Here is a 288,358-nt window from a genome sequence, read left to right as displayed (position 1 = left end):
GCCGGTTGCTGTAATGTGGGGGTGATTGATGTAGTATGAGTGTGTGGGGGGGGTTATTTATTGCTGTAATTTGGGTACTAATAATGTATTGTCATGGTGTTTATTGATGTAATTGGGGTGCTAATAATGTAATGTTGAGGGTCATTAGGAGAAATAAATACACCCCCCCCACACACACACACACTCATACTACATCATGTTGTACTGCGCCAGCATCAGTGTGCAACAATATAGTGCATGGAGCCCACAACACGTGGGCCTGTGTGCTTTAAATGCCAGGGCTGATTTTTAGTCCCAGTCCGGCCCTGTTGGTAATCTCACGTATGCTCAGGTCACTGAGCAGATGTCTGACATCTCCACTCTCTGCACGTGTCAGTGTACCAATAACCATTTCAATCTGATTTGATTTCAATCTGCTGGCAGTGAGATCTCGCGAGATCCGATGGCGTGATGACAAGGTTTTGCCTCGTTCTGAGTTTCATGATCGGCGGGAATACCCGAACAGTGCTCGGATCCGGGCTCGGATCGGCACTGTTTGGGGGGGTTCTGAGTTGCCAAATTCGGACCCGCTCATCTCTAGTAAATAACTAGTAAGCTGATTCAGTACATAGTAAACAAAATTCATAAAAGGAGACGTGAGAGTTCTTGAAGGAGATTTTGCCCAATTTACAAAAAAGAAGCACAAAACTCACCCCACTGTATTAAATATTAAACCTGTTAAATAAACACAAAAAAAAATAACACTGCAACCTGAGTTTGTTTTAATGCATTTATTGTTTCACTTCTTAATGCCCCTCTTGTAAAATTAAACAATTATCAAAAAACTCTGTATACAAAGAACCAACCTATAAACTATCAATCCAAAATGTAATAACTGGTGCCACTGCTTAGAACGCCTATTCCTTATCATCCAATGAATCAGACTGCACTGTACAGATTTTAGATGAGTAAAAACTACCAAGAACCAGTTTGCTGATATTATTTCTCCAATAGATGTGTATGTTGGAGAACCAATGCTCATGTTAATATATTTTCATATTTTACCTTGTTGAATTGATATTCTTTAAGTCTTTCTTCTAAGACAATTTAATCTGCTCACATTCTTCAAATGGGTCTGACAGTAATCAAAGAAAGCACCTGCATTGCAAAATAATTTCCCCAATGTCTGTCTGTCTTTACTGAAATGTGACTTCTTTTTATCTCCCAGCTAAACTGCTAAGTACTGGACTACATGCTGGCAATTAATATTATTATTATCATTTATTTGTTAGGCGCCACAAGGTATCCGCAGCGCCGCACACAGTACTAACAGTAGACTATACAGGGTAAAACCATACAGAACAATGAACAAAAAGTACCAATACTTCAGAAACTCCAGCCAGTCATATGCAGTAAAGATGGAGCAGAAGAACAGGTTTGGAGACAGGAGGGGAGGGGGCCCTGCTCATACAAGCTTACATCCTAAGGGAGGGTAAACAGACCAGGCACAAGAGGAGCCAGTTGAAATAAGAGGAGAGAAGGGAGGACGAGCTAAAGGGAGGAGATGGGGGTTAGGTAGATGGTTGGTAGGCTTTGAGAAAGAGGCAATGAAGAGAGAGGGAGATGGGAGATCGAGGGCTGCAATCAGGAGCTGAATCTTGTGGAATATTGTTTAGGAATGATGTTGCTTCAGATAAAGAAGGATCTGAAGTAGTGCTGTGCACTCATAGAATACAGTCAAAGCTGAGTTTGTTACAAATATACTTACCATGGCATAGAAGGGTTTTGCAAATAATTTAAAATATCCCAAGTTATACTCCGCTAAACTAATCCGATATATTGTATGTCAGTAGATAGCGCAAGTTTTACACATAATCCTTTGTTATGATACACTGTTCACTGCAATACACTCTATCTGTATAACCTCCTCTCGGTGTCCCAAAAAATGAACTTACCTAGCCTTGTATATACACACCTGTATCTGTACTGCAAGCAGACTTGATGTGAATTTCATACATTTCCTATATATATATATATATATATATATATATATATATATATATATACATATATACATTATTGTATGGATAAACTATGTTAGCGCACGAAAAACAGAACATGCTGATTTATAAAATATTAAACATTGCATTTAAACATTTGGAACACATAAACTACTTAAAACAGTGCTGCTAGTTTTATGTATAATGCCCTTGAAACTTACATTATAGATAAAAAGGTGGGAATAGAACCTGGGAGCAGGGTAGATACTCACAAGTGCTTTCTTTGCCTAGGAATTATTATTATTATTATTATTATTATTATTAATTTTTATTTATAGGATGCAACAAGGTATCCGTAGCGCCGTACAGAGACAGACAGTATCACAGTACAGTGTGAGACAGCACGGTACAGTTAACAAGAAGCACAGTAACTCAGGAAGCTCAAAATACTGCTAGAGGGGGTGGGGGAAAGGGATAGTCTGCATACGCCGGTAGACTGAGCCCAAGAGGGAGGGCGCAGATGACAGGTGAGAGCCACAGAGGGGTGAAGAGAGTAGCAACAGGGGTTGAAAGGCAGAAGGTCCTCAAGGAGGAGGCTGAGTAGCTGGAGAGCAGAGTTATAAGTGGTGGAGAACAGGAGGAGAGGTGGCCCTGCTCGAAGAAGCGTACAATCTAAGGGGAGGGGTGGACAGACAGAGAGACACAAGAGTGAGAGGAAGAAAGGGGGAGAACTGAGGCTGAGTCAGGGAAGGGGGAAGCGCGGGGGGGGAGGAAGGCTTTTAAGAAAAGGTGGGTTTTTAAAGCTCGTTTTAAGCTGGACAAATTGGGGGATGTTCTGATGGAGTGGGGAAGCTGGTTCCAGTGGAGGGGGGCAGCGCGGGAGAAGTCTTGGATACGTGCGTAGGAGGAGGTAACCAGGGGGGGAAGAGAGGCGATGGTCATTGGCCGATCGCAGAGGGCGGAATGGAGCGTGAATATTGATGAGGTTGGAGATGTAGGGAGCAATGGAGTTGGTGAGGGCCTTGAATGTGAATGTGAGGAGCTTAAACAGGATTCTGTAGGGAAAGGGGAGCCAGTGAAGGGATTTATAGAGGGGGGAGACATAAGAGGTGCGGTGAGAAGGAATAAGAGACGAGCGGCTGCGTTAAGTACAGATCGAAGGGGAGCAAGATGAGAGCAGGGGAGGCCAGTAAGGAGAAGATTGCAGTAGTCCCAGCAGGAGATAATCAGAGAGTAGATAAGAGCTTCAGTGGCATCTTCGGAGAGGAAGGGCCGAATGTGTGTGATGTTACATAGCTGGAAGCGGCAGGATTTGGCAAGAGAGAGAATGTGAAGGGCAAAGGAGAGAGAGGAGTCAAGGATGACACCGAGGCAGTTAAGTTGGGGAGCAGGGGAGAAAGAGGAGTTGTGGACAGTGATAGAAAGGTCGGAAGGGGAGGGGAAATGAGCCGGAGGAAAGACAATGAGTTCGGTTTTAGTAATATTGAGTTTGATAAATCTAGAGGACATCCAGGAGGAGACGGCAGAGAGGAGGGCGGACACCCTAGAGAGGATGGAGGGAGAGAAATCAGGAAATGAAAGGTAGAGTTGAGTGTTGTCAGCATAAAGGTGGTACCTTCTGCTCCACGGAAGGTTTCTGTCCTCCCAGAGCTCGCCAAAGGAGCTGATAAGTTCACCCAGGAAAGAGGTGTATAGTGAGAAGAGTAAGGGCCTGAGAACAGAGCCCTGAGGAACCCCAACTGGAAGGGTGGAAGGGGGGAAGAGAGACCCAGAGGTGGTAACAGAGAAGGAACGGTCGGCAAGATAAGAGGTAAACCAGGACAGGACGGAGCCGGAGAGACCAAAGGACTGAAGGCTGTGGAGCAGGAACGGGTGGTCAACGGTGAGGGATTAAGAGAATGAGAAGGGAAAAGTGGCCCCTAGCTTTAGCAGAGAGGAATGCATTTTAATACATGGCAACTACATATTGAATACACTTATGAAATTAGGTCATTAATCTCTGAGAACACACAAGCATTTACAAACAGGAGAAAATAATGCTGTTTCCATGGTCGTTCCAGGGCCATGCTCATGTGTATTATATATGCATTAAATATAGGGATCAATTATTATTTTTCATAGGCTTGACCAAGCATTGGTACACACTGCACAGTATATTACAAGCATTTGAAACATTGTGTATTAGTCACTGTACAAACTAGAGGAAAACATTATTTTGGAAAAGTAAACTAAATATGATGGTTAATAAATAATAAAAAATGAAATATAAATGTTTCCAGACCAACATTAGGAATAAAGCCATATTAATTTTTATAATGTATCATAATGAATGTGTTTGCACTTGTCTGGTAAGCAAGTAAAGCTCTTTATACTCAGATAATTATACACTAGACAGTAAGATTTATGTACCTATTTCTCCCATTTTAATTTTAATGCACACGATTAGAAACTGTGCTTCATCTTAGTGAAACACTCTGCTTGGTTTTAGTTAGATAATCAGTTTGCTGCAGATTATATTTAGATGTGCTAATGATATAGCCAATTTAAATAAATGTCATGCATCAATCATTATTGCTTTGTATATAATACTTTTCACACCTCTTTCAGATTATACAGTTTAATCAGATGGACTGGTTACATAGAAACATGAAATTCCATTGTTGAAAGGTATTTTCTCATTACTGTCTTCTCTGACATAGGAAATTGTCTTTTCCAGAGCTATTCTGAAAAAGAATATATATATCTATCTATATATATATATATATATATATATATATATATATATATCACTTCTCTGTTTGGCAGTCGGAAGGGCGAATCTGGGTTTGGATGCCGGGAGAACGTTACCTGCCTGACTTCATTATGCCAACTGCGAAGTTTGGTGGCGGAGGCAAATATGGGGCTATATTTCAGGGTTTGGGGCTAGGCCCCTTATCTCCAGTGAAGGACAATCTTAATGCTTCAGCATACCAAGTCATTTTGGACAATGCGACGCTTCCAACTTTGTGGCAACAGTTTGGGGGCCCTTTTCTATTCCAACATGACTGTGCCCCAGTGCACAAAGCAAGGATTACAATGACATGGTTTGATGAGTTTGGTGTGGAAGAATTTGACTGGCCCGCACAGAGCCCCGACCTTAACCTCATCGAACACCTTTGGGATGAACTGGATTGGAGATTGCAAGCCAGGCCTTCTCGTCCAATATCAGTACCTGACCTCATAAGTGCTCTACAGAATGAATGAACACAAATTGCTACAGAAAAACTGCAACATCTTATCGGAAGTCTTCCAAGAACAGTGGAAGCTGTTGTTGCTGCAAAACGGGGGTTAACTCCATATTAAAGTATATATATATATATACATGAATACAATGTCATTATAGTCCCTGTTGGTGTAATGGTCAAGTGTCCGAATATTTTTGTCCATATTGTGTGTGTGTGTGTGTGTGTGTGAAGCTGTTATCATTGCAAAACAGGTGCCAAGTCCATATTAAAGTATAGGTATATGAATACAATGTTATTACAGTCCCTGTTGGTGTAATGGGCAAGTGTCCGAATACTTTTGACCATATAGTGTGTGTTTGTGTTATTCAATGCAGCAATAAGTATGGCCTATGAAAGTAAAGTAAGATAGCTAAATAGACAAACCAAAAGAAGAAACATTAGCTAAGACTACAATATTTGTTTGCTAAAATACAGTTATCACAAAATTGAAAATAAAATGAAATGTCAATATTACAGGTGTTACCTTATTCAAAAATCAAATGATTTAAAAAATCCCTCTGAAAAGCAGATATTGTATCTTGCAAAGTTAGATTCCATCCACCAGTTGACATATAAGGCGTCAGTTTCTGACGGCCAAAGCCAACAAAGTTTCATATGACATTTGGATGGAATAAACAATGACAGCTCAATCATCTACACAGGGAAGCAGTTTTGTTTCCCTCCTCATACAGCTCAAATTGTTCACTCATCAGCTAGAAGAGCACACATTATTATTTACCAGTCCAGCCGAGTACCCAAATGATTTTATGCCAGGCAGCATAATGCCTATGTGAGTATATATCAGGCACCAGTCTACCACTAAACAACAATGTTTTCCCTCTTTGGGTTATCAACAAGGGAATGTGTCTTTAATGTTATATCTACAACTGACCTTCACTGACAAGGAGAATTTATTGTTTTTCTTTGACTTATTAGGTTCATTTAAGGCCATTAAAAATTACATATGTATACTATATGCATCTTTTTTTATTCTGTGATTATGCATCTACACCATCTTTATAAAGGGAAGGCTAAATGTAATGTTGTTTAGTGTCATTGTCTTGAGTGCCAAAACAACTTATACTGCCACTGATTATGGCCATTGCCCCTTCCCTAGTTACTTCTACACTCTCAAAATAATCTAGCTCACCAGTGGAAATGTATAAAAAACAAAGGAAAAATATATCCCTCGTTGTCTGCTGTGTAGTGCTTAGTCGCTGGGCAAATGATGGACTGGGCCAGGTCATATGGTTGGCTGTAAGGAACAGTTAATGATAGAAACCCCAGTACCTGGGTTTAAAGCTGAAAGTATTACATACATTTTAGTATATCTGTATTGTAATTAATTAATTAATTAGACTGTGGCTGAATATGTTTCCAAGTAAATAAGCACATTTACCTGTGTATTTATAAATGTATACAAAAATTTGATTTATCATCTAAACCTAGATTTATTTAAAAATATGACACACTGTAATCTATGAAAAGGGCAAATTATATAGCAATGTTTACACATGAATTTCAATGTCATATTACATTACAAATTAGGACATCATTCTGTACCCTTGTTTACTGAATACATTATTGGCACATTACTTCATAAAAAAGCATAGACTGATCTGGCCTTAAATTAGAAGATGAGCATTAAATGTTCCTTAATTCCATTCTGAAACCACTAGGAAATCATTAGGTTACAGTTTTTTCACAGATATAGTAAACCATTGGGATAGTATAGCAATGGACTAAAGTTGAAATAATTAAAGTTTAGGGATATTCATATATTGTTGAATGTGGCAATAAATATTGTCTATGAAAGTAATGTAAGTAAATTAAGATGGGTAAATAGACAAACTGAAAGAGGAAGCAGTAAGATAACACTACAATATTTGTTTGCTAAAATACAGTTATCATAAAATTGAAAATAGAATAAAATGTTAACAGCACAGTTTTAACGTTTTCTGAAATCAAATGATTTAAAAATTCCCTCTGAAAGCAGATATTATATTTTACAAAGTGAGACCCCATTCCCCCAGCTGATATGTAAGGCGTTACTTTCTTACTTTGAATATCTTACAGGCACTTTCCAAAAAACAATCTGGCCTTAAATTAAAGGTACCTTAATTCCATTCTGAATCCACTATGTTACATTAAGCTACATATACAGTAAACTATTAGGAATTTACAGCAATGGACTAAAGTTGAAATAGTTAAAGTTTTGGAATAATGCTTGTCATAACAAAGTTTATTTAAGCAGATATTTGGGTGGTGAAGGGTTAATCAAAACAAAACCACCTGGTCTGTCTAGAAACTATTACACTCCCCAAAACTTATGTCTCAAACTCCTTATTTTAATAACCAGTTCTGTCACCACCAACATTTGGTTCCACAGCTTATACCTGAAGGAAGACTTTGGTCACTCCCTAAATTATATCACAATACAATTACAACTAATAACTATGGTAAACCAGATAATTTCTTGTATTTAGTTATCTAGCATACATAACAACCAAGCTAACCTGTCACACATATTAATTAAGAACACAAAGACAGAATATAATTAAATTAAGTTTAATATGATGAAGAAAGTCACAATGCTTAATGAATAGAAAATAATGCAATTACATATAGAAATACAAACTATAAACAAGTTTCTAAAATAAAAGAGAAACTGAAAACTCACATGTGTTTACTAGAAAGTGTGTTAGATTAGGCTGAATAAATGGACAAAACCTTAAAACTAGAATGATCCCCTCCAACTGTCAGTTTTGTAATCAAATACATTTACTATTTAAACATATGCATGTGTGCCCACGGCTCCCCTTCCGTCTGAGGTTACTGTGAGATGGTTGTGTGTATGCTAATTGGTTTTACAACTCGTTTTATGGCTTTTCATTCTACACTCATTTCTATTCAGACACTCTTAAAATTAAAATATCTTGGTACTAGACCATCATAGAAATGCAACTATCAGTCTAAAATACAGAATGTTATTTTATGCACAGATACATATAAAACATGAATATTACATATAAATGTCTTAGGAAGATGGGTGATCTCTCTATATTCTCTATCAGATTAGTATTTATATACAACACATATAATGTATACCAATGCACAATTAATACCTAGGCGATATATAAATATATTGAAACCAAATCTCCAAAGTATATAAAATAATCTATAGTATTATAAAATGTCAGCTCTTAAAAAAAGAGTGGAGCCATCCCTCCTAAAAAAGACCGCAATAGAAATATGCACATTAAAGAAGCACCTATCTTATTATTTAATAACTGAAATCAAATAAAATATAACTTGAATATGAATATGACAGAAAAGCACACAATGAGGCTCCTAGATAGCTTAATAAATTTTAATAAACTTCAGATTGAACTCACAATATATATTACCTGATGCGTTTGTGACTTTTTCAAAGATATTTCAAAATGTGTGTAACAGGTCTTATAAGACTATCAGCTGTCAATCGTGATCCACCTCATTGCAGATGACACAGCTGCATGTTTAATTACTGTGTAAAAAAAATTACTCAATTCCAAAAATAAAAATATTTACAAGCTTATAAAGCTACATATATGGAGGCGCCTGAAAAACATATATAAACAATTAGCCTTATAAGTCACCTACAAGAATAAGGAAAATCAATCAGAATCACCATACTAACACCCCATATGTCACTGACAAACTAATGTATATATAACATAAAACATAATGTAAGTAGTAATGTAGCAAAGACAGCCATAGATAGTGAACTCTTGCAAAAATATGTACCTCTGTCAGGAAGAAAGGAGGCAAAATGAACTTTTAACAATTTTAAAAATAATTGTCATTATCCCAGAAAAAATATCTACCTGGGATTAGAACTCTAACTCTTTTATATCCAAGGACAAAGGTTAGACTAGCTGAGCCACAGGTGGTTCTAAATAATTTGTCCTGCCTTTACCAGGCAATGTTTACATAGATCATATTAAATGAATAAAAAGCAAGATACAAGAGGTATCTAACATTGTAGACTTCCAAAATACTGGTCTTAGTGTAGAAGATTAGACTTTCATTAAAAACAAGTAATATACACATAATAACCCATAAAATGTATAAGACAGACATTCAATAAAAAAATTCCTAAACTAGCTACCTAAAATTGAATTCTAGAGATTCATTTAACCCTTCAGAGTGGAGAGTATGCAATTTACAAATTCAAAAAATCTCTCTTTCACATAAAATGCAAAATCTATGCCCTCCCCCAGACAGTCGGTATGATGTGTTCTATGATGGTAACAGTGTAGTGAGTGGGGACAGCATTTTGTAGCTCTGAATAGTGTTTTGGCACACTATGGGAGCTAAATCTATTAATATCAGTATGCATGTATTCCAGAAACCTTACTCTCAAGGATCTAGTAGTTCTCATTACATCTTGGAGGCCATATGGGCACTATAGAACATAAATGACATACATTGTAACACAATTAACAAAACCTATAATATCAAAAATGTCTCTTGATACCTATGAGGTAACTTGAGTGCATTCATTTTTCACATGCTTGCACATGATGCATCTCAATTTACTGCATCTATAGTACCCTTAGGTTTCTCTGTAGAGCCGAAAGATAGTCATAGTAGGGGTGGATTTTTAACTTTGAGGAAGCGCAGGGACAAAAGTTTTTTCAAATTTTTATTCTTTTTCAAATAACATTTGGTTTATCAAGAATGACACAATTTAATATAGGATCCTGTTTGAATAGATAATAATTTTATTTAAGATTTTCTTGATCTGTGTAAACTTAGTATTATATTTAGATGAAAATGTAATACTTTTTATATTTTTGGGGGGCTATTGAGTCTTAATTTTTGATATTAAGAGAGAAGCCTGTTCTCAAGCACTAGCATATTCTTATGCTTCATTCATAAGGTTAGGCAGCTAGCCCTTTTCTTTGAAAGTGTTCACCATTTCTATTGCCTGTTTTTGGAAAGTAGTATCTAAAGAGTTCATTCTTATATGGTTAAATTAGCTTTAAGGAATATTTCTTAACCATGGTTTATAATGGTTGCTATCATAGCAGATATAATTGTTAGAATCTACCTTTTTTGGTAATTCAGTGCAATTATATATGAATCTTGGGCCAAGAGGATCAAATCCAAAAAAATACTGACTCTTTACTGTGAGTGTGAATGAAGGATAAATTATATAATTTGAGATGTGAAACAAAACCATCAATAGAATCTAAATCACATTCTCAAATAATAAAGAGGTCGTTGATATAGAGACCATAGAACACCAAGTTCACCCCGAAAGGACAATCCCAGATGTAGGTCCGTTCAAAGTGGCCCCTATAAAGGTTAGCATAATTCGGGACAAACTTGGTACCCATGTCCGTTCTGACGGCTGGCAAATAATATTTAGAGTTAAATATAAAATAATTGTGAGTTAAAAAAAAGTGATATAATTAATAATGAAATCTCATTGTCCCGTCGAGACCCCCACAGCAGTAGACAGCATATCTTTGATAGTCTCCACTCTAAAATCATGAGGGATCTTAGTGTAGAGAGCTGTAACATCTAAGGTCAAAAACTGATAGGAAGACTTCCACACAATGTCCTGTAGGGATCTGAGAATATGGGGAGTATTTTTGATGTGGGATCTGAGCGAAACAAGGAGATCCTGGAGAAAAAAATCAACAGATTATGATAAATTTGTGGATAGTGACCAAATACCAGAAATGGGGCGGCTAGGGGGTGAAGTGAGGGATTTGTGAGTCTTAAGAAGGTGATAAAGAATAGGAATAACTGGGTGTGGAATAAATAAGAAAAGTCACAAATATTTGGAGATGATCCCCTCGGCCAAAGCTCCATCAAGGAGAGCTTTAACCTCTCCCTGAAATAAAGCTGTAGGATCCTTATGAAGGGGTCTATAGAAAGATCTATCCTATAATTGTCTTAATGCTTCCTTGATATAATAATATCTAATATTATTATTATTATTATTATTATTATTATTATTATTATTATTATTATTATTATTATTATCTAATATTATTTAAATATAATATGTCTAAAATAACTATCCCCTCCTTTGTCAGCTGTTTATATGGTTAATGATGTATTCACCTGAAGTTCTTTTAGAGCTAGCCGTTCATCCTTTGAAAGATTTTTTTTCCATATGGTGATATTTATTCTAAACACTCTCCATACGGCATAAATTATTGAAATCTGTGATAGTGGCTATAAAAAAACACTGAATTGCAAAGCTTTTTTAATATATGGGGTAAAAAATAGATTTTAATGTAAAATTATAGATTTCCCTATTCTTAAACAAATTAGATTCAACTTTATAACCATAGTTTTCATTAATGTCAAAAAAAGGAATAGATACTTCATCCTTAGCATCTGTAGTGTTATTTGCTTTCCAAAGTTCTTCTAACAAACTTAAACACACGTCATTCAAGAGAATAGGTAAACTATCCTTCATTTTATTTTGTTTAAGAGTTTTCACTGCGAAATATCGCTGACAGCATAAATCTCCAATATAGGGATTCAATTCAACAAACAGATCAAACATATTTGGTTCTATACTAAGTGCAAAATTCAAACCTTTCACCAAGACTGTCACTTGTTTAGGAGTTAATGTTTTAGAGGAGAGGTTGAAGATACCTTTAGGAAGTAGTCTAATTCTTTCTTTCTTTGAAATTTTTCTTCCGCCTCTCTTTCCTCTCTTACTCTCAAGCATTTTGGTGTTTTTAATATGAGAGGCTGGAAGGAATTTTTTTGTGGAAAAACAGTTCCCATGTCCGTCCCACATCCTTTTCTAAAAATGTTCTCACTGAATTTGAATAGGTTTTTGGTTTAGTCTCTGTATTTATAGAAGAAGAGTGTCCCCACTTTCATCTCTCTGAGAATCCTAAGTACAGTTCATTATAGCTGTTTTATTTGGGTAAAAAGAATAAGTATCATTCTTCCTAGTACCTCTGTCTATATGAGAGGAGTCCATAACTGGCTCTCTAAAGGTACCAATTATAGATTTACTGTTTCTCTTGGTTTTCTTAAAATGGGTTCCTATTTTTGGAAAAGTATTATTAGAAGTGAATGATTTAATTTTAGTGTAGCATTGTAATTGTTTCTCTTGAATGTTCTAATGCTATTTGTATCATAATCCAAAGTGTTCCTTCAAAATGTATTGTTTTCCTATCTACTTTCCATATACAGCAACTTGCTTGTTAATGGATTGTTCAGCTGAAAAGGCTGGGAAAGTCTTGTGAACTAACATAGATGTTTTTATCTTTCTATTTCACTAGTAATCTGATCCACATTCTTTTCTATTTAACTAAAAGATTCATTACATTGAAGGAACCATCATCTAAAATTTTCTTCCATTTTTCCATAAGTGGTGCATAATTAGTAATTGCTAATTGTTTAAAAATGCGTAAACCCCTAGGAAATCTCTTATCTTCTATGTATCTCTTAAGAAAGACACCGTCCCACCAGCTTCTCATTTCTGCTTTTAAAATATTTTTTAACTTATAGAAATCCTTCAAAGTGTAGAATGTTCCTTTCTGGCATCATTGATGAGAATGACAGGGATGACAGGAATTTAACAGGGAAACGTATTCCTCCCTTCTTTTCAACCTATCGGTGAAACATAGAAATTCTGCCATATTCAAATGTATTAGAAAAATATATTATAAAATGAAAAAAAGATAATTTAAAATGCAAATTATCAAAAATTAAATTTATAATAATAAACCACTAAAGGTATAAAGTGCAGCCCTGGAATAAGCACATTAATAGAATATATACCAAAAGTGTCGGACTGGCACAGCAGGATCCCGGGGAGATCCCCAGTGGTGCTGCTTGGTAATGAAGAGGAGCTTCCTGCTCATGCAGGAACTCCTCACTGCCTCTGCAGTGCTCTGATTGGCTGAGTGACTGTATCTACAAATGCATTAATTTTTTTAAAGTTTTGCAAGAGGGGACATTTTTGTTCCATGTGGCATTGTGACAGGGGCTCATTTTTAGGAAAAGTGATATTACTACATGCTACATGATATGCTACAATATGACACTAGTCATGTCCTCCGTGGGTTGGCCCACTAGTCACACACTCAGGTGGCTGGCCACACCCCCTTTGGTTGGCCCCTACCATTGCATCCCCCGATGGGCCCTTCATGTCCCAGTCCGACACTGTATACCAATACACAATTGATACCTAGGCACTATATAAATCTCCAAAGTATATATAAATAATTTATAGTAATATAGCATGTCAGCTCCTAAAAAATGAGGGGTGCCATACCTCATAAAAAACCTTAATAGAAATACTCACATTAAAGAAGCATCAATCTTATTATTTAATAACTGAATCAAGAAAAATATAACTTACAATAAATATAGCAAAAAAACCATACAGAGAGCAGAAATCTGAACGCTACTCCGGACCAAAGTGAAAGAGATGGTGCAGTCGCGATAGGTCCAGTGAGGCTTTACTGTTATCAACAGGAGGATGCTATGCAACTAAAAAGTTGCTCTCTCATAGCTTTGTGATAGATTTCACCATTTACCCGGAGTCAGGAATTTAATAAGCCAGAATGTTGTTTACCACTCCCTCCAAGTGCTGCATGCTTTAAAAAATGGAAAATTCAGGGCAGGTTTTAAATGTGACACCCTGAATATATGTGTGTTTCACTGGCTAGGGACTCACTTACAGGAGATGCTATGACGTAGCAGATGAGCTTAATCCCAATATAACTATATTGTGCACAAAATTCTCCTTTATGTATATGCTGACACATAGTGATTTATATATTGTTATTTTGTGACGCCGGACAACAATTTTCTTTTGTTTGCACATACACATTGGTCTCAAATGTCCTTGGCTGTCTCAAATTATTTTATTCACTTGTACACATTTCATTCATATAAAGAAGTGAGCCTTTTCTCTTTCAGTAATTTCTCATTACCATTGGTACATGTATGGCAGTCAGTATTGTTTATAACTAGCGCCTCAATATGGTGGCCACAAACTGCACAGTGTGGTCCCATACCGCAACCTGGCTGTATACGGCCACATCTTTTCACACACAATACCCCATGCATCCCTTTATGTCAGATGTGCATACATACATACATACATACATACATACTGTATGTCTACAAAAAAATTACTAAAGGAAGCATCCCCTATATAAATATAGACCTTTATATACAGCTTCCAGGACACCTCTCTACATTTGTGTTCAACTTAAAAAAATATGTATAAATCTTGTTGCAAATATAGCTTTTTAGTAAAGCCAGACCACTGTGTTTATCATATACACTTAACAAAATACTGATCTATCTACCAAAATAATGTAGAACCCATGACGGAAAATAGGTTTGAAAATGACAATGTCTAGATTCTTTTGCCGTTGTTTTACATTCAAAAGCTTTACAGTTTGTGGCAATTTCATGAATGAGTCTGTTCTAAATTTAAAAGATTATCCTTTTGTCTTTATGCTTATTTTATCCGTTATGATAATGACCAGCCAGGAATAATTGCCATTTGCTTTGTAATTTATAATTGTTATGACAAAGCAACCAGCAGAGGCATAACCCTTGGTTCTGAAATGAAAAGCCCTGATATTTTATTTTGCATTGTAAGCACTGAATGCTATTTATCCAGCAGTATATTCAGAACATGCAAAGCTGGCGATGAAGCTTAATTATAGTGCAGCTGGTCTGCAAATGAAGCATTCTGTAATGAGGAAAAATAAAGAGTTTTTAATACGTTTATCATTTGTTCTAAAGCTCTTCCTTTACTAATGATTGTAATATGTCAATGGAATATAAATATTGTAAGCCAAAAAAAACATTTGTTCCCATTACCATGAAATTCATTCTCATTGATTTTCCTACTCTGGAAATTTACAAATTAAACTTTAAAAATGGGTTTTCGAAAAAAAAAAAAAATGTTTACTGAAAGATTGATGGACTTCTAATATCTGTAAATGGAAACTTTATGCAAAGTATATTTAAATAAATGTTACAATAAATGTAATGAATGAAAAGATAACTTGCTCATCTTCAGTCAACTGCTGCTGCAAATAGCGTTGGAATCACCTTTGTTCCATCCATAGGCATTTCTATGATTCCCGGGGCCGTCAGAACACGGTCAGCCTAATAAGAGCAATAGGGGATGCTCCACCAACCCACCTAAACATGCAAAAAATTCTGTTGCAGGCAGGTTGCTTCATGACACAAGTGCTAACCAATGGCAGGGGGGCACCAGATCACCCAGCATCAACCCTGATGCTTCCCCTACCATGTATTTTTTAATTATGTGTATTGTAAACCAGGCATATTGTCAGTTGCAGGTAACATTCTGTAGTTATTGTTAAAGTGAATCCGACAATGATATTGTATTGATACTGTATCCGACAATGATCCTATTTGTAAAGCGCTACGGAATTTGCTGGCGCTATATAAATAAATGTTGATGATGATGATGATATATAATGTAAAACACTGCTTTTTTTTAACATGCTTCCTAGTAAAAGTAGGATTTGGGCACTCTAGATTACAAAGTTTCGCATATATATTTAAACATACACTTTAACTCATTCAGAAAAACTACATTGATAATAAAACCAGGGTTTTATATAGGCTAAATAAATGTCTTCATGTCTGTGACAGGGTCCAGTGACTTAGGACTCTATGAGCTTTGCACCAGCATTAAGTTCTGCACCTAGTACTGACCATTTAGATTGCAGCGGACCTCATTTACAAACCACAAAGAGGTTGAAATGCAGTGTAAAGTCCTCTATGTTGATGTCATATGTCTTGTGCTAATAGTTTTTCGGCAAACTGTATGGGTTTGTGGCGCAAGATGACGGTGTTCGCAGAGGAGTACAGGTTTGCACTGGGTGATAAGAGGAATTGGGTAGGGGCATTCCTTACTATATATGATATAAACAAACATACAGGGGCGGGACAGTGCATCACCAGGCTCAATGGCAAAAAAAAACTTTGGTTATGGGCCCAGCTAAGCCTCTCGCCTCCTGTAAGGGTGCACAGCCATTTCCATTCCACAAGGTACTTGATTTTTTTACCCGCTCTGAATTGGTGGAGATGGGTCTGATCCTATACTTTAATGGGTTGCATTCTGTACCTTCAGTTTCACTTTGGCGGAGAAGCACATTTATAGATGTACTTTGCAAATATAAAAAAAAAGCTTCAAGCACAGGAAAGTGCCCCATGTAAAAAAGATAACTACAATATGCCCTCACTCTCATGGTTAATTTAAGCCATAAATGAGGCTAACCCAAGTAGCAGATTAGGATAGAAGGTTTAACAAATTCATTGAGTGCTTCTGAAGTAGTAAGTGGTTGGATTTTGATGTTGCATTTACATTTTCACACAGTCCACCTCTTGACATTTTTCCACCTCCTTGCAAACCTAGGTGCACACTTAATTTGTTGGGGAATTTCCTGATAGTAAAGACTTGGTATGCTCTTATCCCTTGGTATGTTCTGTATGGACCATCCTGGTGCATCAGTCCAAATCCAAGGTGTTTTGCACAATACATCTATCATCCTTAGTACATTGGGTGCAATATTGATAGCGTGCTTTGAGCATCTGCACAGCAATATCTTTACCACCTGAATGATCCATTACAGTCTGTTCAGCAGCACAGAGGGCTGGAAAGATAAATTGTGGAGGCAGAATTGAGTTTTAGTGTACTGTATTGATTAAAAAGATGACATGGTACTGTAGTTGCAGAGCAACCTGTGCCAACAGGTATTTGTATACTATCATTCATGCCACCCTCTAGTTTCTGCTGCCTATGCCTTGATCAATGTGGATTTTGTCTAAATCCAAACCAGGCTGCAAATAGCTGAAAATGGTCTATGTACTAAAATGTATACCTTCTAATTAGCAGTGGGAGCAGATGTGGCTGGCACAATGTATACTTTGCAATAAACATGCCATGTTCCAGAGAATTGTACTATTTATTAAGGTTTAGTACAAATTTATACAAAACTAACAAAAGATATCTCCACCGCATGATGATGACATGATGTTCAACAAGTTCTTCTCCGAAAAAGGTAAGTGTGTATTTGCTGTTTTAAAGTGAGTCAAAGTATTATTTAACAGATATCTGGAAAAAAAGCAACACATAAATAAACATATGGTTTAGTATATCTCAGGCATACTTACTGTATATGATATATACATTTTCTTATGTCTGAATGTTATAAACCATTTTTATAGTGTTTCAAGAACCGGTTGGTCAAATCACATCTGAAAGTTTAGATCAACTTGAACATTTGAGCTGACTTCAAGCAAGGTGAACAGATTCAACCATGTTGCAGGGTAATATCTACATTTTAACAGTTTTCAAATGCATCTTCCTTGAGAAAACAACTAGCTCAGTTGCTTTCAAGTACTCTCTCTTCATTTGATCCCACAAATGAAGATGACGGGCCTGAGTCATTAAGGCAAAAAAGGAGTAAATGTTCTCTGGGACAAACCATGTTACAATGCAAGGGGTGCAAGTTAGTTTATTATTTTGCGCATAAGTTAAATACTGGCTGTTTTTTCATCTAGCACACAAATACTCAATAGCTTTATTACTATGCTGACATTTAAAGTTGATCTAGGATATGTGTTTACTCTCATCATATCTTCCTACTTGGTTCCATACCCTCACAAATCTGTAGCTTCCTGTCTCCTGTGCTCATTCCACCTCCAACTAAAATCTTTAATGTCTCTCTCTCTCTCTCTCTATTTTATTCAAGCACACAGTGATTACTCCTATTCTGAAAACATAACACTCTGATCCAAACTCTCTCTCTAATTACCACCCCAGCTCCCAGGCCTCTCCATGCTTCTGGACAGAATTACCTACACTCGCCTCACACCCTTTCTTTTCTCACACAACCTATTGGATCCTTTTCAGTCAGGCTTTCTTTCCTAACACTCCACAGAGTTTGCATTGACTAAGGTTGCAAATAATTTGATCGCTGCTAAATCTAAAGGTCTAAAGGCCATTCCTCACTTCTAATTATCCTGGATCTCTCTACAGCAATTGATAATGTTTACCACTTTCTTCTCATACAAACGCTACAGTTCCTAGATCTTTTAAGACACTGTCCTATCCTGGTTCTCATCCTACCTATATAATCGCTCTTTCAGTGCTAGCCCGGGTTACCGACTGTCTTTCTGCCATTTCATCCGGGAAGTCCTCTCCTTAACTAAAAACTCAATATTTTAAAAACAGAATTAATAATATACCCACCAGTCAACAGAAGTTACCTACCTGACATTTCTATTTCTGTTGACAACATGACAATAAATCGAACCCTGAAGCTCACTGCCTTGGTGTGATCCTTGACTTAGAAATATCCTTTGTTACCCACATCAACTCTATATCTAAATCATGTTACATACATCTAAAATACATTTCCATATTGTGCACATATCTCACACAAGTCACTGCAAAAACTTGAATTCATGCATTCATCATTAGCGCAGTGACTATTGCAATTCCTTCATTACTGGTCTCCTCCGAATCAGACTCTCACCTCTACAGTTTATTTTGCACGTAGTTTGATTTTATTTGCAAATCGTTCTTCCACTGCTGATCCACTCTGTCAGTCTTTACATTGGTTCACAAAAACCAATTTAAAATATTTCTACTAACATACAAGGCCATCTCCTCACTTGTCTCAAAATATCTACCAGCTCAGCACCTTTGTCCTTCGTTCTGCACAAGATCTGCATCTCTCATCCACACTCCTTACCTGCTCCCTTTTCAGGCTGTAACCAATTTGTGGAATTCCCTCCCTTGCACAATAAGACTTCCCTCTAATCTTAAAACTTTGAAGCATTCTCTGAAAACTCACCTCTTTAGTCAAGCTTATAATATTCCTCAACCACCCTCTTAATCTCCATAGGTTATACTATTATCACCCTTTACACAGTTCACACAAATCAATGACCCTTTGACCACTATTGCTGTGTGCTGGTTTGAATAATTTGAACATCTCTAAAGGGCATTCTTTGCAGTGTATATACTGGTCCTCAAAAAAGTAATGTTAGAAAGTGTATTTAACAAATGGGAACATAAAGTCAGGTTTTAATTTCCTATTTGGGTTTATAACATACCTACTATTTCACACAGGAGATCAAATACAAAATAAGTCTTAATACAGGGGCAAGAAAAGTCTCATCCTGTATAAGCCTGATTCATAAAGAGTTCAGACCACTTAAGCCTCTGTACACTTAAAGAACAACACTGATCATAATAAGTACACATTTACATTGAACTATTCATGATATGTAAGGTGAGATTCAATTGTCTGTGAAGTAGTGCACGGACCTCGCGCTGCACACATTGCCGGCAATTACACTAGAAATCTCTATTTATTTTCCCTCACACCTCTATGGGGTGTGAAAAAAAAAACGAGCAGAGATTTCTGTCAAATCTCCGCCACGAGGTGTCTCACGAACGTTCCAAAGAAACTTCGTGTCTAACTGAATCCCCCCCACAGTGTATGGCAATGCCGAATCTATCAGTTACTGCTATCCTGATTTTCAAAAGATAGATGATGAGCCTCCATTTTTTTGTTAAGCACTTCATTGTTATATTTTACTCTATCCTGATTAGGTCAGCAGAATGTCTAGAAGAAGCATGTCATTGCAGGGTTTTAGGTAGTGTGTGTGTGTGTTATAGTTTAGCAGAGACCTCTTGAGGAACTGTCTGAGGCAGATGAGGGAGCAAATAGTCAATTTAATTGAAAGATAAATGGAGTTTAGAAATCATACAATTTACAGGTAATTGCTAAGGGTTAGTAAATATAAAATTCTAGAGATTGATGCTTCTCAATTATATGATGGGCAGCACAGCGGTCAGCTGTGCTGCCTCACAGAGCCAGGGTCACGGGTTTGATCATAGTTTTCCTCCGGTTTTCTGTCAAACTACAAAAAAGCATACTGACAAAATTAACCCTAGTAGGAAAATATGGATTCCATGCTCCCGACTGATGTGAATGATTAAATATTCTCTGTATAGTGCTTCATCATAGCTAGGTGCTTTAAAATAATTGTTAATAAATAAATAATATAATGCCATAATGGCTTTTTAGAATTTCATAGACTCACATGTATTTTAGAATAAGACATTAGTAGGATGCTGTATATCTAACTTGCCTGTAATACTCTGCTATTGCTATGTCTTGGAAGATAACACAGCTTCATGGAAGATCTCGTTCAAGTGTCAATACAGTTGTAAGAACTTACACAACAACAATCTTATAAAGGAAATGTTTATCAAGCGTGCCAGACACAACAAGAAATAGGGTCAAATAAAAAGTTAGCACAAATCAGAACGTAAAGCAAAAAGGTATGCAATAACAAGCACACAAGTATATCACAGTTACTTGCTGAAATGATACTGGGAAACTGAAAAGTCCAATAATGCGATATCTAGGAGTGAACAGAATATTCAGGCAGCTGGATAATGTATGAATCCGTGATTACAAAATCTGATGCAAATGTATAGAAGGAGCATTTACTCAAGATGTGCTGGGATGCACACCAAGGTGAATGCTGCAGAAAGGAACATATGACCCTGACAACAGTTTATATTTTAAAAAGTTTGGTGAGCCCTCCATGGGATTCTGGTGAACTTGGCAACACTTTACTATATGCTGGGAGAGATTCCCGGAAGCCAAAAGCTAGGAGGCAGCTGAGCAGCCTGGGATGTGTAGTCTGGGATGCAAAAAAGAACACATATCCTATTATAGAATGTTTCTGGATCTTCTGAAGTGGTAGAATATATGTTATATCTACATTTTTTTAAAATGACTAAAAACCAGCGGATCAATAGGCAACTCTCATAGACTCCCTTTAGAGTTTGTCCAAAAATGTAAACTATATTGGGAGTAAAATGGCTTTAACAAAAGAAAAGATCACTTTTGTATAGTGAAACGGGAGTGATTCCACAGCCGCTTCTGTAAGATGACATGTCAGAGTGCACATGAATACATCCTCCTCTTGTATAAGGGCCAGGGCCGGATTAACCCGAGGTCTAACTGGGCTATAGCCCAGGGGCCTCGGGCATCCAGGGGGCCCTTCAAACTCCTCAGCAGCATTACTGATCGGTCGGGGGCGGGGGCGCCCCCGGCCCGATCGATGCTGCTGAGTACTGTCAGTGCAATCCTCCGTCCCGGCGCGCTGTAGTCTGCTTACTGAGGATATCTCGCGAGAGTTCATGAACTCTCGCGAGATATCCTCAGTAAGCAGACTACAGCGCGCTGGGACAGAGGATTGCACTGACAGGTAAGTGCTTGGGGGGGTCCTCGCGGGGGGTGGGGGGCGGCGGACGGCTCACATTGGGGGCCTCACGGGGAATGGAGGGCCCCTTAGCCCAGGGGCCTCCATTCCGTTAATCCGGCCCTGATAAGGGCATGAGTACTGTAGATTCTTAAAGGAAAACTTTATCCACTGGAGGTAGAGGGACAAATGTTTGTTTTGTATGTTTAAACATTTGCAATAAAAAGCACTAGTGTTTATAAATGGGTTTAATAATAAAATGTATATTTTTGTGTGATAGTTACTTCTCACGTTTTTATCATTCCCTGTGAGTGGACAGAAGAGGCATGTTATTAAATAAATACATATCTGTGATTTTTACACTGCAATGAAATGTTTTTTTACAAAAAGGAAGGGCAGTTTGTTGCGGGCTGTCAGCTATGGTATTTATAATGAAAATGTCTGCAGCATTATGTGTTAACAGAACTGTGAGATTTCTGATAAAAACATAGAAGTGTTCTATAGCATAGTATTTCTCTGTGCACAAAAAGTGAAAAGGGGCAAATATTTATTTTTCATATTGGTATTGAAGCTTATTGTTATAAGTAGAAGAAAATACATTCAACAGTGCATGTTTAATTTTTGGAAAGTATGGAGATAATTTAAGTTCGGATTATAGGAAGTTCATGGTGGAATAATTCATAAATAAAATATTAGTATTATTTAATTCAATTAAACTCACTGCAGCAAAAATATCCGAAGTATTGAAGAACAGGAGAGTAAATAATTAAAGGCAGACAGCTCTTATATCCTGAATTAGAAAATGCAGAGATTAATGTGGGTATTTGTGTGAACAGAAAAACAACTTCAGAGTTAGGAAACCATGGTAAGGTCCCATGACAGGCCCCAATCATTGGGTCCAGATGTACTTGGCTCTTTCTCTGTTGTATTGAAAATATTCCAAAGTAAATGATCTGTTTAATAGGTACAAAATAGTAATATATCTATTTTAGTAGTATAAAAAATATTATAAAAAACTGATATGATAAAACTTGTTTATATAAAGTGGCAAAACACAGTCTATGAACCTTTTGAAATTTCCTGGATTGGTCATAAAATGTGATCTGATCTTCATCTAGGTCACAAGAATAGACACATTCTGTTTAAATTAATATCTCACACATTACAATACTTTTCTTAACCATATTGAATATCTCTTTTTATCATTTAAAGTACAGGAAGGAAAATGTATATGAACCTCTAGGCTAATGACTTGATACAAGATTAGAGGTGTTGGCTAGAGTTGTCCTGCCCTATAAACGTCACTCACAAATTTGGAGTTTGCTATTCACCGGAAGGATTGCCTGGTGTGAACCATGCCTCAAAAAAAGGAGATCTCAGAAGATTTAAGATTAAGAATTGTCGACTTCAATAAAGCTAGAATGGGTTACAAAAGTATATGTTAGGACTGTATGCCTGTATTTTGTATGTGGCTGCAGTACCTCAACTCCACCAGAGGTGCTGCTATTTTCCCCTGAACTTTACACCTCTCCTCTTTAATCCCCTTACCTAATTAGTACCAGCACCTGTTTCATGGCTTCATATACCTGCCTCAATCTGTGTTCTGTGCAATTCATCGATTAAACCTGGCTGCTGCTTGTCTCCTGTTTATACCCTGTTTCAGTTTGCTTCATTGCCCCTCTGATCTCTCGTTGTGACTCTCTGTCTGATTGCCAGACTCTGCTTGCAACTAGTCCTGCTTCCCTGTACTGCCTCGTGCCTCTGGCTAAGTGGAATCCTTGATCCCAGCCAGAGATAAGTTATTTTCTGTGTTCCAAAGTCTTTGACCACATAAATAGTATTTCAGAGACAGCCCTGTCACTCAGAAGGATGTGTACCTCATGTCCATTAGATCGACTGATAAAGTGTCGGGCCATTTCAAATTAGTTTCAGCACATTGTTTTTAAATTTTGTTCTGTTATATGCTATTTGCTTTTCGCATTTTCCTACCAGTTTAGAGATGGAATGATGTATAATGAGGTCAATTACAGGTTATAGACTTTCTTCTGCAGCATTCAACACCAGACCACAAAGTGGGTGGAAGAGGTGCAAGAAGGGATTACTGAGTAGCCATTATTATTTTAATCAGTAATTCAAAATGAAATCTAAGGAATAGATATATCGGAGCTTAATAACTTTAGGTTTCTACATGGCTTCCGCAGTGCCGTCATCCAAGCTTTGTTTAAGATGAGTGGCAGTTGATGTGAAATATTTTATATATATTTTTTTATAAGTGGAAGCAAGAACACACATGGGCAGTGGCACCAAGACTGGCTTGTGAAGACCTCTCTTAACGCTGCTAGCCAGTATCGCTGGGCAACCGAATATTTCTCATATTAATATTAAGACATTTTCTTAGTAAATTGCACCCATAATAGATTTTCTATTGCTATGATAATTGTGATACAAAATCTGTGTTATCCCCATATAATAAAATAGACCCATTAGAGAGATTATATAGGGTTAGCGTGAGGAGAAGCAGGTAACTGTTTAAACATAATTGTAAGTGCAGCATTTATTTGATACCTATATGTTCTGGTGAACAGTTTTGTGCCCAGCTACACTCCAGCTTCTAACTCCAGCTTTAAATTTTCTTCAGCTTAATCTTAAAAATAAATTTTTTAAGTTAAGCTTTATCCTCCCCAATGGGAAGTGGCTATTGGACTTTCCACATTAGTAAGTGCACTAGCAGACACTGACAGTGCCATAAAGTCACTGTGTTCTCTAAATGTGGGGGGCATTTCAGTGGACAGAAGCACAGAGGTTTCTGTTCAATGACATCTCAAGTGGTTGTGCGAAATTCAATTTGTTGATTTTGAGTAGTTAAGTACTGTAGCTATAAAGCCACATGAAGCTGCTTAGTGGGCTAGAGGGGACCAATGGCACATCAAATGAAATGACTGATCTAAGGCCCCTAAACTACTTCTCAATTTGTGTATGGCAAATGTAATATCTCTCTCAAGGTATACAGTTTGTCAAACAGTGTAGACTTGGATTGGCAAAAGGTATAATTGTTTTATTTATGTAACAATACCTTATAAATATTCTCCCAAGTACAGACTGCTGTTCAAAGGCAAAGGATTAAAATAAACTGGCTAGAACAGACAGAGCAGGATCTCAATTGCCGTTCCCCAATAGAGTGCGGCAATCAGTACAATACAATCTCATCAAATGCTTGGGAGACGTACAATTGTGCACTTTGTCCCTTACAATTGTGCTCCATCTGTATGTTCTGTGTCAATAAGAAAAAAGTATTCCTGCACCTCTGTCCCTCTGTATAGATGAGAGTTTCTCAACATTCTAGAATAAAGATGTTTTATTTGTTGATGATTATTTATTTTGCTCTTTTGGGTACTTTACTACTCTTCATTACAATTCATGGATACTAGTTTAAGACTATAAGCTCTAGCCAGTACATTTCTCTCACCTTTTCTTTCATTGTATGTTCCTCCATATTAATGGAAAATGTATGCAGCATGTATTATGATCTCAAATTATTATGTTATGTCTAATATATAAGACAATTCATATACATATATATATTTCTCTCTAGAGATGTATGTAATTATTTTTCAGAATTATTATTTATCTTTTTAATGTTAAGGTGTGGAAAGAGAAATGGCCTTCAATATTTCGGCATGTTTTGAAAACATTGAATAAGATATGGGTGTCATTTATTAACTAAAAAATGTGCATGTGTCCTTACTTCCTAAATATGGGCAGATTTGAAGTTCCATACAGAACTTTTGACATCTACAATAATGTAACTGAATCTGTGCACAAATGAAAAATTAGGATTGCAACTGTTTTCAGGGGAGCACACATAAACCAATAAAACTGCAAACATAAAATGTAAAATGTTCACATTTGAAACAAAGACTGTGACAATGAACCCTTTCATTTATTAATTGTAAACGTTATGTAAGATATTTATAGAGCTGAGTTGTTTAGGACAAATGGCAGTCTCCAGCACTTTAAATTTATTATTTAATGTAAATGTGTCTAAGCAAGCCACATCAGCCTTATGCACATGTTCTATGCAACTGTGGCACAGTCTAAAATAATCAAGCTCTCTCTGTATTTTAGGGGGAAAAGGTAACATTTCAATTTTATTAAAGCCACTAAATATAAAACCCAAGTTGCCAAATGCTGCCATATATTAAAAAAAAAAGCTACTAATTAAATTTACACTACATGAACTGTATGTTTATGAATTTCTCTTTTAATTAAGCTAATCCGAATTTTACTTCAGTGAAATAATTGTCCAAATATGATAGTAAGCTATAATGTGATGTGACATTCTTACTTTGCAGAAATGTATACTTAATTCTCAGACAAAACAATGTGTATAGCTTTTGAGCAGTTGAACAATGAGAACTGGGCCGTCACAGGCCTGTTCTACATTTTTTTGCAGTTTGCAAATTGCCCTCATTGTATCCTTGTCTGTTTTCTATGAGCACTTGATTAAGGCTTGATGTGATATTTTTACCATGAATTTTTAAAATAAATAAGTGGATAATTTTAGCAGTCATTTTCAGTTGGTATGGTACGCATCTATTTGTTTTACTCAATCTACAGAGGTGTTATTTCAATAAACATGGAGTATTCCCTTTCAATATTACGGGGCTAATGCAGAGTCGGACATACGCCAGTTTGTGCAGTGTTTATTGCATGAAAAGTGGGCACATGCATATGCACCAATGCAGACTTGTGCAATTCTGCGCCTAAAGAGGCAGGATGGGGGGAAGGGACGTTCTAACATTGGCAGAGTACAATAAAGGCGTGTTTATGCAAATGCAGTTTATGCAAACCTGCAGAAACACGGATATATGCCATAGTTGCCAACTCTCTATCGTTGCCCTCCGGGATCTCCTGGAGGGTGGGAGGGTGCAGGGTGCTGCAAATCACGTCATTTTGGCCCACCCCCACCATCATTTTGTTAGGGTGGCTGGGCCAAAATGATGCGATTTACATCGAATTGTGTTATTTTGTCTCCTGTTGGGCAGGTTGCGGGAGAATTGCCTGCTCACCCGGGAGTATGGGAGACCTACCTGGAATTTGGGAGTCTCCTGGACATTCCAGGAGAATGGGCAAGTATGATATATGCATGTTAGGAGACATATCCTTAGTATCAGCTATAGGGCAGGTGACAATACTCTCTGATGATGATGATTTATCGTATACCAGTTGCTTATGCTGCTAATGCAGAGGCAGACATAACTCAAGATATGCACAGCTCTGCATATGGACGGAAGTATGCCTCAGCTAGTGCTATTTTGTTAAGAGCAATTTACTCCCACTTTGCGTCCAGCAATGCATCAAGCCCTAAGTGTGCACTTCTTTTTCATTTTTTTTTGTCTGGTTAAAATTATATAAATTAATTTTGACCAGACAACTTTAAATGATATATCACATACTGCATAAACATTTGTAAACATTTTCCTTTACATAAACTGAAAAAGACATAAAAGTGGATAGAGGTCTAATCTCAGATTGAGCAGGGTTCCTAGATGGAACTTGACATTACTCTCATGATATACATTAAAACTAAATCCAGGGCCTTAGTTATCATGTAGGTTCAATAAGACCAGCCTACGTAGGCAGGGGTGGGGTATGGAATAATGGCTGCCATTATTCCGACAATACTTACCCCAACGTGGTGACCCCGAGCGGCTCCTTCCCGACCTGGCTCCAGGTTGACTGCTGTGACCTGCGACTGCAAGGGATCGTGACCTATGAAGAATGCAAACAGTCTTGATGACGTCACTGCCGACCGTCACGCTCTTTTCATTTCCACCTTAACAGCAAGGAAAAGAGCGTCGCGGTCGGCACTTACGTCATCAAGACTGTTCGCATTCTTCATAGGTCGCGATCTCTTGCAGTCGCCGATCACAGAAGTCGTCCTGCAGCCAGGTCAGGAAGGAGTTGTTCGAGGTCACCACGTCGGGGTAAGTATTGTCGTGGTAGTCAGCATCGATATGCTGACTACCACCGGTAGGCAGGACTGTTCAGTCAGCAGTACATAAATGGCTTTCTTGCAGGGCCAGTTCTGGGAGTTTCGGTGCTCTTCTGCCCTGAATAGGCACGTGCTCTTTGTGGCACTCTATGGTGCATGTGCGGAAGTGCCTTATTTGTGGATGTGCGAACTGACATACCCCCTCCCCCCTACTTGTTCATATACCTTCTCTGTTATTCACAGAGTAGGAACACAGACCATAAAGTGGTCATTTTTTTTTCGGCACAGGCAGCCTGGCAGGGCACCTCGGTAAATGCAAAGCCTTCCTGATGCATTTACCAGGCTTACCGTGTTTCTCCGCCCTGCTTTCTGTGCATGGCTCACAATATTGGCCAATGCATACTTACCATATAGCAGTGAAATTAAAGTGAATCAAAATTAATTGTGGAGAGAACTATAAAGTAATCTGTGCAAATTTTAAGCAATAGTCATTGGACAGACAACACATAATGGATTAAATATTGACAGCTCTGAAGCCAATTTTTTTTTCTCCAATTTGTTGCAATATTGAAAAAACTAATCTTGAAGCCTCATGTGACTGAGTGATAAAGAAAATTCTATTATATTGTTTCACATCACTAAGAAAATACAAACAAAATTGAAGCTGACAATAATCAACTAATTATTTTTTTATGTTTAATACATTTGAGACAAACAAAGATGTAAGACTAATGTGTATAGCCTTGTCACAAAGGCAGCCTTGAATCAATATATAGATCACACACACATATATACTTTCTACAGAGATTACTGTCTTTCCCATGTGCTCGTTTGAAGCCAGGAGATTGCAAAATAATGAGAACACATTAGAGTGGGTGCAAGAGGAGGTTGGACACTCGGTGTCAGAATGTCTGTTCAGGTTCATACATTGTCTTCCAATACATGCAGATAGGAGATAAAGTGTCTGTCATTATCCAACATGACATGTCCGGAGACACTGTTGATACTTGTAAAAAGGAAATCATGGCTAAACAAGAGCTTGAGGGACATTGAAACCATTGACTACTATAACTGTTATAGTTATTTATTAACCTTTATTTCTATATCTCCACCATATTACACATACTATCCAGATTAGGGTTACTTTAGATGGAAGCCAATTAGCCTTCGGGTATGTTTCGGGAGTGAGGGAGCATGTGAGCACCTGGAGAAAACCATTGCAGACACAGGGACACCTTATAATCTCCACACTGATAGTATCGCTGTAAGAATTTAACTCATGACCCAAGTGCTATGAGTTAACAATGCTAACCACTGTGCCATTGTGTCACCCAACTGTGGCACAGTGATTAGCAAATAAACAATGGCCTTCTTTTACTTAAATACTACATACTTTCGAAAATATCATCATGCTGTTAGACCTACTTCCACGAATTATATTACCTGCAAACGGAAACATCTGACTGTCATAAGGGATCCTAAATCAGAGGACATATAGATATGGAACACATGAATTACTATGTAGATTGTAATTACAAATAGATTCATGTCAGTAGTTAAAATAGACCCATTGCCTAATTACAGTGAAGGTAGGCCCTTTTTGTGCTGGAACAAAATGTAAAAGGTATAAACTAGAGATGGGCGGGTCCGGTTCTCCGAGAACCGAACCCACCCGAACTTTGGGTATCCGAGTACCGAGCTGAGCAGCTCGGTACTCTCCCGCCCATTCCGAATCCAAATCGAGGCCGAACGTCATTGTGACGTCGTCGGATCTCGGGACTGGGTTCTCGCGATACTTCAACTTTATAAATACACGCCTCCACAGCAATCCATCGCCATTTGACAGAGGGAGAGAGCAGGGTGTAGTCATAGGCTAATTAGAGCAGGGACAGAGAATACCATATTGTTCTTGCAATTGCTCTAACCAAAATCGCTAGTGCAGAGAGGAGGATAGAGGTTTATTATTTTTTCTTCATATTTGGCACTCCCCAGCGCTTTTGGGGTGTCCCCCATAATTGTGCATTAATATTTCTGGCTGTCAAAAGTCATATCTGTCAGCAGTATCTACTAAATAATTTGTAGCACACCTCAGTGTTTTTGGGGTGTCCTCCCTAATTGTGCATTAATATTTCTGGCTGTCAAAAGTCATATCTGTCAGCAGTATCTACTCAATAATTTTTAGCACTCCTCAGTGTTTTTGGGGTGTCCTCCCTAATTGTGCATTAATATTTCTGGCTGTCAAAAGTCATATCTGTCAGCAGTATCTACTCAATAATTTTTAGCACTCCTCAGTGTTTTTGGGGTGTCCTCCCTAATTGTGCATTAATATTTCTGGCTGTCAAAAGTCATATCTGTCAGCAGTATCTACTCAATAATTTTTAGCACTCCTCAGTGTTTTTGGGGTGTCCTCCCTAATTGTGCATTAATATTTCTGGCTGTCAAAAGTCATATCTGTCAGCAGTATCTACTCAATAATTTTTAGCACTCCTCAGTGTTTTTGGGGTGTCCTCCCTAATTGTGCATTAATATTTCTGGCTGTCAAAAGTCATATCTGTCAGCAGTATCTACTCAATAATTTTTAGCACTCCTCAGTGGTTTGCGCTCAGAATGGATTCAAAGCAGTCCACATATGATCTAAATGAGCAACCAGGTTCTGTCACCAGTCCTGATGTTAGTGTTCCCAGTACGTCATCTGGCCAAGGCGATGTCAAACAACAGAGTGTTTTCAAATTAGTGCAAAAAACAAAAACCAAAAAAAAATTTACTGTATTGAAGCGAAAAAGAAGTGTAACTGAGCAAAAGTTAAGTGACGATAAAAAAAAAATTGCAAGCATGCCATTCTACACACGCAGTGGCAAAGAGAGAATGAGGCCTTCACCTTTGGCTATTAGTGGCAGATCCCAAAAAGTTACCCAGGCTACAATTGGTGCACAACTACTGTTACGCGTCAAAGCTGAGCTGCAAGATACCAGTGAGGCATTACAGGAGAATATTTGCTCTGATTCACAAATGACAACAATCCCTGTGGAGAGTCCATCCAACAGTGGGATGTCTAATCGTGAGCATTCTGCTGATGTGTGCCTTAATAGCCCGAGTGTAGCCGGTGATACCCAAATTGAGGATGCCACTTTGGAATTAGAAGAGGATGAGGGGGAGATTTGTGTAGGCGACGAGGGCGCTAATGATGATGTTGATGACTATGATGCAGACAGATACCAAATTGCCTTTCTCAATTTCTATTTATATTCTAGATTATATAACGGCTGAATAGTTTTCTATTTTACTCCTAGTGGAGAGAGGATCTGATGCAGACAGGTACCAAACTGCCTTTGTCCATTTCAATTTATATTGTACAGTATATAACGGCTGAATTTATTAGTATTTTATACAAGTGGAGGGGGGCCTAGAGAGACAGAATCCAAACTGGCTTTCTCCATGTCAATTAATATTGTACAGTCTATAATGGCTGAATTTTTTGTTTTTTTAAAAAAGTGGAGGGGGGCCTATAGAGACAGAAAGCAAACTGTCTTTTTCCATTTCTTTACATATTTAACTATAAGTGTAGGGTGTTATATACATCCAAAGACGATGGCTGCATTGCCAATATGCATAGATGGAGAGGAAGACAATCTGTTTTGTGTGTAGAATAAATGAAGGCCTACCAACGAAGAATTAAACAGTTTTTTTGGATGATTTATTACCTCAACAATTAGATTACTTATCTCTAAAACAGTTGGAGCACTAAATTGGGTTATTTTAGGCACAAAAACATGTATTTTCCAACAAAATAGCAAAACAAAACCAAACAAAACCAAAACCAAAACCAAAACACGCAATGGCGGTTTTGCAAAACCAAAACCAAAACCAAAACACGACGGTAATCCAGATCCAAAACCGAATCCAAAACCAAAACACGGGGGTCAGTGACCATCTCTAGTATAAACAGATTAAAGTGGTACACTGGCCAGTAATGATAATATATAGTATTTCTGTTGTACTAAAGCATGTTGCTATATAATAAATGCTGTATATTATATGCCTGTGTGATCTAAAACTGTATTAACACTTTTTTCCCCCAAGGTGTTTGACTTTTGTGCCTGCCAATGGAATATCTGATAATATTTGCTCTTTGAATGGTGTCTGTGGTTATTAAAGTGTATATTACTGGGCCTGTGTATATTACTGGGCCTGTGTATATTACAGGGCCTGTGTATTTTACTGGGTCTGTGTATATTACTGGGCCTGTGTATATTACTGGGTCCGTGTATATTACTGGGCCTGTGTATATTACTGGGTCTGTGTATATTACTGGGCCTGTGTATATTACTGGGTCTGTCTATATTACTGGGCCTGTGTATATTACTGGGTCTGTGTATATTACAGGGTCTTTATTGGGATATCACTGCAGAGGGTAATCCTGAGTAATAACACAGCTTCATCTATGGGTGTGCTGCATATTATTTTATTTACTGATGCCAGCCACTCTGACCGAATTCATTGACCTTTTCATATTTGTATGAATTAATGCTTTTTCTTTGTTTTCTAGAGAATCTAAAACCCGTAGCAAGGAAGCCTATTTGTCTCCCCAATGTCTATAAATATCATATTTTGAAATACAATTGATCTCCTTCCATTTATTATTTTCTCCACTGTTATTGCATTGAGCTCATAATTTAATAACTGCAGGACAGTTCATCTCTGGAGAATATGTATTTTCTTTCTTATACAGAACAGCTGCCAGGCAAAAAATGTTATTGAGTTCTTGAAGCAGATTAGCAACTAGGATAAGAAATTATAATATAATACAAAATCTATGCGTTTATTTAAACAATGTCGCATTATAGTGATTTTATAATCAGTCTTCAGCCATTAGAACATTTGAGATGTGACAACTGGTACATTAGAGTGCTTCAGAGGCAATCAGTTTAAATACCGTACTATCTCAAATTATAACCCTTTATAAGCACAGTAGTCTCATAGTAGACATCCTGTTAATTAATTAATAACCACCATCCAGAAAAGGGAAAAGATCCGCACAACATGAAATATGAAATATATCCACCTGGTTTTCATTATACAATAGATTGTAAGCTCTCACCTCTTTGTCTGTTTTACCCAGTTTGTTTATTAGTTTGCTATGTTTGTCCTCAATTGTAAAGCGCTACGGAATATGTTGGCGCTATATAAATAAATGATGATGATGATACAATGCCTATGACCACATGTTCCCAAAAGAGAACCAGGTTTGTTCAAGAAAACAGCAATTGCAACACTAGGAACAATTTTTTTTATTAAAAGCTTTATCAGAACATATCAGAATTAATCTGGTCGCAGAGAGCAAAACACCTTGGGGCATAAAAGGGTTCATGTTCCTTCTTCCTCCTTATACACAACTGTGATGCATGAGAGAGATTCACAAGGCATTCAGATAGTTTAAAAAGGCATATCAACCTTGGCAATGTCCTTTGTGAAGAGGAGAAAATAATTACTTGCAAATATCCTTTAATGTTTCAATACCTGATCAACTAAACAACTCCTCATTTGGAGCCTGATTTAGATTAATCCTCAATTTTGGGTCCTGAGTGCCAGCATATACTTATGGGGGCGCAATATTAAGATATGTGCACCTCAAAATACAGTGTAGATGTGCTGCAACATTAAAATATGCACTTGATGTGTCTTATTGTGGACAGAGATATGATAATCAACATTAACTTGATGGTAATGACTGCAGTTCAATTGCAAATAATACATTTTTTTAATAGTTTCCATCCCTAAGGGGCGTACTACAATTAAGTGTGCACACCCTTACAGAAAGTAAGTTGCATAGAGGGCTGCAATCTTCATGTGTGTTGGAAGGGGGCTTGTTTCTGTGAAGCACTTCTGATTGGTCCTCTATACTTTAAATATTAGGGAGGACTTAGTCTGTGGTTATCGTGTTGTACCTGCACTTTGTTTACATGGTGTTGCTGACTCTATATTGTTGGATTACCTGTTTCCTGACCCTGCTTGTTCCTGGATATTCCTTGTCTGCTGCCTGTCTCTTCCCTTTGGCTTTGTTTGACATCAGGACTGTGTTTATTACCGGTATGTGTTATTTTTGTGTGTTTAACGTTTTAATACTTTAGTCAAAATGCACCTAGGAATGTTCTTTCCCATATAAGGTGCACTCGAAAGATTAAAAATAGCTGACGATGATGATGATGCGCCCATTGAAAGTATAAGCGGAGACCTGTTTTTCACCAACTCCAAGGACTGGTAAAAATAAGTCCCTTTGTGGGGGGGAAACGCTCTCCATCTACCAACAAACCTGGGAACATCTGTCCAGACCTAAATTCACCTACTCCTCCCCTAGTATATGATTTAAATATTGTCAGAAAGCAAACTCTTTTAATTTTCTTCATGTAGACATGTAACAAACCACATTCATGTGCCAAGCCCACACTCAGCATGTAACATCCGAAACCACCCAGGTCCATGTTATAATTCAGATGTATATCCACATGTGAACTATACATATGAAGTAAATATCAACTTGACACTCAGAATGTAAGTGTAAATTTCCCATTACATGGATAGATGAAGTACTTTTGCAGATTGTGAGGACATGCAGACAGATGACTGTTGTTCAGGTTCTGTGGTCATAATGTCAGTAAAGTGCAGCTTTGAGGGGTTATTTCTAGAACATTCTCTCTCTGGCTGTTTGTAGTTGGTTGCTGCTAGATAGAAATTGAGCTGTCAAACGGTGGAAATGGGAATTTGTGAGACAAATTACATACTTGTCACTGGTAAGAGAGGAGCTGGACGCTGAATCTGGGCCTTAATTTATAGTTATGATTGTCCTGTAGTCAAGGAATTGCTTCTGGAAAGAGTAAGATTGCCTGACAGTCTATCATCGATTTTAAAGTGGACCCGTTGAAGGTCCTCTGAAGTTATTCCTTACTTTACTAAACAGTGCCTCAGGAAAGACCATTTTATATAAAGAATTGTTTATGAGCTATGCTCCTCGACAGGCTTACTGCACCCAACACAGCAAGAGTGAGCATTCTTCATTGACAGCATGACATGACTTCAGAGTCAAACTATACTATGTCTGCTCCCAGGACAACTACCTTCATACCCCACAGTCTGCTGCTGCGAGTCTATCCAAGTGACACAATAGTGCATAAACAGAGCTCTGAATAAAATGCTTTTTTCCCAGCAACAGGATTCTGAAACACACTATGTAGTAAAGCAAAAAATCAACAGATAACATCAGAGGATCTTGTTCTTCTTTAAAGATCTGAAGTCTCCTAAAAGCTCAAGGAATGTGAGTATTTCTACGTACACTAACATCTTCATCTACCCACAATTGCTCAATAAAATTGATACACAATTTATGTTCTGATAAATATATAAATATATTGATTGTGGCATTCATAAAGTATTGTCATATTTCTTGAATTTTGCATACCATATCCCAGAAGATCAATGTTTTTAAATGACACGTCATGCTAAAAGACCTTATAATTTCTCTGAACATTTACAAATATTATGCTATTCTAGTTTCAGGTAGTAATAAGTATGTTCTACCTTTTGCAGAATCAATTCCTCCTTCTACTCTGACAATATTTACTGTGTCTCTGGTGCCACACAACCCCAAAATATATTAGATTCACCCAATGCTTGAACATCGAAAATCGTCTTTTTATGGAAAAGTTTTGTACATAACATATAAACCAAAGGAAAGAAAACCATCAACATAAAACTAAATCGAGGTAGAAAAAAAATAAAATTGTAATAAAGTAAATTATGCCTGAACACATCAACATCCAAACTTGGTGGTAAATGGGCAAATGACCACAAATGCCTTTCTGTCAAGTAAGAGGTATGGAATTAATTAGTTCCTAATACAGTGGTCAAAGCATTTAGCAGAAAAAAAGATGATTATTGGACAACTTTAAACATGTATGCAAGTTTTAATAGATAAGAAATAGACATTATGTACTGCCCCAGATTTTCACCCATCAGTTTCCTCCTGGAACCTCAGATTATAATTAGACTTTGTGTCTTTCTGAGGCACCAACTCTGCAAGGAATGACTGCACATGTGGATGATCCTGATTGCTACCCACCTCCAACCTATGGTCACATCCTTACCAATCCCAATGCAGCTGACCTTTGGAATAACCCTGTAGGGTGGGATTTCCATTGAGGAAAATGTGTACAGTTTAAAAAGGCCTGCATGAGAGACCCAGGGGTTTCTGGATTCTATTGAGCCTAGTTTTGTCACCTCATACCAGCTTGACCTTACTTCCTGCTTGAACTTTTGCAACTTTTCTACAAAACTTCTGCCAACCATCCAGGGAGGAAATTCTTGCTCTATCCAGAGCTACTAATGGCTCTGTCCCCCTGGTGTGCCTTCTAAACTAGGTTGACTGGGGTTCACATCTCTACCACCTTGGTAAAGAGCTTTGAGTGATCAGCCAAGATCAGCAAAACATGAGGCGCGCAGCAACAGCTTGGCTGGGAATTGCCATTGCCATTATTGTCCTGGCAACTGTCTCAGGACCACTAGCAAAACTACAGCTTGGCCAGAGAACATCTTTATACAACTTGGCTCTGTTAATGACTAGACTGTATTAGATATATGGAGGGATGAAAGATACTGAATGCTGTTGGAGATTGTTTGAAGTGTGGTGATCACTGTTAATTTAACATGTTCATAGTATATATTTTCTATTGATTACAGTTATTTCCATAATCCAAAAGAAAGATACAGTTGTATCATCTTTCTCTATTTGTGTGATCCTGAACCTCTAGATACCAGTGTTACCCAGTGGGCTTCCACCCTAACATCATGGTAGCCTGTCAATAAGTGACCAAATAAGGTAATTTTTTTCTTACCCAGTTTCAGCAGTTCTGATTTTATGACCCAATTTCCAGATTTCATCAATTTACTGAAGTGTAGGATAAATATTTTTAATATCACTCCTTCTAGTAATGGTTGCAAAGGTGGTAGGTGAGGGCTTTGTCACATTTTACTGGTTGGACTGTCTGAGAAGATGAAGATGTTGATTTTTGTATCTGTCAAAATCTGCATCCTGCAGCTCCTGTCTGCCAGGAACTATGTTGGACCTTTGTATATTGATGTATCCTGCCTGTAGTAGCTTGTTCCACCAAAGGGGCCACTGTGGTACTCAGACAGCTCTCACATCTGCCAGAGCTGCCTTTTTATTCCTGGAAGACTAAACACCTGCCTCTTGCCTATAAAGGCCTGCCTGCCCCAGCAACCTATGACAGATCATCTGTTGCATTTCCTTGTTTTGCTGTGCCTGTTCCCATATCTTATCCTGATTGATCTTCAGGTCTATTCTTCTGTTCAGATGTCTTGTTCCCTGGCTCCTGTTTGCTGCCTGTTCTCTGAGCCTCCAGCACATCTATTCGCTGATCATCTCAGCCACTGTGTCTACTCCACTACCCTGTGGTAACGCTCTGCAGATTATTGCTACCTGTTCTCTGAGTTTCCAGTACATCTATCCGCAGATCATCTCAGCCACTGTGTCCACTCCACTATCCTGTGGTAACGCTCTCAAGATTATTGCTACCTGTTTTCAAAGTCTCCAGCACATATCCACAGATCATCTCAGCCACTGTGTCTACTCCACTATCCTGCGGTAATGCTCTGCAGATTATTGCTAACTGTTCTCTGAGTTTCCAACACATCTATCTGCAGATCATCACCATCGCATCCTGTGTCTGTTATCTTCTGTGCTTAGCTCCACAAACTGTCTCACCTAGTACATCATCTCCACTACTTTGTAGTAAAGTCCTGCAAATCATCGCATCCTGTGTCCTTTATCTTCTGTGCCTTGCTCCTCAAACTACCACACCAAGTACATCATCTCCACTACTGCGTGATAAAGTCCTGCAGACCATCGCCTTCTGCATATGTAATTTACTGAGTTCTTTTGCCATTTCTGCCATACCCTACCGTACTGCATCTTAAAACCTATGGTGTTTAATAAAACCCACTTAATTCATTACGTTCTTTCCGTGGTTTTATATTGGGAATCCTGACAGTATCCCAATGGGTTGCAGTTCCTTTTGGACAGGTCATTTAGATAGTTATTAGCATGCCGTTATCTGTATTTGGGTCCGTGGGTTGTTCACCTGCACATCTATGTTACACAAATAGCGGGAAAGTTATTTGGGAATTTAGGAATTCCATCAAATTTAGGCAAGGTTGACAGTAAGAGCAGCCATTCTGACTTCTGAGAAACTGAAATTTGTTTGGACCATATGGAGTTTAGGTTTCCTACACATAAGTTGGTGGAAATGTTCCTACTGGGTAATAAGGTCTGGTCTGTCGCCAAGGACAGAAAGGAAAGGAAGATCCTCTTGGGCAAGCTTAATTATGCATGTCATATTATACTTCTAAGCCATAATTTTGATTATGATTGATGTGTATAGTTGCAAATGTTAAATTCCTCTATTAATGCATATGGTTGGTGGCAAATGTGATAGTTTGAGGTCTCTTTTCTGTCCTTTAACAGTGTCATGAATCTACTTAAACTGAAGCCTACCTGCTGGTATTGACACTGTTAGTCTAAGAGGCACGGAGTCCAAACACACCTCTGGAATTTGCCAGGGACCCCTGCAAGGGAGTTTGGCGTTTGCTGTAGAGACGCAAGGTTCGCTGCCCTACCAGGTAGTCACGAGCGAAGCAGAAGGTGAACAGGCATGGTCATACAATCCGGGGTCAGAATCGTGCAGGCTTATAAGGTACCAAGGGAATAGACAATAGCAGAGTCAGGCAGTCAGAGGTCAAGCCAGGAGATCCAAATAAGCCAGAAGGGGAATCCAGGAGCAGGGTCAGTATAGCTATAACCAAGGAGACAATCAGGGTGCTGGGAATCAGACTGATGTGTTGGAGAATAAGGGTACCATGATATTCTGGTACCCAAGTGGCGCCAGGGAGTTCCTTAAATAATACATCATGTCTCCTGATTGGTGGCAGTGGAATCGGCTGTCAAGATCAGCTGACCGCTGACAGAAGGAAGTGAAGAGGGTCCCATTGCCTGGAAATGAAGATGCGGGAGGTCTGCGCATGTGCTGGCAGTTGCCGGGACTGGGGAGAGAAGCAGCGTCCTGTTGCTAGACAACGGGGCGAGATTGCCCGTCAGAAGAAGGCGTCTGTCCCAGGCCCTTCCTGAATGTGCGGGGACGGCGCATAGCAAATATTCATTCATTGTGTCAAGATTGGAAAAGTATTGTGATGAATCGGATGTTTGAGGTCTAATGTTATGTTTCAGATTATTCTTGTGGGTATACCATCCAGTTCTGCTCACCACTGGCTAGCTGTTTATCTTGTTATCTGTTTTCATGGCCACTAATTCTAAGGGAAGTGACCACAGAAGTGGGTGGGAGTGGAGGATTTAGTTTTTAATTTACACATTTAAATAAATGATTTCAGACAAGACATATTCAATGTGATGGTAGCTGTATGGGGTGTTCTTCTTGACCTTGCATTTACTCTTCCTATGAATCCATGAAAATTCCTATGATTTTGTGAATGTTGAAGAATTGGCTACAGGGTTTTATTTTAGTGTGGTCTGTGGAGGTACACGATTTTGTAGAATGATTCACCTTCTCACTGATAATTCGTGTTTATAAGGCTGGCCACAAGAGGGCAGTTTTCTCCATTACACAGTATTATATGTTTGTTACATGTTGTTATTTTAATTAGAGATGATCAGGCTCAGTTCCACGAGAACAGAACACACCCAAACTTAGCTCAGTACTTTCGCACTTTTTCGGAATTGAAAACGAGGAAAAACGTCGTTGGACCTCGGATCTCGTGAGTTTTGAAATCTATAAGTATTGCCCTTCACGGCGATCTAGTGCCATTTCACACAGGGACACAGAAGGGGTAGCACAGTCTGCAGTGCAGTTGGGCAGCAACATAGATTGAATAGAAAGAGGAGGGGGTAGCAGTGTTCAACTAAGTCTACAGTGACATTCAGGAGAGCTCTATTGCTCCATTGCTAACTGTCATTGCTGAAATAGAAATCATAGGGCTGGCATGCTTGGTGTAATTCTGCAGTCACATTCTACTGTGTTATATAGGTAAAACACAAAAAGGAGAGCTCCATTGCTCCATTGCTAACTCTCATTGCTGAAATACAAATACTAGGGCTAGCAGGCTTGTCTTCTGAAATTGCAGTCAAAGTGTACGGTGTTATATAGGTTACACACAGAGAGTAGTGCTCCATTGCTAAGTTTTATTGCTGAAATACATATAATCGGCCTGGCAGGCTTTTCTTCTGAATTAGCAGTCACATTCTATTGTGTTGTATAGGTAAAACACAAAGAGGAGAGCTCCATTGCTCCATTGCTAATTCTCATTGCTGAAATACAAATACTAGGGCTAGCAGGCTTGTCTTCTGAAATTGCAGTCAAAGTGTACGGTGTTATATAGGTTACACACAAAGAGGAGTGCTCCATTGCTAAGTGTCATTGCTGAAATACAAATAATCGGCCTGGCAGGCTTTTCTTCTGAATTAGCAGTCAAATTGTACTGTGTTATATAGGTTATACACAAAGAGGAGAGCTTCATTACTCCATTGCTTATTGTCATTGCTGAAATACAACTACTAGGCCTGGCAGGCTTTTCTTCAGAATTTGCAGTCAAAGTGTACGGTGTTATCAAAATGGATTCACAGCAGTACACAGAAGAGCAGGAGTACCAAGCAGCTGCTGGCACCAGTCATGATGATAGTAATCCCTCTACGTCATCTGGTAATGCCTATGTAAAAGTGCATAGTGTTTTTAAGACTGGGAAAAATTTTTAAACAAACACCTTTTACCTTGGTCAAGAAAAAAAGACCTGTAATCCAGTCAAAGTTATCTGCAGAAAAAAATAAAATTTGCCAACATGGCATACTACAGTGGCAAAGAAAGAATGAGGCCTTCGCCTTTCTCTATGAGTGCGAGTTCTGCAACTGTCACTGAGGTATTTTCTTGTAAGGTCACTCATGACAAATCAAGACCTTGTCATTTGGACTCCAAAAGTGGTGTCCAAATACTTTTACGTGTAAAAGTCGAGCTGGAAGAAAACAGTGAGGCATTAGAGGACAATGTATGTTCAGATTCAGAAATGACACAAATCCCTGAGTAAAGTCTATCGATGAGTGCTATGTGTAATCATGACCATTCTGATAGTGTACCCATAAAGAAGGCCCGTTCCAGCATTTCTGCAGCTGTGTGCATGAACAGCCCAAGTGTAGCCGGTGATACACGAATTGAGGATGCCACTTTGGAATTGCAACAGGATGAGGGGTATATTTGTGTGGCCGACAAGGACGCTAATGAGGATGTTGATGAGTTCTGGCACGTGATAAGAAGAAGGCCATTGTCATGCCTGGACATAAGATCAAAAAATCCACTTCTTATCTGTGGAATTATTTTTACCCAAATCCTGAAAACAGTTGTTTAGTTATTTGTGGTGTATGTAAAGCCACAGTCAGTCGAGGTAGGGATCTTAACCATCCATGTTACGCCATTTGAAGCAAGTTCATGGAAAGCTCTTGGGAAAATCAGAAACTTATGCTACAAAAATAACAACAAGCAGTCCATCATCAGATAGGACCCTTCTCTTACCTATATCCCAACGCATGCAATCTACACCCACAACACCATCCTCATCAATATCCTCAGTAGCGATCAGAGTTAGTCTTTCATCCAAGTTGCTAAGACTAGATGAATCCTCCACTATCCTGGATTACTCAGAAGAATTCTTAAACGTTAGTCCCACTGCTGCTGCTGGGGGTGAATCTTCATCCCAGAAGCAGACCAAGAAGAAGACTACTAGTAGTTTACAACAATTAACTGTTAAACAATCCTTTGCAAGAGGAAGCAAGTATGAAAGCTGTCACCCAGTTGCAAAGCGGATCACAGACGCCATGGCAACTATACTAGTAATAGATCAGCGTCCAAAATCCACTATTAATGCAGTTGGTTTTAGACAGTTACTTGAGGTATTTTGTCCCTGTTACCAAATTCCAGCATGACACCATTTCAGTAGAAAAGCTATTCCTCACCTCTCCCAGAAGGTTCGCAAAAATGTAATTATTGGGCTACAAAATGCCATTCTACCCACTGTACACTTAGCCACAGATATGTGGACAAGCGGAACTGGGCAAACTAAAGATTATAGGACTGTGACAGTCCACTGGGTTGGTGATTCGCCTTCACCAGCAGGAACAGCAGTAGCATGTACCCAAGTACATCACATTTGTCACAGGCAGGCTACTCTGTGCATCACCGGCTTCACTAAGAGGCATACAGCTGTTACAAAAATGAAGGGATGTCATTGCAACATGGCTCATCCCGCTTGGACTCTCCTCAGGATATGTAATTTCTGATAACGCCACCTATATTGTGAAAGCATTACAGCTGGGTGGATTCCATCACATTCCCTGTTTTGCTCACACAATAAACTTGGTGGTGCAGAGCTTTATAAAAAATGACAGGGACGTGCAGGGTATGCTGTCCGTGACCCGTAAAATATCTGGACATTTCCTGCATTCGGCAACAGCGTGTAGGATATTGCAGCAGCTGCAAGAGCAATTTAATTTGCCCTGCCACCAACTGAAGCAAGAGGTGGTGACAAGGTGGAATCCACCCTGTATATGCTTCTGCGGATGGAGGAACAGCAAAAAGCCTTCCACGCTTACTCCACAAGCCATGACAGTGGGAATCGAGGGGGGATGTATTTTAGTCAAGTGAAGTGGAAAATATTTTACGTGTTGTGCAAGGTGCTGAAACCATTTGAAGTATACACCTGTGAAGTGAGTTCAGACACTGCTAGCTTGAGTCAAGTGATTCCCCTAATTAGACTTTTGGAAAAGCAGCTTGTGAAACAAGAAATTACGCTATGTATGGCGGACTTGTAGATTAAGTACTTTATTCGCTTCGCCAGGATCCAAGAGTTATCAAAATCTTGAAATCGGATTACTACATTTTGGCGACTGTGCTTGATCCTCAGTTTAAGAACTATGTCTTCTCTTTGTTTCCAACTGACCCAGATCTGAAGAGATGCAAGGAGCTTCTGGTGAGCAAGATGACAGATCAAGTGTTACGTGCCAGGACGGCGTCTCCTCCTTCAGTTTCTCACTCAACTGCTGCTAGGAAATAAATTAGCTTTCCCAAGACCCCAGGGATGATGCAGATGACTCAGCACCAAATTTTGACATCTGGTCTGGTCTAAATGAATTGACCAAAAAACATGACAAGTCTGCCGTAACTCCACCTGATCCTACTATCAGCATCCAAAGGATGGTGAAGGATTATTTTCACGACAGCATAGAAATAGACACATCAGAGACTCTTTACATACTGGGAGGAAAAAAAGAAAATTTGGAGACCCATGTACCAACTCGCTTTGCACTGCCTAAGCTGCCTACCCTCCAGTGTGTACTCGGAAAAGAGTTTTCAGCACAACCAGGAACCTTGTCACTTCCTCAAAATGTGGAAAAGATGATGTTCATAAAATTGAACTTCAAGTTCCACGAGGAAGGCCTTTCCCGCCAATTACATCAAAATACTGAGAATTCTGTAATGGTGGATTCCAGCGGTGATGAATAAATAATATGTGAGGATGATGTACACACTGATGAGGGTGAGGATGAGGCTGACGATTATGACAACAACATCTTGCCACAGTAAAGTTCATTAACAGCACTGTTACCTTAGGTATCTTAAGGCCATTGTTATCTTGTTTTGTGGGGGCCCAAACAAACCAAGCACTTCAGCCACAATGAGTGGTTCTTTAGTGGCTGAAGTGCTTGGTTTATTAAAGTGTGCATGTCCTTTTTAAGATCCAACATAAGGGTGGGTGGGAGGGCCCAAGGACAATTCCATCTTGCACTTTTCTTTTCTGCCACTGCTGTGTGCCAATGTGTCCTATATGTGCTAGGAACTGCCAGGTGTTTGAGTCATTGCTCTGTCGCTTAGCATCCAACCAGGTCGCTGCAGTATTTGTCCGAAAGTTTATGAAAATAACATTGTGACCTGTCAGGTGGTCAAAATTGACTGCAAATGACTTGAAATTAGTGTTATTGAGGTTAATAATAATGTAGGATCAAAAAAAAAAAAATTATGGGATATTAGAATATTTTAGCAATTTTTCTAAAAAAACACAGATCCAAAACCAAAACACACGAGGGCGGTTTTGCCAAAACCAAAACACAAAGCTAATCCAGATCCAAAACCAAAACCAAAACCAGTTCACGGGGGTCAGTGAGCATCTGTAATTTTAATGCTTTTAGCAGTATTTGTCAACTATTTCTGTTTCCGGCTTATTCACTTTGCTTCACAAATGTTTAGGATTAGACAACCAGCAAGCTGGAGTGCAGGTCACAAATGAAAGTGCAGTCATTGTATAGTAGAACTGACAGGCTCACTTCAGCATTTGGAGAGATAGCATAGAAAGAGTCACACTGCTTTAGTCAAGCATCCCTAGAGGCATACTCCAGGCAGAAGGGGATTCAATAAGTGTGAAGTGTTAATTAATTAGGGGATGTGTTTGGAAAGGTGACTTCATTTTCATTTTGGATCCCTATTTTTTTCCTAAAATCCCTATTATTTTTGTAAAATCACATAATTTGGCTCTTTTTTTTATTCCTACAATATCATTAACCTCAATAACATTAATTTCCAGTTATTTCCAGTCAATTTTTGTCAAGTGACAAGAACACTGCTACCCCTGTTTCTGTGTGAGCAGTGGTGCTGGATCTCCTGGGTAGGAAGATACTTATGGAAACCAAAACCCGCAAGATCCGACATCGCAACGTTTTGCCTCAATTCAGATTCGAGGACGCCCAAAAGTACCGAGCTGGCTCGCGAGCCTACTCGAATTCCCAAAGTTCGGATGGGCTCGGTTTTCAGAAAACCTTACATAATTTCTTAATCCATTAATAAAGTTGCCAGACTCACAGTTTACACCACAAGCTGGGCACAATCATTTATTTCTTTTGAAGATAGCATTTACTTACACTTTAGAAAACATTGTGTGTATGTTCTAATGATATATATATATATATATATATATATATATATATATATATATATATATATATATATATACATACAGAGAAAGATAGAAAGAGAGATCTGTAGTGAAAAGCCCCAGTGACATGTCAACATTAGAAAGTTTGACTTTGTCTGTTTTAGAGAGCTGAAATCAAGCGAATCACCTAATTAATTCCTATGTGGTCATTGAATGTAAAAAATGTACTATGTGTGTGATGTTATTTAATGAATCGACAGGAGAGAACACCTTTGCTGAAATGTGAGTAGAACATTAGCATATACAGTAAATCATAATGAACAAACATAATTATGAATAATGTAAATTGGGAGGCTTAATTTGGTGGAAAAACACAGGTACCGTATTGTTATATTCTAATACATATAACGTTATTTGGATTTTGTGTTTTGTTTAGTCATATCAAGGGGATTCTTCATTATTCTTTCAATATCTTACTAATTTTGCTCCATTTTGTGTAAGAATCAGAGTGTCTCCTTTGCTGTCACTGTAGTTATAAATGAAAAGCTGTCAATTCCTGCAATCAAGATGCATGGGAAACAACTGTTTAAGTAAGTACACTCTCCAGGGCCATCTACCCACCAACTTTATTATTTCGAATTCCACTTTTGCTTTGTATTCTACATAGAGATGTTCACTGACCACAGTGTTCTGGTTTTGGCAAAACCGCCCTCGTGTGTTTTGGTTTTGGATCTGTATTTTTTAGAAAAATTGCTAAAATATGCCAAAATCACGTAATTTTGCTCGTTTTTTTGGTCCTACATTATTATTAACCTCAATAACACTAATTTCAAGTCATTTGCAGTCAATTTTGACCACCTCACAGCTCAAAATAGTATTTTCATACGCTTTCAACCAAAGACTGCAGCAGTTCTTGGCAGTGATAAGAAGGCCCATTGTCATGCCTAGGCATAAGACCAAAAAATCCACCTCTTATGTGTGGTGGAATTATTTTTACCCAAATTCTGACAGCAGTTGTCTATTCATTTGTAGCATTGTAAAGCCACAGTCAGTAGAGGTAGGGACCTTAACCTAGGATCCTCATCCATGTTACGCCATTTGAAGCAAGTTCATGGAAAGCTCTTGGAAATATCAGAAACTTATGCTACAACAAGCAGTCCAGCATCATCTACCTCCCTTCCCTCATCTAGATCCCAGCACCTGCAATCTACACCCCCAACACCTACATCATCAATATCCTCACAAGTGATTGAAGTTAGTCCTGCATCCAAGTTTCTAAGGTAAGATGGCTCCTCCCCTATCCAGGACTCCGCAGAAGAATCCTTGAGCGTTGGACTCACTGCTGCTGCTGCTGCTGGGGGTGGATCTTCAACCCAGAAGCAGACCAAGAAGAAGACTACTAGTAGTTTACAACAATTAACTGTTAAACAATCCTTTGCAAGAGGAAGCAAGTATGAAAGCTGTCACCCAGTCGCAAAGCGGACAACAGATGTCATGGCGACTATGCTATTATTAAATCTGCGCCCAATATCCACTATTAATGTAGCTGGTATTAGACAATTACTTGAGGTCTTGTGTCCCCATTACCAAATTCCATCACGACACCATTTTACTAGTAAAGCTATTCCACACCTCTACCAGAAGGTTCGTAAAATGCAATTATTGGGCTACAAAATGCCATTCTACCCACTGAACCAGAGATATGTGGACAAGCCAAACTGGGCAAACTAAAACTAATATAACCGTGACAGTCCACTTGGTTGGCGATTCGCATTCACCAGCAGGAACAGCAACACCATGTACCCAAATACGTCACATTCTTCAGAGACAGGCTACTCTGTGTATCATCTGCTTTACTAAAAGGCATATTATTATTATTATTATTATTATGATTATCATAGATTTGTAAGGCACCACAGCGCTGTACAGTAGGGAAGATAAGGATACACATAAAACAAGACATACGTAAAACATGAACAGACAAGGCAGACAAAATGAATGGAGACATGAAAACAAAGGATATGGAGGACCCTGCTCATTAGAGAGCTTACATTCTAAAGGGAAGAAAGGCACAGCTAAAACAAGAGGAGCGAGTGTGTCTCAGACTGGAGATTGGAATAGCTTTGAGGGTGCATTAGTGTGAATAGTGTTATCGAGGATAAGGTCACCTCTAAAAAAGAGATGGTTTTTCAAAGAGCATCTAAAGATTTGAAGATTGTGGGAAAGTCTGATTGAGCGTGGTAGGGAATTCTATAAGTGGGGAGCAGCATGGGAGACGTGTTGAAGGCGGGAGTGAGAGGTGGGTATCAGAGACGAGACAAAGCGCAGGTCAGAGGTAATACCGCTGACAACCTGTTTGAAAATCTAAGGGATGTCATTGGAACATGGCTTATCCTGCTTGGACTCTCCAGAGGATATGTGATTTCTGAAAATGCCACCAATATTGTTAGAGCATTACAGCAGCGGGAATTCCATCACATTTACTGTTTTGCTCACACAATCAACTTGGTTGTACAGAACTTTTTAAAAATGACATGCAGGAGATGCTGACTGTGTCCCGAAATATTTATGGTAATTTTGGCATTCTACCACAGTATGTAGGAGAATACAGCAGTTGCAAGAAGATTAGAATTTATGGGGAATGTACTTTAGTCCAGCGCAGTTGAGAATTCTTTCCGTGTTGTGCAAGGTGCTGAAACCACTCAAAGTAGTCACCTGTGAAGAGAGTGTAGACACTGTTAGCTTGAGTCAACTGATTCCCCTAATAAGACATTTTGATAAGCAGCAAGAAAAATTAAATAAAGAAATAAGACAAAGCAATTCCGCTAATTATGTTGGACTTGTAGATTAGGTACTTTATTCGCTCCTGTTTCTGTATGAGCTATGGCACAGTAGAATGTCACTGGAATCTTTTAAGAACACTGACAGCCCTATTATTACAATTTCTGTTTGAGCACTGAACCCTGACTCCTCTCCTGTTTCTGAGTGAGCTATGGTACAGTAAAATGTAACTACAGACTTAGACCAAAACTGCCAGCCCTGTTATTTCTATTTCAGCAATGACAATTAGCAATGGAGTTCTCCTCTTTGTGTGTAACCTATATAACACCATACAATTTGACTGCAGATTTATACTAAGACAGTCAGCCCTAGTATTTGTGTTTCAGTAATGACAATTAGCAATGGAGCAATGGAGCTCTCCTCTTTGTGTGTAACTTATATAACACCGTACAATTTGACTGCAAATTCAGAAGACCAAGCCTGCCAGCCCTAGTATTTGTGTTTCAGCAATGACATTTAGCAATGGAGCAATGGAGCTCTCTTCTTTGTGTGTAACCTATATAATGCCATACAATTTTACTGCAGATTTACACCAATCCTGCCAGCCCTAGTATTTATATTTCAGCAATGACAATTAGCAATGGAGCAATGGAGCTCTCCTCTTTGTGTGTAACCTATATAACACTGTATAATTTGACTGCAGATTTACACCAATCCTGCCAGCCCTAGTATTTGTATTTCAGCAATGACAATTAGCAATGGAGCTCTCCTTAATGTCACTGGAGACTTTGAAGAACACTGCTGCCGCTCCTCTTTCTTTTCTCCCTATGACGCTGCCCAACAGCTCTAAAGACTGCCAAGAACTGTGCTACCACTTCTGTGCTCCTCTGTGAAATGGCGCTGGATCGCCGTGGTGGGCAGTACTTATAGAATCCAAAACTCGCGAGATCTGATGATGTAACTACGATGTTTTGCCTCGTTTTCAGTTCTGAGGGCTATTGAACTATTGATAGAAATCGTTCAATGATCTGTGAACACAAACTGAATGTAATGGAGAGCCTTGACGCTTTTCTGTGCTCCAAAGAACTATTTCTATTTACAGCGGACAGGATCTGGTATATTTTTAACCAACATCATTGCCCTCTTCACACACAGCGATCACAGAACTCCAACAGGTGGAAGTTTTTCAATTAGCCAAGGATTCGGTAACCATCTCTCCGTGGTTGTCCCGCTGGTTGGGCCACCGGACTGGGTGGTCGAAATAAGTGTTTCCTTTGAGCCGGACGCTGGCAAATCATCTCCGTCTATACCGTCTGCGCTGTGCATGTGTGCACTTCTCTGCATTTCTATCTGCTACACACCACAGCTGTTTTGGGCATTTGCTGAGTTTGGCTCACCAGAGGGGTAACCATCGAGCCAGAACACAAGTAACACCCTCTAACTACCACGTCATCATTTCACAGTTCACATGTACTGCAGTATTCCAATAACGGACTGTCTTTATTTCATCTTTCATCATTAACTGGGAGTAGCTGGCTACATGCCAGCCTAGCGATCCATTTATCCTATACAGCTGACTTTCATACTCAGAAGCATTATGTCTGGCTTCGTATATTTTTCATCCATCATCATTACAATAAAACGCTGTTCTTTTATGTGCACATCTGAATTTTTTACTGCAGATAATAATATTTCATCCAGTATTATTGGCCATTTACTGTTTTAATTATGTTTTTTATCAACTATTATTATATTTTTCATTGAATGTTTATATGTTTTTATTTTCTGGACATTAAATGCAATTATATACTTTGTATGAGAATGCGACTTTTGATATTTAATCATTATTATTAATTTATCTAGCGCAGACACATTTTTCTATATAGTTTTTTTCTCCTATTGGGTATATCTACTACCCTTTGTGACTGCAGCTTATTGTTATCAATACTCTATACTATAACTAGTAGCGATATTAGGGTTTGAGTTTGGAGTGCCTCCTTGTGGATGCGTCACTCAGGTGTGCTATTCTACTCATCAAGATTTTTCTATTCTCTGGAAGGTGACTAGGACATTTTTCATCCCAAATGGAAAAGTTGGGAATTCAGATAGGTCAAATGGGGTGTTAAATGCTGGGCACTTGTGTGCCTCCTTGGTTAAGAGGATTTACCAATACCATTTGCTCAAATCCAAGAAGGACACATAGCTAGCCCAACCTAACCTGTCTAATAACCATCTATTCTAGGCATGGGATAAGCATCAGTGTCTGTCACTTTGTTTAGCTTCATGTTCCTGTAGTCCACACAGAACCTAGTGGTTCCATCCTTATTGGAAATCGAAACCAGCCCTGCAGCCCAAACACTTTTTGAAGGCACAATCAACCATAGTTGTCTTTCCACATGAGCTGTAAGGCTATAGATGTGAAAGGTTCTCAGGGGTTTTCTATATTTATCTAGAGCCATGATATAGCTAGTGAGCCCTGACCTTTTGATTGTGATATATGTGCCATCACAATTGGTTTAACTTTATTCTTTATTACTGGTATGAGCACCATCAATTTAGTCCCTCCTCAAATTCTTGGTCCTGTGTGTGGATATCATACCACTGCTTCTGTTTCTGCTTGCTCCTTGCAAAGGTGATTGAGACAAGCACATCAACCTAGTCCTCCTATTTTGTAACTGTTCTATATATTGCAAGTAGGTTATTCATTATACTGGAAAGTACCTTCCCAGCTTTATTTTACCATGCTTATAGGTCCTCTTACCCTCAGACCAGAGAGCAATTCAAGGGGATAATACCTTGTGGACTCCTGGGGCACCACTCTGTATGCAAATAGGAGCTGCTGCAGGACACATTCCCAATCCTTCCTTTCAAAGTGCACATAGATATATAAAGATTTTTCAGCTTCCCATTAATCCTTTCACACAGCCCCTTAGTCTGAGAATGTTATGGGGTGGTTCACATGGGTGTTACTCCCCATTTCTCCAATAACGTTTGCAACAGTACAAATTGAAACTGGGTCCCATGATCAGTGTTTGCTTGTTGAGAATATCCTACTCACCTAAAAATGTCTATGGATGCTAAAACAGTCAACTCTGGGAACCTGGTGGCAAAACCCACCAGGGTCAGAATATAACTGTTCCCTGACCTACTAGGTTCACACATGGTCTTTTGCTACCTTTTTAAAAGGTTCTGTTATGATCTGCCTTGTATCTTTGTATGCATATTACCGTGTGTTATGATCTGCCTTGTTTCTCTGTGTGCGTATTTTACTACAGTACCTGTGATCCTCCAGAGATGCTGCTGTTCGGCCATTCCTACTATCAGGGGTTAACTAGCACTGCTAGCTAATCATCCACACCTGACTGTGTCCTATATATGCCTGTCTATTCCAGGATCCTTTGCTGGTCATTGAAGTTCCTAAGCCTGCTTATGTTTCTTTGTTCCTGAATTACCTGCATGTTTCTGGCTAATTCTGCAAACTGGCTTCAGTTAAGTTATTTGCTGTGTTTCATTATTGTTTACCTGTTGTTTGGCAATATCTGGAAGTCCATCGTTTCATTCAGCCTGAACTGGTTTCTGTTTATTTGCTTTCCCTGGACTATGCTTTTTCTGCAAAAAAACAGTTTGAACGTTTAAATCACGTGTCTGGCTCCATGGCTGTAATTAAGAAATTAGTTTTGAACAGAACCATAACAGGTTCTGCTCTGGTGCGACAGGGCTGGAAAGGGAGTTTTGGGGTGGAGCTCATAATCATTGGTAGGTATCATGCGGTAATATTTTACATCTTGTGATACCTGGGGCCAGAAAATAATTAGCATAAGTCAATCTAAAGTTTTCCTAGTCCCAAAATGTCTGATACATTTGAGGCACTACTAACTGTTTTGGAGCAGTTCCCAGATCCTGATGTGGCTATTGGATTACTATTCTGTACAGCAGTCCCTTGTCCCATACTGTTTTGCTAACAATGGCATCACTATTCCCTGAGTCAGCAGCACTGCAAAGTTTAGCTAAAGAGGGGTTATCCCTAAACTTTTCTCTGTCTACCTCCCCAATATCAGTCACAGTTATTTCAGCAGATGTACGGTAGCTACTCACCACCGGCAGGTTGGATGGATCTCAGGACCGAACTATTGGATGAGGTTTGATTTTCTGTAGAAGGATGAACTCTGTCTCCCAACATCGGGACTTCGGGTGAATTGGCTTGGCTCCGAAGTCCCGATGTCCGGTCCGTGTCCGGTCCCGAGCCTGCTGCCACCGTGTCCGATCCCAAGCCTGCTGCCACTGTGTCCAGTCCCTGAGTCTGCTGCCACAGCCTCTGCAGGCTTTACAGATGGATATAATCCTGCTATGCTCCCAGCTGGCTAAATTTTCTACCTTGCTTATGGACTCACTCAGGAAACTGTCAGACTCTGTCTCTCCTAATGCAGAAGCAGGTGATTTGTCTCCACCAACCTTCTCTGCTGTGGAATCTGTGCAAACAGCACCTCTTAATTGTGCTCCTACAAATTTGCAGTTTACTAAGGACTATGGTGTAACTAATTCCCGGTTCACAGGTGGTCCACGCCCCCATCTCTCTGAATAGGAGCGGCGGCGCAGAATAACAAACAAATTGTGTCTCTACTGTGCCAGCAATGTGCACTTCTTACAGGACTGTCCTCTCCGCAGACCACAACAGTCTACTGATCCATCCTCTGTTGTTTCCTCTCTGCATTTCGAATTTGTTTACGCTCAGCCATTTACAAATAAAAAAACTAATGTATTAAAAAACGACATAAATATTAATAGACTAACCTGAAAACCAACTGTGCAGATCACGATGGAGCAACATGATGATCGCAAGTGATTTTGAATGAAGAGCTGTCCGGCACTACAGTTTAGTGTTATCGCCACTTCTATTAATGTTAATTTAAAGCAGCAATGTTGGGTTAAGTGTTTAACCACTTAACCCAACATTACCGCTTTAAATTAACATTAAATGTTTAAACACTTAACCTGCGGGGTCCCGACAGGCACTAGCTGAAGTATCTATCGTCGCCCTGGTTTAAATCTTCAAGGGCCTGCTTCATTAAGGTTTTTTTACTTAAGTTTTCTCCTGGACAAAACCATGTTACAATGCAAGGGGTGCATATTTGTTTATTATTTTGAACATAAGGAAAATACTAGTTTTTTTCCTAAATCAAGTTTAAATTTCAGTGTACAAATAAGCTATCAAGTATGTGTGTGCTAAATGCAAAAACAGACAGTATTTTACTTATTTACAAAATAATAAGCTAATTTGCCCCCCTTGTATTGCAAAATGGTTTGGTCCAGATCACTTAAGTAAGAAAACTTGCTCAATGTTTTGCTTAACTTTCCTTAATGAATCGAGCCCCAAGTTATTAAGTTAACAATGAGTTGGCTATAACTGTCAACATTTTAAAAAAGATTAGCAGCTTCGCAACTCTTTCCACCATGAGGTAACTGCCCAGTGTCGTTTTTGTTTTTATATTAAATGTCATCCACATCCATCCAATGGAAGGCCCAGAACAAGCTCCTCAGGTCAAAGTTCTGGCCAGCGTACATAAACAGGAGGTATGACCGGGGCCTGAAACCTCTGGCCAGGATCGAACTGGACCATCACGTGTTGGTTTCATCCCAATCTGTGCAGGGGAGTCCGAATGAATGACTGGACAGAAAAACAACCCAAATCCATCCAGTGGAAGGGCCAAAACTGGCTTGGCAGGTCAAAATGCTGGCCAGCATACAACAACGGGAGGTCTGACCGGGACCTCAACCCCTAGTTTGTCTTCTGGGATCCAATGTTACCAGTCTGTGAAATTGTCATCCAAATCCATCCAGTGGAATGCTCAGAACAGGCTCCCCGGGTCAAAGTTCTTCCCAGCGTAAACCAACCGGAGAACCGACCATGACTATAATCCCCCTAAAACCTGGCCAGGATCCAACTGGACCATCTTCCGTTGGTTTCATCCCAATCGGTATAGGAGAGTCAAAGATATTCACCTACAAACAAAGAAACAAACGTCTTCTTTTTTATATATAGATATAGATATAGTGTTAAAATGCGTCTAAAATTATTTTCACTCTATCAAAAACCCTAAACCTTTGGGGGTCTAGGCAGCCCCTAGGCCCCCTGCCATTCATTTCAAAGTGAAAGTTCTATACCAGCACTTCTAAATTTCCACTTGAACCACTGGTTGTGTGTATAAGTATATTCTGTGACATCCAAATCTTGTAATTTAAAACTTTCAATTTCTAAGCTCTCTTCACAGATTTAGAGGAGTTGAATCAACTAGTGTTGGCTCCTATACTAATGACGTCAAATCGTCCTAATGGGGCATCAAAGAGGAACAATGAATTTGGCTGATTAAGCAATGCATGGAGAGGTGTTACCTACCCCTATTTAATGGTGAACCTTTAACACACATACAGCTTTGAAAAACTCCACTGAGATGGATAATGAATCATGAATCATGGCAGAGAAACAGTTGAACACTCTACTGTGTGTGTGTGAATCTTGGAATTCCATTACCATGTAAAGTAACTGATATACTGTATGTATCCAATTACTTTAATTGCAGTAACAGTTTAGAACTCTCTAATAGCAACATCACAGCACTGCATTTTAAAAGACCAAAGATGCCTTAAATTGCTTGTTATGGATTCTATTTCCCTCTGGGATTTGGATTTCACCTTAAAGTTTTAGGAGAGTGCTTATCTCCTAAATACTAGACTGGTGTGCATATATAAGAATTTCATACTGTATTCTTAGTATGTTAGTAAGTTAGATATTTGGTGGTTTTATTCTTATACTCAGGGCATTAGGTGCACACATTCATTCTTTTTTTCAAGAATATAGCCATGTATATTATTCATGTATTTTGCTACAACATGGTCCACAAATCCTAATTTGTGGGCAAGTGTCTACTTAAATCTCAATATGCATCTATGAATCATGCGCAAACCTCTAATTACAAGTGGTAGACTAGTTCAGATGTTTGACATCACCATCATCCACTACTTACACGTGCCCCTGACCACCCACAAATAAAACCCCTTTTTCAGCTGTATCTGTGACTTACGTCTCAGTCTGAATCCGTACGCAATTGCTCAAACATGCCCTTACTGTGTATTGCCTACGTTTCAATGCCCCTTCCCTTATGCCTCTTCAGATATAAAGAGTCGTAAGTGCCAAAAAGATGCAGGTTGGAATAGCCACAGTAGCTTAGATTCACTTTCTGTGCATGAATAGTGCGGAAAAAGTGCAAAGATATGGTACGCAAATGCAAGGATACTCTACACAAGCTAAGTCTTTCTCTGAATCAGGCCCTTTGTGGGGAAAGTTAGCAATCCCTCATTAAGGATCTTTAGTCTTGGCATACACACATTTTCTGTGGTCATATATATATTTTTCATTTAGATTTGTTAGCACCTGAAATTGTTCTAGTTTTCTACATGATAACATTTTCTACCATGACCCATTAGTTTCACATAAAAGGGGAAAACTATAAGCAGTAAAAAATATTTGTAACCATGTTCTTAGAGCAATACTTCACTTTAAATGAAATCTAATGGTTTTGTCATTTACGTGCTTTGTCATATTTGTGATTGTTGATGTGATCATTAATGTCACAGGGGATTCTGTGTGATGTCAGTGATCAGTACTGTAACAAGGTTTACTCTGTACTATGTGATTATGTTATTCTTAATATGATTTTATGAATTATGAATAGAAAATTGTGGGGGTCAAGCCAGTTAAGATTAAACAGCCCAATCAACTCTGTTCTTTATGCTTTGGACAGAACCTAAACTGTACATTTCTCAAATATATATTGTCTCTACGAGTATTCTCTATCTCATATAGGGCTGAAAGAAGACCATCAGCATGGAGTCTGATAGACAGAGGAGTAACAAACAAGGTTAAACAATTGTCTTGCTTTGTATAAACATCATTATGTTTTGTTAGCCAGAAATCAGCTTAGTGGAATAGTAAAAGACTACATTTTGAAGGTACACTGTAACTAGAAATGCTTGAACATATCTAACAGTGATTCTTCTGACTTTAAAGTTTGAAAATTTGACATATACTTTAGACAGATTAAAAGATTTATTCTACTTTTGAGTCATGCATGGCAACTTCAAACCAGTTAAAACAAGTTCATATCCTACATGCACATCATGGCCAAAGGTATGTGGACATCACATCCATATGTGCTTGTTGAACATCACTTCCAAAATCATGAGTTTGTCCACCCTTTGTTGCTATAACAGCCTACACTCTATTAATACGGTTTTGTACTAGAGTTTGGAACATGACTGCAGGGATGAGCATCAATTCAGTCACACGAGCATTAGTGAGGTCAGGTATGATGTTGTGCAATAAAGACTGGTATCGGTGTTCCAATTTATTCCAAAAGGTCAGGGATCTGTGTCCGGCCAGTCAAGTCTCTTTTTTGGTGGACCTTGCTTTGTGCATCAGGGCATTGTCATGTTGAAACAGAAAAGGTCCTTCGCCAAACTATTGCCACAAAGTTGGAATCAAACAATTCTCTGTAGCATTAAGATTTCTCTTCACTCGAACTACAGGGACCATGCCAACTGCGAAAAATAGTTCCAGACCCTTATTCTTCCACAACTAAACAATATAATTGGCAGTATTTTCCTGGCATGTGCCAAATGTTCCCTTCAAGACTGCCAAGTGGTGAATTCCAGGGAATGTATTTCCATTGCTCCAAAGTCCAAAGGCAGTGTGCGGCTTCCAAAGGTGTTTGGTATTGCCCATGGTATCTGAGGCTTGTGCTGCTCATCCATGGAAACCAAATACATGGAGCTTCCAATGAATGTTCTTGTGCTAATGTTGCTTCCAGAGGCAGATTAGAACTCTGTCATCAGTAAGGACAGACAATTGTTATGCTCTACATGATTTAGCACTTGGCAGTCCTGTTCTGTGAGCTTGTGTGGCCTACTGAGCTGCTGTTACTGTTAGACATTTCCACTTAACAATAACAGCACTTACAGTTGACCAGGGCAGTTCTAGCAGGACAGGAACTTATTTTTTGGAAAGATGACATCCTATGTCACTTTGAAAGTAACTGAGCTCTTTAGTATAGCCCATTCCACTTCTAACATTTCACTATGCAGATTGCATGGCTGTATGCTTCATTTTATGTACCTGTTAGCAATGAGTGTGGCTGAGATGGCAAAACACACCAATTAGAAGGGGTGCACAAATACTTTTGGCCATATTGTGTATGTTAGGGCCTAATGGCTATATTGTTTATTATATTTAACAGTTTAAATTGACACTCAGACCTTGAACAAATTTTAAGCTCTCAAACAAATTGCAGTGAATTTAGAACTAGCTTAAATTATTCAAGTAGCTTTAGAATAATACATTATAGTAGAGGAGTCAATTCTCTCTGGGGGGTTAACTAAATGTGCAGATGCTTGACTGTCCTGTTCCAATATATTTTTATTCAAGCCTAGCACACTAAAGTTACTTTAGATGCTGATACTGGAAAAATGGCAGAGCAGTAAAAATTATTTTAAAATCTCACATAATTTAACTAACAATATAAATGACTTGGGGGAAAAAACTTATTGTATATTTTACACCATGAAAAAAAACATTGATTGAAGAAAAAGCCATATTCCTCCTGGCACAATTTATTCACATGTTTCTCTAAACTTTTTACAAAGTTATTAAAAAAAACCTTTAAAAGAATAATATAAAAAACTTGCTTTATATTACTCAGTTCTATTATTAAAGCCTACACTGAAGAATGAGGCAATGTATTGTTGGCCTTTGTGACACAGGATGGATTAATTCATAGCTCTCAGCAACTTGTCACTAAAAGAGAACTGCTGCTCATAGACAAAAGGTAAAGAAATTCACTTTTGGAAAGGTAGAACTCCATATAAAATTAATTCAACATAAATGTTTAATAAATTTGTAATATATGTTATACATTATACATTTGGCACATCTAGATAAACAAAAACTTTATATACTGTAGTTTTCTCAAAATGTTATTGTTATTTCTTTGCTGAGCAGTAGATAACAAATATTTTTAGAATTTGTTTCTTTAATTTTGCTATCTATCTGCAATAATGGCTGTCATACACAGAAGGGGGTCTGTATGCAGGGATAGCATTTTGGGGGCCCGTTCAGTCCATAGGCACCACATATGTAGGTCTATATAGAGAGTGTGTAAAATATATATGTATTATATATTCCATTATATTATAAATATACATATATAGTGGTTGACGTGGAACTTCAGAAATGGTGGCATGGAAAATGTTAGTGAATGGAATTTGATAGTTTTATAATAAAGCAGTAGGAGAGGTATGTAGCTAAGATAACTGCCCATATTAAAGGTGGCTGATGGCTAATTTAACTTAACTGCCTTGAGTCTAACAAATGCCTACAACAAAGATGACTGATTGCTGATTTTTTTCAATAGAAATTAAAAAAGAGAGCAAGAAAGTTTTTGAAAATGATCCACTGCTCACTCCATAATAGATACCCCGTTGAGATATAATAGAGGGTTTAACCTTTATTATTAGGCATTAAAAACATCAAGTTAAAATTTCTGCGAAATATAATGAACAAGTGTATAAGTGATAGAGTGACAAAAAGTGTCCTTTAAAATAACTAGATACACCCAATAGTATCTATTAGTTATGAAAATATTATCACATAATCTTAATGGATTAATACATTTCAAGTGAATTAACTACATCCTTGTTTCTAGGGTAGTTATATTTATAAATCATTCCTCAATGTGTACCCCTTGATTATGTTTTATATAATCACCCTGATCCACATCTTGGATCATAAATAAATTTATAAAATATATAGTTAGATACTTGTATACAAATTTTATAGATCAAAAAATCCCAGAGTTATGCATCTACTCCGTGCTACCTGTAGTATTATACACTGCCTACTATGTTTCAATTTCTCAATAACATGCAGCAAGTATCGTTAATATAACCAGATTATATAGTAACACTGCTCCGATAGTACTCAAATAAACTAAATTATTAAGAGAGGATTGGTCTAGATCTCATAGTACTGAATTTCTAATGGCAGGTCAAATAATAGAGGTCATCCTGGTCACTAGCAAATAATTATCGGGACCTCTACGGAGATGTCAGTGGTAAAAGTACTGACAGAGTCTCTGCCTAACTATCGGTCTCTCTAAAATGCAATGATCATCTGCTCGAATATGCAGGATTTATTGGGTGATTTAATTGTCCTTTTAAAAGGGCATAGTTAGGGTGCATCCAGTGAAACCGACACGCATTTCGCTGGTGCTTAGTTTTTTCACGGCAAATCCGTTTACCAGGTGAGCCGAGGTTTTAAACTTTAGATGATCAATCAGCATGTATTCTCAATGTTTCCTTTGATTGGTTATTACTCACGTTTTTTTTTCCTTTTTATGATCAGTCGTATTCTTGACCGGATATAGTAATATGGGACTTTGGATTCAGTATGAAAAATAAAGTTCAGGGCACATAGTTTCTATCATGAAATATAGCATAGATATTCAAAAAGATATTGCAGTTATAAAATTAACCCTGTAATAGTAAAATAGATTATTTCATCTGGAAAGATGGTTTTGGTTCTATATTATGTATTATTAGAACGTTGTTTGTTTTTTATAGTATGTCAGTAATTGTTAAATAGTTATATAACAGTGATTATAAAATATATGTTGTTATAATTGCATGTTAAATAAAGTAGATTTAAAAATGTGAAAAAATAATAATTAAATAAATTAAGAAACTAAAAGTCATGAAGCTTACAAATAAATTGGTGTGGAATTAGTGATTATACTTTTAAACTATTATTGGTATAATTAATATAAAAAAATATATAAAAAAATATAAATAGATTAGGAGACTAAAAGTCATGAAGTTTACAAATAAATTGGTGTGAAATTAGTGATTATACTTTTTAACTATTATTACAAAGTTTATTTTTTATATTTATATTAATTTATTTTAAGAATCCTGTATATTCCCCTTAAGTTATTTATTTTCTATGTTTTCAATTATCCAATAAAGTGATTTTTGTGACATTTTCTCTTTATAGATATTTTTAGTTTTGTTCATATTGCAAATAAATTCCTTATGTAGTGAATTAAGTTGGTAAAGTAATAGTTAATAATGACTTGTAAATACATTACAACTATTACTTCAATAATAATAATATTAGTAACTTATAAACATATCATAGCTATTAATTCAATATTAATTCAAGGTTTACACTACACTACAGAAAACATACACTACACTACAGAAAATAGTTAATAATGACACACTACACTACAGAAAAGATATATATTACACTATAGGTGGGGTCACATGTTGTTCCAATTGTTGTGCCCCTCATCTGTAGAAAGAAACGCCTGTCAAAGATAAAATAATTCTTCTCTAGGATGAATTCCAACAAGTTTAATATAAAGTTGTTGTGGTCACATTGAATTTTTATTTCCAAAAAATGTCGGACTGTATGTAAACCAATATGGTGTTTAATACTGCTATTTAGTCCTTCTATATCGCAGGTACACAGCCATGTGTTGTTCTTCAAAGTGATATTCTGTATTTTGCCAATTATGTCTATGAATCACAGATATAGAATGGTAATGTGTAGACAAATTCCCCAAGATGACTGTGCACATAAATGCTCGCCTTTTCTGTTAGATTACCTATACCTGAGACTATAGGTCTCCCAGGTGGTTTCTTTTCATTTTTATGAATTTTGGGGAGAATATAGAATGCAGAGATCCTCGGGTACACGTAGAAAATCAAAGTTTCTCTTAATTATTATTCCTCCATCAAATGCATATTTAATCAGATCCTGATAGCTTTTTAAAAAGGAATTTGTAGGGTTGGAGGTTAATTTTTTGTAACAGTTAATATAATTTAACTGTCTGTATACTTCCAGTTTATGTTCCTCCACTGGCCAGATGACAATTTTACCTCCTTTATCTGAGGATTTGATAGTCACGTCCACCCATTTTCTCATTTTGTTCAATGCTTTTTTCTTTTGCCTTGTAATATTGGATCTATTGCTATTGTGTTTCTGTAATAATGCATCAATATCTTTTGAGACCAATGCCATATATGTTAATGCTTCAGGAAAAATAGAAATATTTGGGGAGAATGTAAATTTTTTTTCTTTAATGTTCTGCCTACATCTTTTTTAAAAGGTAATTGGTTTTCTGTTGACATTTCTGTTTGAAATTTCTCCAACGCAGATAATGCTTCAAATTCTTGCGTATCAAGTGGTGTATTATTTATATCTTCATTGTTGGAGTCATCATAAGAATCTCTTATATCACTAGCCAAATGTCCATCTCTTTGAAGAATTTATGCAATAATAATTTTCTAACAAACGGTGCAAATCTTTTTCTACCTCGAATCTATCCATTTCAACCATAGCAGAAAAAGACAAACCCTTGGATAATATGTCTATTTAAGATTTTATTAATATCCGATTTGATAGGTTAATTATTCTTAAGGAGTTTTCTAACTCTGTTAGTACTCCTCTTTCCTCCGTGTTCTCTGTAGGATCCCCTCCCATTCTCTTAGCTCTCTTTTTCTTGCACCTCTACCCTCCCCTTCTCGTCTTCTTGTGTCTATTCCTGTTTCTGTATCCCTTATGCCTCTTTCTAAAAAATATTTTCTTTGAGGCAGTGGAGTATCTCTTAATCTCATGGGACTCTCAAGTCTCTCTCTACATCTGAAGTTTCTGCTTCCGAGGTAGTATAGCTTCGGTTGGTACTTTATTTAGGAATTAACCTACTACTTCCCTGGTTCCATTGGAAAATATTATTTTGTTTAAAATCATTTTTATCGCTTATAAATTTTCTTTTTTCCTTTTCTTTAATTGTCTGTTCAATTTCCTCTATTTCTTTCTTGTATTTGTCATATGTTTTTGGAATTTATCCAAAATTTTAGTTTATCCCCTAATTTTGAGATTTCACAAGTCAGTTGTTCTAGTTTGATTTTGTCATGTTTGATCAAAACTTTCATCAAATCAAAGGAACATTTTAAGAGAATTTGTTCCCGTTCTCTTTTCAACGTCTCATTCGCTAATTCATAAGCCGGATATAATCTTGGTCTTAAACCTCTGGGTACAAGGTTTTGTTTTATAAAGTTTTCAGATGTTACTTTGTTCCAAAAGATTTTAGTTTCTCTGACTAATAAATGTTTGCGGTCCAAAAGATCTTTAGTCCAATGTGAATTTCTTAAATCTGATAGCTTTCAATAAAATACAGATATATATCCAATTTAAATAATATCACACAGGGCAATTTACAAGATCATATCTGACATAAGCAATTTAATAACAAATGGAAAACTCATCTATACTGTCACATTAAATTAATTTAAAGCAAATATGTAGCAGAAAGATACAAATAAAACTAAAATCATTTAAAAATATATACAGAAATTATAAATATCATACCATGTGCTTTATGAAGTTTAAAAAAGCTAACTCCACCATATCAGTACAGGGGCGCACGGAGGATTTTTAAGGGGGGGTTTCCCCTCCACCGAAAAAAAAAAGTGAGAGAGCTGCCGCGCATACGCCCTCCCCCGCGCATGTGCAGCAGCTCCGTTTAGGCAGCACTGTACTATACAGCAGCCGCGGCGCTGTCAAAGAAGTGTCCGCGGTGGTGCAGTATACTTTTGTTTAGTTAAACAAATATTTCAACTTCAACAGTCGTTCCATCATAAATTAAATGAATTCATCTACATACCATTAAGCAGAGGCGGATTAAGGGAAAGAAGGTACTGGTGGCATGTGGACTGGGCCCCACTCTGTCAGGGGTACTATCAAGAGGTGCCAGTAGGGGGACAGTCTGGTACTTGGTGACAGGCCCCACTTCTGTGAACACCCACTTTCCTTCATTTGGCCACAGTTCTTATAATCCATTCCTCCCTTCCTTCACCTAAGTGTGACCTCCTCCCATCTCTGTCACTGACAGATGTCACATGGGATGCAAAACACATGACAGCTGCTGTCCCATGTGTGTAGGCTGCAAGAGAGGCAGACAGAAGTGTCTGTATCTCCAACAGAGCACCGATGGAACAAGGTATGTGTGAGGCAAAGGAGGGAGGGTATCTTAATAAAATGTGTGAGGAAAGAGAGGGGGCCTTAATATAAGGTGCGAGGGAAGGTTGGGGGTCATAATATAATGAGTGAGAGAAGGGAGGGAGGGGGACTTAATTTAATGTGGGTTTGGAGAACGCTATAAATTCAATATTAGAGTGTGGGTGGGGGCAAATTTAATGGGTGCTTTTTCATTTGTAGGGCAATTGGTGGGCTATTTACATTAATGGTGAGGCTATAGGTATATTTATTAAACATAAATGCTATTAATTTATTGCTGGGGTGGGGGGTCTTTACTGTAATGTGGGTAGACGGTAGGATATTATTTTAATGGTAGACTGTGGTTGGGAACTAATTATTTAATGGTGGGTGCTATTAATTAATTTTTTTGCAGTGATGATGGGGCTATTTAATTTAATAGTGGGGTCTATTATCTTAAGGTAAGGTAACGGGACCTTTATTTTAATGCTGGGGTGGTTTAGAGCTATTAATTGAATATGGGGCTGAGTTTGGGGAGTAGGACTATTTATTAAACGTGAATATGAATTTTTTAATGTCAGTTTAATGGCAGTTGTGGGAAATAGTTATATTTATTTGTCACGGTTGGCTTACAGGAAATTGATCCCTGCTGAACATGGCTAAGCCCACCCACGGACGCGGAGTCTAACAGACAGGTGGTTTTCACCAGGAACCCCCGCAAGGAGGTATGGTCTTAGCTGCACCAAGTCTGCAGGTCGCGGTCCCGTGAGTGAGTGTACAGCAGAACGATGTGGGGGAGCCAGGTGAAGTGGATGGAGACGATGGGGTCCACAGATGTGTGGTATAAATATGGCACAACAATAATATAGGCTGATGGTCAGCAGAAAATGAGTCACTAGGGGAATAGGTGCTCTGTGGTATACAACGAGAGGACAGAGGCTGTCACTATGAAGTACTCTGGAGATGGTAATGGAAGTACTGGAGCAGCAATAGTTCAACACAGCCAGAGGCTGAAGGCTGACTGGAGTGGTGGAGGTAACTCGTAGTAACAGCTGATGAGTCCCAGATGAAATAGCAGCTCTGAACGGTAGTGATGAGAGAACTGGAGCTGTCACAATAGAGTACACTGGAGATGGTAATAGAGGTACTGGAACAGCGATAGTTCAACACGGCTGCAGGCTGAGAGCAAACTGGAGTTGTGGAGGTAACTCGTAGTAACAGCTGATGAGTCACAGAGAGAGTAGCGGCTCTGAGCGGTAACGATGAGAGAACTGAAGCTGTCACGATGATGTACACTGGAGACGGTAGTAGAGGTACTGGAGCAGCGATAGTTCAACACGGCCAGAGATTGAGAGCAGGCTGGAGTAGCGGAGGTAACTCGTGATAGCAGCTGAGGAGTCACAGGTGTAATAGCGGCTCTGAGTGGTAGCGATGAGAGAACCGGAGCTGTCACGATGAAGTACACTGGAGATTGTAAGAGAGGTACTGGAACAGCGATGGTTTAGTACAGACCACGAACTGAGAGCAGACTGGAACACAGGCAAACCACGAGGAGAACAGGAACCAGAACCACATGCTACAGGAAGTGAGCTTGAAGAACAGGCATCAGACAGGTGAATCCAGGAGGTTTAAATAGTGCTCCAGAAGTGCTTAGCCAATAATAAAGAGGGAGGAGGTCCTGAAGTGCAATAGACTTGCACCTGCACAGATCTGAATATAGCTGAATGAATGAACTGGAGAATGTCTGATGCTGGGACATGGCAGTTTCCAGATGAATGGACTGCAGGTAACGAGACAGGTACTATCTGTGGGACCGGAGCGTTACATTATTGAACTCAAATGCTTTTAATTTTTTGCTGGGGCTGTTTGGAGGGAAGGAAATAGGATTATTTATTAAATGGGTATGCTACTAATTTAATATCAGGGCTGATTGGAGGGAAATAGATCTATTTATCCAAAGTGAAAACTGTTCTTTTAATGTTGGAGCTGGAGGGAGGTCTAATCATTAAATGTGAGTGCTATTGAATTAGCGCCAGGGTTGGTTGGCATTTTCTATATTTCATGTATCCTTTTTTTTTTTTGCAAGTAGGGCTCCCAACATTCTAGAATCCAGACAAGCAGCAACTGAGCTACCACCAGTTACAGGTATTGAAAGTGACAAGAACAGGTATTAGAGAGCAGGACAGTCTGTCAAATGTCCTGAATCTGGTGAGGTAGTCTCAATTTGGAGGTCTTTCTTGCTTAGTCAGGATTTGGTCCAACTGTAAGGACAGTTGGGAGGTATGTCCCGCTTCACACTGTACTGCTCGTGAAGGCAGAGCTGTGTGCACCGGACAGTATTGTGCAGAGTATTGCCTGTGAACTTGTTTAAAATTTGTCTAAAATAATAACCATATTACACCATATGCCTGCACATCAATTGTCACCCAGACAAAACTATTGTGCCACTTGAAACCCCATAACAGTTTTAGAGCTGATGTTGAGTCCCTCAAACGTGACCTTGGCTTTGTAACATAAGGATATAAATTTAAGTCTATAAAATTAGATAATTTGACACTAAGGGAATTAATAGCTGAAATTACCGGGTGTCCTGGCGGATAATTCAAAGTCTTATACTTTAGGTATTCAATAAAAATTGCAATCACGGATGAATGTTGTATAGATAATCAAAATCATTCTTAGATATCATTTATTTATCCATAAGTGTAATTCTTTTTTTAAAAAAAAATCACTAGGGTCATTAGGTAACTTGTGATCTTATTTGCTTCATTTAAATAGTCACCATTATCTTGGACAACCACTCCCCTACGTTTGTCAGCTCTTCTTATAACAATTGTAGCATCTTTGATTAAATGTTATTCTGTTTGCATTTCGTTTTAGTTAAATTGTGATGAATATGTGAACATGTATGAAGCTTTTTAAAATCTTTTTTTTGCTAAATCAAAAAAGATGCCAATGTGGCTTCCCCCAACTCTACTCGGTAGAATCTCGAGAAACATCCCTCATCGGTAGCTAATTTGAAAATGGTAGGGTCAACAATCTAATAAACTTATTCAGATATATAAATAACTAAAATTTACTAGCAGGGCACCTAGGGGCAAAGTTTAAACCTTTTTAAATTGGCAAAAGACTCTTCAGGACAACAGAACAATCTATTAGGAAAAGGTTTAATCATTGCCCTTAGCTGCCTTGCTAATAAACTTTTAAAACAAAGGTTTCTTGATAGAGGCTATGATAATGATCTATTAGAGACTGAAATTACAATGGCCTCAAAGGTGGACAGAAATATCATATTGCATCATAAAAACAGTATTGATGCACAAAAAAATTATAAACATAGTTCTTTCATCACTAGATATAATAATGACTACAGAAAGATTGAATGGGTTCTCAAGAGACACTGGGGTATTTTGTTGCGTGGCCCAATTTTGGGCCAACATTTATCTCCTAAGCCCCATGTAATATATAAGAGAGCAAACAATTTAAAACCCATTTTAGCCTTCAGTATTTTGAGATCTTTCCACAACTAATACATTCAATCATCCTTTACCATGTGTAAAAAAGGGTTGTTATCCCTGTCAGCAATATAACACTTGTAAACTAATGGATAAAAACACTGATTATTTCCAAATAATAAATGAATCATATAAAGAATCCATGCAATTCCATTTTTGTTATTTATATAATACAATGTGGTTACAAGCTTATACATATTGGGAAGACTAAAAGAATGTTAAAAATTAGGATACAAGAGCATTTATGCAACAATAAATATAACATATTGGGTCACAGTCTTCCAAGACAATTTAGTAGAGTCAGTAGGAACGACCTGGAAATGTTTATTTTTAAAGAAATTGAACACATACCTATTCATTATAGAGGAAGTAATAAGGAACTGAGATTATCCAGGAGGGAGACCTTCTGGATTCATGTATTAGATTCTCTAACCCCCAATGGCTTTCATGTCTACAGTGGTTTAAGCATGCCCCCATTTGGTTGCCACTTATGCACCATGTCAGTGTTGCACCTACATATATCCCATTTATGCACTTTGATAAGCCTACCACGTGTTTTATTGCCTGTTGCAAGTTAAGTTGCTGCCACCTGGGTGCTTGTAATATATATATAACATATAACATGACCCTGGTTTGTTTGAACATATCTTTCTCCTCTGTTGTCTATCCTCTTAACCTGAAAAGTAAACATGAATGACTCAAAAACAAGTGCAAAGCATGAGTAACCTGGGTTATTTTTGTTTACAAAAAGTATTTTGAGGCTTTTTGATACAATACAGTAAAATTTATTTTGTGTCTTATTGTAAATTGCAGTACTTGTCACCAGGATCTCTGCATAAAATGTCTGGCGCAACCCCTTCAACATCTAACTAGCCCATAAAGTATATACTGGGGAAAAGCATGGGGTCATAAATCATGGTGGTGGTTGGTTTATGTTTTCTCAGCAGCCCACCAAAAGCAAGTATTCTATGCTAGCATATTGCCTGCAAATGTATGTAGGTAGAACATTGATGTTGCTGCTACATAAAATCAATACACACCTCTGCTGATTGTGACAGGCTATAATTGACAGCACTTTTACTGCCATGCTTCATGTATATAAATATTGGCACAGTTATTTATGAAGGGGAAGAAATATATAAACCATTTGTGCTTTAAAATAGACTTTTTTAGCAGAGTGAAAAGAAGCGTTTCTGGTATTGTGTGCAGACAGACTGCAAATACTGTAAATTTATTGGTTCAGTGTAAATGGTCTCCGGATGAGTAGCTTAGGACAAGTCAAACACTGATTAAAGTAGCATCAGCTTCCAAAAAACAGTTGTGAGATGCTAAACTTTGAGTTATCGTGAACACATTCATTAGGAGCTTGAAAGTAGAGTACTGCAACTTGTAAGCACCAAATCCTTTTCAGGTCAAAGCAACAAGAGACACTATTACAGTAAAACCATTTTTAATACTGCTACTGTATCTTAATGCTATAAAACAACCATGTCACCCCTTGTCATTAGCTAGTTAGGGCAAGAAATAACCAGGCAAATAATTGTCATCTCAACTGATGTCCGGTAAGTAATTGGTGCAAAAAAATTAATCTTTTCTTTACTTGTCACTATTACAATTCAGTCTGTCCATCCAATCCAAGGCCTTATTAAGTTGGGTGGCTTAATTATGAAGTTTATGATATTGACTGATTTGTTATAGAGAATTTCTTCTTGCATGAAGGAAAGTGCCAAAAAATGTGCCAAAATTGCCCTTAAGTGAAAGCAGGGGTTTTGTAGATATGAGTCAAACACATGACATTGTGAACTAACTACCTCATCTTGGCTGTTCAGATAAAGAAAATTGTGAATCTCTATCATCCCTTCTATCATTGAAACAAGGTACATCTTAAAATGCAATGAAGTGCCAGTTACAACTTGCAGTAGTTCCAGAATTAGCGTGATGAGGCCGTAGTACTGTGATGTGATACATATCATCAGATGAATAAGGAGGATTAATATTTACTTTCATCACATTCTCAAAGGTGGTCAGGCACAGATGAAAATGTTCTACCAATCAATAAGTGTATATTTAGTATTTCCGAAGACAATTCTTCATTGCTAAGTACACAGTACAAGAAAAGCAGCATTCTCAAACAAATTGTTTAGGATTTAAAAAAAAACAAACAGTACAAACATTTACGTTGCAGTCTTCTCTGAGACTGAGATGTGACTCCACCCTTGTTCCTCTCTACGCTTAGAGAGGCAGAACAGAGGAGGGAGTGGGCAGGCAAAGGTAGGCATAGTACAATACAGACGTATTAATACTCCTTTACTATGATGAAGGGGAAGTAGATGCAGACAAGTCTCTAGGAGGCACATTTAAAAAAAATACTATTTATTTATTCTTTGGCCTGAAGTGTATGAATGAACAAATGAATGTTTGTATGCTTAAAGCATAACATAACGTATGATAGGCTTTAAGAGTATCTTACTATGTAATAATTAGAGCCTCTGAATACATAGTAAGTATGGGAAATGTAAGTGTAAATTGTATCCAATTTTACATAAGGCCCTCAGTGGCCACTTTATTAGTTACACCTATACACCTGCTCGTTAATGCAAATATCTAATCAGCCAATCTTGTGACAACAACTCAATGCATAAAGGCATGCAGACATGGTCAAGCAGTTTAGTTGTTGTTCAGACTAAACACCAGAATGAGGTAGAAATGTGATCCAAGGGACTCTGACCATGGAATGATGGTGGGTTCCAGAAAGGGGGGTTTGAGTATAACACCCCTTTTCTGGCTAGACTGTAAGTATTAGTTTGTGTGTCTTGTCTGCAAATTTATTTTTTTACTACGTATTCCGTATCGCGCAGTGCCTCCACCTTGGTCTGAGTACCGTAGGGTCTTCGTTGGGTTATGCCTCGGCTGTAACAAAACCAGAGGAAGAACAAGGAACCGTCGCCCCCCTACTCTGGACCACAGGCACACACAAATACAATATTACTACAACAGATTGTTCTTTAGAAGCATCAGCAGCATGTTTATTAGTGAGGCATGGACTCCTAGGGCTAGATTTACTAAGCTGCGGGTTTGAAAAAGTGGGGATGTTGCCTATTGCAACCAATCAGATTCTAGCTATCATTTTGCAGAAGGTACTAAATAAATGAAAGCTAGAATCTGATTGGTTGCTATAGGCAACATCCCCACTTTTTCAAACCCGCAGCTTAGTAAATCTGGACCCTAAAGTTATTTTGTAGATTTTTTATATTAAAATGATATATATATATATATATCTCTCTAACAGGATAGTAACGTACACTAAACTCTAACAGTTACTTTAACTTTGCTAAAACATATCACACAATTGCAATTTAATATTAGACAAATGTGTACAGTCTTTGCTACTAGGCTGTTCAAATACAAATGTCACAAAAATAAAACAAATTTAAGCGCCATATTACTGGATAGAATAAAATAAATATACACAAACATGTCTAATATAAATGCCACGTAAAAATGTTGTCTGATGATTCAAATAAGAAATTACTTATTTATTACAAATGAATATAACCAACATAAGTTAAAAGTATACAGGTATATAAATAACAGCACAAAATCTCAAATAAGACAATTGTCTCAAATAAAATAAATATAGCATATCTCTCAGATGATATGCAGTCACATCCTCGGCTAGATATAATAAAACTACAGCCTTGTGTGTGTCCACTACAGATAGTATCCACATATCATCATGTAGTTGTCTTACTGCAGAGGACTCCCTCAGGAAATCTGTCTCCCTGAGTCTCCCTCAGAATTCCAACTGCTGCTTTAAACTGCTCCTTCACCAGCTCCTCTTCCCCTCTGCATGCTGGGAGATGCTGTTCTCTGCCTGCAGGAGAGGTAGCTAAAGCACATGTGGGGCCTGCTCAGGACACCAGTACTACATGAGTATCGCAGAAACGGATCTGGAGTTTTTAACACGTAACAGTTAGGGATGTGCACCGGCGACTTTTGAGGTCTCGTGTTTTGTGTTTTGGATCCGGATTTTCGTTATTTTTGGGGTTCGGATTTGTCTCGCAAAACACTTGACGAAAGGTCTCGGTTCGGATTTAAGGTTTTGGATTCGGATTTTTTTAAAAAAACATAAAAAGTTTAAAAATCAAGTTTTTGGGCTTATTTTCACTCCTAGGCTATTATTAACCTCAATAACATTCAATAACAAGCATTTCCACTAATTTACAGTGTATTCTGAACACCTCACAATATAGTTATTAGTCCAAAACGTTGCAACAAGGTATCTTTCTGGACTGCGTAGAGGAGTGGGTCACCACAATATATATTAAAAACCCTGAACTTTTATGATTCGCACCAATAAATGTACCTGGACTGCGTAGAGGAGTGGGTCACCACAAGATATATTAAAAACCCTGAACTTTTATGATTCGCACCAATAAATGTACCTGGACTGCGTAGAGGAGTGGGTCACCACAATATCTATTAAAAACCCTGAACTTTTATGAATCGCACCAATAAATGTACCTGGACTGCGTATAGGAGTGGGTCACCACAAGATATATTAAAAACCCTGAACTTTTATGATTCGCACCAATAAATGTACCTGGACTGCGTAGAGGAGTGGGTCACCACAATATCTATTAAAAACCCTGAACTTTTATGAATCGCACCAATAACTGTACCTGGACTGCGTATAGGAGTGGGCACTGGGCACCACAATAAAATATATAAAAAACCTTCAACAGGTCTGCATTACACTACACATACGGCTGCTCCTCCATCCTCTCCATCATATACATGTTGGAGTTTTAGCGTGTGACAACCTCTTGTTTTTGATAATGTCAGTGCATTTTGAATATTTTTCAATTTGCCCCACACCACTGAATGAACTTTATCTATGATACGCATCTATCTATCTTGACTGCGTAGTGTGGTGGCCCCGGTACACAATTTGGTACCGAGGCCACAATATAATTAAAAAACCCTCCACGTGTCAGAATTCCACCAAACAAGTATCTGGACTGCATAGTGGGGTGGCCCCGGTACCCAATTTGATACCGGGGCCACAATACCTCCTCCAAACATGGTACAGACAATTCGTCATTGAGATCCCATCAAGTATGTTAAAGACAGACAGGGTCGAAGTGTTATTCGTTGACTTTGTAAACCCAAAAAACTGTCCCTGTTGCACATAGTCGTGCAATGAAGACTGACTTTTTCATTTAAAGGCACGATCTTTCAAGTGTAGTGTTTGTAAGTCTAAGTCATATTATACTTTTGGTAAAATTGGTTTATTTTGTTCCTCTTTATGGTAATTAGTCATAGAATTAAAGTATGAAATAGAATTAAAGTATGAAATAGAATTAAAGTATGAAATAGAATTAAAGTATGAAATAGAATTAAAGTATGAAATAGAATTAAAGTATGAAATAGAGTGGTATAGAGTTGTAGTGTGGTATAGATAGAGTGGTCCACACAATATAATAATAAAACCCTCAACTGGTCTGAATTCCACCAAACAAGTATCTGGACTGCGTAGTGTGGTGGCCCCGGTACACAATTTGGTACCGAGGCCACAATATAATTAAAAAATTGGGCATCAACTGTCACTGTTGTTTAATATCTGATACACCTAAATATGGACTGCACAGTGGAGTGGCCCCGGTAGTAAATTTGGTGCCGGGGCCACAATACCTCCTCCAACTTCCAAGTGTAGTGTTTATAAAGACAGACAGCGTCGAAGTGTTATTAGTTGACTTTCTTAACCCTAAAATTGTCCCTGTTGCAAATATTCGTGCAATGGACAGTTACTTTTTTATTGAAAGACTCAAGCTTTCAAGTGTAGTGTTTATAAAATATAAACAACAATACAGTAGTTTTAGAGCACGTCAATACCTCTTGTTTTAAATTATGACACGGCATTTTACTTTTGGTTTAATTTCTTGTATTTTTTTAAATTTGGTTTTACTTTTTGAACATGGCAAACGACTGTTGATTGGTCATATAATGCAAAAAAAAAAGGTCCAAGATGGAATTGTCCTTGGGCCCTCACACCCACCCTTATGTTGTTTAAATAGGACATGCACACTTTAACAAACCAATCATTTCAGCGACAGGGCCTACCAAACAACTTTGGCTGAAATGATTGGGTTGTTTGGGCCCCCACACCAAAAAAGCTATTCATCTCTCCCTGTACAGACTAAACAGGCTCTACTGAGGCAAGATGTCGTCCTCATCCTCAACCTCTGATTCCTCTCCCCCTACAGTGTGTACTTCCTCCTCATCACACATTATCAATTCGTCCCCGCTGGACTCCACAACCACAGGTCCCTCTGTAGTATCTGGAGGGCAGTGCTGTACTTCATTGAGGAATTGATTATTCATTTTTATAAACATCATTTTTTCAACGTTGTGAGGAAGCAACCTCCTTCGCCGCTCACTGACCAGGTTCCCCGCTGCACTAAAAACTCTTTCCGAGTACACACTGGAGGGGGGACAACTCAGGTAAAATAGAGCCAGTTTGTACAGGGGCTTCCAAACTGCCTTTTTTTCCTGCCAGTAACAATATGGACTGTCTGACATGTCTACTTGGATGGTGTCAGCAAAGTAATCATCCACAATTTTTTCTATTGTGACAGCATCCAATGCAGCGAGAGTAGACATGTCTGCAATGGTTGGCAGGTCCTTCAGTCCGGACCAAATGTTATCAGCATCCCCGCCAGTGCCTCTTTTGGGAAAACTGAGCTTTTTCCTCGCAGCCATAGATGTGGAAGAAAATGAGGGTGGAGCTGTTGGCATGTCACGGTCCTCTTCAGAGGACAATCTCCTGACCAGCAGGTCTTTGCACCGCTGTAGACTTGTGTCCGCCGGAAACAGAGACACAACATACGCTTTAAACCGAGGATCGAGCACGGTGGCCAGAATGTATTCCTCTGACTTTAAAAGAGTGACCACCCTCGGATCCTGGCAAAGCGTACGAAGGGCTACATCCACAAGAGCTACATGCTTGGTGTAATCACAATGGCTTACCAGCTCCTCCCTCACTTTCTCCAGCTGCTTCTGCAACAGCCTGATCAGGGGAATGACCTGACTCAAGCTGGCAGTGTCGGAACTGACTTCTCGTGTGGCAAGTTCAAATGGCTGCAGAACCTTGCACAACACGGAAATCAGTCTCCACTGCGCTTGACTGAGGCGCATCCCCACTCCTTTGCCTATGTCGTAGGTGGCTGTGTAGGCCTGAATGGCCTTTTGCTGCTCCTCCATCCTCTGCAGCATATAGAGGGTGGAGTTCCAGCGCGTCACAACCTCTTGTTTGAGGTGATGGCAGGGCAGGTTCATGCTTTTTTGATGTGCCTCTAGTCTGCGGTAGGCACTGGCTGAATGCCGAAAGTGTCCAGCAATTTTGCGCGCCACCGCAAGCATCTCCTGCACACCCCTGTCACTCTTGAGGTAATGCTGCACCACCAAATTAATGGTGTGGGCAAAACATGGGACGTGCTGGAAATTGCCCATATTTAATGCCCGCACAATGTTACTGGCATTGTCTGACACCACAAATCCCCATGAGAGTCTAAGTGGGGTAAGCCACTGGGAGATAATTTCCCTCATTTTCTCTAATATGTTGTCAGCGTTGTGCCTCTTATTAAAGCCTGTAATACACAATGTTGCCTGCCTTTGCATGAGCAGCCATTTTGTAGATGCTGCTACTGATGCAGCTGTTGCTGTTGCTGCGGAAGGGGATGCATCTACCCAGTGGGCTGTCACAGTCATATAGTCCTTCGTTTGCCCAGAACCACTTGTCCACATGTCCGTGGTTAAGTGGACAGTGGGTACAACCGCATTTTTAAGAGCACTGAGGACACTTGATCGTACTTCTCTGTACATTTTTGGTATCGCCTGCCTAGTGAAGTGGAATCTCGAGGGGATTTGGTACCGGGGACACAATACCTCCATCAACCCTCTAAATCCCACTCCACTGATGGCGGACACCGGGCGCACGTCTAACACCAACATTGCAGTTACAGCCGCAGTTATACGCTTTGCAATAGGGTGACTACTATCGTATTTTGTGGTCATGGCAAATGACTGTTGGACGGTCAATTGTTTTGTGAAAGACTTAGCGGTCTTACGACTTCCCCTCTGGGAAGATGACCGACTAACAGCAGCAACAGCAGCAGTGGCAGTAGTAGGCGTACCGCTGCAGGATTCCTCGGATGAATCCCGTATTGAGGAGGACTCAGTCTGGCTGCTGACTTGGGTTGCAGGACTGAATCTGATGGAGATTGTGGAGGAAGTTGACGAGGAGGGTGTTGCTGGTGTGTATCCAACTGGACCACGGGATTTAGGTGTCCCTGTACCGATGAGGGTCCTAGCCCCAGTTCCTGAACTAACCACTGAACTATGAAGGTTATTCAGGTGACGTATAAGGGAGGATGTTCCTAGGTGGGCAAGATCCTTACCCCTGCTTATTTGAGCTTTACATAAGCTACATATGGCCATACATTGGTTGTCTGGATTTGGATAAAAATAACTCCAGACCGAAGAGGTGCATTTTTTGGTCTTCTGACCAGGCATGACGATGGGCTTTTTCATCCCATGGACATCAGCTGTTTCCCCCCCTGGTGCCTCATTTACAATAACCACATCACCATCCTCATCATCAAGTTCCTCCACAGTGCCAGCTACATCATCAATAGCCTCCTCCCGAGCCACCTCTTCCCGTACAGTGATGGGAAGGTCAGGCTTGACAACCACCAACATCCTTGGACTCGCCTTGTGGATTTGTGATAATTTCTCTTTAGAAGGCAGAGTTGTTTGCTGTTTTGTTGCTGACAGCATAACTCTCTTCAATTTTTTGTAGGGGGGGGGAGGAGGAGGAGGGCTAAGATCCGTGGGTGAAGCTGAACCACTAGTCATGAACACGGGCCAGGGCCTAAGCCGTTCCTTGCCACTCCGTGTCGTAAATGGCATATTGGCAACTTTACGTTTCTCCTCAGATGATTTTAAGTTTCTCTTTTTGCTACTTTTTCTTAACTTGGGCTTTTTGGATTTTACATGCCCGGTACTACGAGATTGGGCATCGGGCTTGGAAGACGACGTTGATGGCATTTCATCGTCTAAGTCATGACTAGTGGCAGCAGCTTCAGCATTAGGAGGAAGTGGGTCTTGATCTTTCCCTACTTTATCCTCCAAATTTTTGGTCTCCATTATATGTAGCACAAGATACTGCAGAATGTGTGAACTTGGTAATATTGCAGTACCAATGGACTTATACTGCTGGATTGGTTTTGCAAATTTGGTTATAATTATTATATATATATTTTTTTTTTAATTTTTTATTTTTTTTTACTTTTTTTTATTTTTAAAAAACTTGGGAATAGTGGGGAAATAACTATGCCCTTAGAAGCACAGAGCACAGGACACAGCACCACTGGACTGAACAGGACACGGCACAGGACCCAGCAGCACTACGGAACTCAGCAGGACAGAGCACAGGACACAGCACCACTGGACTGATACTGCAGAATGTGTGAACTTGGTAATATTGCAGTACCAATGGACTTATACTGCTGGATTGGTTTTGCAAATTTGGTTATAATTATTATATATATTTTTTTTTTTTTTAATTTTTTATTTTTTTTTACTTTTTTTTTATTTTTTAAAAACTTGGGAATAATGGGGAAATAACTATGCCCTTAGAAGCACAGAGCACAGGACACAGCACCACTGGACTGAACAGGACACGGCACAGGACCCAGCAGCACTACGGAACTCAGCAGGACAGAGCACAGGACACAGCACCACTGGACTGATACTGCAGAATGCGTAAACTTTGTAATATTGCAGTACCACTGGACTTTTACTGCTGAATGTGTGAACTTGGTAATATTGCAGTACCAATGGGCTTATACTGCAGGATTGGTTGTGCAAATTTTGTGGTAATTAAAAAAAATTAAAGTAGTTTTTGGTATTTTTTAAAAAAACTTTTTTTTATTTTTTTAAACACAGGGGAATATTGGGGAAATAACTATGCCCTTAGAAGCACAGAGCACAGGACACAGCACCACTGGACTGAACAGGACACAGCACAGGACCCAGCAGCACCACTGACCTCAGAAGGACAGAGCACAGCACACAGCACCACTGGACTGATACTGCAGAACACAGCACAGCACAGCACAGCACAGCACAGCACAGAACTAAACAGCACAGAGGACCACCTAACACACCCTCCCTCTACCCTGATCAATGCCCGAGTGAAGATGGCGGCGACTAGCGGGGAATTTATAGGATCCGAGTATCGCGAGATCCGACAACGGGATTATGAGTCAGAGCCTCAGTTTCACATTTGAATTTGGCGCCAATACCCGGATCTGTCTCGGATCCGACTCGGATCCGCAACGTTCGGGTGGGCTCGGATTTCATAAATCCGAGTGCGCTCATCCCTAGTAACAGTCTCGAGTTTACAGAGAAAAGTGCGCAAAACAAAAAAACATCCAGTGAGCCGCAGTTCTGTGGATGAATATGGCTTGTCACTGAGAGAGGTCAAAGTAGAATGGCCAGACTGGTTCAAGCTGACAGGAAGGCGATAGTAGCTCAAATAACCATGCATTAATACAGGGGTATGCAGCAGGGTATCTATAAATGCACAGCACGTCAAATTGTGAAGTGGAAGAGAAGACCAAACCAGTTTCCACTCCTGTCAGCTAAGAACAGGGAACTGAGATCACAGTGTACACAGGATCACTTTGCCGGATCTGACATACAGATGGTAGGGTCAGACTTTGGCATAAACAATATAAAGATATCCATTCATGTCAACATGGACCAGAATTTCTAATTACATTACAAGCTGCAGGAAACAAAGTAAACCACTCAATATCAATGAAATAATAGCACATAAAAACAGTGTAATGTGCTTTATAGTAAAAGGATTATTAGAAAAATAACTCACAAATAGCATATACTGATTGCATGCTAATCAAGGTGTTATGATACAAAACAACGAGAGATAACCATTTTAAATATACTAGAGTCCCAATGAAACACTGTAGAAAAATCTAGCATATGAAAATTATACATAGATAGTTGTCTATGTTTAGCTGTGTGTATATGTATGCGTATACACTTTTTGTATGCATATACACATTCCACACTGTCTTTTTAAGCACAGCATTCCAAGCCATGCTACATGACTTGGAATGCATCTAAGCCTATGCACCCAAGCCAGCAGGTGTACAGATGTACCTAATAAAGTGGCAACTGAGCGTAGAATAGTACTATATAGCCATATGTTTGTATTTAACTTTAAAAAAATAAGATCGCTGTACTCTAATTTGTTCTTTCTGTTGTAAAATCTCAATAAAAATGTATTCAGTTAAAAATGAAAGAAAGGAATGTAAATGTAATGCTTTATCAAAGTGTCTATAAAAAAGAAAATACTATTTTATTTTGACATTAAAATGACTTTTAACTAATGACTGTTAAATAAAACCTAAAACCATAGAGCAATGTCTTACTACCACAGTAGTGATAGAAAATAATATATTGCATGCATTTTAAAACCTGAATACCTGATTTGATATTTTAATTGCTTTTTTTCCCTATGGTATAGACAAGAATCTAGTAGAAACCTGCCCATGCTAGCAATAGAATGACTTCACTGCAAATCATGGTAAGTGCTGTCTCCTCACTGCTACTGGTTATGCTGACAAATGTGCTAATATATATTCTGTAGTAAGTGGGGAACATGATGGTTTACGCTGCACACACTGCTAAGACGGAAGATCTATAATGTTTGTCAAACTCAATTAGAACATCACAGTACTGATCACACAGAAAATAAATAAAGACATTAAAAAAATGTTACGGCACTGCATGCATTTCTGCGTACTTGTTGTCATTTTAAATAAAGATGTTCCAAGGCTGCTGATGTTTATTTGTAACCAAAACCATTTCATATAGAAATAATTAACCTTACATAATGAATGACTGCTGAATCACTGTCCTATCTTTTAATGTATATGTTGAGAATTTAAAATGTTCATCATTTAAGCAAATTTAAATGTGATATATATTACTACATGAGGTTAGCGTGCCACAGAGATCTGGAGCAAATTGTGATATTATCATTATGACAATATTGTATGTTCAGTGCCTGAACAAACTACATCTTTTATTTATAAAGTTTCACACGGAGTAATATATCAGTAACATATCGGTAAATTTTCTTCTTAATTTAATCTGTAAGCTTTGTCTACAGGTGGGAGAGCCTGGGCATATGTCAAGGGTGCAACTAGCCAGATGTGGCCCAATAGCTACATTTTGTAAAGACCCCCATGTACCAATCAATGGTTGAAAAGCTTCCATATATATTATTATTATTACCATTTATTTATATAGCGCCACTAATTCCGCAGCGCTGTACAGAGTACTCACTCACATCAGTCCCTGCCCCATTGGGGCTTACAGTCTAAATTCCCTAACACACAGACAGACAGACAGAGACAGACACACAGACTAGGGTCAATTTGTTAGCAGCCAATTAACCTACCAGTATGTTTTTGGAGTGTGGGAGGAAACCGGAGCACCCGGAGGAAACCCACGCAAACACAGAGAGAACATACAAACTCCTCACAGATAAGGCCATGGTCGGGAATTGAACTCATGACCCCAGTGCTGTAAGGCAGAAGTGCTAACCACCTAGCCACCTTGCTGCCTGGGGCTTTAACGGGGAAGGCGGCACTCTCCGTTGTTGGCTCCATAGCACCTGCACCCACTGCACCTATAGTAGAGGCACCCTTTGCATCTGTATTCCAGCCTACTATTGCCTATGGAACACACTAGGGTTTTGATATGAGTCTATTATGTATTATGGATCACTACAGTAAAAGCAGTATCAGAACAATTAACGCACATAAAAAATACAATAAAAATGCAAGGTAGATTTCCTACCACTTGTACAATTTATTTTTTGCTCTCAGTTTTATGCACAATTAGTGCACATACATAATTGTTAAAAACAACCATTTACCTCCAATGCTTTACACAGGTTTGATGTGCACTGGATATATCATTTGTAGAAATCAATGATCTCTATGAAGGTTTTCTTGTTCATTGAATGCAGCTTCCAGCAATTTAGGTAAATCTCTTTTTTTATAATCCCTAAAAATAAACGTGAAAGCTACTACATATAACATTTGTCTCTAATATTTTAATGCATGTATAGTTATAATCCTTCCAAACGCCATGAAAATGTGCAGATAAAAAGATATGTAAAATTGTAAATGGTAAATTGCTATTCATTTTCCAAGGTAAAATAACAAACATGAAATCTCTAATAACCTGCTATGTGGTACTTGCAGTGGGAGGACAAAAGCATCCTTAATCTCAACCTCATCCTATTTTAGTAAGTGCAAATATTTTAACTAGACCTAACAAATCAGACATTTGCTTTCATTGTCTAACTTGCACTGGACTAATTAAAGCTGATTGCTGACTGATTGTTATAGATTACAGCACGCTTGCACTTTGTTAGAAAATAAAACCCACTGTGGCCCAAATACATAATCACTTTAAATGAATTGCATCAATAATTTAATATATTACCAAGTGACATTTTTCTACAGTCATGGCCAAAGGTTTTGAGAATACCACAAGTATTGGTTTTCACAAAGATTGCTGTTTCAGTGTTTTTAGACCTTTTTGTCAGATGTTGCTATGGTATACTGAAGTAAAATTACAAGCATTTCATAAGTGTCAAATGGGCATATTCAATTGTTGGCGTTACATGGAAAAGTAACGTGGCATGCGCACTATTACCGTCATTACAGTAATAGTGCGCATAATTTCCGTTATTACGGTACCTTTAATGCAGGATACTGAGCTGCGAGCTGAAATCCGGCTTAGAATTACCGTAATAACGGTAATATTTTTAACGCCGCGGGAAACGCCAACAATTGAATATGCCCCAAAGGCTTTTATTGACAAGACATTAAGTTTATGCAAAGAGTCAATATTGGCAGTGTTGACCCTGCTTTTTGATGCCTATGGAATTCGCCCTGGCATGCTGTCAATCAACTTTTGGGCCACATACTGACTGATGGTCGCCAATTCTTGACTAATCAATGCTTAGAATTTGTCAGAATTTGTGGGAGAAGTTGCTCTTGCCGAATTTTTTGGTACCATTCGTTATCCATGACTATATTAACGTGCTCCACACACACACACACATTATATTGACATGCTCCACACACACACACACACATACACTATATTGACATGCTCCACACACACTCACATTGTACTGACATCACACACACTGTATTTACAGCATACACACACAATAAAAGTCTTTGACACTTATGAAATGCTTGTAATGTTACTTCAGTATATCATAGCAACATCTGACAAAAAGATCTAAAAACACTGAAGCAGCAAACTTTGTGAAAACCAATACTTGTGTAATTCTCAAAACTTTTGGCCATGACTGTACTTGTCAGTCCTTATTTTGAGAAGTGAAAAGGTTTACATGGTTTATTATTTCTAAATTATTCTTATGTAAGTTACATTTGTATTTATCAAGCTATACAGTGTGTTTTTCCAATATTTTTTCATTGAAAATTGCATTTTTCAAGTACTTTGTCTTGTTATAAACTGTAGTACAATGCGATTCAAAACCGGTTGCTGCCTGGTGTGATGATCATTCTGCAGATCAGAAAGAGTATGCATATATCTGTGCGCAAAGTTGGTCACATCTTACACTTAGGCCTTCATACGACTGGAGAGGTGTAACGTGGGATGGACGGGTTGGGCAAATGTAGGGCAAGTACAATAAGGGCTTGTTCCCATAATTGTGACTGAGGCAGTCCTACTTGGAGACACCTACACAACTGTTAGGAGGCATTTGTCTTGCGGGTGCTGGAGGGCAAGTGAGAATACACTCTCTGCTATGTGCTTCTGATTGGATAATTGTGGAATGACCTCTCCAACTTCCTTCACTTCTCGCACCTATATTATATGATTTTGCGACCATATGTTAGCTTGAATTATTTGATATTTGCATTCATACAAACACAATAAAGAAGATTACCCTGCTGTTGTATAGGAGTATTTTTAACTTTATCAAACCTAATAACAATTGTGAGTTTAACATTCACAAGTGTAAACAAATTATTGTCTTTATGACATTTATATTAGATTTATAATGTATGTCTAGGCTCATACAACTGTGTGTGTTAAGATTCCTGCTATTGATGCTTTTACAAATAACACTGTAAACACACTACTCTGTCATGGATTTTTATCAACATTCTTTTTTTGTCCCATCAAATCTTTTGTGGTTTGAAAAAAAAACAAGCTTTTGCCAGAATTAAAGTAAAACTTTTTTTTAATTTAAAATATTAGTAGAATTGCAATGTAAACCTTATTGCTTTTTCTATTGCACATGTATTGCTCATCTGTCAGGTCTAATGTATTTTCATGGTAAATACTGGTTTGGGCATACCTTCAAACTGTCTCTATTTTGGCGGGATGTCCCGATCCATGGCCCACAAAGGGATGTGGCTTAATGGATAAGTAGGTGGTGGGTGACCAAATATGCCCATTTATAGGTGGGGTTTGGTCATAACTGGGCGGAGCGTGACATGGGCGGGGTTTATTTTGTTCCACTTTCGGGATTCTGAATATTGAAACCCTTGTTTTGGGAGATTCCAATGGCATGTACGGAACAGAATTATTTGGAACTTATAATTGTGTGCTCCCGGGGCTATTGTTGTTACAGCTTCAATACATTTGGCTCCATGTGAGAGAAGCACTGGGCTCTGCAGGAGCAGAGGAAGTGGGTGAAGTCTCTGCTCTCTGTGGCTCAGACTCACCAGGGCCAGATGCTACCATTCATCCTATTGACCATGGCTTCCAATTCTGTGCCTCCCTCAGCATAGATGGAGATATTGTCAGCCCGGGTGGAGATGAAATTGGCCTCTCAGAAGTGTGTAGTTCTCCCTCTAATGTGGGTGGTTGCCCTGCATCCTTGAGATAGAAACAAAAATATTTTAATATGTATTGGTTTGCTAGTTATTTTGATTTATCTTATTAATCCTTAATATAAAATGTAATTAAGCTACTTGTTTGGAATTTAATCGTAATTATTATAACCATATATTTTTAAAAACAAAACAAGACTTGTTAAAGTACCAGAATACACCTTAAAAATATTTTTTCCCATTGTCCGAACTCCTGACAACAATTCTGACAGCAGATTAATCTAAATTTCTTTCTTTCTTTGTTAATAAGAAGGAACAAGTTATATAAACTAATATTAACTACTATTTAAATATTATTTGAAAAATATTATGAAATTCAAATAACTCTTTTATTGCAAGAAAGAAGACATGTATTTGAGATTCCCAAACCAAATTAAAAACTCTACTCTCTCTCTCTCTTTGTCCACATAGGATTCATATAAAGCCTATGGTGTCTATCAAAGTCCTGGGACTGATCAACGAGAATTGTTCATTAAAAATACTAAGAAATAATATTACACAATTTTGTACTTCAGGTTAACTAAATTGTATGCTTGAAATATATTTTTAGAACACATCTGATAAGGCTCCACAAATTGGATCATGCAATGAATAGTGATCTGTGTACATTACATATATTATACCTCTAACATTAATAGCATTTTATATTTTCAGATAAGCTATAAGCCAATCACAAAGAACAAAAAATATACAGAACAATTAATGTATGGGACTTACCTATAAGACAGAAATATATAATACTCACCAGGAGTGGTGTTTTCTTGAGTATCAATGGAAGTCTATATAGAATGAAACATCAAATATGAAAAACAATTACAAGTTTCATTTAGTAATAAAGAATTATTAAACATTCTTTATGGGAATGTATAGGACTGGACTATCAACACAAATTTAATTCTCAGAATCACTGAATAAAGCTTAAAAATAAAGATTCTTTGCACAGCACAGTAACCTAGTGGTTAGCACTTCTGCCGCACAGCGCTGGGGTCATGTGTTCAATTCCTGACCATGGCCTTATCTGTGTGGAGTTTGTATGTTCTCCCCGTGGGTTTTCTCCAGGTGCTCCAGTTTCCTCCCACACTCCAAAAACATACTGGTAGATTAATTGGCTGCTATCAAAATTGACCCTAGTCTCTCTGTCTGTCTGTGTGTATGTATGTTAGGAATTTAGATTGTAAGCTCCAATGGGGCAGGGACTGATGTGAATGAGTTCTCTGTACAGTGCTGCGGAATCAGTGGCACTATATAAATAAATGGTGGTGATGATGATGATGATAGATTGGAATATACATAATTGAAAATCTATAGATGCAGTTCCCTGCACGAACAACATAATAAATACCCTATTGGCACAGACTAGTGTCAATCGCTACATGTTAAAGCTCATTGGCTGAAGTTTGTTTAAATAGTTAGCCCGGACCAGGAACGGGTTGACTCTTAGAAGAAGTGTTTAGTGAAACGTACGTTACCGTGTGTGAGTTAGTGTGGTTAGCACAGTAAAATTGTCTTTCAATGCTTCAGGAGTAAAATAAATGATCACATGTTCTCAGCCTGGCAATCACGATTATCTCTAAAAGATACAGCCAATGAAAGCGCTGCATTAGGCAGTATGCACGGCACTGACAGCTTGATTCAGATAATCAGACATGGCCAGTATAAACAGTGAAGACGACTCTGAAAATTCAAACCTCTTTGACTAGATTTATTTACATTATTATACTTTACCTCCTATAAAATTTGCCTGCCCTCACACCCTTTTGATGTAGCTTACTGGTACTTATGAGCATTGCAATTTAGCATTATTATTTGCATACACTATTATTAACCCACAATTTTGGAATGACTCGACACTGTGAGAATTAAACAACGATTCCTAAATACTGAATTCCCAACATGTTTTTTTCCTCTCTTTATAGTCTTTCCAATTTCCCTAAAATTTTTAACTATATATATATATATATATATATATATATATATATATAAATATATATATAGTCGTTTGGTGATCTTCAACTTCCACACTAAAAGTTGAAAACTCCACTGGACTTCACAGGATACAGGGTACAGATTGCAGCGTCAAAACAATGAAAAACACAGCTTCAATAATACCTCATCGCGTTTCGTCTTTTGAAAATAATTATTATCCTTCTGATGAAATCTTACTTTCAAAAGACGAAATGCGTTGAGGTACCTGTATTGGCAGAGTGTTACTGTAATCAAAATTACCTTGAAAACTTTAAATAAAAAGTGAGAAGAGAGCTTTACATTCAATTCCCAAACAGTGATTGTCCTAAAGTCAAGTATTTCTTAGGTCTTGTTAAAATTAATTTCTCGAAGGTCTTCCATTTTTTATATCTAAAACATGAATTGCTAAAAAAGTGTGAAACTATCAATATGTCACACTTATATGAAAAACATGGATTTAGCCTAAATCCATGTTTTATAAATACACTTGAAGTATGGGTGAATAGGTTGATGCTCATATTGATAGCTTTATGCCCTTTTTTTCATCTGGCAAAGCAGTTTCCTGTATCCTACTCTTACTAGGATTTATCTGAAAAAAAACTGCATTTTTACATTACATTGTCAGATGTGCATAAAACCTATTGTGGGAATGTTTACCCATTATAATAAATGTGAATGCGCAGACTTACACAATACTCACTTTTATGCACGTGTGATAGGGCTCAAACACTTCCAACTAACAGTTTTATAGTGCTCGAAACTAGAGCAAGGCCATAATTAAATGCCCTGTGTCACTATTAAATGTTGTAATACAGGTTACATTTCATCCACAAAGGGTTTGGTCTGATTTCTCAAATCCACTAAAGGAATTGTTCTATATGTTTGTGATCTACAACCATTAATCCGATTTCCTTATTTTCATAGATATATTAAAAGCTTTTAGGTAGATAAAATAATTTCTCTGCAGTGCTTTTTCTAATGATATTCTTTTTCATGTAAATGAGTAAAACAGTGGTGTTATGTTACTTACTCCTTACAAATCTTACCAGTGAGCCAAACAGAACACTAAGCTGTTTTACTTTGGGATATGTATGACTACCCTCTTGGCTCTTAATCTTTTGGACCTTTCTACTGGCTACATATTGCACAAATACTTCAACAGACATTCTGGTATCAAAAGTACACAGACTCTTATCTATAATATAAATGTCTAGTGGCGTGTGTTAGTCTGTCTGTGTGTGTGTGGCAAAAATAAAACCAAGCTGCAGCGCCACCTGCTGGGCGGAGTTATACACTGACCTACTAAATTCTTAGTGTGTGTGGAAAAAAAATTCAGAAAGGGCTGAAATTTGGTATACTAAGATGTTTTTAATTTGTTAATTTAATTTGTTAATTGTTAAAAGTGTTTATAAAGATTTTAAAAAAAGATATATATATTTCTTGAAGGAGAAGTGACAGTTGGGAGTGGTTGGTGGTTGCCGAGGGTGACAGTGGGGAGTGGTTGGTGGTTGCTGGGGGTGACAGAGTGAGAGGAGTGTGATACTCAGGACCGCTGAGAGAGATCCCTGTATCTGGATAGACATCTGGATAGATGTGGCGATGAAAATGAAGGATGAGGTGATGGAGAAGAATGATGAGGTGTGACATGTGGACAAAACCACGTTAAAAAAGGGCGCTTACGTCGGGAAGTAACGCTCTTCCCCTGAGGAGGCCTGGGCTATGGCCCAAATGCATGACAAGAACCTTTTTAACACCTTAAGTAGCTTGATTTGACTAGAATGCATGAGTATCATGCACGGGTTAACTTGTATTGTATATGTATTGATTGCAATTATATATCGTCTGTGTGTAAAGTTTACTGATACTGGAATCCACCAGTTATAATTACACAGCCCTTGCACAGCCCTTACAGAACTTGGCCAAAAAAGATTATGCAGGTTCCAGTATTCCTGAGTTTACCCTCACATACATCTCACCCAACAGATGCAGACTCAGATGTTTCTGATGCAGGAAAAGTTGGAAAACATTCCATTTTCCCAGTTGCTCCAGAGGGACTACCTATTTCTGTGTCTCTAGAACCAGAACCAGTGCCTATTATTATTCATTATGAAGACACGTATGTACTTCACTGATTAGCTGAAAATGGGGATGATTCTCACAATTCTTAGCTTGGGAAACTGCCTACCTGGAATGAGGAGAATCTATTCTGAACTCATTCACCAGTTTTCTTCAAGCTTCTGATGCATATTTTCAGGATCCTCATCAGTGTGAGCCAAAACCATTCTAACTTGCTTACAGCAAGGTTCCAGATCCATAATGGAGTACACCACAGAGTTTTGGATGTAGGAGATAGCACATACTGGAATGCTGTGGCCACACACTCTCAATTCTGTGTAGGCCTCAGTGATGAGGTAATAAAAAAATCTGGCAAGTATGGATCCCATGAGGAGCTAGTAACATTTATGGCTTGGTGCATTACCATTGACACTGTATTATGGAAAAATGGGAGAAAAAGAAGAACAGTTCGCAGCCAGGAACCTCTACTTTTTTGTATCCCAATTCTAGTTACACTTCTGGACTAGCCCTCACTGAAAAAGAACCTATGCATTTAGGTGGGGTTTATGACCTCCATGACTTCTGGACCAGTTACTATAGAGACCTAGCCATTAAGAATCATTGCAATGCACAATCATCAGGCGCTCGTTGTCCCCAAGTTACTGCACTCTCCACATTTCCTTGTCATTCTTGGAATGCCTTGTCTGGCTCTCCATAACCCTAGCATTAACTGGGAGAACAGGTTCTATTCATAGTACTGTATGCAGAAGTGTATGCTTCTGGAAAGTCTGTCCATCTTATTTTCCATTGTCACAAACCCTGCTCCACCAAGCTCCCTGCAGCCTATCACAACTTTGCAGACTTTTTAAATAAAGGCTAGATTGAATTATTGTATCCTCATGGGAAATATAACTGTGCTTTTAAGTTTTTACCTGGCTGTCAAATTCTTTTGTCTGGATTTATGCATTAACTGAACCAGAATGAAAAGTTTTCAGGTAATATCTAGATGACAATCTGAAGCTGGGATTCATTCAGCTTTCAACTTCCCCTGTACAAGCTCCCATATTTTTTGACCCTGCACTGATTACTGTTCCTTAAAGCTGGTCATAGTACAAAACAGCTCTCCACTTCCTCTCATTCCAGAGCTATTGGAATGTATATGTGCATCGAAAACCCATTATCCAGTTAGATCTTAGGGGGGTCTATAATATGGTTTGAGTAAAATGAAAGACAGCTTTCCGTACCCAATACTATCATTTTTTACACTATGTCATGCCTTTTGTTCTATACAATCCTCCTGCTACTTTTCAACACTTCAGCAATAATGTGTTTAGAGATCTACTTGATCAATTTGCAGTGGTCTTGGATTACATCATGGTGTACTCACATTCCATCAGTGATCACTGAAGATATGTATGATTTGGGATAGCACCTCAATATAATCTCTTTACCAAAACAGAAAAAAAACTTCATTGCACATCATTTCCCCAGAGGAGTTATTAATGCATTTTGCTAAGACCAAGGCCATTGACAAATGACCCACTCCAAAAGATGTTAACACTTTGTTTGTTTTCCCAATTATTACCACCACTTCATCTGAAATTTTTCGAAAATTGTGGCACCTATAACAGCATTAACCCACAAGGCTTGCGTTTTCTGGTGGTCTCCGAAAGCACAGACATGTAAACCACGATAAAAAAAGCTTCTGTTTGAACCCCAGTTTTTACTCACCCAGATTCTTCATTGCCATTTATTTTGGAAATAGATGCCTTGGATAAAAATCTAGGAACTATTTTGTCAGAAAGACAAGATAAGGTGCTTCGCCATCCCTGTGCATACTTCTCCTAGAAAGTAGTTCCAGCTGAACAGAACTATGGAATGTGGGTTACACAACTTTTGGCTATGAAGGCTGCTTTGAAAGATTTATTCTGTTCCATTTACAATTTTTACAGACCAGAAAAACTTGAACAATTTTAAGGACCTGTTATCACTGTGGGTTATTTTTTTAACTAGCATTATTGTCACAGCTGCTACCAGAAAAGGGCATTTAATTCCAGCTGATGGGTGTCTGCTCTACTAGACTAGACCATTCACCCCTACAAAGCAATCTTCAACAAGATGTCTTACAATGGATTCACAATGCCTTAACAGCTGGACACTTAGGGAATGTGGTGGTCCATAATCCAATAAATAGTACAATATATCAAAGCTTGTGCTACCTATGCCAAGACCAAGGTCCCACATATTCAACCAGCTCTAGCCACCATTATCTCTTCCATCAGGCTCACTGAGATCCATTTCTATGGACTCCATCTTGGAGTTACCTCCCTCATCAAGGTACATTGCCATCTTCATGAATTAGCAAGCAGGCTTTGTTTCTCCAAAACTTCTACCCTCAGCTTCTTATACAGCCCAGATATTCCTCCAAGAAATTAGCCACCTCATTTTTGTCCCTGAGGACATTAATTCAGATATGGTCATCCAGTTTACTGCACAATTTTCCACCACAGAACCTTTTACTGGCTGCACCCACTCTGTGAAATTCCCTCTCTTGAACAATAAGACTTTCCTCTAGTCTTCAAACGTTCTCTTAAAACCCACCTCTTCAAACAAGCTTACAATATTTCTCAACCACCCTCTTAATCTCCCTAGGTACCCTATTACCACCCTCTACACAGTTAACACAGGACAACAACCCTTTAATCAATATTACTGTGTGACTGATCATATGACCCACTCAATACGTTTTACCTTTGCATTCTAGCTGGACCAATATGCAATATGATGTAGCACATATCTTTGTGTATGAAACTACCATTGTCCCATAGATTGTAAGTTTACGAGCAGGGTCCTCTTACCTCTCTGTCTGTATGTATTAACCAGTATTGCTTTATTACTGTTTGTTCCCAATTGTGATGATAATGATGATGATGATGATGATGATGATGATGAAGACCCTCGCTTTCAGTTAAGAGCTGTCATTTCCTGGTGGGACCACGCTTCTTTTATTATTTTCATCCCCCTAAAATAGAAGCACCAGCTTTCTGATGATCAGCCTGGGAGCTTAGATTTCACTAAGACAGTAGGACACCAGACCCATAGGTTTCTCTGTTTATAGCAATATTCAGCCCCAGCTGGGTAGTTTTGAGTCTGGTTGTTAAGATTGCAGTATGGACCTACACTGTTTATCTTAAAGAAAATGTTATAATATATTTTTACATTTTCATAGTGCAGGTCCTTTAAAGAAGCACCGGTCTAGGATGCCAAAATTTTTGTAAGCATAAACTATGGAAGTCAACAACATAAATAGTAGTATGATATTCAGTTCCTTTGAACTGATTTAAATTCTTGGACACTCTGAAATCAAAAATGAAAGTAAGAGGAAGACAAATACCTATCAAATGTATGATGCCTTGCCGAAATTGTCAAAATGGTTTCCAGTGAAAAATAATTAATACAATACATAGAAACTTTGATAAATTAACCCCTTAATATTGGTTACAGAAGTAAAACAAGTTAAAGGGCCTGATTCGTTAAGGAAAGTAAGGCAAAAAAAGGTGTAAATTTGATCCTGGACAAACCATGTTACAATTCAAAGGGCTGCATATTAGTTTATTATTTTGCACATAAGTTAAATACTGGCTGCTTTTTCATGTAGCACAAAAATACTTTATTTTTACATTGAAATGTAAAGTTGATCTAGGACATGTCTTGCGCTAACTATAAATCTGTTCCTACATTTTAAATTTACCTCCCTCTCCAATGTAACATGGTTTTGCCAAGGTTCAAAGTTGCTCCTTTTTTATTTTGACTCACTTCCCTTTATGAATCAGGCCGAAAATGTAGGCAGGATCTTTTTACTTTTTGCATCTCCTACATTTTGGAAGCAGAGCGGATCTTTCAAAACATCTGAATAATGATTTCATTGCAGGAACCTAATTATTCAAAGTATGCAAAAACAGACAAAATATAGCAAAATGAGGCACATTAATTAGTCATACATTATGCATTAATTAACCGGGTATATAAATATAATAACATTGATAATGTGTTTGCCTTTCAATTCAGTGAAATAGTGACATCTTGTGGCCAGCAGATCATATTGTTTTTAAGTAAAGGACAAGAAACTACATTTTAAAGAGTCAAATAGTTAATAGTTAATATTCAAATTAAGAACATTTGTGCCATGTGACACCAACATCAAGCTGTTGCCTGTACTGGACATTAGATTAAGAAATGCAGCACATTGCGGAATCTAGAAAACCTGTATCTATATTTTTTAAGGACACAAATATTTAGCATTCCAATGGTTGTGTGCTATTGTCTTGCGTTGTATAAATGACATAGACTTTAAATGTTATCCTTAAATCTGTGCATGACTGCTTACAACCACCTACACAATTGTCCATCATCATTATCCATATTCTATTACATACTAATTCTTTTTTTCTGTAATGATCCAGCAGCTCAGTGACTTGATGAAATATTGATTTTAACATGTATTGTTTTACCTCTCAACCTTTCAATAGACACATTACAAGCTCAATATCAGTAAAGTCAAAGGAATCACTCTAGCCTTTATAACATTCAGTTTTTATGGTGTACAATTTTTCTAATGTCTCTACTTTTAGCCTATATGTCCTGGTACATGATTTGATATCTATTTTCTTATCCTTAGTTAATTTGGCTCTATACATATTCCTTCTCCTATGCGTATTAAGTGAAATGAAAATGATTCTTACTTCTTTCTTTAGAGGTATATATATACAATAAGTATATACATTCTATACATAAGTTATTTTCACAAGCGCACAGGCAATGGTACAGGCTAATGCAGTGATGGACAACCTGATACGCTGCATGGTGCAGTCCTCTAACCTTCAAAAGGACTGCAGTTTACCTTTGATCTCTGAAAAAAGTTAAATAAAACATGTAATCGATGAAAAAATACCTATATTTAATAATATATCAATAGGTATTTTAAACAAGTGTTACAGACTATAACAAACAAATCTTACATTAAAGCAGTAAGGAGCTGGGGCTGCAGGTGAAGGCTTGGAAGGCTGCATGTGGCCCTAGGGCTGTAGGTTACCCATCACTGGGCTAATCGATTCACAGTTGGCTTGATAGTTTGCATTGTAAACCACATGTAACAAATAGTGATATAAAGTATTAAGAAATGGACAATCCACCATGAGAAAAGGCATATGATGAAAATTAAGTAAAAGCAAATTAAAGCTATATATGAGGTTCATTTCATGCAGTGGCAGAACTACCATTGGTGCAGCAGATGCTGTGCACCGGGGCCCATGGATAGAATGGGGTCCACTGGCAGATGCAGAGGTTTGGGGGCCCCGGTTCCCTCCATTCCGCCTCCCTGCACTGGGCCACACAGTTCGCTAGTTCCGTCTCTGACTTCATGGTTGTACTTATATAAAGTCCAACGCCTATGAATTTTGGAATCCTGGACTGGCATGTCTCTTAACTCCGGAACTGCTTAATTCTAAATTATATGAGAGAGAGAGAACGTATTATCCTAAAGTGATCCATTTAGAGATAGATAGCATTCAGCTAGCACTGAACCTAGTTGGTCAGATCATTCTAAGGGCCAAATGTTTGCACCACAAGCTAAATTCTATAACTTGCTTCATTTACAGGTAAGTGAACCAGAGACTACTTGTAGTGAACATAGGGCACTAACAATTATAAGGATTAACCTATAACATAATTGTGGGGAATTATGCCTAATCATAACTGCAGTGTAAATATAGTATATCAAATGAATCCATTGATAAATTGAGCTACTAAGATGTAAAATGAGAAGTCAGCAGGTCTGGTGTGGGTTTACTTGGTGGCCCAGCCCATACGTCAAATGAAGCATGCTGTCACACAGATAAGTTGAGGAAATTAGTATAAGCTCAACTAATACACTGGACCTAGGCCTGTTTGGTATCAATAAATTGATAAATTTGTAGTACATCTAGTAATAATAAATAATTGGATCAGTGTGACACTCCCCTGGAAGTGTATGTTACATTTTAGCATATGGACTTAAAACAGGTTAAAAGGCAACTTGTGGCTGTAAAATGTGTCCCAGGACCCTGGTGGAGAAAACATCTCAGTAGGAGGGGGAAGATGGAAAAAGTGTCTTTAAAAAGATGATAACTGCCTGTTTAGAAGAGATAGATTGCTTGACTGGGTAAATGCATTAGTCACCAGTTTGTGAAGTGTTAACTGTTTAGCTACAGAGCACAGAGTGCGCGCAATTGGGTAATTAAGTCATAGGTTTGCTACGAGCCTTATAAGTAGCTGGTGGCATTTTCAGAGAGGTGTGAAGCATGTATCTGTGTTGGGAAAGGGACCTGCTAAATCTGTAGCCTAAGAGAGAAGTGAGTGCAAGACTTAGGCTGGAATCCTGTGTGTTCCTTTACAATAAGCTTCCAAGTCTTGAGTGCGCAGAGTACGGTTTGTGACTGGTAAAGGTAGTCAGGAGGGATTTCCTAACAAAATAGAGGTGATATATTGTTTGACTGTGTGAAGATAGGATAAGGAAATCAGGGATTGGCAAGAGGCGGCTATCCCTGACACTACTGCTTATAAATTTATAGTTTTATATGGTCTTATTCTATAAAAGAGAATAGCTCTCGTCCAAAACATCCACATACTTTTTGTTATTGGGATAGGGTACATATAAGTCAGTGTGTTATAAGAGGGTTATTAACTGCTGTTAGACCTACTAACAGATCTTGCTGCCAATTTCTTTCTATGGCTTTCTTTCTACACATCCGCACCTTAGTTTATCACACACTTTATTTTACTGATCACTTTCTCTGTTCTCCTTCTTCCTCATTTCTTTCTGTGTCTCCATTTTTTATTTTGCTTTAGCCTTTTTTGCTGTTTCTCTAACTCCTTTGTTTCTTCACTATACCTCATCCTCCTTGCAAAACACTCACTTCCCACTTCCACTACACCATCTACTCTCTTTCAATCTCTAACTTCCCTCTGTAAACTCTTGGTTCTATTGGGCAAGTTGCAGCCAATCAGAAATTAAAAATGATCTCCAGAGACAGCAACTAGGAGGGAATTGAGACAAAAGTTCAGTAAAACATTACACAGTACAACTTGCCTACACTGTAAAAAGAATATAGCCAGATATTCCCCCAGGGTATAATCTTCAACTTCAATTTCCAGGAGCTATTTCACATATCTATGATCTCTGACCAGGGCCGCCAAGAGGGGGGTGGGGCGGGTACATTTTACCTGGGCCCGGCCATGCCAGGGGACCCGGGCCAGGCCCTCAATGCTAATTTTAAAATTTTTCTTTTTTTTTTCCAGCGATCTCTTTTTTTCTTCTTCTGTGCGGAGGGGGTTGCGGGAGGTCCATCCCATTCATTGTTGGGGGGAGCTGTAAGAAAAAAAAAAGGAAAACCATACTCACGTGATAGCGGTGCCGGCGTCCCTCCTCTCCTCTCTGCTCCATTCACACTGACTGTTGGGCATGACATCACGCCCGTCAGTCAGTGAGGAGCGCCACAGAGAGAACCAAGCATGAAGAAAGAAGAGAAGTCAGAAGAGAAAAGGAGAAAAGAAAGAAGCTAACAAAAGGTAAGCAAAGAAACTGAGAGGCAAGGGGGGAAACAGAAAGGGACAGTGCTATAAAAAAGGGGGAGAGAGGCACAGAGGAAAAAAAAGGGGGAGAGAGGCACAAAGGGGGGAAAAAGGAGGAGAGAGGCACAGAAGGAAAAAAAAGAGGGAGAGGCACAGAGGAAAAAAAAGGGGGAGAGAGGCACAGAGGGGAAAAAAAGGGAGAGAGAGGCAGAAAGGGGAAAAAAGGAGCATAAGGGGGCACAGTGTAGTTGTGAAGAAGGGGCACAGTAATGTGTGTGGTGGCACAGGGGGCTTGTTGCAATGTAGTGAGTGTGAGGTAGATGGTGGCTTATTAATGGGTGCTATTTTGTTTGTAGGGTGATGGTGAGGCAATTTAATAGTGGGGACTATTAATTTAAGATGGGGTGGTTTGGGGGCTATTGAATGTGGGGGTGAGTTTGGGGAGAATGAGGTCTGTTTATTAAATGTGACTATGAATTATTTAATTGCAGTGATGGTTCCGGGTATTAGGTATTGCTGGGGCTGTTTGCAGGAAGGGAAATAGGTTTATTTATTAAATGTGAATACTATTATTTTAATGTTGAGGCTGGAGGAAGGCCTAATTATTAATCGTGGGTGCTATTGATTCAACACCGGGGCTGGCTGTAATTTTCTAAATGTAGCCATTTTTTTTCCAAAATAGGTCCTCCAACATTCCAGGATCCAGACAAGCCGCAACTAAAGAAACCAGCAGCCACAGGTGGTGAAAGTGAGAAGAACAGGTAGGAGAGAGCAGCAGAGTGTGTGAAATGTTGTGATTCTAGAAGGGACAATGGCAATTTTTGGTGAGTGCTGTGCCCAATGTAAGGTGCAGGCCAAGACTAAACTCTTTCTGTACACACTGCATTCTTTCTATACTACACTGTGGTGCTAGATGTTCTGAAAGTCAGGAGTGTTTGGACATATGTGACGGTCCGGTGAATTCAGGACCTAGTGATTTTTATGTGCTAGCTACGCTCCTATGGTGAATTGCCATGCCCCCAATTCTATGAACACACCCTTGAATTTTTTTTTAGCTTCCTCGACTATAAGGGGGCCCCATGAATTTGTTATACCGGGGCCCTGAATTCCTCTTGACAGCCCTGTCTCTGACTCCCTAGAACAGTGTTCCTACTGCTTTTGATATTATATCACCATGTTGCCCAAATCTCTCTTGAGACTCCCCCATTGCAAATGGTTTACCCGTCACCTCAATGAATATCAGATTAACATTATAAATGTTTTACATGAAATTTCAACTACAACAGACCATCCCATCTATTATATACACAGATGAAAATATTTCTAATATGCTTATTAAACGCCTGCCACCACATCCTTTCAGAAAAGATGCAAATAATTGTAAGAACCCTCTTAACTGACATAATCACCCATCTAGGCCATTATCCCAACAATTGCATGATCCCCATAAAATACAATATCAGCCAATTAACTGATTTCTACAGCTATTGAAAATGAAGAGACGACAACTAGACAACAGGAACATGGGGTGTAATTATCTGATTACGGGGGATCCATTGAGATACTAACTAAGGATGATAGTTGGCAGTGCATTGTCAACATGACAACTGCAACACTCTTATATAACACTTACTGCACAAAGAAAAGAAAAGTATTCTGTTTAGGGGCACTTTGGAATGCACTAATTTGGTAAACTCAATATTTTATTGTTTTTATTTAACAAAATCCTGTTTGTATTGCCTAAGTACCCAGAAATTATAGCAAAATATTTAAAACAGTGACAATGTGATAGCATGTAAATAAACTGATTAACATTTTAAAACCAATAGTAGCCAGTCTATTTCAGAATATCTGATTGTAAAATTTCTTGTAGATTAATGTGATTGTTAAAATTGTGGCATATTTAATTTATATATTGTTTTTATCAATCACAATATCACACTGATCATTATTCAGGGAATTAGTACTCATTATCTTTATTTATTATTAAAAGGCAATCAATAATTATTTGTAGCAGAGATAGATTGTCAAATTAGGCTTGAGTCAAAAGCTTAATGATTATTACACTATACAATGATGAAACATTTAGTTATAGTGGTTATAACGCGTTATTGTATTTTGATCACACAGAAGTTTTCTGTATGCTGGATATATTGTAACCAAATTATTGCTTTTTCATTCACAGCTTGTCTGCTCCTAAACTGATTGTAATAGAACTTTTTATCCTCCACTCTAACGCTTCTATTATAGTATAGTTTTCACATGTTTCCTGACTGTTCCTGCATTAGTTTAATTCCCGGCAATACCCTACACTTCAAATAGATTTATTATATCTAGATTGACAATTGATGATTAGCTTGTCCCTTTGGATATTCTAGAATACCTAATACCGTTCACCACTGTTTAGTTCTGTTATTTCGTGTCACACTGATTCAAACCACAAATAATTTTCAAACACAAGGATTAAATCTAAATATTTTTTCAATATATTTGACCATTCTAACAGCCATGTTCACACTCGGCATCTTTCCCCCACCCCCCACATACATACGTTTTGTCTATGCAGTGTTATTAAAAGACTTATAAAGGGGATGTTAACCAATAAAAATGGCACAATCTGCCTCAGGCTGCAGTTCTGTATCTGCTCTCTAGAGGCTGCACTGCCTTTGTCTGATCCTTCCTGCAAGGGATTAAGCTTTCATCATTACTCCTAATTACCTGTGTCTGGCCTTTAAGAGACTGCCTAAATCTGCACTTCACCATTTGTACCTGATATCCAAGGTCTCCTGCTTCATCTGCTAAAGCTGGTAATCTCGGTATTTTACTTCATCTGCTAAAGCTGGTAATCTCGGTATTTTGCTTAATCTGCTAAACCTGGTAATCTCGGTATCTTGCTTCATCTGCTAAACCTGGTAGTCCTAGTATCCTGCTTTATTCGCTAAACCTGGCCATTTCGTTACCCTGTGCTACAATTCACCTTTGTTTCTAGGATTCTGCATTTATCCCTTATACCTGCTATTCCTGCCATCTTGAACCTGCTGCTTCTATGGACTATGCTTGCTGTTAACCATTGGCTGCACCTATTTGCCATCTGTGTGATCCAAAGACTCTGTTTTCACTACCACTGTTTTCACTACCACGACTCTGACAAAAACCTGTTCATAACTAGATTAATATTTGCAGTAAACTAATTATGATTTGCTCATCTGTTTTGCTTTGCCAGTTGAACCAATCCACAGTTAAAGGATACTGAAAGTGCAAACACTGGTGGAAATTCTAGGGCTAAAACAATCATATATATTTAATAACAAATTGACATTAAAAACTACACTATCACTGATAGAAAATGAATAATAATTATCACAGAGAAGGCTGTACGTGGGGGTGATCTTCCAGGGATGAATAACAGCTTTTGTTTCTTGATCACCCTATTATACCTACCTATTATCATTTACCAAAAGTACACAAGGCACTTGTTAATCCACTGGGGAGATCTTTTATTTCTGGTGTGGAGTCTTTTTCTACCAATTTAACTTTTTATGTAGATCATTTTTTACAGGTTCACTTTATGGCACTGAAATTCTTTATTAAAGATACTTCACTTTTTTTAATCTTGTAAACAATATTCTGTGGAAGGATCATTATTTGTTTCTTACCTGTCTTACCACATTAGAAAGGGATAGGGGCTGTTGAAGGGTTTTTGAAGAGGGATTAGTTCCTTACAATGACACAACATGAGTTTGTTCTTAAGTCTATTGAGTTTATATGGTTTAAAAAAAATTTTTTGTTTGATTCAGCATATTATTTGCAATTTCACTGGATTGTAATGGGCACTAATTTCTCTCCAAGTTTCACCAATTTATACAGGGGGCATTCAAGCAGAAATACATCTGGTATTGTTCCTACGGAGCAAACCAAGTGCTCTGTGGTAGATGTTCTTTATTTGAGATGGGGATGCACTTCTAGCTTAACAGTTTGTTGATTTTCCTAATAGTAATGATTTTAATATAAAATTCACTAACACTTGTTATCCTTCTAATAGTACATTCCTGGATATCACCCTCACAATAGAAAAGGTTAAAGATCTCCTTAATTAATTTAGGGAGAAAAGTCACCCAGATGATCTACTCAATTCTGCCCTTACAGAAATTTCATCAATGAGTTGCAATTCCCTTATACATGATAGGGTTGGTAGCAGCAAGCACTCTAGTTCAGAAGGTCCATGTCATTTGTTTCCAAATATAGCTCTTTTACACATGATGACAAAAGGATTTAAAGATATATTAAAAACTAAATTGGTACCTAGTGTCACAGAATATCTGAGATGTCCGCTAACCGGTATTAGCGCAACTGAACAGGGAGGCGTGGAGTCTAATGTACCCTCAGTATTCACCAGGGACCCCCGCAAGGGAGTTTGGGCTTAGTTGCACAGGGTACGCAGGTTGCGGTTCTCCAAGATAGTCACCGGTGTAGCGACAATAGTAGACAGGCGTAGTCAGGCAGTCCAGGTCAAAGCCAAACGAGCGGTGCGGTACACAGGGAGGTTCCAGAGAGAAGTCAGGTCAAGCCAAATAGTAAAACCAGCCGTGCAGCGAGGTACTAAAACGAAAAACAGGAGAATAGTAACAGGAAGCCGAGTCAGAACTGAAGAACACTTGATCAGAAGTCCAGGAAGCGCTGGCGCAGGTGAACCAATACTCTGGGACCCAACATGTGTCAGAGGGTGTTCTATAAACCATAAGGTGCATCCTGATTGGGTGGTGGAGATTCGGCGGTCAGACATGTTGACTGCTGACAGGTGAGCGGAGATAGCATCACGCTGCCTAGCAACGGGACGAGACTGAACAGAGCATGCGCATGCATTGCGTGCGAGGAACAAGGAGCGTCCCACTGCTAGGCAACGGCAACGGAACGCGGCTGTCGAGAAGGTGCAGGCGTCCGTCTCCTGCACCAAGTGTCAGTGCGGAGACGGCGCCTGACACCTAGGGGGAAATGTATGAAATTCCGTTTTTTTCAACTTGCCGGAAATCGGCGAGTTTACAGCTAAAATTTAAAGTGGCGCTGGCTTGTAAAGGCAAACTTCCTTCTCCCTCCCCTTGTGTCCCTTACAACTCCCCTCTTCTAAGCACACTCTCACTCACCGTAACCTCAACACTCTTGACCCTGCAGTCGTTTCCTCCTTCCTTTAAACTCTTCTCTCCCCATAGCCAATCTCACCTGTCCCAAACTGGCTACCTCCCTCTGTAACCACACCCTCTCTTCTGCACTTGACTTAGCCTGCCCAACCACTGCCGTTTCCCTCCACTGTTCCAACCCCCAACCCTGGCACTCTAAATTCACACGTTTCCTCAAACTTTCTTCACGCTCTGCGGAGCACCACTGGAGGAAATCTTGTTCCCTGGCGGACTTTCTCCACTTCAAGTTTATCCTCTCCTTCTACTGCTCTGCCATTTCCCTAGCCAAACAATTCTATTTTAAATCTCTCAATATTTCCTAGTCTTCCAACCCCCGCTGCCTCCTCGCTACTTTCTATTCTTTCTTTCTATTCTCCCCTCCCCCTCCTCTCCTCCCACCCTCCATCTCTGTTTCCAACTTTGCCACCTTCTTCTCCACCAAAATCGCAGCCATCTGAACTAAAATCTCTTCCTCCAACATTTCTTACATCCCCCCAGCCTCACCCCCCCCCACCACCCCCGTTGCTCTTTCTCCCCTGCCTCTAGTCAGGAAGTCTGTTTCTTACTTCTGTCTTCTCCCCCTCTACCTGCCTCCTTGATCCCATCCCCTCTCACCTCCTCAGATACCTCTTGCCCACTGCCTGCTCCCACCGGGCCCACCTCTTCAATTTATCCCTCTCGTCTAGTACCTTTTCCTTCCTCCTTCAAAAATGGTTGACTCACCCATTCTCAAGAAACCGAATCTTGATTCCACCTTCCTGTCCAATTACCGCCCCATCTCTCTCCTCCCCTTCGCCTCTAAATTAAGTGAGACGGCTAGTCTACCTCTCCAATAACTTCCATCTGATCCTTTCCACCCCTTCACTCTACCGAAACTGCCCTAGCTCCTCCTGGACCTTTCTGCTCCCTTCGATATAGTCAATCATCCTCTCCAATGGCATACCCTTCGCTACTTTGGCCTTTCCGACACTGTCCTCTCTTGGTTCACCTCCTATCTCTCTAACTGCTCCTTCTCTATCTCTACCTCTGGCTCCCCCTCCACCTCTTTCCCACTTCCAGAAGGAGTCCCTCAGGGCTCCATCCTTGGCCCTCTGCTCTTCTCTTTATACACCTCTTCATTGGGTAATCCTATCAGCTCCTTCGGCCTCCAGTACCACCTCTATGCTGATGACACTCAAATCTACCTTTCTTCTCCTGTTCTTTTCCCTTCCATCCTCAATAAGGTGCCCTATTGCCATTTTGCCATTTCCTCCTGGATGGCCCAACATTTCGTCAAACTTAATATGGCCAAAACGGAACGTATTATCTCCCCCCCTCCCTAGAGACTCCTCTCCTCCCACCCTCTCCATTACTATTGGTTCTACCTTTATCTTCTCTTCACCCCAAGTTCAATGCCTGGGGGTCACCCTTAACTCCACTCTCTCCTTCACCCCTCTCATTCAATCTCTCGCCCCAATCCTGCCGCTTCCATCTATAGCCCGGATCAGACCCTTTCTCTCCTCCAAGGCCACCAAAACTCTCATCCACTCTCTGATCATCTCCCGCCTTGATTATTGCAACCTCCTACTTATTGGCCTCCCCCTTACCCATCTCGCTCCTCTTCAGTCCATATTTAATGCTGCAGCCTGACTTATCTACCTCTCCCACCGGTCCTCTTCTGCCACCCCTCTCTGTCAAGTTCCACACTGGCTCACCCTCCACTTCAGAATCCACTTCAAACTCCTCACCCTCACTTTTAAAGTCCCCTCTAACTCCACTGCTCCATATCTCTCCAACGTCATCTCCACTAATACTCCTTCTCGCTCACTGAGGTCTTCCAAAGACCGCCACCTCACCTCCCTTCTGGTTCCCACCTCTCATTCCCACTTTCAAGATTTCTCCCATGCTGCCTACCTTATCTGGAATGATCTCCCCCATTTTATCAGGCTGTCACCTAGTCTGTCAAACTTTAAATGCTCTCTCAAAATCCATCTGTTCAGAGTAGCCTACACTTCCTCTGCCTAACCCTGCCCTCTTACAACCCTCTTCTCTATCTTTGTATATTATCCTCTATACCTCACCCCCTCCTTCTTACTTCTGTGCTTCCTTCCCCTCGGTGTTCTCGTCCCTCACCCACCTCTTACCACTCTGTGTCTCCTGTTAGTCTTCCCTCATCTTTAGACTGTAAGCTCCCTTGAGCAGGGCCCTTTTCCTTGTGTCATCTGCCTCCTGTTTACCTTAAGCCCTCCGCTTTGTCACTCAACGGACGGTTAGTGCCTCTGGTTTGGGACATGGGTCTCTCTCTCTCTTGCCGGCGCCTGTTCTGCGCCGCGGCCGTCCGCCATCTTGACCAAGGATTGCGCATGTGCAGAAACCACGGACTGTTAAAACCTTGCTCATAGTCTTATTGGTCAATCAATCACCTCTCACTACTTAAGGCACCTGTTACTCCATTACCGTTGCCTGTTCTTGGTTCTCCTTCCCTTGTGACTCAGAGGCGTTTCCGGTTTCTACTCGTGCTCTCTGTTTGCTGTGGAACATACCTGCGCCTGGACAAGCCTCTCCATATTGTGGTACAACTTGCCAGCCGCAGACCACTCTACGCTACCTTGTTACATACCTGCACCTGGACAAGCCTTCTCTCCATATTGTGGTACAACTTGCCAGCCGCAGACCACTGCACGCTACCTTGTTACATACCTGCACCTGGACAAGTCGTCTCTCCATATCAGTGGTACAACTTGCTAGTCGCAGACCACTCTACGCTACCTGGTAACATACCTGCACCTGGACAAGTCGTCTCTCCATATCAGTGGTACAACTTGCTAGTCGCAGACCACTCTACGCTACCTGGTAACATACCTGCACCTGGACAAGTCGTCTCTCCATATCAGTGGTACAACTTGCTAGTCGCAGACCACTCTACGCTACCTGGTAACATACCTGCACCTGGACAAGTCGTCTCTCCATATCAGTGGTACAACTTGCTAGCCACAGACCACTTCACGCTACCTTGTAACATACCTGCACCCGGACAAGTCTTCTCTCCATATCAGTGGTACAACTTGCTAGCCACAGACCACTTCACGCTACCTTGTAACATACCTGCACCCGGACAAGTCTTCTCTCCATATCAGTGGTACAACTTGCTAGCCACAGACCACTTAACGCTACCTTGTAACATACCTGCACCCGGACAAGTCTTCTCTCCATATCAGTGATACAACTTGCTAGCCACAGACCACTTCACGCTACCTGGTAATATACCTGCACCCGGACAAGTCTTCTCTCCACATCAGTGGTGAGACTTACCGGTCACAGATCGCTCCACGCTATCTAGTATTATACCAGCATCTGCACAAGTCTTTACATTTACCAGCGGGAACATATGTCAGGAGCAGCTTACCCTACTATTTTGCATGGTACCTGTTATTAGGACGAAAGCCTATAGTGCCTCTGAAGTATAGCTGCCAGTCGCTGACTCTCCTGCTGCATTATTGATTGGTCCTTCCATAGACTTTATCCAGTTGTCATATATTGGTCTGCTGTATGCTACCTGTGTGCTAATGCACTTTGGAACTTTCTCCTCCTTTTATTACTGCTCATCAGTCTACTGTGTTACCATTGTTTCCATTGTTCAGAGACTCTGCATTTATATCATTGACATTCTCTTTCCTATTCAGTTGTACAGTTCCGTATATTCACCACACTTCCCAGAGGGCCGCGACCTGCACAGTGGCAGCCGCTAAAACCATACTCCCTTGCGGGAGTTCCTGGAGAAGACCAGCCACTGTGTTAGACTCCACGCCTCTGGTAAAGTGAAATTCCACCTGGCGAATTCTGGGTAAAACTCCTAGTGCCCGTGACACGCTTCTTCTCTCCATTTCGTCACTTGACTCCTGCATCAATCATTTTACAATTCTCTAGTGCCTTATCTTCTCTATCTCCACCTTGATCCTGTGAGTTATGCCCCTCTCTACTGGGCACTGGTGTTACCCTTTCTTTCACTCCCCACCTCCCTTCTTCACTTCCCTTCTACCTGTAAACTGGACGTCACCTATTCCTCTTTGCCCTGTGCTCATTTATCTGCCTAGCTGATAATTATTATGTATACTTTTTGCACTTTGTTTGCACTGCACTGTGTTTCTGTACTACCCTGTATGCCATGTATCGTTACCCTATACTGTTTTCCTTTGATCTATGTACAGTGCTGCGGACCCTTTGTGACGCCTCAAAAATAAAAGATAATAATAATAATTTTTTCAGACCCTCAGGCGTCTTATTGAATGAATAAATCAGGAGATATTGAACTGAATGTCTTTAAGAACAATAGATGGGACTGCCAGGGTCTGAAATAAATAGAGTATTCTAGGGGAGCTAGGGCCTCAGTTTTATTGGAGTTAATCTTATAGTTTTATAGAGTTCCAAAGTATTTGATTTAAGACAATAAGTATGGAATTGAGATATGGGGATTAGTGAGTGTTAGTAAGACATCATCCGCATAGAGCATGATTTTGGATGTTCTTGAACCAGAAGAGATGCTGGAGATGTTTTGGTTGCTCCAAATTCTAGCTGCCAGGAGTTCCATCCGGTGGTAGTCATCTACACGGCGATCTAAATGCCGACATAGTTTTCAACAACGGGAGAATAACGATGGCTATAAGCCCTACAATAATAGAATGACTACTTATCGTATAACAGACGTGACGCTTTTCCAAAGCTTTAAATGACCGTGGTCTGTAAAATCTGAATAATCTAAACAGCTACAGTGTAAAATGATGCAATTTACTATGGACATAGTGAAAATGGCGCTTTTAAAGCAGCAATACCCAGACCACACGACATGATAAATGAATACAGGCATGGGGTCTGAGTATTGCCACTTTAAAACCGCATTTTTACTGTGTCCATAGTAAATTATGTCATTTTGTACTGTAACTGTTTAGCCCATTCGGATTTTACAGTCCACGGTCATTTAAAGCTTCGGAAAAAATTCATGTCTCTTATATGGTAAATAGTAGTTTTATTATTGTAAGGCTTATAGCCATCGTTATACTCCTGTCGTTGAGAACTATGTCGGCTTTATCATCTCCGTTCTCCCGTACCCCACCCGTTTCATCAATAAGGAAAAGAGAAGGGGTGAGAGTGGACAACCCTGCCTTGTGCCGTTACAGATTGAGAAAGGGTCGGATATGCAGCCATTGGCCAAGACTGAGGCCGTGGGATTAAAATAAAATGACGCAATACCATTGATAAAGAGGCCCGAGATACCTGCATTATGAAGTACTTCACGCATAAAGGGCCAGGAAACGCACACAAATGCTTTTTAAGCATCAAGGGCCACAACCAGAGTGGGGGGTTCCAAATTTGATAGCTGCTATATTAGGTCTATAGCTATTATAGAAGGTAGAGTTTTCTCAGTAATAATTATTATTAATTTGCTCTCAGTTATAGTGTGGTTCTTAACTATGTCTCTTTGGTATTGATATATATCTTTTTGTTTTAGTAGCAGAACTGTCACTAAAGTTTCCATTTTTTTGGTCTATTATAGGGATTTCCAGGTCCCAGTGTGAGAGTTGCAGCAAAGTGAGTCCTTTGGGTGCTTTTATTATTTTTCTTTTTATTATTATGTGTTTTGTTGATTAATACACATATACAAACTTTCCCCATAAACTTTAGGTTAAATATTCACAGGTATCAAGTCATTTTAATGACATCACCATCTTTGCTTTTGTTCCTCATGAAATTTCAGACAATTATGCAATTTTTATCACTGTACCACCAGCCAAACATAACTCAACTATAATCCTTCTCTCAACGTCGCTGAGGTCTCTTCGCCTAGCCCTGTAGCCAAAATATTAAGCAAGGTTTTTACAGTATTTTTAAACATAACCCTAAGTATGGCGAGAAATTATTGAGAGTAACTAAACTAATGAGGGAAAAACCTACTTTTAATATACCAAAATATTTAATTTATTTTGGTGAACAATAATTTCTTAAAAAATTTGATTTGATCTGCCATGTATCATATTTAACATATATTTAATATATATTTAATAACTACTTTTATTATTATTGTGTCACATCTGTGAGTCAGTTTGGTGCCAGTGAATCTCCCAACAGGGTGGCTGGAGCCCAGTAAGTGAAACTGAGAGTGTCAGGACAAACACCCTGTTATTAGTAGTGGTGGCAGTAAAGATGTAGGTAAAGATAAAAAAAAATAGTGCTCTTAAACCTGTATATTAAAGCTTAGAAGCATTTCTGCTGTAGTAGTGGTTTTTCTACTGAAAATAAGGTTCTCCAATAGAAGACACATATCATAGATAGCACCATCATATATTAATCAATCACATTACTTCCTGTTGCATTGGAGTTCACATTATCTATCACATTGTATTTAGTGTTTATTCAGTCATGCAATGTACAGTATTTCCCAGTAATGCAGCATATATTTGTTCATTATTTTAAAGCATTGAGAATGATCCATCTGTTATTTGTCTTGTGCTCCATCTAGTGGCAGACTAGGAGATTGTCTGGGAATGATTTCCATCATATCCTAAGGGATCAGATTTACTCTGTTAGAAAGAATAACATTGATAGCAGCCATTCCATACTTAAATCAGTAGCACAGTATTGACTTATATTTAAGTGTAACAAAAGGAGAATGGACTTCAGGACAATGCTATTTACTTAGCAACCATATGAGTCAATGTCCCAGCCTTCACATTTTCAAGAAGTTGCCTCTCCTGTTTGGATACTTTACATAATATACATTGCCTGAAAGCCTCTCAGTTGTGATTCATTATTCTAGTGAGGTTTACTACAGTAAAATATAAACACTGGAGTAAGAAGAAAATATTTATGCAGAGACCTGCTCTGCACAAAAGAGTCCACCAGATGTCAGACAAATGCTTTATAATACATCTACTACTAAAACGATACAATGTTTCTCTTTTTGAATTGTATTATTATGACATACTGTAGATTTCAGCTAACTTTATAAATATTTGTTAATATATGTATATATTACTGTAAATATTGTCAATAAATACTGATTTTCATTGCTTATAAACGGTGAGTTCTGATTTCATGAGGAAAATCTTGTGCTTCATATGGAATAAGATACCAATTACTGTAAATTATAACAGATAGGTAAAATCACCTACAATTTAGTAGTATGCAGCATATCATCCCCTGTATAACATATTTCATACAAGCTGCCTTTAACAACAATGTTCCTATAACGAAATGTGAATGCACTAGTTTGAAGGTAAATAAAAATGTACTGTATACTACATGAGGATAAATCAATGTAGAAAGCACTCACAAGCCCAGCTGTTTACCATTTATTGACTTCCCTTCTGTCATCTAATGGTCAATCAATAAGCCTAAATGAGGGGGGGAAAGCACCTCCGGTGTTGTAATAAACTCATGTTCATTTGTAATAAGTCTTTTCAGCAACTATATGACTACTTCCTACTCATACCACTCAATCAGTGATTATGTCTGTATATATAATATTATCACTGAGGAACAGCAATTAGTTACCTGTTTTTCTTTTCACTATTCAGCTCTTTATATATACAAGGTGTCCAGATAAGGATACCTATATCTAATCATCATGATGTAATGTTCTCTGTCAAATAAAAGTAATTGAATGTAGCACTACTACACTATTCAAGAATTTAAAATAAAACGTAGACTGCTATTGCTTATTTATAAGCAATAGCAGTCAATATTTGCTCAATCAATATAAATTGATTGAGCAACTTCCACTTCTTTATTTGTCTGACAGGCATGTTGGTGTCAGTAGCTGAGGGGGAGTGCTGACATTGGATTGCTATTTGGAGGCTTCTGGGGTACCTCTTTGGTAAGTTAGCTCTCAATTTAAAAACACATATGTATGGCCCAAATATATGGGACTCTCACTGTTTAGAGTTAGGACCACCCTATTAGCAAAAGCGCCGTGGAGTGGCGGGTGGCTTTAACATACATTTGCAAATGTGTGCAACTAAGACTTTTGCATTTTTATCTACAGTAGAAATGGCAGATCTGTTGCTGGCTATAGCAGTGTGCTGGGGGATCTCTCTCTGTATTTGTTCCTTTCAGGATAACCCCACCCTTTCAAGCACCTGCTATAGCCTATAAATTGATTGAGCAACTTCCACTTCTTTATTTGCTATTGCTTATTTGCCAGAGAAAGCCATCATCTTTCCATTGTACACTGTGCAGCCTTTACTTGTCTCTGTATTAGTGATGAGTGAATCTCACAGGTCAGTTTCATGTAAGAAGTTCTGACATCGGGCAAAAAGTTACATTTTCAGCAAATCAGTTTACGTTCTTTTAACAATGGTTCAAACAAAAATGTGTTTTATAAAGATGTTAATGGTGTGAAAGCTATTTTTGATGTTAATGTATTTAGTATTTTGTACATTTGTTATGGAATTCGTTGCTCCAAAATGACAATTTTAAAGTCTGTGTCTGTATGTGGCCTGTATTATACTTGCATTTTTTGAAATAAGCACTTGGCTAAAGTGGTGGTATCTTGAAGTGGCAAAATGATATTTCTTTTGATCTGAAGAATGAGGCAGATTGGGCTGTCCCTTGACGAATAGAGGTTAGTCCGGAAACGCTGCACCCAAATGCAAAACAGAGATTTTGTTTGGTGAGTTGAGATATAAATACAAAATAAACTGAAAGGAACAGAGACTGTGGAGCAGAGCTCCCAGTTTAGCAAGTGTCTTTAGAGCCCTTTGAACCTCCCAAAAAGAGGAGGCGCTGATTGAACATTGGCTGTTTTATTCAATGGGACACCTTTGCATGTGCATTTCATACAGGAAAGTTTTCAAACAAAGTATCTGCACAGAGGCGCTTCAAAAATCAGAACAGTGACACGCACTTGTATGTGTACACAGCTAACAGTCACATTTATGCCAAAAAGTATGCTCTGTGCATCCACATTTTCCCAGTATATGTATTATGTGTATATATTTTTATAGCAAATACAGTGGAATTAAACTAATTTGAAAAGTTTGAATTTGACTAATATTAGTATTTTGTCAGCAATGACACAATTTGCTAATTTGTGGCCAAAAAAAGTTAAATAAAGAAAACAGCCTATCAAAAGGCACATCTACATCACATGGCATAAGATTTCAATAACTCCATCTAGCTCTAGGTGACATTGTCATTCTAAACTATAGTAAGCCAATGTACTGTGCTGCTTACAGATATAATAACACACCCTGAAACCATTATTAGGCAAACTATAGTGTAGAAATACAATAGATAGGGCCAAGGGGTGAAGATTACAAGGACTCTCCGCTGATTTCCAGCATCCTAATGCGTAGTAAAACAGTAATATTGTTAGCTCTCTATGATATTTATGCTATTGTCTCCTTTATCATAATCATTAGTCATCATCTTCTGTTATTTGCTATTCATTCCTAGCCATAACATTCCCAGTTTTGTAAGCGCACTTGTCATGTGTAAACAGGTGTTGACCATTATTGAAATCCAAGTTACCAGTGTGTTGACAAATAAGGATTGTATATAGTAATGCCTGTTACAGTCTTGGTTTTCTTTATGTATAAATAATGTTTATTTAGATTATTACGTAAACATTTTTATGTGAGGGATTCTTGGATCCAGAGCTTTGCTACTGTTAACATATATGAACATACATCATATTTACCCCAGTAAAGAGGACATGGAGGTGAGTGTGGCATCTCTTTTGCTTATATACCTAAATATGGTGGTGGCACACAAAATAAGTGAAGTCCCAGTCCAGCAAGTAAGGTTCAAAAAAGGGCAACATAACATAAAAGATTGCCAACACAGACAACCAAATGTAAAAGCATACCAGCACTCACTTCAGGTTTGTTTGCAAAACCCTCTTTGAGCTATTTTATTGCACAGCCAAGAGAGGAGATGCACCATGTTTCAGGATGCTTCACCCCCCTTCTTCAGGCTGGTTGTGGGTCCTCTAAGGCCAAATCTTCCTTCTATAGGGTTTTTTTTTTTATTTTCATAGTCGGACTACCTCATGACAGGAGAAATACTCTATTATTACCCTAAAACCTCATGGTTTTAGGGTAATAATAGTGGTAACCAAGGGATTTGAATGAGAGTAGAAATGTCATCATCACTGGGATAAAATTAAGAAGTTGCCAGATGGTGTACGAAAGGAATTGTACAGTGCTTGTTTATATCAGACTTTGTGTGGCAAAGTGAGTAACTTACTACTTGTTAGTAGAAGGGCAGTTCCCCTCACAGCTGAAAGGCTCTGGGGTGTGGCCGTGATAGGGTCTTACAGACAGGCAAAATAGCATAGCTGTCCTAATCAGAGGTGGGTGATGTCAAACTCAGGGAGGGGGACATATGGGTTTGGCATCTGTATATCAGGATAGAGCAGGGGAGGAGCTTTGGGTCTAATGTTCCCTGAGGGCAGGGTGAGGGATGCTGGAGAATTGGCCAACTTAATAAACCTAGTGCTAGAGAAATTAAAAGTTTATTTGATATCTTGTTTGCCATCCTTACAATAAAACAGAATAACTGTTATACCAGAAATACTTTGTAAATGTCATCTTGGAGGTGACAGTGCCACACTTGACAATCTTGTTCTTTAAGTGAAATCTTGGGCAGTATTAGTGGTGAGAGTTGTTGGTGTGGAGCTTTCAGAAGAGATTTAAATGAATTAAAGAGGTGTTTAGGGTTGAATAATGAGTTATATATATATATATATATATTTGTTTGACAATAGTCAGACTATTTTGGAAGGAGTGAGTGGTCATTGGAAGCACAAGACTTTGGCCAATGAAGATCTACAATGAAGAAGAGTTTTTAAAAGTGCCATGTTTTGTTTATATGCCCCAGATGAGGTTGTGGTCGATACTAGAAAGAAAAAGTAAACAAAGTCTTGTGATCAAGGACTGCTGCTGGGGGTGATTCAAGTGGGACTTCATAATCAAGATAGGAGAATGCAGAAAATTGGGAGAAAATTTACTGCAGAAAAGAGCAAATTTGAAAATAAAACTGAGTCATCTTGTTTGGTTGAGTTAGAGAGCAAACCAAGAAAGTGAGGGGAGTACATATTGCAGTTAGTCAGGTAAATTGTGAAGAGAGAAATGAGTGGAAAATAAATCAGAAACTGAAAAAGAGAAAAAAGATGGAAAGTGGAAGGTTAGCCACTAAAATTTAGAGAAAGATGTTTAGATGCAGAAAAATAATGTGGACCATCAACAAGGTTGTTGGAATCACCAAAGATGGTTGTGGGAATGTCAGAGTATGAGAAATGACCTGGGAGCAGACCTCAGTGGATAAGATGTAAGAAAGCCAGACACTCTGTTATCCATGTGCAATCCTGAGATCCTGACACTCTGCTACCCATGTGCAGTCATGAGTCCCTCACCCTCTGCAATTCTGAGTTCCTAACACTCTGCTACCTGCGTGCTATCCTAAGTTCCTGACACTCTGCTACATGATGTTAGGGCTAACGGCTAGATAAGCTTTTAGAACCAGACCGATAGAGATCTTCACCTATAGCAGCCGCCTTACCAGTAGAACTGATTATGTTCGGAGGTATTCGGATGCCTCCAGGATTTAATACTAGGGTAGTAAAAGCTTATCAGTGATAAGGTGGAGGGTAAATAGAAAACTGGAGGCAGGTACCGGAGACATGCCAAAGGACGTGGGTCTGTAGTGAGCAGGATAGCTGAGGGATAGGCCAAAGGTCAGGGCAGGTTGCAAAACAGGGAATTCCAAAAAACAGGCAGAGGTCAAGGGCACAGGAGTTCAAGCAAGGTCCAAAAAGTCAGCAAGGGTTACAACAGGTAATTAGGTCAAAGATAGCAGGGTATCCACAAGAGCAAAAGTAGGTCAGCAGTTCGTGTAGCACACAGGACACTATCACTGGCAGGGAGGCTAAGCCCTTCTTGCCTTAAATAGTCAAACGGTCCAATCAGGGGCCAGTAATTCAATGTGCCTAATTAGCCCCAGGAGGCTGCTTAATTAATGTATACCTAATGCGCACGTGTCCGTCTGCTCACAGATGCTGGAATGTGGCGCTGATTTGAGAAGTGTCTAGGCCGTTGCCCTAGTGATGGCCAGGATGGAGAAAAATGAAGTGACATCCCGGCTGTTGTAATGACAGCCAGGATGCAATGAGGCAAGATGCAGTGCAAACCATGGATCGTAACACGTGTGCACACGGTGCTTTCAATGTGCAATTGTAAGTTCTTGACACTCTACTACCTAAGTGCAATCGTAAGATCTTGACACTCTGTTATCATAGGGCAATCCTGATATATCTCTCCGGCCTAAAGGACTCAAAAAATTGTCAATTGTTATTTGGTTTCAAGAATAATATAGATTTCTACATTCTCCACTTGTGACACGATTCCTGACAAACAACTTGCTAAATGGCTATTGTCTGATTGAGTGAGCCATGTTTCTGTTATTGCCAGAAGCTTGTGATTGTTTGAGAATAAGAAGTAATTATTGGAGGTTGATTTGTTATAGACAGAGCTGTGCATTCCATAAAGCACATTTAAAGGACCTTAAAAGTGACAAGAGAGAGGTGAGAGGTTTGCTGGATCACTATTGTGTGCAAAATTGGAATGAAGTCTATTGGACATTGGGAGGGGCTGGATTTGGTGATATATTATATATGGATTTGGACAACTTGGCAGCCAGAGACAAAATTATCCAGACCAGTATGTCTGAAGAATACACCATGTTCTGGCGCCTGGAGGAGGGTTGGGTGAAAGGCTTCAACCAAATTGTGGTGTGCTAGAAATGGGAATTGTTTCTCTGCTTAAAGAAGAGACTTAGGGCTAGATTTACTAAGCTGCGGGTTTGAAAAAGTGGGGATGTTGTCTATAGCAACCAATCAGATTCTAGCTATCATTTTGTAGAAAGCACTAAATAAATGAAAGCTTGAATCTGATTGGTTGCTATAGGTAACATCCCCACTTTTTCAAACCCGCAGCTTAGTAAATCTAGCCCTTAATCTCTAGTCTCAAGTCTATTGCTCACAGAGGCCACATGAATAGTTAGAAAGTGGGAACTGCTTGACGCTCAATATACTAGATCCTAAACCCCTTAAGATCTTGTATAAAGAAAGCATTTGTAGGGTGAAAATGACTACTAATGTTTTCATAATATAGATTAATATTAAATTATGTAGCAACTCTCAACCTTTCTATAGCCAAGTTTTTTTTTACAGTTCTAACTACAGTTCCACAAAAAATTTTTGGGGGTCATGTTCCTAAAATCAGCCTCCAGATAATGGCTGCAGCTGTACAACAGAGAACCAACAAATTCATTAACCAGAGTGCTGCCATACCCATTATTGAGCTGCCTACTAACACTGCTACCGGGAAACAACTTTCAATATAGTGTCATGCTCAGGGGAGTCCCTCAGTCAGTATTAGCACCAGCTCAGCAGGGCGCGGAGTCTAACAGCCTCTCAGGTCTTCACCAAGAACTGCCGCAAGGCAGGATGGGCTTGGCTGCTGAGAACCTGCAGGTGGTGACCCCTACTAAGTTTACAGACATGAGGGATAGGTAGACAAGCGGCAAAATAATACTGGAAAGGTACCTGCCAGAAGTCCGATGTACAGCGGAGATTCCACCAAGGTTGGTGAGGTACAACCGGGTCTGGTACATAGTAGCAGATGTCTGTCACGCCAAGGGAGATCCAATAGAGTAATGAGGACCAAGCTGGATCTGGTACACTATGAAGTCTCAGGAGATGCAGTGATGAACACAGGAAGAAACACAGGGAGCAAAAACTGGGAGCCAGGAGTGTAACCTGTTGCTCTGACATAGGGCTTGTGCCAGAGCGTGATTTATATTGAGAGGACAGGCAGAGTTTTGAATTCCCCACCGGTGTTCACATGATCGGCGCTGCCGCAACCGGAAGTGACAGGTGGCCGGATGCGCTAGGATCGTGGAGCAGTTAATATTACATATAGACATACGGACGAATTCGGTGTGAGACCCCTTTGCGTAGCGTATCTTTGCATTTTTTTGCATTGTTCAGAAAGTGAACGTATACAACTAAGAATATTCAGACTATGCAACTGTTTGGTACTTACAACTATTTAGGCCTGAAGAGACATGACAGGGGAGGTAAGGGGTGTACTAATGTAGATAATGTACCGTAAGGACGTGTTTGAGCAAGTGCATATGGATTCAGTTTGGGATGTAGTTGTAGATACAACCGAAAAGGTGTTTTTATTTGTGGGTGGCCAGAAGCAGGTGTATGCGGATGATGTTTATGACGAACACCCAAATTAGCAAACTACTTGAGGTTTGTAAATGAAAAATTGTATTTGTACGCATGTCCGGAAGTTGTTTCTGTTGCATTATCTAGGTTATTCAAGTTTAAATGATGCTTCAGTACAATTGCATTTGTAACATACAAAATAAAAGGTTTTTGTACGTGTTCGCAAGTTGGACATAAGTGTCTGTGGGGTGTGTCTGTTGTCCAGCAAACACATCAGCTACTCATTGAGTGCTGGACACATCTTCAACTCTGAATACGGCTTACATACACATACACTTGCTTGCAGCTTTTTCAATCTCTTCCAATCATGAACCAGGCCCATAATCTACACAAAATACAGAAGATTTCACAAGAACTGTGTGTGACTCTTGCCCAGCTGTAAGAGGTGTCTTTTGAAACTTTACAATGGCTTGTCCACAACAGCATTAACCAGAGCTGCATGTATCAGTGCTGCCCATGTGGATCAATGGATCTCTGTGCTGTAGCTTGAGAAATCACTCATATGGACTGATCTGTGTGTGCATTTGTTGAGAGTGATAACCGATGTGTTAAGCTTGGCTCTGGGTCTGGATCACAGGGCAACACACTGGGATATTTTACATTTTAAACTTCTTGATTAACCAGTTTTCCCTTCCTCACATATGTAATTTTGCATGTATATCTTTTGTATTTCATTGGACTGTGAATTTCCTCCCATGTGTCAAATGCATACTGGTAAGTTAACTGGCATTTTCCTAAATTGACCCTTACATATGTATGTTTGTGTGTCTGTGGAAGGGCAGTTTATTGTAGCAAGGCTTGTTTTTGCTTAGCTCTGAAAACATTTGGAAATCCCCTTCTATAAATCCTGCGTTTTTCCCTGTATGTGTGAGATAGAAGCCTTCATAGTGCAATGCAGAGGCAGTGTCTGGAGGTTACAGCAAGGTTTCAGTGTGGGCCAGGAATATAAGTACCTAGTTAGGGGGGAAAAAACCTGACCTTTTAAGTGTATTCTTTTGAATAATGTTCACAAAGAAAGAGAAAATGCTAGGAATTATGTTTTAGAGCATGATTCCAACCAGGGGTTTGGGAACCGCTAGGGGTACTTGAAGTGTTCCCTGGGGGTTTGCAGAAAAAAAAATCAGTAATGGATGCACTATTGTTCTTATTGTCAAGTGGATGGTTCTATATGTGATGTGTCTCCTGTTAGTGACATACCAAGTCCGGCCAGGGAGCCAGGAAGAGGAGTTAGAACTATCAGAATGGTCTGTCACCATCTGGAGAGCTGCAGGTTGCCCAAATATTTTCTGTAACTAGCAGGGTACTTGTAGTTCACCAGTATCTATAGATATGCAACTTTTACTGTAGTAACGTTGGAGTCTGTTCTTCTTTGCAGCAATTTCAGTGGGCTCCTTTATTTGCATTTTGTTCAGGAGTGGGGTCTAAAGTTGCACAGATGCCTACTTATTTGTTAAAGCGTTCCTGGCTGGAGGGCTGCAGATCACTGCCTCCACCTGAAGTGCATGCTTTCACTAACCAGTAAAAGACACACTTTGCAACAAGAATAAAACCATGTTTCCTACCTAGTTAATAGCAATATATAAACAAAGAAAGCTAATCACCTCTTTCTGATTACAATAAAAAATGGATTGTTGGTTAAACAAAGGAAGTAAAATGGTTGGCCTTGATACACAAAGACAAAATGCAGCAGCATCAACTTCTGAATCTGATCAGCCATGTCCTGAATTGCCACCTTCCCCTCCAAAACAACTTTATGAACAGCAATAAGATGATCTCTCAAAATGCTAGAAAATAAAATATGACAATGATTACATTAAAACGTGTTATACATATATCGGGTATCAAGAGCAACCAAAACCACAGTGTGTTGTTTGAGGTTAAGTGCAATGCGAACAGTAGCCTAAAACCATCACTACTTCGCTGCCACTTAGAAACAAAACATGCCATATATAAAAGGCAATTGTAAATTGGCTGACCTAAAAAATAATGTTGCATCGTTTGTGTCAGTTGCCTGCAGTGACAATCTAAATGGACTTGAGGCATCATATCGAGAGAGTTACCGAGTGTCAAAAGTTGCTGAAGCCCACACATTAGTAGAGAGTATGATTACTCCATGTGTCAAAGATATTGTTCGTTGAATGTTTAAGGAAAATGGGGAGGATAATATGATTATGGTTTCTTTCTCTAATAATACAGAATCACAGCAAATTCACGATGTGTCTGATAATGTTGAGTGCACAGATTTACAGAGAATTATAAATAATCAATTTTTTACACTTACAGGTAGATAAGTCCACTATTGTAGCAATGCAGGTGGTATTTGTATGATATATATATATATATATATATATATATATGAAGGTTTTGTAAAAGAGGATATATTATTCTGTCAACCTTTGATTGGATGTACAACAGGTGTACTCATTTTTAACATGATTAAAATGTATTTTGATGAAAAACACCTGGATTGATTTTACGGTGTTGGTATTTGCAGCGATGGAGCCAAATCAATGACAGGAGCATATGCTGGATTTGTTGCTTGAATCCAGAAATTGACAGTGACCGTATCTTGGACTCACTGCAGTATTCCCAGACAAGCTCTTGCAGCAAAACGCATGCCTGAGAATTTAAAGGGAGTGCTGGACAATGCAGTCTAGATTGTTCATTTTATGAAATCACGATCCAGCAAAGCTTATTTAGCGTTTTATGTGAATAAATGGGCAGCCAGCATGTTACTCTGCTGTTACATACTAAAGTAAGTTGGCTCTCATGAGGCAAAGTACTTGTAGGATGTAATATGATACATTGATTGGAAAATATTCCTTGAATTATACACAGTTTTTGGAAATGTTCAGTTATGTCTGAAGATAATAATTGGATTTTTAATCCTATTGATGAGATGAACCTCTCCTTAGCGTCCTTGTTCCCTTACATTTGACCATAAGGGAACAAGAAACATTATTGAGATTGCAGCTGATTTTAATCTTAAAACAGCTTTCAATAGTGATTCATTGCTCAAAGTTTGGGTACAAATTAAAAATGAATATTCTCTGCTTTCTAAAAAAAATATTATGTTTATGCTACCATTCTTAACAACCTATTTATGTGAGAACACTTTTCAGCATACGCTTATTTGAAAATTAAATACCGTAACAGACTTACTGCTGCGACTTCACCTTTCTGTTATTCCAGATTACAAATCCTTCTGCACATCTAAGCAGGCCCAAAAATCCCACTCGTTCCAGGGTCCTAAAATATCCTTTTTTACATTCAGACTGTTTTGGCTCCAGCAGGGTCATTTGTCTTTAGTTTTACAGGATCTGGTGGATCTTTGTAATTTCACTCACTTGATATTCAAGAGCAATTTCATGTTTAGTAGAATCAATGCCGTCTGCTCTGGAATTTTACCCTCTATGTGTTTTTTTCTCCCTGATTTTGAGCCACCCTGCAATCCGCTTTGTGGGATTTTGAACTATTGCTTTGTGCTCCAGTCTACTCTTTTTCTCTTGGAGGCTTTCTAACATACATGCTGTTAGTCGCGGCGGCCGCGGGCACCGCCGCGACTCTGTCTGTATTCCTCCGAGCGTCCCGGCCGTCACTATGACGACCGGGACGTCACTTCCTGTAGCTTCGTCTCGGTTGCCTGGGCAACAACCGGGACGCTGGGGAGCTTCTGGCGCTGTTTGACAGCTGGCCGGGCGTGTGCGCACAGGTGATTTCAGTGCAAGCCGTTCAAGGCTGGGTTTACTCAGCCAATCAAGGCTGATTAGAAAACATGGTTACTGCTGGCACTCTGCTATTCCCATTGACTGCAGGCTCTGCATGTTCATCATTCTGCAGCTGAGGACACATTCTGGTCTGGGTCCTGATTGGCCATCTGTACTATTTAAGGCAGTGAGGACTGGGCCTCACTGCCGGTTATAGCATCCTGTTTACAGTTCTGCTGCCTGCTTGTTCTCTCTGTGCTTAGTGTTGAACCTATGATAGACTTCCCGTGTATGACCCTCGCTTGTTCCTGGACCTTGAACCTACGCTTCTGACCCTGACCATTTGCCTGAATACCGGATTCTGCTCCTCTGCCAGTGCCCCTGACCTTTCGCCTGTCCATGGATTCCAAACCTGTGCTTGTGACCTCTGACCTTGGTTTACTCTGTACATTATGCTGTCTGCTGCCGGCATCTACTCTGCCTGAACCCCACGCTGCTATTCGCCAATCACTCCATCCCTGGGTTCTCCTTAGCCGGTATACAATTCTCGACCCTCTGTTAGCCTGCGGCCAAGTCTGTCCCCACCACTAGGGGCTCCAGCGCACACCAGGCTTTTGGAGTAGACTTCGAGTTTTATTGTGCTGGCTAGGGAGTTCCTAACACATGCTTATGGGAGCAACCATTGGTGGTCTGAGTACTGGAGGATCCTGCTGTAGACAGCACAGACTGCCAGCTGGTACTGCAGAACATTGAAGTGCCCAGCTCCATGTTGAGACCTGGGGGTAAATGTATCATAGTGCGGGTTGTACAAGTCGCCGGAAATCAGCGAGATGACAGCTTAAATTTAAAGCGGCGCTGCCTTGTAAAGGGAAGTTTCCCTTTACAAGGCAGCGCCTCTTTAAATTTAAGCTGTCATCTCGCCGATTTCCGGCGACTTGTACAACCCGCACTATGATACATTTACCCCCTGGTTTACAATGCAGCTTAGTGCCTTCTCTATGTGCGCTTCTCTTTAAAAGTCAAGGAATTAATTATTCCAATTGTAAACTGTCTTGTTAATAACCTTGAGGTTAAGTATTTGCTGTCCTGTAGATCCTATTAGGTGATGAAAAACATTTGGGGGCTCCAAGGGGGAGGGGGGAATCTGTATGGGGTTCCCAGTGTAACAAAGGTTGGGAATCACTGTTGTAGATTATTAAAATAAGCCATTACATATTACTTGTTTAACTCAGGACAAAGAACAGATAACAAGATTAAGATAAATTGCTGGTCTCAGATGGCATACACACACTTGATCGAAAGAAGCTAAGTTCAGTAATAGACCACTATTTTTTATATTTTAGGACTCCTTCACAAAGACATAACTACGGTGGTGCAGCACATGCAGCTGCCCAGGGAGCAAGGCTGAGGGCACTGGCTAATGTCAGGGATGAATGACTCAGGACCACTCTATCACAGTAAGTACTATGACAGTGAGAGCGGCTCAGAACCGCCATTCAGACAAATGCTCACAGTGCCCCCAGTCGCCTGTTATGTTTTTAGGTTTATTTTTCTTTTCTGCCAATGCTGTGCTTCTGGCGGCTGGACCCTCCCCTGGGACCAGCCACATTATAGTTTCAGATCTGTTCCTGATATCGCCTTCCCTTTCCTCCTCCATTCCCCTCCCAAGGTGTCAGGACTTGCCTACTAATCATGCAATATGATTGAATTATAAGCTGGTACTGGCTACAATAATAAATTCTTTACTAAATGATAGAAAGTGTCATTCATTGACGGAGTGGTTGCACTGTCTCTTTCCAGGTGTAAGAATTCAGCACCTTATGGCAATTAACTGAAATAGAAATGTTAATATATGAGAGTTAGTACAAGTGGAATGACTGCACTGGTCATTTATGTCACATGCATAGTGCAAAAACTACATTACACCCCAAACAGTATGAACTTTTGTACAAATGCACGTGAAACTTCATGTCCTGAATCAGAAGGGCTCAGTGTATGTAATACACCATCTAGGAAGAAAATGTGCATCTGTTTATATGAAGAAACCACAGAATTGTCCTTGAAATCCAAAAAACTGTAAAAATGCATACTGAATTATTTAACATGCACTTAAAAATTGCTATAATCTCTTTTTGCTTTGTTTCAAGAATCATTTTATGAGAAGCTTGACTTTATTAATTGGGAGTGCTATTAATTTAATATCAGTGCTGGTAGGGGAAATAGTTCTGCTTATTTAATGGGAATGCTATTAATATCTGGCTGGTTGAGAGGAAGAAGGCCTAATTATTAAACATGGGTGTTTTTGATTTAATGCTGGGATGGTTGAGTGGACATCTAGGGGTAAATGGATTAAGCTCCGGGTTCTTCAACACCCGCGAGTTCGGCGTCTTTGGCGTTTAAATTTAAAGCGGCGCTGCCTTGTAAAGAGAAACTACTGTGAGTAGTTGTATCTTTTATAGCGACCCAATGGCTGCCGCAAAGTCCTTTGCAGTGTGTTCAAAAATAAAATAAATAAATGTTTATTCTAAAAATGATGCCTCACCAAAAAGAGTGTTCCCAGCACCAACGCTCATACCGTGGGTTGGGAGACGCAGCACTGGTAAGACAAACAGCGGGAGTCTTCACGAAAAACAGTCTATCAGCACTAGGCTCTGACAGTTATAACACTATAACAGGATAACCCGGAGCTTGCCCTGTCTCTCCGACTGAGCATTTTAAAGCACAGGGCTGAATTTCCTAAGGGATCAGGTCCAAAAAAAAATTTGGGCCACCTCCCCACCTTGAGAAGAAAGCCATGAACTGATGCACTAGGCTGTTTCCAAACACCCATGGACAAAGTGTGTTGGGTAGTAAACTCTAAATTGATTGATCAGTAATTTTTTGATGGTGCACTACTGGTCCCAGCAAGCCCTGGCATTCCAAAACTGTTTGGGTATGAAACCAAGGTAGAACTACAAGTGCCAGCAAACACATAGCTGCCAAAGCATGCTGCCACTTATAGAGCTACAAGCATGTCCTGGCAACCAAGGCCCACTGGGACCTGTATTTCACCTGTAAAAAAAAAATAAACAAACACACTGTGATAAGAATACAAATTTGTTTTAAAAAACCTGCCAAGAATGACGACAGCCTACCCTGTCAGCTTCTAATGAATATAGAGTGGCTTCTCTCTAATTGGTCCGAGTCTGGGAAATCCGCTCTGTATTTTTTAGTAGTGCGGAGATTCAATATGGGGTCTCCCCACTAATAAACTATATTGTATTCAATGGGAGCTCAATGATACATTTTATTCAATGAACTCCAATAATACAATGTAGTTCATTGCGGTTTTTGTTTCCAAGTAATTGGTGTGATTTAAAAGACGGTGAGACTAAACAATAGATTTATGTGTCTCCAGATTAATTTTTAAGAATTATGTAACCTTATCCAAGAGCAGAAAAGCAATTCTATAGCATAGGGGTGATTTTCTTTTAAGAATAATACATTACTGATTTGGAATTTAATAAATATGTTTATAGACAACAAACACATGCACATCTAATTTCTCTAACTTTTCCAACTATGACACCACATGAATAATAATGCCAAGTATATGCTTTATGCTACAGTATGTCTAAGATAAAGTAATAACGTAAACCTTGAAAATTCTACAAAAACATATGTCAGCGTGTTATTTCGTTTCTAAACTTACCATAAGTTGCAATTAGTCATTTCAAAGATAGGTTTGCATTAGAAAATTTGACTTTGATTATAAGTTGATTGAGAACTCCAAGGGTGTAATTGGGAAAAAAGAAAAAAGCAGTGACAACCAGTAGATACACAAAGTACACAAGTGTGTTTATTACATTTTGCAAGCACTTTGTTCTACATTTCAAAAACGCCAGCATGAAGCTGTTGGCACATTTATGTACAAAACAGATTAATTATAATGCCTGCTACAAAGCATTCTTTGTGAAAATACAAACTCTAATACCAGAGGAAAGCCAAAAAAAGCATCAACATTATTACACTGATCCATAGGACATTAGTTTAAAAATCACAAACTGCTTGAGACACAAAACTGAAACACTACAATATAGAATTTGAAAGAGGTTTAGAAGAATATTCTTAAATTGGTTTTTGTTTTTTTTTTTAATACTGCACAAATCTGAGAACTGTTGACAGACATAATTGTCAAAATAAAATGTAACTAATACTACTAAATGTTTAAGCATGCAACAAGTAACTATATTAGTATTATGCTTAGTGAATTTCTTTACAAAAATCCCCATGATGAATGCACTATATTAGATACAAAAAAATATTGGGAAAATCATGAGATGACTAAATGATGCAGAGCAGGTGGGATATGGCCCAGTCAAACACACAGCGATTCTAGTGTTTACATTGGAAGATAAAAAAAACAACTATATTTTGAAATGATAAGAAAATTAATTAATAAATTAGAACCAGTAAAAACTAAGGGCTCTTTCACATGGGGTTTTGAACATATGTGAGTCACTTACTTCTCCAATACACCATGGGGTAGCTGTGGGTACTAAGGTGTACCTGCCACATACATACACCTTAGAATGCAGCCTATCAATGTACAAAGAACCTGTGACATCGCTGAGCCTCGAGAAACTTGCTTTGGATCCCTATAAAATGATCTGTGCTATGACCTCATAGTCAAGACTTACTGGGATGCCCCCTTTGGCCAAATATGGCCTGCTGATGCCACCCATGTCAAATGTGATAAAAAGTGTGGTTTACGGGTCTATCCATCCAAAGTACTTGTTGCTTCAAACCGCAGTAATGTCAATCATTTATTGTGTTTTGACTGGCTTCTTTTTTATAAAGTTTGGTTCAGCCAATGAAAAAGTTGTCTCCACTATGTCTAGGCGATAGGTAAACTTTAAGTCAATATGCTCAAGTGCATGAACCCTAAAAGTTTAGTTTACTACAAGGCTTTGTACACATGTTTTTACGCTGAAAGTCCAAAAAAATAATGAAAGCAAATAAATGTGTACACACACTCTAAGAAGCATTCCTTTGTTTTTCATTAATTTTAATATTACCTATAGCATTAATGCCCGGTAAAATACAATGGAATTCTATTAGGTACATAGTACACTATGCTGCAGGGAAGCCTTGAGAACACACTACAAACTATACTTTTTTTCTAGTTTTGATTAGAATTATTTTTCAATGCCTGTGTGAACAAGCCCTAAAACAGCTGTATTCAGGAGATTTGGGGCATCTAGAATAGCTTTTTTTCACCCTCTAAATGTCAAAATTTCAGAATTACCTTTTTCCTCAGACTGAAGTTTATAGAGGGTCATTTGGCCATGTAATGCGTAACGTTATCTTGATTTTGTCAATCGGTTGAAGACGTCCCTAAAATTTGAAAGGTCCCCGCAACTGAAGAGATCCCTGGAATTATTCCGATTTCATCTCCTCATGAATTATATAGCTCAGTAACAAAATATGAATATGTACTAAAGCAACTGAGAAATAGATACATGTAAGCATATTTGCATGCAATATTCCACTTTCTAATATGTAACTACAGACTGGTAGAATTCAAGAGACATTGCAGTAAATGTGGATGTTTCCTTATGCAGGATGAAGCATATGTTATATACCTCTAAAAATCACATGTGTGTATGTATCATACCTTTAGCACAAATGCTGAACACAATCAGAGGAAAAATGTGATGCATCAATATGGTCTCACAGATGTACTGTGAAAACATTCTATGAGTAGGGGATGGAACTCCCCATTGCCACTTTATCAACACTGACCAACCAGCTTCTCCATTATTAGAAGTGCAAAATCCTGTAAAAATTGTCATTTTAAGAGTGGAGCCAACAATCCACCCCCCTCCCAACAACAGATGATAGTGGTGGATTAACCCCATGAACTAGCTAGTTTAACAATGCACTTACACTGAAAGTGCACAAAACAATGTAGGATTCTTGCCAGAAATTTTAAATCTAAAATACACTTTACAGCATTCCCAGAGCATTCCAAGAGGCAGAATTGAAAAACAACAGCAAATTTGGTCCAGTAACACAGTTATTAAAACCCTACATTATATTAGTACAATGTTTAAAATAAAAGCCTGTACATTTGCTACAATGATCTCGAAGCATAACGACATATACAAGTCCATGACTGGAAAGGATGGAAATGCTGTATACCCAGGGACACAATATATGATACTTCAAATTTGAAAGAACGGATGAAATAATACATGAGAGCACATGTAATTAGTTTGATAGCATGACATATTTTACAACAGGTTTTAAAAAAGATAGGATCAAATAATAGCCAAATGTCTAGATATTTATGTTACCTATAGATTATCTGATGGCTAAACATCACTAACAAGTTGGAGAAATAACTAGGCAAAAGACGTCATTCAAATGGGGCGTGCCCATGCATTAGCACTACGTTATGCATGCTCACAATTTTAAACAGATGACTCTATCACTGTGATTGCTAGAACTTGAAAACTGAGAATTTAAAAGCGTACATTAATACTAATATATAACACCAATACAGAAGCACCTCTTAATCTGCCAAACAGATATTATACCCATGATTACTCATAGGGCCAAAACACTACTGAGAAGCCTGAACAGTCCATGCATGGTTTAGAACTTAGAGCAGTACGCAGATTACTGTACATGCTTCCTGTACAACGGTCCCTTTGAAGTTTACCTGTAGGTAAAAGTAGTTTTTGAAACTCAAAACTAAAAAGTATAAAAAGCTTTCTCTTCAAAAACATAGGAAACAATGCAAAATGTTTTATGCAAAACACATATAAAGTGGTTAAAAAAGGAAACAAACCTCTTTATATAACAGTTAATTTTCTTCATCTAAGAAACCAGTCACCTTATGACAATTTAGGAAAGACTATTAGGGTGTTCCATATTATATGACATTGTCACACAGACCACTGTGAAGATGCCAAGTGCTGGTCAATCAAGGTTACGTAGATAGATGACACTCAACCTATCTTTTAGGAAAAGCACTTAATTTTCATGTACAATGGAAGGGAGGCTGTTAGTTGAAACAACAAAGAACTTAAATGTTACAAAGATGTAGTAGCTTAGTTTTATGTGTAAGCATTGAGCCGCTCTTTAGAGCGGGTTGAGTGGATGTCATGAAGTTCCTGTTCTTCCTTGGACTTGATGTCTTCGTATTTCTGCATTCGGCATGCATCTTTCACATAGGCCCAGTTAGCAGATAGTACCATTAAGTAATGGACCTTTAGAAAATAAGAAACAAAGGAAAGAAGGTAAACATAGCGCTGAATTTCCATTGAATTTATAGCAGGGTACATAAAATGCACTGTATATGTCACAGCTGATTAAATGACATTACACTAGTAATGTAATAGAGAATATCATAAAGGAGATGATGCTCCTAAAAGAAAAATGTAATTTGACTTAAAATAAATATTTATATGTGCCAACTCAAGAAATCTAAAATTTGCATTTGTGCAATAAGTTACACTTTCCCAACTGCTTTTTAGGAGAATTTCATCCCTACCATTGCTTGCAGTTTGTTGAAGTTCCTAATCTCACACCTGAAGCTGTGCACCTCATCTTTCATATCTGGCTGATTGTTGTTTATTACAGGAGTATACAGTCATGGACAAAAGTTTTGAGAATGACACAAATACTATTTTTCCTAGAGTCTGCTGCCTCAGGTTTTATGATAACAATTTCCATATACTCCACAATGTCATGAAGAGTGATCAGATGAATTGCAATTAATTTCAAAGTCCCTCTTTGCCATGATAATGAACTTTATCCCAAAAACAACATTTCCACTTCATTTCAGCCCTGCCACAAAAGGACCAGCTGACATCAGGTCAGTGATTCTCTTGTTAACGCAAGGTGAGAGTGTTGACGAGGACAAGGCTAGAGATCACTCTGTCATGCTGATTGAGCTAGAATAACAGACTGGAAGCTTTAAAAGGAGAGTGGTGCTTGAAATCATTGTACTTCCTCTGTTAACCATGGTTACTTGCAAGGAAACACGTGCAGTCATCATTGCTTTGCACAAAAAGGGTTTCACAGTCAAGAATATTGCTGCTAGTAAGATTGCACCTAAATCAACCGTTTATCGGATCATCAAGAACTTCAAGGAGACAGGTTAAATAGTTGTAAAGAAGGCTTCATGGCACCCAAGAACGTCCAGCAAACGCCAGACAGTCTCCAAAAGTTGATTCAGCTGCGGGATCGGCGCACCACCAATGCAGAGCTTGCTCAGGAATTACAGCAGCAGGTGTGAGTGCATCTGCACTCACAGTGAGGTGAAGAAGTTTGGAGGATGGAAGGTGTCAAGAAGGCCAGCAAAGAAGCCACTTCTCTCCTTGAAAAACATCAGGTACAGACTGATATTTTGCAAGGGGTACATGGACTGGACTGCAGAGGATTGGGGTAAAGTCATCAGATTGTTTGGGGCATCTGGAAAAACACTTGTCTGGAGAAGTAAAGTTGAGCACTACCATCAGCCCTGTGTCATGCTAATAGCAAAGCATCCCGAAATCATTCATGTGTGGGGTTGCTTCTCAGCCAAGGGAGTGGGCTCACTCACAATTCTGCCTAAGAACACAGCCATGAATAAAGAATGGTACCAAAACATCCTCCAAGAGCAACTTCTCCCAACCATCCAAGAACAGTTTGGTGATGAACAATGTCTTTTCCAGCATGATGGAGGAGCACCTTGTCATAAGACAAAAGTGATAACTAAATGGCTCGGGATCAAAACATCACAATTTTGGATCCATGGCCAGGAAACTCCCCAGAGCTCAATCCCATTGAGAACTTGTGGTCAATCCTCAAGAGGCGGGTGAACAAACAAAAACCGACCAATTCTGACAAACTCCAAGCATTGATTAGGCAAGAGACAGCATGTGGGTAAATTGCAGGTCTTCAAAAAAAGGGTCAACACTGCAAATATTGACTCTTTGCATAAAATGAAGGTAATTGTCAATAAAAGCCTTTCACACTTATGAAATGCTTGTAATTTTACTTCAGTATAGCATAGCAACATCTGACAAAAAGGTCTAAAAACAATGAAGCAGCAAACTTTGTGAAAACCAATACTTGTGTCATTCTCAAAACTTTTGGCCATGACTGTACTTTAACCAAAACTTAGCAGTAGCAGTTAGCAATGAAAAAAGGCAAACATCAACAGTTACTATGGCAGCCTTGTAAGAGTGAGACCTCTTATTAGTCTGCAATGCACAGACCAGGGTTTCCCAAACCCAGTCCTCATGGCTCCCTAACAGTGCAGGTTTTCCAGATCACATGTGACATAATTAGGACCACCTGTGGATCTGTTACAATGTGGCAGTCAGTAATGAATAAACCTGTGCTCCAGCAAGGAGATATGGAAAACCTGCACTGTTAGGGAGCCCTGAGGACTGGGTTTGGGAAACCCTGGCATATACTGACCAGCAGGTGAAGCTGATTATAGAGACAAATGTGTTGTTTGTTTTATTCTGAATATATAGAATGCAGAGCATGACAGCTTAGTAAGAGGACTCCTAAACATAAAAAATATCCCTCATGTAATTATGCACATTGTGAAAGATAAATTATTCACATAATAAATAACATTAATCATGTTAACAAGCTAATGGTACGGTATAGCAGTCTTCTTTAAAATGTATTGTTGTGTTAATCTGAGAATCGAAAATTCTGTGCAAAATGCTAAACTCTCTACATGCCCATAATTTATTGCTATGATGGATTGGACATGTGATGTGCTTCAAGCCATTCTCTGTGTCATTTTTCCATGTTGTCAAGTAGTACTTTTCAGTACTTAAGGAGACATCAAATAGTGTACATTTAAATAAGTGAAGTAGATTCATGATTCCGTTGTATTTTTATAACATTCTGATACATCCTCTAGCTACATTGCCATAGAAACACAATGGATAATGTTGGTAGCAGAGCTTTTGCAGACTAACCTATGACTGATTATTCATACTGCTTTAGGAAAGAGGCTTCATGGTCAGTATCTGGAACATTTTTGTAACATTAGATATGACAATGTGTTTTATTTTATTGAACTTTTATTAAATTAGAAGTATTTGCGTTTTATTTTTTTATTTGTATTATTTTGTTTACATACATTTGATACATGTACATATATACTTAGATTAAGATCATATTTATTTTTAGGAAAAATATAATCCTATAATGCATTACAATACAGTAATCTGTGGCAGTTATAGGATTGATACTCTAGAAATAAAGTGTAAAATTAACTGCATTTGGCTAATTTGTCACTTTACTTTCCCCAATTTTCGCCTCCCCTTACTCAAATGAACTAGTAGACATGTGAATGAGAGGCATTTGTTCAAGCTAATTAGAGGCAGATTCATCAAGGAATGTAATTGCCAATATGTGCCGTATTTTGCATAAAATGACTGCGCATGCTCAGAAGTGAACTATACGCCAGTGAACACAAGTGCATGTAATTCATCTTCAAAACACCAAGGACACTTTCGATGGCCTATGAGTTCAAGGGCAGAATGGGGCAGAGAAGGGACGTATGCACGTAGTAAATGTACAGTAAGGGTGTGCCAGGATTGACAGCATGCACCTCTGCTCGATTCAAGCTCTGGGCAGCTTTCAGATACATAATTTTCAGCTGTATCATTTGCACCAACTACAGGGTAGGCGTAAGTGCCGATTGATAGTGATAATGGTCAGTTATGCATGCTACAACATGTGTTTGCAATGAAGAGCAATTGTAAACATGAATTTTATGTACAGAAGGCATAAAAAACATCATGATATGCATGTCATGGGGAAAAAATAAAAAGATTTTTTTAAAGTATTTTATTAATGACTAATCTGTGCATTCTGATGGGACTTTATATATACACATACATTGTGTGTATCCTGTACTGTGTTGTGTCTGAATGCATATGGCAAGTGACGTATAGGCAGAGTGTACTTAGACCCGTATTCAACTAGAAAGTTTCTTCAGATCTGCTTGAACTTGAATATGGCAGCACTTGCGTGCAGGTTCAGTTCAATTTATTAAAATTATGCTCACTTTGCATTTCTTGATGAACCAGGCCCTTATTGTTTACGTGAAGCAAGCATTCCAAAAGGTTTATTGTTCATCGCGGGAGCTAAGCAATGGATACTGTGGTTTGAAGCTTTGACATGGTTCTACATACCTGTCAACAGTCCTGATTTCCCTTGGACTGTCTTGATTTTTGTAGGTCTAAACAGCCATAAACCATTGGCAGGGGTTCATAGTTTGATCAGTTCCAGGTGTGGTTTGTCCTGATTTTTCTAATTTCGGAATGTTAGCAATGTATAGGCTTGAACTTTGTTATTAAAAAGCAAAGTGCATTTGCAAATAAAATACTCTTAATTAACTATAGTCATTAACCTGTTGTGGTCTGAAATATGGTGTACACGCTCAGCAGATTGTCACCCAATATCCGGAACACAGCTGTCAATGACAGCAAAGGGTTCCAGTGAAGTTGCTTACGGTGGCTAACCACCCAATCACTGTACATGTGTACAAGTGTTAATAGTGTCACAATCAGGAAGTTACTCAGTATAGCAAAGCCCTTAGTGCTGAAGGTGAAATATGTCTCAGCACTGGTATGTTTTTTGTAACTGAAACTAACTGTGGTTTCTATGATTCTACTACTGCTGACAACAGGGGAAGCCTGAGACAGCTTTCCTGGTTAAAAATAAATAAGTAATAATAATTTTAAAAAATAATAGTAAGAAAAATGCAAAACATATCATAAAATTAACTTTAGGCATTATAACTCTATTATGCCTTAATACTGGACATGCATATTGTATCCCCATACTCAGGAGAACTAGACCACTGATATTAAACATAACTTAATCATAACTATAAAAACCATTGGAATTTATATTTAGTGTTTGCTTATTTGCCTTTTTCCCCCCTGTATAAATCACTAAAGATAAAAAGTTTTTTATTTTACTATACTACTAAAAGACATTTGCCCCGTAGACAACAATTTGAATTTTACTAAGATACAAAAGTAGTTTAAAAAATATTTTAAGTATATCCACCACATAGCAAAACTGTGAATGTGATCTCATTACAAATGTACCCCAGTCACCTGGAGAAATCAGGTAAATCTATTGTACTAATATAAAACTATTTCAGTTCGCAAAATTATGTCCATATCTTGTATTTTTCAATGAATGCTTCCCCATTAATATTGTGTGAAAACGTATGTAATGCCCCTTTGATGTATAATTGTGGTTGATGTCTTATAAGATTTAGGTAACACAGATGGCGTGCCAGATAATGTGTAGTGGGATCTTAGGGTTTAAAAGAACAGTAACCCAACCCCTGTGGCTGGAGGTTTGGTGCACCTGGGAATTCTGAGACAGCATACGTTTAAGTACAAGTCCCATTGAGCTAATCGTGACCATGACTCTACTCAGGCACTGATGTTTTAAGATCTCATTTGACTGTAATGAGAACAGGAATTACAGAGTGAACCGACAGCCAAGTGCAAGTTTGATATCCAGAGAAAGGCTCTGAAACCCAGTTAATGCTGAGCGGCGAAGTGGAGAAAACCGCAGGGCACTAGGATCCTCTGAGACAGGACTTTGTCACGGCATGATACAGGAGAGGTACTAAGACCCAGGGAAAGCCAAGGTTGCTGGATAGTTCCAGAGTTTGGTGACAGAGACTGTTGAGAGCAGGAGCCTTAGTATGAGTGAAGACTGAGGATACATTTTGTGAAAAGAGATACATTTTTCTGCTATGCTGTTGTGAGGAAAAGTGAGGCAAGTGTCGTTGCTGAGAGACAGACTGCTGCAAAGGGCTGAAGTGTGTTACCAGCCAGAACCCTGTATCTGCAAAGATTGAAAACAAAAGCTGATACCAGTGAGTCAGAATTGAGCTGAAAACTATCTACACAACAGGAAACAGGTCTGTGTAGTCAAACTGACTGTGTATTCTCACACACTACACTGTATATCCTACATTTTAAGAGCTGTGAGATGATTTACAGGGACATTTACTTCACAAGTGGGAGTACCTCACCCAACCATCCAGTACATACCTGAGAGAGTAACTGCTATGTCTGATCGCTGTACTGAAGTTACAAGACTGCCATTATAATTGGGTGCCTCCATTATAATAAAAGTGCCTCCTGTCCGGTTCTAATGTGCACATATACAAAAGTCTGGCCAGTGAAAACATCTATGCTAATTCACTCTGCTGAGGATGGACTTCATTAAAGGGCATTCACAGACTGTGATATCATTTGCTTGTGGTATATTGTTTGAAATGAATGCTCTTTATGTTATTAGGGACTAGAACTGTATTACTTTATTCTTAGACTGTTTATGTGATGGTTATAAAAAGGTACTCAGAGTACTGTGACGCATAGCTGTAATCACATTGTTTAAGTTATAGAAGTATTAACATATAGGAATATTATTATTGCTTTTGTTATTCTGAATTATTGATTTTACTTATTGCTAATCATTCTTTAAGAAATATTTTAGCAACACATTGTTCCTGTATAATAAATCTGATGTTACTTAATACATTTAGGGGCATATTCAATCAGGTCCCAGGATCGCAGTAATGTACCAGAATGGGGCACGAAGGTAATCCGCAGCATCACAATAACTCTGATTTTCCATCGCACCCCGTAGGGTTGCAAAGGAAAATGTGAGTTATTGCGGTACAGTATTACCTTCAATAATGCACACTCCGCACGTTACCACGATCACAGAACCTAATTGAATATGCCCCTTAGTGTTTTATTCGTATTAGGAACTCAGGAGTTCTCTGTCCCACTGCTGTGCTGTGTCCAAGAGAAGAAGACTGCTAGCAAGGGCATGTGTGCCAGGCCTACCCCTGAGATACAGCTAGCAGAGAGACCTGATACTGAGAAAGAGCAAGGGAAACATACAGGGTTTGGCAGTGTGAAGGTGAGAGGTAGAATGACAATTCTAAAGTAGAGAGAGTGTCAGCCCTTGAGATCTTTGGCTTAAGCCACTGCCTTTATGTGTATTACAGTAAATAACTGTGCAGGCAAGAGGAACGATGTATTATACTGTTCATTTATTTCACCAAGAGAGATGGTCTCAAAACCATTACACTTACCAACTGTGTTTGAACAGAGCTACTCCCCCTGTGTCAGCACCTAACTAGCTACTAAACCTGCATGTACAGAAGTGCCTGTTCAGTTTAGATCTCTTAGTTCGCGTTAGATCGCCTTAATTGAGGAGTTAGTCTGACTGATCCAGAGCTAAGTGCCGAGGGCATCCACCTACACCACAAAACCAGTGAACTGGGGGCAACATGTACATTGAAATTATTTAAAATATTGTCAATTAGAATGTCAGGATATGCAAATTAGTTATTTCATTAATTAAACTATGTCAAAAATATATTTATACAGCATGTATTTATCCTTATATAACAGATGTAACTGCTGTAGCATCATTTTATTTAAAGGTTTGTGATATCAACACCTTACCATAGCGATAACTGCAGCTCCAGCTCCAGCCAATGCAACAATAAAGAGGTGGAATGTCATGTTCAGCTAAGGAGGAAAAAAAATGAAGAAGAAAATAAATAAAAAATGAATGAACGAATACAGACAACAGAGAAAAAACAATTTATACAGTGCCGTTTATCTACTGCAAAAGTAGAATTGCCAGTGTTCAGTATGCATGTGCAGAGATGACATACAAGAACATAATTCCTTTAAGTAAGTGTTTGACTATATGGAGACCACTTAAATTGTACCCATTGCCTACACAATGTGGAGGTGTTCAATTTGTAGGCTGAGCCAATATTCATAAAAAAGCAGCCTATCAATCCTAGAGAAACAAGCGGCATCACAGAGGCTCAAAGTGAAATAATAGGCTGCATTCTTGTGAATATTCATTGAGCCCACACATTCACCATGTGTTGAACTTTATATATGTAAGGGAAAATTGAACAAGATAATAAATAGAGATTACTCAGATTGAAGTAAATGTGTTTTTATCAGAACAGAAGACTAAAATATCTATTTTGGCAAATGCTATGTAATTACACAGCTTAAATTATTCTAAAAATTGATAAACACTAAAATGGTTTCCAATGAAATTCAAAGTGCCATGCACCTCAACATTATATAATAACTGCAATTGGCAAACGCTTTATGTTTTCATTATTTATCATAACATCATTTTACTTTTCAGTCTACTTTAATGTACAATTTCCAATAAATTAACAATGATCTAATATATATAAGCCTAGCGGCGTGTGTTAGTGTGTGTGTGTGTGTGTGTGTGTGTGTGTGTGGAAAAAACTATTTTCTCAGAAAGGGCTCATCCAATTGACCTGAAATTTGGTATACTGACATTATTTGACAAAAAAATTATAATAGTGAAGTAAGTTAACTTCCATTATCCTCCTTTCCCCCCGTGGGAGGGGTAGTAAAGGCTAAATTTACGAGTTGAGGGCTCAAACTCTTGACTCCTTCCGGAATGCCAAGGCACAGATTAAGATTGAAAGTTGGAAGCATTATTAAGCTATTGAGAAATCTGAATGTTAAGAGAGGACTGTGCAATGGCACTCGATTAGTAGTGACAGCACTGAAAACGAATGTGATACAAGCAGAAGTTTTGACTTGGTTTGCTGAAGGAGAGAAGGTGATGATACCTCGGATTGACTTATGTCCATCCGAAACAGGACTGCCGTTTAAACTAAGACGGCGGCAGTTCCCTTTGAAGGCGGCATTTGCTATGACCATTAACAAGTCACAGGGTCAAACACTTGACCGTGTGGGTATTTATTTTCCAGAGCCTGTCTTTGGTTATGGACTATTGTATGTCGCATTTTCACGAGTACAGAGAAGCAGTGATGTGAAAGTGCAGGTTATGAATACTGCCCTTCAAGGAAGACTGATTGAGCACAGCGATAAGGTGTTTAGCAGAAACATTGTGTGTCGAGAGGTTTTAGAACAGTAAGACGATGAAGATTAAGGATGTGGCGATGAAGATGATGGATGAGGTGATGGAGAAGAATGATGAGGTGGTGACATGTGGACAAAACCACGTTAAAAATGGCGCTTACGTCGGGAAGTAACGCTCTTCCCCTGAGGAGGCCTGGCCTAGCCCCAAATGCATGACAAGAACCTTTTTAACACCTTAAGTAGCTTGATTTGACTAGAATGCATGAGTATCATGCACGGGTTAACTTGTACATACATACGAAACTAAAGGTGATATCTATTTAGGCACATATTATGTCCTTTTTATATGTGCCCATAACAAAAATCACCTTATATGTTCATTCTGTGATCATGATCCTTTTTTCTACATTTATTTTCCATCTATTCTCCATCTATGCTCATGTTCTTTGCGGACTTACTGCATTTAAACGTGTTGTAAAATAAGTTCTTAATTTCAACTGACATATCTAGTCAACTTTATTTGTTAAAATCTAACTCAATTCTGCAAGGTTGCACTGAATAACAGATATACAATACAGTTCTTTAGTGTGGAGATGTCATAAAATGTAATTTGAAGAGCACTCAACCAAGACGGAACACTGCCAGTATAGTAATATTATAGTGAAAAGATGTCGTTTACTCTCAACTGATGCTATAAATGAGATTTATTTCCTAACATATCCAACCAATCAGTAATTAGCTTTGAATGGTATTGTTTAAGGTTTACTAGCTTTGAATGGATTTCGTATAATCAAATTACAATAATCCCTCGGGGCTCGATCATAGGGGCTTCAGCCCCTTGCTGAACAGATTAGAGCTAAGTGACATTAAGGGGGGAATTCAATTGGCCGCATTAAGGGTAAAAGTAACGCGGCCTGCGCATTATTACCACTATTACAGTAATAATGCGCTTTATTACCACTATTACGGTAATAATGTGCTTTATTACCGTTATTACAGTATTTTTAAAGCCGCCTTTTTGCTCACGGCCCCCTGAGATGTGAGCAGAAAGCCGGGTTAAAACTACCGTAATAACAGTAATAGTTTTAATGCCGCGCTAATTTGGGGGGAATTGAAATCCCCCCTATAAGAGTTGGACCCCACGCTGCAAGATTCCCCTGTATAGTGTCACCAGTCCAGCCTAGAGCTGGTAGTGGTATTTTGCGGTTATCAGTAGCATAGATCCTGCTCCAGCCCTTCAGCAGCCGCAACAGACATGGCTCCTGACCAGCCCATATATAGCTGCGTCCAGGTCATCCTTTTGCTGGTCCCGCCTCGCTTAGCGTAAGGAGGCGCAAGTGTCAGATACAAGGAGCTCTGCATATGGACGTAGGTGTGCCCATCTGTTGGTATAAATGTTCAGTACAAACAGACATATGCCCAAATATGCACCAATCCCTATATCTTTTTATTTTTAGGTTTCATTTATTAACTGTGGAGTTTATCTGAGAAGGAGATCTGGGGAACATCTGGAGTGATCTCCTTAAAAAGGTGAGCACCATATATTAATCAATCTCTATAGTTACTGCTTTTACTAATGTTACACACTATGGGCCTGATTCATGTTTGGACATAAGTCAGTTTGCTTGTCGTATCGTGCTTGAAATAGCTCTGAGTATGCTCAGAAATGGACCATACCCCAATGAAAGAACCTGCATGCAATTCATGACTGAGCACAAATCATGCTTACGACTGCTTACAACTTGAGAGGTGGAACGGGGGGGAAAAGGGGCGCACGAACGTAGGTCATGTACAGTGAGGGTCAGATGTTGCCAATTTAAGCCCTGTGTTTCTCATAAGTATATAAATAAATGGTGATGATGAAGCATCATCATCCGTTTCAACCGTTACAACAGCTACAGGGCAGGTGTAAGTGCTGACAGAGAGTGAAGACTGACATGGCACACTCCTTGTATTATAAGCTACACGTATGCATATCACTAGCTAGCACAGCTAGCAACTTTTGTATTGCACCTACAGTACACAGTAAAATTAATATTTACTAACACTTTCTAACTGAATTATACTAATGTTTTCATGCCTTGGTTTAATTATACTTGCTGTTGTCATTCAGCACGTTTGCCTTAGCGAGGAAAGACTTGTGTGTAAGTTAGATGTAGGAGGGACTATATAACTCACGTCAGTAGATTCACACATCCGGAGGAAGGTCTCTGACGGCGTACACAATTTCTTTTCTTCTCCAATAGTTACAATACCTGCAATAAATCAGACATTTGAAATAAGTGTAAGACTTAGCTACAAAATGTGTTATTTCATATTGAAATACTTCACAAGTGTTACAAACACCTATGAGGCAACATCTAATTTGCAACTTTAAGTTCACTAGATATCAGATCAATAATATACATTTGAGAAAAAACAACAACATTTAATAGTGTTAAGAACAAATGGACATGATGTATCACACTTATTCCCTACCAGGGAATGCACATGTTATAAGTGCAACACATTTCATCCTCACCTGCTGTGATACATTATATTGCTTTCCTTTATAAATATATATCCTATACATATATGGAAACATCTAAAAGGAGTTAGAATAAAGTTCATTAGAACTTCTGACCAGAAGACTACAGGAGACAAACATTATAAAAAATAAATACCTTTATTATATTATTCAGGGACACAGGCTTATGGCATCAGCAAATACATAAGTGTGTATATTAGACTTGGCACCTGATATGGCTTAATGTTACATACTTGTCAGCAGATATGGTTTGATTAGGTGTATAAAGCACAAGGAATTCCTCAGCACATTATACTAGGTATCAAATATGGTTTAGCTTTGAATATTTGTAGAGGGTACATTTTGTTTGAAGCCTTCTCCAGCTTCACCACATTTTTATTTGCTATGGCCTTGTTGCATCCTTGTCACTGACATACATCTTGCTAGTGCAATATCACTGGGGAAAACGGCAAGACACTCGATATATTACTAAATATTTTACAGGCCATTATTGCCGAGTATATTATATTTTGTTGGGCGATATTATTGTCTAGTCAATCCTGTTTTTATACAACAGACTACACTAATTATCACAGCACAGAAAAGATTGCAGTTTAACAAAAGATTGTGTAAATGCAACTGTGGAATGATGACGTGGTAATTCGGCCCATTTACCCATACCTGATCCCCTGAACAAGCATTGCCAGTCCTCTAATGAACAGAGTGGTAGCTGTAAGTCAGGGTAAGACTAACTTGTGCAGTTTACCATCATGTTTCACAAATGTAAAAATAGAACATATGTTTCACAGAGCATACTTTTTTTTTGCACAATTAGAAGAATATAGTTAAGGTGGCCCCACATGCTGTGACATTGTTGGAGATACTGGGCATTTGACCCCAAATGACTGCTTGTGAGAACCAGATCAACATTGGGCACCTTGGAAGCATGTAATTTCACTACTTGTGTGCAAGCACAAATTAGAGAGCAATCCTGGTGTTTAGAGCTTATGCCAAGTGGCAGGACCTACTGTCCTGCCTCAATTTGCTACGTATCAGTGTAAAGAACTACCAGTAATTTGAAATCAAAAAAAGAAAAATGTCACATACCAAACTGACGAAGATCCAAACAAAAGTTAGCTTCGCCAACTAAAGTTGCATTCCGGCAAACAGTCCAAACATTGAAGTACATGTAGACCGGTAGGGAGGTGAAAGCTGTGACTCCAAGCCAGGCTAACATGAAGAGGTATGTCAGCATAATAAACTAAAAAACAGAAACAAATGAATACCCATTTTATCTAAAGCAATAACAAAACTTACATTGTTACATTTGCTTCACAATGTTTTCAATTTAAGGAAATATATTTTATACATTTAAAAGGACCTCTAAACATAAAATACAAGTTACCTTAAACGTAAAAGCAACTAATAGCATTGATAAATATATATAAGTCTAAGTCCCCATGCCTTGACAGACTGTTTTTGTGCTTCAATGAACCTACATACAGGAAGTCCGTTATGCATAGCAAAACTTCCCTCATAACCATGATCACAACTTTATCTCAAATATATTCTGTTCTGAAAGTTTTCTGGAACATTTACATATATATTAATAGAAGATACTAAAATGTATTTATATAAAGTAAGTTTCATTTGAGATTAGCGTTCCTTATAAATAAATACATTCAGTATAAAACATGCAGGCCACTTTTTTAAATATATTGCTTGTGGGGAAATAAATATATATATATATATATATATATATATATATATATATATATATATATATATATATATTCAGAATGATTTGGACATAGAAAAAGAGGCACTGTAAGAAATTGCAGTTGAGCAGCCATCACACAGAAAGGTTTCTGTCTGTTATTAGAGGAGCTATTTTTCATTGAATAGATCACTGCAGGGTATTAAATGACTACAGGTTTGGCACAGATGCTATCCTTAGAAAGCTTAGACTTTTCTAGCAACCAATAATGCTGGTTTACCCATTACCACATGAATCCTGCTGACTTATTATAGCAATAGTGACAGCCTTTTATTTAGTGTATATATTTCTAATATGGTGGCCTCTTTGATCATTACTGATACCATGGGTTCTTATATACTGCAATAGATTATAGAGGTTAATGTTCGGCAATTAATGAAGCTACACTGAGAGAAAGCACACAAACATCTAATTGCTACTAGCTTTTTATTCATCCGGAATGCACAGCAAAACACCTTGGTTGTGCACTGGTGCATCTCCATGGTCTGCCTAACGCACAAGGTGGTGCACAAAGAGGTGCACTCCTCCTATCCATACTCGGGAGCAGCCTCTGCAAAGTGAACATGTGATCCAGTGTGCAGAGAGGCGGAATACCTCGGGGAGGTGAAACGTACATGTCACATAAAAGTCTGACCTCATACCACTTTATTACCAACCCTTTCTCTCAAACTGTACTGTTTTAGCCTTATTTATGGCTAAAATAAATAACGAGAGTGAAGCAACATTTTACAATGCTTGGTGTTCACCTAGAAATTCATTCCTCCACACACAGTGTACTGTAAAAATGGAATAAATAGTGAAAAAATGGGCAGTGTCCACCATATCCTCAACCAGTCCCTGCGAGCTCAGCAGCCTATGCACCCTGCCAAAATTGTAGATGCATTTACACAGAGGCACACAGTGAGTATTTGCACTGCTGAGCAGGCTTTTTTGGCTTGACCTTCGTTAATTTTATTATCGACGTCACTGTTTGTTACCCTGTACCTTTGACTCTGCGGCTATATAATGGTGCAGTAAGCGATAAGAGAAAGAATAAGTAATTTACTTAAACATGCCTCGATCTATATGTGCTGGTTGGCAAGCTTGTGAACAGATCATTTATTATCATACAGTATGTACTCCAAATACAATCTACAAGGATGCTTACTTTATTTCCTGCATTCCATCTGTGCTCTTGTTAATCTTGCTAATTAGAATCTGCTGCCTATTCACTGACAGTTCTTGGCACCAATTATAGCATTAATGAAATCCTTCACACTTTATTTATGAAGAATGCCTTACATTGGATTAGCTTTTATGACACTTTATACTGCAATGGCAAGTGAAGATAAACCCTATATGCTGGGTTGAATTGAATTGAAAGCGTATGAAATCATTCAACATTTCTTTCTTAAGTATTATTAAAATCATTATGTCATTGGGAGCATAAGCTTGCTGCAATTTTATTCATGTTATCTTGTTCCATCCTCACCATCACACTATAGACATAGATAAGATGAAGAAGCTACACCCAACTAAGAGTTCACATTTGGTAAATGGAGCAATCATACCACCCTATGTGCATCTACATGACCAAAGCAAACAACACATTTTGCTCAGCTGGAGCAAGAGGCCACCATCATCAACCGGGCAACTGGCAATTGTGTCTATTGGTGCCGTGGCCGACAGAGTACAGTTGCCCATAACTACACACATTTTAACAAATGTTTGGGAACCTAGACAACCCATTAGTTCTCACATGCGGAGCATCTGACAGTGTCAAACATCTTTGATGATTAGTCAATTTAAAGTAAATAATAACGTGTGTGTTGATGAAGGGTGTAATATTAATAATGTTTCCAAAAAATGGTATATGTATTACATTGCTTTGAAGTGTGTTTTTTTTTGTGTGTTTGGCTTAATGTAAGAGCAGGATAGCTCTAACATTACATGAACATCCAAAAATTATCCATGGGTCTTCATTTAACTTTTAGGCCTCTGTTATTATTTATAAATGTAAATAGTAGGATAGCCACATACCCATGCGCTCACACATCTTCCACAATTTGTAATTTTGAAATCCCCATACAGATCCTTAATGGCACCGGTTGTAAAGAATCCTTCTACCATCAGCAAAATACCATAGACAAAGAAGGCAGCTGCTATGCCATATATGACATACTTGAAGATATCAATCCTAAGGGGACAAAAAGGGTCAGTTATTCAATTTATACATTTCTTTATGGTAAGTTAAAAAAAAAAAATAAACATTACTGCATATAAAACCAATCCAAACATTAATACATACCACTGCACAGCATATATTTATACTGGAAAAACATTTTAGAAAAGATATTGCAGTAAATTAAGTGATATTCATAAAAGAGACTAAAATTGTTAGTAGGATGTAAGGTTGTTTTTTAATGCAAATAATAATGTTTGCTACTTATAGCTGGTCACCCTCTGTCATTAAGAAAACACCAGTGACACTGTGGGGGGTATTCATTGGCCGCAATATTTTTATTTTCCTGCCACGTTAAAAATAAAAATTACCCGCGGGATTTCAACTGCTATAGCGACCGTTTTTAGCTAACGCAGCATGAAAACTCGTGCAATTCAATTGAAAAAGAGGGAACGCTGCCCCCAAACGTTAATCATTGTGTTCGCGAGTTTGTAGGGGAGTTTTAATGCGGTCATGTATAACACATAAAAAAGGATTGGCATACATTTTCATACATGTTATTGCATTACACAACCATTCTAGTTGAGAATATATACATTACAGTACTTTCTTTAGCATATTTTTTTATTTAACTATTTTTTACTATAGAATCATCTATACCATGTCAAAACACATTAGTACAAACATATTTGTACCAAAAACATACATAAATATATTTAATTAGTGATTTTTATTTCATTATTTTTTAACAAGAAAATCAACATTTACATTAGTGATAAACATAGTTTATCTTTATTTTCTCATTATTACATGATTTCTAATAGTTTTCAGAGGTTTTTATTTTTATCACACCCCAAAGAGTTGCGAGATAAAACAGCATATTGGTCTGTTTAGCGCCCCGCGTTAAAAAACAATTGAATTGCTTTTAACGCGGCTGCCTCTCGCACACCCTATACTTTCAATAGACCGTCTACTGGAGCGCGAGAGACCCGTTTGATGAAAAAAAAAACGGAGCGTTAAAAATGGACTTGAATTGCTGGTAAAGTTAACCCGCTCGAAAATGATAAAAAAAACAACGTTAAAATGACTTAATCTTAAAAAAAATATTGCTGTCAATTTAATACCCCCCCCCTGTGTGTCATGATCACGCTTGACGCATGTGGTAATCATGGCAGTATGGGAGCAGGCAATGTCAATGAATAGAGTGGTTTCTCCCACTGCATTTACTTGCAGTGAACATATGATAATGTTGCATGCAGCATCCAAAAGACGTTGCTTTGCCACTGTAGTTCTACGGACAAAGCTAGATCACTGTAGTGAGCTATATATTATGGGGGGCAGTTATGAAAACTGTTCTATAGGCTACTGCGTAGAAGAGATGGTATTGCCATAGTCACCATTCACATGTTTACTTTTTTCTAAACGGTAGAATAATACCAGTTCAAATCTGATTTGCGGTTAGCTGAAGAACAGTTTGCATAACTGGTCCCCTATTGGTTTGTGTGCATATCTAAAATGGGATACCGCATAAACATTAGGAGGAGAAAGGTACAGTAAATATAAAGCAAAAAGATAAAAACAAAATGTAATTCTATAGTGTGTTTGGGATACAGAACAACCACATGTGCAAAAGACATACAGTGCAGTATTGTATGATTATTATTATTAATATGTAAATACCAGAGCAAACAATGTAATAGACAGAACTTCCACATGCCTATGGCTTGCACCATGGTAAATGTAGATAATGCTCTCAATAGGTGACTAATACACTTGAGACATACATCTATATTTCCCCTGTTTTCTATGCTGCTATCATGTTGTTTCTTTTATGCTTCACTGATAATGTTTCAAATTTCTTTACAGTAGTTCACGGTGATTGAAACTGGAAGATGTTGGTGGTGTTCATTGTCAATGTATATAATCATTCCATTACAATAGCAGTAGCTGCTGGCAGTTTTGGTTATAGCTGCAGTATGCATCAATATGTGTATTGCAGTCCTTCTATTCCAGTAGTGGTGCCAGGAAACTGCTATTAACACAGTAAGCAGTGTATGTGAGCGAAACACCAACACTAATACGCCTATTTGTAAATGTGTATTTCTATAGCAGCTTCTGGTTTCCCAGGTGACACATAATAAGGACTGCGGCATTTCGTAGCTCACAAGGACCATCTGCAGGATGATAATATACTGAATTTACTGTATATGGTACAATATCATCAGCCATAAAATGTAACAATGTAATGCATCATACATTTATAACATATAAACAAAAAAGAGCGCCTATGTGTAAAATAAATACAGTACTGTGATTATCAAATTATAGCATGACGGGACAATGTTTACATACTATACTCCTCATATTGTGATTATTTGTTAGACAAATTAAAGTGTCACAGGGAAATAAGTACAGTCAGTGGTCGAAGTGGAAATGTAGAAGTGGAGGTATAGAAAATGTAAGTGCATGGAATTAGATAGCTTTACAATGAAATCAGTGGGAGAAGTGGCTGTATGACATAACACCATATACCAGCCCACTTCTACCACTGCATACAGTACAGTACTGAATATGTGGATAATCAGTATTGCACTCTTAAATGCACATTCACGTTATAGCTGTCTGCTAAGAAACAATTTACAGATACAAAAATGGACACCAATACTGCTCAAGCATAGGCATCGCATTGAATTTCACTGACAGCCAATCAGGTGTCCATGCTTTTTATTGTATTTGATCTAATCACATGATGGAATTCCCTAATCAAATGACAAAAATGTTGCCTGCTATATAAACAATTGGAAGCAGACATGGTGTGCTTTGTACTATCTCACAACGTAAGCATAAAATAAACTTGGGGCTAGATTTACTAAGCTGTGGGTTTGAAAAAGTGGGGATGTTGCCTATAGCAACCAATCAGATTCTAGCTTTCATTTATTTAGTACCTTCTACAAAATGATAGCTAGAATCTGATTGGTTGCTATAGGCAACATCCCCACTTTTTCAAACCCGCAGCTTAGTAAATCTAGCCCTTGATGTTAAACAATGAAAACACAACATTGACACTGTGGTCCGCAATTTGACCACCAAATAACTCTGAGTTATTTGGTGGTCAAATTACGGACCACATTTTGGTGAACTTAAAGACACATACTTTCCTATGTGATTATCAACATACTTTAAATATTTTGAATGCACCAAATTAAGTTAAAATTCATGTGGGGTAATTGTCAGCACCTGGACTATTTTCCCATTTATCTCATCTGTCGGCAGATCCAATGTGCTACCTTCTAGTGTTCCTTCTAAGCTGAGTGTTCTGGAGAAGAAATAGTTAAAAGCTTAACCCAATGAGAACTCCACACTGTTCTGCTGCTCTGAGATTCTGCTCCTTACTGCAACTTTATATAATTAATATTTGTCTTACTTCTATGTATACAACAAATAAACAACAAAAATAAAGTCAGAACTTTAAGTTCTATAAATAATTGATGCATATATACACCTACATTACAATAACACGGCACAAATCTGCAACACTATATAAACACTTGGGACAATTGTGAGCAAGGGCCAATTTAGGAAGGACAAATTTACAATATATACTTGTATTGTATTATTGGCTTATGCAAAGATCAGAATAGTTGACATGAATATATTTTCCCAATCATCAGTCTTTTGTTCCTGCAATAACTAAGATCAAGCTCTCATTAATAGGGAATTAAGGCTGAGCGGTTATTTTGGCCATAATTAATCTGGTATATTATTGTGATATTAACTCTATTGCCTAATGTTTTTGGTATACCTAAAATCAGACAGTGACAAATAGCAATGGCACAAGCTTGGAACTGTGCATCTAGGCCACGTTTAAGTCAGAAATACAAGTAGATGGAGCTCTACAGGTATATATAAATTAGGAACAATGGCTGTACCATCTCTGAAATGGGCTTTGGTATAACAGTGTAGTGCATTACATTTCTTGGCAGCCACGTTACATGCTAGATTGTGTAGACTTGTCTATTGGCCATCACTGTATACCAATGGGGCTTAAAAAGCTAAGGTTTTAACGCTATCATTTGCAGACTTCCTAGCTTAGACTGACCCGTACTGTCCCCCATTCCCTTTCAGTTGCAACAGCCCCAAACCTTTTAGAATTTACTATTGCATTTTGTAAAGAGGATGGAAAAATATATTAAGATATCCAAATACCAATGGTTGACAAAGTAATGTTAAGAAGAAAATACCACAAAAAAGTGTAGCTGCAATAGATCATGGTGATAAGTTATGAGAAATGCTGGGACGGCATAGTGAGAGATCATTTATTTGAATTACCACTGAGGAGAAAGGTCTCTCAAGATGCAAATGGTTTATCTTTTCAGAATAAAAACAACTGATAATCTGGGTTCACATCTTATTCAGTAGGAAAACTAGAAAATAAGTCACATGGGTGACTACACAGCTGTGAACAAACATCTTATCATGTGGGACAAAGCATTGTTTTTCAATGCGAAGGAAAAGGAGTCTGGTTCTGTTGGCAGCAATAGTTAGCCAGCAGTGTGAAGGAGAAATGATGCAGGTGTTATAATACTGTAGTACTCAAGCAGTATTTCTTCCTACACAGGTTTATATACAGAAAAAAGTGCAGTTTAGCAGTCGTTAAAGGCTATTTTCTATATTGGGGGTCACTTGATGCTATTGCTACAACCATATTATCTATACCTCCTACAATAACACTTGCATAATTGGGACAAAATAAGCCCCACCCCAGTCCACCCAGAAATGCCCACTTTTAATGATTTACAATCCTGTGTACCCTATACTTTAATTAATAGAACGTATGTATCTTGGTCATTAACTGAGACAAAATGAATGAATGCTTCAAGATGTTTTCTTAGACATTCAGATATCAGGGCATATACTGACTCTATTATGCTACCTAGACTCTGAGATGCTCATGCCAGGGTATTGGGCATCCTTTTAAAAACTGATGAGGTCTTGACTGCAGTGGGCTCTTCTTCTATAAATAAGGTGCCAGGGATGGATGGGATCCCGATAGAAGTTAGTCTCTGGCTTTTTGACTAGCTTTCATGCTGCATTTGAAGTGGGCTCCATATTGCCCTCTATATATTCTTCTGAAGTGTAATAATGCCTTTTATATCTAGGCCCTTATAGTGGTCTTTCCCATAAAGACTAATATATCATTAACCAATTAGAAAAAACCTTCTAAAATTTTGGTCACTCGCTTGATGTTTGAGAGCCTTTTCATACTATCATACAAGAAATCAGAAGTAGAGATGCTCGAATTCCAGCTCATTTGAAGTTTTATTGAATTTGGTGGTCACACTACCCTCAAACTTGCAGTTCACTGTTCATATTGATGCCTGTTAAATATGTGAAGAAAACTATAAAATGTTGCCAATTCGAATTTAAATGGCATTTTTTAATTTACTATGTTCAAGTTTGACGGTTGCGTTTTTAAAAATACTATAGACTGGGGGCGTGGCCTAAACACCATTTTGACCAGAGCTTCAGGTACCAGGACCCCTAAAACCACACCTTTTGGGGCTGGTAGACACTAATAACCTACTTATCCTGCTGCAGGAGCTAATCTTGCATTGGGAGGATCGCTCCTTTTTGTGACCCGAGCAGCCCCTGAACTCCCTTAAGCCAGTTCCCATCTGCCGCCCGACCGAGTGTGCCTCATGCTTACTCAAACATCCCACACCCAATGAGACCCCTGGACATCCCCTCCGGCCTAGACTTACCTTCCGCCGGCTACTGTGTCATCCTGCCTCTACTTCGGTCCGGACAGTGGACTGCGGGTCGACCACTTCTGGTCGGAGTCCGGCAAAGTTTGGGCTTCGGTGATGCCGCATAGTTCCCCCAGCTGTGGTCACATCCAAAATTGCTGAGTGACTGTGTGAGCCTGTGTGTGTGCGGACGTTCGCTTCTCTTGCTCCCCACTCACTAGACTGCCGGACTGCAGGCTGCTCTGGACGTCCTGGGATAAAGACCAAAGGCTGTCTTGTGTATGCCTGGTAGAACCCACCCGGATTACAGCAGAGCTGTGGGGAGGGAATGAAGCAAAGTTGTAGACAATAACAAAGTACCTGCCATAGCACCTTCCTATTTGACTGCTTATAAACAGTGTGCGGTATTACCATCCCCAGCTGCAGAAATCTGGGCACAAATTTCCTATGACAGACGAGACGAGATGTAAACCACTTTTACGTTCATGCCAGTAGGTTCCTATACTGCATCAGCTGTCCACCGCCTGTATATCGCCTCAGACCTGCTGACCTGATGATGTCTGTCTGATTGCTCTTTTACTGGAAAATACTCTAACCTAAATGCTGCTCATGCCATAACATCTAGCACCAGACCTACCTACGAGGATATCTGTTACAGAAAAGGTGCCCGTTGAATATAACCAGTGTAATCTAAGCTACCTGGGCACCATGGCTCCTCCTAAGAAAGTGAAAACCTGACAAACTTATTCTTCCAGAGAATTTCTTCACATCCTGGATATACCAGGGGTAGTGCCGCTAAATACTGTTATCTAGAACTAAAATAGGATACATTATAATAAAGCATAGCGAGGCGAAAGTCGACGCACATTTCGCATACTCACTTTAACAAGACTAACCGATGAGAACCAATGGCAGTGCTTTTAAAGGAAAGAGACAACCCCTATGATTACATCACAATTGTTCAGCCAATCAGATATCCTGAATATCGAAGAATACCACTGAGGATTGACAGCTATTTGGACCTATCCTGAAGTGCAGAGTGAAAGTCCCACCTAGCCAAAAATAACTGATTAACAAAACAGGTTAGTATAGCGAATATATATTACATGGAATTACAGGTAAATCTAATATCTCTAATGAATTGGTCCAAAAAAATAAATGGACCCCCTTGGTAATAAATAAATGGACCCCCTTGGTGATAAATTTAATAGAAAGTGAAAACCTGACAAACTTATTCCTCCAGTGAACTTCTTCGGCACTGGCTCTGCTGCATCTTCAGCTGCCACTGCTACAAGCTTTGTTGCGGTCAGTACGTCAAACTTCCCAAACTTCTCCACCTAGAACACATCCAGAACTTTCTGATGTTCCAGTTGACACACAGGCCATGGAAATGGACGGCCCTGTTACTTTGAGGTCCATTCAGTCTCTGTTACAAGTGCTTAAAAAAGGCTTCACCTCTGAACTCAGGGCATCGATCAAAGAAATCAAAGCTGATGTCACCCTTTTGGGAACTAGAACGGATCAACTTGAACATAAGTTGGAGGAACTTGTGGCTTTCCACAATAATTTGATATCTGCTCATGACCTTCTGCAGGAAGAAGTTGCTGGGAACAAGGACAAAATGGTGGATCTTGAAGACAGGTCACGACTCAACAACATCAAAATTCCAGGTATCCCTGACTCTGTTGCTAACTCTGACCTCTATGAATACGCCACAGACTTATTCCATAAGCTATTACCAACGGCTTCGAATATTGATCTTCTCATGACTCGTATTCACCGTCTCCCTAAATCTCAGAATGCCCCGGATTCTGCACCCAAAGATACTTTACTACAGGTGCACTTCTACAGAATTAAAGAACAGATTCTGCAAGCTTCTTTGCCCTCTTATCCTACTCGGGATGGACTTGGGAGACCTACAACTATACCCGGATTTGTCTGCAGCTACTCTGGCCAAGCACAGGTCGTTTCACCAGATAACGGCGGCCTTACGATCGGCAAACATTCAATATCGCAGGGGCTTCACGACAAAACTGCTAGTCCACAGAAATGGTAGCTTTGTGTCCTTCCCATCTCCTCACAAGGCCACGGCGATGCTGAACGATTGGAATGAACAAATACAAGATCCAACTCCTACTTCCAAACCAAGCCGATTTGACAAGGAATGGTCTACAAGATACGCGTAAGACTGCTGCCGCTCATTTCACTGTGTGGAGCGGATATGTCTTACACTGACTCATATCAGTATTGACACAAACTCTGTATCCTTTAAATTTGTTTTCCCCCAAGGTGAATTAGCTGGAGTACCCCTGCACCATGCTACATTATCTCTGTTCCCCAATATGTAGGTACCCCATGCTCCGATCTTTTATTTGACTGTTATGGTTTGATATAGACTGATTCTTGTTTAATGTGTTCAGAGGTTCAACTGTTATGTTAGTAATAATGTATACCGCACTTATGCGTTTCATCATTAGATTTCGTATTACTCTATATCTATGGTACAGAATTGTTAAATGATATGCAAGTATATTTAACAGTATATTTAATGGCTTTGTTTATAATAGTTTGTTTAGAATATATTATGTTAGAGTGCCCATAGTCCAAACGCACCCCCACATACATACATTCTTTCTGCCACTTCTTTCTTTTGCTCAGTGGCATAAACATTAGCTCCCGTATGGGTACTATTTCAGTTCTTTTCTGTCCGTCTGCTCCCACTGTTCCTCCCCTGTCTTTCCCTTCTTTCCCTAATTTGTTGGTGACTTGACTGTTTCAGACGTCGACCGCCAGGACTAATTTTTCAGGCATGAGATCTCAACAAGGTTATGATCAGGGATAATGGTTAAATTCTTATCTATAAATGCAAAGGGTCTGAACTCCCCTAACAAGCGGAGAATTGCTCTCAAGAGCTTTGCGGCCCAAAACGCAGATATTGTAGCTATGGAGGACACCCACTTCTCCTTATATTCCCCACTCAATTTCACAATCTTAAATACCCAACCTGCTACTCAACCTCTGGCCCATTTAAGCCTAATGGAGTAGCCATTTTGATTGGTGCTAATTGCAAATCACTGATAAAAATGGCAGATACCTAATACTGGTGGGAAAAATAGGGTGCCAGTTTTTTACTAATCTCTCTGTATGCCCCGAATACCTGTCAACTCCCCTTTCTTAGGAAACAATTTCCAGGCCATTCACAATGTAAAACGAGGAACGTTAATGTGTATGGGCGACTTTAATCTAGCGCCAGATTGCAAGTTATATCGCTCCTCTGACTCCTCCAAACAGTCTAAGGCTTCCTTTGTTTCTATATCCGCTGCCTTCTCTTAACTCATAGCAAAATATGATCTGTATGATGTGTGGCGAGCTTATCACTCAGGAGAGAATGTGTCATTCTGAAATTTTGTAATGTTGATTACCTCTAAATATGTCTCCTCCCTTCTCCCCCATCCCTCCCACCTTGCCCCCTTCTCCACCCCACCTCATCTATTTCTGGATTATGTTTTTTCTTCTGTACAGTATCTTTTTATATGTTAACAATGTAAATGTACCCATATCTGATGCAATTGACTGTAACCACAATACATTGTTATGTTTCATTTGCTTTATTTTATAAATACAATAAAAATATTTAAGTTTAAAAAAAAAATACTATATACTATAACCCTCCATGTTCAAAATGACTTAAAATTGTCGAACCTGTTTAAAATTTTGCTCAAGTTTTTAGCTTACTATAATGTTCACTTCAATGTTTGTAACTCTAGACTTTGTCAAACAATTTCAACCGTCACATAAGTTCAAACAAGCTTTAGGATCTGAAAATCAATTACATGAATCCAAGGCATATATTGGCTAACATTTAAGTTCCCCACAATAACTATGAGTTTGGGTAGCACTATCCCTGGATGTGGCGAAGACCTTTGACTCTGTAGAGTCATGGAGAGTTTTGGTTTTAGAAAATGTTTTGGGTAAAGCTTTTATACAATCATTCCATGGCTAAAGTATTTGCGACCCATTTTCCTCCTTGACTTTCAAATTACATTGAGGTACAAGACAGTAATGTCCCTCTTTGCCTTGTTGTAGAGCCACTGGCTTCTATCATTCACAGATCAGGCCCCACACTGAAAAGATTGCATTATATGCCAATGACATTCTCGTAAAAATCTCTCAAAACACATTCAAAGTTATAGAGAAAATTATTATTGCAGATAAATTGGGGCAAATCCTTACTTTTTTCCTAAATGGTTTACAACCCTACAAAAGGTATTCCCCTGAATATCCATTAGTGTACCCATTAGTGTGGTCGAACTAATTCAAATACCTTGGAGTCATAGTTAATGTAAAATGGCAGTAATATATTGGGTAGAACATAATCCCAGTTCTAAGCAAGATTAAAGTTGTTAATCTTGCCAAAGACTGTTACTACCACTTATTGTGTGTTGAGAAGAGTGCATTACAAAGGTCACATAGGCAAAAAAAAGGTGGGGAAAGCATATTATTTAGGAATCTAGATTACCATCTGCATCAAATGATGGGTCAATTACCCTGCATATTTTGCTAAAAGGAAAGAGGTATAAATTTAGTTTTCCCTTATATTATATATTTAGTTTGGTGATCATGATTGATCACCAGACAAGAAATACAAGGATGTTTTTTTTAAGCATATGGGGGGAGTGGGATCATGGCTCCCTTCTATTTCTAGTTAAAATATTTTTTAATTTAAACTTTTTGTATTGTAACCCCTTATTTGCAGAGAGAGTGGGAGTCGTCCTTTGCAATTTTGGAATCGCCCTTAGCAGCCCAAGGGTTAAAAAAGATGGTATTCCTTCCTCCTGTACGTTATTTATTACAATATTCACCAGCCATTGTATATTTAAGAGCATACACTCAAAATACTTTAAGGGGGATTTAGTGGGGAAAGGCAGTTGATATTGGCATTTGAGTCACAGCAGCGACCCACTCAGGAAGGGGTTATGGTGATAACGGATCTTTCTTTTGGTATTCTATAGCAGTGCACCTGCAAAATGTGGCTTCATGGAGGGTAGGATGGGTAGGGTGTGAAACAAACTTGGGCTACAAGCTAGACAGGGAATGTTACAGAGATATGCAAGAGCTTTAATATGCAATGCTCATTGCCGCACAAGTTTGGAACTTTACCTACATTTAGCAGATCTATCATGTATGGGCAATGTACCAATCATTAGCTCAATGTCCCTATGTCTCCTCTCACACCTCACAGTTCCCCATCCAAGGTATAAAAGAATTTATACTTGTTCCTCTATTATTTATTCAAGGGATATTTATTATTATTTATTGAGGAGGTCAAAAGGGGTTCACACACTTGGAAACATTTACATTGACAAAAATTTGATTTACGTCATCATGGGTTTTATAGATATTTACAACTGTTGCATACAAAGTGGGGACCCAGGGGCCCATATTTTATTCTATTACCTTTAGAATCCCTTTTTCTGTTTGTGAAGGAGCTCCTATATCGCCGCTGATGACGCAGTCGCGGTGGGCGGAGCTTGAGCCGCGCATAATGGTCGCTAACATTCCACTGCTGTTTACATGCGCCGAATTTATGCGCAGATTAAGATATGAAGTGGCTGAAAGCCAGAGCATTCCAACCAAAGAAATTGTCTTACATGTGGCATTTGGCAGAGAGGTTCAAACAAAGGAACAACATGTGCTTACTAAGAAACACAGAGCAGTGAGTCATCATTGCAGGCTGTGTCCAGTTGCGTGGGTGTGGCAGAGGTCAACCACTCCCACCTGAAGCAATGCATTATGGGTAAATATTTATAAGCCAGTGAGGCTTCTAGGCTAGCTTCTCAGGAATGTTTGCTAATTACACTACAATGAACTCTAACTTACACCCCCCCTCATCTCTTTCTCACACTGTATGCTAGGTCTGACCACATGTTCGATCTTCCTGTATCACTCTCTCATTTATCTTATATCTTTCTCTCTCTCTCATTTAATCTTTCTTTATCTACCACCTAAACACATTTTGTACACATTTAAACATACACTCTTAAAACACATTCTTTCTCTCTCGTTACATCTATACACATAGAACATGAAAAGCAATACTGACCATATACTCACTCCTATAGATTTATGTCTTACAGCATATACACTAGTACATATAAATATATATATACACACACACACACACACACACACACACACACACACAACAGAATAGGATATTATATACTTCTGAAGTTTTAGCATTGTCTGTTTAATCTGTAATGTATTATCTGTATTGTATGTATGCATTTATGTACTGTATGTTTAAAGTAAAAGACTTGCATCTTTATGCCTGCTTTGTATGTTTAGATAACTGGAATGATTAGAATGAATGGATGTTTATATAGATAATGCAGTATAGTGAGGTAAATGATAGATTGGTATTTATTTAGCGATTAACACATAATGGTGGGCTATTTGACAGTGGATGTCAATAGATGTGTGTAATATTTAGGCGATGTATATAGCCTTGTCATACACAGGGATCGCGTAAGTCGCTCTTACGGATTTCTAGTTTGGGATGCGCAAGCATAACAACTGGGATACCTTGTTTATGGTTGGCATGGTATTAGGGGAAAGCTCAAAAGGTTGTATGAAATAATGCCTCTAAAGTACATCTGAGATGTCACGGGTGCGTATTATTCGACGTGACTAAAATAGCAAAAAAGACGCAAATTGCATTATATCCCAATAATTATTGAGATTGGTTATTAATAAGATCAAAGGCATTGTATCATTATTATGGCGGATCCCAGGATCCTATTACACTGTTTCCACTCCAGTCTTGTAAATTACCCCGACCCTCAAAGTCTAAGAGGAGCGTCATTGCTTCTAGGTGTTTTTCAGTATCACACTGGAAGCTTCTGAATGAGGATAGGGGTTGTCACTGTTATTTTTTTTTGTGCTCACCGATAGGGCAATCAGCCCTGCACTGACATGCCTGGTGCTGGTTAATACTACAGCAGCAGGGCATCCCAATGGTTATTATATCTCAATTACAGTGAAGACAGTCTGGGCCATGCAAAACTAGCAAATGTGTGTTTATTTAAAAATGCATGTAATTTGACATATTGTCGACCTTATATTACTGGTACATTATTTGGCTGCTTATAAAGTGGACAAATGGAAACTAGGGAATTTAGGGGAAGGGAATTTAGACTGTAAGTTCCAATTGGACTGATGTGCATGACTAAATGTTCTCTGCTCAGTACTGTGTAATATGACTTGCTATATAAATAAACAATAATAAATAATAAATACTGCACATATAAAATGTAAATGATGCAATTTATTTTTAAGGCATTGTCAAAGTTTTGTTTGTGTTTTTTGACACAAACACATCTCTTGTATTTGGCTCAAAATTATTTTATGTCCCTTTTCTGTACTCAGCCGGAATCCAATTACCTTGCCTGAACTCTCTGTTATGCATCACAATATAACAACTGTTTTAGAAGATCAAAAAAATCAAGTGTGACAGCTACAAAAAGTGGCAGTAAAGAATAACACGTTAAAAAGTATTAGCTAATATATTTTAGTTCCAGTAATTACAGAGATATATTCTCCTACTTTTGCACTGACAATCTGCACTGACAATCTGCACTAGTGATAGCACAATGTATCTATATACTGAACTTGTGAATTATTAGAATTTAATGCACTTTGTTTTACTTGAAATTTTTTACGTTTTTAAGTTTACCAAACCCAATGATGAGACAAAATAAAAGCAGATAGTGGATCATTAGAATTAATAAAATTATAGAAGATATTGAAGAAAATCAAATAAATCCCACTAATTACTCAGATGAGACGTAATAAACAGGAAAACAAGCCTACTAAAATAGCCAGCATAATTATGACAATAAGAGCAAAATACTAATTAATGAAATAGAAATGAAAAAGAAAGCAAGTGTGATATTAAGGAATGAGAATGGACAGAGGAAGAGTAAAGTAAGAAAAGAGGAATATAGTTGATGAGGACTCAGCCATCTGTAATAAAAGTGAATAAGTCTTTATTTATTTAGGAAACAGAGATCAGATCCTGAGATCCCGAGCAGATAGGTAAACCTCTTAAGTGACATTGGGGCACATTTATCATTGATCGGCAGAAATGAGAAATAGTTATCAATCCTTATCGCATGGATAAGGATTGATCTATTTCTCAAATTTATTAAAAATAGAACACAGAAATAACAGTTCCGAAAAACTGCTGTTTCTGTGATAAAAAAAATCACACTTACCTCCCTCTTCGGGACGCGCTGTCTCTAGGATCTCCTCCACGTCATCTTCGTTCCTCTTCTTCTTTCCATTGCGCATGTGCAGTTCCACAAAGATCCCGGTCTGTCTGCAATCTGCGAGCGGTGAGTGACAGGGAGGGATCATGTGATCCCTCCACACATGCACTGTCCAGCTCTGCTCTTCGGAGCAGAGCTGACAGCATTGGGTTTTTTCATTTCTGATAATGTACGCCAGCTTCAGCTGGCGTACATTATCAAGACAAGTTTCCGAAAAAAATGTTTTTTCGGAACTTGTTAGATTGCAGCTGGGAGCAGTCACCATACTGTTGAATGGTGACTGCTCCCAAAAACGAAGAGGAGTGCAAAGCAGCAGATATCCATGATATCTGCTGCGATGCACCCTTAATAAATTTGCGGAGGACACGGAGGCACCTTAATTACCCGGTAAAAGCACTATCGTGCTTTCTTAAATATGCCCCATAAAGAGAAACACTCATCCATTCCATAGCAAAGGCCAACCCATTTTTTTAATTTGATTTCAGTTGCAGTGGAAATGGTGGTTTTTCATCTATAAGCCACAGAACAGCAAGTGGCCAGCCCGACAGGAACAGACCAAAGAAAATGCTGAATTTGGAAGATCTTTCGGTTTTCCATGTAAGAGCACTGACTATGATAAATAAGAGTAGGGCTTTGCAATGTTTTAAGATAGAAGTCTGAATACGATTTGCCATAATAATGGGATATTTGTGCATGTCTACTACATATGGCTAGCACCATCAAATGCTCCACAGCCCCTATTACACAATGTAGAATTTATATTATATCTATGTAACAAAGCACACATCATCATGATCATTACATGAGGATTTGGTGGAAGGGAAAATCTGCTGTATGAATGTGCAGCCGATAAATGTGTAGGAACTGCATGATGATCATGTAAACGTGGACCAGAATAAGGAATGTTTCCATCTTGTTGAATCTATGTCACAAATAATTCAGGTTGTGTGGGAAAAGGTATCCTACCCAGAACTAGAAAGGTGTATCTAATAAAGTGGCCACTGAGTGTGTATATACATATACACATACATTATGGTGCATAGGAAGGCTTTTCACAAAATTAAACATATTTGTGTATCTAAACTTTTCAGACTGCGATGGGTTAAACAGAGACTTTAGATTGTGTAGTGAAATAATTTTATGTAACATGACTGTGTGAACTATTGAAAGGAAACACAATTAAGCAGAGACAAAAACATCAAAGAAAGGTGTAAGAGTCCTATTAATGATATTTCTGGGAAACATAAAATAGCATCCCAAACATCCTGCAAGTATTTTAAAATAGTATTAAAATGAGGGTGTTCTATGAGAAGCTCTTAACCACAGGAAATATTTTACTCATGTTAGAGTTAAAGATTAGTTTTCTAGCTGAGCCCACCTGCAGTGACATGGTGAGATAGGGCAATGTGTCAGTAGATTGATTTGGACAGCTTTATAGTAAACCAAAAGCCAAGGAGCATTAAGGCCTCCATCCTTCCTTTTGTGGATCAATATCTCCCGACTAAATCAATGTGGTTTCATCTCCATAGTTGAACACAGGAAAGGCTAAAGATCAGATATTTTAAAGGGGAGGGCCGAAACAACTAAAGTGCATGTGGCATTTTGAAGGGGTTTATTTGGCCAGGAAATTAGTTCCGCAGCTGAAGGTAGTCTGACATATAAGAAAAAAAATTGACAACATACAAATCTTGCAGTGAGGATGTTATAAAAAGCCCAAAATATTTTAAATAGCAGGGTGGCCATAAGAATGGAATGTTCAACCCTAACACTTCATCCTCATGAAACAGAAAGATTTGTGATGATTAATTGTGAGTTGACCAATAAAACTGTTACAGATTAGGGAGCATTATCATTAGTTGCGAAAAAGTGAAAGGGTGTAATTTGAAAATAATGCAATTTTGAAGTCTTCTGATCCCACATTTTTGTAATCTCACTGGGTCAAAGGTTATAAACACAGGGCAAACAAAGACGGGTAAAGTGCACAAGCTTGTTTTGTGCCATTCTTAATGAAAATTACTTCAGTGAAGAAGCCATACAATGTAGAATTAAGATAGAGGGCTATATCTGCGTGCAGTATTGGGAGGTGGGGGGGATCCAAACACCCTGAGAACCAGATATATGCATCTTCAATCTAAATCATCCTTTTTTTATTATAAATATAAATATAAGCTGTATAACTCAAAAACAATAACCAAAGTTAATTAATTTAAGATCCAAAGCTGAAATGTACTCAATTACATTCAGTGAAACAGTGTATGTTCTTAAAGGGAATGTTCACATATATATACATTTTTTTATTTTCTTTACATAAAAACAAGTCCAGAGTAGTAGTTTGCCTAATAGCAAGTGTTGAGGGATCCAGAAGATTTACAAAAAAGAAGCAATTGCTATTTTCACAGCCTAACATTTAGTTAAAAAATACTGAAGTTGGAAATAGAGTATTTGAAAATAACAAAACACACACATTGATATATACATAAAGGTTCTTAAACTATGGGTTGCTCTCCAAAATATTGGTCACAATGCCATTTATAGTGCGTTACTATTGATATTCACAGTGCAGAATAACTCAATACATCCACGCTAAAATTCAATAGATCATACTGTAATTATTTAATTCTAATCTATTGAATCACATGGATGGGCGCCATCTGCTGTGTGAACGGCAGTGGCTCTCTTCAGATTCTGATATAAGGCATGATCTGATTTCATGCTTTAGGTAACAAAAGGGAGGACATTCAGAGGGACTGGGAGAGGGATCTGCCCCCCCTTCCTGAGGAGGATTATTGGGAGATTATAAGAGAACAGGTTGCCACCAGCTCCATCTCCACCTTGATCAAGGAGAACGCATATAAAGTATACTATTGATGGTACTTCACCTCCGACAAACTCGCTAAAATGGTTCCCTCTAGCTCTCCATTATGCTGGCGGGGTTGTGGCCAGATGGGATCTTTTCTACATATATGGTGGACTTGCCCTAAAATATCCTCCTTTTGGGAATCGAGTTAGGACCCTCCTCTCCTCCCTCCTTCCATGTCCCGTCCGGTAAGACTTGTGGTCCTTTCTCCTCTGCTATCCCCTGACTGACGATGACAGACAATCCACAAAATTAGCTTCCCACAACCTTGCTGTAGCGCGATGCTTAGTGGCCAAATCATGGAAACAAACTGAGCCCCCCACTATGGCGGCCCTACGCTCCTATATCTGGTTTATTGCCCAGATGGAACAGATCAGACACCATTTACACGATAAGGATGATAAATTCCACCAGATTTGGGCTCCCTGGCTTTACTTGTAACCCCTTAACTCCTTCACCAGCTCCCTCCCTTTAAGTGAACCCCCTTTTGGTCTCCATTGGCGAGCGGCTCTTATGTTGTCTGATCCTCAGAGTTGTCCCCCTTCCCAAGATTTTGTGAAGTACTTTCCTCTGCACTCTATTTTCCTCCTTCAGCGAAGACCAGTGTCCCCCCTCCCCCACCTCATGTTCTTGGAAAATGTTATAGAGTTTGAGCAATTGGTGCAACAATTGTTCCTCATTTGTTTCTCCTATGACATTGTGTTTTTGTGTTTGTTGTTTTTATTTTAATGTTTGCCTTTGCATTGTTATCTATCTATGCCTGTTTTTGCAATGTACTAATTGTTGATTCCTGTTTGTATATCATTGCTATCTTTCAAAATAAATAGTTAAAAAAAAAAAGGAGGACATTCACTGATCGGTATATAAGGGGTACATCAAAAAGGTGGTTGTTCAAAGTGAACAACAGAAAAGTTCTCAAAACGGCTGTTATTTATGCTAAACTAAATAAAGGATTATAAATATGATTCACGGTTATAATTTTAGTCCTTAATACAAACGTTCTAAAGCAGTGACTTAGAATATTGGTAAGTTGTTATATTCTTAACTCGTAATTTTTCACAATGGAAACTTAAAATGCCTAAAGACTGAGAATGGTTAATATAAAATTAGGGAGTGTATTCTAGACAAGAGATGCCAGAATAATGCAATACATACAAAAGTTGAGCAATATAAAAAAGTAATAATGTGCCTGCAGCAGAATAAGGTTGTTATTGGGTTATAAGGAGAGTACAACTTCATATTGGTCCTTTCAACTTGTGATGTATGCCACATAGCTACTTGATCAACTATGATGGATGATAAAAATTACAGTACTCCCTTTTCCAAACAGAGATTCACACACATTGATTTAATAGTTAGCCATTAACAAAATAACTGGTACTCTCCAACCTCTTATGGCATGTAACTAGTCATTGCCCAAATTGTGTGAGCTGTTAAATCATTTTGGGATAGTACATACTCCACTTACACATGGATATACCTGGCTCACGTTCTGTGCAGGGGCTCTGCCCACAAGTGTGGGCAGTATTATTTCAGGGAAAAGATTCAGTCTCTCTCTTCCTGAACTCACAACGCAGACACAAGTATCTGTTCCCCTTCTCTTTGGACTCTGTATAGTGGCTGCAGTGTGAGTAACGTGTAAAGACTAGTATCCTGTAAACTATGTGTTTAAATAGTATTCATACATTGTACTTGGAGTAGTTTGCATTGTAAACGATGGAGACGTTAGTTTAAATGAAGGTCATTGTGCTTATAAAGTTTGAACATGTCTGATAATGCTGGGAAAAGGAAGTTGTAGTTAATACTGTGATTAATGTGTTGTATTGGCTGTAAAGTTGTATATTTGTAGGAGTTATGAGAACACTATTTAGCAGACAACTGCTTTTGTAATAAACTTTGGGACACACCCCTCCATCACTCCTTAGTATGCTCATTATGTGGCATATACAGATAAAATACACTATGGTCAATATGCATGTTAATTTTAGATTAGGTTATTCAATGTGATATTCATAGTGAGAGATAATTTGCTCATATGGATAGATGAGGTGATTACTTTACAGGAATTGATTTATAAGAGATGTTGAAATTATAGAAGTGATTGGTTGTCTAGCTAGCATATAATGCTATTGCTCTACCTTGTAAGATAAGGACAGTGTGTTTAATCCTTCCATGCATTCAAGATGGCCACATTGTGCCATACTTTGTTAACCCCTAATCTACTGTATAATCGTGGGACTGGGCATATGATTTATGGGATACAGTGTGGACATTCTAAACATGAATATGGTGTTTTAAATGGTCCAATATGGCTGCTGTGATTGAACAAAATGGCTCCTGTGTGCGTTATATCTTTGTTGTAGTGTGATGTACTATTCAGAATATACAGAGGTTGTTATACATATGCGTATTATACAAGAAATTGGTGTTTTGCATTGTGCATTTGTGATACAGGAAGGATTCTGTGTGGGTTGTATGCAGGAAAAGTGGTGCATATATATATTAATATATAAATAGGAAGCTATCACAATAAATCATAATAGAACCTGATGAGAGAAGTGGTAATAGAGTGTAGAAATTAATTAAGAGAGAGAAAACCTTTTTCAATTTATACTCTAATACCTTCACCCCCTTTGGACTCAATGGGGCATATTCAATTGACGGCGGGATCGCCGAAAATCCCCCGCTCAAAAAATATTACCGTTATTACGGTAATCCTGCGCAGGAAAACCGTTAATACAGTAATTTACTCGCTGGATTATTTTATTAATTTTAATGTAAAAACAACTTAAAATATCATATATTATTGAAAAAAGGATTATATAGGATATATTTTATTTTATATTTATTTTGGATATTTATGTATATTTTTATCCTAAAAAATGCCTTTTTTCTTTCTGTGCTATATGAAAGATTATATTTCAATAGGTTTTGTTCCCAATTACATATGGGCTAATGTGGTTAACAGCCACTGATGAAGAAGGCTATCACTGTTTTTTAAGTTGGAATCAATATCTATTTAAGAGGTTTCCATCAAGATAAAAATGCATTCATATTCTCCTAATTATTGTGTTTCTTTGATTAAATTGGAAATCTGGCACAATGATTATGTTAAAATGTTTTAAAATCTTTTTAGCACTATTAGGACTATTTTAAATAAAGAAAATACTTTTTGTTCCTGAGTAAACATTGATCGTAGTTACCAATTATTAATAATGGTAAAAGCGTATCTACTATGGCCGCTGCTATATGCACTACAAGAAAATGGCAGTTGCAATAAGTATAGTAAGAACCATGACCAATGTGATTACTGTTTACTATTGGCAAATGCCTACCAAATACAGCCTCCACCATATGTGCTACAAGAAAATGGCAACGATAATCATACTTAAAGTTAGGACCAATACAATGAAGGGAAAGTGCCTTTTTTTTAGTTGGGCTGGACAAATAAAATTGTGATCGTGATTAAATGTTATATACGAGATTAAATGTAAATGTATTAAAACATCTAAAGTTGCTATCATGTAACATCGATAAAAGCCTACCAAATATGGATATAATATAAAAGGACTGGAGTAGGTGTGTCTAATGAGGAAAAGTGTTAAAGCGTGTGATTTAACGAGGTTATTCTGGAATGACGTATGGAGACACCGTGCGCAATTTAAGCCACTTCTGCATTATCTTTAACAATGGACATTAGGAACAGTAAAGTAAGCCCATTTTTTTTAGTTGTGAAAGTTAGAGATGTGCTCTACTCTGTGTTTAATTGAGTTGTCAAATAACCATGGATATTATTTTGAAATTATACAGCAATTTAGATTTTAAAAAATAAATAAAAAATCCTCTTCCCCTCTTGTTCTCTCATTTCTCACTTGCCCTATATATGTGTTTCTAGGAGGAGGAGACATGCTTAATGGGAATTCCTACCAATTTGTATCTTGACATAGAAAGCATCCTCTACCTTCATCTTATAGTAAATACTCTTGGGAGTTAGTTAATATACAAATGTGTTTTGAAAAACATTACTACACTTATTGGAAAAATGATTTATGTAACCGAGAGCTGTATAATGCATTAATCTTTTATGACACTTATTATTAAAGGATACAATTAACTCTCTTTGTAACATGTTGCACTGTGTCAGCTTAATACTGTGAGGAGCTACATTGGAAATGGATCAAATAATTAAGAAAATGTATAAAGACATTATAGATGAGCGAATTTGTGTAGGTGTAAATTTCCAGCGATATTATCAATTGCCTCTTTTGCTTCGCCATTCAGTGAAACTGTATTTACAAATTCAACATTTCAAGGAATTTATAATCTATAAATAGAGCTGGGACAACAAAAGCATCACATAATTCTGCCATGTGGTTGCAGTATAATAAGGGAGACATCCAAACAGAACCAAAGTTATTGGGGAAATTCTGCATGAAATTAAATTCTCACGGAAAAACTCGTGCAATTCCGTGGCCCTACGGACAGAGGCCACTATTCCACTCAACTGTTTATCTCTAAACCACATATGAAGACATTTGCATCACCTTTAGATTCCTTCCATCAGTTACACAACTTTTTAAATGTGCTGCTGAATAAAAGCAAGTAACAGTTTATTACAATGTGACTACAAGATACAGCAAGAAAGCTTAATGGGGATTCCTACCACTTTGTCTCTTCATATATACTGCATATATTCCACTCATCTTATATATCCTTCTGGGAGTGTGCTAATAGATAAATGTGCTTTAAAAAACATTTTAACGCATTTAAAATATGCTTAATGCAATTGGCAGCTATATATTGCATTAACATTTTATGACACTTATGACTAAAGGAAAAAATTATCTCTATGTTGCATTATATCAACTTAATAATGTGTATAATGTGTGTAGTTCCCCAAATATAGGAGAAAAGTTGGCTTTAATATACTCTAAAAAAAGCCATCCAAAAAATTTAGGTATCTAGGCCCAAATGCTAAGTCTTGCGCATGTCAAGATATGTAGGTTATGCACCAGGTTTATGTTGGGAAACATACCTACAGATAAACAGGAAATAAGTACTTGAAGGTGCTGGAGAGCGGTACAATAATGAGTGTCTGCAGGCAACAGTGAAAAATGGAGGAGGTTCCTTGCAAATTTGGGGCTGCATTTCAGCAAATGGAGTTGGGGATCTGGTCAGGATTAATGGTGTCCTCAATGCTGAGGCAGATACTTATCCATCATGCAATACCATCAGGGAAGCGTCTGATTGGCTCCAAATTTATTCTGCAGCAGGACAACGACCCCAAAAATACAGCTAATGTCATTAAGAACTATGTTCATCGCAAAGAAGAACAAAAATTCCCTGAAGTGATGATATGGCCCTCACAGAGCTCTTATCTCAACATCATCGAGTCTGTCTGGGATTTTGTGATGAAATGTAGTTTATCTAATGAGTGATTGTTATTTTCTGTGGAATTTATGTATAACACTGGGAATATTTTATGTAACCTTTCAAAGTGTATTTGGTTAACTGACCTGAGTCTGACCTAGGCAAGTGTAAATTGTCTTTTGAAAGTAGCCAGGCCCAGAGACAGTTAAAATCTCTTAGAAAAGTTTGTGTATGCAGAGGAGTTAGACTTAGCCAGGCCAAAGGAGCAGAAGTGTGAACTCAGGTCTTCTGAAATGCCAGGTCTCAGGACATCCATAATTTACTTTGGAAGGCCTGGGTCATTTTAGTGATCCATCTAACTTAGGTGAAAATAAAATTCCTGAGGTGGGGGGTGAAGAGCCAACAAGAAATGGTTTAAAAATCCCTTCTATCAGTAGTGCAGTGTTCAATTCTTTGAGGGGGTCTATCACGAAGGAAATGTGCCACTCTTTCCAGCCGAGTTCCTTCAAAAACTGTGTGCAAGTGTACTAAGAAAAATTGATGCATCGATGCTGTTTTGAAAGCATTTTTGCCACACTTGCCTAAAACTTTTGCACAGTATTTATATATATATATATATATATATTAAAACAGTGGTAAAAGACAACGGCGCTCAGTGCATTAACACAGTCACGTGAATATATTGTGCTTATATATAAAAAGATTCATATACAGTAGGCTGCTTCACTTTATACATCAATTGCGGATGTGGCACCTAGATAAATACAAAAAAGTAGCGCCAGACATAGTGTGATAACGTCAATTAACAACAAAGTGACCATATATTCCAAATTGGTCTCGTACCAAGAACAGAAGGTAAAATCGCTTATCTGGATAATAGTATCCCTTGGAACTCCCACAGGTTTCTTCTCAGGTAACTTAGACCTTCTGAGTCTTATCCAATACTAGAACTCAATAGGAAATCGCAAATAATAGTGTAGTATGTTCATAACATACAAATGAATATCCTTCTATAAAATAATTTTAATCAAAAACCATGCCATATCCATTCATAACAATAAATTGCCCGTACATTGTATAAAAACAAGGCAAGCTTATCTGTAAAAAGGACTCATCCAGAAATCCCTAAGAACCCATTGGCCACAGGTGATAGAAGTTCCTTCCACCAGAACAGATAAATGCCACGAGTAATAATTCCTTTACTCCTCTGGACATAGAACCTCCTTTCCAATCACCAACCAAGCAGTCAGTTAACCGATGCTCCTTTGACGCGTTTTGTCTGTAACGACTTTCTCAAAAGGGTAAAAACTTACGGGCAATTTATTGTTATGAATGGATATGGCATGGTTTTTGATTAAAATTCTTTTATAGAAGGATATTCATTTGTATGTTATGAACACACTACACAATTATTTGCTATTTCCTTTTGAGTTCTAGTATTGGATAAGACGCAGAAGGTCTAAGTTACCTGAGAAGAAACTTGTGGGAGTTCCAAGGGATACTATTATCCAGATAAGCGATTTTATCTTCTGTTCTTGGTACGAGACCAATTTGGAATATATGGTCACTTTGTTGTTAATTGACGTTATCACACTATGTATGGCGCTCCTTTTTTTGAATATATATATATATATATATATATATATGTATACACAAGTTAACTCGTGCATGATACTCATGCATTCTAGTCAAATCAAGCTACTGAAGGTGTTAAAAAGGTTTTTGTCATGCATTTGGGGCTAGGCCAGCCCTCCTCAGGGGAAGAGCGTTACTTCCCGACGTAAGCGCCCTTTTTTAACGTGGTTTTGTCCACATGTCACCACCTCATCATTCTTCTCCATCACCTCATCCTTCATCTTCATCGCCACATCCTTAATCTCCATCGTCTTACTGTTCTAAAACCTCTCGATACACAACGTTTCTGCTAAACACCTTATCACTGTGCTCAATCAGTCTTCCTTGAAGGGCAGTATTCATAACCTGCACTTTCACATCACTGCTTCTCCGTACTCGTGAAAATGCGACATACAATTTTCCATGACCAAACACGGGCTCTGGTAAATAAATACCCACACGGTCAAGAGTTTGAGCCCTCAACTGGTAAATTTAGCCTTTACTACCCCTCCCAAGGGGGAAGGGGGATGATGGAAGTTAACTGACTTCACTATTATAATTTTTTTGTCAAATAATGTCAGTATACCAAATTTCATGTCAATTGGATGAGCCCTTTCTGAGAAAATAGTTTTTTCCACACACACACACACACACACACACACACACACACACACACACACACACTAACACAAGCCACTAGGCTTATATATATTAGATATCACACACACACACATCTACACACACACATATAAACCGCAGACAAGTGAAGTGAAAAACATCCATTATCTCTTTACAATGTCACCTGTCAGGGGGTGGGATAAAACAGTCAGTTCTTGAAGTTTAGATGTTGTAAGCAGGAAAAATGGGCAAGCATAAAGATCTGAGTGACTTTGACAAGGGCCAAATTGTGATGGCTAGATGACTGTGTCAGAGCATCTTCAAAATGACAGGTCCTGTGGAGTGTTCTTAGTATACCGTGGTTAGTACCTACCAAAAGTGGTCCAAATAAGGACAACCAGTGACAAAGTAAGGGGCGCCCAAGGCTCATTCATGCACATGGAGAGCAAATGCTCGACTGCCTAGTTCAATCCCACTGAAGAGCACAAATTGCTGAAAAAAATGAATGCTCGCTATGATAGAAAGGTGTCAGAATAAATAGTGCATCGCAGCTTGTTGCGTATGGGACTGGGTTGCCGCAGACTGTTTAGAATGCCCAGGCTGTTACCTGTCCACTGCCGGAAGAGACTACAATAGGCACTTGAGTGGCAAAATTGGACCATGAAGCAATGGAAGAAGGTGGCCTGGTGTGATAAATCACATTTTCTTTTACATCCTGTGGACGGCCGGGTGCGTGTGGGTCGTTTACCTGGGGAAGAGATGGCACCAGGATGCACTGTGGAAAATGGCAAGCCACCGGAGGCAGTGTGATGCTCTGGGCAATGCTCTACCGGGAAATCTTGGGTCCTGACATTTACGTTGATGTTACTTTGACACGTATCACCTACCTTAAACATTATTGCAGACCAAGTATACTCTTTCTTGGCAACAACATTCCCTGACGGCAGTAGCTTCTTTCAGCGGGATAATGCGCCCTGTCACACTGCAAAAATTGTTCAGGAGTGGTTTAAGAAACATGACAAAGCGTTCAAAGGTGTTGACTTGGCCTCTAAATTCCAATAAGTATCTCTGTCCTGACCTAAATACTTATTACGTTTTTTTGACTGCTTATAAAACGGGACTGCTCGATAATTATTTTGGAACGGTGCCTTGAAAAAATTATGGAGACTTTAAGGGTGCCGCAAACTGCAAAAGTTTGGGAACCACTGATCTAGGACATTCTCTTCCCCAACTATAAATCTGTCCCCACATTTTAAATTTAGCTCCCCCCTCCAATGCAACATGGTTTTTGCCAAGGTGCAAAGTTACTCATTTGTTTTGCTTTACTTTCCATAATGAATCAAGCCCTGTGTTACTGAGCTGTAAAATATGCATGAAATAACTGGAGTGCTCACACTTATCAAAATGTACATTAAACAAAGGGATTTTGTTTACCCTTACCAGCAGGTTGACATGTTATCCCATTAGGACATGGTTCTAAATATAAAGTGGTGGCTTCAGATACCGGTAATAAAGTGGGGAGGGGTAATATGCATAGTTTACTTTTCAATAGATCTTCCAACGGAAATTAAATTAACACAACTTATAAAAAATTCTCAAAATCAAAGGGTTAACGTCATGGTGTGTCCATGTGTCACAGGGCAGGGTCACATCATGCTGGGTATTCCATATCCTACTGGTTCATGTCAAGTGCTTCCAAGTGCTGGATCGACCCACTCAAAATACCCTTTAAATGCAACAAGCGCCAGTGGTAAGTGTGAACGCCACCGATTTACCTCTGCTATGCAGAGCAGGAGCTGACAGGACACACCCTCCCAACTTTTTCACCGTGAGAACAATTGGTCCACAGACGGTCAGAATCCTCAAACAGAGATTACCCCGCTTAAATTAGGACAGCTGGGAGATGATAGTAATGATAAAGAAAAAAGGAAGTAGTAGAAATGGAAGGAAGACCAAGCACATTAGCTTATGAAAAGAACATAACTCTGATGCAACTTGCTTAGAGTGTATTAAACAGAACAAAAAACTGTTTTTACATATTGTATCCTCTAAAGCGCACCTGGAAGTGTTTAGAACATTTCTATTGGGGGCTCTAAACTAATAAGTTTAAATTAAGAAAAAATTAAGAGAAACTCTTGAGATAATGAAAATTGCAGATGAATATACAGGTAAAAATAACTGTTCAGCTTTCAAATGAACAAGGATTTAAGCACATAAGACAGGAACATAAATGATCTATTAGTTACATAATCTGTTCATGTATTTAACTTGCTTAGACATATTTTCATATTTTGAAATAATGACTCACATGGTAAAGACGTCAAGTGTGTCCCCAGCAGTTCTTGCCACTTCAAAATAGGTCTGCAGAATGTTGACAGTGCCTGAAAGAGCCTCGTGACCGCAGCCACAGAACAGTGCAACCCCGGCGTATAGCAGGATAGTAGCGATCAATGATGCATACGGAATACCTCCAAGGCATTTTATGCAGCATTCAAAGCAACCTTCAAACAAAACAGAGAGATACAAGGTGAAATTGACATTTTACTGTACAGAAAGAGTAAAATGTAAGAAAAATTCTAAATAAATAGAATAATTATACACTCAATACATTTATAATACATCCATTTACATTACATTCAGCGTTTATCATATAAAATTTTCAATACTACATCCTGTATTTTCTGTAGAGACACCCACACATGTATATAGTATATATATATATATATATATATATATATATATATATATATATATATATATATATATATATATATTTATTTATATACATATACACAAAAGGTTCGGGGTCAGGTTATGTTAGGTTTGGGTGGGCTTAAATTAGTGACCCACCCAAGCCTAACCTGATGGTCAAGGGAGATGTAAGAGGTGTGCCTTATTAAGACAATTGAAGTGTCTTTCTATGTGGAGTATCTTCCACTTAAGTTCACATGGCTGTGCAGATGTGGGAGCAGGTGCTGTCTGTAAAACATCGGCCCCAAACACACCTGAAGAGAAAAGTGCATTCTTCTAATGAAGTGAACAGGAAAAAATATTGCTTTGTTGATTTTCTCAGATGTGTAGTGCCTCAATAATTACAATTTTCATGAATCACTCAAAACTGAAAGCTCTTGTAGCAGATTACTCCATCATGATCCCAAAAAAAAACTTTGGGGATTTAAGAGCAATTTTTGAGATGTTTTTCAAAAATTAAAAAATCTGGCTTTTTGCGATAATCAAAATATTGATTTTGAAGATTTTATATTTTTAATAAAACATACTGCTGTGTTACATATCATATGAAAGCGCATAACATGAAGTATAAAATGAGATCATATATATATATATATATATATATATATATATATATATATATATAATTATGTCTATCTATCTATTTACAATACTCACACACAGTAGTCTGTGTGGGAATTTAAAGAGGTTGTATGTATGGAAAAAGAGACTGAAAAAATGGAAAGAGGGACTGAACGGCCGGACATCTATGGGCCCAAGAAGCTTTAGAGAATTTTAGCCTAAAATTCAACCTTGATGCTTTTTATTACTGTGTAGTAAATTAAGGACCTATTAAATTATGTTATGGTATTCCTTTTGTGTGATTCCTCACTTCACTCATGTATCCCCTTTGTCCGTTCATCTCTGCGATATCCTTATATCTTTCTCTCAGACCTCACTTGTCATTTCACCTTTCCTTCATATATTCCCTGTGTTCCTTTACTACTCCCTCATGCAGGGGAGGGCTGTTAGACTTTATCCCGGGGAGGAAGCAGAGAGCACTGGCCCATAAGTAGCGGCCCATTCATAAGGGGTGGCTTTTGATACAATATATATTTATCAATATAAAAAGAGGCTATTTTAGTGTTGCTTAATCCAGCAATACTTTATTACTACAAATAATAAATCTTATATAATAAAAATAATGCATAATATATATATATATATATATATATATATATATATATATATATATATATATATTTTACACACACATACTTTATTTTTGATTTCTAATAGGATTTATCAAAATGTAAAAGGCCTGCTTGCTTTAAAAACCAGATGTTTTTGCCAGCAAAGGGGCTTGTTTTTGCATTGTCCTGGCCCAGAGCTGGATTAAGTCTCTGGGGTAACCCCTATGATGTAACATGCTTATTATTTTAGACAAGTACACAGGCAATACTGTTAGGTGCACACAGTTCTGTCTTAACAAGCAGTATACAGTGAAGCGGGACATACCTACCAACTGTCCTAAGTGAAACAATCACCCAAATTCGGGACTGTCCCACCAGATTCCGGACAGTTGGCAGACAGTCCTGCTCTCTCCTAATGTTTTTGTTACTTTCACCACTTGTGGCTGCTGGTTACTTTAGCTTATTTGCTGGTTATCTAGATCCTGGAATGTTGGATGCCCTATTTGGAAAAAAAAATGGGTACATACAATTTAGAAAACTCCAACCAGCCCTAGTGTTAAATCAATAGCACCCATGTTTTTATAATTAGGCCTCTGTAAAGCCCCAACATTAAAATAATAATATTCACATTTAATATATAAACCTATTTCTCTCCCTCCAAACAGCCCCAGCAATAAATTAAATTGCATTTACGTTTAACAAATATAACCATTTTACACAATCATGCCCGGCATTAAATAATTCATATTCACAATTAATAAACAGTCGTCCTCTCCAAAATCAGCCCCATATTCAATTAATATCACCAAACCACCACAGCATTAAATTAAAGGTCCCATCACCTAACCTTAAATTAATAGGCCCCAATACTAACTTAAATAGCTGCACCATCACCCCACAAATAATTAGCCCCCACCAGCACTTAAATAGCCTACCTCCAACACTATATTAACACACTGGCCCCCACTCTCCCCCACACACACACATACGCTTTATAAACACACTGACCCCCACTCTCACACACACACACACATGCTATATTAACACACTGGCTCCCACTCTCAGACACATATGAAATATTAACACACTGGCTCACACACACAAACTATATTAGCACACTGGCACACACACTATAGCCATCAGTACACACACACACACACTATAGCCATCAGCGCACACACACACACTATAGCCATCAGCGCACATACACACTATAGCCATCAGCGCGCACACACACTATAGCCATCAGCGCGCACACACACTATAGCCATCAGCGCGCACACACACACTATAGCCATCAGCACACACACACACTATAGCCACCAGCACACACACACACACTATAGCCATCAGCACACACACACACACACACTATAGCCATCAGCGCACATACACACACTATAGCCATCAGCACACACACACACTATAGCCATCAACATACACACACACACTATAGCCATCAGCACACACACACGCTATAGCCATCAGCACACACATACACTATAGCCATCAGCACACACACACACTATAGCCATCAGCACAAACACACACACACATTTTAGCCATCAGCACACACACACACACACACACACACACACTATAGCCACCAGCACACACACACACTATATAGCCACCAGCACACACACACACTATATAGCCACCAGCACACACACACTATATAGCCACCAGCACACACACACTATATAGCCACCAGCACACACACACTATAGCCATCAGCACACACACACACACACACACACACTATAGCCATCAGCGCACATACACACACTATAGCCATCAGCACAAACACACACACACACTATAGCCATCAGCACACACACACACACACACACACACACACACACACACACACACTATAGCCATCAGCGCACATACACACACTATAGCCATCAGCACAAACACACACACACACACTATAGCCATCAGCACAAACACACACACACTATAGCCATCAGCACACACACACACACACACACACACACACACTATAGCCATCAACACACACACACACACACACACACACACACACACTATAGCCATCAGCACACACACACTCACACTATAGCCATCAGCACAAACACACACACACACATTTTAGCCAGCAGCACACACACACACACTATAGCCACCAGCACACACACTATAGCCACCAGCACACACACACACACACACACACACACTATAGCCACCAGCACACACACACTATATAGCCACCAGCACATACACTGTAGCCTCCAGCACACACACTATAGCCTCCAGCACACACACTATAGCCATCAGCACACCCACACTATAGCCATCAGGACACACACAATATTGACCTTTCCCCAAAACTTACCAAGTCTGCTGGGTCCCACATGCACATATACTCTGAGACTGGCCTCCCAAAGTGGTAAGTAGACTCTTACCACTCCAGCCAGTATTGCCGAGTATGTTATAGATAAATGATGGCGATAGGTGGTTTCTATTAACGCGATAAGTGGCTATAGAAAATCAGCCCCATCACCAATTATTAATAATAGACCCCTAAGTTCTGTAAATCATGCCACTACATACAATAGGTCTATATTCATCTATAGTTATAATGCACAGAAAAATATGAGAAATATACAGTGCTGTTGCTAATGTTTTGTCTACCGGAGCAAACTACAAAATGATTTTCAAAAAGCTGCAGCAAATTAAATAATTGTAGAATATTTAACAATTAATGTTTAGTAAACAGGCAAATGCATGCTGAACAAGTCTACAAACCAAAAGTGCTTGCTGGATGAATAGATTAACAATACACAACTGTGCCAGAATACACTGAGCTAATAAAAGTAAAATAAATACTTAGGAGTCACAGGACTGTAGTCAGAAATAAGGCAAACATTTAGAGTAATAAATTTCCAAATACACAAACCATTAATATTAGGCCAATGTGGTTGCGCTCATATTTGTGGTGTATGTGGTTCCCTCTAAGGTCACAGTGTGTGCTTTATGATAGCATACCCAAAGTGGATTCAGATACCTTACACCATAACACCTATATCAACTTTGCAACACCTATGTTAGCACACACACCTAAGGCCGACTGTATTACAGGTGAAACATGTTGGGTAATAGGGACACTTTCTCTGACACGATTCCTCATGTATACCAGACTTTCACTTCTAATGAAGAGAAAACTTCCAATGTGTAATAATAAAGTGAAGTAAATATTATTTAAACAGCCAATGTATTCATAATCTTCCCCCCATCCACTCCCCCCCCCTCACCTAAACCCTCAACAATCACCAGTGCTACACAGTCTGGGCTAGTTTTTACTAGAACATGACCATGATTGTGTGATCCCACCGCTATAGTGAAAAGGAGCCCTAGGCTGATCAGGGCTCGTATTGCTATTGGGTTGGAGAGCAAAAACCAGGCTACCAGCCTGAGCAAAAAAAAATACTGGGACACTTTCTGAACCCCTGGGCTGGATTATCAAGATTTGATTTACCAATGGTCCCAGTAAAATGGACAGAAGTTCCTAAGACATTTGTCCTGTATATATAACAAACTAAGGGGCCTATTTATTATTATGTATATGTGTGAACCAGCTTGCTGGTTCATGCAAGCGCAGTGGTACTAGGGGCCCGGACCAGTTACACTTTCAATAAAATAAAAAAGAAAGAAAAATATATAAACAATATTTACATATAATTAAATTATGAGAAAAATGCTTTAATTAAATTACAAAATATTTTTCTTTTGCAGAGTCTCTGCTAACGCCATCATGAGATGCATTGGGAATCCTTCGCCAGGTAGCCAACACCGGTTCAGAGGCTTTCATAGATAGGGCATAAATGTTTTTACTAGAGAAAGGCATGCGTCTTTCAATAAGCTACGGATAAAGATTTTGTGTTTTATAAATATAAACAAGAAAGTCATTGCTTAATTCATTGACCTAAATGAAAATGTCAGGCAGTTATATTTTCGTTTACAGTGATTGATTTTCAACAGATGCATTGATTTTCTGTCCTGAGTAAATTGAATATTTATCAATATAAAATGCACATGAAATAAACAACTATTCAAAAGCATAACATCAGTTTTCTTAAAAAGTACTCCCTAAAGTCAAACAATGTAGTCACTATTATAATGCAATTAGTCCATACAATGATTATTTAACCCCAAAATGCATGACCTTCTATTTACAAACCCATTCCCTACGAAGTCAACATATCCCCTATTACGACCTACTTTATATCCAATGTCATCAATAGGCAATCCTTAAAGGGGGTCACATGCAGCCCTTTTCATTATAGTAATTTATAGTAATTTGTACTCTTTGATCCTGTTACAAGTAATTAAGATTTCCCATAATGACCACAGTGTGGTTACACAGTCTAAAGCTGGGTACACACTACAGAAATTTCGACCAACTTTTTATGCAGAGCGATTTTACATGCGATCGATGTTCCGATCGCTCGGTCCATAGCCTGCATACACACTAGCCTTGTTTAGGACGATAAAGGGAAGAGCTGACATCCATTTAACAACTTTTTACAGCCATGTTGTCGTGAGCAATGACTGTAATTTCGTACTCATTGTTGTGCATCGGTCGGAAGTTTATACACACTACACAGCGGAAACGAGATTGGACCGAAAATATTAAACGGTGCGACCAACCAAATGAGGCGATAATCGTCCATTTGGGCAGACTTTCGACCCTCGTGTCACTGCACACACTGACCCGACTTTTGAACGAGTGGTCGTATGTCGGCTGTTTGAGCCGATTATTGGATGAAAACAGTGTAGTGTGTACCCAGCTTAAGTAAGCAGTTGGCAAAAAGCAGCCTGGTTAGCCTGTAGCACCCAACTTTATGCTTCTGACCTGACTTATCCTCTACTTTGATATCAAGCAGAGAATAAGACTGCACTGGAATAGCCTGCTTCCGCGTCATGTGACCTCCTTAGCAAAATGCAGGGTGGTCACACAGCACATCCTATCAGAGGGGGAGAACAGTGTATGCTGCACTGCTTGCTCCCCATCTGCAGGCTCTGGCTTTGAAGGTATTTTTAGATATGTTTGGAGGTGTCAGTTGCGGATTTGTAGGGGAGATGTGTGTGGCATGTGTAGTAGGTTCGAGTGGCATGTGTGCAAAGTATGAGTGGCATTTAGGGAGGTGTTATGGGTATGTGGGGTTGTCTGAGTGGCATGTGATAGGCAAATAAGGAGATCTGAGTGTCATATGGAGAGATCTGAGAGGCCTTTGTGGGCATGGGAGGAGGTCTGAGTGGCATATGGAGAGATTTCAGAGGCCTGTTGGGGCATGTGGGGAGGTCTGAGTGGCATATGGAGAGGTCTGAAAGACCTGTGTGGGCATGTGGTCTGAGTGGCATATCGAGAGATCTGAGAGATTCTTTTAAATTACGTTGAGCAATTGGAATTATGTAGAGCTGAATATGTAACATCAGAGGCCAGCAAAATCAAGAAAGCTTTCAAATGTGCTCTTTCTACACTTAGTAGCTCATTTTAAGATATGACAGAAAAAACTGCTTTTTCATGTGTCACAGCTTCAACCCAACAACAGGCCTAATATGTCATATGGAGATGCTCTGACCTAGTCATCTGGCCATCACAATTCGGTCCTGGTCAAAATCGCTCAGACTCTTACACTTGCTCATTTATCCTGCTTCCAACACATCAACTGTCTACCTAATATATTCCACCCCTTGACAGGTGATGTGATAATCAATGTTATTCACTTCACTTGTCAGTGTTTTTATTCCTGTAGCACAATAACCTGGAGTGTATAACTATACTAGTTGCGTATTTGTCCACTTGGTCACATCCCAGCTTTCATAACTGCCCACAAAACAAATTAATCTGTGTCCAGTCTTGCAGTAATGTGTGTCCAACTGGAAACTTGGTCCTAAAATCCCTTTTAAATAACCTTTTTCACAACACAAAATCTAATTTCTGTATGTGGGTGTATTACTATATACATTCACTAATAGTGAAGAAAATGAATTTAAGTACAAATTTAGGCTGCATCTTCCAATGCTACACATTTATTCTGTGTAAGGTGAACATATAGAGAAACAACCATGGAATGCATGTATCATTTTAATTTGTGTTCTGTTACACAAAGTATAGGGACCAATGACCTTTCTGCACACTAAAGTCTTTTCTGTATCCAGGGGCTGGATACCAGAAAATCGGCTCAGCAATCTATTGGGAACATTTTAAAGGCAAAATAATGCAGGTAGCCCAGTGACTCAGCCCAAGGAAGTTCAATTTGTGACCGGCCCAAGGGCCCACTGCCTCCTAGCCCCTGTCTGTACCTTTGATCCATGTGTGCGCACCATGAGAAACACAACAGATCTCAATGGAAGAAATACAACAGGCCAAAGCTGTATTTGTAGGACCCATTATACAGATCATAAATGCCCAAATTAATATTTAGCATGTGTGTTTATATCTAAGTTAACACTTGTTTTATCATGCAAAAAAAGTTCTGGAACCCACAGTAACCAAATAATTTTCAAACTGTACAAGAACACTGTATGATGATGGTTAGAACCTGGCTCAATTCTATAAGTTACAACATAATAGCAGTAAATAACAGTTAAAAAAAAAAGAATAAAAATAAAGAATGTCGCTATCCATCTTTTCCAATAGTCCAATAGTGAAGAGAACATGTTAAATTATTACCATTTTAACTCTGCCCACTAATTTCAGACCAGCTAGAGGATGGCAGCAAGAGTGGTGCACCTACTGACAGGTACTCTATCACACATAAGTTTGTATACATGTGTACCAGTTCCTTTATTTTCACTGGTTCTGTTTTATGTGTGTTTCCAATAGAGATGGGCGGGTCCGGTTCCCCGAGAACCAAACCCACCCGAACTTTGAGTATCCAAGTACCGAGCTGAGTAGGCTTGGTACTCTCCCGCCCGCTCGGAATCCAAATCGAGGCCGAACGTCATTGTGACGTCGTCGGATCTCGGGGCTCGGTTCTCGCGATACTTGAAGATTATAAATACACGCCTCCACAGCAATCCATCGCCATTTGACAGAGGGAGAGAGCAGGGTGTAGTCCCAGGCTGATTAGAGCAGGGACAGAGAAGACAATATTCATATTCCAATTGAGCTACCAAAAATCGCTAGAAAAGAGAGGAGGATAGAGGATTTTTTTTTCTTCAATATTTGGCACTCCCCAGTGCTTTTGGGGTGTCCCCCATAATTGTGCATAAATATTTCTGGCTGTCAAAATTACTATCTGTCAGCAGTATCTACCAAATAATTTTTAGCACTCCACAGTGCTTTTGGGGTGTCCCCCATAATTGTGCATAAATATTTCTGGCTGTCAAAATTACTATCTGTCAGCAGTATCTACCAAATAATTTTTAGCACTCCACAGTGCTTTGGGCTCAGAACGGATTCAAAGCAGTCCACATATGATCAGAATGAGCAACCAGGTTCTGTCACCAGTCCTGATGTTAGTATTCCCAGTACGTCATCTGGGCAAGGCGATGTTAAACTACACAGTGTTTCGAAATCAGTCAAAAAAACCAAAACAAATTTTTTTTTTACAGTGTTGAAGCGAAAAAGAAGTGTTACTGAGCAAAAGTTAAGTGCTGATAAGAAACAAATTGCCAACATGCCATTCTACACGCAGTGGCAAAGAGAGAATGAGGCCTTCACCTTTGGCTATTAGTGGCAGATCCCAAAAAGTTACCGAGCCTACAATTGGTGCACAACTACTGTTACGTGTCAAAGCCGAGCTGCAAGATACAACAGTAAGGCATTAAAGGATAATGTTTGCTCTGATTCAGAAATGACACCAATCCCTGTGGAGAGTCCATGTTTAATCGTGAGCATTGTGCTGATGTGTGCCTTAATAGCCCGAGTCTAGACGGTGATACACAAATTGAGGATGCCACTTTGGAATTAGAAGAGGATGAGGGGGAGATTTGTGGAGGTGACGAGGGCGCTAGTGAGGATGTTGATGAGGATGAGGTTGTTAGTGTAAGTCCTGCACCAGTGGCAGCAGTTCTGGCACGTGACAAGAAAAAGGCCATTGTCATGCCTGGTCATAAAACAAAAAAATCCACTTCTTATGTGTGGAATTATTTCTACCCAAATCCAGACAACAATTGTATTTCCATTTGTAGTGTATGTCAAGCCACAGTCAGTCAAGGGAGGGACCTTAACCATCTTGGAACCTCGTCTATGTTACGTCATTTAACGAGAGTTAATGGCAAAGTGTTGGGAAAAGTTGAAAGTTCTTCACAAAAAATTACAAGCACTCCATCATCAGCTAAGACCCTCCGCTCACCGACATCCCGACGGCTACAAAATGCACCCACCACACCATCCTCATCAATATCCTCAGTAGCGCTCGGAGTTAGCCCGGCATCCCACTTATTAAGGTTGGATGACTAATGCACTATTATTGATTCCTCTGAAGAAAGCGTTAGTGCCACTGCTGCTGCTGCTGCTGTTGCTGCTGCTGGGGGTGAATCGTCAGCCCAGAGGCAGGTCAAGAAAATGAGCAGTCCTACATTTCAGCAATTAACTGTAAAACAATCATTTGCTAGGGGAAGCAAATATGACAGCAGTCACCCAGTCGCCAAGCGAATCACAGATGCCATGGCTGCAATGTTAGTGTTAGATCTGAGTCCAATCTCCACAATAAACGCAGCTGGTTTTTCACAGTTAATTGAGGTTTTGTGTCTGCGTTACAGAATTCCATCGCGACACCATTTCTCCCGTAAAGCAATTCCACAACTATACCAAAAAGTGTGTAAAAATATAGAGATTGCGCTGAAAAATGCTATTCTGCCCACTGTCCACTTAACCACAGATATGTGGACAAGTGGAAGTGGTCAAACCAAAGACTATATGACTGTGACAGCCCACTGGGTTGGTCATTCACCTTCACCAGCAGGAACAGCAGCAGCATGTACACCACTACGTAACATTTGTCACAGGCAGGCCACTCTTTGTATCACCGGCTTCACTAACAAGCATAGAGCTGACAATTTGTTACGCAAACTGAGAGATGTGATTGATACATGGCTTATACCACTTGGACTCTCCCCAGGGTATGTCATTTCTGATAACGCCAACAATATAGTGCGAGCATTACAGCTGGGTGATTTCCAACACATTCCCTGTTTTGCTCACATCATCAACTTGGTGGTGCAGATCTTCCTACGAAATAACCGTGAGGTGCAGGAGATGCTTTCAGTGGCAAGTAAAATTTCAGGCCATTTCAGGCATTCAGCTTGTAGGAGATTACAGCAGCTCCAAGAGCAGTTTAACTTGCCCTGCCACCAACTTAAGCAAGAGGAGGTAACTAGGTTAAATTCCACCCTGTACATGCTTCAGAGGATGGAGGAACAGCGCAAAGCCATCCAAGCATATTGCACAAGCCATGACATTGGGAAAGGAGGGGGGATGTATTTCACTCTTGCACAGTGGGGAATCCTTTCAGTGCTGTGCAAGGTGCTGAAACCATTTGAAGCTGTGACGTGTGAGGTGAGTGCAGACTCTGCTAGTTTGAGCCAAGTCATTCCTTTAATTAGACTATTGGAAAAGCAGCTTGAGAAAATGAAGGAGGAGCTAAAAGCAAGCAATTCAGCAAAGTATGTTGGCCTTGTTGATCAAGTACTTAATTCGCTTCACAATGATCCTCGAGTTATTAAGATCTTGAACTCGGATCAGTACGTTTTGGCCACTGTGCTTGATCCAAGGTTTAAGACCTACATTGAGTCTTTACTTGTAAATGAGCGAGATGTGAACTTTTGCAAAGAGCTATTGCTCAGCAAGTTGGCCGCTGAACTGGGCCTCGGCTTGACGACGTGTCCTCCTTCACTTTCTCAAGCTGCTGCTCGTAAAAAATTTAATTTCCCAAAAAGAAGCAGGGAAGACGCAGGGGGCAGACCAGAACAATTTAACATCTGGGCTGGTTTGAAGGATTTGTCTAAAAAATGTGTCACTTTGCCCATAACTCCATCCAATATGAGTATAAACATGCAAAGGATGGTGGAGGATTACTTTCAAGAGGTAGTTGATATGGAAATGTCAGACAGTCCCTTTCCTTACTGGGAAGAAAAGCAGGCCATTTGGAAACCCATGTACAAACTTGCTTTGCAATACTTAAGCTGCCCACCCTCCAGTGTGTACTTTGAACGAGTGTTCAGCACAGCAAGGAACTTAGTCAGTGATCGCCGTAGAAGGTTACTTCCCAAAAATGTGGAGAAAATGATGTTTATAAAAATGAACTACATCTTCCACGAGGAAGGCCTTCACCATCCAAGACATCCAAGCACTGACTGTTCTCTAATGGCGGATTCAAGCGGCGATGAATTGATAGTCTGTGATGATGACGTACACACTGATGAGGGTGAGGATGAAGCTGAAGATGATGACGATAACATCTTTTTAAAACTTTCTATGTAACTGTAGGGTGCAATCTACCCCCAAAGAGGAAACGGACTTGTGGCATTTCCATATCACGTACCGTCTTGAAAGGCTGCTGTTTGGGCAATTTATCCTTAAGGGTAGGGTGTCATAGACAGAGTGACCCCAAACTGGCTTTGTCCATTTCTCTTAATATTGTACAGTCTATAACGGCTGAATTTTTTTGTTTTCTAAACAAGTAGAGGGGGGCCTATGGAGACAGAAAGCAAACTGCCTTTTTCCATTTCTTTTACATATTTAACTATAAGTGTAGGGTGTAATATACATCCAAAGACGATGGCTGCATTGCCAATATGCATAGATGGAGAGGAAGACAATCTGTTTTGTGTGTAGAATAAATGAAGGCCTACCAACGAAGAATTAATCTGTTTTTTTGGATGATTTATTACCTCAACAATTAGATTACTTATCTCTAAAACAGTTGGAGCACTAAATTGGGTTATTTTAGGCCCAAAAACATTGATTTTCCAACAAAATAGCAAAACAAAACCAAACAAAACCAAAACCAAAACCAAAACATGCAATGGCCGTATTGCAAAACCAAAACCAAAACACGACGGTAATACAGATACAAAACCGAATACAAAACCAAAACACGGGGGTCAGTGACCATCTCTAGTTTCCAACTACATATGTTCTATGACAAGTGGTTTTATATTGTTTAAAAATGTATCATTTATCAAATGTCATTAGTAACCACATTTCCATGAGATATGTGGCTTATTTTTGCTTGTCACACTAGTCACTTTTTGCAGTCCTTTCGCGTCACTCAATCCTAATGATCTGTTGCATTAAAAGATATTTCATTGTTTTAATGGACTATTACAGATGTGTAGAAAGATTATGCTATTAAGGTCTTTAGAGAAACAAATAACAAAATGAATTGTCTATACTATGGATGACTCCAGATTAATCGGCACGTTGTGAGATTAGATTACAGTTAGAATAGTATACTGAAACACACAGTGTATTTCCTTACTATTCCAATAAATTCATTAGAGTTAGAACACTTTTTAAATATCTACTTAAGTTTAGCTAGCAACTTAATAATGTTCTTGTTATTTTTAAGTACATGATTCACCCTGAATTAATAATTTCTGATTCTTTTATAAAAAAAATCTAGACCATGTTTGTAATTGTCTGGATAAATTTAAATTTAAGATAATAAAAAGTGTATTACCTAGAGTGCTCCTACGCGGTAGCTGCCTACGATGAAAATCAGGATGGTCACCCACAAACCAAAAACATTAATTGATAACATAAACAGTAGATAGATATCTCTGAGCGCTACCATATGATTCACAATAACAATGTACATAGGACTACCACATCACAAGTCCATAAATAGATGTATAGGTCCAATGTGGTGTATAGTTCATTCTTAATGCAATCCACAGAATAGATGAATACACTTCTTGTAGTGCCAATATTTTCAGTGGTCACTTGCATTCATGGAGTAGTATACATAAAAAAGAAAGAAGCGATAAATAAATTGCGACAGTGTATTACCTTCAATATTAAATTTAGTCTTTAAAAACACTCTAATAAGTATAAGAGATAAATGCATAAATGCATCAAAACATGAAATTACAAGCCTATATCACACTCTCAAAAATGCCAGGTAATGGCCGCCTACCAGATTTGGCCGATGGAAAAAGCATATAATAAAGTTATTTTTCCAGATTATCCACTGGATATATCACAAACTTCAAGAGACACAGTGGTCAGTAACAGGTCGGAGGTACAGAATACTAACGCGTTTCGACCATCCACAGGTCTTTATCAAGGCATTTTAAATTGTAACAATAAAGCAGCTTTATTTAGTTTAAAAACCTTGTCATGTGACATTCTCAAGTCACATGATTTCTTAGAGAAACTTTACTTTCTATATACAAAAATTTATATTACATGCAGAATTAAAATATAAATCTAGAATGTATATATATATATATATATATATATATATATATATAGAATATAAACATGATGCAATAATGATAACATCATACACTAAATAATACAAACAAAAAAACCAAATGTATTAACAGACTGCCTGTTAACATAAATTAGATCACATGATCGCTTCAATCCAACCACTGTGACTGCATAAACCCATCAAAATAGAAGACAAATACTCAGGAAGTAATTCAATCTGTAGAGATTCGGTTCTAAGCATCAACAACTTGTGTTACTACGATGTAAATTACGATTACTAAATGAATTGAAACCCGAATCTCTACAGATCGATTTACTTCCTGAGTGTTTATCTTCTATTTTGATGGGTTTATTAAGTGAACTATTCACCACATTGGACCGATACATCTATTTATGGACTTGTCTTGTGATGTGGTAGTCCTATGTACATTGTTATTGTGAATCATATGGTAGCACCCAGAGATGTCTATCTACTGTTTATAGTAGGTTTAAAATAAACCCACTTTTCTATTTTATTACTGATCTTAATTTTTTTCCTACTTCCATTTCTTATATGGGTGTCATCGGCTGGCAATGAGGAGCATATCTGTAGTACTAGTCTAAGGTTCAAAATAAATAAAAAATAAAAAAATGTAATATCAGCAACACATTCAATTGTATAAAACAGCAATTCACAACTGCAATTTTCTCAGTACAAATACTTTTTAGTTACCAGATTTTAGAGGCGCTCGAACCGGTTCGAAATTGAATCAAATTTCACCAGTTCGATGGCCACGAACATTATCACAGTATAATCTCCAAAGTTTGAATCTGTGATTCTACATTTGGCGTCACATTGGCATTAGATGTTTACCATATTCACTATAAGGGATTTCAAATAATTTTATATTTTATTTATTTTGCATTATTTGAATAAGATTTTTAAATAAGTGAAAAAGTATTTTAACATTCTTTTACTCAACCTGTGAACACTATTGTGTTCAAAGTTTGCATTCAAGATTTGCCATTAAAAACAGTGTGAACCAGCTTGAAATTGGTCGTATCTGAACAACTTTCTCAAATTTAGCTTGATATTTTTAATCAATCAAAAACTTGAGAATTCTGGTGAGTTTTCACATTTTTGTACCCGTTTGTCAAATCAGTTAAGGAAACGATACCCTCCTGGTTCAAGCATCTTTACCACTTTTATCTGACCAATTTATTTCCTTATTTGTATACATTACCTAGAAAACTCATGACTGTATTATATCTCAACTTATAGCTATGTAGCAACAGACTAGCCGAACTGCAGAGATCTTGGGCTTTCAGTTCCAGTTCTTGGAAAATAAATAAATCAAATGTTTACAAATTGAAGAAAAATATATATAAAAAAACAATTTAATATTTTAAAAATTATACCCATGTGAAAAAATGATTTATTTAATAATAAAGCATTTTTTTCATTGACTTTATTATGTTATCGCATTCCTTATATACATGGAGAAGCTTTTGCGGCCATGGACTACCACCAGTCATAGCACTGTTCGTGCCGGTGGTGACCCTTTGATATATAGGTTAAATAGAGCTCTATATGAGTAGTGTCTCCAACTGAATCTCAACTGACTTTATCAAGGGTAACATTCCATTGTTGCTGTGGCAATTATGACTGGACCAGAAGGGTCATCTGACCTCTGGTATATACTGTATATTGTATACACTTATACTGGACCAAAAATGTAGAAACTCATTAAAAACAATATAATATAAATACAATGTAATAAACTTGGGCCTGATTCATTAAGGATCTTAATTAAAGAAACTTCTTATTTAAGTCTCCTGGACAAAACCATGTTACAATGCAAGGTGTGCAAATTAGTATTCTGTTTTGCACACAAGTTAAATACTGACTGCTTTTTCATGTAGCACAGACATATCAATTTTAAATTTCAGTGTACAAATAAGCTATCAAGTATTTGTGTGCTACATGAAAAAACAGTCGGTATTTAACTTATGTGCAAAACAGAATACTAATTTGCACCCATTGCATTGTAACATGGTTTTGTCCATGAAACTTAAATAAGAAGTTTCTTAAGTTAAGATCCTTAATGAATCAGGCCCCTTGTTATAATTATTATTATAAATGTGTGCAATTTATAATTTGCAAAATTGACTCGTGAGGAATATTTACCTGGATTTAGCAGTTTAATTTGCACATTGAAATGCAGTTGCATTGCAAACATAACTTGCTTAATTCCACTGTTCATTGTTCCGTAATCCCAGTAAACAAAGACCACAAAGGACAGAAACAGTCTATTTATCACTATGGGGCTGATGAATATGTTTTTACAAAGTCACACTTTTATGCCCCCTTCTATTAGTAAAATAGACTGTCCTTCAGCTAGTTAACATCATTAGGGAGAAGACCCAAGCTAGGGTTAGAAGAAGAATATATTTGTTAAATATATAATTGTTTTAATAGTTTTGCAAATGGAAGAGGATAAACACTGTTCAAGTTCCCATCATTGCTCCTATTCTGTGTCATTTTTTTTCTCACAGGAAATAATATATTACATCTGGCACAGAGTTGTACAGATCTTGGTAATCCAACATGTTCCTTGCATTTATCCCCCTAAATCTCTTCAGAGACAGTATTATCCATAAGTTCATATTTATAAGCAACAACTCAATTATTTTCTGTGATTTCTACTTTAGCTGCAAGGTTGGCACATTTAACATGAACACAGGAATTGTCAGCTTCAGTTATAAACTGAAACTGACAATGCATTTCATATGGTGTGTGGATCAGTGTTTGTACAACAACAAAATGTTTGCTAAATATATGCAAAAATGTCACTGCACATAATGATAATTAGTATTTCTGTTTAATGGACATTGATACACCTTTTCATTGACATCACAGAAAAGCAAAAATGGTTGCAAGAATGAAACAATACTGAATTGCTGCTAAATAGACAACAGGTATTTTGTGAGGACAAACTTCAACTTATCAAAGTGTTTTGAGTTAAATATGAAAAGTCAACAGTCAAAATGTCGACACCTTAATATGAGTTCAAGCATGGGAAATGCCCATGTTAAATATATGATTGAACTGCTGTAAAAGCTCATTTGCGCCAGGAGCTCCTAGGAGCTAGTATTTTGTTGCATGAGTTTTTATATTTTGCCAAACCAAGGATCCTTGGATTTATTACAGATGAAGACTGTGGATCTAGGTGAGCAATAAAGAGGGGGAATGAGGATAGTATATGGGGTGTTTTAATTACAAATAAAAATATTTTTACACTTGTGTCTGTGTTCTATTTACATTATTCCTTGGTGCACTACAGGACCCAAAAGGTCCTGGGTGCCAACGCATGCAGTTTTTTTTTTTTTTACAACCTATGGCTTTACAGGCGTTGTGAAACTTAATGTCATAGCATAACCTGCCAGCTATCAGCTGTCAAAACATGCCAGGTTTATAGTTTCACAACATCTGGAGAGCCACAGGTTGTCCAGGCCTGATAGATATTGTATATTGGTCACTGGGATGCTCTTTGTATTGTATATTGGTCCCTAGACTCCTCTCTGTATTAGAGGTCACAAGAATGATCTCTGTTTAATAAATACATTTTTGATTAAATAGACAAATCATACCACATATTTTTGGTCACACCAATTTTTCCATTGCAGGGAAGGCCACATCTTGCCATCACTCCTCTACTCCAGGGGCTAAAAGTACCAAGCTGCGAGTTTCCGATTCTAGCTGTCATTTTATAGAATGTACTAAATAAATAACTAGAATCTGAATGGTTGCTATAGGCAACATCTCCACTTTTCAAACCTGCAGGAAACTCGCAGCCTGCTATATTTCCCACCTGATGTTGTTTTCTAATAAGATATTTATTAGCTGCATATGACACTGATATTATCATTATATACTCACTGAAATACCTAAAAATACGCCACTTGGTCAGTCATTCTAAGTATACAGCACTCTATTTGTCTATGTATAGATTAAGCTAAATACAGACAAATTAATAGTTAAGAATGCTTAATATCACAGGAACAAATATTGCTTTAGCCAAGTACAGTCGCCATTAGATACTACTATTATTATCGTAGATTTTTAAGGTGCCACAAAGGGTATGAAGAGCAGTGCTCATTAGAACGCTTACATTCTAAATGGAAGAGGGCACAGCTGAAACAAGAGGAGCAAATGTGGCTCAGAGTGGAGATTGGGACACTTGTGAGAGTGCATTAGTGTGAAGTGTTATCGGGGATAAGGTCACCTCTAAAAAAAGAAATGGGGTTTCAATAAACATCTAAAGATGTGAAGGCTGTGGCAAAGTCTGATTGAGCGTGGGTTGAAATTCCATATGTGGGGAATAGATAGACATTTTAATATAAATTTGACAGAATACCCATAAAGGACAGATTTGCAGAAGTCATTGCCACATCCTCTGGGGAAAAACAAAGCTTAACAACAAACATATGCTTTTACGCAGCCGTTACTTCCTGTATCTGGCTGTGTTACGGCTATTGGATCTGTTTTAATCATGAAAATTATGTATGAAAATCATAAGATCAGATAGCAAAGAAAGAAGTCATTTATGTTAATATGTTTATCCAGTGGTGGGACAAGATGCTTTGACACCCTAGCTAAAGTTTACATAATGCGCTCACCCCAAGAAAACTCAGTGGGGAAAAAAAGAGAAAAAGAAATATAAAATAAGAGAAAATGAAGGATAGAAAAGCTACGAGTCCCTCCTGTTTATCCACCAATTTAAGACCAAATACAAACATCTTACAAATTGAGCATATTTTTATCATATTTTATCAGGTCTTTTAACCTGATCGCCTTACTCTTCTCTAAAATGTGTTCCTGTTGTGACTTCAACATTTGCTGACATATACTTGAGTAACTGCTCAACTTTCAAAATCAGGACCATTGGGTGGTATGCGCTATTTCAGATTTTGTTTCCTTTGTTTCAGGTGCTAGGTTGTTAAATATACAAAACTAGTTAAAAGCCTGTCAAAATGACATAAAAGTACTTAATTCTTGCATTAGATCAGGATTGTACTCTGCATTTGATGTAATCCTCACTCTTCGATTTGCAACCTCATCTGGATGTAATATATACAGTTGTGCAAACTTTCATTGGTCTTCATTTGTAGGATGCAAAGTTCCTGCTCGAAGGAAAATTTGACCGTTAATTTGAAAACAACAGGGACCGTAGCCAGGTGGCAGGGCCATATAAGCACCCATAGATGCAAATGCTAAAGCATTATTAAATGATCTTATGTTGTCAAAGAACTTTTTTGTATGTTCTTGCTGTCCTTTCATTAAGTGCTCAAAGACAGTGGCAGATCTTATTGCACCCAATTTGACATTACCCTTGTGGCAGCATTGATTGTAGGCCCATCCTGTTTAATTATACATTTTGTCTAACATTGAAAATATGTTTATTCAACTCTGTAAAATCCTTTTCAAATCTACTTGGTAATGACTGATAGAAATTCTCAGTGTTACAAAGTTCTACACTTTTACCAGAATCCTGCAGAAAAATATAATACAAATTATTTGCACACTTTATTATTAATTTGTGTATTAAAGGTACTGTAACCTCAAAAATATCCTTACTTGATTGTGTACAGCACAGGTGAATGCATAGGCCTGACATAGTATAACATTACCTACCTGTGTAGCATACTTGCCCACTTTATTGACTGCCCTTGAGGGGAGATCAAGTGACTGGACACACCCTCACACTGGAGTGAGGGTGTGGCACCACACTTTAAGTCATTTTGGCACCAAAATGATGCGATTTATGGCAAAGCCTGTCATCAAAGCCTCAGTCCAATCCACCTTACTAGGAAGTAGGCAGGACGTGGGAGGATGGGTCAAGGAGAGCTACCTGAAATTCAGTCTGCAAGTATGCTGTGCAGGTTATGAGTAGACTTAAGGGCTTCTGTCTGCTACCATTTTAACTGTATTATCATATTTTAATTCATATTTTTAATCTTTCCAGACCAGGTCACGCCTCCCAATGATGATACATATATCATAAGGACTGGGCCAGATCCCAAAGATAAAGTTATACCATAGTTGCCTACTCTCCCAGAATGTCCGGTAGACTCCTGAATTTTTGTTAGTCCTCCTGGACTCCCAGAAGAACAGGGCAACCTCCCAGGTTATTGGCAAGTTCATTAAGTTAACTGGTGAGGGCGGGGCTTAGCGATGCAATTCAAGCTTCATCACAACTCCGCTGTAATAGGGTAAAATGGTTTTGACAGCATATGGGGCGGGGCCTCATGAAACATCTCGCTTGGCTACGCCCCCAAAACCGCCAGTGAGATCTCAAAAGTTGGCATGTGTGAGTTATACCAGAGCACGAAGAACAATGTTTAGATCCCCAAAAAGACTCACAAGTGCCATCATGGAAACTAGAAAATCTTATAACAAGATTATTTGTATATGTTCATCTGTCATATTTCCATTATACAAATGCAGAAGAAATTTTTTAAAAACAGACTGTTAGTTATAGTACAACCTTTTATGTAGGAAAGTTGTATTATATAGGAAACAGGGTTAATTTTGTTCTCCAGTAAATCAAATACATCATAATGATACTAATTTGTGATATGCTCTATAGAAACAAGAACATATGCTTGTATTTCATTTATAATCTCCATTACTGACTTCACTGTCTTACGCTGTTGGAGAAAAGTAAATCTTATTTGTTCGCATAGAGGAAAAACAATTTAGTTTCATGCAGTGCGCAAAATTGTATCTCTAATATGTAGTGCTCTATATTAAGAAATACTATCACAGCAATTACTGTACTAATTATCAGGCACTTCTACAGTATGTTTGCAGGTTAGAATAATATTTATTTTATTGAGCCAAATAAGACCTACTTCGTTTGTACAATATAAATATCAAGAACATATGTATTTGATTTTAGATCGATTTATTCAATTCTGTATTTTCAGAGGTTAAATGTGCAAATGTACAAAACGGGGTCTATTCTACAAAAATTACCCATATCCTAACCTGAACCACAATCTGCAACCACATTCAAGTAGAGGTAGCACTCACAGTACCTGTCCTGCAGCTATTGCCATCTTCATAAGCCAGCTGTAGTGAGTCTCTGTCTACAGCCAGCCCCATCAGTCTTGTAATAAACCTGGTTTCAACAGGTTCAAAGAGTAGAAACAAAAATAGCTTTGCGAGCTACTCTTTTCACATTCAGTAATATATCTCCAAACAAGACCATGCCTTGCTAGTCATCACTATCAGTCAGCGCTTACATCTGTCCTGTAGCTTGTGCAAATAATACATCTGAAGTGTACTTAAGAGAAACCCAATAATTGTATCGCCTCCATCTGCGACAGCACACCCTCACTTTACATTCATACTTGTGTACTCTCCCGGAATCTCCAGGAAGCTTTCTAATTTCGGGGAGTCCTCCCGAACTCCTGGAAGAGTAGGCAAATGCCGAAATTCACAACAATGAATAGCGGGGGATGGGGGTTTAATGGTGTCATTAACCCTGCCCCCCGCTATTGAATACCTTGAGTTGCTGTAATTTTAGTGGGGGTGGCGCTATAGTGACGCAACAACGTCGTCACACCCACTCCTACCCTCTGTCACATGATCTGTACTTTGGGATACAGTTTTACAAAGTAGACAAGTATGTTTACATTGTCTACATCTGTCCCTTCCCTCCCGCATTACGCCACTTCAAGTCGTAGACCGTAGTAAGCGTCATTTGCGTTCGGCATGAATTACATGCAATTGCATTCATTGCCATAAGATCAGTTTCTGACCATGCGCAGGAGCTGCTTCACACAACCTACGGCACACAATCAGTCTTATGTTTGAACATGAATCAGGCCCTATATATTTAATCGGTTCCAGGTGTGAAGTTAACCGGCCCGTTTTACAAGAGACCTGTGCCAGTGAACCTCTGTAACTTTCGATTTTTATATACACCTTGAGAAAGACCCAGATGGATTGATACGCATGGGTGAAGAGTTCCTGGAATGTGTTGAAACTTTCTCTGTGCCCAGAAATCGGTTATATAGCCGAATGTGGACCCCATTAAAAGAATATTCTGAAAACTCTGAAATTCCGGAAGGTGGTCATTTCACATGTCATACTTTGGACTTCATTTGTTTTTAAGAGATTTTTATCTTATTCTCTTTTATTTGGATGTCGAATGTTTAATAAAAATGTTGCTTATTCAACGTTTGCCTTGAATAAGCAACACAGCGAAACGCGTCGGCATTACCACTGGAGACACATAATCCTTTTATTTGAAGAAGTTTATCCTGCAATTTATACCCCATTATATCCAAAGATAGAGGGGATTAGGAGACAGTTAGCAAGTCACACCCCACAAATTTTGCGTATTTAGGAAGCGAGATTTGTCACAAATATTTAGAATAGATCTACAAGACCCACTGACAGCTGGAGTGGGTGTTGATCATAATACAATCTATATTCACCGGAAGGGTGTGTGAACTTTGATTAAATCAATATATAAGACACTAGAAGAGATGGGTGGTTCAATACCATTTAATCTTTTGTAATCAGATATCCAGACTTGCTATCATACAGACTGGCGATTACTATCTATCATACACTATTGCAACTGTAGGTCATATATTTAACTGACCCCTCCATATAACTGCAGGTTAAATTCAATATATCTTCATACCATATAGTCCATAATTCAGGATTATATAGGTACAGGATTATAGTGCATCCAGGTCATTTTATGAAGATCACTTTTTATGAGCACATTTTTATTTTATATTTCGCTTTTTAAATAAATACCAATAAAAGTTATATTTTAACAAAGGATGGTTCTAATACATGCTAAAATAACAAATTATAGAGGAATCTGTGCACCTAAACAAAGAAACTTCTGTCCTTTCTTCTTTCTGCCCAACAATTTATACGCACAAGGAAAAGAGACAAGTGGTGATGTCAATGGTGAAAGAAAAATACAATATAATACATGAATAATTGTGGTTTACCTCATCTTTATTTTTCTGTAATGTTGTCTAGAATATATTAGCACAAATTATTCTGCATAGATGCACTATGAACTGTAAGAATTATTTTGAATTATTATTATTATTATTACTAATTATTCAGAAACAAAAATACCTTTCTACCAGGAAAGGGTCAATATTATAACTTCATGTATTCTAGATCAGCGCTTTCCAAGTATTTACAATGAGAAGGCCACATATTTTTTAATAACTAGAGAGAGTCTTGAACCAAATCCTGTAGTATTAGATAAATAATGTCATACAATAAATATATAGAGGTTACAGAAAAAAAAAGTCTCTAAGTTGTCTGAGCAGTATTATCTCAACTAACATCTTCCCATATATCAGAACTTCAGACTAAATAAGTGGTACTGGGAGTATATGAGGAGAGAGGCAGCACGGAAAATATATAGCTCTGCCTACTCAACTTGCATAAAAACAAATAAAGACAAGACCCTGAAATGGTTTTACTTAATCACTGAGATGGTGAATAATTTTAGCAGCTGTGTTACTGTGTTAAAATAAAGATGTCTTAAACACAAACTCTATGTTGAGACCCTAAGGACATCATTGCCGTTCTCATTAGTCACATCTTCAGCTCATCACAATAACGTTCATTATAATGTTTTCAGATCTACTGTATACTGAAAATCCAACCTTCTGTTACACCATGTATAGGGGTCTCAGAATTTTACCTATGCAATTAAACGTTAATGATCTGTAATGATCTTTCTACATTTTTACCTATGTTATGCATTGAAAGTTAAACTTATTGTAAGTATAATATTATTTTGTATTAATGTGATAGCAGTCACAATGTAATGAGTCGGGACCTCAGGGGATGGCATACTGCAGAGTGATGATCAGTAATTGGCTCACTGTTCTCAGAGGGAGGTGTGTCAGCTGACGCAGTTTCTCTTTGGAATTGTCAGTTTGTTGCTCAAGGCCAGTGCTTCAGATGTGGATAATTATTATTATTATTATTATTATTATCATCACCATCATCTGAAGCCCCTGTGAGACAAGCAAGTAAATGTATTCCCTCAGAGACCCTCAGACACAGTTTAAAACCTGGAAACCCTGTTATGGATCAAGCTGCACCACTGATCTAATTATATTATCGGATTGCACTTAAACTACAAGTTGCTGGAGACACCCTGTCAAATTGATATCATTAGGTGATACTCTTGTTAATATGTATGACAGTTATGTGAAATCAGCCACATTAATTTTAAAAGTTCCTTGTTCCTTATGTATTGTAGTGCTCTCGTAAAAACAACTGAGTCTGGGATTCATTAATTCTGTACCAGATCAAATGCAAAGTTGTATTTGAATATCATATAAACAGGGGCAGTGTAAAATGTTAAGTGTGGCATCGGAGGCACTCTATTTGTGGCAGGTCAGTGAAATGCTGGTTCACCCTCCCGAGCACCTCCAGTCCTGCTCTTCTGAGCATGAGCGAGGCATAGAGCAAGAGGACCAAACATCCCTGCACTGACCCTACATATGTGTGACAATGGGATCTTTAAAGAAGACATTTTCTGTCAGTAAAAGATAATAGATGTATATTGGAAACCTGTGGATTAAGTACGTCCTATTATACAAAACTATTTAGTCAGTTACTCAGTGTTAATTAATATTGTTATAACTTTATTGTGACACCTTCCTTTTGGTCAGTAACTCCATTTACCAGATACACAAGACGCCTCTGCTACTCAAGCATCTACTGATGTCTGCAATCTTTGCAGACTGGTATAACATCAGTCGATAAGAGAATAAGATATTGCATCAATTAATACTTATTATTCATATTCTTGACAAGCTTCTCACTCTACAAGCACACAAGCTATTATTTCATCTGGTTACCATTAATGGCAGCTCTTAAATATTACAAAGAAATAATAACCTGGTAAGTCTTTTGATACTGTTTGGGGGGTATTGTTCAATTGTACAACTGTAAATGAATGTTATTCTGCTACGCCCACTTCTTTCCATTCATTGCATCCATAAATCAAACCCCCTGAAGCACAAAAACAGTGCAGTCAAAACAGTTTAAATTAATTTCACTCCACAGTAAACTGTCCAATGTAATATGAAATGATGTCAGACAAAATCCCAATATAAGCACGAAGTGGCACTTTTTGAATGACTTTCAAGTAAAAGAAAAACAATGTTATTGAAACAGTCATATTTTGAAAGTTTATTATCAGTATAGGGTAACTTTGCTGTCTTACTCCTTTAAATTAAAGGGGCACTAAACTCCAAGTTTTTCTTTATTTTTGCTGTACACAAGAGTAAAAGTACTGTTTTTGCTCTGTGTACTGTTTTCTGTGAGTGATAGTAAGTTTGTTTACACATAGGAATGAGTGACCCTCAGAGGTCTAAATCACTCCTTCAGCCTCTCTTCTACATTCCACCACCCTCTGCGCTAAAAATGTCTAATAAAAGTTGAACCAAGCTTACCTACTTGTGTGGTAATGCAATTCACGTTACCACAGCCCTGTCCCACACTCTACAATGATGTCATCGCATCATCAAGCAGTGGGGACACGATGACATGAATCGCGTCATGAAGGCCTTGCTTGGCCTGTAATCGGCTCAATGTTCTCAGAGGGAGGTGCATTGAAAGTTAAACTTATTGTAAGTATAATATTATTTTGTATTAATGTGATAGCAGTCACAATGTAATGAGTCGGGACCTCAGGGGATGGCATACTGCAGAGTGATGATCACTAATTGGCTCGCTGTTCTCAGAGGGAGGCGTGTCAGCTGACGCAGTTTCTCTTTGGAATTGTCAGTCTGCTGTTCATGCCTAGTGCTTCAGATGTGGAAAATTATTATTATTATCTGAAGCTCCTGTGAGACAAGCAAGTAAATGTATTCCCTTAGAGACCTTCAGACACAGTTTAATACCTGGAAACCCTGTTACAGACCATCAAGCTGCAGCACTGATATAAATATATTATCGGATTGTACTCTCTCATATAGTATATGAGGACATATGAGATGATATGGGGACCTATCTGACTATATTAAAAGCCTCATGTCCCCAGAGGACTCACCCACACTGGGCAGCAAAAGCAGTCTAGTTCGGAGCACCAAGAGGGAAGCAGCAGCAGTATACTTTTATATATAGCATGTACACACATATAGGGTCCGATTCATTATGATACCTATCTGCTGATTTTGAGCATAAGGTCTGCAAAATCAATCTGAGCATGCTCAGAACCAGCAGATACGGGCAGTAAAACAGCCCTTTTCCATAATATAATGCAGACCATTGTGATAGCAATATGACAATGCCAAGTTCAGGCCCCCCAACCTAAACTTAGTTGCCAGACTTATCAGAGAGGCTACTGTGAGCCCAACTTTTATACTGAATGAGCTACAGTCAATGTCTGCCATGGGAAACAATGTATATGGGACAACAACCTCCAAGACATTCCTCAACAAGTGTCTTATTTGCAGGGTAGTAAGGAAGAATAAAACATATCCTTACTCGTAAAAAGTTTGAAAACTGTAATCTAAAACATACTGCAGAGAGATGGTAGAAATTGGTGTGGTCTGAGAAAACTAAAATAGAACGTTTTGGCCTTAATGCCATCCCCAACCAGTATAGGGCTTTTAGCGATCTCATCTTTCTGTTCATCTCCCCGCTACCTATCTAACCTGAGACTACTTGAACCATTCTAAAAGGAGTAATAGATAAATATTGCTCCATGTCAGTGTTCAAAGTTAAAAGAGATTATCCAAAAAGGCTACTTCCCGTAATTGCTGCCAGATTTGGTTCAAGTATTGATTATGGGGTGAACACTATATTTTACGTATGTGCATTGGGTCTACCATTGTCTGGAATTGTATAGAATGGAGGCAGCAACATTCTTCCACCAGAAAGTCACTCTACTGATACCTGGGTAATGATGGTGGAAAAGACCGTTACCTTGCTACAGAATATCCCCTAAATACTTGATTGGATTCAGAGCTGGTCACTGACAAGGTAATGACATGTGGAAAACATCAGTGTCATAGGCATCAAACTACTGTTCTGTAGAAGAGGGCATCCTGGAAGACACCACTCCATCAGGAAAGAAAAGTGGGAACAAGGGGTGAAGAAAGACTGTGTTCCATTAAGCAGCAATTAACATTAACTTTACCTTCTAAAGGAAAAAGATATGTATCACACATCTCAAGTACTGCTCTGTCTGGGACGGTGGACATAGTGGGTTCTCTTGACTACCGCTACCTCTTTGGCCGCACGGCGTTCCTCTACTCACTGACACCATTTTGCCAGAATTACTGGGCAGGCGCAAGCCCAGCACTTTTTTAAACCTCTCCTGGATTCACATTGCCTGACCAGAGATCAGTTCACTATTTAGGGCAATTCCTCCTATCTTCCGTTGTCAGATCTTCAGATCTCCTTCCCTGTGAGGACGCAGTTCTCTCTGACTCCTGACATCTTCTATTAGTGCCGTTTGAACTTGTGTTACCTGTTCCACGGTCAAGACCTGTGATTATACTGCAGAACATCGCACATCATCATCGAACATGTTTCCAAGCTATACTGCCCACCAGGACCTCAGCGCTTCAGTGCTCTGCAGTTCATTGCTTCACCGTCTAAGTCCGTGTCATCTACTCTCAACCTAGATTTGTGGATGTTTCGCAGAACACCGCGCATCTTCATCGATACTTTGCCTATGCTCTACTACCTACTAGGATTTCAGCGCTCCAGTGATCTACTGCTCATCCTACCTCGCTCCTCAGATCCATCAATCTATGTATGTACCTTCTGGTGCTCCAGTTCAGCTTCTCATCTCCATTGTATTCTGGTTATTTGTAGCCTGCTCTGTGCTCCCTAGAGGACCGAGATCTGTGGTTAGAGAGCAGTCAAGCCTATATTCTCTTGGGGATGCCTGGTAAATACCTCTCTTTCCATTAGACTCCGCACCTCTCAAGGGTAAATATCACCTGAGCAGGCTTCGAGGTCTATTCTAACATCAGACTTTGTGACAATATATAGCCACAATAGCTCAGGGCTGTATAGTTTATTTAGGTTGGTTTCACACATACTCTAGTCCAGTTGTCAAGAACATGGTGAAGGATGAATCGTCTGATCATATCACCTGTCTCTAATGTGTGCTGCTAGGTGAAATTTGCAGTCAGCTGACCTGCAGTTGCTTACCTGTTTTGCTTTGCACTTCACATTTATGCACTGATGATACTCATGCTTCTGCGCACTGTTACACTTTGCTGATGATGCTTTTTCCTCAGAGTTCCATGCTGACATCATCTATTATAACACTGCTGGTAAACCATTAGCAAGTTGAGCTATCTTGGATACTGAAGCTCCTGCCAAACATGCCCCAATAACCACATCTATTTCAAAGTCAGGTTGGGCAGCAATGCTATCCCTAATAATAGGCAACCAGTGCCGCCTGAAATTTGTATAGATGACCCTAAACATACTGGGGTGTTATTTGGTACATTTGTGTGGAAGACCAAGCTTTCAATATGTTTGGTGTCACTTACTCCTCTAGCCAAACTGAACCTCCAGTTTTACACCATGGAGAGGAAAATGTTGAGGTTGAATTACTATACTATTTGTTGTATCTATCTATCTATTCAATTATCAGTGACCAAAAAAAATGGGACAGCTCTTAAGCCTCAGATATTTAAAAAAAAATAATCTAGAATTAAAACAAATATTTTAAAGATATAAAAACATTATACCTGAATCATTATTGGTAATCAAATAAAATACTTATTTTCATCAAGGAGTTTGAATAAACTTGATTAATTCACTAATATATAGTCTAATCATACAACATGGTTGACAATAGATCTAAAATATGTTCTGTGGGCACCCGTTTTAATAAAGATATCAGCAATCTCTCAGATGTCAGATTAATCTTATGACCGTTCCTTTCAATCCAGGGAAGTCAAAGAAAAAAACTCCTTAACGAGGGAAGTTGCAGTGTAAACAAGTCTCCTTAGAGATATTAATGTGGCATTAGAATTTATTAGTTTAGGGATGAGCTCCCAATTAAATATGTAATGTCTCTGCAATATTGCTAGAAGCCACCAGTAGAGATGTTACTTTAAAAGTCTTGCTGCAATGTCACAAGTCCAGAGGGATCACAGAGAAGAAAACAATTAGCAACAGTATGTGCAGTTTGATTAAGTTTCCATCAGCTTTGTGTAATATTGTGCTCCAAATGCTAGATCATATAATCCCTATAGTGCTCACAAACCAACGCTGCACCCTGGTCACCAATCCAAGGCCCAACTAATACTAATTACCGATTAATTTCATTATGAATAACTTGTGATTGCAAAAATCAAATTGGAACAGTCACCATTTTTTTAAATAGATGTAAAAGCTACATCCCCTTTATCACATTATCAGTGTTTTCAAAACAACCATATGTAAAAAAAAACAACCATATAGACTTGTACTATTCATATTTATAAAAATCCCTCTTAAATTTCATATATATAATTTTAATTATTTTCAGCTTGTTATCAGACTACATGCATGCGATAAAAGGGTATCAAAAATATATTTACAAGTCTTTCACAGATAGGCGGATATTCTACCAAAGCATTTTCAGATTTGTCCCTTCGTAGAGAATGGAGGGATATGAAAAATGATTTTCCACATTTCCAAGAAATAAAACTTTGTATTTGTTTCATTCTGAAGATATGTTTCAAGCCAATCCATCTTTAGAATGTGGAAAAGTTTTTCCATAAATAAAAAAAAAAGGAGGTGGCTTATTCTGGATCCACATCTGGAGGATGCTTTTTCTTTCAGATGCTGAAACAGCTAACAGCAATTTTTGCAACAGTTCTGAAATTTTGAGTTCTGTATTAAGGGCAAGTATGTAGACCTATGGTCACCTGGACCTTCGGATTTATTGGCCCTCGTACTATAAAGTGGTGCTCATTTCTTAGATTTCTTTATATCTGCCTGAAGCAGTTCTCTCTGGATGGAGGTTTGGGGAGGCTAGCTTTGTTAAGCAATTTATCCTGAAGTGTGGGCTTTTGAAAAGTGGCTCTATAGCGTTTGCTGTAATTCATGAAATAGTTTGGGGATTTCCTCAGATTTTGTTAGGGGTGTCAGAATTTTCGGTTTTAATTGCTACAAAATGACTCCTATTTTTAACGTCTTTCGTCGTGTGAACCAAGGGTCTCTTTATCAAATTCGCCCATCTATAAAATGAGCTATTGCTGTAGTTTAATTTAGTTTGAGCTCAGTAGAGGAGAAAACTCTCTAGCCGTAACTCAGACTGGAGGTATTATGACACGTTTTCACTGTTTTCTGGATAGACTGATGTTTGAGCTGGTCTTATTTGTTTTTATTATGCATATAAGAGTGATGTGTTCCAGCTTAGCAACATTTGATGACTGACAAAAAAGAATGTTATTTTTGAAATATTCCATCCCTTTACCTTTGAGATACTGTTGAAAGTGTTCCAAATGGCTTAGATAGAATAAGAATCACCAGAATGTAGTATGTGCCCCGGGAGAGGGCAGCCGGAAAGATAAGGAATGTAGGATCTAATTTAGTTATATATTCTATATTTGTTTTATGTAGATATGTGAACACAATCTATTCTCGAGAAAGACTGATGGACAGTAGAATGAAATGTGAAGGTTTAAGCTAAAGGGATGAATCATCTCCAGGTATCGGATAGCTAATGGCTATATTTTTTTACAAATCTATTCCCAATGGGGAGACCAAATATGTAAAGGAACGGAGGATTTACTTAAAGTTGTATTGTCCAACAATGAAATTTGTGGTGTCCTACTGAGACAGAAATGATGTGATGTGTTTGAAGAATTCTTGGGCAGAAACATTAGGGCATAAATATTAAAAAACATATTTTCACTCTTACAATATATGGATATCTCAAAGTGTGTAATGGCCAAAAACATTTGAAATCAGATATGAATATGTGGGATAAGGAGGACAGACACCTTGCAGACTTCAAATGCCTTTCTTGAAGGAACGCTTTGGTCATATTCTTACGATAGGAGGGTTACTGAGTTCCAAGTGGTTAGTTCAATTAAATCCAGGCTGTTAGACCAGGGTAGATGTCTGGATATCTATATAGCTGTCACAGGAACATTCAGCTAGTTTTCAGCTTACGTCCACTTAACTACCTCATCCTGGTAAGCAGCTAAGGGCAGGGTGAGGCACACTCCATTAAGACTCCCATCAAAGCAATCGATCAAGTGGGAGTGTACGGAACTCACAGTCAAGAAGGGAGAGCTAAGCCAGGATGTGTCTACTTTGTTCCAAACAGTGCCGGATTGATAATGGGTCTGGTGGGGCTGCAGCCCCAGGCCTCCTCAGTTAAATAGGCCCACAACCAGGGCCAGGACTTTGTTTATACTTAAATAACAATTTGCTCAGATAACGTTAAACTCTTCCATGCCACTTGGGGGAGCTGTTATTATTATTATTATTATTATTGTTATTATCATCCTTTATTTGTTAGGCGCCACAAGAGTTCCGCAGCGCCGAACACAGCACAAACAGTAGACTAAACAAGGTGAAACATTACATACAGTAAACAAAAAATACCAAAACCTCAGAGACTCCAGGCAGGCTAATGCAGTAAAGACGGAGCAGAAGAACAGGTATGGAGAACAAAGGGAAGAGGGCCCTGCTCACATGAGCTTACATCCTATGGGAGGGTAGACAGAACTCAGGCACACAGGGAGCAAGTTGTGGGGAGAGAACAGGGGGGCGGGGAGGAGAGAGGGGGAGAACAGGCGGAGGAGATTAGATGAGGGGGTTAGGTGGAAGGTTGGTAGGCTTCTAGGAACAGGTAAGTTTTGAGTGCCTTCTTGAAGGAGGACAGATTGGGAGAAAGACGGATGGAGCGAGGGAGGCCATTCCAGTGAAGGAGGGCAGCACGGGAGAAGTCTTGGATTCTGGAGTGGGAAGAGGTGATCAGAGTGGAGGAGAGGCGACGGACATTGGCCGAGCGCAAGGAGCGGGCAGGGGCCTGAATGGAGAGGAGGTTAGAGATATAGGGGGCAGTAGACTGGGAGAGAGCCTTTAAAGTGACGGTCAGGGGTTTGAAAAGGATTTTGTAAGGAATGGGGAGCCAGTGTAGGGCAAGGCAGAGAGGGGAGGCGGATAAGGAGCGGCGAGAAAGGAAGATGAGCCTTGCAGCCGCATTGAGTATAGAGCGGAGGGGGGTGAGATGGGAATGGGGAAGGCCGGTAAGAAGGCGGGAGATGATGAGTGCGTGGATGATAGTTTTGGTGGCATCTTGGGAGAGGAAGGGCCGGATGCGGGCAATGTTGCGTAGCTGGTAGCGACAGGCTTGGGCAAGGGATTGGATGTGGGGGACGAAGGAGAGAGAGGAGTCGTGGGTGACGCCCAGGCAGCGGAGTTGGGTGACAGAGGAGATGGTGGTATTGTTAACAGTGATAGAGAGGATGTGGTGGGAGGGGAAAGACAATGAGTTCAGTTTTAGAGATGTTAATTTTGAGAAAGCACGAGGACATCCAGGAGGAAATTGCAGAGAGGCAGTCAGATACACGAGAGAAGAGGGTGGAGGAGAGATCAGACGAGGAGATGTAGAGTTGGATGTCGTCAGCGTAAAGGTGATACTGAAGACCGAAGGAGGAGATGAGAGCCCCCAGGGTGGAGGTGTAGAGTGAAAAGAGTAGAGGGCCAAGAACAGAACCCTAAGGGACACCAACAGGGAGAGGGAAGGGGGTGGAGGAGCAAGACGTGGATACAGAGAAGGAGCGGTTAGCGAGGTATGAGGTGAACCAGGCGAGGACAGATCCAGAGAGGCCAAGAGAGAGAAGTGTTTGAAGCAGGAGGGGGTGGTCCACGGTGTCGAAGGCCGCAGAGAGGTCAAGGAGTATGAGCAGGGAGAAGTGACCCTTGGATTTGGCTAAAAGTAGATCATTAGTAACTTTGGCCAGGGCAGTTTCGGTGGAGTGGAGGGGGCGGTAACCTGATTGAAGAGGGTCGAGGAGGGAGTTGTCCGAGAGGTGTCTAGTGAGGCGGCTACAGACAATCCTCTCAAGTAATATGGAGGCAAAGGGGAGAAGTGAGATAGGGCGATAGTTAGCAAGAGAGGTGGGGTCAAGATTGGGTTTTTTGAGGATGGGAGAGATAAGAGCGTGTTTAAATGAAGAGGGGACTACACCAGAGGAAAGTGATAGGTTGAAAAGGAGTGCAAGGTAGGAGCAGGCAATAGGAGAGAGAGAGAGCGAAGGAGGTGGGAGGGGATAGGGTCGAGAGGACAGGTGGAGGGTGGAGAGGAAAGAATGAGGGAGCGAACTTCTTCACCCGATGTGGGGCAGAAGGAGCACCAGCGTTGGTTGTTGGAGGGAGAAGGGATGGGAGGAGGAGATGTTCAGTCGGATGGTCTCAATTTTGGAAGAGAAAAAAGTGGCGAAGTCGGAAGCGGAGAGGGAAGGTGGGACAGGAGGGGGGGAGAGGAGGGAGTTGAAGGTGGCAAAGAGGCGGCGGGGATTGGAGGACTGAGAGGAAATCACCTGCTCCTAACTGTTAGCAGTTAAGAGCAGGTGCCAGGGTGAAGAATTTATGTTCTATCGTGTCATGTGTCTAGCATTCAACGTGTTTGGACACTGACAGGTATGTCTAGCAGGCAAAAAATATTATATGAGGCGGCAAACTGGACACGGATTGGCATGTGGAGGGACACTGGCTGTCATGTGAGTGCATAAATTGGTATGTGAGGGCACAGGCTGAAATACTGCAGGTGCAAAGACTGGAATGTGGAGGGACATTATCTTGCATTTATGGGCATAAAATCATATGTAGGAGCATAGAATTATTTCATGTGGAAGGGTACAGACTGGCTTACTGCAGTGGTATTGGAAACCCCTAATCCCATTAATTTGCACACTGAAACTATATGCTTAAACTCCGAACGTGTCACCCCGGTGTCTAGAATATATCTAGACAGTCCCTGTCCCTTTTTCTATTCTCTTCCCCTGTCTTATCATACACAAACACTTCATCCCTCTTTCTTATCCTCCATCCTCTTGTCAGTGATGTTTTTAGGGGAGGGGGAGGTTATAGAAGCCAGTCTGAATCGGCCAAGAGACCAGATATATATAAAGTATATGAGACCACCAAGGCACTATACCTAGGTTGTTGATGTCACCAGGGGTGATGTTTACAGAAATATAGAGTGAATTTGCAACATAAATAGAAAATTTCAGGAAAACAGAACTTTGATAAGCCCTAATTATAAATCTAGACTCCTGGGACAAAATTGACCAGCCACAGTAAAAAATACTGATATGACTGTGGTCAGGACTCTTTCCTTCTCTCAGACCAGCTTTTATGTATATAGATTTGGAAAAGCATCACATGGCTGGCTGTAGATAGCAGAGCATAGACTGGAGTAGTTCTTAAGAAGTGTCCATCTTGGATTCCCAGCCCACCAGAAGTAATAAAGTATGCAATTTAATGAATAAAATTACATACTTAAAAACAACATTATAAAACATTAAAACATACTCATAAAACATTAATCCATATTTGCCTACAGGATACTTCCAGACCCCAGGAGAGCAGAACTTTCTCCCAGATCCCCCCCCCCCCCAAAGTTGACGCGATATGGGCCTCAATGATGCAATTTACAGCAAACTGTATCGTTTTGCCTCGTTCTTGAGGCACAATGAAGCTTTCGCTGCATTTCGTGCCCACCTGCACTTTTCACTTGACCTCCCCTCTGAGATCCCCTGGAGGGGAGTTTTTTAAAGAAGGGAAGTATGCATTAATCTGATTCCTATTTGGTCCTCTACATATGTCTCTAACAAGCAGTGTCCATTAGTGGGTAACAATAAAACTGTAAATATCAGTTTCAAAAGGGGTTTCCACTTCCACTGTTAAAGAAAACAATCAATTGACTGGAGGAGTATCCAACCTTCATTTACAATTACAATCTCCTGTACTTACCTATGCCTTCAATAGTCTGAGTTAAATACAGCTAAATTATTAAAACATTTTCACAGGACAATACAGGTTATTCACTTCATGCTAGCTGTTCAGTGCAATAAATTGTGCTCTATTTGTAATTTGCTCTGTGACTCCAACAACAACAGAGTAGCACCTGTTTATTAAATACAATTCCTCCATGTACCATAATCTTGGTACCATACACTGCAATGTCTCATTTGATCGCTATTAAAAACAAAATTAATGTAAGCAAATTTTCACCTCCAACATATTCCTAATAATGTGTATTAATACAATGTTGCCAAATCAGTTATTACACTAGGAGACAGACTCAAGGAAACAATTATATACTTTACATTGCAATTATAGCTATATTATGCACTCCCTACTAAAATTGTGGCACAGATTGTTTATAGATGGAAATGTATGAATTACAAAAGGCACCGCAGTGAAATCACAGATCAAGCTGAACCTCACAATAGCATGCACTGTATTCAATCACAGCTAAAGTACACATATTCATCTTCTCATGAGGCTAAAAGGTTTTGAAACAAATTACTCTAGTAATACACTTCTTACTTTATGCTAATTTCCTGCTAAGCAACATATGTGCTTGTAAGAAATGAAATAAAGGCACAGCGATCCCGGACGTCTATTTTAACAAACTTACCTATCCACATACCAATAATGTCATTGTTTGCAGCAAAAAAACAACCTGACCCAAAAACAGAAATACAGACGTGAAATTTGAGAAAGGTATTTAAATTTGTACATAGATTGAAAGTGCCACAACATTGCTAGTCCCTAAAAGACCTCAAAGTAACAGGAAGAGTGTCATGTTAAATGATAATTGATGCATCAACTGATATAGTGCTGATAAATGTTATAATAGTATGCTAAATAGTCTATCACATAGACTTTGTTTAGAAGGTTCTAAGTTAGAGCACCCATGGTCCGGGTGCACGTCCCCACATATATCTTTCTTTTCTGCCACTTCCTTTTTTTTACTTCGTGGCATAAGTAATAATTCCCTTATGGGTACTACTTCAGTTTCCTTATGTCTTTATGTTTACCCCTTACTGTGTCCTCTCCTTTGTTTCTTGTCCTGTCAGAGACTGTTTGGAGACGAAAACCGCCGAGACCGGACCCCTGGGTATACTATACTGCTCAATCCAATACTCAATCTAATATTCTAAATTAATGCTTAAATTTCTCTCTATTAACGCGAAGGGTCTGAACTCCCCTAATAAATAGTGGATTGCCCTTAAAAGTTTCGCAACCCAGAGTGCTGATATTGTAGCTATACAGTCACAATTACCGTCCCATAGCGCTCCTCATTTCCGACCTAAAAATTTTTGCTAGGTTGATTGCCAATCGTTTAAATCCTATCCTACTGCAGTTAATCCATTTGGATCAGGTGGACTTTGTACCTGGAAGACAGGCTCCGGAAAATACAAGGAGAGTCTTGAACATTATTGAAACTCACACAGCTAGCTCTGTACCCGTTACTATTATCATTGGAAGCATTTGATAGAATTCACTGGGAATACATGACTGCGGTTCTAACTAAATTTGGCTTTGGGGGTCATTCCTCCAAGCCATTGTTACTTTGGACACTACCCCCTCAGCCAGTGTCTTCAGTAATGGGTTCCTCTCCTGTGCCTTCCCGATTACCAAAGGCACCAGACTAGGCTGTCCTCTCTCCCCTCTGATCTTTGCTTTGTCTATGGAACCCTTGGCCGCCAAGAGTAGATTGGCAGAAGAGGTTAAAGGGACTGTCATTGGTTCCTACCACCACAAGATTTGCCTCTTTGCAGATGATGTACTCCTATATGTTACGAAATCTGAGTCTTCTTTACCCGCCTTATCTCAAATTGTGCAGGAATACACAGAGGTATCATATTATAAGCTTAATACTTATAAATCAGAGGCACTAGGGGTGGCTCTCACACATGACTCTCTAAAATCCCTAAATTCCCTATACAAATTTCAATAGTGTCTCCTCTATGTGACATGTCAAGGCATATGTATTCCTTCAGACCCTACTTCAGTCGCTGAGAGTAACTACCAGCCATTATTGAGACAGTTTGATAGACTTACCAAATCCTGGGTATATTTTGAGATCTCTTGGATGGGCACGGTAGCAGCCCTAAAAATGATGCTGCTTCCAAAGATCCTGTACTTATCCCACTCTATCCTCTACCTAGTTCTTATGACCCTCCTCAATAAGTTTTACACCACCGCATTTTATTTCATTTGGAGTAGTAAGCATCCCAGACTTAGAGAGTGAATGGTAAGTTACAAAATAAGAGGTGGCCCAGCCACCCTTAAATTGGAAGCTTACCAACATGCCGCTCTACTTGACCAGCTTAGAGTGGCAGGCTCCTTCCCCATTAAAACCTTGGGTGGCCGTTGAACAACACAGTTCCTCCCCATTCCCATTGGCAGACCTCTTGTGGCTAGATAAACCTAGTAGACCGAGCTCAGTATCCACACTTAGACGTGTTAGAGAATCACTTATTATTTGGGACAAGATGATGACCCTGTCATTGGAATAACACTTTCCCTCCTCTAATCTGTCAATATTGCATTGTCACAACTGATCTCAGACCTCTGCCTCGATTTTTAGCACAGACAGAGTGCCAGACGTATATAGGAACTTTTGTAAGGAGGGTCACTCCCCCCCCTTCTTGCATCTGCAAGCCAAGTATGATATTCCAGCCTGAGATTTCTATAAGTATCTCCAGTTTAGGCACTGGATACAATCCCGTCCCTCACATCCACTGGTGGGTGAGGCCGATCTCCCCCCCCCCCCCCTTTGTATTCAACCATCCCTTATATCCGCTTCCCACGCAGGCAGCATTTCAACATGGTACCAGCTTCACCTGACCACTGTTGATGACCGCAATCTACCGGTCCAAATTGTTTGGGAAACCGAATTGGAGAATACTAACTCAGCGGACGATTGGGAGAAAATTTTTCAAAATGTATATAAGATGTCAAAGTGTATCAACCACTCAGAAATGATGATTAAAGTGGTTCAATGGCTGTACTTTACCCCAGCTAAGATCCATAAAAACTGACCCTCAGAATCAAAATATTGTTGGAGGACTGTGGTAACATTGGTACACTTATGCACATTTCTTGGACATGTCCTATACTTCAACCACTATGGGCTGAAATCTTCCATCTAATATCACAGGTTTCTAAATCCAATATATCCCCCCCCCCCCCACTATGGCACTTCTACATCTCTACCCTCCATACCCACATTCAACATGTCACTGGACACATACTTACTGCCACTAGGGCAGCAATAGCACAGAATTGGAAATCCCCACTATTCCATCACTCTCTAAAATTATCACTAAAACCCAAAGTGGTTATAAGGTGGAAACTATTGGTTTTAAATACTCTACAGCTGTATCCTCCCCGTTGATCAAGTGGTTTTCGTGGTATGTTGTGGTAGTTGTGCACTATTGTTAGACCCAAAAGGTACCCACCTTATACTCTGATCATCTCTTGACTTGTCTCAGCCCCCCTCCCCCTATTCTTCCTCCCCTCCTTCCCCTCTAGATGTCTTTGTCAGATTTTATTCCACCTCTTGTATTGTAACCAGTAATCATTGCTGTTTGTTACGTGTTCTTTTAAAACACAATAAAAACCTTTTAAGTTAAAAAAGTTGATGCCTTTAACACTTTGATCATGCTTATGATCTTACAGTACTTTAAATAAGTGAAGCTATACTGTCTTGTTTTTCTTGAATGTCAAAATATGTTGCCTATTGAGTAAATTATGTATTCAGAAGTTGACCTTGAGTATTGCCATATTCCTAAGAAATTCTGTCCCTTCAACACTCATCTATTTTAATTAACACGTACGGCTGGGTACACACTACAGAAACTTTCTCCCGATGCGACATCTTTAACGATTTTACCAGTGACAGGTAACAAAAAAAAAAGTTTCCGATCAGCATGCCGATTCATGTGGGCACACTCACTATACACGTTTTACAAGAATCACCTTCATATCTGTGCTCTTCATCTGTCATAACCACCGGCTGAAAAGGTCATAACTCTGCACAGCTCATAGAGATCTATGGAGACTGTCGGTCGTGAGTGCATATACAGCGCAGAATTAGAACAACATTGTTCCATTGTTGAACATGATTTTTAGTACGGTTTAAAAATCAAATGATAGGATGTGCTTTGGAACGTCAATCGTTCATTGTTGGAACGTACACACTAATGAGATATCAGGCCAAACGGTCGTTTGTCGTGTGACTGGCACGATTCTTGGCTGAAAATCCTATAGCGTGTACTCAGCCTAAAACATTCTGCAGATTATTTACCTCCTTATCTTATTTGTAGACCATACCATTCAAACAATAGAAAATAATATTTATTTTGATGTAATCTTATACTTGTCCTTTCTCTCAGAAAGTTGGGAGACTACTGAATTCTGGGCAGGTCTGTTGCACTTACAGGAGAGCAGGCAGTGAACTGCTTCATTTTGGTTCATTCAGCAAATAGGAAGACAATTTCTCCTGGAGCTTCATTTACCAGTTCCCATAAGTCATGCCTCAACGTATATATGACGGCAACCAGGAAGAATCCTTACATCCAGACCAATCAATAGGACATTGAGGTGGAGATTCAATTGCCGGCGATGTGGCGAGCGGACATCACTGCAATGTCCGCTGCACACATTGCTGGCCATTACAGTAGGAAACGCTGCCATGTATTTGCGTCCCTCTATGGGTGTGCGAGAAAAAATACGCAGAGATTCTTATAAAATCTCCCATGAGGTGTCCCCGTGGATGCTCCAAAGACACATTGCACTAAATTGATTGATTAGCAATGGCAATTAGCATTTTACCAAAAACAATATCACAATATCATAATGATAAAATTCTTGTTAAATGATTTCTTAGTGTACACCCCCACTTTGACCACTGTATTATATATATATATATATATATATATATATATATGTGTGTGTATATATGACACACGCAGTTGCCCACTTTATTAGGTGCACTTCTACACTTGTTCGTTAATGCAAATATCTATAGTCAGCCAGTCGTGTGGCAGCAGCTCAATGCATTAAAGCATGCAGATATGGTCAAGAGGTGTTGTTCAGACCAGACACGAGAAAGGGGGTGAAATGTGATCTAAGTGATCTCTACAGTTTACAGAGAATGATGTGCAAAACAAAAAAACCTTCTGGTGAGCGGCAGTTCTGTGCAAGAATGCCTTTTTAATGAGACAGGTTAGAGGAGAATGGCCAGACTGGTTCAAGCCGACAAGAATGTGACAGTAACCCAAATAGCCATGCGTTACAACAGTGGTATGCAGAAGAGCATCACTGAACACACAGCACCTGAAACCTTGAAGTGGATAGGCTACAGCAGCAGAAGACCACACCATGTTAGACTCCTGTCAGCTACAGACAGGAAACTAGGACTACAGTGAGCAAATCTCACTAAAACTGGACAGTTGAAGATTGGAAAGCATTGCCTTGTCTGACAAATTTAGACTGCAACATGTAAATGGTATTGTCAGAATTTATCATAAACAACATGAATCCATGGATTCATCCTGCCTTGCCCCAACATTGCAGGCTGGTTTAATGGTTTGGGGAGGGTTTTCTTTGCGCACATCAGGCCCCTTAATAAAAATGAGCATTGTTTAAATGACACAGTCTACTTAAGTATTGTTGCTGACAATGTACATCCCTTTATGTCCACAGTATTCCCATCTTCTAATGGCTACTTCCAGCAGGATAAAGCACCATGTCACAAAGCACACATCATCTGAAGCTGGAACCATAAACATGTCAATGAGTTCAGTGTGCTCCAAAGGTCTCCACTGTCACCAGATCCCAATCCAATAGAGCGAGCTTGGGATGTGGTGAAACAAGAGATTTGCAGCATGAATGTGCAGAAGACACATCTGCAACAACTGTGTGATTTGATCATATCAACATGGAGCAGAATCCCACAGTTGTAAGGTGCAGGTTGCAATGTATTTGTAAGTTTCACTCAAAACTACACTACACTGAGCATGTATGTATCATACAAATTAAAAAAATATATATATATATTTTATGAAATGCATTCAAAAGTTATTGATATATAGGCTTTCAATGAATCATTTGTTAGGGCAAATTATATAACAAAACATTGAAACACTGATTTCTATTATGTATACAATTGATTTTAAAACATGACCCCATACTCCATAAGTGTATTTAAATCTTCCAACCACACAAACTGCAATGGAGCCGGAACCGATCCACTTTTGCATTTCTCATTTGAATTCTAAACCATACTTGCCAACTTTCAGATGCTGACTTCTGGGAGCCTGCTGGGGAAAGTGGGCGTGAGGGGGGTGGGGTGGCAAAAATTGTAAATGCGTCATTTTACACCGGGGGCAGGGCCAAATGCCGCGATTCGCATTTTGGATCAAATTCTGCCCACTTCACTAGGAAGTGGGCAGATTTAGGAGATTGCCATACTCTCCCGGGGGTCCGGGAGACTTACCCAAAATGCGGGAGTCTCCCGGACATTCCGGGAGGGTTGGCAAGTATGTTCTAAACATAAAACTGCTGCCTTAGTGTAGCAATACAGATGGATCTGATTGGCCTAGTTTAGAGTTTGGAGCAAATCTAACTAGCACTTTTGCACCTTGGTAAAAAAAAAAAAAAATTAAAAATAATAATAATAATAATAATAATAAAAATAATATTGTGCTACATTGCCCATTGCATCGCAATATGAATTGTGCAGGTGCAAATTAGGATTTGCTCCCAATGTCTTCTAGCTTAATGGTATGATACATCACATGACAAAGTAAAAACACACACGATCGTGCCACAATAATACCACCTACCCAATTTTGGCACAGTGGGAGCGTAGCGCAGGGTGGAGACAGGCATTGGATCAAAGAAAATAGCTCTATGTGTGCCAAATACTGGGTATGACACACATAAGCAATGTGTTCTGTTTTACATTAAACAATAATATTTTGTATACATTGCTAACACAAAAGCTAAGTGAGAATTTTTACAAGGTTTGAAGTGAAATAAAATGATTTTGGCTACATTTATTAACGTACAGCGTCTCCACTGATCAGGATATTTAAATACTCCCACACACAGTCTATATTCATTTGATAGATATAGTCCTGTTTTAGAATTCATCTTCATGAATATTTCAGATATTGCAGGGTTTCACAAAGATCTGTGAAAATAAACTTTCAATCTTGTCTTTCTTCAAAGCTCTAAATATAGAGGCAATTCAATGTTTCCATGGTAACAGAATTACATAGCTCACAAATCCTAGACATGCAATTTGACAAAAGAATCGCAGTATAGTATAGACATTATTTGCATTAGGGAACAAAACAAAAAGAGACTTGTAGGCTACTAGGAGATAAAAATAAAGAAAATACATATAAAAAATATTATCCGCTTTATAAAATTGTCCTCATAGAACATTAGTTGTGATAATGGGAAAGAAAAAACCCCCACAATAAAATATAGAATAAAACAGTTGTTTAAATAATTTGTTCACATTAGATGACAGGATTTGTAAAATGTATACAATTTCATTTTTAGGATCATGTTACATTTCACAAATGTCTATATACTATTTGCACAAAAATTACTGCAGGTATTAAAGAAAACACAGGGTTGTTATTATTATCTTTTATTTATAAGGCGCCACAAAGGGTCCGCAGCGCCGTACATGACATACAGAAAAAAGTTATCCATGACACAACATGATACATGAAGAACAAAATACAAAGATCAGACATACTGAATGAATATATAAAAAATAAAAATAAAATACAGGTAACATGGTAATGCATATCAAAATATTTTTTGGGACATTGAGAGATAGTGATGTTAGCAATCATCAAGAAGTAGGCCTAAGCTCAAGAAAACAGGGCTAGGTAAGTAAGCCAAGAGGTACAGAGGTTGATGGAATATTAGAAGAACACAAGGAACAAGGGCCCTGATCGTGAGAGCTTACATCCTGAATGAAAGGGAGAGGCACATAAATAGGGTGGTACTGACAGGGGGGAGAAAGCTGGGACAAGGGAGTTAGGAGGAGGACTGATAGACTTGAAAAAAGAAAGGAGTATTAAGGGCACACTTGAAGCCTTTGAGAGTAGAGGCTAACCTAATGGAACGTGGAAGATCTTTCCACAGCTGGGGAGCCACCCGAGCAAAGTCCTGGAGACGGGAGTGGGAAGAGGTGATCAGTGAGGTAGTGAGGCAGCGGTCACAGGCAGAGCGGAGAGGGCAGCGAGGAGTGTAGGTAAAGATGAGGTTGAAGGGGGGGTGGATTGATTGAGAGCTTTGAAGGTGAGGGTGAGGAGTTTAAATTTAATTCTGTAGACTATGGAGAGCCAATGTAGGGACTGGTGGAGGGGGACAGCAAAGATAGAGCAGCAGGAGAGAAAAATGAAGCGGACAGCAGCATTGAGGATAGACTTAAGAGGGGCAAGGTGAGAATCAGGTAGGATATATTACGAAGGAGGAAGTAGCAGGATTTTGAGAGGGAACAAATGTGAGGTGTGAAGGAGAGGGAGGAATCAAAGATGACCCCAAGGCATCGGACTTGAGGGATAGAAAGGAGGGTAGTGTTATTAAAAGAAATAGAGAGGGGGGTGGGAGAGCCCTGAAGGGGGGAAGACAATAAGTTCAGCCTTGGAAATATTGAGTTTAAGAAAGCGCTGGGACATCCAAGATCCAAGACGGCCGAGAGACAGCAGGAGACATGAGACAAAAGGGAAGGGGAGAGGTCAGGGGATGAAAGATAAATTTAAGTATCATCAGCACAGAGGTGGTACTGGAGGCCAAAGGAGTGGATAAGGACACTAAGGGAGGAGGTGTAGAGGGAGAAAAGCAGGGGGCCAAGAACGGAACCTAGGGGAACACCGACAGGTAAGGGAGGAGGGAGATATGTAGAGTCATGTGTAGAGACTGAAAGCGATTGGTGAGGTAGGGGAAAAACCGGAGAAGATAGTGTAACAGAGGCCTATAGATTTGAGAGTTTGCAAAAGGAGTGTATGGTTAACCGTATCGAAGGCAGCAGAGAGGTCAAGAAGAATAAGAAGGGAAAAGTATCTTTTGGATATAGTGAAGGGAAGGTCATTAATGACCTTAGTAAGGGCAGAGTTGGTGGAGTGGAGGAGGCGAAAACCGGATTGGAGTGGGTCAAGTGAGAAGAGAGAAAGGAAGTGAGATTGTTGTAGACAACCTGTTCGAGAAGTTTGGAGGCAAAGGAAGGAGCAAAATAGGGCGGTAATTAGAGAGGCATATTCAAGGGATGGTTTGAATATATGGGAGACAAAAGCATATTTAAAGGAGGAGGGGGAAGTTCCAAAGGAGAGGGATAGGATAGGGTTGGAGGAAATTATGTCTCCAGTATCAGATAACTGCTTGAGACAACACCAGGCAGAGAAACCTTAAAGAGCTGCATAGACTTTATCTAAATTCCAGACACAGGATTCAAAGGAATATTGAGTCAAAGATTACATGTAGGATGCCGAAAAGCAAGATATATATTTATATGTTGTGTTTTACTGCAACCCTGGAGCCTTTAACTTGCCCTACACTGGTGGAAATGGCGCCGATCCAGGAAGAGAGACATTTCCTCAAGTGCCACTAAGGAGGAGACTTAAGGACATTCTGCAGGGTTGTATGCTCTTCATCATACATAAGATATTCCCTTAAATATTTTAAAAAGGGAAATCTGCATGAATATCACTCAAACTGACACTAGAGTAGTGAAGCTAAAGTATAGGTCAACAGACATGATGGCAGGAGACCTATCTTGCTGTAATGATCAAAATATGAAAGACAAGCAAGAAGAAACTGATAATATAAATAACTGCAATAACCAAAGCCATAAAGAAGCCAAAAAGAAGCTAAAAGCTTACTTGCATCAGCTCTTTCTTGCCATCAGTCCAGAAGGTGCCACACATCTAGTCCTTAAAGACAGTGCACAAAGAAGTAATAAAGCCAGAACAATGGCAAGGAGCTTGCCAAGAGATGTCATCCTTAGGCTACATTATTATAAAGAAAAAGAAGCCATCCTTGCTGGAGCAAGAAATATATGCAAAATAAATTTCAAGGATACCTTACAATACCATCCGCACTGACTAAAAGAGGTTAAAACACCCAGGGAAAGGTCTTAGGTCTACTCAGGGATTACTATGAGTCATCTGCCCTTATACAGTCCCATCCCTATCTGGCTTAGTAAGAAAGTCTCTTGAAACACACATCACAGTTGAAGAGGCTATTGATGCTATTAAATCTCTGAACAATATTAGTTCTCCAGGCCCAGATGACATATCTAATATGATGTATAAGAAAATACTATTTAAACTTCAGCAACACCCAGTAATGACAAATTTACTGCAAGTGTCTAAACTCTTTAGCCCCACACACACACACACACACACACACATCCCCTTCACTTATATTCCAGTTGGAGAATGAGTGGCATATCTGTACCCCCTCCCACATAACTCCTTATTTTTAACTTCATCTCCCCACGCTATTCACATCCCACATTAGTTTGTTTTTTTATCTTTTGTGTACACAAATTGTTATCTTTCCTCCTTTCTTTAAGTTTATATGTAAAAGCTAAAAGTCCTTTCACTCAATGTCAAAGGCCACATCAACCCATGTGAACATAGGACTGGTCTTGCAGAGTTTGAAAGAAACATATTTTTTCAACCTAATCATCCCTCAAAGATAAATGGTTCACTCATATGTACTTTGCTTCCTCATTAGTTAATAATAAAGGCGTATACATCCTCATGTCTATGCACACTTACTTACTAGTGTCCAATGTAACTGACATAGATGGTAGGCTCTTGGGCTTGAAGGTGACATTAGCAGGACAATTGGTCTGGATCTAGTCAAACTACACACCTAATACTAGTAGACCACATGGCCAAAAGTATATTGACCCAAATATCACATCCATATGTGCTTGTGGAACATCTCATTACACATTTCTGCAAGGTGAGGTCAGGCACTGATGGTGGATAATGACTGGCTCGCAATCGGCGTTCCATTTCAACTCTAAGATGTTCAATGGTTATGGACCTCACTTTGTGAATAGGGGAATTGTCATGCTGAAACAGAAAAGGCCTTCCCCGAACTCTTTCAACAAGGTTGAAAACACAAAATTCTCTACAAATGTCATTGTATGCTATAGCATTAAGATATACCTTCACTGGAATGAAGACTCACAGACCAAATCATGAAAAACAGCTTATTCCTCCTCCACCAAATTTTACAGTTGGTAGTACTCATTTGGGCATGAAGTGTTCTCATGTCATCCACCAAACACACATTCGTCTCTCAGACTGTGAAAGTGCAATTCCCCACTCCAAAGTACACATTTCTACCGTTTCATAGTAATGGTGGTGTACCACACCACACCAAATCAACCTTTAGCTTTGAGCATATTGATCTAAGGCTTGGGTGCTTGGCTGCTTCCAGAGTCAGTTTGGCACCCAGTAGTGTCTGCTACAACTGAGGACAGATGATTTTTATGTGCAACGCACTTTAGATCTCAGTGGTCCTGGTCTGTGAGCATGTGTGGCTTTCCACTTCGCTGCTGGGCCGTTCGAATAACTTACTTGTTGCAAACGGTGAAAGTCACTGAGCTCTTCTGTACGACCCAATCTACTGCTAATGTTTGACTATTGAGATTGCATGGCTGTATGCTTGATTTAACACACCTGTTAGCAATAGGTGTGACTCAAATGGCCAAACATACTAATAACAAGGGGTGTCCACAAACATTTGACCAAGTAGTGTACATTGCTGAATTTCTTCACACACTATTAACGAACATTAATGCCTTTTCCAAGGGTGACTTCATTCAGGAGGGATATTTTAATAACTTAATGTTGTTCAAAACTAATAAATCTTCCTCTGTTTTGTAAAATTCACAAAGGACCTCAAGAGCCTTGGAGGACTTTGACTGACAACTTAATATTTGGAGTCTTCATCAGATCATACATATGTTTCCCACCCTCACACCATTTATTCTGAAAATGATTATATCGAGATAATTCAATTTCTACAACAAATAGCAGTTGAGTCCTAAATAGGTTCTATTACTTAGGCTAGGTACACACTGGAGATTTGTCAGCTGATTATCTGGCCAATCACCCGATAAACGACCGCTCGGCTACATATCACAGTATTGTGTATAATCACATGATGAACGATAATCGTTCCAAAGTGCCGATTGTTGTTTCATTTGGTTGGTCATACTGTTTAATAATCACATTCCAATCACCTTTCGATCATGTAGTGTGTATATGCATTCATGTTCACAATATACATATAGAGTTTACAGATTCAAGGTCTTTTCAGCTGATGCCAGCAATAAACATGTCCCAGTGACTAAATGTAGAGAATGCTGTAGATGGAATAGTTTATTCTTTCAGTCTGAGACTGAATATTTCGTTTCAGAGTCACAGAAGCAAACGAAATTCGTAAGGACATGTGTATAGGTATAACAAGGCGGTTTTAATCAGTGTGACTGGAATGAATGAATGAATGAGTGACTATTGTGCTGTCATTCTCTAAATGACTAGAGGACAAGATGAAAAGCACAGATCTGAAGATAAATCATGTGTAGTGTGAATCAACCGACTGGTCGGACCCTCAGTCGTAGGAACAATCATTGTAGATAACAGATTGGTCTAAAAATTCTCCAATGTGTACCTAGCCTCAGTGTGGCCATGCATAGACCTCTGCATGCCAACAACAGTTAATCACTACTAGCAACAGATACTAAATGTATTTGTTGCAACTCTAACACAGGACTTGAAGATTTCTTCCAGAGAAATAATACCTTTGAGATTCAAATGAGCATAATTTGGAAAGCACCTAAGGCCACCATGAGGGGCATTATAATCAGCCAGAGTTAACACATTAAAAAGTTCAGAGGACAATAACTGATATAACTATCTGCCCTCCTACAAGAGTTGGAAACACTCCATAAGGCTTATCAACATAAGTGGCAAAATCAAATGACTGTTAGCTGTGAGATATGCCACATATTTACTGGCCTTCAAGCAATTATTTTATGAACACAGAAGGGTAAATGGAGAGATATGATGTCGGATGACAACTGGAAATACAGCTGCCCTCAATAGTGGCAATGACTACAGGAACTTCCATTGGAGAGGTAGGAAGTTACCACTGGGCCACCAGAGTAGATGAGATGAAATTCACTGCAGCATCGGAATCAAGGAAGGCAGAGATGGTCAGCCGACCAGAAGGACAATGTAAGATAACAGGAATGGAACATATATTGGAATTGTGAGAGGTAGGAGTATTGGAGGAGGCTAAACTGACCTCTCCTGAATAGGTTAGGATTTGGCGTTTCCCAAACTCTTGGGGCAAGATGGCAAGGAAATGAACGGAGTCAGTACAGTAAAGACAGAGGTTATTTTTCAATCTCCTTTCCAGTTCGTCAGGAGCAGACAAGTTGCATGCGTTCATCAGAGGAAACACAGATTGGCGGGTGGATTCTTTTTCCACCTTTCTCTCGTGGAATCGGAGGTTCACTCGGATACATGAGGAAATCAATGCATCCCATGAGGAGGGAAGTTCCTGAGTGGCTAATATGTTTTTGATGTGATCCGACAACCGCTTCCAAAAAAGCTGCACCAACGCCTTGTTATTCCACTGTACTTCAGAAGAAAAACGGCATTGAATAACATATTGGCCCATAGAACGTGACCCCCAGCGGAGCTGTAGGATGCTGGAGGCAGCAGAGGAGACCCAACCAGATTCGTCAAAGATTTTATGAAAGCAGGCAGTGAAGGCGGCAAAGTCCTGGAGTATTGGATCATTTCATTCCCGTAAAGGAGAGGCCCAAGCTAGACCTTGACCTGAGAGCAAAACAATAATGAATGCATTATGTCAGTAGGGAAATTCTGTGGAGTCAGCTAAAAACTGACTGTAGCACTGATTCAAAAGGCCACAGCAGGTTTCGGGGACTCCGTCGTAATTGGTGGTCGTGGGGAGCCGCAAAGTAGAAGCAGGTATAGGAGGAGCCACTGCCACAGGAGGTTCGACTACTACCGGAGAAAATAGATTAGTCAAGATATTTTGTAAGGAGTCAAGCAGAGTAGATTGCTTGAAGGCATTGCATCAATTGGGGCTGGGTAGCATCTTAACGATCCACCCTTCTAAAAAATAAATAAATATATTGACGCTCCACCCTGTCCACGAGATGTTGGAGCATTCCTTTGGGTGACGGTTCTCCTGCAGAATCCATGTTGGCCAGATATTTCCCTTACAAAATTAAGCAGGACTATAGGACCCTTCACAGTCGGCGCTGTTTGACTCCACCCACCACAGAGGCGCAGAGTCTAACAAGGTGAAGTCTTTCACAAGGGACCCCCACAAGGAGGTTTGGATTTCGCTGCGTTCCCCCTGCAGGTCATGGTTCTGCGGATGGGTACCAGGAGAGACCATCAGGAGAGGATGATTAGAATACAGGATACAAGGATTAGCTTAGAAGCGTACAAGGATGGATACAAGGAACAATTGTAGAGATACAGCTACAGAATGCCAGTATGCAAATTTTAGCTTAGAAGCATATAACACTGGATATGAGGAACAATTGAAGAGATACAAATACAAAAAGCCAGAATATAAGTATACGGAGGAACAGGAAGCCAAACAATCCAGCAACTACTCAGGTCACAGGACATGACGATAAGGCATTCTCTGGAGGGTCCAGGTGCCATAACCACTGGAGATGATGAGGAGGGAGTGATAATTAATCAGCCTGTGGCAGAAAACCAAAGAAGATAAAAGACGGGTCTGTACATGCAGAGCCGAATCCAAGATGATGCCCGCCATCGGAGAGGGGACCCAACAGAGGAGGCCAGGTAAACATGCCAGACCCTGGTAAGCAAGCAAGCAAGGGTCTGGCGCATGACACTAATTGGTGATGCACTAGGTATGCAAAAATTCTGCATACAGATACTGCACCCCATGTATCTAAATAATTTATACAGTGTGAGACATATAACAGAACAATTCCACTTTACCTAATTAACCCTTTTCATAAGCATAGGTACTGTTTTTCAAGTTAATGTAGCACTACACATTACAGTGGTATAATTATCAACTCACTGCAATTGATAGTATTAGGCCAATTGGTTTAATCAGTAATAATGGGTTAGTGAGCTTTTCTCTATTACAAGTTGTGACATAATTAACAGTTTCAGCCAGAGGAAAAAAGTTCAAGCAGTCATTGAAGTAAGGTAATTACTTACAAATGAAACAGTATTATATTTATTTATTTGGAAGAACATGTGAAAGAAGGATGTTCTTAAAGAGACATACTCAATAGCAAAGGGCTTTAAGTGGGCCGAAATACTGGAAAGTGGTCCATCTAAATGAGCATTTCAGGTTGCAGCCAAGTGGATCATTACACTAAGCAACTTCACACATGTGTCTGCTAATATAAGTTTTGTGTCTACACAGATACCAGAGCAGGCACAGAGTAAATTCAGAAGCAATTGGTGGATAGCACATATCAGTGTTTTCTTGAAAATAAACAAAAAGTGTTTTAAGTATAATACCAAAAGTACAGTACACCAAGTAAAAAAATCTGGGCATCTATGATTAGTTTATGTTCCAAGTGTGCATTACACACGTTTATACTGTACACATCGCAGCACGTGTTTTTGCTTTCACAGTATAGTTTCAGTTTTTAAGTATTTTTCACTGGGATATGAGAGCCCATCACATACACTTTTTGTTTCTTTGAAGTATCCAATGACAGAATATGGCTTGCTTGCTAGTTATGAAATATGCTTCCTTATGAAAATCAGTCTATATAACCCATACTTGCCTACTCTCCCGGAATTCCCAGGAGGCTCCCGAATTTCGGGGAGTCCTCCCGGACTCCCGGAAGAGTAGGCAAACCTCCCGTATTCGCTGAAATTCACGGCAATGAATGGTGGGAGCAGGGCCTAGTTGTGTAATTAAGCCCCGCCCCCGCTGTTCAATGCTATGAATTTCAGCATTTTATTGTGGGGGTGGGAATATGACGACGCAACAACTTCATCCACGACCCCTCCTACCTCCTGTCACATGACATGAATTTCAAAAGTTGGCATGTATGATATAATCAAGTATTTAAAATTTAATGCCTTGTTAGGTTGGAAGGCAGTTTAGCTCTATTCTATAGCATTATACAGGATGGGGCATAAAGATCTCCCATATTTCAAGAGGGCAATGTGTGGGCTGTAGTGGGGGTAAACAGGTGGGGTAGATTTAATTTGGTAGATTAGACTTTGCCATTTTTAGTACCCATTATGAATTCGACCATTGAACATTGGGGCTTTGTTGTACAAGCGTATTATGAGAACAACCATTCTGTGATAACGATGCAGAGAGTGTTCCGTACACGCTTCGCGCTAGGTCGCAATGCATCTGTAACAGATCGGAAAACGATTTTGCTATGGATTTCTAATCTTTGGGCAACTGGATCCACGCTGAAAAGAAAATAACCTTGCAGACCTAGGACTGTTAGAACGCCAGAAAATGTAGAAGCAGTGAGAGTATCCATTCAGCAATAACCAAGGCATTCCGCCATGGCACTGGGTATATCAAGTCGGAGTTTGAGAAGAATTTTACATTCTAATTTAAAATTACATCCTTACCAAATGATGTTGGTTCAAGAATTAAGTGAGGGAGATTATGCCAAGCGCAGAGCCCTATGTGAGAAAATTCTTGAACAGATTCCTGCTGCAGCAGTTCTTCTGAGTAGTAATGAGGCTCACTTCCATATCAGTAAAGCCGGAAACATGTGACTTTTTTCTTTGGGGATACCTGAAAGAAAAGGTCAAACATTGTCCTCGATCTCTTGAGGGTTTGAAAGAAAGGATCAGACAGGAAATCAAAGCCATTCCACCTGATATGACCAGGAGATTGATGGAGAAATTTCGGGAATGACTTCAGCAATTTATTGCAAACGACGGCCGCCATTTGTCTGATGTGATTAAAACCCATTAAAACAAAAAACTGTTTTTTAATGTTCTTTTCAGAAATAAATACAATGTTTTCCTAAATAGTTTCGTTCATTTTTTATCCCCATTCAAAATGTGGGAGATCTCTATGCCCCACCCTGTATATATAATATATTATATTATATTGTACTGGTTCCTAATCAATCTGGCCCTCTCTGATATTTCTAGAGATCATGACTAATTTAAATGATCTGTTCATGTGGGTCATACTGTGGGCTAAAGTAATCTCAGGTGATCATTTAGATCCAATCAGAAACCACTGCACTAATCTGGTAGACTTCGTAAAGTTATCACAGAAGTTTTTTGTGAGCACAATTAGCATGCTCTTGCCAGCACATGGAATATTCTCACACTCAAATATATTCATGAATATTATTATCTGACCAGAGGATGACAAAAGTCACTGAACTTCATGAAGAGATGTAAAAGGTGAAAGTATAAGAAAGATTTTTTTATTGTTACAGTAATAAATTAACATGTTTCTTTTTAGGAAATTTTTGTTCAAATAATTTGTGTTTAATGTATATGGTAAGTCTTGTTTAAACAAATGTACTCTCCAACGTGATGACCCAAACATACATAGTTTGCATGATAACTATATTTAAAATCAGAGTTTTGTAGCTACTCACACAAAACTGCAAAGAAAACAACTACAAATTATGCAGATTCGAAAATACATATATATATTCTTAATGGAAACATTAATAAACTAAATTTACAAGCTAATAATAAAACTACTTTACATAGTTTTCATGTTATCTACAACTGTAGGGCACATCTATATTTAGAAGTAAAGTTATGCCATCTATGGAAACTAATCACAAAATATATCTGAGCAACTTCTCCACTTTATTCTCTAACAGAAATAGTCTGATATCTTTTCCCAAGATATGTCTTGTCTTGGTCTTTTGCTAGTGTTTCTGACATTGCATTGTTTTTAACATCCATACAATTGAAAATATTGAACCATGCAAAAAAATCTACTCTTTGCAGTGTAGCATAACTAAGTTACCATTACAATGTCGTCCACCAAGGGATTTACTGCATGTTTCACAGAAATCAATTGTGAAGAGGTATTTGCTGTCCCTTAAGACATAACAGAACTCAAAGTGTAGACGAGCTCAACAGAAACTAAGTAATACTCTAGCAAAATTTAACCCAGCAAGGCTTATGATTAAAGTTTCGAGTCAAATAGAAAGGAGAGCTTTATAATTAGGATAATTGAGCCAGCCATATCAGGAATCGAAAATCAAAGTTAGCAAATATTGAAGAATTATAATTTTTAGTATATAAAATAGATTTTAAAAGCACATTTAATAATTTATCTTTCTTTTGCACATATTAAATTCCAAGTCAATCCATTATAAACACTTAATTGAGTAAGTGAAAATAACAGATCATGTACACTAAAATCAATGGCATTAAAGGGATTTTTCCACTTTAAAGCTGCATTATGGCTCCATCCCCAAACTCTGTGGAGAATTATAGCTACGTCCCCTCCACAAAGTTCCGTTCAGCTGTTTTCCTGGGGTTCTATGGTTTGTCTTAGTGCCCAAGCAGGACCAAAGAAAAGCTGCAATCACTGTCATTACGTCTTCTTGATTGGTCCTCTCACACATATCATCAGCACTGAGATTTTCAATAAAAACGTCTGCAGTGTTAGATTTCTTGGCTATGGAGAGAACCAAGCAGCACCAAAAGGTGATCAAGAGAGGTTCTGCCTATATGCATGTGCTTGGACATTGTTAAAACAGTTAAAGTTAAAGGCCCAGGCGTGTTACAAGCTAACAACCAAATCTGACAATAAAGCATGAAGAAACTGGAGGCTGGAAGGTCGCATGCGGAACTAGGGCAGCCTGTTGCCTATCATTGCTGTAGATGCATGCAGTCAATAGATTATTATCGTGATGCATTCATTTATTCAAATTTCCTGTCATGTACATAAAGTCTGTTATATTATTAATGTCTATGTACACCAATGTTAGTTTAATGTACATTTTGATGTAGATACTAAAATATTGACATCATTCAGTACATAGTCACCTGAACCCCACTAGGTAATGTCAGTACACTGGTGTTATAGTATTTTTTGCATACTGCTTCTTTGTCCAAAATCTTATTTGGAACTATATTATTACTTTTATGTTTCACTGATGGAACAGCAACGTCAGATAAAACTTCCATCTATGGAAAACCTATTTGGACATACCTAAGAAAGCAATACAACATAAAAAAAACTACATACAATACAAAATAGCTGTGATTTTATTTGTTATCCTTTTTAATACGTAGGCAGAGTTCATCTACCAATATTGCATTTAGGTGCAGAATTTGCACTGAACCACAAAACTCAATCAGCAACAACAATTAGTTTTTATCTGTCAAGTACAATTTAGACAATGAAAGTAAGTGTCTAATTGTTTACTATGGTTTAGTGCAATTTTTACATGTACAGATAAATGCACTGTTAAGCTAGGTATACATCTATGCAATTATCTTGCAATTCACACTATTCACAACCATGTGTTCAGATATTGCAAGAGTGTGTACGCTCCCACGATCATGTTTTATGATACCAAAACACATCACATCTGTTGACTTGGTTTTCTAAACTTCTTAAAAATCACAATTAATGATGAACCGACGTCAGACATTCACAACCAGCAGCGTAGGCAGATATCTGGAGATAGTTATGAGAGATGAAGATAACAGATCTGAAAACAAATTGTGTAGGTGAGTACATATGAATCGGCATGCTCATTAGGACTTTCGATCTTTGGTGATATCGCATCTGAAGTAAGATCACATAGGTATGTTCCCAGCTTGAGTAAATGATCAATTTAATGTAGAATGAGTCTTTGTGTTCCAAGAAATTTCAAAATGTATATAATTAGGGTTCGTTGTTAAGCCATTAACACTATCAGTTATATACTGTACATCTCTTGAATGACTACTAAATCAATCATCCATCTATACGCATACATTGTGTGTTTTACTGTCATTGTAGTAATGAAGGAGTTGAAGGATGAGAAAAACATGATTCTAATCATAGGAAGTTACTGGGTAGCTGATAATACTGGGAATGGAGGAGTAGATGCAGAGGGAGGTTATTAAAGGGACGTGGGGCATAATGTTGAGACTGTAATTTGCTTGGTAAATCAAATGTCTACTCTAACTTTTAAGGAGCAAAATAGTTACTAAAAAGACGAATGAAAGGAAATGTCTGGAAAAAAATAAGAGGATTGAGGTGAGGAAACAATAGAGAGGCGTTGTTAGAAAATGTAATGCATCAAGCGGTGTGTATATTGGCATAGGGACCCAGGGGGGGGGGGCTGAAGAGCATTTCACAGAAGCAATAATACCCTTGGATGCAAGGCTGTACAAATGGAAGACTAACATGAGCAACTGCACAGAGGGATTAGGCAAACTGTGGCTCTTCAGCTGTTGTAAAACTACAAGTATCAGCATGACTTCTCAGCCAGTCATGTTAGAAATTGATGTTGCAGAACACATACAGAACCCAAGTCTTCACTACTTGCTGGACCTTGTAGCTTCACAACAGCTGGAAAGCAATAGGTTACCTCAACCTGCCTAATGCTGTGACTTTCAGTGCCCTAACAGCATGACAACTGCAGGCAAGCCACCTCTGTTGCAGAGTATTGAGACAGAGGGAAAGTAAGGAGGGAATCCTACTGTAAAGCGCTGTGAGGCATGCTGCTGCTATATAAATGTATTAATAATAGAAAACATGAGAATGTGAGTGAGGGGAACATGGATAGCAAAAGAAAAAAATACTCTGCTAAAATCAGTGTATACTTGTGATGATTGTCATATTATATTTGTATAGCTATCTGACAAGTAAATATACAGTGCTTTGCATATTATAAATGTGTTACTATTTTTAAACCACATATGTACTCTATCCTGCAGCAACTGTGGTACAATCTATTATCTAAATCAGCATTGTAGAATGCTTACACGGCTTTAACATCTTCTGCCCTGCTCACCTCACCATAGATTCTATCACAGTGCCCAAACTCTGGGATGTAACTGCTGGCACGCTTTGTAGTGGGTGGAGGGAGAAAGATAAATGTTGGATTCGCTATATATATGTAGATAGTTTGTATACACACAATGGAGATCATTTATGATGAGCAATGAATGCATAGTGCAAAACTCCCACATTTTACCTAAATGGTCTGCACAGCACATTTCCAGGGTGCACACAATCTCTACACTCTCAGATGTCTCCGCAAATGTGTGTGCCTCCAAAATGCAAGAAGATTCGCTAGAAAGATGCAGGGCCACCTTAACGACTTTATGGGCCCCCGGGCAATGCAGTGTACCGGGCCCCAAAAATATATATATATATATATATATATATATATATATATATATATATATATACATAAATAGTGTGTGTGTGTAAAAAAAATATATATGTATGTAAAAAAAAACGTGATTATATATATAATCACTTTTTTTTTACATATATATATATATATATATATATATGGGCCCCCTTAACTTACCTTAAGTCCGATCCTCTTCTTTTTTCCGCGCCGCTGAGTCTCCTTTGCCCTCTTCCGTGCTGTGGTTGCAGTGAATGCTGGGCGTGACATCACGCCCAGCATTCACTGTGAGCACAGCACGGAAGAGGGGACCAGGGAGGGAGCCGGATCACCGCTGATGGGACCGCAAGGTAAGTATTATTTTTTTATTTTTTTTTAGGATTCGGACGGGCCCCCCTTGCCTGCAGGGCCCCCGGGCACCTGCCCATCATGCCCAATGGAAGAGACGGCCCTGAAAAGATGCGCTCTCAAGCCCAAGTCTTATTTCAATAATCTTTCTCCACAAAATGAAATCTTGTTTTTTTCATTCCTCTGGAAAACTAGATGCAACAGTACCTAGCAGACACGCTCTCCCACCTCCCAGCAGCCACCATCTTGATCCACAAACCTCTGGTTTGCGGCAGTAATCTACGCACACATGAGCACCACCAAAGAGGATTTTTTGAGCTGCACCTCAGCTATTTTAAACTTCATAAATGCAACCCATCGTGTGCTCCAGCATCATGGCAGTTAGCAGTTACCTTTGTTACTAAATGACGTTATGACATGTTCCCTGGTAGAATATTGCAGATTACATTGCCCCAAATACCATTTTATTTTGTTAAGGGGCACAGCAGTCTGCTTTTATTCACTTAATATTTACGCTATGAAGCAACACCGTATTTTTAAAGCTGTACAGCGATGTACCTTTTGTCCTCAGAAACACTTGTGCGATAGAGAATTCACTAACTCGCGTCTGCCCATCTGTTAGACTTCAGGCACAATGGTCAGTAATCCTCATGAGACAATCATTCCTAATTATCTAAAGATTACAATGTCTGGAGGGAGAAAGGCCTTCGCTTAGTGCAGGTGCTTAGAACAAAGAGGTGCTGACATGACACAAACAAGGCTTCTTTCACTCTGATTTTTATATGACAGGTTTTGTTTTATGTGACCATTAAGATTCTCATTCCCAATATGCAGAATAGCTCCCAAATATATGCAATATAAATATACTTTATTATACAGAAAACTTATTTTACATAAATGTTTCCTTAGTAAACTTGAAAAGCATTTAAAAAATATGGCAAGGTCAGAAACAGACAACTGCTTTTCATATATTGCTTTGTTACATTATTATCAAAAACATAAAAAGAACACGGAGTAATAATAATAATAATAATAATAATAAGGTTGCTCTGTATAATGTTGCAGTGCTGACATATTTTGCTGTTTTTCCCTTGCTACTGTCAAAAGCACTTGGTAAACCGAAGGCTTCCAAACCTGATCTGCGCATGTTTAATCGACCACCATGGTTGTCATGCCAACAAGGAAAAAGAACTCAGAGCTTATAGTAGGCATTTCAATGCAGTGACCCAATTACTGTCCGTCAACAAATTCACAGGGACAATAGCGAATAACACATTACTGAGATTAAATCTAACAGAAAGAAATATAGAGATAAAATCTTAGTATTTACAAAAATAATTATTAGATTTGTTATATTACTCCCCTATTCTTCAAATGCAATCCAGACATGTGTTTCATGCAACATACTGAAAATTATATTTCATTTTATAAAATGTTTTCAATGTGAAAAGCAGCAATGAATACACATTAAGTTCCTGATTCATTAAGGCACATATACTGCGATTTAGTGCATATAATCTACACTATTACTCTACGCATGCCCAGAACCAGACAATACGCCACAGGACACAGCCATGTTCAATTCATATTCAAGCGCAAAGGACGCTAACTAAAGCCTATGATTTTAGGGAGAGAACCGGCCCTGGGGAAGGGGTGGATGTCTGTAATCAATGTACAGTAAGGGCGTGCCAAACACAAGCGCACGTCCGATTCAAGCTCTGGACATCTCTCAGGTACTTGTTTTCAGCAGTATCTCTTGCTCTAGCTACAGGTCTAGTCTAAGTGCCGATTACTAGTGATGATTGTTGTGTATGTATGCTAGGATATGTGTTTGCAATAATGAGCAACTGTAAAAATGTATTTAATGTACAGTAGACATTCATAACATCCTAACAAATGTTTTTCATGTAAAAAAAAACAAACACTTTTTTTTAATTTTTTTTAATGTTTTATCATTAATGCCTATATTATTAACAGGTGACAATAATTGAATTTTTTTTGCTGTGCTTTCTTTTGTGAGTTTATATTCCACATATGTATAAGCCATATCCTGCAGTTTCTTGTCTGGTAGAGCAGAGCAGACTTACACCAGTATTCATCACCACACGCAACTTCAGATCCGCTGCTTGTTGAATTTGGACGTACGTATACCCAATTTACATGAGTTTTAAAACAAACACATTGCGTTCAGGATGCATCTCCTAATGAATCAGGCCCTAAAGGTCTATTTTTTTTTGTAACAACTCCAACTAGTAAAATGGCAACAGTTCCACCACTGTCACAACGTGCGTTCCCCAGTGTTGCCAACCCTTTAATAATAATTTATCAACAATTCTTTAAAAATAAAATAATAGACTGCATCATTGTTAACTGAGACATGTTTATTATATTGATTCTAAATTGTAGCAAAATGTAGAAGTAGTAGCACTAGCATATAGGGTAATGACAGATGACCTAATTCACTTCAAAAGCTGCATATGTGGCTCTGTCAAAAGGGCCGCACATTACCCTTACTGTCAGTAATAAGTTAGGTCACGTGATGCAGATTAAGTCATATGATATAGATGTTGACTGCCCCATGCAAAGAATAAGAAAAAGTTCAGTTGTATTCTCAGTTTTATGACCCACTGAGCTTCACCCACTGCCCCAGTTCTTATTTAACCTGAGCTGGGGCCGCCAATTAAGATCGTTGGGGCATAAAACAGAGAGTAAGAGATGATGGGACTCACAGAGCATAGAGCAGACAGTGAATAAATCATACTCAGACCTGTAACCATTGGTATAGAGAATTACATGTGCAATTTAGTGTCGGAAGGTGTCATATTTTATACTGGCCTTTTTTATTTTGTTTCTATTGACTCTCCGTAAATGTACGGATAGTTTGACAATACCAAAATTCTCCAGATTTTTTTATTTTTATTTTACAGAGACTAGGGCCATATTTAGATTTGGTGTTGACTTTATTCGTGACTGTGCACCCCACATACACATACCCATCTAACCTGCATACCTCTCTATCCTTCCACATTATTTTGCTGAAGACTATATACAAATGTAAATATATATAGGAAAGGGCCATGGTTTAAAGAATGAGGACAGAGGGCCGGCCTCCATTCTTTTTGGTCAGTTCAGGTTTACTGGCCACTCATTCGGCTGCTACTGTGATAAATAAATAAAAGTGTGAGATAGCCCGCCAGGTAGTTAGACACAGCTAGAAGGCTATCATGGAGGCTTGTTGTAAGGGTCACTTTGTTGTAAGTTGTAGAATTTAGCGGTTTTGTATTTGGTCTAGACACTAGATTCTCCCCTAAGTAGGAAAAGGAAAGTTTGTGTGTTAGAAACTGACAGACTTAGGATATATTTTGTTGTTACTATAATTATTGTTGTTTGCTCATGTACAGTAGCTGGATTTTTCTCTGCATACTTTGTTAGCATATGCAACTGTCTACCCCATCACAATATATATATGTTTAAGAAAAAAGCGTTTATATGCTGCGACATAAGCAATGCTGCCCTAGGCATGTGCCTTTATGGTAAATACAGCTGTAACAGAGGACTGAGGTATGGCATAGGCAGCACTATTTTATTGCATGTAAGCAGCAGTTATGATTGGGGACAGTATAACTCAGACTTTCTTTTTGTCATTGCACGTTCTCCCACTAAAAGACCATTAAAGTTAAACATTCTTTTTAAATGAAGCCACATGTTTGAATCAATAGTAATAAAGTATCTAGAAATGTACAAATCATAATTTTAATTTTCAATGCAAATGAAAGCTTGCATGTTTTCTTTTAAAGAACAAACCACATCAGCATAGATGCAGACAAATGGATTATTCATACAACTTGCCTCTCTAATCACTGCTACAATCACAGGAATGAAATGCTAATTTAGTTATTTTAGAAGATGCATAAAGGAACTGCTGATATTATGATAAGACACAGCTTGATGGCCTGATAAACAATGATGATGGTTCTCCCCAGACGCAAATCAATTGTAGCACAAATTATATTCTGTTATTATGATGTTATTTGTGTAACCAATAAAGGAAGATATTGTGTACTTCAAGCTATATAATTTTTATTTACATTACATTTTAATGCACTGTTAACAGAATATACCCGGAGGTAAGTGTGTCATGGATTTTCAATAGCAGAAAAGTCAACTAGCAAAACTGTGGAGGTTCAGGCCCGGGACACCCACACACAATTAAGGACTACCACCAACAGCATTGCACCAGATCCTGTCCCTGTGACAACAGAGAAAGTTCTGGCTGGTGTGTGCACTCTCTGGCCTAGGACCTTCACTGTTCTACTCTACTGAGAGGGACAAGGGATGTGACTAAAAAAATAAGTTGTTGGTGGACGTATTCTTTAAAGAGAGATGATACACACTTTACTAAACAAAAAATGATAACTGGCTTTAAACCAATCAGATTCTAGCTATCATTTTGTAGAATGTACCAAATAAATGATAACTGGAATCTGATTGGTTGTGGTTGCTATAGGCAACATCTCCACTTTTCAAACCGGCCGGAAACTCGCAGCTTGATATATTTACCCCCAGGAGTCTTCTGGACATTCCAGGAGATTAGACAAATACAAGTAAACTCAATGCCACTGCTCATACAGGCCGCATGTGGTGGCCCAAAGTCCTAATTAAGTGACATAATACTGGTATTTGAATCGTTTAGGCAAAAAAAAAACTTGAACAGGGATTCCTGAATGCTAACCAAGGCCAAATTGGCAGCAAAATATTTTAGACATTGAAATCATTTAATTTGTATGAAAATAAATATTTTATTGATTTCCTGAATGTTGACCGCCGAGGAAAATCATACTATTTGCTTTCATTTTGTTCTTAGCCACAATAGTAAATTAAAAAGATAAGTTGGCACAAACAGCTAATTATTTCCCATGACAACCATCTTAGCAATCAAACCTGTTTTAACATTCTATAAATCTGAAATGTTCCAATCAATGCCTATGCTTACTGTATTGTTATACTGGTAATAACTGCACACAACACTGACCCATAAATGCTGTGGGATCAGAAAGAGACATGAGTGAGTGCCAAAATGTATTCAAGGCTCTTTGACCAATCAATGCAGACGCTCTGTTGTTGTTTTTAATCAATTATGTGAAAAATGGATTATGCTTTTTCTTATCTAAATATGACATTGAAAAGAATATATACATTCTGTGTAATTATATATTTTACCAGGAATGCTATGCCAGAAGGGATTGAACTTATCCCTATTTATATCCAATTATCATTACAAATGGTTTGAGAGATGGGATATCTGGGATAGCCTGAGGTAATTGGCATACACCACACTGCTTCCTCCTTTTATCACTCGACCTGTTTAAAACTTCCTAACTGTGTGAAAGTGGCTGAGCAGTAAGAGAGAGCAGTGCAGTGTGAGGTGGTTACAGCCAGCAGGGACTGTAGCAAATTCATGGAAAAGTGCAAATATTCATTTTTTATTATTTTGTATTAACTCATTAAACTCCACCCAAAAGAATATTTTTATGTTTGAGTGCAATCCTTCTTTAAGTACAGAGAATGTTTTGCATTACAGTTTTATGGATTTGTGAATCACCACACACAAAAGGCTGGCCATCTTGAAGCTCTAAATATAATACTCACAGATGTTACTGGTTTTTGCAGGAGAGATCATAGCTGGAACAGATTGTTCTTATAGAAAACAACTGTCCTTCAGTGATGTGATGGATTTCAGGATCACAGAATGTTCCTTAGTATTTACATAAAAATTTTAAAGTGCACTTGTCACCTAGCAACAATGTTAGCGGCTTTAACTGAATGCTCTGCCTATTAGTTTGCGGGAAACCAGTGACATTACTACCATTGTGGCATAAGGAACTCTTATCTCTACCTTATCAATGCTCAATATCGAACAAGAAGTATATCTCTCACCATAAATTAAAACATATCCTAATTTTAATGTATATCAAGATTATCTGTCACATTATAAATTCATCTTGAGACATTCTTATATTTTTACTATGTAAGGTTTTTTTGTAGTTATTTAATTTTTCGCCTATGCTTTGCTAGGTCATTCCACAATACCTAAATGAAACAGCTGTATAGGTCCCTCCACTGTTTGTTGTATTTAGCAGAGTCCTGGCACAAACATATTGTAAGGAAGGGGAGGATTTGGGCATAATACTGTTTAAAGTAGAAAATGCCTTTACTAACAAAATATAGTGTTTCTTCTTGTACACAATGATACTTATTTAATATGGTGACCAGCTACTGTCTTGTTATGTACAGCATATTCTGAAATATTTTCACACAACAGGTGTTCTGCTCAGTTATGTAGTACTGTTATCCATCTAGATATTGTGAGAAATGCAGGAGCGTTGCACAACTTTTTTTGCCACTTTGAGGTAAAGATTAGAGAGTTCACCATAGTTACCATTGGTGCCTCAATCTTCCTCGGTTGACATTGACGGATGAGAGCAGCCGGGTAGGCCGTGCTGTGCAATCATGTGATCGCGCTGCAGCCAATCATCACTGTGGAGGCTCAGCTTGCTAGAAGTCTCCCAATTGACTCCCTATATCTTAAAGTGCAGGAAGCTCCATGCTGCTGTGCCAATTATAGATGAAGTCACGCTATAACACCTGCTATAGTTTGTCTTGCTCTTGATTCGGGTTCTGATCTCAGCTTTGAACACTGACTACTCTCTGGATTGCTGTCTGCCCTGATCTCTGAAATGGACTTCAACTCCTCCCTGGAGGCTGTGCCTGAATACTGTGCAGACATAGGACCTAGGGAAAGGGGACTGCTAAAGGTGTAGACCATGACTAGCTGGATTCTAGATGTGCATAGTAAAAACATAATGTTTTGTAGCTACTTAAAGTTACAAATAACTATTTAATCAATCTTACAAAGGATACAGCACACCCAAAGTGGGGATCAGTCAAAAGATAGACACCTTATGCATGTTCACAGGGAGCTACTGCTCACACAGCAAAGCTGCTGAAGACAATGGACACTAACAATCTGCACCTTAAAGTTCTTTATGACTAAAAGATGAGCACATCAAGGTGGTAAACAGGCCCACATCCTGCATGTTACATAAGTCCTCTTTCCTTTGTTGTTTTTCTTGTTGGTTTGTTTTCTCTATCAAGCTCAATCAAACTTGCCAGCTGTATGCGTTTACAACTTTTTACCTGAACTTATATGGTTTTTGTGCGAAGGATCAGTTAGGCCATTTTGAATCGTACTCAGTGTTATTATCGGAGATGATAAATATGTCAACAATAGAGAGTTAGGACAAACTAAAACAAGTAACTATAGTGCTCCCATTTTTCTAAAGCTGGGTACACACTACAGTAATTTCGACCAACTTTTTATGCCGAGCGATTTTACATGCGACCGATGGTCCGATCGCTCGGTCCATGGACTGCATACACACTAGCCTTGTTTAGGACGAGAAAGGGAAGAGCGGACCTCCCGTTAGCGACTTTTTACAGCCATGTTGTTGTGAGCAATGACTGTAATTTCGTACTCACTGTTGTGGATCGGTCGGAAGTTTATACACACTACACAGCGGAAACGAGATTGGACCGAAAATATTAAACGGTACGACCAACCAAATGAGGCGACAATTGTCCATTTGGGCAGACTTTCGACCATCGTGTAACTGTACACACTGACCCGACTTTTGAACGAGCGGTCGTATGTCGGCTGTTTGAGCCGATTATTGGACGAAAACAGTGTAGTGCGTAACCAGCTTAAGACATAAAAGTGTACATTATTGTGACCTAGAACTTGTTTATCCATTAATACCACCTTTTGCTTACACTTCAAATGCAATAAAGGTAGATGTAAATGCTATGCAATGAAAGATTAAGTGGAAGTTCAGGTTGATGCATGAGACAAGTAGCCCAGTGTAACTCAGAGAAGACAAATTGTGGATCTTAATCTATTGTAGTAAGGCACACATATGATTTACCCAGATTCTGTGGCTGGTTGATTAGGACCAGGTAACATTGTGAGATAATCTTACAGACACAGAAGGTATGTGCTTACCAACGAGATGTGTAGACATCCCTACTCAGCAAGTCATTTGCTGAGAACATGGAAGAAATCTCTCGTCAACAGCTAGAATTCCAACAATTGCTGGATGTACTTTAAAAGGATGCGACACTAGGCCCTGTTACATAATGCCTTGTGCATTTTGTGTTTAGTAAAAAGAAAAGAAAAAGGGGTGTTTCTGTGATCCCATTCACCTAGGAGACGGCACTGAATTCAGTGAGCTCTTTATGTATATCCCCAGAGCTGTAGAGGAATTTGGCCCAGGATCAATGGTGTAGTCTGATAGCACGACTAAATGAGCTGATGAGAGACTTTCTCTATACGTCATAGCTTTCCTGCTGTAAGGTATGGAGGAAGTCGTTCCGGCACATAGCCCATAAAGAGTTGGTTGGATCTTGTGCTCTCTGAGGTAACAGTAACAGGAGAACCCCATTTTTCCTAGCTACGTAGTGCACAGGAAAATATGCAGTAAAGCAAAAAGGGCCTAGTGACAGGTCCTCTTTAAAAAGAAAGTGTCAGCATAAATTATACTATAATACTCGCTATTATCAAACTAATGAACATGTTGGCAGTGAGGAGGGCTCAAGTTTTGGCAAGAAAATGCAAAAATAATTAAAAGAATACAGCAGCAGACTGTGCTCAGCGCTGTAACATAAGAGGCATCAAATATATAACTGGAGCTGTGAGCCATAATTAAAAAGTGTGTTATAAACCCAAAAACTGTGAGCTGCTAAATGCATAAAATATATAGTTGAAATTAGCTACAGAGACTGTAGGGATGAGAGACTCATGGAGATAATGCTGCAATGCAGTCTCTGTGTCAGAGCTGGACGGTCCCACACCGCATTCTCTGATACAGTATACCAATGTTCACTTCTAGGATGGCATTTATTTTAAGCTCTTGGTGCCATTAAAACTCTGCATGTTTTGTAAGTAATATATGCATGACACCTTGATACTGTACTCATACATAAGCCTTTTACTTATAAAAACAATATTGGATGGGTAAGATTTATTTATCCAATTCCATAAGCGGAGTAAAGATCCCACAGGAAGGCTAATTATTTACTCTTCTTTCATGTGTGGGAATTATGACGGGTACCAGACAGCTTGATGTCTTTGCTTTTATAATCATCTGTATCGCTTTATTATGCTCTGTGCCACTATATTCTGTGGTGTGATGCCATGGTATGATACGTCCTGGGGCACTACACACGGGTGGGTACGTTACTACACAGGAATTAAAGTAAGAGTATGCATTGAGGGCCAGAAAGTTCTACTTTACAGGATGTTACATAAATGTACGGCATTTCCGACCAGCATCAGGAATAAGATCATACTTGCCAACTCTCCCGGAATGTCCGGGAGACTCCCGCATTTCAGGTGGGTCTCCCGCACTCCCTGGAGAGTGTGGCAATCTCCCGCATCTGAATTTGTGCCAAGATGCTGCGATTCTCCGGGAATCAATTTCGGAGCCCCGCACGCCCACCTGTCCCAGGGAGGCTCCCGGACACCAACTTCGAAAAGTTGGTAAGTGTGAATAAGATCCACACCGTTTTATACTGTTCGTCTGATGTTTTTATGTTCCAACCATACAACGGTTTCTTCCTAACAAACAAATACAATTACTTTATGAAGATATTGAACATTTAACAAATCCACTTTCACTCATCCCAGAGTTAAAGCAAATGATCTAATTGTGGACAGCATGGCATGGTATGTACAGGTATTCCTCACTTAACGACCGAGTTCCGTTCCTACGACTAGGTCGTTAAGCGAATTGGTCGCTAAGTGAGTACAGTACTGTTATATGCACCTACATGTATTGTAATCATTTTTATTGATTCTGAATGAAGAAATAGACTAAAGAAAACTGTATTTTGTTAGTTTGCTTTACATTACATAACACTGCATAACAGAAAATAAACATGTGTACAGTAAAGCTCTACAAACAGCAGCAATTATAACAATGAGGACCCAGGGAGAACCTGGTTGTAACTCCGAGCGGTCATTAAATGGGTAGGTTGTTAAGTGAGGAATACCTGTATATCAGTATCCAAATATATCATTTATATGAGTTGTGTTCCCCTCCACATGGAAATATAAACAATAACATTAACAATGAATGGGATATAAGGGTGGAATCCCACATAATGATATGTTCTCATGAACATTTCATCTTAGGTGGGAATGTTTCAAGGACCAAGCAAGCCATTAAGTGTATTTCAGCCTGTACAAATCTGAGACAACAATTTAGTGGATGGAAACCTTGGGATAATTTGTACCACAATATAATTATGATAGTTTGTAACACAGCAATGGAAGAATCTTTTTAATTAGATCATCTGTTACCCTCTTTGGGATATGAAATAATGGGACATGTGTAAAACAGGTCTGTGAACCTCACAGAAATATCTGAGAACACAAGTTCAGGCAAATATATTATTCTCTCAAAGATGATCATGTGATTTAAGACATCCTAGTATTGCACTCTAATCTCCTCTTTAGTTTATACACACAAACACACACATGTATATTTAAGGAAAATAAAAGTGCACCCCACACAGTAAAAAATATTATCATTGATAATTCATGTTTTTAAAATATTTGTTTGCAGTGTAATTTGAAATTAAAAATTAATCCATATATACCATTCTTAGATCATCTTCCCCAGCATAATCCACATGCTTAATTGCCATCAGTGGAAATTTTGTGCTGCAACAGCTGTTATTGCGGTTTTGGAGCATGTAAAATTTGCCCCTTCATCTCTTGCCTCTCCAGCTGGTGTTGTGACATTTGGGGATATGCATAAATTTCATCAAAGCTATTATTGTGAACAAGCAATTTATTCCATCTGCTTATAAAAATGTATACAAGAGAATGGAATAAAGACAATGTTTTGGTTAATTGTAATCAATAATATAGCTTGGGAAAAGCAGTGAGAGTATTATTTGTATAGTAAAGTTAGACTTCCACCGAGGCAGAGAACTGAACTGGACCTAATTCTTAGATATAGAAGAATAAAATTGTTTACAAAAACGGAATAATTGCATACAGCATATCCATTTGTAGTCCGGATATACAATATGTAGTAAGCACTGTGACAAAATACTATATGTACATGTATGGTCGATATGTACATGTGACAGAGTGGACTGCCTGAAGGTCGAGCCTAGCAGATAGATCGGTCAGGGTACTGCCAGTACTTATTGGTGATGCTATTTAGCCTACATGTCAGAAAAATATAGGTGTAAGGGTTTGTGTGATATTGGGAATGTTATTATTGGGCTGTGAATATGGCACTAACAAGCACAATCATTTCTTTAACCTCTATGTTTGTCAGAACTAATCTAAGCCAATAACAGAACGCTGTATTCATTATTGGTGGGGAAGGAAACTCAGTAAATTCCAGTCTAATTACTGGTACCTAACTACAGAGCCAAACAAATGGTTTAATATGTAAATGTTTGGTAACCGAGATCTGATCTCCCAAGAAATAATAATAATAAAAAATATATATATTCTTGGTTTGTTTTATCAATAAAAGTAAATTCAGCCAATGAGATACAAAACATAAATAAACGGTAGGCTACTTTAATATGCAAACTTGATATTTTTATTGCCATTTAGAAGTATATTTAGTGAAAATGTGCATAGCTGCGATGTTCAACCGAACATCGCAGCTATGCACATTTTCAGGTAATACGGTACCTGAACATCGCGGATTGAAGTACGAGGAAATACGTGTGATGTTACCTCTCAGCAGAGTGCCTTTGTGACCGTTTCCTCTGCCTAAACTAGATAAATGGACACATATTCTATAAGAATAGGTAGCTATAAAATAAGTAGTCAGTTCAAACATAAATACAAGAGGTCAGGACAGAATGTGCCAGATCCATCATCTCTCAATAACTAAATGCAATGAAAATGTCACCCTAAATAACACTAAAGCAGACATCATCTTTCTGTATTTTGTAAATGACACTAAAACAAGACATGGATTTAGCAGTTTTGTGTAAAATTTTCAAAGCGTCATATTTATACTAATATTTTATTCTGATAAAAACTCACGACTGACATTGAGTTGCTAAGTATTTCTATAAATGTCAAGCCTTTATCTAGTACAATATATAATTAAGTGAGATTGCACTGATGTAGCTTCCACAGAAACATGGAATGAAACACTATAGCTCAGGTATCCATAATTACTACAAAGCAACTGGTCTGTAATAACCAACACCGTAATATCTGTAATTTGTACAATATGCTGTTAAATCCAGAGAGAGCTTCATATCATGAATAAATAAATGTAATACAAAACTTATAACATGCACAGTACATCATATGGAATATCTTTTAGACACGCTTACCCAACGGATAAAGAATATAGAAAGCATATATACCTATCCAAGTAAATTAAAGGTTTCCATATACAAGATTCTGGCACTTCGATTTAAACTGCATCATGCTAGAATTTATTTTTCTCTGTTTTATTTAATATTTAGGGGTCTATTTATCATTGATTGCTAGTGGGTGGGCTAACACTGACGGCGAATGGAGGATCTGACCTCTGTGTGGCTATTGCACCTGCGCAGCTAAGGTTGTGCATGCGTATAGCGACAGGACCTGGCAATGGATCTGATTTCTCCAGATTTTTTCTCATCGCAATTTAATAATTAGTCACCGTAACATCTATACAAATTGTAATTGAAAATGTATCAAAATATGTCCAAACTATTCATAGAAACAAACAGTATTATTCTATATTAATTGTGAGTGTTTACTTCTCATGTGAATGTTTGTGAGATGAACATACATGTAGATTCAAGAACGACACAAAAAAAAAAAAAAAAAGATTCACAAAACTTCAATGTATCCCAACCACCACATAAAGACAAATAAGGTCAGATTCAATTTAGTGCAAGGTCTAGTACAGGCCCTGCACAAAGTGTTACGCACGTTACGGGTTATTTCGGCAGAGAATGAGCAGAGATTTCGGACTAGATTTACTAAACTGCAGGTTTGAAAAAGTGGAGATGTTGCCTATAGCAACCAATCAGCTTCTAGCTGTCATTTGTTTAGTACATTCTACAAAATGACAGCTAGAATCTGATTGGTTGCTATAGGCAACATCTCCACGCTTTCAAACCCACAGTTTAGTAAATATACCCCTTCATCTTGAACTATGAGGCAAAATGTGATTGTGTAGGGCTCTTACAGGACCTCGTGCTCAATTGAGTCCACACTATAAAGCAGTTTTATCAATTTATATTTATGGGATGGGCTGCATACTAATTACTAATATGTCTTTCTGAATGAAACTACAGAAGACCCCTTCCATGTGGACACTGTTACAGGAAAGTTGATAATTTGTAAAAGAATTGGTAATATAGCAACCACATTTAATGTCATAATTTAAGCTATAATTTCACAAGAAACAATATTCTGATTGAAAAATTGTCATCAGCTACATGAAGTTATTAATTGTTTCGTAGAAAGTAGATTAGATGGTGCCAAATGTCAGTCATGTAAAGTGAACAATAATAGTCAGGTGACTGAAGTCTATATAATTTATGATAATATATTCATTGTGCACTGTATCACAATTCACAGTTTGTATGTGCCTCAATCATTCCAGGAAATCCAAGTTTATGAATAATGTAAATTAAACAGATACACTTTACATCAGACTATAAGGGAGGTATTTAATTGTCCGTGGGTCGAGCGCGGAAAAACTAATACCGTTAATACGGTAATCTCTCGCTGGATTTCAGCTCGCAGCTTAAATCCAGCAAGTAAATTACCGTATTAAGGGTTTTTCCGAGCTGTTTTTCCGCGCAGGATTACCGTAATAGCGGTAAACCTGCGCGGACCGCGGAATTTTCGGCAATCCCGCGGACAATTGAATATGCCCCTAAGAGTCAAACTACAATTTTAAGATTTAATTGCTGCAAGTAAAATAAAAAGACTCAACTAAAAGAAAAAAACAGCTTAATGTGTGATTTCGTTTCACTGAGCAATCGTTAAGTTAAGAATTGCAGATTTGAAAGGACAAAATGCTGTAGGTGCTGTAGTTAACATATAGTTTCAATACATACATCAAGACTAATATATATCTAGACTGAAAAAATAATATTTCTGAAACATGAAATGATGCCATTTTCTGAAATTATAAATATACTGGCTACAGACAACTTTTTATTGTAATTATTTCACAATTTATTTTATATATTTAGCCAAACTAGCACATAGAGTGCCCTATTTATAGTTGGGTGTAAATCCACTTGCATCACATACAAATGTGACTTTAGTAAAAATTTGTCGCATTGCGCATGCACACAACTTACTCCCGGATTTTGTGTTGAGCATGTCTTGTGAGCAGCTCTTTGAGCTTGAACAGGCGGTTCAGGGGCGATCCCAGTAAATTCAGTACAGTTAGGGCGTGGATATGCAAGTCAACCATGCCCCTTAGAGATCAATCCAATTTTGACTTGCACGTACCTTGAAGATATATGTCTTTTAGGAGGTGCATCTTTGCCTGGTCCAAGCTTCTGAGTTAATGATAGTGACTGACGCATTTTTGCCCCGATCAGATTTAAAGTTGCATATATTTTAAAAAAGGTGCATCTCAAAATTTAGTCTCAGAAACTTAAGTATACAGGTGCATTTTTGCATGTATGCAAAAGTCTGTGTGTCAGCACTTAATTTGTGCTCACCATCCTTAAGATATTTCATTTTTAACATCAAAAGTGCTGAAAACTATACTTTCATACAGAATAAGGTATAATCTAGCTATCTGCAAATGACTGTACATTATATGTATTTAATGGTTACTGTATTTTTCACTATGCCCCTTGAGAGCACATGGTTTATGTAATGATTAATTCAAGCTCTATGTCGCAAATCTACAAACATCAAATCTGATAAACTGAAAATGGAAAACAGGTAATCACATTAAAAACATATTGGTGGTGAACGATAACTAATTAAAGCATTTGAAAGGCTTGTAAAATCTACTCATCAACTCCCTAAAGTACAGGCAACTATTTTGTGAAATGAACCAATAATCAGCCTATCAAATCACTAGGAACTAAGGACATCACTTCACTCTCTCTGCCTCAGTGATGTCACTAATTTATTTGCAACTTTTTATATATTCACCCCCTCCTACAATAGATCAGAGGGCATTTTTTTATTGTGAGTTGCAATACGTAAATTTAGGAACTGATTAGAACCCTCTCTGTTTCTCCCCGTTCAAATGAAAATAATTCTAATTCCGACCTTCCGATAGTGACCTTGGAAACTGTATGTGCTGCTCCTATGTACATGTAGCACATCAGTTTCCAATTCTTGTGGCCCCTGCAAATTGCAGACAACGTGATGCTTATGGGGGATATGAGGGAAAGCCTGGCAACTTCGGCTACTAGTCATTATGCATAATGCCCAGTGTGACTGGTTCACTGATAAATAACTTCTGGTATAAATTTATTTAAAGGAAATAGCGCAGGGCGCTTATTTATATAATTACACAAGCCCTTATGTTTGATATTGTGTATATGTTGAGATAGGAAATCGTTATCGTTATTTCTGAGACCAGGGTAGAAAATTTATTTTTTCTGTTTAACCTTTCTAAACCAAATGTCTCATTTATGATGTATGTATATATATATATATATATATATATATATATATATTACAATGAGCCTTTGTTTACAAAGTCTTTTGTGTATTGTGATGTGAGGAAATGACTTGTTTGAGGGTTGTACTTTTTCTTTGGGAATGTGTATTCTGCGACTGTCTGAAGTATTAGACCTTTTGACTTGCTAGTAGGTATCACAGCAAGGTTTTTAAGAATTTCATAGATAAGTGTAAATATGAGTTGGCTTTGCAATGCATAGAAATCCGTGTTTGTATAAACAGGTTACATCCTGATTCTAAAAAAAGCCTATGTCTGAACTGTATAAAAGGCACTGGCTTGTATTGAAAACTTGTTCTTTTGATTTCATCTGACTTGAGTGATCACCTGGTACCTTTAACCAGTGTGTGGGCAAATAAACATCTTGCTTCCTACTTGGAAACATCTTCAATATTGCTGTATTCCTGTAACCTGCAGATTAGACCCACAATCTAATCTGTTCCCGGCTGTTCTGAGGTTTGGAACCAAGTTTTCCAATACCACCGCTCTGCCTGCTACCCATGCAGCCCTGGTCAGTGTGATAGGCCAGGAGGGATCCATTCACAGCTTCCCTGATCCATAGTAAGAGGTCAGGAGGATCAGCCCAGGTACACCCGTAACGGGGTACACTCGCAGCATCAGTTACTCAGAAGAAACCCAGTACTGGATGCTGGTAAGGAGTCCAGTGGTGGCAGCACGTGTAAGCCCCTCCTACTGCAGCAAGAGGGCGCATTTGGGGTAACGAAAGGGAACCGTGGCAAAGTAAGCCCAGCTGGTTCCCAGCAACAACAGACAGGGTTACATAGGAGGTCCATCCTGTCATACCCGCGTTTCAAACCGAAAACTGTTCTGCATTGCTTCTGCATAGGAGCAGCATATCTAGTTTATAAAGTCATTATTTTCCTTTTATATTTCATATGTTTTATGTTTGGTATGTAGAGTCTGCTAAAGATAATCCACTGTAAACAATGATGTTTGTTGGAATGTGTTGTGAAAAGATTGTTTTAAAACTTTACACAATATAGTTTTTAGTATCATCATCATCAACATTTATTTATAAAGCTGAACTTGTCTTGAAATTAGAATTTTACGGCCCAAGTATACAGTTGGACGTTTTACTCATAGCAGAGCCACAAAAACATGAATGAGGCATATCTGGTGATGAAGTCTACTCAGACTAGGCAGCATCTCCTGGGGCTTGCCACACTAATGTGTGTACAACCTTACTGCACGTGCAATTTACACTAATCGCCACATTGTTTTACTGCAGATGTGCATTAAAGAAAAATGCAGAATTTTACATTTGAAAGTTGGACTTGCATTGAAATCTAAACAAGGCCTTTGGTGTATAAAGAGATATATGGTCACAGGAATAAGGTCTAAAGTGATATAAAAGATGTATGAACTAGCTTGGTACTTCTAGCACGAACATTTTCCTAAACCTCTAACGTAAAGAGTATCCATTATGATTACCATAGATTTGTAAGGTGCCACAGTGTTTCACAGCACCATACAGTAGGGAAAACAGAGCATACATAAAATAGCGACATAGAAGGTAGACAAAATAAATGCAGACATGAAAACAAAAGTACAAAGGACCCTGCTCATTAGAGAGCTTACATGCTAAGAGGAAGAGGGCACAGCTGAAACAAGAGGAGTAAACGTGTTTCAGAGTGGAGATTGGGATAATTGTGAGGATGCATTAGTGTGAATAGTGTTATCGAGGATAAGGTGAACTCTAAAAAGAGATGGGTTTTCAAAGATCATCTAAAGATTTGAAGGCTGTGGGAGAGCCTGATTTGGGGAATTCTATAAGCGGGGAGCAGCACGTGAGAAGTCTTAGAAACAGTAGTGAGTGGTGATTATCAAAGGCAAGACAAGGCGCAGGTCAGAGGTTGATCTAAGAGGTTGGGAGAGGGAGTACTTTGATATGATATTTGAGATGTATGAAAGGTTGTTGATGTTGATGGCTTTGTAGGTAAGGGTTAGTGATTTGAATTGGATTCTGGAGGACACATAGCACCAGTGTTGGGATTTGCAAAGAGGAACATCAGTTTTGCAGCAGCATTTAGGATGGATTGAAGTGGGGTGTACATGGGTGTGGGCAATGCCAGACAGCAGGAGGTTGCAGTAGTCTAGACAGTATATGATGAGAGAACGGATAAGAGTTTTGTTAGCATGTTGGGTAAGAAAAGGGTGTATTATGGCAATGTTTTTAAGGTTATGTTGACAGGACTGGGAGAGAGTCTGGATGTGGGAAATAAAGCAGAGCGCGGAGTCATGTGTGACACCAAGGCAGCAGGCTCGGGAGACTGAGGAAATTGTGGTGTTATTGACAGGGAGGGAGATTTGAGCGGAGGTGTTGGTTCTGGCAGGAGGGGAGATGTGTGCCTATAAACATGTATCAAGCACCTACTTTTGTTTATAAATATTATACATATTATTTTGAGAAAATGTATCTGGCTAAAGCACCCATAAAATATTTTGGGGTATACTTGGCACGGGGGGGAAGCAATGACATTTGAACTGCTCTAGAACATTAGTTTTCAGTCTGGGTGGCCCAAACACATATCCTGAAGACCAAAGCACCTTAACATTATATTAACATTCTAGTCTAACTTTATTTGTATGTGACATGTAACATGTAGTGTGTGTATATATATTGCTGGAACGCCCATGATGCTCTAAAGCCTGTATCTGCTAAAAGAGAGACAGGCCTAACGAAGCAACACTGATAGGGCAGCAGAGAAGTGTATACCTATTTTCATTTATTTTTTTCTGTTATTTTTGTTTTCATTAGCTGGCCTTCATACACTAAAAAAAAAATCTGTAAAATAGGATACACAACCCTCAACACTCATGCTTATGCCAAACTGCAGCATACTTGCCAACTCTCCCGGAATGTCCGGGAGACTCCCGCATTTTGTGAGAGTCTCCCGGACTCCCGGGCGAGTGTGGCAATCTCCCGAATTCTGCCCACTTCACTAGGAAGTGCCCCACTTCCTAGTGAAGTGGGCAGAATTAGATCCCAAACGCCGCGATTCCCGGTGAATCGCGGCGTTTGGCCCCGCCCCCGCTGTCAAATGACGCAATTTGCGTCATGACGTCACAGGGGGCGGGGCCGAAATGACGCGATTTCGGCCACCCCGCCCCTTCACGCCCCCCTCCACTGGCTGGCTCCCGGAAGGGAGCTGAAGAAAGTAGGTAAGTATGAACTGCAGTGCATCTCAGAATCCTGCTGTTCAACCTGCAGAAGTATCACCCTTCATTTCTGAACATTGACAGAAGTAGCAATTGAAAGATTAGCGACCATCACACACAGAAGGACATTGCAACCAATACCTTTTCTTAAAGTATGTAATTTAGTATTTACAGTAAAATGCATGTTTGGGGAGAAGAATTTAATTTTCTCTTAAGAAACAATACCAGTTACAAAATAAGCACATGGACAATATGTTTCCTTTACTTGACTTGTATCTATCAAGATATAACTCATTAATCCAGCAGTACATGCTGGATTTATGCTACATAAAGCATATAATAATGAAGGACAAAACAATGTAGAAATCAGGAGTCTGTCAGCTAAATCTAGGAGCCAGCAGGAAGCTTCCAGGAGCCAGGAAGATATTTTTAATGATGTCAATGCATAAATAACTTCCAAAAGTTAGGTGCACGCCTTCTTCAGGCATACTGGCTGCCTGGCTTTTGGGATTTATCCAGCCTCGACATACTGTAAGTGTATGCAACACCCATTTGCTTGGGCGAATTGTGGTAGTGTGTTTTTGTGACAGGGCAAGCAAAATGGCAGCTGAGCTACATTTTATTTTTCTTGTACTTTTATTATGTGTATTATGAAATGCTATCTATAGTAACCAAGGCAAAGCCGGGATATGTCTAGTTCAATTCCCGACCATGGCCCTATCTGTGAGGAGTTTGTATGTTCTCCCCGTGTTTGCGTGGGTTTCCTCCGGGTGCTCCGGTTTCCTCCTATACTCCAAAAGCATACTGGTAGGTTAATTGGCTGATATTAAATTGCCCTTAGTCTCTCTCGGTCTGTGTGTGTGTGTGTGTGTGTTAGGGGATTTAGAATGTAAGCTCCAATGGGGCAGGGACTGATGTGAATGAGTTCTCTGTATAGCGCTGCGGAATTAGTGGCGCTATATAAATAGATGATGATGATTATGTCTATATACATATATCAGCTAGCCGTTGTCCCAGTGCTAACTACGCATGTACTGAAAAGTCCTGTGCAACTTCACTGCTTTGTACTTGCGTAGAATAAGTGAAACTGCTACTCGTAGCTGTACCAATAAGAAGTTCTTAATTCTGTTTATACCTTATATGTTAGTGATATCCAGCACCCTTAGTTTCCTCTCTATAAAAGCTGGTTTTGCTGCAACACAAGTTGCCTCATCCTGGACCATCGGTAATGGTGCCAGCCATTTGTCTATCCAGCTCAAGATAATTGGATAATTGCCGATTAAACATATTTCTAAGAGAACTATCGTAGCTAAGTATATTATTATTATTATATGTTTACTTGTTTGCAATAAAAGATTGATATTTGAAATTTGTGGTCACAACTCTTTAACTCCTTGCAACCTCTAAGAACCTGTAAAACATTACACCGCAAACAGTCTTATAATACCCTTTGTCTCAACAACACAGTTGTAGCTAAGTCTCTCCCACTTCAGGAGTCTGTGGGGGGAATTCAGCGCAAAGTGTCTCGCGGGCATCTGGAAACACTTTGCGCGTATATTTTTACTGAAATATTCACTCACATATCCTCGCATCCCATAGAGGTGCGAAGAAAACTTATAGTGTATATATTTACTGTAGTAATGTTAAAACTGCGCAGCCGCGATGTTCTCAGCAATTGAATTCAGAACTGTGGGTTAAATTGGTGAAACAGGAGAGCTCGCAGATGCAGGTCTGGAAACACTTAGGGGCATATTTAACAAGTGCTGCAAAACATGAAAAATAGTTTTCAATCCTTATCACATTGATAAGGATTGAACTATTTCTCATATTTATTAAAAAAAAACCTACACATGAACAGCACTTCTAAACTGCTGTTCCTGTGGGAAAAAAAATAGGCTTACTATGGCGTTTTCGGAATGCGATCCTGGCTGTCCTCTTCGTTTCTCCTTTCACTTTCTGTGCTCCTGCGCCATTTTAAGCTACCGGGCATGCGCACAGAGAACAGTAGTTCTGCAAACTGTACTGAACGACGAGCTGAAATCATGTGAGAGATCACATGATCCCTCCATACATGTGCTGTCCAGCTCTGATCTTCGGAGCAGAGCTGACAGCTAGGAATGTTTTCAGCTAGGAAGCTTCAGCTGGCGTACATTAACATAACAAGATTCCGAAAATTTCTCTCTTGTTGAATTGCGTTAGGGAGCAATGCCCATACTCTTATATGGGGACTGCACAGAAAACTAAATGAAATGCAAAGCAGCAGATATCCACAATATCTGCTGTGATGCAACTTTCATAAATTTCAACTATCCTTCAAATTGCGGCGGATTCACGGTAAGTGTCGTTTTGTCACATTAAATTGCTTCATAAATATGCCCCTTGAAAAGACGTAATGCAGATGTAGAAAGTGAATTGATACACAGACACAACTAATGAAAAAAATGGGCACTTGGTCATCTTTGTTGGTAGTTCTAGACTTATTTACATATAATATTTGTACACAGTTCACAAAACACTGGAACATAAATCAATTCTGTACACTGTATTATGTGCGCCGCATAATTTTCTCACTTGTTGACACATAACTTTTACATTAGCCCTCTCTACTGTCCTCAGATTCAGATTACTCTTAACTTGTGCTCAACTGAACCCATCAAACTGATAATCATTGTCTCTGCATTACTCGGGTATTTCTCCATACACTTGCTATGCTTTCAAACTTTTATCTCTCTCTTGGGATCTCTATGTCAGTTTATCTTGATTCTTTCACAGAGCTCAAAACATGACTCGCTTGCTCCACTACCCAAAACACTCCCCACTCCATACTATTCACTCCATTGCGGATCTTTTGAACACCTCCCACACTTTTGGTGGCAAATCTACATGTAGATCTCCATTAATAGAATATGTGAATACACCAAGTTGTTGATTGTATTTAGATCAATTGGTTTTCTACTGGTACTACTAAAAATATTTAAAATGTTCTATTAATCACGTCTACATAAGAATCTCTAATTATTTTAGTCTTTTTGACCACATGGGTTTGTAAGCTTCCAAAAACTGAAACTGAAAGTTATTAGTCTCTTAAAATTGAACTTATATGTAAGGATGGTGTTAAAACAGTGTTACAAACACTCAGAAAAAAAATAAGGAACATTTCTGAGTGTTTTTTACCTGCTAAAGATGTGTAGCAAAAAAATTATTTTTAAAAATTATTACCGTGTTAGCCAAAAAAATCTATGTGATGTTAAATACTTTCGTGTCAAAAAAGACAAAAGTATTATAGGAGTGATACCTTTATTGGCTAACCCAAAACATGTTATTATTATATTTGCTAGCTTTCAGAGCACAGAGGCACCTTCATCAGACAACTTTAAAGTTGCCTGATGGTGGGGCCTCTGTGCTCTGGTCTTTTAACATTAAAGAGAAACAGTCACCAGATTCTTGATCACCAATTTCCTTATACATTGTATAGTGCTTTTAACACACTGTGCATGTGTATAAAATGGTGTCCTGCTGTATCAGTAAACTCATATGGGAGAGAGCACAGCGGGAGTCAAGTCCAGCTAATTTACAAGCACTCTCAAGGCAAATAGGGCCACAACAGAACACCACATTTTTAATTTATGCATAGGGCACAAAGTACCATGCAATGTAGAAATAAAATGACGCTCCAGATCCTGTAGGATTTGTCTGAGCAGAAAGCAACATTTATATACTCCATACTATACTCTACTCTACGATAGCGGCTTTCAATTTCTACTAAAGCTGGGTACACACTATAGAAGATTACTTCATATGCGATTTCTGTAATGCTTTTACCAACCACTGAAAGTCCCGATGATCATGCAGATTTATGTGTACACACTAGGGATGAGCGCACTCGGATTTATGAAATCCGAGCCCACCCGAACGTTGCGGATCCGAGTCGGATCCGAGACAGATCCGGGTATTGGCGCCAAATTCAAAAGTGAAACTGAGGCTCTGACTCATAATCCCGTTGTCGGATCTCGCGATACTCGGATCCTATAAATTCCCCGCTAGTCGCCGCCATCTTCACTCGGGCATTGATCAGGGTAGAGGGAGGGTGTGTTAGGTGGTCCTCTGTGCTGTTTAGTTCTGTGCTGTTTAGTTCTGTGCTGTTTAGTTCTGTGCTGTGCTGTGCTGTGCTGTGCTGTGCTGTGCTGTGCTGTGTTCTGCAGTATCAGTCCAGTGGTGCTGTGTGCTGTGCTCTGTCCTTCTGAGGTCAGTGGTGCTGCTGGGTCCTGTGCTGTGTCCTGTTCAGTCCAGTGGTGCTGTGTCCTGTGCTCTGTGCTTCTAAGGGCATAGTTATTTCCCCATTATTCCCAAGTTTTTAAAAAATAAAAAAAAAGTAAAAAAAAATAAAAAATTTTAAAAAAAAAAAAATATATAATAATTATAACCAAATTTGCAAAACCAATCCAGCAGTATAAGTCCATTGGTACTGCAATATTACCAAGTTCACACATTCTGCAGTATCAGTCCAGTGGTGCTGTGTCCTGTGCTCTGTCCTGCTGAGTTCCGTAGTGCTGCTGGGTCCTGTGCCGTGTCCTGTTCAGTCCAGTGGTGCTGTGTCCTGTGCTCTGTGCTTCTAAGGGCATAATTTTTTCCCCACTATTCCCAAGTTTTTTAAAAATTAAAAAAAAGTAAAAAAAAATAAAAAATTTTAAAAAAAAAAAAAATATATAATAATTATAACCAAATTTGCAAAAACAATACAGCAGTATAAGTCCATTGGTACTGCAATATTACCAAGTTCACACATTCTGCAGTATCTTGTGCTACATATAATGGAGACCAAAAATTTGGAGGATAAAGTAGGGAAAGATCAAGACCCACTTCCTCCTAATGCTGAAGCTGCTGCCACTAGTCATGACATAGACGATGAAATGCCATCAACGTCGTCTTCCAAGCCCGATGCCCAATCTCGTAGTACCGGGCATGTAAAATCCAAAAAGCCCAAGTTAAGAAAATGTAGCAAAAAGAGAAACTTTAAATCATCTGAGGAGAAACGTAAAGTTGCCAATATGCCATTTACGACACGGAGTGGCAAGGAACGGCTTAGGCCCTGGCCCGTGTTCATGACTAGTGGTTCAGCTTCACCCACGGATCTTAGCCCTCCTCCTCCTCCCCCCCCCTACAAAAAATTGAAGAGAGTTATGCTGTCAGCAACAAAACAGCAAACAACTCTGCCTTCTAAAGAGAAATTATCACAAATCCCCAAGGCGAGTCCAAGGGTGTTGGTGGTTGTCAAGCCTGACCTTCCCATCACTGTACGGGAAGAGGTGGCTCGGGAGGAGGCTATTGATGATGTAGCTGGCGCTGTGGAGGAACTTGATGATGAGGATGGTGATGTGGTTATTGTAAATGAGGCACCAGGGGGGGAAACAGCTGATGTCCATGGGATGAAAAAGCCCATCGTCATGCCTGGTCAGAAGACCAAAAAATGCACCTCTTCGGTCTGGAGTTATTTTTATCCAAATCCAGACAACCAATGTATGGCCATATGTAGCTTATGTAAAGCTCAAATAAGCAGGGGTAAGGATCTTGCCCACCTAGGAACATCCTCCCTTATACGTCACCTGAATAACCTTCATAGTTCAGTGGTTAGTTCAGGAACTGGGGCTAGGACCCTCATCGGTACAGTGACACCTAAATCCCGTGGTCCAGTTGGATACACACCAGCAACACCCTCCTCGTCAACTTCCTCCACAATCTCCATCAGATTCAGTCCTGCAGCCCAAGTCAGCAGCCAGACTGAGTCCTCCTCAATACGGGATTCATCCGAGGAATCCTGCAGCGGTACGCCTACTACTGCCACTGCTGCTGCTGTTAGTCGGTCATCTTCCCAGAGGGGAAGTCGTAAGACCGCTAAGTCTTTCACAAAACAATTGACCGTCCAACAGTCGTTTGCCATGACCACAAAATACGATAGTAGTCACCCTATTGCAAAGCGTATAACTGCGGCTGTAACTGCAATGTTGGTGTTAGACGTGCGCCCGGTGTCCGCCATCAGTGGAGTGGGATTTAGAGGGTTGATGGAGGTATTGTGTCCCCGGTACCAAATTTACTACCGGGGCCACTCCACTGTGCAGTCCATATTTAGGTGTATCAGATATTAAACAACGGTGACAGTTGATGCCCAATTTTTTAATTATATTGTGGCCTCGGTACCAAATTGTGTACCGGGGCCACCACACTACGCAGTCCAGATACTTGTTTGGTGGAATTCAGACCAGTTGAGGGTTTTATTATTATATTGTGTGGACCACTCTATCTATACCACACTACAACTCTATACCACTCTATTTCATACTTTAATTCTATTTCATACTTTAATTCTATTTCATACTTTAATTCTATTTCATACTTTAATTCTATTTCATACTTTAATTCTATTACTAATTAATTACCATAAAGAGGAACAAAATAAACCAATTTTACCAAAAGTATAATATGACTTAGACTTACAAACACTACACTTGAAAGATCGTGCCTTTAAATGAAAAAGTCAGTCTTCATTGCACGACTATGTGCAACAGGGACAGTTTTTTGGGTTTACAAAGTCAAACAATAACACTTTGACCCTGTCTGTCTGGGATCTCAATGACGAATTGTCTGTACCATGTTTGGAGGAGGTATTGTGGCCCCGGTATCAAATTGGGTACCGGGGCCACCCCACTATGCAGTCCAGATACTTGTTTGGTGGAATTCAGACACGTGGAGGGTTTTTTAATTATATTGTGGCCTCGGTACCAAATTGTGTACCGGGGCCACCACACTACGCAGTCAAGATAGATAGATGCGTATTGCGTATCATAGATAAAGTACATTCAGTGGTGTGGGGCAAATTGAAAAATATTCAAAATGCACTGACATTATCAAAAACAAGAGGTTGTCACACGCTAAAACTCCAACATGTATATGATGGAGAGGATGGAGGAGCAGCCGTATGTGTAGTGTAATGCAGATCTGTTGAAGGTTTTTTATATATTTTATTGTGGTGCCCAGTGCCCACTCCTCTACGCAGTCCAGGTACAATTATTGGTGCGAATCATAAAAGTTCAGGGTTTTTAAGATATTGTGGTGACCTACTCCTCTACGCAGTCCAGGTACAATTATTGGTGCGAATCATAAAAGTTCAGGGTTTTTAAGATATTGTGGTGACCCACTCCTCTACGCAGTCCAGGTACAATTATTGGTGCGAATCATAAAAGTTCAGGGTTTTTAAGATATTGTGGTGACCCACTCCTCTACGCAGTCCAGGTACAATTATTGGTGCGAATCATAAAAGTTCAGGGTTTTTAAGATATTGTGGTGACCCACTCCTCTACGCAGTCCAGGTACATTTATTGGTGCGAATCATAAAAGTTCAGGGTTTTTAATATATATTGTGGTGACCCACTCCTCTACGCAGTCCAGGTACATTTATTGGTGCGAATCATAAAAGTTCAGGGTTTTTAATATATATTGTGGTGACCCACTCCTCTACGCAGTCCAGGTACATTTATTGGTGCGAATCATAAAAGTTCAGGGTTTTTAATATATATTGTGGTGACCCACTCCTCTACGCAGTCCAGAAAGATACCTTGTTGCAACGTTTTGGACTAATAACTATATTGTGAGGTGTTCAGAATACACTGTAAATTAGTGGAAATGCTTGTTATTGAATGTTATTGAGGTTAATAATAGCCTAGGAGTGAAAATAAGCCCAAAAACTTGATTTTTAAACTTTTTATGTTTTTTTCAAAAAAAATCCGAATCCAATACCTTAAATCCGAACCGAGACCTTTCGTCAAGTGTTTTGCGAGACAAATCCGAACCTCAAAAATAACGAAAATCCGGATCCAAAACACAAAACACGAGACCTCAAAAGTCGCCGGTGCACATCCCTAGTACACACCTACACAATTTACCTTCAGATCTGCGCTCGTCTCTCATATCCATCTGCTGAAAACATTGTGACTCAGCACACTCTATAGAGATCTGCCTACACTGCTGGTCTTGAGCGCATACACACTTCCACATTTGCCCCACATTTTCCATTGTTGATCGTGAATTTTAGAAACTTTATAAAACCAAATCAACAGTTGTGATGTGTTGTGGTATGATAAAACATGATCATAGGAGTGTACACACTAATGCAATAGCTGGCCAAATGGTTTCATCTACACGATAATTGCATCAGTGTGTAGTCAGCTTACGGATTTATCCGACCATCCATTAAAGCTAACAAAACATGAACTAATAGGATGAGGACACCATTTTAGATACAGAAGAAATCCTATTATACCACCATTTTATTTGCCACTAGTAGTATTATAGAAAGAGAGGCATCACAATGCAATGACTACCAAGACAATATGTAGAAATATGTACATTGATGGGCAATATTTGTGGTACAAAGAATGACTGTATATTGAGAGAACACAAAGTATACATTTCCACAAACTGTGGAACAAATATTTTTTTATTTACAGTACTGTCCATAAGTTTGTAAACATGACTGTTTTGGATTAAGGAGGGACCTACTATTTTTGTTGTTATGATGTTTAGTTTTATGATAGAAAAAAAAAAAGAAAAACACTTGTCACATTTTATTTTTACTAACATTCTGGGCCTCATTTAACGTTGGCTTCAAAGATGAGACCCAACATACACTTAAAATAAGGCCGGAAAATGGCAATTTTCTAAGTGTATTTTGAGTTTTACATATCTCAAGATATGAGCAACTTGTAAACTAGCACATAGGTATATCCATCGTAAGGATGTAGCCAACACCCTTATCAGCACGGAGAATTGCTTATAAGACGTGCAAGGATATATCCTAAAAGGTTTATTTTAAGGATATGGATGTCAAAATCAGACACATCTGTAAGAGACGAGCTTGACTTACGTATCCATATAGTGACTGTACTCAACTTACATGCTAGGATACACTCAACCTGAATGTGGTTGCATTTTGGTACACATGCAGACGTATTACCAAAATGCCTATTTTTACGAGCCACAAATGGACACAAGTACAACTCTAACTCTGGTCCTCTGTATTTTAAATGGGTTTTTAATATACTGAAGTTGTAACTATTGTAATTTATTCTGTATTTTTTCAAATGCCTCTGTTAAAAGCATAAAATTGTATTTTTTCATTAAGAATCCATTGTTTGAATTCATGTTCACGAATTTATGGAAAGTATTCACCCCACGCTATTCTCCTTCTAAATGTTCATTTTCTTTAGTTGTCTCTGTCCTCTGCTCTTGTTCTGCAATTTTTGATTTTCTGGTCCATTTCATTCATTCTTCACCTAACTTCCATCTAGCAGCTATTGCCTGACAATGACAACACCGGCATGCCATATCATTGTTAAAGGAATAGTTCCTATTTGTGGACTTTTTTATGACTATATATTAGCGATCAAAGGATCATATATGTAATGTAAACTTCATAGCCATCATTTGTTAGATACTCTTTATTAGAGTGTATCTAACAGAAACTGCAAAGTGCTTAAGAATGTAAACCCACTGTTATTGGTAGGCGACACAAAAGTGGGGATTGGCATGCAGTCAGGAAGCATACATGCACCCCTCACATACACTCTACTAAGAGAGAGACCACTTTCCACATACACTCTCTAGCACAGTGTATCTAAATGTATCTAACAATCAAAGATAGGGATCATAACTTACAAAAATAACCATTTACCAATAAAAGAAAGAACAATTACTTTACTATGGAGGGCTTTAATTTCACATGGACACTTGACCTGTTATGTATAAGTCCGAGTAGAATTTTTTTTATCCGATGTTCATATATTTTGGTGGGATGGTATTGTGTCCACATATTTAAGAGTGTTTAGACTCACAGTATATGATATTATGCTTAGCAGTTAGCAGGCAAATTTAATGTCTCCTAAATATCTAAAGTTTACGTCCACACACGTTACTTAAGAACAATACCATGAATGTTGGAATGACGTTGACAAATCTGTACTACCCCTAATAATTAATAATATATGTACAATAGTAGAAACAGTTCAATCATATTGTTTTTCTTCTGCAGCCTAATTATTCCCATATAAATGGCCTTGGATTCTATACGTTGTGGAGGCCGCCATTTTGTGGGCTGAACCTTAATTCAGCCAATCAATATGTTCGGAACTAGTTACATAATCAACATATGAGACATGAAGTGTGATCAATTAGAGCCTATCGCAAACTTCAGTGACACTAGAGTAGCACAGCTACCACAGGATGTCAGTGTTGTAGAAATCACTGGATCTTCATTCGATAGATGTTCGGCAATGGAGGGCATATAAAATATAGCCTAAATCTTATCAAATCTATGAACATAATTTTACCTTTTTTTTCTGCTAAATATAACTTGGAACATATGAAAGTAAAAAGATACAAGATCAGTATGGTCATTTAAGTAGTAATGTACATAAAACATAAACAAAACAAAAATTGTCACATCCAAATATATGAATATGCATTAACACAGTGTTGATCATGAAGGCATGTCCTGTTGATCTATGATGTATTTGATCTCACACTACAATGATCAAGTAAATAATGCAATAAGAGGAACCGGAAAGTATATATGTATATATTTGTGTGTATATATATATATATATATATATATATATATATATATATATATATATATTATAAAATGTATTATGTGTGTTTATGTATAAAGCATATATATTAAATATTGTTCATGCACCGTGGCATCAGTGTATTTTGGAGCAGGCTACATGTTTCTATATTACTTAATGATTAAAAAATCATCCCACTGGATTTCTTTATTAATATGCATGAATTATGTATTAATCACTTTTTGATCATAATGGCAAAAATAGCAATTAGTACACCTGCTTAAAACAGGTTACCATTTGCAAGATTCCGTTTAATTTTATGCACAAAAGATAGAAAAACACGTCAGCATAAAAAACAGGATTCATTTAGCGTAAGTAGGTCAGGTCTAATGAGAGTGCAACAGCATAGATGAAAGATGTAGCAAATAAAAAAAATCACTGACCAGTTTGCATAATTCCCAAACACTCCGAATCAGCCAGAAAATAAAATGATTTCAAAGCAAAAATAAAATCTGCAAAATCAGATCATTACACAATATTTCCAATTCTGCAAAATGAATCCCACATAACAGTGTTTGTTTGATAATATAGACATTACATAGTAGAGTGCTAGTAAACAAACATAAAATGAAAAAAAAAAAAAACAGCAATGTAAAATAGGTGTTACTGTATGATAATTCAGAATACACATTCATGTGCGAGGATATGTGAACAAAAACATGCAATGCTCATTACTACCACAAAAAACAGAACTGTGGCAATACAAGAGACTAATAATGTTCATCCCTTAGCTCTATGTAAATCTTCATCTCAATTCTTGTGCTCCATTGACTCATAGGATTAATGGCCACATTGACTTCTTTGTGAGACCAGCAAGCTATACATATTGTTAGTGTCTCTTGCACAGTTCACTCTGAGGTCCTAATTTTTCCCAGCAAGGCAAGCGTGAAAAGCTAAAATAAATGAAGATTAGCGAGTGCTGGTCTGATGGGAACAGGTTCACAGTGCCTTGTACATCGCCCATTGCATAGCTATGTGTGGGCATGTGACTGTATTGCTAAAATCTCACATACTACATCTATGTTGCAGTTAAAAAAAAAAAAGCAAAACAAGTATTAGACGGTTTTACTAATCCTGGCTGCACATATTGCAAGGCAATAGGATAAGCAGTAATCATATAAACACCTTACCTTTCTGTGTCTGCCCTTCTTCCATGTTTTCCTCCATGTCCACCTCTCTGGCTGGTAACTGAACTAACACAAACTAATAAAGAGCCCTAATGTGATGTAGGTACAGTGTGTGTATGTGACTGTGCAGACCAGCAGCTGAGCAAGGCTTGTATGCTGCACACACTCCCTCACTGCCTGACTTTTGCTTGGAGACAGCCTGTCAAGTGGAATTTCATTCAAATTACTCTTCCGTGAAGATTATCAATTTCTCTCCTCAAAGCTTCCCATTGTACACCAGAGCAAGCAGGTACTGGGGCTGCCTTTGGATGGAGTTAGGAGGGAAATATGTATGGGAGGCAGCGAAGGAAGCTCAGTTTTCCTGTATCGAGCTATAATTGCATGTACAGCCTAGGAACTATTGACGTCTGAGACTGAAATTGGTAACAGGCTGCAGTGAGAACAGATGAAGGGGCGTTATCTGCACAGAAAACAGACCACCAACTGCAAATACCCCCTACTTGCTGGCAAAGTGGAAAAGCCCAAATGTCTGTGGGCTCTGTCTGCTGCAGTAGAGGCTGTACTCCCAATTAGACCCAATACAAATTACATGCTTTGCTTATTCTATTGTAGTTTGTGTTTGTATTGATTGTTATGCTATTTACCGCCCTCACTTTCAATTCACAGTGAATGAAACATTGATATATGTTCAGTGTGACCATGATGTCACTGAGAGATGTTATTATAGACTTGTTTCACACATACAGTGCTTATAGGGATTGGAATAGAGTGGAAATGGAAGTCTACGTTCCTTTGTCTCCAATAAAACCACTGGTAAGAACATGCAGTATAAGTACCATTTTTTTAAAGAGATTTTGGCAGTCTGATTTGAAATGCAAATCACAATATGCAGACTGAGGCAAACTGCAGTTAGTGTCTGTGTCTGAGTGACAAGCTTTTCATTTTCACATCTCAAGCAATCTAGAACATTTCTCAGGTGGCACTATAATTCTGAACAACACTTCAATGTGTCTGCTTGTTTACAGCACACAAAAAGCATCTGTGATGTACAATGTTTCACAGTAATGTACATGGTATGTGGATAGGAAAAAAAAGAATAATGATTTCATTTAAAAGGAATAAAAGCCCCACACGTTTTATTTAGAGACAAAGAACTCTGATCTTATTGTGGTCAAAGCTACAATGAAAATTCTTTGATCACACCAGAAAAATAAGGCTGCTGAACACAACATGGTTTTAAAAAGCATGATTTTTTTTTCAATCCATTTAAATTTAGATTGTGACAGGCTTTTACAAATAACTCATTAAAACTGTAGACAACATTTTTCCAATCAGCTGCTCTTTCAACCAATATTATGCCATTTGGTTTTATTTATTGCTGCTATCCAGAATATTTAATAAAAATAATGCTTCTTTTTATATATATAAAAAAATCTCAGCCCCACAGGGTGTAATATTTGCTTAACAAGCAATGTTTTTTTTTTCCTTTCTGGAACTAATTTAACGGTGGAATTTGTTTTATTATCTGTGCATTTTGGATACTGCACTTACAATAAAGTGTATTAATAAATCGCTTACTACTTAAACATAAACTTTAAAGTGACCCTGTCACCAGGACCGCTAGCTTCATTTTATTTGAATACATAGTGCAACATGTAGTAAGCAAAAACAAAAAGCGAGTTCTTCCAGGAGAGAGCTTATCATCTAGTACTCTAGTCTATACTCTCTCCCTATGCCGGATATCTCTAGCCCACAGAGCAGTAGAGTTGTGACTTGTAGAGGAAGCCTCCTAGGAACAAGCACTTTAACCTTATAGCCTTACTCACCTTCAGTTTGAGTTGTCAGACTGCATCATGCTTCTTCCTAGGCCGCCTTCCATTACATGTCACAGCGCTACTGCTGTTTGAGCTGGAGGTAGCCTACCCTGGAGATTGCATTGAATGCTAGATAACATGTTCTTTCCCAGGTGATGGGGTTGCGGTGGAGGAGCAAGGCAACAGAGGTCTGCATTAAAATAAGTCAAGAGCTATATCATGACCAAATTGTGATTTTACTGTGATCACTTCAAGTTATAGGTCAAACTTTAACTGGCCCAAGCTGCTTGAGGGAACTTGTCTCCAGGCTTGTCCTTTTCAAACAGAAAATGGCACCTGAGTCATCAAGGATTGAACCAGCCCAGCAGCAGTGTATCCATGAAAATATATTTAAATGTCAGAAACAGCAAAGTATAGATGAACTAATATAGCGCTCAGTGATACACATGTGGCTTTGGTAAACAGACCAAGTAGTTTTCTGCCCAATCTATAAAAAGGGAGAGAGCCAGCAGAAATGTGTTATCCTCCATGAAATTTTTCTGAAAATGTTTATGATCTATAAACTTGTGAAATCTGAAGTTCATTTAAATCTACTTACGGTAATCTAGCAAATTCTAAATATTTGTCAATTACTGTCATAGACTACATGTAGCAAAAAATATACATTTTGGCATCGCTTTTCCTGAAGAGCATTTGGAACATTACCACAGGACTCGATAATACCCAATGTTATGACAACGTATTTTGGCTTGGAAGAATTGTCCCTCTCCCCTTTACCCATCCCAGCACTATAATATGTTATATTCATACAAAGTGGCATTCATTTTGGTGGGTCATTTGGTGGGTCTGCTTTGTGGGTCTGCTTTGCATCTGGTTTTTCCCCTTTCTCCTGTTTACCTTGATTCCTGCATTGTTCTGGTTCTGTCACTCTAGATTGCTGCCTGCCCTGATCTTTTGCCTGGACATTGGCCATTCTCTGAATTGTCACCTGCCCTGACCCTTGCCTGAATGTCGACTATTCTCTGGATTGCAGCATGCCCTGACCCTTTCCTGGATGCTGAATATTAGTCTGAATTGCCGCCTACCTCTGAATCTTGTCCGATCTATTTGTGACCTTTATGAGTACCTGCATTTCTCGTGTGTATAGACCTCTGTATAAGTTTTGCATTTTATCACACAATTGTGTCTCCGGTTTCTCGAATGCCAGCGCCTATCTCAGGATAAGCCTCTATTATTGCCTGCACAAGACTTGGTGACAACTGAGAACTGGTGAGCATGTCCAGCTCTAAAGGAAAGAGGGCTGGTAAGGGTGAAGACCAAAACTAGCTACGTTCTAGAGGTTTATTCTGAGAATTCAGCATTTGGAATCACAAAATTGTTGTTCCAAATGTTGTTGTGAAAGCATCCTAAATATATTTTTTGATTGGTCATTCAGTCAAGGAAAACACATATATATTTTCCTAATATAACCTGCACAGAAAAATTATAAGCAAAATCACTGTTATCTGTGAAATTATGCTTTATATTAATCAATTCCATAGAATGAGTATGTGAAAATACATGCAGTTCAAAAGTGTATTATTTGTTACATTATTAGGACACTTGTAATATCCTGGTTTACCTTTATCTAGCCAGGTGCTACAAACTCTAAAGATGAGCAAACATTTCTCATTTAATAATATTAGACAACATTTTCATACTAAAGTGTGTAATCAGTTGCAGAAGCTGTATACAGCAATAGTAGCAGCTATTATTGCTATTTACATTGATTATAATGGCGTAAAAACTTAGCTGTCCTAAGTGTCAAGTAGAACGTGGCAAAATAGGCTGCATTAGAGGGTCTGTAGATAAAGTCAGCTGTGCTAATGTGGCTAGTTGTGAACACACAGCCTGTTACCAGAAAGTGAATCCATGGATTGCTGGATAGTGACATTGACTAATACAATCTTATTCACACACTATGTGGTTGATTTACAGTTGCATTTTTGCAATGTAAAAAGGCCACTTGTTTAAAACTTGTCGTACTGTTCATATGCACATTTCTGTGTCTACGGCTACGCAAAAGTTGCATTTTTGTCAGGACTGTGAATTGGATGGAGCTACTAACTGGTATTGGCGCTACTGTACAAAGAGGCACAGAGTCTAATGCACCCCCAGTATTCACCAGGGACCCCCGCAAGGAGGTTTAGACTTCGCTGCAAAGGGTTGCGGTTCTCCAGGACAGTTATCAGTGTAGTAGTGATGCGGGTGGTCAGGTCATTCCGGGTCAAGTCAATAGGACAATACAGGACCGAGGGGGATCCAAAGGAATGGTCAGATTAGCAGAAGTCAAACCAGGAGATCAAGCAAACCGAATCATGATCCAGAAGAATGGTCACAGAACAAGCCAAACAAGAGGTCAATAGTAGAAGCACAACACATGGAGCGCCGAAGGCAGGAAAAGACCTGATACTCTGGAACCCTAATGTGTCAGAGTCAGGTTTAAATAGTGTGCACAATAAGTTATAGGTCTGCGGCCAGTGACGTCACAGCCCGCCGATGGAACGCCAGAATAGCGTCCCGTTGCCTAGCTACTGCGCCTGCTAAGGCAGCATTCAGAAGTCTGAGGAAGGCTGCTTCTCTGTTGCCTAGCAACAGAGCTCCCTCGGCCGTAAGTGGCAGGCAGCTGTCCCCGTTCTATGGCCGTGATGCGGGGACGGTGCCTGACACTACTACCCCCCCCCCTCTACTATTCTGAGTTGGGCTGGAAACAGATCTCTTCATGAAGTCAGACAATAGACAAGGGGCATGTAGATCCTCTTTGTCAACCCATGATCTTTACTCCAGCTCGTAGCCCTTCCAATGGATCAGGAGTAAAGTCTTATCCCAAAGAAGTCGGGAGTACAGAATATTTTCCACCTCATATTCATCACCAATCGAGGTCTTGACAAGAGGAGGAGTGGAAGATTCCTTAAAGAATTCATTGATGACCAAGGGTTTAAGTAAAGAGATATGAAAAGTGTTGTGAATCTTAAGAGAAGGAGGTAAGCGTAATTTGTAAGAGGCTGGATTAATAACTTGTGAAATGAAACGTGGACCAATGAATCGAGGTGACTACTTCATAGAAGGGACACGTAGCTTAAGAGTATGAGTAGATAGCCATACGCGATCTCCCACTTGAAGTATCGGCAGATTCTTGCGATGAACGCCAGAATAGTGTCCCGTTGCCTAGCAACGGGGCAACCTACTGCGCCAGCTCAGGCGGCATTCAGACGGCCAAGAGAGGCTGCTATCTCGTCTGTAAGTGGCAGGCAGTCGTCCCACTTCTATGGCCATGATGCAGGGACAATGCATGACAATTTTTTTTCATTCAACTCAAAATGTATGAGTCTGAAGCCATAATAGTGCCATGATGGTGCAACCCTTAACAAATACTTCATCCCTTATAAACTGGGTCCCATCCGTTTCTTCAACTAACTCTGCTCTAACGGTATTGCATCTTCTAATCAATAATCAAAGTGCATGCATCTAATTGCAAATAATAAACTTGTTAATATGTTATTGGCTTTGAAGCAGTTTGCTTGTCCCTAGACGGCTGAAATTCACACAACTTCCTATTGAAAATCTCAACCTCTGTGTTTTGACAGTCATTTTCAAAGGTGGATTTGCACTGCTATGTGTTTTGCTTTCATGACATAAATGGAATAATATATATTTGAACAAATGAGTGCTAAAGTGATCGAAGAACTAAGAAATAACCGGGTGTCAGTCTGAAATCACCATGCCGGAATTATTTAGCTTCTCTTGTTTAATGAAAAAAAAATTTAGGTCACCTTGGCATATGTCGGTGCTGTCCTCTAGTAAAACTTTTATTGTTTTGAAGTTCTTGCTTGATTGAATCTCTTTTCTTTGTACAACACTTGTTTCTGTCTCTCACTCTTAGCAATGTCTAGTCTTGTAATGCCCTAATGAATTGATGAGTTAAATAGCCCTTACCACATAACAGTATAAAATGTGTCTATAAAACAATAGACAGAATCTTAGTCTTAATTATACTGACTGTAGACTACTTCAGAGGTCATTTAGGAGGCGCAAACTGGTTCATAGGATAAAAGCTGCATTGGACGCCTAGTGCGCCATGCAATTCATTTTGAAGAACAATGAAAAAACTAGAGATTTCCTTTTGCAAAGCAAGATTATTGTAATGAGCTGTGGAGGGGGCTAATTTTTAAGGTCATTTCTTGTTGTGTGAAGGGGCACATTGTCATTTTTCACTCCAGGAAAGGACTTAAGTTTTGCACCAGCTGGCGCTCTTCTGGTCTCAAACTAAGCTCGTTTTGCACCTCCATAGTGTCAGGCACACTATGAGCAATGTATTAAACAGTTTAGCACATGCACACACAATTGCTGCATTTAGGAAACGCAGTCCCAATGTCGTCTCTCTCTCTCTCTCTCTCTCTCATGCTTTCTTTATGCCATTATTTGGACTAATCCAAGCAGTATTTTAGGAGAAATATTGATAAGTTTAATTGGTAAGGTGCGGTGCTAAAGTAGTCACAGATTGGACTTTGATGTCATGTTTCCAGTTTTACAAAGTGAGCTTCTTACGCACACCTATGTGCATTTTTAGGTAGCAGAAGTCTCTTCCGAGAGCAAAAGGTAAATGTGCACCTAATTGTATGCTAAACCATGGAGCTTTGTGGTATGCTTTTCCTAAATGACCTCCTGTAACTTCAAATAATTTATCCTTTATGATCTTAATACAATGTATTGCAGGAAAATATACTATGTATTTGAAATTATTGGTCACTTAAAAGAGATGGAATGCTGCATTTGATATCAATACCTTTGCAATTGGTGCCTGTTAGTGCTTGCAAATATCGCCACTTTGCAGGCACATAGTAAATTCATTTGGATAATTTCTGAATTCTCTATACACAGAGGGACAAGTAATGTGCAAAGGGGAAGTATCTCTTGGATTTGTTACCTTCATTTGTGAGTTTGTGCACAATTAATGTTTGCAGTCAGTTTGGAGTATGGGTGAATTTGTGTTTTTAGTATGAGGCCATCTGTGGTTAAAGACATGAACAAAATACTTGTGGTCTGATTTAGGACATATCTTGTACTTATGGCCTCTTGTGTCTAGAGAGAAGGTCCAGATCAGGGGTACATGCAAATGCAGTAAAATAAGGGTATGCAAATGGAGTTTAAATATCATTTTAGAATTGATGATGATTGTCGCATGTCTGTTTCAGTGCTAGAGTTTTTGGTAGTCTGTATCTTAAGATCTGTGAAACTGAAATGACAGACCTGGAAACGCAAGTAGGCAGAAGCATCCCCTCTCTATCGGTCGCTACACTGGCTCCCTGTTCACTACAGAATCAAGTTCAAACTACTCACCTACAAAGCCCTCAGCCACTCCTCTCCCCCTGTAAATCTCCAACCTCATTTCCACCCACACTCCCTCCTGCCCTCTCCACTCTGCCAACAACCGCAGTTTCACTACCACACTGATTACCTCTTCGTGCTCCCGCATTGAGGATTTTGCCCGTGCTGGTCTTGACCCGTGGAACACAGTTCCACGACCTGTTAGATTAGCCACTAGTTTACAATACTTCAAACGTACCATCACAACTCATCTCTTCATTCAAGCCTGTCAGCCCTCTTCCTACTAACTCCTATGTCTTTGCTACCATCTCTATTCCCCACTCTATTTATGTCTCCCCTTCCATCTAGGATGTAAACTCTCATTGGCAGGGTCCTGTTTTCCTTTCTACCATTGCCCCTCTAGTCCTGTCTCCCCAGACCTGTTTCTTAAAGCAATGCTCCTGGGCAAAGGCCAACTTCAAGCTGGTGTCACTTATCACTTATGCTCCTTGTCAATAGCTCATTCTACAATTCTATGTTCTTGTTGCTTTGTTGTTGACTAGTCATTGTGTAATTATATTGTATTGTATAATTATGTACTATTTGTAGATGTCTGTACATTGTGTAATACTGTTAAATGTTTACTCTGTTCACTCCTTATGTGCGGTGCTGTTGACCATTTGAGGCGAGCGTATAAATAAAAAATAACATTAACAATAATAATCATGCGTAAATGGGACATTTTTACCCTAAACTGTAAATCAGGCTGTTTGTATGTAGATGTGTGTAAGCAGAATGATTGTTTACTTTCAGCATTAATGTTTCAGTTGCAAACATGAAAGACACACAACCTTTTTGTCCCGTCCCCCCTTAGTAGTTTAATCACAACACAAAACTAACAAAGTGAGTACATAAAGTTAGCAACATTAATTTTATGTGGATATTGCCAGTCCTTGCACATTTGCACCCATAATATATAAATGGTGCACATTTAGGGCAAACAAAACGATCTTCTCTCAGACTGTACAAGACTCACAATCAGACAAAATGGACAGAAAGTAATGTACACTTTTGTGCTGCATTTGCCCACTATAAAAAATACTGACAAAATAATATAATGACTTACATATATACAGCAAACACCTTCTCAGTGTAGAGTGTCTTTGGCTAAGGTTAGACTTATGACAAACTTGTTTCAGTTTGATGTACTTATTCATCAGCTTGGATTCCAAATATTGTTCATTCCCCGATGTGAGACAAATAAATACAAAAAGTATTAAAAACATGCTTAATAAAAAAATGTACAAGTGAACTCATCATTAAAATACGTTCATCAAACCTCAGAAGATGTAATTTAAAATAACACACAAGTATAGCAACAGGCAAAGAGCTAACAGAAACTTGCACATGAAGGGAAGGAATGCAAGCTGTCATGCCAGCAGAGAAACAGACCTTGAAGTTTCAGTTATATAACAGTTCTTTCTAATTAGGGAAAACCTCTATTAAGCCAATGAAGACATGAGAGCAGAGTCAAGGCTGATAATCTGAGTTACACTGCTGCATCAGGTGAATAAATACCTTAATATGTAGGATCAGATCTTCAGAGTCCTGGATTACATACTGAAAAGCAGTCAGCATTATTAACAAGGAGAAAAATATCACAGAAAAACTAAAAGTACTGCCAATATAAAAAAAAAAGATAATAATACAATGCTCTTAAGTATCCCATGGATTATTACCATAGTCAACATGCTATTATTATATTACAGACATTACTTAACCAATTGCAAAAAATAGCTATGGTGAAGTTTACTACATTTTATGATTTATTTCCCCTAGTGCTCATGCACTTGGGCTTGAAAAACAGAGCAAAATACACAATAGTTAAAGTCAAGCAATTTCTCCTGCTTTAACAGACTGTTCAATTAGTTTATACAAAGTGTTCAGAGTGCGTTCATTGACAGGTCTCAAAGCTTCTCAGAAGCTGTCCTGTAGCATTTTGTACAAAGAACTTTAGGGGAAAAAAGCACAAATTGTAATAAAAATTGCATTAAAGATGTTCTTTCTTCAAAACACAGGATGTGGAATTGTGAATCTCAGGAAGTGATTTGTTTGGGGAAATAGGGAGAGGTGCACTCCTGACATTGTGCCATGAGCTGCTTACCAGTCTTATATCAATGTTTTGCCAAAGAAGTAGGCACTGTCTTTGCTTCTTCGATGGAGAAAGTCAAAAAGAGGTCCACAAAGAAGGGTATGCTGAAGCCAAGAGATACACCACCAAAATCTGACCTACTTCAATTCCTCAACTGCTCCAGCTCCTAAGCAGCTTGCAATAATGTTCCCACACTAGTATTGGACCCTCCTGGTGCTTCCTCAGACTACCTATGACCTTGACCCAGTAGACACTCAATCCTCAGCCATGGATGAGGAACCAAGCAAAATCTTCATAATTTTAAAACTTGACAAAAAAACAGGATATTCTGGATCTTGAATTGAGATTCCATTATGCAATTAAATCACAATTTGCCAATCTCAATCTAAACTATCACAGTTTGCAACCATGGTGTCTACTTTAGAAGAAATTGAGGAAGACCATTCAGACCTTTTTGTCCATCTACAAGAAACAGACTTCCAGGCTACGGTGCTGCACCATATGCAGCGAAGCCTGGAAGACATTGGTAACCTGACAGGTTAAAAGTTTGAGGATCTGAGGGGTACCAAAGGAAGTCCCTCCCAATGTATTGTTGACACACTAATCAAGACCTTCAATGAAATCATGGACGTGAACCCTAGCAATTAAATTTTGTGTGACTGAGCCCACAGGACAGTGGGTCCAAGAGGCCTTCAAATCGAGAAACCGTGGGACATCATTTTCCACCTCCACTACCATATGAATAAAGCTTGCATAGATTAAGGAAGCTTGAGGACATTCAAATATTTCAGGATCTAACTTGGTGGACACTTCAGCAATAAAGATTCTTATACCCACTGACTCAGGAAATAAAAGATCAAATTTCGCTGGAGTTTCCCTCTTTGTGTCTACATCAACCACAACAGCAACTCTTCTGAACCCAGAAGACCTGGCTTCCTTATCCAGGATCCACTGTTTTTTGAGGATCACTCTCCATGACTGGCAGAAAGCTAATGTCTTGCCTGCTTCCCTCCCCTTTATCAGAGGTATGAGTAAAAAAAAATGCCAGAAGGAGGAAGTCTCACCTAGTATCATGTTCTTGAGACTTTAATGCTACATGACATGTCATGCCTTATAGTAAGTCTGTTATATGCTCCATTCTCCACTGATCAGGTCTCCTTGTGTGATTCCCACCCCACTCAAGCTCTAACTCAAGCTCACAGGCCCCTCGACTCACATATCTAAAATTATTTAGTTACTTTTTTTGAGTCTTTATATTCCAGAGAAACGTTCTAGGCACCACCACTCCCTACATGCAAAAATAATAGACGCGACATTTATTCAGGTCTCAAGTCTCAATTTTTTTAAAAAACAGCAGCACTCTCACTAAATAACCGTTACTTCCCAGTGGGTTACTAGAGGAACTCGATAGGTAATACAAAAGGAGTTGCAATTCTCTTGTCAAAATGCCTTCAATTAAATTTTATGGTAGTTATTCCACTGGGCAACAGGAGAGGCAATCTGGTGAAGGGGAGAATCTTTATATAAGCATTTACATTTTGTGAATCTTTATGCATCAAACCAGGGTCAGCCATCCTATCTGTCCCGTGTTATGGACCAAATTGAGTCTCATTGGGAAGGCACGTTGAAAGTGGTTGGGGACCTTAACTGGACACTCGACCCTACACTCAACTCTTTCTCCGGAGTTCCCAGAGCATTGCAGAAGGAAGTTCAGAGGGTGAGGGGGATCCTCCATGACCACCTTGATGCATGGAAGCTTATTCACACTGATGAGAGACATTACACCCTTTTTCTCTCATACACATGCAGTCTACAACAGAATATGCTACTATTTTGTAGGCCACAGATACCTCATTAGTCCACCCATGCCCAGCTCTACATTAAAAATTTTAATGTTCATCTGTCTCAAAGAGACTGATAATGGTGCCTTAATGAGCTACCCCTTAACTGTAAAGTCCAACTACAGGTTCGACAATGTAGAAACAACAAAGGTGACATCTGGGAGGCACACAAATGTGTGATGAGAGGGATGTGTATAAAGTTGGGTCCGTTCCTTAGAAAGCAAAATGAACCCTTGAGAGTTACCCATTCAAAATCCCTATAAACAAGTCACAAGAGCTCCTTCTCGCAATTAATTTACAACAAGCTAGTGGAGGCAAGGTCAGGCCTAAACAAACTAGTTACCAACAGACTAATTTGCTCTATGGAAATATAATAATAAATAAAGTTGTCACATATTTACACGCACAGTATATAAAAAATGGTGAATAAGTGACTATTAAAATCAAATTCTTTTAAACACTGTGTTCTAATCCAAATTAAATATGTATATAAACATTTAGATGACCCATTCACAACATCACTCCCGTTGTTAATGCACACACAATATGAAGACCAGTTCAAAAGTGTATATCAAATCTCCTTATGGCCACAGGATCTGCACATGATTAGAACACAGTGTTTAAAAGAAGAATTTGATTTGATTATTCTGGAATTCACCATTTCACTTAGAGGAGATATATATATATATATATATATATATATATATATCTATATATATATTAGTGACCGTGTGTAAGGGGAAGAGGTGCTATCTCCCGTGGTAGATTGTAGTGAACAGCAGCTATGAGGTTACACAAGTTCAGGGTTTTCAATACAACTGACCTCCAGTTTTATTAAACATATTCAAACAATAAATAAAAGGCCTCTCAGACTATAACTAAACATACAAGAAGACCCTCTCTTTTTTGAAGGAGCTTGTGTCCCACATACATACCAAAACATAGGGATAATTGCTCACCACTTGCAGAGTCTCTCAGGAGGTATCCAAACTCCTCCCCAGGTTTGAGAGACTGACTGAGCTGGCTTGTAGCCTATTACCAGCACCACTCAAGTGCAGCTCCTGATTACCAGCTTTTAATCAGGCCTCCAGCAAGCAGCTTACACATATACACATTTTCCTGTGGCATATTCAGTTTCCTCCTCTCTATCAAGGCATGGAACAGAGACTTGCCAGATACTATTGAGGAAATAGACTGGTCTAAAATATTCCAGACTACAGACTTGTTTACTTTTTAGTTGTGAAGACCCAATTCAAGATTTTTTTCTTTGTGGTATAGGACCCCAAGTGTCCTGCATAAATTTTCTCCCACCATGCCTTCTATATACTTGAGATTTTGCACATCAACAGGAGCCTTGCTCAATATATGGTTGGATTGCTCAAAGATAGCTCAGTGGGCCTGATTCATCAAGGAACGTAAATGGCGATTTTGTGCATACAATCCGCAAAAACACTCTGCGCATGCTACCGAATACAGCCACATTCAATTCAATTGCACGTTGGACCACCACGTACGATTTTGGGGAGTGAACAGGATGGGTAAGCTCGGATGCACTTAAGCCATGTAAAGGCATTCCCCTGCAGATACATCCGATTCAAACTCCAGCGAATTCAGAAGTACCCTGCTTTTCAGACAGAAAACCTGCACCTGCTCGCGTCCCAGCTTAAATCATAGTGGTGACTACACACAGCATTGACAACCTCACTGTCACGATCCAAGATTGAAGATTCGGGTCACTGGGGTCTGTCTAGTTTAACACTATTCAGCCCATTCAGCCCACTATTCAGCGAAGTCTAAAGAGGCAGGTTGTCTTTGCCAGGGACCCCCGCAAGGAGGTGTGGACTGCAGCCTCTGCCCCGCAAGTTGCGGTCCTCTGAGTGAGCACTAGGCGAGACCTGTTTAAACAGCACTCAGAAATGTCACTAAAACAGTGAGTGCAGGAGATAATAGCCAACAGAGAGCTCTCCAGTTGACAGCAAACATAACTCGGGAAGGCAAAAGTCTGAGGAGGAGTTCCACTGAACAGCAAGCCGGAAGAGACACTGAAACAGCAAACAGGACACAGGAGGTGATAGTCGGTGGAGAGATATCACTAGACAGCAATCTGAATACTACAAGGTGACAATCAGCAGATTAGTTCCACTGAACAGCGAACCGATGAGTCACTGGAACAGCCAGCAGCATGCAGGAAGTGATAGTCTGCGAAGAGATATCACTAGATAGGAAGCTGAACACAAGGTGAAGACAGACTGCAGAGAAGTTCCACTGAACAACGAACCAAAGAGTTTCTGGAACAGCAAGCAGCACACTAGATAGAGATCTGCAGATATTTGCTGAAAAGCACTGGGAGCCACGTCTTCCACATTCAAGTGATTGGACACAAATGAACAGGCATCTAGTTGCAGTGTCAGTTGCCTTAAATATCCTGGGGAGGATAGGGAGTCAATTACATATAAAAGAAATTGGGTCTGCGCATGTGACACGCTCCATAAAATGGAAGCTTGAAGTATACACCTGCATACAAGTAGGAGATCACTATGATGCCATTTAGGATGTTTTTTTTTACCAGTGTTTGTTAAAGATTATAGCTTTGTTTTATATACCAAGAGGTAATTTTCAATATTTTTACTTTACAAACACTGCATATATGTGCGAATGTTTATTTATATATATTTTTTTGTTTGTTTACGAATATTAATAATTTAGAACGCATGAGTCTGGACATTAGCAATGTTTGTCTTTAAATGTTAAATGCATGTTGTATAATTACTACATGTTTGCATACATGTGCATTGGGGTTGTGTGCTGTAAAAGACTTTTTTAAATTCTGCCTATGTCGTCTACTATGCATGGCTATGTAGTACCTATTTTTTTTGTTTCTTTCTTGTTACCCTTCATCGGATTCCTAATACTATTTAGGCTATAACAAATATCTTAGTTCATCATACTTTATATGTAAAGTGTAATGTAAACTTTTGGCCTTTGTTTCAAATGTAATGCTAAAGTAAATTGACAAATTAGACTTTTTTAAGTGTTTATTAAGGCAAACCCAAACAACAGGTGTCGAAAATAAATTAATAACCAAATATTTAAATATTTTCCTGCCCCGATTACCCCTTGGGTCAACATTGGAAGAAGATTTGGCATTGATCCCCTGGTTTCTGGTTACTCATGATGTGGAGGGCAACAGTGGGGAAGAAGTAGAGGGCAGTGGGACAGCAGAGGGTGCTCCGCCACCAGCTGCATCAACAGTTCCATCTCCCGATTTTTGAAATTTGGCTGCCTCCACTTCGATGCCGAAGTGGAGAAGCCAGAGGCCTGACTTGGCTCTGCTTGCTCTTGCTCAGTCATGTTAGCTAAAGAGGAGTAAAAAGACAATCATTATTAACATAAATGTCCTGTAGAGAGGCTCACATAGGACCAATGCTTTCACAATTAAATTTCTGAGTCACTCAAGAAAATGGGCCACCTTAGAAAATGTGATGACTTCACAAAATGGCAGAACTGAATGATACTAATGTTATATAGGATGTGCAGGTGCGTTCTCCTGTGATTGCCTGTGTTTGAATTGCCAGGCATTTTCGTGCCCCTAATTGCCTGGATACTGTTTATAATTGTTACTTGACAGGTGAAAGCCAGCCATCTTAGATATGGTATGGAAGGGATCTGCGACTGATATGCAGACACCCATACATGCACTGAGAACCAATCAGTGAACAGTACATTGAAAAATCTAATTCACCTGCAAACATGCAGGCGGCCACATGCTCCTGCACCGAGTTGCAGCAATGACAGCAACAATGGACCATTGCTTTGGACCCGCAGCTCGGTACATAAGTAATGAGGATAAATTTAATGCCTACACAGAAGTCCACAGGCGCCTGCAGTTAGAGATTACCATAGGCGCTCAATTGTGCAGCTCCAACGGCGGTAGAGCAACTTGAGGAGGAGACAGCCCGAGCTCCTCGCTGATTTGAGGGCATAGATTGATCGGCATAAGTTCTTTAAACACTATTTTTCTTTATATTAAAAATAACATTACTGTTATATTTGGCCCATTGCAAAGCATTATGGCTTGTAATAACCTTATAATAACAAGGCCTGCTATGTAATAGTGATGTTTCTGATTCACTATGTGATTAATATAAACATCCCAGGTCAAGTCCATGTGAAAGTGATGTTGAGGTGTATTTATTTGTCCAATGATGATCTATGAGTGGTATTGGATATTTGACATTGCAACCTAACATTATCTGGATGTCTCTATGTATGTGTGAGACAGAGATAATCTCTACAAATAAACTAATATGTCATATTTTTTTCAACAAAACATATCACCATCCTTCACCTCATACCTCCACTGAAGACAATGTGGGGTGATGGAGGAGCCAGAGGAGAAGCAAGAGTCTGAGGAAGCCCAGGAGAAGGAGGAGCAGGAGTCTGAGGAGGCCCAATAGGAGGAGGGCCATGGCCCTGATGGGGCCCATGAGGAGGCCCATGAGAAAGCGAACCTTTCCACACTCCTCGAGCAACACCTTTCCCCAGCGTCGGAGGAACAGTCCTTGGAGTCCCTGCACATAGTTGTGAAGACCCTGAAGGATGAGGCAGGGCCATTCCAGGCCCATGCAGAAGAATGTAAGTATCTTGATGTTATAATGTTGTACAATATTATTTTGTTTTGCAGCATCAAAGTGTAGGCAATGCTGAGACCTGTAGTGCACCATGGACAAAATGGTTTATTACTATGAAAAGTTTTTATATTATCCCACACCCTCCGCTCATTGGTATGTAAAATGCCCATGACTGGGTGCTCCTAGGGGGTGGTCCCAATTTCTGTTTGTGGACAGCCCCATGCTGACCGGTCTGGGACTAGTTTGTTATTATGGCAGGGGAACCCCACTCTGCCAATTTTCTTGCTATAGTGCCACTAGCCCCAGCTGTCAAAGCCTAATGTTGGTAATAGAAGAACTGGGAGACTGCCCACTTTTTGTCCCTCCGATGCTACCGTGCTACAACAAGCCTAGACTGGCAATTTTTTTTTTTTTAACATTTGCATGTGTTCCACTGTCAATCTGCAATACACATGTATAGAGTACTCAAATGTACTTGTGCCAGTGGATTAACTGGTGGGGCAAAGAAAACCGCAGTGGTTCGCATGCCAATTTTTGCAGCACGGAAGTGACTTTACTACCATATTTATCAAGCAATATATCTTCAGATCCGTTTCTCGTTGAATTTGGGAGTGCGCAGACCCTATTTACATGCGTTTTGAAACAAATGCACATTGCGCTCAGTGATCGTCCCTTGATGCATCAGTCCCACTGTTAATAATTAGATATCCAACTATTTAGAGAAATTATTACTAGGGGAGTGTCCCGGGTGACTCTTTTTTCTGGGTCGTAACTTCCACCAATACTCCAATGGTCAAATATAATAAACTCCTTTTAAAACATCTAAACAGTGCAGCTAAAGCACCAGAGATCCCTTGCCCCCCCCCCCTCCATTAAGGAATGGTTTGTGCGTATTGGCTTTCACATGGATGATATAACTATGCCGGAATAGACAGATATCCTGGGTTTTCTGCCACCTGGAGCAAATGGCTGCTGTTCCTATTCTTTTAAAGCACATGCTAACTTATATATTTTGCGCTCCCAGTGCGGTTATGAAACAACCATTCCCCTTCTATACTGGCAGGGCATATCTCATCTTCCTAGATGCATTCTGCTGACCTCCTGTTCCTCCTTAACCTCCCCTATTCCTTCACTTCTTCCCCGTTACTGTTTCTCAGTTACTTTCTAGTCTGCTTGTGATTGCTTCTGAACCAAAATTGTCAAACTTGTTTGCTGGAACCTTGTATTGTTGGATACATTTATCCCACTGTACCCTTCCAGTATTACTAAATACAGAATATATAAAAATATGGAGAAGTGTTGTTGGAGTATAATCAGTATTTTTTTTTGTTTCTTTCCATTCCAAGATGAATTACAAAACCATTGGATACTTCTGCAACAGTTGGATGCTCTCATTTGGCTTATAATATACCCCCCCCCCTTCCAGAGCCCAGAGGGGATTCAACAGCTTTTATGAGGATTCTTTTATCCCTGCTGTGTTAATGTGAGCTGTGTTACCTAGTGTTATGAATTTAAGTACTTAGTTGCTATGGTCAGGTTAAAGTTTGCACTTCAATGAAATGTACATATTAGTCAGTATTGTTTTTACCTTGAAAGGATAGGAGGCTATAAAAATGGTAACAAGAGGAAAGAAGAGAGTCAGTGCGAGTATAGACATTTTATGAGATAAGACCGAGCTAAAGGCAACATAGAGAAGTTAGTGAATTTAGATAGAGAGAATTGAGTAGAGATAAGCAGAAGTAAACAACTATGGCTACCTGGATAAAGAGAGAAAGAGATACCCACTGGATCACTTCAGGACTGTAATGAGCATCGCAAGGTCTCAGATCTGGATTTCAAAGAACCACAATCTGTCAAAAAATTCAAGACATAATTGTCCTGATGTCAGGCGCCGTCCCCGCGCCCCCTTAATTGCCGGGGACGGACGCCTCTGTGGGAGCGTCTAGTTGCCTAGTAACTGGATGCCCCTTCCAGCCATTGTCGGGCGCATCTGCGCCTGTTGCCATGGCAATGGGACGCGTGTCCTGACTTCCTGACATTGGTCAGGGCTACTGACCGCCGCCCCACTGCCCACCAATAAGGGCCCACTTCCCTCTATATATAGCAGGCTCTGGCACCATTGGGGTGCCAAAGTAACTAGATCCCCTAGTCTCCAGCTTCCCTTGATGTATCCTTGCCTCCAGATTCTCTCCCTGTGTACCGACCCGGCTTGTTCTGACCCTGCTTTTGGTTCTCCTGGGATTCGTGCTGTATTACCCGGTTTTGACCTTTGGCTAGTTGACTTCGCTTTGCTCTCTGATTGGTACCTCGCTTGTCCGCACGGTTTTGACCTCAGCCTGTACGACCACAATTGTTCACTGGCCACCTCGCTGGTAGTTTCCTGGGAGGGCCGCGACCTGCACGTCATTTGCTGCGAAATCCAAACTCTCTTGCAGGGGTCCCTGGTGAAGACCGGTGGCGTGTTAGACTTCGCGCCTTCTAGCGTAGCATTACCAATACCCGCAGGTGATCTTCAGTCCAAATACTCCGTGACACCTGACAAGTGTCAATGTTAAATACACTACAGTGTAAACTAAAAATACTTACAAGTGCTGGCCAGGTGAAATCTAGCTACTTTAAACTCTACTGACTACAAAACTTAACAATGTAAATAATACGTGATCTGAAGTTTAACCTATGGACCTCCAAATAAAAGACTTCCCTTTAAAATGTTTGTTTCTTTGGGTCTTGTTGCGGGTAGGGAGCCTTGTCTCTCTCTGTTGGGGTTGGCGATCTACTTTAATCCAGGGATGCAGAAGGAGGCTACCACACTGAGCCCAGCAAAATCCTCACATATTTTATTTCATTCTTTTATTTTTCATTTTATATATCTAGTGGTTGAAAGTTTTCCTCTCCTCCGTTGTCACTGTCATTTCTTGACAAGATTCCAATGTGTGAGATTGTGCATTAGGCTTGCCAAGTCATGTAGCGGTACCTGGAAAGTGAAGTAATATGGAGCACATGTGGAGAGCTATCAGTGATGGATTTTTAAAAAGAGACACACTTCCAAAATTGACTTGGTTCATTCGATGGCAAAAACATCTGTATACAGATACCATCTAGAAGTGGTTCAAAGATTTACAACCGTACATACACCCAAGAGAGGAATACAATTTTGGGGACTCCTTTTCCTATAAATCACTAAGCATGGCATGGACATGGAATGAATGCAATGCACTCAAAATAGCACATACATTTGTGCACTAATATGCTTTTCCTGCCAGGGAACTATGCCCGCAATATAAGAAAATGTAACTTTAATCAAAAGATTATTTTATATTTGTTCAAATATTCTTACACCAATAAAATAAATGTAAAAAATGTTTAAAAGGTATAATATGTTATTTGGATTTTTCTTATATATAAAACATATTTTGCAAATGTACTATTTTTATTCTTGTATAAAAAGCTAACTATTAAGAAATATAAATAACATCAAGAATTAATAACAAGAACAAATTCTATGTACAAATTAAAAACCCTAAATGTCCAGTGATAATTCCCTGAGCATTGACGCTGGGGTGTTACAACCTACTTACTCTTTTGGACCACTCCCCTTAATTATTTAAACTTTTAATTTATTAATTTATTTTATTTATTCTCCTGAAACTTTGCTGAGTAGTCAATGTCTTAAACTGATCACAAGAGTGATGAGGGATTTGGCACTGTATTTTTTTTCACTTTTGTGTGTTTGAACATTTTTATTACATTGGTCAAAGTGTGCCTATAAATGCGCCTTTCTGTGTAACAAAATTATTGCCCTGCAAAATGAATACTTGCCATTTCATGTGAGTGCAAAGCTAGGCGCCCTTATGTGCCTAATCAGTAATTGGGAGTAAAGGCCCCTGATCCACCTACCAGCTCTCCTTCCATGGAATGGTGCAAATTTCCAACCCCATATCACCTTGACCTAGATAGCCATGCATAGCTTGCATGGAAGACTGGGCGGATACACACAAAAGTAGGCCAGCACGAAAAACGAATTTGAACGGTTGCAGTTTCATAGATGATCTTTACTGTCTGATGGTAGATCTGAATCTGGAAACAAATTGACACTTTTAAACAAAAAGGAATACAACCATTCACATGTTCGACAAAAGCTACATGGACAGCAATGACTTACTTTCAATATATTTATACTTTTTTTAAAATTAAACTATACTTACATATGGTTCTTTTAATATTGAAGATATAATAAAAACAATATTAAGGCAGTGGAAGCAGGTTAAGTTAGAGAAAAAGAGCACTTGTATATAGGGTTCACAACCCTTTTTAGCCTGTGCCACTAGTTTGATACTTGGTATGTGTTACATCTCACGAGAGACTCCTATTAGTCAGTGTTATCGCAGGCCTTTCTAAGGCTAATGAACCCTCGGTCTTCACAAAACCAAACAGCAAGACAGCACTGACGTAATAGGTGAGAGGCTGTAGATGAGGGATCCGGAGAGCAGACTGTCATGGAGCCTAGCAAATAAGGTAACTTGAAAGGAGCACATTTTAGAACACAAATAGATTGGAGAGGATTCGGAAGACCTCAGCCTGACCTCCCCAGAACAGGTTAGGGCTTGGCGTTTCCAGACCATTTAGGACAGGAGTTAAGCATGTGTCATGGATCAGCACAATAAATACATCATTTGTGTTTCAATCTACGTTCTCGTTCCTCAGGAGTTAACCGGAGGATGAAGATGTTGAAATCAGTAATGCCAGTCTGACAGACGTGAGGAGGCTCCTTTTCAGAAGACCTCTCCCAAAACCTCAGGTCAACATGATTGCACAAGGAAATTAATGCATCCAAGGTGGAGGGTAACTCTTGGGAGGCCAACACATCTTTGATCCTGTCGGATAGCGCTTGCCAGAAGGCGACCACTAAGGCATCATTGTTCCACTGAAGTTTCGAAGATAATGTGCGGAACTGGATGACATACTGCGCCACAAAGCGAGACCTCTGTCGAAGGCAGAGGATGTTGGAGGCAGTAGAAGAGACCCGGCCGGGCTCATCAAATATCCTCCGGAATGCGACACTGAAAGCAGAACTTTCTCTCAGCAATTGAACATCTATCTCCCAAAGGGGAGATGCCTATGCCAGAGCCTGTCCAGAGAGTAAAGATATAATGTATGGCACTTTGGAGTAGTGTGTAGGAAAGTTTTGAGGCTGGAGCTCAAACTGAATAGAGCACTGGTTAAGGAAGCCCCAACAGGATTTCAGGTCTCCATCAAATTTGAAGGGAGAGGGCAAATATAAGGTAGATGCGGCAGAAGCGGCGGGAGGTTCGGGTGCTTGAGGCTCTTCATGAGGATCCGTAACAGAAGATGGTGCTGCTACCTGCAGGGAATCCACACGGGTAACCAAGGCTTGAAAGCACTGTAATAATTGATGTCGGATGGCATCCTCTTGTTCCATTCTACTGACTAGATGTTGGAGTAAATCTTTTGCCGATGGTTTCCCGGCGGGGTTCGACCTGGCCTGTTCTTACTGTCACGGAGCCTACGATTCTCGGACCTTGATCTGCCAAGTTTGATGTTACTCTTACCAGAGGCACAGAGTTTAACGTAGCGGCCGGTCTTCTCCAGGGACCCTGGCAAGAAGGTATGGGTTTAGCTGCTTCCACGATGCAGGTCCCGGCCCTCTAGGGAGTACTTGGCGAGATCAGCAGGGTACAGGCAAGAGGATTTCCGGATGGCTGGAGGGTAAGCACTCGATCGTTCTGCGGACTGGAGACCTTTACCACTGGAACAGTGGAGATGAGAGTGATGATCTGCGTGTTGCAGAATATTACCACTGGAATGGTGAGGAAGAGAGCAATGATCTGTGAACTGCAGAATATTACCACTAGAATGGTGGAGATGAGAGCAATGATCTGTGGACTGCAGAGTATTACCATAATGGAATGGTGGAGGTCTAATTGAGCACCAATAGAAAGTCTGGCAAAGTTTTAAAGAGAAATCAGGTCTGCACATGCGCAGACCCGCAACTAAGATGGTGCCCAGCCAGGGCCCCCACGCACGCACACACACACACACATGTTTAAAGGTGGACGCTGGACACTTATTACCTGGTTTATTATGAAATTTGGTGTGAAATATTTTCAACAGAGCAGGTGCATTGATATCAGAAGCATGGATCCAGGAGCGCTCTTTGGGACAGAATCCTTCACAATCGACTTGGTACCTAATACCTCCCCTGGAATATTTAGAATCCAGAATCTGAGAAAGATATGGAGGAGGAAGCAGAAAACCGATTAATATTTAGAGGTTTTAACAAGGAGACATGAAAGGAATTGAAGATGCGAAGGTTCTTAGGTAACTGTAGTTTAAGGATTCATAGGACTTTGTAGGGACTGATAAACTGAGGTGCAAATTTCATGCAGGGTACTTTAAGACGGATATTTAACCAAGCTTGATCCCCAATCTTGAAATTGGGAACAGCCTGCCTTTTATTGTCAGCAAAAACTTGTATCTACCTGATGATTTCTTGAGAAAGGTCCAAACTTGAGTCCAGATGGACGAAAATCTGTGTCGCAAGGAATTAACTGCCGGAACCTGGGTGGAAGGAAAGGAGGAAAATTCTGGGAAAAATGGATGGAGACCATAGACAAGTGAGAACGGGGTAGTGGAGGTGGATTCATGGTAGGCATTGTTGTGGGCAAACTCCACCCATGGTAGAAAATCCACCCAGTTATCCTGGTTCGCTGAAGGAAATATCCTCAAGAAAGTCTCTAAGTCTTGATTGACTCTCTTGGCCTGTCCATTAGATTGAGGGTGGTAAGAAGAAGACAAACTCAAGTGAATACCCAGAATCTTACATAATGACCGCCAGAACCTGGAGATGGGCTGTACTCCCCTGTCCGAAACTATCTCAAAGGGGCATCCATGGAGTCGGAAAACCTCATTAATGAAATGATTAGCCAAGATAGGAGAGGAAGGAAGACCAACAAGAGGGACAAAATGAGCCATTTTAGAAAATCTATCCACAATTATCCATATATTAAACACTAAAATGCAATGGTATAACCAGGTTTGCCAAAAAGTACCTATGCACACGGTGATATATAAAAAAAGGTTTTATTAAAACTCTACATAGACCCACATGTGTGGTATATGTCAATCTAAACACATATAGAGAAAAACCATGAGGAAATTAGCAGTGCCACAATGAACATATCCCAAAGTAGGTCACCTACATATATGTATGTAGGTGCATCTAGATATTTACATATTTATCCATATAGTGTTAAACTTCTTGCTAGGTGAAATATCCGTAACATAATCCATGCTAAAAAAATGGGTCCATGGCTTGAATGGAATGAGAAGTGGAAGAAGTGGCCCTGCAGGAGCTTGGTGGAAAGACTTGAATATATCACAAGTGGCCACAAAGTCCTCAATGTCACGTCAGATAGTAGGCCACCAATAGCTTCGGGAGATAATCTCTAAAGTTTTCCATACTCCGACATGGCCTGAAAAGCGAGAGGAGTGGTACCAGGAGAGAATTATTTTCCAGAGATGAGAAGGCATAAATGTTTTACCCGGAGGTGGAGTAATTGGAGTTGTAACGGATAGTTGGATACATCTCAGATCTAGAATCGGATGTTCTGGAGGGTCCTCAGAATCCGAGGTAGGAGTGAAGGCTCGGCATAAAGCATCCACTTTTTTGTTTTGTTAAAGGAGAGGCCTGCTGTGTATAAGTGATCCCTGTAAGGGTGGCTGAGCTGTGGAAGATGGAGTGCGCAGAGGGTGAGTTCCTCTTCATTTGGGCTGGGCATACTAACGGTGGAAGATTCGGATATAGATCTCATAGAAAATTGAGCCTGCATAATAACTGCCACTTGTCAACATTTTGAGGCCATACTTATTTGTCTCCTCATCTGCCACAACCTCCCTATATGTCAACATATACTCATTAACAGCTAAGTGTTCGGGTGCCTGAATTTTGTCCCTCTGAGACTTTACAGCGACAAATCGGTTGAGATTGAGGGAAGGGAAAGGTGAGCCTGCATAATAACTGCCACTTGCCACCATTTTGAAGCCATACATATTTATCTCTTCATCTGCACAAGTCCTTCTGTATACCTCCCTATATGCCTCAACATCACAGTGACTTCCTCATAAACCATAAAAGTAACTGACCACCTTTATTATTTTAATATCTGTAATAGTGCTAAGTGCTTTATTTGAGCTGTAATGTTTACCTTATATATCTCCTGGGCATGTTAAAAATAGGGACGTAGCCTACCTAGCAATAAATTAGGATGTCTACTCCTTAGCTCTCCTGCTTCATCCGGCTTGATATCCTATATTCAATCGTTCTGAGCCCCAAAATTATAAAAAAAGACATCTGCTGATTTGTGAAGAGGCTACTGTTGAATTGCTGTAGATTCCTAACTGAAGCACTGCCCCTGAGCTGTCCGTTGCCAAAACTAACAGGAGGGCATGTACAGCTAATACATTCAGTTCATCTATATGTGGATAGTTCCTTTAAAACTGTTTCACTTGATTATTATATTTGTGTGAACAACAAAACTATGATTCTTACTAGGGAGAGCTAAGCTGTAAAACATGGTTTAAAATTAATCGACAGGTTCAGGGGTCCTAAACTAACTTGAGATCCAAATGATCTCTTATCCTTCCTATCCCTCTATCCTCTCTCTATATGTTCCTGTAAATTAATATCTCTATCCCCGTGACAGGCTTAAACAATAAAATCTTAAACACATACAAGACTAACTAATACCAAAACCTCTGGAAAGTCTGATTTAAGGTTGATTGAGGAGACTGAATCCAAAAGACTGTTTGGACTCTCCTTCCTGACTTCCATAATTTACCTCACGCATCCCACCAACACACGGAGATCAATTTCTGCAAAATGGCTGCTAAATTACGGCAGCCATTTCATCATTTCCAAATTGTAAGGCCCCAGGTATTGATGGTATTCCTATAGAAGTGTATAAAGAATACAACAAATAACTTGTTCCCAAACTTTTAGAGATTTATTTTCAGTTCTTGGAATGTGGTTCGCTGCCATAGTCATGCTTATATTAAAAATCGGGTAAAGATACTTTACTGCCAGGATCATACCGCCCTATCTCCTTAATCACCACTGATGACAAGATCTTTGCTAAAATCCTTTCTATTAGCAGAGTATTACCACTGGAATGGTGAGGAAGAGAGCAATGATCTGTAGACTGCAGAGTATTACCACTGGAATGGTGCAATTGCCCCCCCTAGCAGGGACTTGCTGCCAATGGTTGCACACTATGTGTGTTTTAAACACAATCAGAGCAGCCGGGCAGCACACTGTCACTGCCGAGCGGACCTGCACATAGTGTGTAGCCGCTGGCAACCTCTGAATTCAGAAAGGGGATGGGGCCTAATCCCCCCCCCCCCTAAATCGCCCAGGGTACAGCAATTTTCTAGATCCGCCCTTGGTCAGGTGAGTCTCTTACAGTATGTGTTTTTGTTTTTATTAATAGTGTCATACTTTTACTGACCACTATGTTATTTTACAGACAACTGAAATTTTTTCTGCCTACTGATACATCAGTGGAACTGAACCATGGTAGTGGCAGTGACAGACTAATAAAAAGTAATAGTGGTACCAATCAGACATATTTATCTCATCTCATCTCATCTGAAATCTCTGTAACTTCCTCACTCTCCTTTGCTTAGTTTTGATATTAGGATCAATCACTTACGTGGGTGGCCTAATAATAGTGCTGTCTCAGTGTAGCAATAGTAAACATAAGGATGCTCAATGACAACAAAGGTGGGCAACCTGAGTTTCTCCAGCTGTTGTAGAAGTCCCAGCATGCACCGCAGGTAGAGTATCACCTACAGCAATGCTCCTCCACTGACTGCAGCTAAATGGTAAGTGGTACTGGATGAAAGCATTAACCATTGATCTCTGGAAAAACATTTCACCATATTGACATTGCTTCCTTGAAGGAAACCTGAGAGGAAAGTCCTGAGAAAACTGCAACTTATCAATCAATATCCAACAATGTATGTAAATAAACTATTCAAATTGCCCATCTCTAGTTGTATTTCCATTCTTGCAGTCACATTTGATAATCAAGGAATATGACAACATGCATTTATAGTTGTTAATGTACATACAGATGTCAGAATAAAGAGAGAAAAGAGAATGTGTATCCTAGGGGTACTCCGGGGTAGCCAATATATTAAAAAATAACTTTTATTAGGTATGCATTATAAATATTTAACTTGATCGGAAAAATAGCAAAATAAGAAAACAGTGAAAATAAAATTCATATGTGCTGTGATTTAAAATTGTAACAAAAGTTGCATAGCCTCGCTGTATCCAAAAATATGTCACTTGGATATATATATATATATATATATATATATATAGATAGATAGATATAGACTGCTGGTTCATAAATTTGATCTTATTCTACCATATCGGTCCTAGGCTAATCCCATAAAATATGGAACTCTGCATATGATGGAATCCAAATTGCTGTTAGTTAATGGTTCCAATCTATATGTCTGTCCCTTATACCAGACACCGTTGTTTGATATGACAAAGGAATAGGTAACTTCCTGTCTAAATATGGTCTGAGGGAATTCCAAAAGGGAGTGAATCTAAAGGCAAGCTGACAATAGTGTGTCAAGATTCAGAGAGCCCATATATTTTACTCTCTGCGATCGTGGGTTTATGTGTATAGCGCCGCCTAATAACAAACTGGGGAGCGATCCAGGGAGAGAGGCGGCAACCCCATGGTACAGCGAGGCGAGACGCCGACGCGCGTTTCGCTCCTGGGCTTTTTCAAGGCAAAGTGACAGGCGAATTGACAGCTCTTACATAGTGAGAAAGTAGGTGTTTTGTATGATGACATTGAGTACCCGGGCCAATAGCATTCATACCCTGGTATTAGAATGAATGATGTTGCTTATAGCCAATCATGATACGATCTGCCCACACAATCAGACCCTATCGGCCTCCTATTGATAATACGGAGTTAAGACCAAGAAGGAAAGACTTCATTCAGTTTATTAAATAAGCAGACACATTGTCTACCACGATCTTTTAAAAGGGCATAAAGCATTCTAATATATTAATATAATGACCCACTTATGCGCCTGTCATATAATACAAATAAAACGCTCAGATGGTATCCCTATTTCATAAGGAATCAGAACTTATTTCAGATGTATGTATATATATATATATATATATATATATATATATCTATCCAAGTAACATATATTTTTGGGTACAGCGAGGCTATGCAACTTTTATCGCACTTTTAAATCACAGCACAAATGAATTTTATTTTCACTGTTTTTATTATTTTGCTCTTTTTCTGATCAAGTTGAATATTTATAATGCATACCTAATAAAGGATATTTTTTAATATGTTGGCTACCCCGGAGTGCCCCTAAGATACACATTCTCTTTCCTCTCTTTATTCTGACATTCAGAAATAATGAGTTGGATGCACCCTTCAAGACCATATGTTTCTTGAATAGTCCGAATTGGAGATATATTAAGGGGTATTGTCTAGAAATCTATACCTGATGCGGTTGATCAATTTTTCATTTCATACATACAGATATGTAGAGATAGCCTTTGCACACAATGAACTATTGATGTATTACTTTATAAATGCTACTATAAGGCAGAATATATAGATGCCTGATGCATTACAGTAAAATATGGGCATTAAACTCTTATAATTACAGCTAAATACTCTACAACCATTATAAAAGCAAGAAGCATCTTGCACTGTATTTTCAGCTTCATTTTATTTTTACAGATATCTATAAAGATGTTACTAAAAATAGTAATTAAGACACTGAGAGTCACTTTGTAATAAGTGTGAAAGTTAATTTTATACACGTCGTGATAAGCAGCAACTCTGCTCTGTTCTCTCTCCTTGACATTTCTTTTGTTCTTTTGTGATGGGCTTTTGTTTCTGTCTTTTAACTAAATAGTCATAAAACAATGTAAAAGAGAATTTTCAGTTTCATTAACTTTCTCATAATTGTTTTTCAATACATCTCTCAAGCAAAGCAAACCATTTCCTTGGCAGATCAATTTGATCAAATTAATGGCTGTAACTGTGAGCTGGATTTGAGAGTCTGTTCATTTATTGATGTTTGTTTGTGTTTTTTTTGTTCTTAAATGTTTATCTAAAATTAAAATATTTGAAATTGTATTTCATGGGGACATAAACAAGTCTAGTAATGTGCCAAATAATTAATCTTGAAACATGAGACAGAAATTAAAGGTTGTGAAAAGACCGTTGTCACATATTTCTCCTTTCCAGGCCCGGTGCTTCCATTAGGCAACCTTAGGCAGTTGCCTAGGGCGCCGGGACCTGCAGGGCGCCGCGGTTTGCGGCTGTTTTGTAGTGTTCTGGTTATCGCTCTTAAGATGCGCCCGGGCCGCCGCTCTCGCACATGATCACTGACAGTCAGTGATCTGACTCTTCGGTGGCGCCTCATTCCACCAATGTGCCGGCGCCCCATGTTCTCACACTGTCTACAGACAGTGTGAGTAAAGTTATTTCCTGATGCCCCTCCCCTTCCAGCATGCACTGCTCCGCTGGCAAATAATGGGGTAGAATTTCTCCTCTCCTTTCCCCTCCTGTTGGGCGTGACATAATCATCACATCCCAGCAGAGAGGAGCAGCTGTCTAAAGAAAAGTTTAAGGTAAGTGTTCCTGGTGTACAGGAGAGAGAGGGGACACTGAGCTGGACGAAGACAGTGTGATATGGGGGGGGGGGGAGTGAAATGGATGAAGACATTGAGCTAGAGGGAGATACTGTGATACAGGGGGGGGGAATGAGCTGGAGGAAGACATTGAGCTGGAGGGAGACACTGTGATATGGGGGGGGGGAAGTGAGCTGGAGGAAGACATTGAGCTGGAGGGAGACACTGTGATATGGGAGGGAGTGAAATGGAGGAAGACATTGAGCTAGAGGGAGACACTGATACGGGGGGGGGAGTGAAATGGAGGAAGACATTGAGCTAGAGGGAGACACTGTGATACAGGGGGGGGGGGGGGGTGAGCTGGAGGAAGACATTGAGCTGGAGGGAGACACTGTGATATGGGGGAGGGGGTGAGCTGGAGGAAGACATTGAGCTGGAGGGAGACACTGTGATATGGGGGGGGAGTGAAATGGAGGAAGACATTGAGCTGGAGGGAGACACTGATACAAGGGGGGAGTGAGCTGGAGGAAGACATTGAACTGGAGGGAGACACTGTGATACAGGGGGGGGAGTGAGATGGAGGAAGACATTGAGCTGGAGGGAGACACTGTGATATGGGGGGGAGTGAGCTGGAGGAAGACATTGAGCTGGAGGGAGACACTGTGATACAGGGGGGAGTGAGCTGGAGGAAGACATTGAGCTGGAGGGAGACACTGTGATATGGGGGGGAGTAAAATGGAGGGGGACACTGTACTATGGGGGGACAGTGAGTTGGAGGGAGACACTGTGATACAAGGTGGGGCAATGAGCTAGAGGGGGGCAGTGTGATGCAGGGGGGACATTGAGATGCAGGGGGGACAGTGCGTGATGCAAGGCAGGGGCAGTAGTGTGATGCAAGGGGGGGCAGCAGTGATGCAAGGCAGGGGCAGTAGTGTGATGCAAGGCAGGGGCAGTAGTGTGATGCAAGGGACATATAAGTGTGATGAATGGACATGTTAGGGCTGTCTATTCGGATTACTTGTCATTTCCCTTTGGACCAATAAAGGAAAGAAGATGCCCATTGCTTTTAACAAGTGCATAATACATAGACTAATTGTGTCAAGTTTTTTGGTCTGAAATCTTAAACCTGAATACCTCCCCTCTAGAAATTTTGTGTCTGCAGTGAAGTCTGGACAGCGTTCTGCAGCAAACATCACTGCATCTGGACTGCTGGAGGAGGTAAGGCTTATCTTTTTTTTTTTTTTGCAAATGTCAAGTGTATCATGGTCTTGGAAGTGGGTACTTTATGTGTACGGGGAGGGGCGGCGGGTTGAAATTTTGCCTAGGGCGCCGAGAAACCTAGCACCGGCCCTGCTCCTTTCACTCTACCAATGGGCATGGGAGATTGCTGTATTTTTTAAGACATCTGTTAAAAGTGTAACAACTGTCCATCTTGTAGTCAATAAATGTTTAAATATGGCAAAGTGTAGTGTAACAAAAGGAGGCATTTAGCTGACAATATGCAGAGAAAGCAGGGAAGTAGAGTAAAACATTGGCACAGTTATGTACCTAGGTGGAGATTAAACCAGGTAAAAACATATGTGTAGTAAAAGTTGGTTTACTTACAAGATTTAAAAAGCTGCTTCCTCTCAGCAAACAGACAGGGTGTATATGAAAGTCTAAACAGAGCCAGGGATGGGCGTGTCCTTTTTAAAGAGAAGGTGGGTGTGTCACCTGTCCATCAAGCTAGGCCTGTGGGAGGAGTGTCAGGAATAAAACCCTGCTTGTTTTATTGTTCAGGGAGATCAACGCTGGAATAGCTGGCTGATCTTGACAGAGAGCTGGACTATGTATAGTAAGCGTTTAGGGTCTCCATAATTGCTGTGCAAGTATACGGTGTCAAACAATTATTATCATCCTGACAATAAAGAACCATAAAAAGGAAGAAGTTGTACGCGTGTGCTTCACCAGTAGCGGGCTCTTGCCACAAGTGGTGTCAGGAGTGGGATACTCCGGGAAGCAAGTTTCCGCTACCCAACCCGCACCGACATCAACATGGAGGAAGTACTGAGAACCCTCATGAATGTGGCCGCTGTGCAGCAACAGCAGCAAGTTCAGATGCTACAAGTCGCCGAGGCACAGGTGGAAAACACAAGGCTCTTAAGAGAAGAGTTAAGCCAGGTGAGACATGACAGAAATGAACCACCTGGTCCTGTTCTCCTGAAAATGTCGCCAGGTGATGACATAGAAGCATATCTAGTGTCCTTTGAGAGACTTGCAAAAAGGGCAAAATGGCCTCCTAAAGATTGGGCTTAGAGACTGGCGCCATATCTGACTGGTGAAGCTCAGAGAGCTTATATGGATCTAGATGAGGAACGGGCCTCTGATTATTCGTGCCTAAAGTCTGAGATATTGGCTCGCATTGGAGTTTCCGGGCCAGGCCGAGCCCAGTGCTATCACCAATGGCCCTATGTTAAAGAAAAAACGGTCAGAGCGCAAGTGGCTGAGCTTTCTAAAATTTTAAAGAAATGGCTGCAGCCTGAGGAGAATTCGCCTTCTCGGATTATTGAAGTTCTGGCGATTGATCACTGCATCCGGGGACTGAACCGCGATTTGCAAAGGTGGGTTCTACAATCAGACCCACAAACTTATAAAGAGCTTGCCACCGTGGTAGAAAGGTTTTGTGTGCTACAGCAAATGACTAAAGAACCTGCATTTGTGCCAAAGCCGCTGCCACGCCAAAAGCCAGGTTTGACAATCCTTGCCACAGGGCCCAATGGTAAAACTGCTACGGACAGAGGGCCAGGTGCAAAGCTGTCTAATCAAAGTGCTTTGAATGTGGTGAGCCAGGCCACTTTAAGGCAGAGTGTCCTAAACTACAGGAACCCATGGACTGTTCTGTGGCACATATTGGGCCTGCATTTCCAAGCTGTTTTACCATGAGTCACACATCAGGAAGTCCTTGTTTGTTCCGGGTGACTGCTAATCAAACAAAACCTTGTTCTGGCCTTGGTTGACTCAGGGAGTGAACTCTCATTGGTTTCCAGCTCTGCCTTACCCGAAACCATAACTTCTTGGTTGCCCAAATTGAAGGTTCTTTGCGTACATGGCACCACAGAGGAGTATGAAAGAACAATACTACCAGTCACACTCAAAGACAAAACTGTTATGGTGGTAACTGCCATAGCACCTAAACTACCATATCCACTCATTTTGGGGCGAGACTTCCCACTGTTTAATGATGTCCTCGGTGAGCGGATCCGGCCGGACATGCTGGCAACTGATGCAACGGTCGGAAGCCCGGTCTTAAAGGAACCGCCTAAGAATCCACAGCATCTGGACATCGATCTTTTGGAACCGCCAAACCGGAATGCCATCCTGGGAGTCACAGCAGGAGTTCCACAAAAGCATCCACCTGCGGGGAAACATGGACAGTCCAAACTAGCATTGGTCGATGATGTCGCAGATGAGCCCACCCCGCCTGTCATTGAGGATACGGATTGGTCCGCAATACCAATTTTGTTTCCTCTGCAGGACTTTGCTCAGGACCAACTTAATGATGCCACTTTGGAACATGCCTTTAAAAGTGTGACTGAGGTAAATGGGGTAGCGAAAGCCGCCCAGCCTGCAGAAGGTATACCATATTTTATTGTTAAAAATAATTTCTTGTATAGAGTTGCTACTGTACAGGGGGAAAAAGTAGAACAATTAATGGTTCCTCAGGTCCATGTGCCCCTAGTGTTAAAAGCAGCACATACACATGTCTGTGGGGGACACCTAGGGGAGGATAAAACACGGGAACGAGTTCTGCTTAGGTTTTACTGGCCCGGTGTACACATGGCAGTGAAAAAGTATTGCCGGTCCTGTCCCATTTGTCAGAGAACCTGTCCCAAACCCATGTACAGGGCACCTCTCATTCCAATTCCAATAGTACAAGTTCCCTTTGAACGGATAGCTATGGACATTGTGGGGCCACTGGAAAAATCAGCACGTGGGCACCAATATATACTAGTGGTGCTTGACTATGCAACCAGGTATCCAGAGGCAATTCCCCTGCAAAACATAAAGTCCAGCACCATAGCTAAAGAACTTGTATTGATGTTTACACGCTTGGGAATACCCAAAGAAATTCTCACAGATCAGGGTACTCCTTTCATGTCTAAACTGATGAAGGACATGTGCCAGTTGCTAGGGGTTACGGCGCTTCACACCTCTGTATACCATCCACAAACAGATGGCTTGGTGGAACGCTTTAACAGCACATTAAAGCACATGCTCAGGAAAGCAGTGGCTCAAGAGAAAAAAGATTGGGACACTCTTATTCCCTATTTGATGTTTGCCATCCGTGAGGTACCTTCAACAGGGTTTAGTCCCTTTGAGTTATTGTTTGGGAGACAGCCCAGGGGTATCTTAGATATGTTAAAAGAAGGCTGGGAGCAGCAAGGTCCCAAGGAGCCAAATCTGGTACAATTTGTGTCCCAAATGTATGAGAGGCTAGGAAAGATAGGGCCCATTGTGCAGCAACATGTAAAAGAGGCTCAGGAACGACAGAAGAAAAGTTATGACAAAAGTGCTGTTGTTCGATCTTTCAAGCCTGGGGACAAGGTCCTAGTCCTGGTTCCTACCCAGGAAAGCAAACTTTTTGCCCATTGGCAGGGTCCATATGAAGTTCTAGAGGCTGTCGGTCCTGTCAATTACAGAGTCCGCCAGTTAGGTAGGAGAAGGGAGGAGCAAATATATCATGTGAACCTCCTTAAACCCTGGCATGATGAGGAAACCTCTCCTCAGGTAGTGAGTACTGCCATTGAAAAGTCTGAAGTGCCCATAAAGCCAGCCTTGTCCATTCAGCAGAAACAACAGACTGAAGAAATGATTCACTGGAACAGGGATGTCTTCTCTTCCATTCCTGGGCGCACTACCTTAATCGAACACGACATTGTCACTGCGCCAGGAGTCATTGTAAAGCAGAAGCCGTATCGTATTCCAGAAGCCAGATGGGTGGACGTGAGAAAGGAGGTCGAGAAGATGCTCCAGCTAGATGTAATTGAAGAGTCCACAAGTGAATGGAATAGTCCCATTGTGCTTGTCCCGAAACCCAATGGGACAATTAGGTTTTGCAATGACTTTAGGCGCCTAAACAGTATGTCGCAGTTTGATGCCTATCCGATGCCACGTGTGGATGAACTAGTGGAAAATCTTGCTGGTAGCAATTATTTGACAACCCTTGATCTAACAAAGGGTTATTGGCAAGTTCCCCTGACTTCCACGGCCAAGCCAAAGACTGCATTTTCCACCCCTGATGGTCTCTATCAATATAAAGTCCTACCCTTTGGGTTGCATGGGGCACCTGCCACCTTCCAAAGGGCCATGAATAAATTGCTACGACCTCACACAGCTTATGCAGCCGCTTACTTGGACGACATAGTGATTTATACCCCAGACTGGGGATCACATTTAGCCAAAGTTGAGGCGGTCTTAGCTTCATTAAGGTCAGCAGGGTTAACAGCTAACCCAGAGAAATGTGCCATAGCCATGAGAGAAGCCAAATATTTGGGGTACATTGTTGGTCGAGGGCATGTAAAACCCCAGCTAGACAAAGTGGAGGCAGTCAAAAATTGGGCAAGACCAGAAAAAAAATCGCAGTTAAGAACCTTTCTAGGCTTAGTAGGTTACTACAGGCGGTTTGTAAGCCACTTCGCCACTAGAGCTGCTCCACTTACGGACATGTTAAAAAAAAGTTGTCCAGATAGATTAACCTGGTCTGACTCTGCAGAAACCGCCTGGTCTGATCTTCGGTTAGCTCTTTGTTCCTCTCCAGTTCTACAAGCACCGGATTTTACCCGGAGGTTCTTCCTCCAAACTGATGCTTCTGGTGTTGGCTTAGGTGCAGTCTTATCACAGGAGAAGAATGGAGTAGAAAATCCTGTCCTGTACCTAAGTCGTAAGTTGCTTCCAAGGGGACAAAAATATGCCACTGTGGAGAAAGAATGTCTCGCCATAAAATGGGCTACAGAAGCTCTGCGCTTTTATCTTCTAGGCAGGGAGTTCACCCTAATAACAGACCATGCACCATTAAGATGGATGCAGAACAACCGGGAGGTAAATGCCAAGGTAACCCGCTGGTTCTTGGCACTACAACCTTTCAAGTTCTCAGTAGAACATAGACCTGGGATTCTACACAAAAATGCAGATGCGTTGTCACGGAAATATGCGCTCCTCGCAAAGTCCGCGTCCCC

At 39.1% G+C, this 288,358-nt stretch overlaps 1 protein-coding gene across 1 annotated transcript; it reads right to left on the bottom strand.

Annotated features, from left to right (window-relative positions):
• Nucleotides 1-120,644: 120,644 nt before the first annotated feature.
• Nucleotides 120,645-254,102, bottom strand: GPM6A (glycoprotein M6A). Its single transcript, XM_075197577.1, has 7 exons — nucleotides 253,651-254,102; nucleotides 166,068-166,260; nucleotides 139,082-139,238; nucleotides 136,393-136,546; nucleotides 134,958-135,034; nucleotides 131,352-131,417; nucleotides 120,645-124,088 (listed from the first exon to the last, which is right to left on the bottom strand). The coding sequence occupies exons 1-7, from the start codon at nucleotides 253,685-253,687 to the stop codon at nucleotides 123,936-123,938; spliced, it is 837 nt and encodes a 278-aa protein (XP_075053678.1). The 5' UTR covers nucleotides 253,688-254,102; the 3' UTR covers nucleotides 120,645-123,935.
• Nucleotides 254,103-288,358: the final 34,256 nt, after the last annotated feature.

Source organism: Mixophyes fleayi, chromosome 1 (genome assembly GCF_038048845.1).
Source record: "Mixophyes fleayi isolate aMixFle1 chromosome 1, aMixFle1.hap1, whole genome shotgun sequence".
Lineage (NCBI taxonomy): Eukaryota > Metazoa > Chordata > Amphibia > Anura > Limnodynastidae > Mixophyes > Mixophyes fleayi.
Note: the sequence above shows the minus strand (reverse complement) of the source record. Positions and strands in the feature narration are given on the sequence as shown.

Coding starts and splice junctions, on each gene's coding strand:
- GPM6A (XM_075197577.1), bottom strand. CDS start 253,687: ATGGAGGAAAACATGGAAGAAGGGCAGACACAGAAAG. Junction 166,261..253,650: donor AGAAGGGCAGACACAGAAAG/GTAAGGTGTTTA, acceptor TTTTGTTTGAAG/GTTGCTTTGAATGCTGCATA. Junction 135,035..136,392: donor TTTGGATCTTCGTCAGTTTG/GTATGTGACATT, acceptor GATTTATTGCAG/GTATTGTAACTATTGGAGAA.